This window comes from Syngnathoides biaculeatus, chromosome 15, assembly GCF_019802595.1.
Source record: "Syngnathoides biaculeatus isolate LvHL_M chromosome 15, ASM1980259v1, whole genome shotgun sequence".
Lineage (NCBI taxonomy): Eukaryota > Metazoa > Chordata > Actinopteri > Syngnathiformes > Syngnathidae > Syngnathoides > Syngnathoides biaculeatus.
In genome coordinates, this window is record NC_084654.1 from 845109 (window position 1) to 1133466 (window position 288358).

General features: G+C 43.7%; 3 protein-coding genes, 1 long non-coding RNA gene and 1 pseudogene across 7 annotated transcripts in view; 4 read left to right on the forward strand and 1 right to left on the reverse strand.

Annotated features, from left to right (window-relative positions):
• The first annotated feature begins 3396 nt into the window (after nt 1–3396).
• gabrr2a (gamma-aminobutyric acid type A receptor subunit rho2a) lies at nt 3397–86843 on the forward strand. The gene is made up of 9 exons (XM_061843710.1): nt 3397–3518; nt 17018–17124; nt 20411–20478; nt 43894–44117; nt 54785–54867; nt 61365–61505; nt 64663–64815; nt 75035–75243; nt 84983–86843. Exons 1-9 carry the CDS (start codon nt 3397–3399, stop codon nt 85316–85318), a joined length of 1443 nt encoding a protein of 480 aa, XP_061699694.1. The 3' UTR covers nt 85319–86843.
• Nucleotides 86844–113920: 27077 nt separating this feature from the next.
• syne3 (spectrin repeat containing, nuclear envelope family member 3) lies at nt 113921–232098 on the forward strand. 4 transcript variants are annotated; one of them, XM_061844269.1, is made up of 12 exons: nt 113921–114039; nt 128650–128812; nt 148433–148605; nt 158264–158573; nt 159767–159922; nt 171016–171375; nt 185457–185593; nt 187912–188086; nt 197864–198046; nt 213952–214014; nt 226135–226185; nt 231811–232098. In XM_061844269.1, exons 2-12 carry the CDS (start codon nt 128669–128671, stop codon nt 231991–231993), a joined length of 1935 nt encoding a protein of 644 aa, XP_061700253.1. In that variant the 5' UTR covers nt 113921–114039; nt 128650–128668; the 3' UTR covers nt 231994–232098. The 4 variants fall into 4 exon arrangements, with proteins under 4 accessions (XP_061700253.1, XP_061700254.1, XP_061700256.1 ...); XM_061844270.1 differs by lacking the exon at nt 213952–214014; XM_061844271.1 differs by lacking the exon at nt 128650–128812 and having other exon boundaries at nt 113948–114039.
• Nucleotides 232099–233802: 1704 nt separating this feature from the next.
• On the forward strand, nt 233803–233921 carry LOC133513860 (5S ribosomal RNA; annotated as a pseudogene).
• Nucleotides 233922–267222: 33301 nt separating this feature from the next.
• LOC133513671 (uncharacterized) lies at nt 267223–272652 on the forward strand. The gene is made up of 3 exons (XR_009798567.1): nt 267223–268260; nt 268341–268457; nt 268546–272652. It is a non-coding gene; the product is annotated as an uncharacterized LOC133513671 (long non-coding RNA).
• Nucleotides 272653–281809: 9157 nt separating this feature from the next.
• Nucleotides 281810–288358, reverse strand: part of LOC133513468 (uncharacterized) — an 11934-nt gene continuing 5385 nt past the window's right edge. Inside the window, exons 5-7 of the mRNA XM_061844309.1 lie at nt 287137–287225; nt 286832–287017; nt 281810–281946 (exon numbers count right to left, since the gene is read on the reverse strand). The gene's annotated coding sequence lies outside the window, so the exon portion shown is untranslated. The remainder of the gene's footprint in view (nt 281947–286831; nt 287018–287136; nt 287226–288358) is intronic.

A 288358-nucleotide genomic window follows, 5' to 3' on the forward strand; every position in this document is an offset into this window, starting at 1 on the left:
GATGTTATGACTTCTCTTCCAGACCTGTTCTCTGATCCAGAAGATTACAAGTAATTAGTGCTATATTTTCCTCCAAGTGTAAGCCGAAAGGATGATCCAGTAGATGATTTATGGATTTTAGCAAATGTTGGATAAACAGGAGGATAATGTAGAAATAATTGTAAATAGTATTAAGTAACTGCTTCTGACTGCAATGAAGAAATGCTTTGCTCTGACTGCAATGAAGAATGCTTTGGTCTGCCTGCAATGAAGAATGCTTTGCTCTTCTCTAGAAAATGTGGTAGCAAATGTAGGATAAACATGGGGGAAATGTAGGAATAATTGTGATCATAATTATCATACATCTGCTTCCAATAAAGAAAGGCTTTGCTCTGCTCTAGATAACGTGGCAGCTTCCTAGCAGGAGATAGCAAGAACAAAAACGTCTAATCATCAGAACTGTTAGAACTGCTCCCTGTTAAAGAAAAGATGACCACACATGTATTCAGCAATCTTCCACACATGCACACACACATGAACAAACATGTACACCTTGTTTCCAACTGTTTTGCTTGCCGTCTCCTTTTTGTAACATCCATGTAAAAAAGGGGCGTCTTAAAACTAAATAAATAGAGGTGCTTAGGAGAGGATAATCAGAGACTGCAGTGGTGAATTGTACGAGACAGTTCCTCTCCTCTCTCCTTGCTTCCTTTTTTTTTTTTGTCCTGTTTAATGAATGTCTGATTGGTGAACCTGACAGTCACCAACAGTCTTCTGCAGCCAATGGGAAGTTTTTATGCCAGATTACTCACCATACTCAGACCTTAGACATGACTTTCCCAGACACACACACTGAACGCTTGAGTTTTCACGTTTTTGATTCACAGAGCAGTGAGATCATTTTGGGGAGCCCCTGGCTCAGGCAACCTAACCCTCTCATTCACCGGCCATCTGGACAAATCAAGTCATGGGGTTCGAAATATGGAGGCACGTGCTTCACATGCTCTAAAAAGGAGGGTTCGCAGGTCACTTCAGAACCTCCACGGGACTCACAGCTGGATTTAACCTTGGTCCTCTTCCTGACACCGGCGTTGTTTTGACTTTCACTTTGGAGATCAAGTTCCAAGTGAAAGAAGCCCTTAAAGTCTCCCCCAGTCCAGCAGGTTACCCCACGACAGGCTGCGCTGTATGTCGTGACCCCTCTCGAGGGGAAGGTGATTGACTGGGCGCACACGGATCGCATCGTGTGTCACCCGGGCAAGGCCAAGACGGGGTCAGTGGTTGAACAGCACTTTTGGTGGCCGAATATCAGACCAGATGTCTGAGAACATGTCAATGCGTGCCCAAGTTGCGCTGCCTACAAACTCCTAACCTAACCTCCCGGCAACGGCCCCTGGGAGCACCTCGTCTGCTGCCCGTCCCTTGACGCGACGGATGGAGTCTCGCAAGCTGGCTAACAGGTTCTTCGGCCCTTTCGCTGTCACTAGGGTGATCAACCCAATTGCAGTATCTTTGAAACTCCCGAGATTGATGCATATCCACCCTACCTTTTATGTCAGTCTGCTCAAGCCAGCTCGGTCGTCTCCGCTGGTACCGCCTGTCGAACCTCCCCCCCCCCCCGCATGGCTGATGGGGGCCTGGTTTACACCCTTGGGAAAGGGGTGTCCAGTACCTAGTAGACTGGGAGGGCTATGGTCCCGAGGAACGATCATGGATCTCGTCCCGGTTCGTGGTCGATCCCTCCCTCATCAGAGACTTTCACACCTCTCACCTTGAAGCACCTGGGCCGTGCGAGTCCAGCTGTTAAGGAAGGGGAGGAGCACTGTCATGCCCCTGCCGGTCCCTGTCCTGGCTGTACTCATCCCTGATGCGGCACGCACCTGCCTCCTGTGCCTGCCGATTCCATTACTGCTGCTCCGTTGACTGCCTGTTGGGTTCTCAACACCGTACTGAATAAAGATGCTTCCCAAACTGCTTTTGCGCCTCCTGAGTTGTGCATTTGGGTTCAACTCTGTGTTCTGGTCGTGACAAACTGCTCCGGTGGAGTAAACTTTGGCATGGCAATCCCCACTTGGGCTCTTCTTTTTTTCACGTCCAACATTTCGTTGCTCAAATCCACTTTTCTTCTAACACCATGTGGCTTTTACATCGCCAAGTACCGCAAGGTGGATGACATGTTTCTAACTGCATGTATTGAAGACGGGACCAACAGCACATCAAGTACAGTCAACTGCTAGGCTGACTGGCATACACACATCACACATCATGGGACTCAGGACTGCGTCACAAAGGCGCAGTATTGTGCCCTTGATCTTTTACCCTATGTGACACACACTTTGTCTAAAAATTGTGACATTTGTTACCTTTTATGACATATAGGTTGAATGAGTATGGCATGAGTATACAAACTGCACTTTCATCAGATACATATCTAATTTATATTCACATATGAAAAAGGTCTTGGTCATACATGAAAGGAATCTGAATGCACTGTTCACATTGACATGAAATAATCAGTTTCATGTCAAACTGGGTAAAAACATTGAAATTGTCTTAGAGTTGTACTGTCAAATCCCCTGAATTGTTTCCTGTAGTAAAAATGTCAACTAAATCCTACCTAGCAACATAATCAGTGACCTATGATGAAATACAACAAAAAAAAAAAAGGACTGGCAATGATACTATTGTGTTGGAATGGAGTGGTTGAAGTTAAGAATCTATGCTACAGATCGTGGATTAACAAAGGGTTTTACGTCATAACATAGAGCCCCCTTGGAGAGATGAAGGAGAGATTTAGTGGAGCAAACCATTTTGAGGTAAAGGGGGGGGGTTATCAAAATATTCTACAACAAAGTAGTATTATGTTTTTACACTTTTCTATCTTATTTAAGTATTTTTTCCTTATCTCTTTAATTTGTTCATTTTAGGGCTCCTTCAGCGCCTCAAAAATGGGCTAGAAATGCATTGGCATACACAAGCACTATGTGAGAAAATTGCAGTTTATAGTTTATAACAGCAGAACACACTTCATAAACTGTGGCCTTTGCATTTGTCAGTTGAAAGAATCCTGTAATTCTGAGGGGGTTGTTTATTTTAGTTTTTTTTTTCTTTTTAAACCAGAGGGAGGAATAATCTCCCTCATGTTGTGCCATGCTGGTCTGCAAATAATCCCAATGTATTTTTTTCATCTCTGTCATCTGAGCACAGCTGCAGATGTTCATCCACCCCCCTCCTTTTCCCTGTGTGAAAAGTGCATACGGTAAGTAGATGCACACATTCACATTTTTCTCTGTAATTTTCAAAAAAATAGATGCCATGACATCCTCAGATGAGAGTCATGCACCGTCTGAGTCTTGCTGGAATGAATCTCTTAAAGGGAGGGTTTAAGAGTCCCACCTGTGGATTTGAGTCATCAAAATGTTCAATTTGACCAAACCTTTGATTTTACTTCTATGTCTACTCATTACCGGAGAATGCCGTCAGAGTGGTCATCAAGAGCGGCGATGGATCGGTACTCCAGAAATGCAAAAGCATGGCACGTAAGTAACCATTGACTTAAATTTTATAAACCTATGCATGGAAAGATTTATCTTGGTTGATGCTCATTTGGAGAATAAAACCAAGAGAGTTGATAATAAGGAGCATTGCATTAGTTTTGAGCCTTTGTGAGACTATAAACGCCAAAAAGACTACCAATTATCTTTGTTTTTTCCAATTTACGAGAGCAGTATTTCAATTGCTCTGTTTTATGAAAAAAAAAAAAACATTTTATTGAAGAGGTGAATGATTCATCAAAATATGTACACTCAATAAAAAGCATATCCACAAGGTGACTTCATCACACTGTAATACTTTGTGTTCTCTAACTCAAAATGATCAATACACATATGTGGCTGAGATAAGTATTTAAGACATCTGAGTTTTTCTCACTCAATATATTTCCAAAGGTACCATTAACATGAAACTTTCACCAGATGTTGGGAACAACCCAAATAATCCATACAGACAAAGTAGAACAAATACGATTATAAATTAACTTATGCGTAATCAAGTGAAATTAACTCGTCAACATTTGTTTATTTAATGCTTTTTATTATGCCTCCCGTGTGGAGAAACTAGTCATATGCATTGCTCATGTGTGATTTTGGCCCATTCCTCCACACAAGAAATTTTCAAATCCTGAAAGTTCTGTTGGATTCTTTTATGGAGCTAAATTTCAGTTCATTCTTTCCATTTTTGATTTGATTCATGTCAAGTGATTGGCTGTAACATTCTTTTTTTTTCCTTTGAAATTTTGTTTCCTGGGCAGTACTGTATGTTTTGGATCATCATCCTGCTAATATATAATATATATATCTCTGTTGGTTTTGTTTCGTATTTTCCTGTGTTCAATCTTTTCCATGTCCCGTGTGCTCATGCTGTTAGCTGTGTGCACCCGTTCTTGCTAACTTCCTCCCTTGTGTGACTGAGTGTATTTAACTCCCTGGTTTAATTCAGTTCTGGTCGGTACATTATTTGTTGATGCCATTGTTTGTTCATTGTTGATGTCAGTTTCTTTGTGGCATGTCTTGTTCAGTACTAGTTTAGGTGTATTTAAGGGTTTATTTGTTATGTTGCTTATTGGTTGTTTGACTCTGTTTAGTTTTCCCATTTTGTAAATTAAATGTACTTTTTTCAGACTCCTGGCTTGCCTCTCTGCTTCCCTGCATTTGGATCCTCCACGTCTTTGCTGTGCCTTCCTCACATTCTCAAACCCAAACCATGACACCACCCTCGTTTCATTTTTATCATCCTCGTATCATCCTCAGTTTTTTAAAAAAAGTATCCTATTCATGTTTCCTTCAATAATGTGACATTTCATTTGCTGAAAAGCACCCCCACATTCAACGTTCCCTCTAATTTTTTTACATCTGAGCAAACACACTAACCCTGTGAGCGCCCCCTTTGACCACTGTGAGCAACATCAGATGCATGCACTGTGGTCAGATCAGTGTCATCCATTGAAGTTACATGGCTCATTCAAAGATTCAGCATTTACATTCCCATCTGAATATTTTTAAGAACAATTTTGTGTTTTTGTTTTTCCACATTTCACTACACTGGCAGATGAGGTAAACGCACTTCGAAAATGACATTGTTAAAAAGTTGGCCACCTCCCATTTTGTATGAAAGTGATACGTTTTTGTCTTCTTTACTGCAGGATCGATACACAGGTTTGTTAAGATTTCTTAAGTGAGACCTTAAATTAGGGCAGGAACTGACAGCGTGTTGTTTGCACATTCGCAGTGAGCTGAAGTTGCAAAAAAATACGGCTGATGTCTTTTTTTTTTTCCTCAGCACACCATTGCGATCGACCGAAACTGCCTCGCGATTGACCAGTCAACCCATTGAGCACCCCTGCTCTATACCTATTGGGGGGAATACCTTCTGTGGTGTGGTTGTGTAAAGTAGAAAGACAACAAAGCCAATGGAGGATGACGTCGGCGGGGCGCGAGTGGGGGGTCGGGGGACGCTAAGGAAGTGGCTAGTGGCAGACGGGTTGGTGATTGAAAAGTGGAATAAATATCACTCACATTAAAAAGTACAGTTGGACTCACGTCTATGTTATTCAATAATACGATATGGTGTCAGAAGTCCTGTAGCTAGCGTGGAGTGGACCTAACAGAGTTTTGTTTTGCACGGTGGTGGATGAGTCTAGATGGAGGTAACGAGACTGGTGGAGCCACAGCTCCCGCCCCGGGGACAACGCGCTGCAGTGGTCAATAAATGCCACCGGATTGAGCACTACCTTCAACATCCAGCCGCCAGAGCCCTTTGACTTTTCAAAGCTGCAGGAATAGGAGAAATGGATCCGGCGATTTGAAAGATTTCATTTGGCAGGTAGACTACAAGCCGGCTCTGACGAAAACCAAATATTTATTTATTGCATGGGAGATGAGGCAGATGACATTCTGCCTGGATTAAACCTGTTGGACAACCAAAGACACACATACCAAGGAGTGAGAGGGGGATTCCAGACTTTTTTTGTTGTGAAGAAAAATATCATCTATGAGCGCGTCAAGTTCAACATGCACTATCAGAGAGAGGGAGAAAACGTGGATTCATTTATCACTTCACTTTATTCCCTGGCAGAGCATTGTAACTACGGTGTGTTGCACCGGGAACTTATCAGAAACAGAATTTTGGTCGGCATGCTGGGCAAGGGGTTGTCTGAACGCATGCAGTTGGATCTGGATCTAACTTTGGATAAAGCCATATGAGGCACAGGAGAGTGAGTAGGTGAAGAAACAGCAGTCTTGTCTGCGTGGGGAAACCAGTTCCGAGGAAAGTGATATAATATCTGGTGACAGAGTGTTCAAGAGCACCTCCTGGTCAGCTAAACACAAATCTCACTATGCAAACAGCCAAACAAACAAAGCCACACAGTGCTCAGCAACAGGTCACAGTGTCAAAAAGGAGGCAGCTCTCCTTCTCATCCCATTCATGACTGTCTGTTCCGATATCCTGGTGATGCCTAAAAATAATGGTGTTGTGCGCATATGTGTAGCTTTGAACAAGCTCGATGGCTCTTTGTGCAGGGAGAAGTATATCCTGCCTTCAGTGGAGGAAATGCTGGGTATGTTGGCAGGAGCCAGAATTTTGAGTAAGTTGGATGCCAATATGGAGTTTTGGCAAATTCCTCTGACGCCAGACTCAGCAAAACCTATAACCTTCATTACGCCCTTTGGGCGCTACTACCTCAAAAGACTGCCTGTTCTGATTTCCTCCGCCCCAGAACATTTTCAAAACCGCATGGTGAAGAAGGTCACTGACAGGCTGGAGGGCATTGTCTGCCACATGGAAGAACATGACTCTGAACGTCGACAAGTGTGACCTGTTGAAGACTAGGTGACCTTTCTGGGCCATGTGGTCTCCGCCAGTGGTCCTGATCCATGTAAGACTGAAACACTCCAGGAAATGAAGGAGCCAACGACTGTAACGGAGCTGATGAGTTTTCTTGGAATGCTGAAACAAACTTGGGAGGTTTGTGCCGCGACTGGCCGAGAGGAACAAGCCTCTCCTGTCAAAAAAGAACTGCAGGTGTGGGGCATCGACCAGGCACCCGCCTTTAAAGACTTGAAGGAGACACTGACGTCTAGATCGGTGCTGGCCATGTATGATCCCAGCAGAGACAGCAAGGTCTCAGTAGATGCATCATCGTACAGGCTGGGAGGAGTACCTATCCAAAAATGGGATGGAGGCCAGCTGGTACATGTCTCCCCTAGTCCAGCAGGTTACCCCATGACAGGCTGCGCTGTATGTCGTGACCCCTCTCGAGGGGAAGGTGATTGACTGGGCGCACACGGATCGCACCGTGTGTCACCCGGGCAAGGCCAAGACGCAGTCGGTGGTTGAACAGCACTTTTGGTGGCCGAACATCAGACCAGATGTCTGAGAAAATGTCAATGTGTGCCCAGGTTGCGCTGCCTACAAACTCCTAACCTAACCTCCCGGCAACGGCCCGTGGGAGCACCTCGTCTGCTGCCCGTCCCTCGACGCTACGGATGGAGTCTCGCAAGCTGGCTGCCAGGTTCTTCGGCCCTTTCGCTGTCACTAGGGTGATCAACCCAATTGCAGTATCTTTGAAACTCCCGAGATTGATGCGTATCCACCCTACCTTTTATGTCAGTCTGCTCAAGCCAGCTCGGTCGTCTCCGCTGGTACTACCTGTCGAATCCCCCCCCGCATGGCTGATGGGGGCCTCAAAGTCACACAACAACCAACATTTATAGATTTTGAATCTTGGTGTACACATAAGGTGTGCTGATAAGGTGCCCCGTCCATTTTGGAGAAAACTCAAGACTTTGAGTGCAGTTTATGGCTGTGAAAATATCGGGGATATGCACCTGTAATCAATGCCATTGTTATGTTTTGCAACAATTAGTTTGCGATGGCCTTTAGGCAGTTCTTTGCTCTTACCCATCATGAGATGTCTTGACTCACATCTTGGGCATAAAATCTTTTTATAGGCCACCAATTAGGACTGAACCACATGATGCTCATTTCACAAAGCAGGATTGTTGTTTGATTATTGATAGATTTTAGGTGTAGTTTTGGCTTTTGTGCCTTTTTGCACCTCCCTTTCTTCATGTGCTCAATACTTTTTCCCAGTGTCAATTTACATTTTTATACAGAACTTAATTTGTAATTTTATTTGTTGTACTCTCTTTGTAAATATGAATTGCTTGGGTTGTTCTCAACATGTGGTGGAAATTTCATGCCAATAGGGCAGAAAGATGGTGACATGTTAAATATTTATTTCAGCCACTGTATGTAGGGGTTTTAAACAAAAAACATGAGGAGCGAATTATGATGGAAGATGATGCTGAGTGAAAATAAGACATCCACGAGAATTTAGAGCAAAACCATATTATTCATGTCTATCTTTTTACATGTTGCTGTCTAGTATTTGCACAAGGGTATCATGTGCATGGCCAAGCCACTGCCCTGTGCAGTGCTGCATGCCATGGACATGGCCAAACCACTGCCCTGGGCGGTACCGTCTCTGGCTGCTGGCACACAGCTTTCCATTTGACTCTAATTAGACCATGCATTTAAGTTTGGAATGTGTCATCGGCATTTGTCAGTTCGTTGCATTGTGTTATTTTGTGTGCACACTCCTTTATAGTGCGTTAGTACGCAACCGTTTTATCATGCTTCCCATAGTTACAGTGTGTCTGAGCCATCAAAACCTAGTCTTTTTTTTTTTTTCGCGTTCTCAAGTTTTGCCTCATAGTCATCGGCCCTTGTTTCATGCTTTTGGACCTCTCCTCTAGTGTAGCGTTTGTGTGCCTCTGCCTTCTTGGACTGCTACACTGTGTATGACCTTGATTTGGAATAAACCACTCTTAATATTGTGTCCCCGTCTTGGATTCCTCCATTTGGGTCCGCCCCCGTGCTGCTAGCCCATGACAGAAAAAATTGGCCAGAACAGGACCAAGGAGGGAAGTTGCGACCACACTGTCGGGGAGGCCGCTTGCCTGCCTCCCAGCACTCCCGGCCTGAGGACCAAGCCTCTCCAATCCGGGTGGGTCCTGCCTCGTTGTCCACACTTACTGCACTATCTGGACCACCCGTGTGCCCTGATTATGTTCCGACTACGACCCATTCTCCACCACATGTTTTGCTAGACCCTGATTGACCGGAATACAAGGAAGATCTGAATTTATATGACCAGCTGCCTGATTCCAACTCGGAAAATGACTTTTAATTTTTTCTCCCGGTGATCAGTCCCAGTCAGTTTGTTTTGCTGCCCCACGCTTCCAGCCCCCATGTGCCTTCATCTTCTGCCTCCCGCTGCTCACTGACCAAGACACAGCCGACGTACGGCCGCACCTCGCCGGTGATCGAGGCAAAGCAGACTATTGCCCGCTCTGCGCTGACGACCCAACCACAGTGGCATCCCGCTTCCGCTCCGGCGACGGACAAGTTGCAGCCGACGTCCATCCACATCCCACTGCTGACCGACCCTCAGCCGACTTCCGCCAACGTTCCGCTGATGACCAGGCCGGCAGATTCTAAAACGATAATCTATGAAATTGCAGATCAGCGGAGATTAAACAATCTCGTCCCAGGATGGCCCCAGCTAATTCTCGCTCATGCATTGGTGACGACTGACCCGCTGGTGACCCACGCCCTCGCCTCGGTGGTAACATACCTGCTGCTGAGCCACGGCCATGTTGAGGTGGCGACCGACCCACTGCCGAGCCACGCTCGCGTCGTGGTGGTGACCGACCCACTGCTGAGCCACCCTCACATCGCAGTGCCGGCTGACCCGCTGCCAAGCCACGCTCATGTCTCAGTGTCGACCAACCCGTGGCAGCCACTGCTTCACACACACATCCTGGGAGGCCTGGTAGGTCTTCGTCCGTAGCTGTCACATACTTCCGTCTGGTTCCTGCTATGCCATTGGGTTCCTCTTCGAGGACGTCCACCTGAGTCGCCCGATGTGGACCCTGGTGATTGGCGTCCTGGACGACCTCCTGAGCCTCGCTTTGTGTGGCCTGGACGACCACCATACCATGGTGTGGGGGGTTTCTTCACTTCCATACCACACTCACCATTGCTCTGGATTGTTCACCCTTTTCATTCACACACATATATTCTGTTTTACTTCGACTAATCTTCATTCCTCTCCTTTCCAGTGCATGGTTCCATCTTTCTAATTGTTCCTAATATATCCCTGCTTTCACTGCATATCGCAATGTCATCTGCGAACATCATGTTCCAAGGGGATTCCAGTCTAACCTCAATGTTCCAAGGGGATTCCAGTCTAACCTCATCTGTCAGCCCATCCATTACCACAGCAAAAAGGAAGGGGCTCAGAGCAGATCCCTGATACAGTCCCACCTACACCTTGAATTCTTCTGTCACACCTATGGCACACCTCACCATTTTTCTGCCATCATACATGTCTTGTACTATTCTAACATATTTCTCCGCCACATCAGACTTATGCATGCAGTACCACAGTTCCACTCTTGGTACTCTGTCATAGGCTTTCTCTAGATCCACAAAGACACAATGTAGCTCCTACTGACCTTCTCTGTACTTTTCCACTAGCATCCTAAAGGCAAATAATGCATCTGTGGTACTCTTTCGAGCCATGAAAGCATACTGTTGCTCACAGATACTACTGTGAGTCTTGCCTCTACTACACTTTCCCATAACTTCATTGTGACAGCTGTATGATGACAATAAGTGAAATTCATTTATTCATTCAATCAATACACATTGGTCCCAAGCCAGCAGCTACCCACACACACACACACACACACGCACGCACGCACACACACACACACTCACTTATGCAGACACACGCACACACACTCACACATACACACACACGTCCTTTTGTCTATTTTCATGTGTGATTTTTGTCTTTTATTACTTTTTTATAGTTTATAGTCGGAGGTGTTTATTGTAGATTTCATTAAATTTAACTTGAAATTTCACTGCCTCTTTTTGCACCGCCTCTATCCATAGAGAAATCTGATATTTAATGTGACGCAACCTTTATACAATTTTTGAGACTGATTCATGAAAGGTTTGTCGTTCCTTTTTCCAAAATGGACCCCATCTGAAAAGGGAATGTTGGGCTCCTTTTTCGAGACAAATGCTAACCCAGATGTAGGACACAAGCGTTCAACTCCACCGAATCTATTTATTTATTTATTTATTTTTTCCACACTTTTATGTACAAACAGAGAAAGAAAGAAAAGCGAAATGAAAGGAGAAAAAAATGAAAAAAGACAAATTATTGACATTCATCAACAGAGGGATAATAATACCTTCATAAATTACAGAATGGGAGGGTTTGTCTCATCTCCAATTATCTGATCTAGTCATCTTCAACCAAGTTCATCCCCGTAAGTGAGCAAATAAAAAAAATTATACCACCTCAAAGCACCTTACAACAAATGTTTGAAAAACTATGTACAATGATTTACATATTCGCTTCAAGTAAAAAAAAAAATAGGTTTAAAATTTTCTTGGTATCGGAACCCTTGGGTGATACTGACAACAAGTCAAGATGCAATACTTGATAGTTTAAAAAAAATGCACTGCACAACACACTTAGAAAAAGGAAAGATAATCATAATAATGACAACTCCAAAAGCAAAAACTGGTGGGAACCAATGAACAAAATTAAGATAAACTTGATTTCACATTATGTAGTAACGCATTTTGATGTTATTGTCACGAACGAGGCTCGAGGATGGACCCAAATGAACGATTCCAGAGGCAAGCAGGTAGTGTACAGAAAGCCTTTATTCGGTCCGTGGTCAATGATCAGCGAGTCAGTCAGGAAAAGCAGCAGTATCAGAAGCGGCAGGCTTACTAGGATGGTCAGGGAACAGGCGAGGGTCGATACACGGGAGGTCAGGTAGACGGGAGTGTGGGAACGAGGCATGGGAGTCAACGATCTGGCGGAGGACAAGTTGTCCCCCGTGTCCTATAAGTAGCGGGTGTAATCAGCTGAAACAGGGTGCAGGTGTGTGCCGACTAATTGGCCGACCACGCCCAGCCTGGGGAGGATGCCAGGAGCATGGCAGTACCCCCTCCCCCCTCCACGGCCGGCTCCCGACGGCCCCGGAGCGTCTGGATGGGCTGCATAGAAGTCTCTGATGATTGAGGGGTCCTCAATGAAGCGTGAGGGGATCCAAGAGCGCTCCTCCGGTCCGTATCCCTCCCAATCCACCAGGTACTGGAACCCCCTTCCTCTGCAGCGGGAAGACAGCAACAGGCGCACTGTGTACACCGGCCCGCCGTTCGCCATGCAGGCGGGTTGGTGGGGGTTTGGCCGGAGGAGCCAGCGGCGAAGGACGATCCAGGCGTAGTCTGCAGACGTGGAACGTAGGGTCCACCCTCATCGACCTGGGTAGTCTAAGTGATACAGCGATCGGGTTAATGAGTTTGGTGATCGGGAACGGACCAACGAACCTGGGAGCAAGTTTGTGGGATTCCATCCGCAGCGGGACATCCTTGGTGGAGAGCCACACTCGCTGCCCCATCCTGAGTTCTGGTGCGGCTCTCCTCTTGCGGTCCGCTGCGGACTTGTACATGGTGCCCATGCGCAGCAGCGTCCTCCGGGCTGCATCCCAGGTCCATTTGCAGCGCCGTACCACTGCCAGGGCCGACGGCATCGCCGAGTCTGTGGCCAAGGAGGGAAACAGAGAGGGAGGATAGCCGTGCACAACGTGGAGCGGAGCCATACTTGTTGAGGCAGAGCGCAGGGAGTTGTGGGCGTACTCAACCCATTTGAGTTGCTGGCTCCACGTGCTCTGGTCCCTAGATGCTAAGCATCGAAGCCCGGTCTCTAATTCCTGATTTACCCTCTCTGTTTGGCCGTAAGACTCCAGATGATGGCCCGAAGTTGGACTAGCCAAAGCGCCGCTGAGGGTGCAGAATTCCTTCCAGAAGCAGGCACTGAATTGCAGACCTCAGTCCGAGACGATATCCCGGGGGAACCCGTGGTAGCGGACGACTTCGTCCAACACCAGCTGGGCTGTCTGCTTGGCCGACGGGATCTTCGGAAGTGGCACGAAGTGAACCATCTTAGAGAATGGTCCACTACAGACAGCACAACTCTGTTTCCCTCAGAGGGCGGTAGGCCGGTGACGAAGTCCAATGCGATGTGTGACCACGGGTGGAAAGGGATGGACAGAGGCCGCAACTCATCCACAGGTCGTAAACGGGACGTCTTATTGGCCGCACACACCAGGCAGGCATTGACGAATTCCTGCACGTCTTTGCTAAGGTTTAGCCACCAGAATCTCTGTTTGACCACAGAACGAGTTTTGGCCATACCCGGGTGGCAGACCATCTTGTTCGAATGGGCCCAATTGACGACATCTCACCAAAGTGATGGAACGACGAACAGGCTATCAGACAGACAATCTGCGGGCGGCGGCGTCTCTCCCAGGGCCTCCTTTACCCGCGACTCGACCTCCCAGGTGAACCGGACACAAAGCACGCCTCTGGCAGGATAGGAGCCACTACTGACTCCGTGCGCTCCCCCTCGTGGATCCGTGAGAGGGCGTCCGGCTTGCCGTTCTTGGAACCTGGGCGGAAGGACAGAGTGAAGCGGAAGCGGGTGAAGAAGAGAGCCCACCTGGCCTGGTGGGCGTTCAACCGCTTTGCGGTCCTCAGGTACTCTAGATTTTTGTGGTCGGTGAGGACCACAAATGGGACTTGTGAGCCCTTCAGCCAGTGCCGCCACTCCTTCATAGCCGTCTTGACCGCCGCAGTTCACAAATCCCCCACCTCGTGGTTTCTCTTTGCCGGGGTTAGCTTCCTAGACAGGAATGCACATGGTGGACCCTTCCGTCTTTGGGACTCCTCCGCGACAAAATGGCTCCAATTCCCGAGTCTGATGCGTCCACCACCATCGCGAACTGGCGATCTGGATCCGGGATAATGAGGATGATTGCAGTGGTGAAACTTGCCTTACGTTTATTGAAGGCGTCCTGGCAGGTCCTGGACCATTTGAAAACATTGTGCGGAGAGGTGAGGGCATGAGAGGGGTGGCCACAGCGCTGAAGTTGCGAATTAACTTTCTGTAGAAATTCACGAACTCAATGAACCTCTGCACGTGCCTCCTCCTGGCGGGGGTGGGCCACCGAAGCACCTTCCCGGGATCTTCCCGGGATCCATCTGTATCTCCCCTTCAGCCAGGATGAAGCCCAGAAAGGACACTTCTCCCATTTCACGAACAGCTGGTGTGCAAGAGACGCTGGAGCACCTCTCTGACCTGTCAGATATGGGAAGTCAGGTCCGCTGAAAAGATAAGAATGTCGTCAAGGTATACAAATACGTTTTTGTTCAGGAACACCCGAAGCACGTCATTAATAAAGTTTTGGAAGACGGCCGGGGCATTGGTCAGTCTGAAGGGCATCACCAGATACTCGTAATGCCCCGTGGAAGTGTTGAAAGCCGTCTTCCATTCATCACCCTCCCGGATCCGCACCAGATGATACGCGCTGCGCAAGTCCAGCTTGGTGAAGATCCGGGCTCCTTGGAGGAGTTCAAATGCCGTAGCAATTAAGGCCAAGGGGTACCTGTTCTTGACCGTGATGTCATTCAATCCTTGGTAGTCGATCCAGGGTGGTAAAGTGGAATCCTTCTTCTTAACGAAAAAAAAACCCTGCACCGGCTGGTGAGGACGACGGGCGAATGAGTCCGGTTGCCAGAGACTCCTCGACGTAATCCCTCATTGCTCTGGTCCTGTCAAAGAGAACAGTCTCCCTCTGGGAAGTGAAGTGCCTGGGAGGAGTTCGATAGCGCAGTCATAAGGCCGATGCGGCAGCAGAGATTTTGCCTTGGACTCAGAAAAGACTTCCTTTAAATCATGGTAGCAAGAGGGAACCGTGGCTAATTCGGAAGCAGTAATCAGTTCAGCAACTTGAATACCTCCGTCCCCCCGAGCGGTGAGACACTGCTTGTGACCGTCCCCACCCCATGCCATTATCCGACTCGTGACTCAGTCAATGTGGGGGTTGTGTCTCTTGAGCCACGGGCTGCCCAGGATTATATCCCTGCTGCTAGAGTTAAAAACGTGGAAACTAATGCGCTCCATGTGCGTGTCCGGAAAGTCCATACGTAAGGTTTGTGTGCGGTGTGTAACCCGGCAGAGGAACTTGCCGTTGGCGGTGTAAGCAGTACGGAGACAATGTGTGGGGAAGGTCGCCGCACGCAACGCCTCGACCACACGGGGATTTATTAAGTTAGCATCTGAACTGGAGTCAATGAACGCGGTCACTAGTCATGAGTGAGAGTCCATTCTTACGGTGAGGTGCAAAAGACTCAGCGACAGTATACGCACACTCACCAGCGTAGAGATCCTAAGGACGGAGTGCTTCGGTTGAACCGGGCAGCGGGCGGTTAAGTGTCCAAGGCGACCACAGTAGAAACAATGCACTTCTTGTCGGGGGCATAAGCGCTCCTCCGTTGAGCTGCCGAGATCCTCCACTTGCATGGGTTCCGACGTAGTAAGCAGCATGGGCAGCTGGGAAGCGACCGGGCTGAGCCTCTCCGTCTCCTCCTCGGTCATGCCGTCCATCTGCCCCTGCACGGCCAAGCACTGATCCACCTTGAGGGCCAGTGCGATGAGAGCGTCCAGTGAAGGCGGAAGATCCACGGCAATGATGTGGCCATGGATCCGTGTAGTAACACATTTTGATGTTATTGTCACGAACGAGGCTCGAGGGCGGACCCAAATGCACGACTCCAGAGGCAAGCAGGTACTGTACAGAAAGCCTTTATTTGGTTCGTGGTCAATGATCAGCGAGTCAGTCAGGAAAAGCAGCAGTATCAGAAGAGGCAGGCTTACTAGGATGGTCAGGGAACAGGCGAGGTTCGGTACATGGTAGGTCAGGTAGACGGGCATGCGGTAACGAGGCATGGGAATCAACGATCTGGCAGAGGACTCGTTGTCCCCCGTGTCTTATAAGTAGCGGGTGTAATCAGCCGAAAGGGGGTGCAGGTGTGTGTCGACTGATTGGCTGACCACGCCCAGCCTGGGGAGGATGCCAGGGGCATGACAACCAGCTGTCAAACTGCTGAAGTTGTCAAATGACATCACAATCATCGGCCTCATCAAAGATTGCGAGGAGTCTGCGTATCGACAGGAAGTGGCGAGACTGGAGCTTTGGTGTAGGAAACACAACCTGGTGTTGAACACTCTAAAGACTGTGAAATGATTGTGGACTTCAGGAAACATCCTTCATCACAGCTGCCCCTCACGCTGTCCAACTGTCTTCTATCAACCTTCGAGACCTTTCTTGGAAATTACAGTCTCGCAGGACTTGAAGTGGGAAATGAACATCAACTCCATCCTCAAAAAAGCCCAGCAAAGAATGGACTTCCTGCGGCTTTTGAGGAAGCACGGCTTGTCAAACGCGATCAAATCCTCCACATCCTGGCCACCAGCTCTTCCAGCTCCTTCTGTCGCGTTGGCGCTACCGATTGGTGCAAGCTAAAACTAGCAGGCATTCAAACAGCTTTTTCCCTCTTGGAATTAAATCATTAAATTCTTGATCAGCGAACCTGCTATTTTCTGCCGTGCGCCATTGTTGGGATCCACCCTCGTACCCTGCTGGTCCAATCAGTATTAGTAATTAGAAATATATACTGCAGACTACAGCACGATTCGTAACTTTAAACTGCTCCTTTTGCACAATTGTCATTACAGTGGTCTAAAACGGTGAACCATGAATGGTGAAGGGCACGCTGTATAATATTAACATAGTGTGCGGGATTTATCTACTCGACCTGCTCTAAATGCTAGAAGACTCTGTGACTGTGACTTTTTTAAGGAATAGTTTCCATTAATTGAACTCTATTTTTCTTCATTCTGATGAGTTTGTTTGGTCTTCTTCTCAGTACTAAATATGAATGCCATACCAAGGCACCACCGACTGCCGGAAACAAATTCCTTGTGTGTTGTTACCTACTTGGCCACTGAATCTGATTCTGATTCTAAATTATCTTCCTTTAGCTCCTTGGCAAAGAAGCCTCCAGATGTGACCAAGTCTCGCAAAATGAAGACAGAGCATCTCATCAAAGTAAATAATCATGACTTCACCATGAGGCCAGCATTTGGAGGTAGGTAATTCTCTTGTTATTTTTTAACTATTTCTTCTTGTAGTTGAGTTGATGATGCTTCTCAAAACATTTTGTAGTATTTTAATAATTTGTCGACAAAAAAAGTTACTTGGATAAAAACTTCCTTTTGTTACAAAATATCTTGTCTAAATAATAGTTAAGGGTCAAAATATTTTTGGAGGGAGAAAAATATACCACAATCCTGTATGGTGCATTAACTCGACACTCTAAATTGCCCCGAGGTGTGATTGTGAGTGCGACTTCTGTCTGTCTCCATGTGGCTTGCAATTGGCTGGCAACCAGTTCAGGGTGAACCCTGCATCCTGCCTGTTGACAGCTGGGATAGGCTCCAGCACTCTCGCAACCCTCTTGAGGATAAGTGGTTAAGAAAATGGAAGGATATATATACAGTGCCTTGTGAAAGTATTCGCTTCGCTTGAACTTTTCAACCTTTTGTTGCATTTCAGGCATCAAACATAAAGATATAAAATTTTCACACAATCATGAAGTGGAATCAAATTTATTGGATATTTTATACTTTTTTAACAAATAAAAAACTGAAAGATGTGACATGCAATATGAGTCAGCACCTTTACTTTCAGTGCAGCCAACTCACTCCAGAAGTTCAGTGAGGATCTCTGAATGATCCAATTTTGATTGATGATGATAAATAAAATCCACCTGTGTGTAATCAAGTCTCTGTATAAATCCACCCGCTCTGTGATCATCTCGGTGTTCTGTTTAATCACTAATCCCATTTAACTTGGATGAGAAGTGGGATACAACATGGACTGGTTGGCATCAATCACAAGGCACATATGCAGTAAACTTGTTTTTGGGACATGGGAGTTAGTCAGAGAAAACCCAAGGAAACACGAGGTAAAATCCATGCAAGCATTGGGAAAACAGCCCTACCCCAGAGAGAGAGGCTGAAATTCAAAGGTTGTTGGTAGTCTAGTGCTTCCCTGAAAAGAGTAACTGAGGAAGGGAAAATCACCTCATGCTTGTTACACATGTAAAGATTTTTAAGACACAAATTCATTGTTTCATCACCGCCATAGGAACAGAATTCAATTGTAAACCTTTTCGACCAGTGTTTAAAGGAATGGTATCAGATTTTGAAAGGCAATTGATGAAAAGCGGGACCTCCCAGAACAGCTCAGAGACAGGATTGTGTTAGATGTGCATAATGGCTTCTGAAAAATCTACATGGAAGAATTTTATTTCAACTGTTGCTCTGTTGCCATGGATAAACTAGTGAAGGTTGGAAAACAGCCTTGGTGTCATCTGCTTTATCCCTGAGCACCAACGTGACATGAGATGTAATCTGTTGTGTGACTCAATGTCGTAAGAATGAATTACCAGTTTCCAGTTAATAACCGAAGATCAATATTTTGAATCAAGGTACAAGATGGCCTTATATATTAATTGCATTAATTCGATATTTTTTTAGGTGGCTTGAAATGTAACTCTCATGGTGTGGAGCTTTAGTAAGTGGCAGGGTCCCAATTCTAACATTCCTGATCTGATTAAGCTGGCAACCATTTCTCCTGCTTATAGTTTAGATTTGCATTTGCAACAATCTGTTACACCACCATCTGTTACTCAGCAAATTAAACTTTGTCACATTAAGAAACGTGCAAAAAAAAAAACATTGCAGGTGCATCCACAAATGATGGAAGGTGATATACTGATATTCAGAGTGAAGCTGAAATGCAGGAATGCTTGCTGGAGAAATTATATTTTGTTTACTGATTTTTGCCAAGTTGTCCTTGGGCGAGGTTCAGATAATCTCTCAGGATCCACAATTTCTTCACTCGAACAGTCACACAATATATGTGGAAGTCATGAAATTGATTCCTTGTTCAAGGGGCAGGAAGTGATATCTCTCAAATTTCAACTTATGTTTTGTCCAACTACAAGTTATTTGTGTCCAATAACAAAACCAAAACTCAAATCCATCATGAATGAGGTAAACCACAATCATGCATTTGGTTGTTGCTCTGTATTTACCCTGTCATTAACTAGCAATGAGTCTCCTCAGGGTGCTCAATGTGATCGCGAGGCAGCTTTGGTTGATCGCGTGACGACGTGCCAAAAAAAATAAAATAAAAACATGTCAGCCTGTCATCCATCTCGTCACTTGATTCATGTGTGGCAGATATGTCAATTGCACGCACAAAAAGGTCCGTTCTACCAAACGGGCCTCTTATTAGCGGTGCTTTTTCTACGACAGTTGTGGCGATGTGCACGTGCCCCTTGTCTGTAGATCACAGGAGGCTGGCTACTTGAAAAGTAGATCTTGGGGTAAAAAGGTGTGGTCTACATTGGACTCAAATGGAATCGGCGACAGCTCACCTATTTACCATCTACTCCCTTGTGACCTTGATACTTTTAGTTTTTGGTTGGTACAGTATTCATCCTTGGAATCACACCACAACCCCGAAGTTGAATGACTTTTGAGATTCAGCTAAAGGAGAAAAAACATAAAGCATGATGATATACAGGCCACAAAACACAGTAAATTTCACAAAATATATCTTCGATCAAAATACAATGTTAAAGTTGTTACACCAGATAAATAATATCAGATACTTGAATTTTTTTTTAAAGCAATATGAAGAGTCAGAAACATGACTGAAAATAAGTATACAGTGCCAGTTTGCAGCAAATTAGATCTCAATAGTTTGCCTATTGAGATTATTCGTGATCGATAACAGACATTTGTGAAATATGTCAAATATTGTAATCTTTCTGACTTTTATTCATTCAATGCTTGGACCTTCTTTTGCTTTTTCAGTGTGCAGCGTTCGTTAACCTTGTTTGCTGTTTGGTGCCAATATACAGTAGGTTGGAGATCCGATCAGTGTTGAGTAGCACAGAAGACAAATTGTGGTGTTTCTTTTAAGCACAAACAGATTATTATCCATTAGAGTCTCTGTCTGTTGTAAAAGCCCCCTACTTCAGCATAAACACTTTTTTGGACAATTTCGATTTTTCCCTTTTTTACTTTCTACACGACTCCTCGTCTAGCTAAAAACAGCCTTAAGAGGTTTAATACCACGGTGAGCTAAATACAGTAAATGCGTTATAAGGACTATGATCTACAGTTGCATAATATGGCATAAAACATATAAAGGAACCATGTAGTTCTCAAGCTTTGCAGACCAAATTTCTTTGTGGGGCTTCGAGCGAGTACCGGTGCCTTATTTATCGAAACATACAGTAACTTCAAATTTCCATTCATGATTTTACATTTGGATCTTTGTGTAATTTTCTTTTTAAGGTCCTGCCATCCCTGTGGGAGTAGATGTTCAGGTGGAGAGCTTGGACAGCATCTCAGAAGTTGATATGGTAATCTTTGTATATTTCGCATTTGGCATTAGATTTGCACTGGTACAAATGTATAATAATAACAACAACAATAATAATAATAATTATCCATCCATCCGTATTCTTCGCTTATCCTCATGAGGGTGAAAATTTTTATAACTTTATGTATGAATTCTGAAATGTGACCAAAGGTTGGGAGTGCTGGAGCCTATCCCAGCTGTCAATAGGCAAGAGACAGGGTACACCCTGAACTGGTTACCAGCCAATCGCAAGGTACATTGAGACAAACAGCCACACTCACAATCACACCTCGGGGCAATTTAGAGTGTCCAATAATGTTGCATGCTTTAGGGATGTGGGAGGAAACTGGAGTGCCAAAGTGTGAAGCCAACGCTTTGCAGCTGAGCCACCCTGCTGTCAAAAAACATAACAATTATTATTTATTTTACATAAGTATTTTTATATTATTATTATTATTATTATTATTATTATTATTATTATTATTATGCATCCATTCATCCATCAATCTTCTTCCGCTTTTCCGAGTAGAGTCGCGGCAGCAATATCTTGAGCAGGGTTACCCAGACTTCCCTTTCCCCACCCACTTCATCCAGTTCTTCAGGAGAGATCCACAGAAGTTCCAAAGCAGGCGAGAGACGTAGTGTCTCCAGCATGTTCTGGTTCGTCCCTGGGGTCTCTTTCTGGTGGGACGTGCCCGGAACACCTCACCAGGGAAGCATCCGGAAGGCATCCAAATCAGATGCTCCAGCCACCACATCTGGCTCCTCTCAATGCAGAGGAGCAGCAGCTCGACACTGAACTCCTCCCAGATGAGATTTCTGACACATTCATTGGACTCTAGCTGTGTTTGATTACTGTATTCTGATAAGACTAGATCAAGAAAGCCACATACCTGTCTATTCATCCATCCATTATCTGAGCTGCTTATCCTCACAAGGGTTGCAGGAGTGCTGGAGCCAATCCCAGCTATCATCGGGCAGGAGGCAGAGTACACCTTGAACTGGTTGGCAGCCAATGACAAGGCACAATCATACCTAGGGGCAATTTAGAGTCTCCAAAGAATGCATGTTTTTAGGATGTAGGAGGAAACCAGATTGCTCAGCAAAATCCCATGCAGGCGTAAGGAGAACACGCAAACTCAATGCAGGCGGGAGTGGGATTTGTACATCAGTTCTCAGAACATGTTATGGATATGCGGCAAGGGATAGGACCCAATTGCAGGACTCTGAGGCAGGGACATTATCTGCAAGAGTAGTTTTAACCCCCACCCCAGTCTGTTTGGTGGCCGTCCAGCCCACCCAATGTGAGGAGTTTGGTTGATTAGTTCAAGAGGTTGGCTAGGACACCAAGCACCAGGGTCCCTACAGGGCGACTCAGGCAGACGTCCACGAGGGGGTCCTAGTGGCACAGCAGGAAACAAACAGGAGCAGGTGACAGCTGAGGACGAAGCCCCACCGAGGCATGGGTGACAGCTGGCGGCTGCTGACGCTGGTAGAGGGCCGCAGAAGCTTGGGTGAGAGATGGCCGTGGATGGGTCACCGCCGAGACAGGACGGAGAGGCGGCCGTGGATGGGTTGCCATCCAGACAGGAGCGTGAGACAGCCGTGGCTGGGTCACCACCCAGACAGGAGCGAGAGGTGGCCGTGATTGATAGGAGCAAGAGGGGGCCTGGGGTTGGTTGCCACAGAGGCATCAGCAAGAGGCGGCTTGGGGTCGGTCCCCACTGAAGCTAGGGCTTGGTCGCCAGTGCGGCGTGGGTGAGCGTTGGCTGTGGCTTGGTCGCTCGCAAGGCATGGGCGAGAGTCAGCTGTGGCTCGGTGTAGCGGGAGGCATAAAGCTGCACTCTACTAGGGCGCCTCCTCTGGCCACCATGCGGGGGCCCCAGATAGATGGCCAAACGGGCACCCTAGAAATGGTAGGAGGAAGAGGACTTCATCTTAAGCACAAGGGGGCTGGAAACAAATTGACTGGAATAAAAATAGGGAGGGAAAAACCAAACTCAGTCTCTGAGTCAGAATCGGGCAGGCGGTCATATAAGTCCAGGTCCTCCTCAAAATCAGAAAAATCATAGTCCAGCAAAACATGTGGTGGTGAACGGGTTGGGCGTGGGGGATAATCAAAGCACGTGGGTTCGTGCAGCTGGCAAGGTCGGAGAGGACAGAAAGACAGAGCCCACTTGTATAGGGGATGCTTGGTCAACCGGCTGAGTGTGCTGGGAGGCATCCCAGTGGCCTGACCTGCTGGGTCTTTTTCTGGCCATTTCGTTCTGTCATGGGCAAGCGGCAAGGGATGGGACCCAAATGCAGGACTCCAAGGCAGGGACATGATTTGCGAAAGTAGTTTAATTCAGTCAGAGGTCATATACAGAAAGCAGTCCAAAAAGGCAGAGGTACAAAAATAATGTGTCAAAACCCCAGGTCCACAAATCCATAAACGAGGTCCGATGGCTAAGAGGCTAAATTTGAAACATGAACAAAAACAAGACTTCGACTATAGTGGCACAGATACGAAAGAGATAAACTACAAGACGATTGCCTACTCACACACGATGATGCAGTGTTACACACAACGAACTGACGCCTGAAAGTGACAAACTCACGGCTTATATAACTGGCTTGATTCGCGTCAATACAGCGCAGGTGTGGGGCTACTTCCACAGACAGCTCTGCCCAGGGCCAACGCTCAAACCAGTTGCTCTACCATGCCGCACATCGGTCTATATTAGACCTTAAACCTCACAGCGCATGGCAGAGTAAATAAGGATCATGAGGTCAAAAGAACTGTTTTTGTCAAGTTGTTGTTTGTGTATATATATGGACTGAAGGGTGGAGCCTGTCTGATGTGTGAGGTATTTTTACTTTTAATCCTCAATAGAATAACCCATTATGATTGTTGTTCATCTGTATAGAAGGAAGACACTGAAAGCCCATCACTTGCTATTTGGGCTCAGAGTAATGTCTCATTTTGTTTACTACACAGAGGTCATTGTGTGCTTTTAAGAAAGTATGCGGTTTTGCAATAATACATCTTTTGTCTTTAAATTTGATTTAAATCTTTATGTTTGAAGCTTGAAATGTGGCAAAAGGTTGAAAAGTACGAAGGGGCCAAATACTTTCACTATATATATGGGTGTGTGTGTGTGTGTGATGCTTGTCAACCTATGATTTGGTCGTATTTTAAAACAATGTTTAGATTATATAACAATGGAAGATAATTGAATCTCTTTGTAATTAGCATTTTCAGAAAACATGGCAAATGATGAAATTTTCAAGCTCCTGGCATCCTGACCAGGCTGTGTGTGGCCAGCCAATTAGTTGGCACACACTTCCACCTTGTTTCAGGTGATTACGCCCAGTACTTATAGGACCTGGTGATGACTGGTCCTCCACCAGATCGTTGAGGTTCATGCCCCGTTCCAGCACCCCCGTTTCTCTGATCGTATTCCTGTGTGTACCGACCTCCGCCTGTTCTCCGACCGACCCCGTAAGCCTGACTCCTTTGACACTTCTGCCTTACTTGATTGATCTCACGTGTACCGACTCGTCGACTGCCTACCCGCTGATCTGCTCTCTACGCCCGACGTCCTGATTACCGCTGCTATACCTGACTGCCTGCCCGATCCGCGACCTTGGATTAATCAACGTTTTTCCAGAGTTACCTCTGCTTCTCACGAGTCCTGCATTTGGGTCCACCCTCCGTTCCGATGAGTCGTGACAAAAATTTCATTTGGGACACAGAAGTATGAAGACATTTTAGATTTAGAAGCATGAAAAATATCGCTGAAGATATTTTGCTTCTCCTTCTTCTGCTTTTGGCTTGTCCCGTTAGGGGTCGCCACAGCGTGTCATCTTTTTCCATCCAAGATTATCTCCTGCATCTTGCTCTCTTACACAAACTGCCCTCATGTCTTCCCTTACAACATTCATCAACCTTCTCTTTGGTCTTCTTCTTGCCCGTTTGCCAGGCTGCTGTTCCAACCTGCTTGGACCCATTTCTTCACTTTCTTACCACACTCACTATTGCTCTTGACTGTTGACCCCAAGTACTTGAAGATTTCCATCCTGACTCTTTCCCCTCCACCCCTCTTATTCAAACACATATATTCTGTTTTACTTTGGCTAATCTTCATTCCTCTCTTTTCAAGTGCATGCCTCCATCTTTCCAATTGTTCCTCCACCTGCTCTCAGCATTGCATATCACTATATCATCTGCGAAAATCATAGTCCAAGGGGATTCCAGTCCAACCGCATCTGTCAGCCTATCCATTACCCTAACCCTAACCCTCTCTGATGCAGTCCCACCTCCACCTAAATTTATTCTGTCACACCTACAGCACACCTCACCATTGTTCTGCTGCCATCATACATTTCCTGTATGATTCTAACATATTTCTCTGCCACACCATACTTAAACAAATGTAGCCCTATGGGGGCATAAGACAGTGCAATCTGTCAACCGGTCCCAAGCCCAGATGAATGCAGAGGGTTGCGTCAGGAAGGGCCTCCGGCGTAAAACCTGTGGCAAACAAATATGAGCGTTCATCTAAAGAATCCCATACCCGGATCAGCCGTGGCCTGGGTTAACAACGCCCGCCACCGGCACCGCTAACCTGCAGGCCATCGGTGCAAATTCAGCTACTGTGGGTCCAAGACAAAGAAGAGGAGGAAAACGGATTCGTCGTCTAAAGAAGAAGAGGAATACACAGAGCCTACAACTGAGTGTCAGGAATTTGAATGTTGGGACTATAGCAGGAACAGCTCAGGAGTTGGTTGACATGAGGATTAGGAGAAATGTTGATATTATCATGTCATCATATCATGTTGATATATCAATACAGCAGGTGGAAAGGTAGTAAGGCTAGAAGTTTAGGAGCAGGGCTTAAATTATTCTACCATGGAGTGGATGGGAATAGAAATTGAGTAGGTATTATTTTAAAGGAAGAGCTGGCTCAGAACGTCTTGGAGGTGAAAAGAGTATCAGATCGAGTAATGAGACTGAAATTTGAAATTGAGGATGTTATGTAAATGTGGTTAGCGGCTAAGCCCCACAGGTAGGATGTGATCGAGAGACAAAAGAGAAATTCTAGAAGGAACTAGATGAAGTTGTTTTGAGCATCCCAGACACAGAGAGAGTAGTGATTGGTGCAGATTGTAATGGACATGTTGGTGGAGGAAACATGGGCGATGAAGAAGTGATGGGTAAGTACGGAATCCAGGAAAAGAGCTTTGAGGGACAGATGGTGGTGGACTTTGCAAAAAGGATGGAAATGGCTGTAGTGAACACTTATTTCCAGAAGAGGCAGGAACATAGAGTGACCTACAAGAGCGGAGGAAGAAGCACGTAGGTAGAATAGATTTTGTGCAGACTGTAAAGTAGTGGTAAGGGAGAGTGTAGGTCGACAACATAGGATGGTGGTCTGTTGGATGACTTTGGTGGTCTGTAGGAAAATTAAGAAGAGAAAGGTAGAGCAGAGAACCATGTGGTGGAAGCTGAGAAAGTAAGAATGTTGTGTGGCCTTTCGGAAAGATGTGAGACAGGCTCTCGATGGACAGGAAAAGCTCCCGGAAGACTGGACTACTACAGCCAATGTGATCAGAGAGACAGGCAGGAGAGTAAGGGGAAAAGGAGACTTGGTGGTGGAACCCCAAAATATAGGAAGTTATACAACGAAAGAGGTGAGAGAAGAACTGGGACATTGAGAGGACTGAGGAGAGGCGAAAGGAATACATTGAGATGTGACTTAGGGCAAATGTAGAGGTGATGAAAGCTAAGTAAGATGCATATGACAACATGTACACCAGGTTGGACACAAAAGAAGGACGAAAGGATCTCTACAGGTTGGCCAGACAGAGGGATAGAGACAGGAAGAATGTGCTTAAGAGAGACCTGAAAATTGGGGGAACTCAATGACAGTGTATTTTCCTGTACTGTCGTTGCTTTCATATGCGTGGTGAGCAAAAGTAAAAAAAAATAAAAATAAAAATACGGCTGATGCCTTTTTTTTTTCGTTTCGGCATGCCGTCGTGATCAATCGAAACTGCCTCGCAATCGACCGGACACACTGAGCACCCCTGTTCTAAAGAATGTACTGTATGTACGCAAAACTATATAGTATATCTTTCCACTTGTAAAATAGTCCTCGATGTTTCAGAAAATTACATTTTATGCATTAAACACGAACACATTTTTCACTGTCAGGTTAATTAGGGTGACATTTAATTAAAACCATTTAAAAATATAGAGGAGGCACTCATTACCAGTTTGCTTGCATTCAAGGAGAACGGAAAAGAACTGCACCCCACAATTCTCAACCATGCTCTGAAGCAGTTTTCCCTCACTCCGTTCTTTTATTTGCTTTCAAAATTACAGCCTCCCCATGGGGGGAGGGCAGAAGCATTGTTTTCTTGATTTATTATGTGTAATATGTCAAGCCACTGAATGAAAACCAACAACGAAGTTCTCCTCAAGTGCCTTCCATCAGACTGGCTCTGTCTGGTCTTACACAGCTTGGTAATTCTTCTTTTTAGTGCAGATCTGTTTCCTGTTGATTTGCTAAAGAAAGCGCTATTAGCATTTCATTATTTCATCAAAGCTCTTTCTTCATTGCAATGTTAACTACATTTTACAATTTTCCCATCATTTCTCTTCTGTTTATCCTAAATTTGATCCAAAAACGTCATCAAAAAGACTTCCCAAATCAGTTCTATTCATTGAAATTATTACCTTAACAAAAATAGAATTCATTTCCATTAATGTAACAAGGTTAACGGAAACATTTGTCAAGGGGATTGGATAATCATCATCCTGGTCATCAGGGTTGTCAAAGTCATTATTATTGTTGCGTTGTTAAGCAAAGCAATGCGTACATCTGATTCAATTTGGAATTTGTAGGGGCTATAGCATTTGAGATAAACTGGTTGATCAATGCACGAAAGCAGGGAATACAACAACACCCATACAATGTAAGGATAGCTGCAAATACAGCTATACAAACCAGGATGGAAAAAAATCAAATTCTTGTATTTATCAAATGTTTTGTCCCACCACTCAGACCAGGCAGAGGCCTTTGCTTTGGAATGCTCTTCAATCTTGAGATTCAGGGTGCGCAGGCCTTCAATGGCCCTTGTGAGTGACTCATCAAGGGCTGTATTGTTCGGAGCACACATACAGCACAGGTCACCAAACAATGCACAGATCCCACCCTGCTCATCCAGACATGCTCATCCATGTCGACCGGTTCTGGAAAGCCATGATTCATGTAGTAGCCAAATGTTCTTTTATGGCAAGAAAGCCTGATTCAACATAATTACCCAGTTTCTGCACATTATTGTGGATGTAGTTGATTCGATTTACATTTTTAGGAGGTGTTTTCCACACAAAGCTAGATTCCCACCCCGCAGCAATTTGGTCCACCAGCTTATACTCATCTGATACGCCACGAGGAACTCCATTCGTATCAATGTAAATCGCGTTCCCGTCTTTCCAGGAAGCACACCTCTTTCTGGAAAGAAGGAACGGGGATTGTATACAGAAGCTGTCAATTTGATGTCCTTTTTGTTGATGGGAAGAAAAAAAAGGCAAAAAGTGACACAAGTGCACGAACAGCAGAGGTATTTTTCAAGGAGTCGTGGAGCCGCACCACCACCACAAGTCACTGCATGGCAGGAGTGGGTCTGTTTGGAGCAGTTGCCTTGTACCATGTTGAATTAAGAGTTCCCATTTTATTAGTAGTACCTGTAAGTTTAACACAAGTAAAACAAACAATTGCAATATTAATAGAAAAGACAGTTTTTTCTTTAGTAACTGGTTGCAGGATACACAGTATTCCATGAAGAACAACGTTGGTTTGGAGTCACTTTAGTCATGACTTCTTGGGGGCAATTTACAAAGAAGAAAATAAGTGACACCAAGTCTGTTTTCCAACCTTCACAAGTTTATTCATGGCAACAGAGCAACAGTTGAAATAAAATTCTTCCATGTAGATTTTTCAGAAGCCATTATGCACATCTAACACAATCCTGTCTCTGAGCTGTTCTGGGAGGTCCCGCTTTTCATCAATTGCCTTTCAAAATCTGATACCATTCCTTTAAACACTGGTCGAAAAGGTTTACAATGGAATTCTGTTCCTATGGCGGTGATGAAACAATGAATTTGTGTCTTAAAAATCTTTACATGTGTAACAGGCATGAGGTGATTTTCCCTTCCTCAGTTACTCTTTTCAGGGAAGCACTAGACTACCAACAACCTTTGAATTTCAGCCTCTCTCTCTGGGGTAGGGCCGTTTTCCCAATGCTTGCATGGATTTTACCTCGTGTTTCCTTGGGTTTTCTCTGACTAACTCCCATGTCCCAAAAACAAGTTTACTGCATATGTGCCTTGTGATTGATGCCAACCAGTCCATGTTGTATCCCACTTCTCATCCAAGTTAAATGGGATTGGTGCCAGTCACCCATGACCAAAAATGAGGACAAGTGCAATTGAAAATGAAAGGATATCTATTAAGAATCCATAGTGTGAGAAATAATTAGAACAATGCAGAAATCACAATTTTGCTCAATTACAAAACAATTTGAATTGTTGAATTTGCATTGCACACACACACACGCACAAATGAAATGTGTGGGTAACTGTTTCCGGTTGTTAGTTGTTTTACTCACTGATTTTATCTCTGGTATTTTGGAATATTCACAAAAACAATCTGAAAAAAATAGTGATTCAAGTTGCTGTATTAACTATTGACTAATACGCAGCGACATGTACATTTTAAGAATCAACATTTTTGGTGTAGGAAGAAATAAGGGTAAAGAAACAATGATACTTGTAAATTTGTAGTGTAAGACTAATTTTGGCCATTAGAATTGCCCTCAAATTTAAAGGCTAAAGATGGAATATTGCAAAACCACATATTTTCTTCAAAGCACACAACGACCTCTGTATAGTAAACAAAACGAGACATTCCTCTGAGCCCAAATATCCAGTGATCTGGCTGATGTCATTTCAGTCTTCCTTCTATGCAGATGAACAACATTATAATGTGTTATTCTATTGAGGATTAAAAGTAAAAATACCTCACACGTCAGACAGACTCCACCCTTGAGTCTATCTATCTATCTATCTATCTATCTATCTATCTATCTATCTATCTATCTATCTATCTATCTATCTATCTATCTATCTATCTATCTATCTATCTATCTATCTATCTATCTATCTATCTATCTATCTATCTATCTATCTATCTATCTATCTATCTATCTATCTGTGTGTGTGTGTTTGTGTGTGTGTGTGTATGTATAGTGAGGAAAATACGTATTTCAATACCCTGCTATATTGCAAGTTCTCCCACTGAGGAATCATGGAGTGGACTGAAATTTTCATCGGAGGTGCATGTCCACTGTGAGAGAGATAATCTCAAAAGAAAAATCCAGAAACCACAATGTATGATTTTTCAATGATTTATTTGTGTGATACAGCTGCAAATAAGTAATTGAACACCTGTCTATCAGCTACAATTATGACCCTCAAAGACCTGTTAGTCCGCCTTTAAAAGTCCACCTCCACTCAAGACTAAAACTTGTAATATGGCCAAGACCAAAGAGCTGTCTAAAGACACCAGAGACAAAATTGTACAACTCCACATGGCTTGAAAGAAATTGCCAAGCAGCTTGGTGAAAAAAGGTCCACTGTTGGAGCAATCATTAGAAAATGTAAGAAGCTAAACATGACGGTCAATCTCAATCGGAGTGGAGCCCCATGCAAGATATAACCTCGTGGGGTCTCAATGACACTTAGAAAGGTGAGGAATCAGCCCAGGACTACACAACAGGAATTTGTCAATGACCTGAAAAGAGCTGGGACCACTGTTTCCAAGGTGACTTTTGGTCACTAAGACGTCATGGTTTGAAATCATGCATGGCATGGAAGGTTACCCTGCTTAAACTCGCAGATGTCACTGCCCGTCTTAAGTTTCCCAGTGACCATTTGGATGATACAGAGGAGTCATGGGAGAAAGTTTTGTGTGTTCAGATGAGACCAAAATGGAACCTTTTGGTCATAATTCCACTAACCGTGTTTGGAGGAAGATAAATGATGAGTTCCATCCCAAGAAACCCATCCTACTGTGGTAGCATCATGCTTTGGGGCTGTTTTTCTGCACATGGGAGAGGACGACAGCACTGTATTAAGGAGAGGATGACCCCAGTCATGTATTTTGAGATTTTGGGGAACAACCTCTTTCCCTCAGTCAGAGCATTGAAGATGGGTCGTGGCTGGGTCTTTCAACATGACAATGACCTGAAGCACACAGCCAGGAAAACCAAGGACTGGCTCCGAAAGAAACAAGGTTCTGGCATGACCTAGCCAGTCTACAGACCTAAACCCAATAGAAAATCTTTGGAGGGAGCTGAAACTTCGTGTTTCTCAGCGACGGGCCCTAATCTGATCTAGAGAAAATTTGTGTGGAGGAGTGGGCCATCACCCCTCCTCCAGTGTGTGCAAAACGGGTGAACAACTACAGGAAATGTTTGACCTTTGTAATTGCAAACAAGGGCTTCTTCTTCTTTTCCTTTCGGCTTGTCCCGTTAGGGGTCACCACAGTGTGTCATCTTTTGCCATCGAAACCTATCTCCTGCATCTTCATCTCCAACACCAACTGGCCTCATGTCTTCCTTCACAACATCCATCCTTCCCTTTGGTCTTCCTCTCGTTCTGTTTTCCTGGTAGCTCCACCCTCAGCAGCCTTTGACCAATATACTCACTCTCCTCTGGACATGTCCAGACCATCGAAGTCTGCTCACTCGAACCTTGTCTCCAAAACATCCAACATTGGCTGTCCCTGTAATGAGCTCATTTCTAATCCTATTCAACCTGCTAACTCCTACAGAGAACCTCAGCATCTTCATTTCTGCCACCTCCAGTTATGCTTCCTGTTATCCCTTCAGTGCCACCGTCTTGAATCTGTACATCATGGCCGGACTCACCACTCTTTTATAAAATCTTCCCTTTATCCTAGCAGAGACTCTTCTGTCACATAACACACCAGACACCTTCCACCAGCTGTTCCAACCTGCTTGGACCCGTTTCATCACTTCCTTACCACACTCATCATTGCTCTGCATTGTTGACCCCAGGTATTTGAAGTCGTCCACCCTTGCTATCTCTTCTCCCGTGGAGCATCACTGTTCCCCTCTCCCCCCTTCTCATTCACGCACATATATTGTGTTTTACTTCGGCTAATCTTCATTCCTCTCCTTTCCGGTGCATGCCTCCATCTTTCTAATTGTTCCTCCACCTGCTCCCTGCTTTCACTTTTATATCACAATAATATCTGCGAAATCTTGGTCCAAGGCAGGGGTGCTCAATGCGTCAATCGCGATTAACTGATGCGAGGCAGTTTTGGTCGATCGCGACGGTGCGTCACAAAGAAAAAAAAAAAAAAAGAAAAAACAGCCATTTTTTCTGACCTTTAGCTCACCGTGCATGTGCAAACAACAACAGTACAGGAAAACACACTCACCGGCGAGTTACCCCCTATTTTAAGCCCTCGCTTATGAAAGCTTATCAAACATGAGTATGGATGCTACAGTAAAGAATACAAATATGTATCACTTTCATCCGGAATGGGAGGCGGACAACTTTTTAACAATGTTATTTTCAAGTGTGTTTGCCTTATCTGCCAGTGTAGTGAAATGTGTCACGGCATTTTTAAACTGTTTATGGAAAATACAATACCAACATTCTGTCGAAAAGCAAGCTGAGAATGAGAAAAGTGAATGAACTAAAATCCCAATTGGCCACACTTCAAAATCTCTGCTCTGTAAAGGAGTACAGTTATACAGCGCTGTGAAGCCATGACTGGTGTGGAAGGACTTCAGAGATGGTGAGTGTTTCTCACTGCAGTTGGATGAATCCACTGACGTGAGTGACACAGCCCAGGCCTGCATTTTAATTTGTATGGCGTTTCGTGATCATCAATGTGAACTCAGATAGTTTCAAAAAATGTGAGTTATGTTGTGTAATATTGGCTCATGCAGTTATGCAAGGCACACAAACATACATTTACACAATCCACAATATACTTTAAAATAAATATGTTTAGCATTTTTGTAGTGGGTAGATCTTTGTGACTTGGTCATTTTATTTCATTATTGGTCGTTCTAAAAAAAAAAAAAAACGACGTCAGCCCCCACCCCCTCCCACACGTCGATCACGAGAGGCTGGCTGCTTGAAAAGTAGATGTTGTGGTAAAAAAGTCTGGGCACCACTGGTCCAAGGGTATTCCCGTCTAACCTCATCTATCAGCCTATCCATTATTCCAGCAAACAGGAAGGGGGTCAGAGCTGATCCCTGATGCAGTCCCATCGACACCTTAAATTCTTCTGGCACACCTCACCATTGTTTTGCTGCCGTCTTACATGTCCTGTACTCACATATTTCTCCGCCACACCAGACTTACGCATGCAGTACCACAGTTTCTCTCTTGGTACTTTGTCATAGGCTTTCTCTAGATCCACAAAGACACATTGTCGGTCCTTCTGACCTTCTCTGTACTTTTCCACTTGCATCGTCAAGGCAAATAATGCATCTGTGGTACTCTTTCTCGGCATGAAACCACACTGTTGCTCGCAGATACTTACTTCTGTCCTGAGTCGAGCCTCCACTCTTTCCCATAGCTTCATTGTGTGGCTCATCAACTTTATTTCTCTATAGTTCACACAGTTCTGCAAATCGCCTTTGTGCTTAAAAATGGGAACCAGCACACACCTCCATTCTTCAGGCATCTTCTCAGCCACTCGTATTCTGTTGAATAAGTTGGTCAAAATCTCCACAAACACCTCTCCAAATTGCTTCCATATCTCCACAGGAATGTCATTAGGACTAACTGCCTTTCTATTTTTCATTCTTTGAAGTGCTTTTCTAACTTCCCCCTTACTAATCATTGCCACTTCCTGGTCCTTCACACTTGCCTCTTCTACTCTTCCTTCACTCTCATTCAGTCATCAACTTCTCAAAGTATTCTTTCCATTTATTTCACACAACTGGCACCTCTCAACACATTTCCATCTCTATCCTTAATCACCCTTACCTGCTGCACATACTTCCCATCTCTATCCCTCTCTCTGGTCAACCTGTAGAGATCCTTTTCTCCTTCTTTCGTATCCAACCTGGTGTACATGTCTTCATATGCCTCTTGTTTAGCCTTTGCCTCTACCTTTGCCCTACGTCGCATCTCGATGTACTCCTTTCGCCTCTCTTCAGTCCTCTCATTGTCCCACTTCTTCTTCGCTAATCTCTTTGCTTGTATGACTGCCTGTATTTTGGGGTTCCACCACCAAGTCTCCTTCTCCCCTTTCCTACCAGAAGTACCTGCCTGTCTCTCTGATCACCATAGCTGTTTTAGTCCAGTCTTCCGGGAGTTCCTCCTGTCCATTGAGAGCCTGTCTCAACTCTTTCCGGAACGCCGCACAACATTGTTCCTTTCTCAGGTTCCACCACATGATTCTCTACCTTTGCCCTATGGGGGCACAAGCCAGTGCAGTCTGTAGGCTGGTCCCAGGCTTGGATAAATGCAGAGGGTTGCATCAGGAAGGGAATCCATCATAAAACTGTGCCAAACAAATATGAGCGTTCATATAATTGCAAACAAAGGCTACTGAACCAAATATTAATATTTGTTTTCTCAGGTTTTCAAATATTTATTTACAGCGGTATCACACAAATAAATCATTAAAAAAATCATACTTTGTAATTTCTGGATTTTTCTTTTTTGATTATCTCTCTTACAGTGGACACGCACCTGCGATGAAAATTTCAGACCCTTCCATGATTTCTAAGTGGGAGAACTTGCAATATAACAGAGTGTTTAAATACTTATTTTCTTCACTGCAATGGAACTTGTGCTGGAATTACTCTTAACGGGCCTTGTATGTACAGATGGGGTCTTGTGAATATTCCCGTATTATTGCTTTTTGTTTTGTTAATTGGCATAGTTGGCAAGAATATCATAACGATTACCTTCCATCCAGACCATGCGTACCGATGAGCAATCGTCATCACAAGAATGGCCACATAACATGCAACTGTGTTCCTTATCCAAATTGGAATGGTCATGGTGTTTTTAGATCTTCACTGGTGTCAGGTGTTTTCAGATACTACAAATCTGCACCCACCGTATGCCAGACTGATTTATTTGCTCTTGCGGGTATCTCGACTGAGATGACTCCTTTGCAATGTATGATGTCTATCCATGTTTCTCTTTCTGCAATTTTTACAGCTGTTTACACACTTGATAGAAACTTTCCTACTTCGGAGAATGCCAATACTTCCTTTTGATGCTTTGGACCAGAACCCAGTCTCCCGGGACAACCAGTTCATCCTGTTGAGAAGAAGCACAATCTTACTCTGGTTATTTTAGTTTTCAATCATCAATCAATCAATCAATCAATCAATCAATCAATCAATCAATCAATCAATCAATCAATCAATCAATCAATCAATCAATCAATCAATCAATCAATCAATCAATCAATCATTCATTCATTCAATCAATCAATCAATCAAAAGCCTTTAATGTCATTATAAGTTGTACGAAATGATGAGTGCGTCTCCACAAGGTGCATGCGTGAATAAAATAGAATAAAAATAGAAGAACATTTTGGGTAAAAACAACAGATAAAATACTTAGATCAAGGCAGTTATTTCTCAAATAAATTAATAAATATATCAATAAATAAATGTGCATAGTGTATTTTTCAGTCTTATGCTCCCTAACTATCTTTGGTAGATTATTAAAACCAAGGACAGCAAACAAAAGTGCAGTTGCATAATATTACATTGCAGTACTGTTATGTTCAGTGGTTTTGAGTTCAAGGAGTTGATGGCTCTGGGGAAGAAGCTGTCTTTGGATCTGGTTGTCCGTGTTTTGTAGAACCTGTATCGCCTGCCAGAGGCAGCAGGTTAAACAGGCGATGCCCAGGATGTGAAGAGTCCTTTACAATATTAGTGGCTCTGCTGTTAAAGCAGGAGTTGGCAATGTCCTCTTGGGAGGCTAGAGAGCAGCCAGTGATCTTTTGGGCACTTTTGATCACTCTTTGGAGAGCTTTCCTGTCCGCTGCTGTCCTGTCCAGCATACAACACTATCATGCACCAAGTGAGGATCCTCTACACATGTGAGTGGAACAGGCCTGTAATCATTTAGACTGTCAGTGGCTGATTTTTTGGGGATGGGAATGATTGTTGCAGATTTCAGGCATAGGGAATGGTTGATTGTTGCAGGGAGCTGTTGAATATTTTTTTGAAAACACACGTCAGCTGCTCAGCACAGTCTTCAGTACCTTCTGTGGCACTTCGTCTGAGCCAGCAGCTTTCCTGGTGTTTACAGTCCTGAGCACGCCTCGTACTTGAACCGTCAGTGTGCTGCTGATGGGAGGTGGTTGTGATGACCCTGGGTTTTTATCTGTCCATCTCAAAACGGGCAAAGATACGGTTTAGTTCCTCCATGAGCGAGGCGCCTGTGTTTCCAGCACACATCTTCTTCTTTGTCTTGTAGTTTGTGATGTGTTGTAATCCCTCACACATCTTTTTTGAGTTGCTTTCTGTGAAGCAGACCTCAATATTTCTTTTGTAGACCACCTTGGCCACTCTGATGCCCCTCTTTAAGTCAGCTCTAGCAGCCCTCTACTATGCCTTGTCCCATGACCCAAGGTGGCGTTGCAGCATCTCAGGAATGCCCTAGTCTCTCGGGTCATCCAGGGTTTTTGGTCAGGGAATCCTGGATCTGTCTATTGACAGTCACAGTGTCCATGCAGTTTTTGATCTAAGACAGTATCTGTGTATTCCTGGAGCTTATGGTGTTCAAATAATTCCCAAACAGTGTATGAAAAACAGTCCTGCAGCTGAGATTTTTAGGCCATGTTTTAATTGTCTTTGTTTGAGGCCTTGTTTGTTGGTTACGTAGAGGGATGTATGTGGGCGTAAGGGTGACACAGACGTGATCGGAGCCAGCAAGATAGGGGAGGCCCTGTATGCATGTTTAATGTTAGAGTAAACATGGTCCAGGGTTTTGTCTCCTCTAGTGGGACACGTCACATACTGCAGGAATGCGGATAAGACAGTCTTTAAACACGCTTGGTTGAAGTCATCAGCAACCATCAATACTTCGTCAGGGTGGGCAAGCTGCTGTTTGTTTATAGTCACGAGCAGACGGCTAAGTGTTGTGCTAATGTTAGCCTCCAGCGGCATATAAACAGCTACAATGGCACCAATGGCTTGGAATACACCCGCAACCCTCGTGTTAAACTTGATACCGGCATTTACTTAATTTCGCTGACGGTCTTTTCTGCTTCCAGTGTCCAATTAAATAATGATGTCATACTACTTTTTCATTTTTAGTTGTTTTTACTAGCTTTATGGCCTTCTTTAGCTAAATGGTTTTGCTTTCGCAACGCAATAATGTCCTCTTTGAATGTATTAAAATCAGGTGATGTCACTAGTACATTATCCACATACACTATAATTTGACTTCCTCCTGGAGGATCAAATTTGGACATGCAGGCTGTTATTGCTTGAGAATAGATGGTTGGGCTTTCACAAAACCCCTGTGGCAACAGCGTATCAATGAATTTTAGAGGATTTAGAGGTTTCAACTCTTCTGGGAGCTTTATTCCTGCAACCACAGTTGAGAATCCGTCAGAATATAAATGTAATATGTCGACTGTGACTTTGTTTGGCGTACATTGCTCTAACTGTCCTTCAAATTTATCATCATGATGTGTGCTTGTACCACAACGTAATGTGCAAGAAGTTACTTCCCATTTCATCTTCCTGTGTTTTAATCATCTGGCATCCCTCTGTTAGGAGCTTATTGCCTATTTGTGACAGCAGTTCATTTAGTATATCCAATGTATAATGCGCATAATAATTTAAAAAATATTAATTTAATTAATAATTAATCAAAATAAAACCTTTTTTTTTTCTTCGCTCTTCCTGTAGCAGTATAGTTTGCCTTTTTCCGGTATTTTACCAGAGTGCGGTGTATTAATCCTCACACTCTATTTGTCAATTTTCTACTGTGATTGGGAAGTATCTCTGACTTCATTTTGCGTCCCAATCTTCCCCTACATTATACCAATTGCCTTTTAAAGCTGTCATCCAAATTTGGTGTACTTCAGCCCCATTAAGGTGGTAAGATCTTCGCAGATCTTCCATTTCTTGGACAAACTGCATCAACCTTATGGGAGGTAACGTCATTTACAGCCTTCTGGACATCCTCTTGTGTCCAAGTCTGTGTAATAAAATAGTCAGTAGCTTGTCCTCCCAAACATTAGGATTTGCCACCTCAGTCATGAGATAAGCTTCAGTAAATTTCTCCTTTAATTGTTGTGTTTTAATTTTCAGGGAGAATACTTTCCCCCACGTTTTGGACCACTCAACCTCTGTTCCTTTTGACCTTGTTAGTCCCTCATCTACTCCTTTAGATTGTGGGGGAAGAGAAGGGGGTAACACCAGGTAAAGTACCGGATAGTTTGGAGCACTAGGTAATTAACCTGTGTGGCAATGGATGCAGTTGTTACTCTCTGTCCCTCTTCCTGGCTCCACCCAACTGGTCCCGTCTCATCACCTTCTTTTATATAAAACATGATGTTCTCCTCCTTCTTTTTAATTCTTTTCGACGTGCTTGTTCTTTTCTTTCGATTTCCTCTACCTCCCTCTTCATCTTAGCTGTCTGCCTCTTTTCTGCAATAATTAACCAGAACGTTTTATTATTCTTGCGCATAGTTTTGATTTTCCTATTGTATTATTTTTGTTGTTTTATCCTGCAGGGGCATTATTTTTAGTTTTCAGCTGGTCAGCGTAATCATAATTTGTTATCCACAAATGTAAGTAAATGTTTTATTTTAGAAGGACATTGGCCTTCTACAAACTTAGGATCCTCTTTTATTACGGCCTTTTTACTCCCTCATTTTGCAAATTTAGAAGTTAGCAGTTCACCTGTTGTGACTATACTGACTTTCCCTGAACAGGGTGACAATTACTTTCTGGCTGAGGTAATTCTCAAGCTTCAACCACAAGTGGCGGAGAATTCTTGCCTCTTCTTCCTCAGCACAGTTGTCACAAAAATGGCCTGTTCAATTGAGATAGCGAACATCCATTAACTTTATACTTTGCACATGCACACTTACGTACTTACGCACGGAGTGTAAGTACGTACAGGACACTGTCGACCTCCTTTTTACAGTCATTACAACTTCTCTGTCGAGCTTACCTGATAGAGCCTAGGATTTTCAGGGTTTGTTTTGGCAGCAGTCACCTAGACGCTCAAGTCACTCATCCCTTATGAGTGTGTGAGTACCTTACTCACCAAGAGTTGTCCTCCTCTTTTGGCTTCTCATCAACCTTCAGTTACCAGATGCTGAGCTGAGGCAAAGTCCCTGGAAAAGGGTCTCCAATGCCGTGTCTACGGTCTTTACCTGGATGTCGGCTCAGCCTCAGGGACCTCAGGTATCTAGGGATACGAAGGACCAAAATAAATGCCGCGTTCATCAGGATGACATTGTTTAAACCGTTTAAAAATAAGGAGGGGGCACTCATAACCAGTTTGCTTGCATCCTGTGCACAGAGGTTCAGGAGTAGGTAAAATAAATATTCAGGCAGTTTTATTGTAATATCCTCAGCAATTGGGCAATGAGGAACAGGAGTCACCGCTTCGTTCGTTGTTGCTTTTTTAATTAACACTCCAACAATAACAACCACTGGGACAAAGACCAGGTACCTTCCCGTGGTATCCCACCAGGGACTCTCCTCCTGGGCAGCCTTATGAAGCCTGGTCACTTCACTATGACTTGTGTTGTGGGAGGTGCCCTTTTCCCTGTGATTTTGCTTTGATCACCTGGACCGCCTGCCAACGCGGTTCCACAGGACCTTCTCCAGCCAGACCCGATATTCAAAGGGACTTCAAGGCTTCATTTGCAGTTTCTGCTGGGGTCCTCCCCTGTTAGCCCTGGTGGCACAGGCTGGTCTAAGCGTCGCCTCTATCTCCATATTTATCACCTCCTGTCATTCTCTCATCATCTTCTTCTACTTCTTCTTCTCTTTGGAAGACTACGGAGCCTCACAAATTCGAGTCTAGCATTTCAGAGGACCATCCTCAGGTGCCTCAAGTGACTCAACAATAACAACAACGACAACAACTGATGACTTGGCATTGGTCTGTAGTGGCCGTAATAAAGAAGACGTGGCTGTCAAACTTCACTAATGGTCCGCAGACAACCATCTCACTGTCAACACGTCGAAGTCGGAAGTTACCTTCTTCATGATGGACATTGCCGAATCCTCATAGTGCCCAAACATCACCGTTGGGGCTTCCAGACTCAAGACGAACCCCACTCCCATCTTTCTGGGGGTTCAATATGATCGCCAGCTCACGTTCAACGAACATGTCTGGCACTTGAGCCAAGTCATGAAGCAGTGCTCCAACCTCCTGTGGTAACAGACAGGTACGTCTTGGGGGTGGGGTTTCGGCCACGGGCTTTGCGGACAATCTTCATTGCAACCTTCAGATCACTCGCAGAATATGCAGCTCCTGCCTGGGCACCCTGGTCTTTCTCCTCCAACATCCAGAAACTGGAGAGGGCGCAGTCAGAAGTGACTCGCACCATAACGGGCCAACTTTCAACAACTTCTATCGATGCTGTCATGCATGAAGCCCAATTCCTACCAATCTCCTCTTTAAATTTGGCCTGTCTTAAAAAGGCCGATGACTTATCCCACCTTCCCCACAATGATGAAAGAAGGGTACTATACCAGATGGACCTGCCAAAACACAGAAAATGTGGCGACTGGAGAAGTTTCACCACCCCTATCTGTCACGTCCCATCAGAAACGGGGGTAGGACCCAAATGCAGGAACTCGGAAGACGCAAGGTAGTTCAAGAAGAGACACGTTTATTATATGCCGAGGTCGGGGATCCAGCAGGCAGTCCGGTGCAGCAGTGGTAATTGTGACGTCGGGCGAGAGAGCAGATGAGCGGACAGGCAGGAGTCGGTACACGGGGAAACAATCAACGCAGGCAGAAGTCTCAAAGGAGTCAGGCTTACAAGGTTGGTCGGAGAACGGACGAAGGTCGGTACACACAGGATCAATCAGGGATTCGATAGTGCTGGAACGGGACATAAAGCTCAACGAACTGGCGGAGGACCAGTCGTCACCGGGTCCTATATATACGGGGGATGATCAGCCCGCATGAGGAGCAGGTGTGCGCCTCCCAATCAGCGCAGCCACGCGGGCACCTGCACAGCTCATGCTGAAGCGGCAGGATCATGACACTATCCTATCCAACCTCAACCTCACCGTGGCAGACATGGAAACTGCAAATAACCCCAATATTCTGTGGCCTCTGCCTCCTCTACCTCCCATCCATTTCACATCCATCCCGAAACCTGCATCCCCCTCCCAAAAACTATCTGCAGTTACGGAAACCCTTGCATCACATGGCCCTGTTCGTCTTCACTGATGGCTCCATCCTTAATGGCACGGAGAATGGAAGCGCCAGGTTAGTGGTCTTCAGAGACGACTCCGTGATCCACTCCTGGCAAGTAGCCACTGGGACCTTTAGCGGCTCTTTTAAGGCCAAAAAGGCTGTACTGAATGTGGCCATCACTTGGCTCAAACAGAACGACAACTGGTCCTCAGCCTCCATTAGACTGCAAGTTCCTCCTTCAATCCCTCGATAACCCCACTGCCTTAGACCCCTCCACTCTCTCCATCAACTCCAACCTTGCGGCCTTCCCTCCTACCAAAATGTTTGCCCAATACCAACTGAATACCAAATGAAGAAACCTCGAGAAAGAAAAACTTCTCTGTCATTTCCTTCACCAAATCCCTCCTCTGTTTGGGTACATGGTGTTCCATCCATACATGCATCCATTTGCTTCCACTTATCCAAGGGCAGGTCACGGGGGCAGTAGCTTTAGCAGGGAAGCAAGGACTCCCCTCTCCACAGGCACTTTCACATCCCATCCAAGGGGATCCCAAAGCATTCCAAGGCAAGATGAGCGATTTCCCCATCAGGGAGTCATCCCCAAAGATTATTATTATTTTTTTTTTTTTGCAACAGTTCTCACAAATTCGCTAAGTTTTTCCCCCCAAGTTACTCACCGGAACAGCGACTGTGGTCCACGCAGCGCGTAGGTAACGACGCCTCATGGGGACGCATGCTGGGATCCATCTGAGACTCTACAATAGAGGACACAGATTGACGCTCCGGTCAATTCATCTCATGAATCTATGCTCCCTTACCAACATCAAACGAGCTTCCTCTCGTGAGAGGGACCAGCCAAGACTTTGGACATTTCGCTGCCCTGTGCGTCACCGAGACTTAGGAATGTATTCTCGATGGAGCCACAGCACAACGCAGCTTCCAACTTCACCGGGCGGATCAAATCGTGGAACTGTTGGGGAAAACAAAAGGAGTTGGGATATGCCTCACCATCAATAAAAAATGGTACACAACTCAATTCAGCAGACACTACAACCCACTTTAAGAGTTGCTGTTCTTGAACTGTAAGTTATTTTAGTCGCAGAGTGAGTTTGCCTCATTCATACATGTCAGTGTCTACATTCCGCTCCAAGTTAGCATGAACACAGCACTGGTAATCCTGGCCGAACAAGTATATGACACCCCTCATTATTCTAGGAGTACAAAACTAAACTCAAACTCAAACTCCCTAAATACAAACTGCACATCGACAGCCCTACCAGCTATAATAAGACTTTAGACCACTGCTATACCACAGTAAATAAAGCATACCATTGGCCGCGCTGCTCTAGGCTCCTCAGATTACTGCTTAATCTACTTAATACCTACAAACAGGCAAGAACTTAAGTGCGCAAAGCCTTCAAATAAAACCTATGAAAAAATGAACCAACAAGGCAAAAATAGAACTTCAAAGCTGTTTCAACTGCACAGATTCAAGTGTCTTTGAAACTTCAGCCGGCAGCATGGACATACACATGCCGTTAAATCATATGTCAATATCGGTGAGAAGGTATTTTTTCACACATTCAGTAACAATAAGCCATGATTCACTGCCAAACTTAAGAAACTTAACTTAAGAAAGTTTGAGTCTGAATGACTGCAGGCCTGTTGCCTTGACATCTGTGGTTATGAAGTCCTTTGTCTTGCGCTGGAGCACTTCAAGAGCGTAACAGTTCCCCGCTTGGACGCACTGCAGTTTTCCTACTGAGCAAACAGGTTGCGAATTATGCAGTCAACATGACTGCACTTAATCCTTGAACAACTCGACAACATGGGAATTTATGCAATGATCCTGTGTTCAACACCATCATCCCCGAACTCCTCTCCTCCAAGATTCTCCAGCTCTGCATCTTGCCTGCCATCTGCCAGTAGATCTACAAATACGCCCCAAGTCCTAAAACTGACAGATTGAGGTTGACTGGAGTCAAGTCATGTGACTCAAGTCCTCACCTCTGGAAAATATGCTCACACTGTAAAAGGAGGTGGGAAAAATGAATTTATTGGAAGTATAGTCTGGTTGCCATTGTTACCAAAGTATACCCAACTCTACAAAAATTGGCTGGTTTTTAAAGCAAATAATCAACTGTTATCTGAACAAGCTGCAGAACAAGATTACAAGGTCAGCCATTTACATGAAATATTTTCAAAATGTATTAGGGTTATCAGTGGAGAACAAACCACGGTGATATGGTACCCAAAGCATGAAACAAGAGACAATTGATAAAAATTAGGACTCACTTGCAACAACAGATAATGAATAAGAATGTCACATAATGTGCCTTCTCTTATCCTGTTATTAACAACCACTGCACAAAAAGGGCCAGACCATTTTAGATGCTGCACATCATTGTGGAGAGTTTATTGAATTATTGTTTTATCGTATATTTGTTTCTATTATTCTTGCCCTGAATCATCTCTTTGCGAGCGGGTTGTGTGACCCAGTGTGACCCAGCGACACCTGGAAGGCGATGCCCCGCTGCTGACCTCAAGCAGATACTCCTGAACTCCATAAACATGCTTCAAAGCAGGTTTTATCACGACACTGCTGCAGCTTTGGAGAAATGTTTTCTTTCGTGTTTGTGTTGGTGTTGTGTTGCCATTTGTTTCACCAACGTGAGAAAGCAATAAAAAGAGGCACAACGGTGAGGCTGATTCAGAACTAGGTTTTATTATTTGCATGTTCTTCCAGCAGTTGGGTGATGAGCCTTACATCTCATATTTGTCTTCTTTGTTGAATTCTTTAGCAGTGGTCACACGGGGTTGGATGTTACAATATTTGCTCCAATACTGATATGATGATTGTACAAACAATATTTTCTGCACTGGGACTGACTCTGGATCATCAATGTTCTCTTGTTCACTTTGACACTATGTTCCAACAGGATTTTACCATGACACTGTACCTGAGACATTATTGGAAAGATGAGCGTCTGTCATTCACCAGCAGTACCAATAAGAGCATGACATTTGATGGCCGTCTGGTAAAAAAAATATGGGTCCCAGATGTGTTCTTCGTCCACTCCAAGAGATCTTTCATCCATGACACCACCACAGACAACATCATGCTGCGTGTCTTTCCTGATGGTCACGTGCTTTATAGTCTCAGGTGTGTGTATCAAGTCTGCATCCAACACATTTATTTATATTCTTTATGTTTTTCTGACATAGTAGGATTTGCTGTTCATGGTAGTGTCGGTAAATTGGAAATTGATTGCATTTACAGCATCTGAAATAAATATATAACAGGTCACCATTTTCCTCACTAAATATACACTGAACAAAAATACAAACGAAAAATTTGTTTTTGCTCCCATTTTTCATCAGCTTTACTCCTATTTGAAACGTTTTCTACATACAGAAATGGCCATTTCCCCCAAATACTGTTCATAAATTTGTCTAAATCTGTGTAAGTGACCGTTTCTCTTTTGTCAAGATAATCCATCCCACATCACAGGTGTGGCATATGCTAATGTTAATCATGCTTATTAGACAGCATGATTATTGCACAGGTGTCCCTTGGGGTGGCCAAAATAACGACCACAACGCCACTCTGAAATGTGAAATTTTGCTGTATTGTAGGAGTCTGGGGGTCAGTATCTGGTATGAACACCATTTTCCTCACACATTGCAATATCTCCTTCACATAGAGTTGATCACATTGTTAATTGTGGATTGTGCAATGTTGGTCCACTCCTCTTCAATAGTTGTGCAAAGTTGCTGAATATTGCCAGGAACTGTAACACTGTCATATATCCCAAACATGCTCAATGGATGACATATCCTGGGGGGATGTAATGTTTTTGTGGGATATTTTCAGTTTCTATGAATTCTGTACAAATCCTTTCAATATGCAACATCAACATGCGGCAACATGTGGTGATGGTCATGGATGAACATCACAACAATGGGTCTCAGGATCTTGTAATGGTATCTCTGTGCATTCAAAATGCCATCAATAAAATCCACCTGTGTCCGTTGCCTAAAATATATGCCTGACCATACAATAACTTCACCGCCACCGTGGGCCACTCAGTCCACAAGGAGGACATCAGCAAACCCTTAACTCGCACCAGCTACACATGTCATCTGCCATTTGCCCTCAACAGTGTAAACTAGGATTTATCCATGAAGCCAGCACCTCTCCATTATGCCAGACACCGTCAAATGTGAGCAAACGAGCCCAATCAAGTCGGTTACGACAATGAACCCCGATGAGAACAACATGCATGTAGATGAGCTTCCCTGAAATGGTTTCTGACAGTTCGTGACAATTTTTGGTTATGCAGACCGATTGTTGCAGCAGCTCTCCGAGTGACTGGTCTCAGATGATCTTTGAGGGAAACATGCTAGATGTGGAAGTCAGGGGCTGGTCTGATTAGATGTGGTCTGCGGTTGTGATGCCGGTTGGGTGGACTGGCATTTCGACTGAAACGCCATTGGAGACAACTTATGGTAGAGAAATTAACATTCAATTCACAGGAAAGAGTTCTGGTGGACATTGCTGTAGTCAGCATACTAGTTGCATGGTCCATCAGAACATGGGGCATATTTTGCTGTGTGATAAAACTGGATATTTCAGAGTGGTCTCTTATTGTGGCCACCATGTAGCCATACTCATAATGTCTGATCTGTATCTTGATATGTCATACTTGGCAGGTGAAATGGATGATCGAGATAAATTAGAAATGCTCACTAACATATTTAAACAGATTTATGAACAATATTTGAGAGTTGCTTCCGGTATCTAAGCTGGTAGCAGCTTAAACAGAAGGCTCTGTCCAGCACGATCGTAATTCAATAAATCCTGCTGATTTCGGACCGAATATTGTGAATACTCGACGTGGGACACTGCTGGTGACAAGTCAGTGGGCACCATCTGTGCAACCTTACTCGTATCGTTGGCATAGAAGCAGCTCGGCCTAAGTTCGCCAAGCCTAGCTAGGACTGCTAACAACGAAAGCGTCTGTTTTCCGATATTTACTGAGGAAGAAAACATCAAATGCAGGTATCTGCACATCCTCCAAAACCTATGTATCGTATACGAGGTTAGTGAGTACCAATAAGGAGTTGGGCGAGTGGAAACGCCAACATAAACTTGCTTATCAGCCCTGTATTCCTTAGCTTAGCTTGCTAAAAACAAGATGCATTTGTAATCAATTTGTGGATGTTGAAGTAACATGGAACGTGAGTAACTTCATAACTTATACAACGAGGTCCGTGAGGATCTAGGAAATTTAACAAGTCTTATCTTGGTACCCAAATTGGTGCCATTTCGTTTGCATTGAAGCTGCTCGGCCCAAGTTAGCCTACCGCGCTAACGTTTGGCCTACGTAGAGCATACAACGAGGACCAAACATCAATCGTCGACTCAACGTTGAACTACAAGTGAGGGCCATTGTGGTTTGAATCCCCTCCATCTACGTTTAAATCGCCATATCCTTTATATTTTTAACACAGGTACTATGTGATTTGTGTAACTTATGTGCTGACTGTGTTTATTTTGATTGCTTTCATTTTACTGTAACTTTAACATAGAGCAGGTAGGATGTAAATTGTGTATCTTTTGTGCTGACTTTGATTATTTCATTGCTTCTTTTTGATTATCTGCAGGCCGTTGGGCAGCACATCGTTGTGCTACCTGTCGGCCAGTCCCAAGCCCGGATAAATGCAGAGGGTTGCATCAGGAAGAGCATCCAGTGTAAAACTGTGCCAAACATATATGAACGTTCATCATGCGAATTCTACAACAGTTAGGTCATAGCCCAGGCTTCCTACACCCGCATCTGGAAATGTTAATCTACAAGGCGTAGGTAGAAATTCAAAAAATGTAGGTCGAAGACAAAAAAAGAGGAGGAAAGTGGCTTAGTCGGAAGAAGAAGAAGAGGAATGCACACAACCAACAGCTGTATGTAGGGAGTTTGAATGTTGGGACTATGACAGGAAAAGCTCAGGAGTTAGTTGACATGATGATTAGGAGAAAGGGTGATATATTGTGCATCCAAGAGAGCAAGTGGAAAGGGAGTAAGGCTAGAAGTTTAGGTGGAGAGTTTAAATTATTTTATCATGGAGTAGATAGGAAGAGAAATGGAGTAGTGGTTATATTAAATGAAGAGCTGGCTTAGAATGTCTTGGAGGTGAAAAGAGTATCAGATCGAGTAATGAGGCTGAAATTTGAAATTGAGGGTGTTATGTAAAATGTGATAAGCGCCTAGGCCCCTCAAGTAGGATGTGACCTCGAGTTGAAAGAGAAATTTTGGAAGGAACTAGATGAAGTAGTCCTGGGCATCCCAGAGAGAGAGAGAGAGAGAGAGTTCACATGTTGGTGAAGGAAACAGGGGTGATTAAGAGGTGTTGGGGAAGTACAGCATTCAACAAAGGAACTTTGAAGGCCAGATGGTGGTGGACTTTGCAAAAAGGATAGAAATGTCAGTGGTGAACACTTATTTTCAGAAGAGACAGGAAGATAGAGTGACTTACAAGAGCGGAGGTACAAGCCCGCAGGTGGATTACATTTTGTGCAGACGGTGTAATCTGAAGAAGGTTACCGACTGTAAAGTTGTGGTGGGGGAGAGTGTAGCTCGTCAGCATAGGATGGTGGTGTGTAGGATGACTCTGGTAGTGGGTAGGAATACCAAGAAGACAAAGGTAGACAGAGAATCAGGTGGTGGAAGTTGAGAAAGGAAGAATGTTGTGTGGCCTTCCGGAAAGAGGTGAGACAGGCTCTAGATGGACAGGAAAAACACCCGGAAGACTGGAATACTACTGCCAAAGTACTCAGAGAGGCAGGCAGGAGAGAACTTGGGGGGCCCTCTGGTAGGAAAGGGGAGAAGAAGACTTGGTGATGGAACCCCAAAATACAAGAAGTCATTTAAATTAAGAGATTACCGAAGAAGAAGTGGGACACGGAGAGGACTGGGGAGAGGCATAAGGAATACATTAAGATGTGTCGTAGGGCAAAGGGAGAGGTGGAGAAGGCTAAACAAGAGGCATATGACGACATGTACTCCAGGTTGGATTCGAAAGAAGGAGAAAAGGAGCTCTACAGGTTGTCCAGACAGAGGGATAGAGATGGGAAAGATGTGCAGCAAGCAAAGGTGATTAGGGATAGCGATGGAAATATGTTGACTGGTGCCAGTCGTGTTCTAAGTAGATGGAAAGAGTACTTTGAGAAGTTAACGAATGAAGAAAATGGGAGAGAAGGTAGAGTAGAAGAGGTAAGCGTGAATGACCGGCAAGTGGCTTTCATTAGTAAGGGAGAAGTTAGAAAGGCACTGAACACAATGAAAAATTTAAAGACATTGGGTCCCGATGACATACCAGTAGAGGTATGGAAGCAATTTGGTGAGGTGGCTGTGGCGTTTTTGACCAATTTATTCAATAGAATACTAGCGGGAGAGAAGATGCCAGCAGTCAGGACCTCTCCCCCCTACCTGCAGGCAGAGGGAGGCTACTCTCTCATCCACTGGGGTAAACCCCAATGTACAGGCCCCGACCCATGGGGCAATAAGTATACACACACTTGCTCGGCATCTCTCCCCGTGGGCAACTCCAGAGTGGAACACAGTCCAACACCTCCCAAGAGGAGTGGTGCCAGGGCCCAAGTGGTGCATAAAGGTGAGTCCGACTATATCTTGTCGGAACCTCTCGACCTCACGCACCAACTCGGGGTCCTGCCCTGCCGAAGAGGTGAGATTCCATGTCCCTCGAGCAAGTTTCTGTAGCCGGGGATTGGATCGCCTTTGTCCACCGCCCACCTCATTTTGCACCCGACCCCTACGGCCCCTCTCACAGGTGGTGAGCCCATGGGAAGGGGGACCGTAGTCCGACTGAACCCCAAGTCTTTCTGTCCATCATGTCCGTTGGTGTTAATCCTTTCTCCAAATTTTCAGTCGATCGCGAGGCAGTTTCGGTCGATTGTGACGACGTGCGGAGAAAAAAAAAAAGACATCAGCCGTATTTTTTTTCAACTTTAGGTCACCATGCATGTGCAAACAACGACAGTATAGGAAAACACGCTGTCAGTGAGTTCCCCCTATTTTAAGCTCTCGCTTAAGAAATCTTAACAAACATGTGGATGGATGCTGGAGTAAATTTTTTAACAATGTCATTTTCGGAGTGCGTTTGCCTCATCTGCCAGTGAAGTGAAATGTGTCGCGACATTTTCAAACTGTTCATGGAAAATACGACACCGACATTCCACTGAAAAGCAACCCGAGAACGAGGAAAAATCAACGAACTACAATCCCAGTTGGCTGCACAGTTCATTCTTATGTTTTGCATATTTTATTATCATTTTCACGTGTTAATCACATTTGCCAACAGCCTTGTTAATTTAATGCTTTAGTGGAATTCTGCATCTGACATCTGGGTGCCAGCACTCATTCGTTCATGCCTAGTACATGTACAGAGAAGATCAAATTTCCTTTGTGTCAGCAAGCAACAACCGAATGCACGTGAAGTTCATCGCCGTGTTGCCCATCATTTTGCGTATGCTAGCCTTCAGAAAGCATTGGCTGCAAGTCTGCTGTGATGCACTCGCCCAATTTTGGATGTTTATTTTGGTGTTTGTTGTATGGGAATGCAAATATGTTCACTGATTTTGTGCACAATCTAGCTAACTTGCTACTCTTTGACCATTGTATGTCAGATGTCAGGCTGGCTGTTTAGCTATGGATAGGTTTCCAATGATGTCACCACAGTCCCTTATCCTGTCCCTTATCTGCTATTTTGTGTGTCTGCAGCAAGGGAAGCACCTATGTCAACAAAGCAAACAAGCCCTTTTCGTCCAATGATATGGGCCTCTCATGCGTAGTTTGGGGCTGTACTAACCGCACCAAATCTAGGCAAACAGAAAGGTATTTTGTTATTCCAAAGGTCGTTGTCAACCAGGGAAGTAATAATTGTAGTAATTTCGTAACAGTTAACGTTTTCAATTGAAAACTTGAGGCAACAAGGAATGAATAAATTATGTATTCTACACAAAGGTATGACAGAAAATTCTTTAAGAGAAAAAAAATTGACTTATATTTTTAACTGCAGCGGGCGGGAACCAATAAGACTTATCTTCTATAACTGTCTTGCTATCCTGTAATTTTACTAAAGCCAGGTACAATGACCGGAGAGAACGCAGCCATCTTTTTGGGATATGATTCAGGGGCGTAGTAGTGGATCAGTAGACCTCTGAAAATGACTTACTCGAGCCACCATTACATACTGATTACCGATCACCCGTTGCTGTACATCTTGAACCCACCCACTTACAAAGTAATTGTAGGTTTGTAGTGACATGTAAGCCTTTAGTTCATCAAGGGTATATGCGCTCACAGAATTCACGAGATAATTAATGATATTGGATATGTAATGTCAGGGTAACCTTCCACATCGCCACTCCACTCGCTTGCTTGAAATTCATATGGATCTTTGCCACAGATGTCCTTCAATTTCCCCCAGTATCTGGCTCTGCTTAAAGCGTCAAACGTGTTTTTGTGCACTACGTTTGCATTTGCTTTAAACAACATCATATCTCTTACACCAAATGGAAAAATTAATGATAGAAAAAACTTCACGCTTCACCATTCACCTATGTTCCCTGAACTCTAAGACACACAGTATGACATCTGTCGCAAGGCACCATGGTTAATTGGAAACCTATCCATTAGTGTGGATTTTTATGTTAACCTACCTATTGTAATATCTGTTCATAAGTGGAGAGGATTTTCAATTGGTTAACACTGTTAGTTTGTAGTTGGTATTTTCATACATTTTATTGATGTACAGTACAGGTTGAATGGACAACTCACCAAGTGCTGTGTATTTCTTATCACTGTTTACAGTTTCACTCTGCTTCAATTGGTCAATAAAGGAGCTATTGAACGCTCATTTCCTGGCTCTTGAAAAGAGTTTGGCTGGCTGTTAATTCTGCATTCTACACTGAGCACGTTAACACTTAGAACAGTACAGTGAAAAGCCATGAATAAGTGGACACAGCAAATTCCCACTCAGTGATGGTGTCACTACCTGCCTGTGACTGACTGGCGACCAGTTCAGGGTGTAGTCTGCCTTTCGCCCGAAGCCAGCTGGGATAGGCTCCAGCTTTCTCGCAACCCTTGTGAGGATAAGCGGCTTGGATAATGACATGACATGACATAATTGAAATGGTCATTCAAATGGAAAAATAAATGTTCGATTCATCAGATGGACCATTTCTAAAAACTTTACATTTTGAGTACAAAATGGGCAATGAACACAGGTGAGAAAGATTGCAGGCTCAGGCTTTATCGTTGAAGCTAAGCCCCCCTCTTTTAGTTTAACCCATTCTCAAGAGATCCAATTTCTTTTAAAGCTATATCTCAAGTGGTCCTGCATATTACACAAATATAAAAGACAGTGAGCAATTTAAACCTCCGTAGCTCACCTGTCAAAACAGCAAGAGCCTCGATACTTATCAGTTTTGTCATAATAGAGATATTGTAAGCCTTGCCAGAGGCCCCTTTAGTGTCTCCTGCTATTTGGCAAGAAGGCTTACGGGAACATTTTGAGTAATATGAGAATGTTTGCCAGCCAATCGCAGGGCCCCTAGAGACAGACAACAGTCACAATCCCACTTCGGGGCAATTTAGAGTGTCTAATTAATACACATTTTTGAGATGCAGGAGGAAACCGGCATGCCCGGAGAAAACCCACACAAGCAAGGTCAAGATTGATCCCGAGACCTCAGAACTGTGAGGCCAATGCTTTAGAGTTTAACTGCGCCGCCCAGTTTGTTTGTTTATTTATTTATTTTTAACTCTTTAGTCAATTATAGCACCACAGGTTTGAGAAGAATGCTATTTCAGGTATCTTGAATTTCATATACGAAGAACACACCTGACAAAGTTACCTGAACTTGAACAGTTGTACCCTGGACATTAGACTTTGTTCCGTTATTTCATTTCCCTAATGACCGGTTGCACAAATGTTCTAATGATAATATTTCCTTCAAACTATGCAAGAGGCCCAGCTGGTGCATGTGGTCGAGAAGTTCCGACCACAAATAGTCTGACTAGCATCCTCACACACTGCTTGGGCTGTTCCCAGTCGTCTTGAGATGAGTTGTAGTCTGTTCCACTCTGGAGTTGCCCATGGTGAGATGCGCCAAGCAGGTGTGGGTATACTTATTACTCCTCCCCCCCCCCAACCTCAGTGCCTGTACGTCGGTATTCACCCCAGTGGATGACAGGGTAGCCTCCCTCTGCTTTTGGGTGGGGGGACGGTTGTCTGTGCCAATGCACCAAACAACTGTACCCAGCCTATTTGGAGTCCTGAAAGGGAGTGCTTGAGAGCGCCTCCAATGAGAACCAGAGTGGTGTTTTGTTACTGGACTTCTGTGCTCATCACAGATTGTCTATAATGTACACGATGTTCGGGCATAAGGGTGTCCACATGTGCACTTGGCACCAGGACACCCTAGGCTGCAGTTCAATGATTGACTGTAGTCATGTCATTTGACTTGCGCCAGCATGTTTTGGACCCCTGAGTGAAGAGAGGGGTGGAGCTGTCAACTGATCACCACCTGGTAATGAGTTGGCTCCGGTGGTGGGGCAAGATGGTGGTCCAACGTGGCAGGACCAAATATGTTGTGAGGGTCTGCTGTGAACTGTTGGAAGATTCCCCTAATAGAAGGCGTTTCAACTCCTACCTCCGACAGAACTTTGTTCATGTTCCAAGGGGGGTGGGGGGTGGTTGTTATTCAGTCCAAATGGACTAGGTTGTGCGCCTACATTGCTGACGCGGATGACCGGAGCTGTGGCCGTAAGGCGGCAATCCACGAACACGTTGGTGGTCAAGCTGAAGAAGAAGCCCTATCAGGTATTTTTGGCTTAAGGGACTCCCGAGGCAGCTGATGGGTACCAGGAGCCCAAGCGGAATGCAGCTTTAATTGTCGGCGAGGCAAAAACAAGGGGTAGGAGTTCGGTAAGGCCATGGAGAACATCTTCAAGACGGCTTCAACAAAATTCTGGTCCAGCGACTCAGGGGCGGTGGGAGAAGCAATGCACCATCAAGAATGTGTATCATGAGGATGTGGGGCGCTGCTGACTTCAACTCGGGATGTTGTGAGTCAGTGGGGAGAATACTTCAAAGACCTTCCCATGAGGAAGCAGAGTCTGGGTTGCCTGAGACGGGCTCGCCTATCTCTGGGCTTGTGGTCACTGAGGTGGTTAAAAAGCTCATCGGTGGCAAGCCCCCGAAAGTGGATGAGATTCGCCTCGGGTTCTTAAAGGCTCTGGATGTTGTAGGGCTGTCCTGGTTGACACGCCTCTGCAACATCGCACAACACCATGGTCAGTGCGTTTAGACTGGCAGACTGGGGTGGTGGCCCCCCCCCCCCTTTTCAGAAAGGGGACTAGAGGGTGTCTTCCATCTACAGAGGGATCACACTCCACCACCTCCCCAATAAGGTCTATTCAGTGGTCCTGGAGAAGAGGGTCCATCGGAAGTCAAATCTGTAATTCAGGAGGAGCAATGTGGTTATCATTCTGGCCGTTGAACAGTGGACCAGAGCTTTACTCTCAGCAGGGTCCTCGAGTGTGCATGGGACTTCACTCAACCAGTCTCCATGTGTTTTTTTTTTTTTTTTTTTTGAAAAGGTGTTGGACCATGTCCCTTGGGAAATCCCTTTTATGGGTCTTTCGGGAGTATGGGGTATTGAACCGCCTGATATGGAATGCTTGGTCTCTATACGACCGGTATCAGAGTTTGGTCTGCATTTTACCATCTTATTTTAGGTCCAGGCTGTCCATTGTCACCGATTTAGATTTTTAGATTGAGTTTAACTTTTATGGACAGAATCCCTTACCGCAGGCAAGGCATAGAAGGGGTACGTGCTCTCTCTGATTTGTATGTCTACTTTCTGAGATGTTCCTGGCACGTCCCACTGAAAAGCGACCCTGGATGACCCATGACATGTTGGGACTACTTTTCCCGGCCGGCGTGGGAACGCCTCAGGATCCCCTGAAGTGTTTGCGTAAAGGGAAGTCTGGGCATCCCTGCTAAAGCTACTGAACCCGCGACTCGACCCCGAAAAGTGGTAGAAGATGGACGGATGGACGGGTGGATGGATGGATGGATGGATGGATGACATGAGGACTTTGTTGGATTTGTGGATGAGGATTGATCAAAAAATAATGTGTTCATTGTTAAATGCTTTAATAAACTACAACCGAACCCACAGTTTGCATTCTAAAATTCTTGCTACCATATTTTTTAAGCTAGCGTATTGAAGTGTGACTCCAAGGCTGGAGACACTCCCAGCATGCTTTGCAGCACTAAACGTACGAAAATAGAGTTTGAACGGCAGGTTTTGTGTCAATTATTTATTTGCTCATCGTTCTCGTTGGTTTGGTATCTGTTGGTTGTGCCGTTCTGTTTGTTGTGGTGTAAGGATTTTGGTCTGGTGTGACACTCTCGGTAAGAATGGCGTTTGATTAGTGACTTGCTTGCACGGGTCGTTGTGGGGAAAAAAGGTAAGCTTGTTCTTCTGCTTACAAAAATGAAGGGACCATTGTTCCCCGTGTCTCGTGAATGCCACCATGCCTGCACCCAATAAGACAGTGTGCCTTATGTAAGTGTGTTAAATACAAAAATAGCCCCCTATGTAAGTCTTAAATACAGAAATTGCACCCACAACTGAGACTGTACCTCTCAATACGATGCGTCTTATGTTCGCGAAAATACGGTACTGCTAAAGAAAGGATGGATTGTCATGATTTGTCCTGATGTCTCTATTGTTCCCAGAGTCACAGTGACCGCAGCCTGTAACATGGACTTCAGCCGATTTCCCCTAGATTCTCAGACTTGTTCCCTGGAATTGGAAAGCTGTGAGTTGAGCATCTTTAATCACATAGTTATACACATTCATGCATTCATTAATTTTCTGAGCCACTTATCATCACAAGGGTGATGGGATAGACACATTCATTCATCCATAATTTTTCTCACCGACTTACAATGCCGTAAAAATGGAATTGCCCCCATCTGATTTATTTTTTTCATAGCTATTGTGGACAAAGGTTTCAAATCATCAAACCAATTTTAATATCACTCAGAGACAATCCTAGGAAATGCAGTTTTCAAGTGACAATTCAATTTATTAAACCTTTCTGATCCTCTGTGAAAAACTAATCACCGCTCCCAGACCCCCTTGTTAAATCACAAAGTTACTGTGACTAACCAAATGCAGCCTTATGGGGGCACAAGCAAGTGTAATCTGTAGGCCGGTCCCAGCCCAGATAAATGCAGAGGGTTGCGTCAGGAAGGGCATCCATTTTAAAAATTTGGCAAACAAATGTGAGTGTTCATCGAAGGAATCCCATACCGGATCAGTTGTGGGTAAACAACGTCCGCACCCGGCACCATTAACCTGCACGGCGTCAGTGGAAATTGAATTAATGTGGGTCAAAGACAAAGAAGAATAGGAAACAGATTCATTGGCAGAAGAATAAGACGGATGCACAGAGCCTACAACTGAGTGTAGGGACATTGAATGTTTGTATTATGAGAAGAAAAGCTCTGGAGTTGGTTGACTTAATGATGAGGAAAAAGGTTGAAATATTGGGCATCCAAGAGAACAGGTGGAAAGGTAGTAAGGCTAGAAGTTTAGGAGCGGGGTTTAAATTATTTTATCACGGAGTAAATGGGAAGAGAAATAGAGTAGGGGTTATTTTAAAGGAAGAGCTAGCTAAGAATGTCTTGGAGGTGAAAAGAGTATCAGATCGAGTGATGAGACTAAAATTTGAAATTGAGGGTCTTATATATAATGTGGTTAGCGGCTATGCCCCACAAGTAGGATGTCACCTAGAGTTGAAAGAGAGGCAAAAGAGCAAGAGGAAGACCAAAGAGAAGGTTTATGGCTGTGGTGAGGGAAGACATGAGGGCAGTTGGTGTTAGAGAGCAAGATCCAGGAGATAGGCGAAGATGGAAAAAAGATGACGCGCTGTGGCGACCCCTAATGGACTCACTACAAATTTGGGAAAGGTGAGTCCGGAAAGATTACAAAGTCATTTCCAAGGCTTAGCGTGCCAGCAAAAAACAAAAGGGAACTCTCTGAATAGCTAAAAAAAAGGTTGAGGTTTTGGAGTGGCCAAGTCAAGTCTGGATTTAAATCCAATATAGATGCTGTGGTATGACTTTAAACGTGCAGTTTATGCGAGAAAACCTTCAAATACAGTGGAATTTAAACAATTCTGCAAAGAAGAGTGGCACAAAATAAATCTACAGCAGTGTGAAAGACTCAACATCAATTATCGGAAATGCTTGATTTCAGTTATTGGAGGCACAACCCGTTACAAGGTTCGAATACTTTTAAAAAATACTTTTTTACAGAGCGTAAAATTGGTTTGATGATTTTAAAACTGTATGTGATAGTGTAATTTCCCATTGAGTCTAGGTCGCAATTGGAGGAAGCACTCTCAGAGACTGAAGTTTGGGCTAATTGTTTTATTAAGAGGCATCACAGCCACAAGCAAGGTCATTTTTTACCTTTGTATCACCTGCCAAAAAAGCACCCCCTCACCACCTTCACCGCTCTCCTTTCTTAAATCATTCCCCCTGACCCTCTGGGCGTGGACAGAAGGTTCCCCCCTTCCATCCTGTCGGGGAGTTTCCATCACCTATCGGATACTTCCCTTTTCCTGGCACTGGGATGTATGTGGGCCTTCCATACTTCGGTGTGATGAATGCAGATTTGGAACCAGAATCCTATTAATGACAGCTTCTATGGTCAGATACTTTTAATGTGTGCTTTGGCACTTGACCTAATATGTCTGTCAAAGAGAGAAAAGTGGACTTAGAGTTCAGCGTGTTCCAAGAGAAATTGTTATCCTTATATTAGATCTTCCCTCCTTGACCCATCACATTATTGTGGTGGAGGGGTTTGTGTGTCCCGATGATCCTAGGAACAATGTTGTCTGGGGCTTCATGCCCCTGGTAGGAAAAAAAGCAAAAAGGTCCTAGGTGAGGGATGAGACAAAGTACGACTCCAAAACCCCAAAGATGGCTACAAAAATTGGATCTCGGTGGTCACTGAGGCAAAAACCCAGGCATGGGAGGACTTCGGTGAGGCCATGGAGAAATTCTGGTCCAAACTCCGGCGGCTCAGATGGGGGAAGCAGTGCACTGTCAACACTGTGTAATGTGGGGATGGGGAACTGCTAACCTCAACTTGGATGTTGTGAGTCGATGGGGAGAGTACTTCAGAGACCTCCTCAACTCGCGACTTACCACGGGGAAGCTGAGTCTGAGTTCTCTGAGGCAGGATCTTCTGTTTCTGGGGTTGCCGTCACTGAGGTCTTTAAAAAGCTGTTTGGTGACAGGGCCCTGGGGGTGGATGAGATTCGCCCGGAGTTCCTAAATTTGTCCGGCTGCCCTGGTTGTGCCTCTGGATTGGCAGACTGGGTGGTGCCCCCCTTTTTAAGAAGGGGGACTGGAGGGTGTTGTTTTGTTGAAAGGATCGATGCTGGTCGGCGCTCAGGAGACAAAGACTACACTCAACAAAAGACCAATGTTCCCAAATGCTATTTAGCCTCAATAACTGGCATATTTATTTCGACCACATGCAAGTTCTCAAAATACATTTGACATTGCGTGAAATCAATCATATGAGCCCCTAACCTATGCCGAGAAGGTGGAGAGCCGATCACCCAGGTAGAGCTCCGCTTGTCAACCAGCTGGGCGTCCGTACGAAACCCGCAGCAGACTCTACCTGTTTGTACTTTGCATCTCTCTATTATACTTTTCAGTTGCGTGTGAGAGAAAGGGCGGGTGGCCTATCTGTCCCACCTGGCTCCGCAACGTTTGTTTCCTGATTTACTATTGACACCAAAGTGTGTCCTTCAGCCTCTGAAAAACATCTTACACAGCCATAACTCTCAAGACATCCCACAACAATGTTCGTCTTTGCTATGCATGCAAACAAGATAGTGAAACAGTCCAGACGTCTTGACCAGAAAAACAAGTGATGCGAAAAACAAGTGAGTGCATGCATGCGAACAAGATAGTGAAAAACAACTTATATAACCATAGTTGCACAATACATTCGGGTATTCAACGGTTATGAGAAGCATCACTAATTAACACTCCTCTCAGGTGTGTTCCAACTATAGGAGGATCACACTCCTCAGCCTCCCTAGTAAGGTCAGGGTGCTGGAGAGGAGGGTCGGTCAGGAAGTCGAATCGGAGATCTAGGAGGAGCAATGTGGTTTTAGTCCTGCCCATGGAACATTGGACCAGCTCAACACCCTCGGGACGATCCTCGAGGGTCCATGGGAGTTTGTCCAACCAGTCTACATGTGTTTTGTGGACTTGTAGAATACGTTCCCATTTCCCTCGGAAATTCTTGTCGGGGATTCTTCGGGAGTATGAGTTACTGAGCCCCCTGATACGGGCTGTTCGGTCCCTGTACGACCGCTGTCAGATTTTTGTCCACATTGCTAGCAATAAGTCGGACTCGTTTCCAGTGAGAGTTGGACTTCGTCAAGGCTGCCCATTGTCACCGATTTTGTTCACAACTTTTAAGGAAAGAATTTCTAGACTCAGCAGAGGCATAGAGGGTATCCGGTTTGGTGGCCTCAGCGTCGCATCTCTGCTCTTTCCAGATGATGTGGTTCTGTTGGCTTTATCCAGCCATGCTCTCCAACCCTCACTGGAGCGATTCGCAGCAGAGCGTGAAGTGGCTGGGATGAGAATCAGCACTGGAGCGAGAGATCGACAGACGGATCGATGCAGCGTCTGCAGTGATGCGGTTTTTGTATCGATCCGTTGTGGTAAAGAGGGAGCTAAGTCGGAAAACAAAGCTCTCAATTTATCTACGTTCCTACTCTCATCTATGGGCAAGAGCTGTGTGTCTTGACCAAAAGAACAAGATCCCAGATACAAGCGGCCGAAATGAGTTGCCTCCGGAGGCTCTCCCTTAGAGATAGAATGAGAAGCTCAGTCATTTGTGAGGGGCTCAATGTCAAGCCGCTGCTCTTCTGCATTGAGAGGAGCCAGATGAGGTGGCTGGGGCATCTGATCCAGATGCCTCCTGGACCCCTCCCTAGTGAGGTGTTCCGGGCATTTCCCACCTGAAACAGACCCCGGGGACAATCCAGGACACGCTGGAGAGACTATGTCTCTCGGATGGCCTGGGAACACCTCGGGATCCCTCTAGAAGAGCTGGAAGAAGTGGCCGGGTAAAGGGAAGTCTGGGTATCCCTGCGACCCGATCCGGAGAAGTATATACTACTACTACTACACTATTTGAGGCTTCATGCTCACAAATATGATAACTTTCAAGGACCACAGAGGTCTTTCTCTTGCTCTTTTGCCTGGCAGCTCCATCCTCAGCACCGTTCTACTAATATACTCATTCTCTCGCTTCTGGACATGTCCAAAACATTGAAGTCTACTGTCTCGAACCTTGTCTCCAAAACATTCAACTTTGGCTCTCCATCTAATGATCTTATTTCTAATCCTATCCACCCTGTTCACTCCTAGCAAGAACCTCAACATCTCCATTTCTGCCACCTCCAGCTCTTCCTATCATCTCTTCAGTGCAACCGTCGCTAATCTGTACATCATGGCTGACCCCACCACTGTTTTATAAACTTTGCCTTTCATCTGAGCAGAGACTCTTTTGTCACACAACACACCAGACACATTCCACCAGCTGTACCAACCTGCTTGGACCCATTTCTTCACTTCCATGCCACACTTACCGTTGCTCTGGATTGTTGACCCCAAGTATTTGAAGTTGTCCACCCTCGTTATCTCTTTTCCCTGGAGCCTCACACTTCCCCCTCTCATTCATGCACATATATTCTGTTTTACTTTGGCTAATCTTCATCCCTCTTCTTACCAGTACATGCCTCCATCTTTCTAATTTTTCCTCCACCTGCTCCTTGCTTTCACTGCAGATCACAATGTCATCTGTGCACATTATGGTCCAAGGGGACTCGAGTTGAACATCACCTGTCATCCTATTCATTACCACAGTAAACAGAAAGGGGTTCGGAGCTGATCCATGATACAGTCCCACCTCCACCTGAAATTCTTCTGTCACACCTAGGGCAATCCTCAAAATTTTTCTGCTGCCCTCATACATGTCCTGCACTATTCTGACTATTTTTCTGCCACACCAGACTTACAAATGCAGTACCACAGTTCCTCTCTTGGTACTGTCATGGGCTTTCTGTAGAGCCAGAAAGACACAATGTAGCACTGTCTGACCTTATCTGTACTTTTCCATGAGCATCCTCAAGGCAAATAATGCATCTGTGGTACTCTTTCTAGGCATGAAACCATAGTGTTGCTCGCAGATACTTACTTCTGTCTTGAATCTCGCCTCCACTACTCTTTCCCATAACTTCATTGTGTGGCTCATCAACTTGATTCTTCTATAGTTCTCACAGCTCTGCAAATCACCTTTGTTCTTAAAAATGGGAACAAACACACTTTCAATTCTTCATTCTTCAGGCATCTTCTTGCCCACTAGTATTCTTACTGAATAAGTTGGTCAAAAACCCCACAGCCACCTTTCTAAATTGCTTCGATACCTCCACAGGTATATCATTAGGACCAACTGCTTTTCCATTTTTCATCCTCTTTAGTGCCTTTCTAACTTCACCCTTACTAATCATTGCCTCTTACTGGTCCATCACCCTCGCCACTTCTTTTCTTTCGCTCTCATTTTCTTCCATTCATCAACTTCTCAAAGTATTCTTTCAATCTATTTACTATACGACTTGCACCAGTCAACATATTTCCATTTCTATTCTTAATCACCGTTACCTGCTGCACATCCTCCTCATTTCTATCCCTTTGTCTGGACAACCCAGAGAGATCCATTTGTCCTTTTGTGTCTAACCTGGCGTGCATGTTGTCATAGGCCTCTTGTTTACACTTCGCCACCTATACCTTTGTCCTACAATGCATCTCAATGTATTCCTTTCGCCTCTCCTCAGTCTTCTCAATGTCCCAGTTCTTCGCTAACCTCTTTCCTTGTATAACTTCGTATATTTTGGGTCTCCTTTTCCCCTTTCCCACCAGAAGACTCACCAAGTACTCTCCTGCCTGTCTCTCTGATCACCTTGGCTGTAGTAGTGCAGTCTTCTGGGAGTTCATCCTGTCCATCGAGAGCCTGCCTCACCTCTTTCCAAAAGGCTACAAAACATTCTTCCTTTCTCAGTTTCCTCCACATGGGTCTCGATAGTCGTTCTAATCTGATCAAATAGTGTATATGCATGCAATGTTTAAAGCAGTGACAAAGAATTAATACCTAACACCAGTTGCTGATATTTTTACCAGTGTATTTAAAACAATGTTGTGTGATATTTTACAGATGCATACACAGATGAAGACTTGATGCTTTACTGGAAAAGCGGTGATGAGTCCCTAAGTACTGATGATCGTATTTCATTATCACAGTTCCTTATCCAGAAATTCCACACTACATCTCGCTTGGCCTTCTACAGCAGCACAGGTAGACCAAGATCAAGTGATATGCAAAAATTTAAATTGGTCTTGTTTTTTTGTAAACTGAAAGCAGATTTTAAAATGTTTTTCTCAAAATGACATGCATGCCTCCCTTTTGCTTTGTTGTTGTTCTTAGAGCTTCTGATACAGAGGCAACACACAAAATGACAAAATATTAGCCCTTATGTAAAATATGTTATCTGTCATACCCCCACATTTGTTTATTGTATAAACAAATCAGACAAAGATTACAAAATATGGCTGATGTTGAATGAGAATCAGCTATAATGGCCAAGTATGTCACAACACACAAGGAATTTGTGTCCGACAGTCAGTCCCGCCCTGGAAAAACATTCATGTTGACTACTGAGAAGATTGAACAAACAAACACATTAAATTAATAGGAACTCTTCCTTATAAGAGTCACAGTTGTGCAAGATGCAGAGTCATCTAGCATTTAGACCAGTTAAGAGCGCATCAACGCCCACATTATGTTAACCTTATACCTTAGTCCTTACCCGTTCGCGGTTCACCATTATAGACCAGTAAAATGACAATTGTGCATAGGGAGCAATTTAAAGTGACGAAGAATGTGATAGTCTACAGTATATATTACTAATAATATATACTAATACAGTGTCCCAACAATAGAGCACGGCAGAAGCTCGTAGGTTCGCCAAACAAGAATTTAACGACTTAGATGCAAGAGGGAAAAAACTGTTTGAATGCGTACAAGGTTTGATTTACACTGGTCGGTAGCACCTATGCGACAGAAGTAGCTGGAAGAGCTGGTGGCCAGGATGTGGAGGTTAGTAAAGGATCCTTCCCGCTCTGGCCCTTGTTTGAGTGGAGTGCAAGTCTTCAAGGGTGGGTATGGTGGTGTCAATAATCCGTTCAGCAGTTTTGATTGTCCGTTACAGTTGGAGTTTGTACTTTTTTTTTTGGCAACCCCAAATCAAATTGAGATGGAGGTGCACAGTACTGATTCGATGAACACTGTGTTGAAATGTCTCAGCAGCTCTTGTGACAGGCAATGCCTCCTCAGAAACCCCAGGAAGTTCATCCTTTGCTGAGCTTTTTTGAGAATGGAGTTGATGTTGGTCTCCTACTTCAGGTCCTGTGAAACTGTAATTCCCAAAAACTTGAAGGCGTCGACGGTTGATACGAGACAGTTGGACAGTGTGAGGAGCAGCTGTGGTGAAGAATGCCTCCTGAAGTCCACAATCATTTCTACAGTCTTTCGAATGTTCAACACCATGTTGTGTTGGTCACATCGAAGATCCAATTTTGCTACTTCCTGTCGATACACAGACTCGTCACTGTCTTTGATGAGGCCGATGACTGTGGTGTCATCTGCGAACTTCAGGAGTTTGACAGCCGGGTGCCTTGAGATGCATATGTTTGTGTTGAGCGAGAAGAGCAGAGGGGAAAGGACAAACCCTTGGAGTGCCCTGGTGTTCATGATGCGTGTGGATGAGGTGATATCCCCGAGCCTTACTTGCTGTGCCCTGTTAGTCAGGAAATTGTAGATTCACTGCCAGATGGCAGGCGAGATGCTGAGCTTGAGGAGCTTGGAGAAGACAAGTTCAGGAATGATAATGTTAAGTGCAGATCTGAAGACCACAAACAGGGTCCTTGCATTCCCTCACTGTGAGGATATACAAAGATGAAATGCAGACCCATGTTGACAGCATCATCGGCCTGTTAGTTCGATGGGCAAACTGCAGTGGGTGCAGCTAGGGACATGTTATGCTCTAGAGGTGGTTCAGCACAAGGCATTCAAAGGACTTCATGACCACAAATGTCAAGCAACAGGCCTGTAATCAAGACCTGACACTGCTGCTTTTTTGGGGGACCAGTATGATGGTGGAACGTTTGAAACATGTCAGTACATCAAACAGTTCTAGAGACCTATTGAAAATCTTTGTGAAGACAGAATCAAGTTGGTCTGGGGAGACTTTGAGGCAGGATGGGGACACAAGGTCTGGGCCCGACGCTTTGTTGATATTTTGTTGTTTGAAGATCTGCCTCACGTCCCGTTCATGGATGGTAAATGGTGGAGTTGGAGATGTTGAAGTGGACGGTAGTGCGGCCAGGTGGGTGTGTGGAGGGAAAGTGTCCCTTTCAAATGTATAGTAAAAGCTGTTCAAGTTGTCGACTAGCCCACTATTGTTGTCAATGGGGGGGGGTGCTTGTAATTAGTGAGTGATTGTAATCTATGACAGACTGATTTGGAGTCATTAGCACCATGCTGCTTTTCCATTTTCCAGTTTTACTGCATAAGCAATGATAATTTCTTTTGTCAGTTGGTTTATAGTGCAAATGGAGAGGCTCCTATCCCTACTATAATATGGGACCTCTTTAGCTTGGCAGAATTACCTGAGTTGTAAACCATTTGTTGTTGGTACTGAACATGCTAAACGTTTTTGTTGGCACACACACCTCCTCAGAGAAACTGACAAACGTGACTCCAAAAGCGGGATACAGTGTGTGCTGAGCTGTGTGACTTTAGTGCACCATTCCTTATTGATATAAAAGCATATTCGCCTTTGGATTTCCTCGATGTGGTCCACCCGATAAAGAATTAAGCCGGGTAGCATAACGGCTCTGTTGGGGACGCCTCCACAAAGCCAAGTAACATGTCTGTTTTGCCAGCTAGAGCGCTTAACATAATAATGAGACGTTAATTAAAGTTTAATGTGTAACAATGGCAACAATATTTAAGAATAAAACACTTTTGTCTCATAAACTGGTTTGAAAAGCTTTGATAAGGACATTGACTAAGAGAATGGTAGTTTTCCAGAGAGAAGTGGGTTTGTATTAATTTTAACACACCATAAGTGTGTCAGTGAAGAAATCTAAAAGGTACAATTCTAAGATTAGTATCCCCATTATCTTCTCAACAAAAAAAAGATACTGAATGATGAAGATATCATTTGTAGAAAAAAATGGAATGCAAAATTGAGAGTTTTCCTGGATTTTGTAAGGTATTTAAGTAAAAGTGATAGCATGTTGTTTTCTTTTTTAAAAAAAGGGGGGGGTGGGTGAATGTAACACTTTTAGCCATATACCACATAGAAGAACTCCTCACTGGGGTATGAGTTTCTATATTGTTTAATCTTACTTGTACATCCAATTGAGCTGGACTCTCACTGTGTTTTCAGGGTGGTACAATCGCCTTTACATCAACTTCACGCTGAGACGCCACATCTTCTTCTTTCTGCTGCAGACATATTTTCCTGCCACACTAATGGTCATGCTATCATGGGTGTCCTTTTGGATTGACCGCCGGGCTGTGCCAGCCAGAGTTTCCTTGGGTAACAAAATCCTCCTTTCGTTTGGGATCCGATATATGTACAATAGCTTGTAAGCTGGGTGGGCACTGGTTTGTGGGTTTAGCTCACGAAGAGGAATATTTGTGCATGGTTGGCTTTTCAACTCCAGCTTCATTTGTGGGCAATGTCAGTTTAACCCTTTACTCCACTATCTATGCCTTAGCTTTTGGTTTTGTGTGTTCATGACTAGTGAAATCCAGGGCCAGGTCTTGACCCCATGGTCTCCTCAGGCAAGAAGGACCATGACACCACCCACTTCCTCAGGGGGAAAAAAAAAGCATTCAATAAGGCGGCCCATTTCTGGGGTTCCTAAATTCTGACGTTGTTGCATATTTACTGGTGCTTACAGTTGTCAATGACATTGATTAATATCAGACATTACTCTGGGCCCCTTACTAACCAGAAACAACTAGTGATGGGCCCTATGTCATGTATTTGTGTATGTCATTGCATTGTCAAAATACTGCCACTGATTTGTCATTCATATGAAAGGAGAGGGCGGCACGGCGGCTCAACTGGTAAAGGGTTGCCCTCACAGTTCTGAGGATCTGGGTTCAGTCCGTGTGGAGTTTGCATCTTCTCCCCGTGCCTGCCTGGGTTTTCTCCAGGCAATCCAGTTTTCTCCCACATCCCAAAAACATCCAACATTAATTGGACACTCTAAATTGCCCCTAGGTGTGATTGTGAGTGTGGCTCTTTGTCACTATGTGCCCTGCGATTGGGTGGCAACCAGTTCAGGGTGTACCCCGCCTCCTCCCCAGTGACAGCTAGGATAGGCTCCAGCACTCCCCGTGATCCTCGTGAGGATAAGCGGCAAAGAAAATGGATGGATGGATAAAAAGAGAGAAAGGAAAGAGGAAAGTCAGAAGTTGGTGGTGCAAGTTGTTCAGGGGAAATAAACTTTTATGAGCCGGTAATTCTCCACTCTCATTGAACTGCTCTTCTTTCTGTCGCAGGGAAAAGTAGACAGCTAATTCCAAGGCCAATGGCAACACTGGACACAGAAAAATCTGTAAATATGGTTCTTGCCAGTAAGCTGATTGCTCTCAAAATGGAATGAAATAATAAATGTTTGGGCTATTTTTTAAAATGGTTTTGAATTCCATTCCCTAAAATGTGAACACATCCTGTTTTCCATAGTACTCAATGAAAGCAACCACTTTTTTTCTTCCATGGAAAAGAAGACAATCTTTTGAACGAGCGAAAGCAACATTGTTGTCTATTTTCTGACGTTTTGATTCACATTCAGAAACACGATCGACAAATAAATGTTAGACATCATTCATAATCAGTTACACTGGCCAAATTTTTCTCCAAGATACACAAGGAATTTGTCTAAAGTAGTTGGAGTCACTCTCGTATGACAAAAAACACTCTGATGAAATATACATTTAGGATGTAATAAAAAGATTAATGTGCAATAGTATTGAGAAATGAAAGTGTCCCACTAGTGCGTTGATACTGATATAAAGGGCATTGTTTATATGAAGAAGTGTCCTCAATCAATTTATAGCAATTTAAATTAAATAAAAGTGCATTAAGTCACTGATTGTGTAGTGGTGCACACGCTTGACTTTGGTGCAGGCAGCATGAGATGGTTATGATGTTGATATCTTCCCTGCGAATGACTGACGTCCAGTTCAGGGTGTTATCTGCACTTTGGTCAAAGCTCGCTGGACTAGGCTCCAGCTCTCCCATGTCCCTTGTGAGGATAAGTGGCTCGGATAATGGATGGCTGGATGGACGCACCTTATTTACATGAATGTTACAAAAAGTAGACGGGGGGGCAAAACATAGTCGGAAACAATGTGTAATTGTTTAGATGTGTGGTCAAATTTGTAATCATTTCTTTAACGGACAACAGGTGTTCCTGGTTCTAATAGTTCTGATGATTAGATGTTCTTGTTCTTGTGCTATCTCCTGTTAAGCTGGTGTCATGATATATCGAGCAGAGCAAAGAATTTCTTCATTGCAAGTAGATGTATGATAATTATATTCACAATTATTCCTACACTTTCCCATATTATTTACTTGTTTTTTCACTGTCGCTCCTTTAAAACTTTCTTCTCTCACTGAAATTTTCAATAAAAATCCATCAGAACACAAAGAACCAGAGTGGCATCTTACAAACACTGCTATGGCACAATAAAACTGTCCTGACATAAAAGGGATACAGATCCTCCTTTGTGCTTGACTTGTCTGACTGATTGAAAATCTGTGTGAAAACCTGGGTGAGTTGGTCAGCGCAAACTTTCAAGCAGGAGGGGGGACACACTGTCTGGGCCTGCCACTTTTTTTTGTTTAAAGTAATGTTTCACTTCCTGTTTGTGACCGGTCAATGCGGGGGAGTCAGAGGTGTGATGGTGGTTGCTGCTGGTGCAGCCAATTGGGTTGGGGGGATGTATCCTTTTCAAACCTGCAGTAGAAGGTATTCATCAGCCATCCTTTGCTCTCCCCTTGGGAATGTACAGTAATCCCTCATTTTTTACGATTAATGGGTACCAGAATCCCACATGAAATGTGAAAAAACACAAAGTAGCAAGCTTCCCCCACCCCAACTCTCTCTCTCTCTCTCTCTCTCTCTCTCTCTCTCTCTCTCTCTCTCTCTCTCTCAGACACACACCAGGAATTTTCATGTATGTGTATCTGGGGACCAGAATGATTAAAATATGTAAACAAAATTTGTACTTTATATTTTATATATATATATTATATTTTAGACTGAGATTACAACAGTACATGTATTTATTTAATTCTTTCATTATAAAACCTTTGTTACTCTTTCCTGCAACAGTCACCTGACCGTGGTTGGGAAACGCAGGGCACATGCCTTGGTGACGGGAACAATAATGGAATTAAGTTTGATGCTCAGAAGGCTTTATTAAATATTTTAAACAGTCAGCATCAACATGTCCTCTCTGAAACACAACTCCACCCCGGTCACCTTTTGCTTAGCTTGTGAGCTGAACACACGAGCAACTGCTCCACATGGCTGCGTAGTCCCGTATCACTCTCTCTCACAAACACACACACACACACACACATTAATCAAAATTGCCTTCTGAGAGAGGTAAAGAGGCTTGCTTGTGTTGATGGCACAGGAGAGGCTCGTAGTGGCTTTAAGTTCACTCACCTGCAGCATGGCCACATGATGATCGCAAATACGGTCCGTGAAGAAGTACACGTAGGCATTCTCTTGAAAAAAAAGACCTGTTACATCCATGTTAAAAACTTACTAGTGCCATGGCTCGCTGATGAGGTTAGGAAACTCTTCGTACACATAACAACATTTTTTCAAACCAGCTTTTGCTGGCCTTAAAGCCTCATCCTTGAGGGGGCAAATCACAATGCAGGGTACAGCAAGGAAAAAAGTGCCTTGTCCGGAGCCACAGTGCCCGTGGCATTTTTGCTGTACATTGTGACTGATTCCTCCCACTGAATCCCAAAAAGGATAAAAGTGCTCCCGAATAGGAGCCCATTCCTCCCGCTGGATCCCTAAAAGGATAAAACTGGAGTTACCACTTCTTGGACACGATGGGAGGAGGCTTTCACTGAAGCACAGTGCTGATGTGGTTTTGTAATGTTTTGACGAAATCCTTTTCTGACACCATAAGCAAGGAGACAATCTTGTCTTTGTAGATTTTTATTACAAAAGAAGGGAAATTCCTTGAGAAGAGAGGAAAGGGTTCAAGTCTCGCGAGTTGTCCCCCCTTACGAAAGTTCAGACTAAAAATCATTTGGTTATATCAAAGTGAGAGAGACTTCTTCTTCTTTTCCTTTCGGCTTGTCCCGTTAGGGGTCGCCACAGCGTGTCATCTTTTGCCATCTTAGCCTATCTCCTGCATCTTCCTCTCTAACCCCAACTGCCCTCATGTCTTCCCTCACCACATCCATAAACCTTCTCTTTGGTCTTCCTCTCGCTCTTTTGCCTGGGAGCTCCATCCTCAGCATCCTTCTACCAATATACTCACTCTCTCGCCTCTGAACATGTCCAAACCATCGAAGTCTGCTCTCTCGAATCTTGTCTCCAAAACATCCAGCTTTGCCTGTCCCTCTAATGAGCTCATTTCTAATCCTATCCAACCTGGTCACTCCGAGCGAGAACCTCAACACCTTCATTTCTGCCACCTCCAGTTCAGCTTCCTGTTGTTTCTTCAGTGCCACCGTCTCTAATCCGTACATCATGGCCGGCCTCACCACTGTTTTATAAACTTTGCCCTTCATCCTAGCAGACACTCTTCTGTCACAAAACACACCAGACACCTTTCGCCAGCTGTTCCAACCTGCTTGGACCCGTTTCTTCACTTCCTGACCACACTCTCCATTGCTCTGTATTGTTGACCCCAAGTATTTGAAGTCGTCCACCCTCGCTATCTCTTCTCCCTGTAGCCTCACTCTTCCCCCTCCACTTTTCTCATTCACGCACATATATTCTGTTTTACTTCGGCTAATCTTCATTCCTCTCCTTTCCAGTGCATGTCTCCATCTTTCTAATTGTTCCTCTGCATGCTCCCTGCTTTCACTGCATATGACAATATCATCTGCGAACATCATGGTCCAAGGGGATTCCAGTCTAACCTCATCTGTCAGCCTATCCATTACCACTGCAAACAGGAAGCGGCTCAGAGCTGATCCCTGATGCAGTCCCACCTCCACCTTAAATTCCTCTGTCACACATAAGGCACACCTCACCATTGTTCTGCTGCCATCATACATGTCCTGTACTATTTTAACATACTTCTCTGCCACACCAGACTTACGCATGCAGTACCACAGTTCCTCTCTTGGTACTCTGTCATAGGCTTTCTCTAGATCCACAAAGACACAATGTAGCTCCTTCTGACCTTCTCTGTACTTTTCCACGAGCATCCTCAAGGCAAATAATGCATCTGTGGTACTCTTTCTAGGCATGAAACCATACTGTTGCTCGCAGATACTTACTTCTGTCCTGAGTCTAGCCTCCACTACTCTTTCCCATAACTTCATTGTGTGGCTCATCAACTTTATTCCTCTATAGTTCCCACAGCTCTGAACATCCCCTTTGTTCTTAAAAATGGGAACTAGAACATTTTTCCTCCATTCTTCAGGCATCTTTTCGCCCGCTAGTATTCTGTTGAATAAGTTGGTCAAAAACTCCACAGCTATCTCTCCAAATTGCTTCCATACCTCTACCGGTATGTCATCAGGACCAACTGCCTTTCCATTTTTCATCCTTTGTAGTGCCTTTCTGACTTCCCCCTTAGTAATCATTTCCACTTCCTGGTCCTTCACTCTTGCCTCTTCAACTCTTCCTTCTCTCTCATTTTCTTCATTCATCAACTTCTCAAAGTATTCTTTCCATCTATTTAGCACACTACCGGCACCAGTCAACACATTTCCATCTCTATCCTTAACCTCTGTCTGGCCAACCTGTAGAGATCCTTTTCTCCTTCTTTCGTGTCCAACCTGGTGTACATGTCTTCATATGCCTCTTGTTTAGCCTTTGCCACCTCTACCTTTGCCCTACGTCGCATCTCGATGTACTTCTTTCGCCTCTCATCAGTCCTCTCAGTATCCCACTTCTTCTTCGCTAATCTCTTTCCTTGTATGACTCCCTGTATTATGGGGTTCCACCACCAAGTCTCCTTCTCCCCTTTCCTACCAGATGACACACCAAGTACTCTCATGCCTGTCTCTCTGATCACCTTGGCTGTCGTCGTCCAGTCTTCCGGGAGCTTCGGTTGTCCATCGAGAGCCTGTCTCACCTCTTTCCGGAAGGCCGCACAACATTCTTCCTTTCTCAGCTTCCACCACATGGTTCTCTGCTCTACCTTTGTCTTCTTAATCTTCCTACCCACCACCAGAATCATCCTACATACTACCATCCTATGCTGTCGAGCTACACTCTCCCCTACCACTACTTTACAGTCAGTAACCTCCTTCAGATTACATCGTCTGCACACCTACCTTTCCACCTGCTCTCTTGGATGCACAGAATATCAACCTTTCTCCTAATCATCATGTCAACCAACTCCTGAGCTTTTCCTGTCATAGTCCCAACATTCAAAGTCCCTACACTCAGTTGTAGGCTCTGTGCATTCCTCTTTTTCTTCTGACGCTGGATCCGGTTTCCTCCTCTTCTTTGTCTTCGACCCACAGTAGCTGAATTTCCACCGACGCCCTGCAGGTTAGCAGTGCCGGGGGCGGGCGTTGTTAACCCGGGCCACGACCGATCCGGTATGGGATTCTTTAGATGAACGCTCATATTTGTTTGGCACAGTTTTTACGCCGGATGCCCTTCCTGACGCAACCCTCTGCATTTATCCGGGCTTGGGACCGGCCTACAGATTGCACTGGTTTGTGCCCCCATAGGGCTGCATTAAAGTGAGAGACCGAAAGAGGAAAAAAAAACAATACAGTTATCTTTGTCCAGCTTTATTCACATGGAGCCGGTAGAAACATCACATGAGGAACAGCCTAAGTGGGAGAACTAGAATCCACAAAAGGATAAAACATGTTAAAGTTGAAAGTAGACCTAATAGGATTAATATTCGACTAATATCTTGACCTGAAACGTTTCGACTTTACAACGCCCGTGTCTTGTCCGCCATTATGGCCCCAGCACCATCGTGTTTATGCTTAGCTCACGCATATTGCTTACCTGTGTTTGTGTGCTGGGGCTATATTTGCCTTTTTCGTCCCACCTTTTTACATATTATGGCCTAAAAGAAGAAACCGTTTTTTTTTTTTTTTTTAAGCATTGCTGGTCCAGCCAAAAGAAAAGCAATGGGCATGGAAACAAAGCTTAACATAGTAAAAAAAAGAATAGAAAGGAGTAACACAAGTAAAGTAAGTCAAGACTTGGGCTTCAGTCAGTCGACCGTGGCAATTACAGTATTATTAAGGACAAAGCCCATATTTTAGCGCGCATGAAGGGTTTCACCCCATGAGGGATAACGTGATCACGAACCAACTTTTTTGGAAAAAAAAAACAAGCAATGTTTTTCAATCGTTGCCGAAACGGAAAGATTACTTACGTTATGGATTGCAGATCAGAATCAACGTAGGCTGAATAACAGGCTAATGTTTAGTAATGGAAAAGCCAAGGCATATTTTCTTAACTTTGAAAGAGTAGAAAGGCAAGGACTCCGAGGAGGAATTTACTGCTCACAAGGGCTACCTGCAATTGCTTCCTCAGCAATAGCTAAGCGGAGCCTCCCTTCATTCTTCACCATCCCACCCTCTCTTCATTCATCACCATCCACTTCTCACAGTAATAGTAACTGAAGCATCATATATCTATTATTTTAATGTATCTTTTTTTTTTATATGAAGTACTAACACCCATTCATTTTCTGACAAACACAACAATAAAACGGTACAAATGCGAGACGGTCAAAAGCGTGGACGAGACAACAGCCAAAACAAGGGAAAGAGTGGTACAAGGGAAGTTGCTGGGTGAGGTTTTAATGATGCGCAACCCAACAGCTCACAGGAAAAAGCCACTCATGCTCTCATTGGTCGATGTCATCCTGGGAACCAATCACGCACCTCATATCAACATATCTTTCTGAAATATACCGATCTGGCTGTATTTATCACGTTTTATTTTATTATGAATGAAGAACCTGCAGAGCACTGAGCCCGCAAAATGTGAAGTGCGAAGTAGCGAAGGAACCCTGTAATGACTTGTAGCTAGTTAACGATTGTATTCCTCGACAAACTGATGCAGGGTCATGAGCGGCAAACTGGTTTCCCAGTTTCTCTATATAATTTCTCTTTGCAATGTTTTTTTTTTTTTTTTGGTGGACAGACTGTGTAGGGTCTCCACTACAAAGATCTCCTCTATAACCTGAAGGAGTTAGTAAAGTTTGGCCATGAGTCACGGCTTTTTGGTATTGAACATATGAAATTTCTTAGTTGGAAGACACGGCGTCACCGAAGCTGAGGTAGAATGTAATAGTGTCTGTAGTTGATGTTACAAAAATACTCCAATCTGTGCAGTCTAAGCAGTTATAAAGTTCCATTTTAGGCTTTATTTGTCCACTTTGGTGTTTTCACCACAGGCTTTGCACATTTAAGTTTGTGGCTGTATGTTGTTGTTGGTATTAAGTAAAGTACGCCGTAATCAGACCAGCCCAAAGCTGCATGGTGAACACTATGGTATCGCACGAGGAGCTGTTTTCAGTAATTTATCAAGAATATTGGAAAAGTCCCTTTCTTCAGTTGAAGAAAAAAATGCTAGCAATCCATTATTCTTCTCCCACATTCCTGGGTCGGGTTCCAGGTGCAATAGCTTTTAGCAGGGATTCTTGGACTTCATTTTGCCCAGCCACTTTATCCAGCTCTTCCGGAGGGATCCTGTGGCCTTCCCAGGCCAACCAAGAGACATAGTCTCTCCAGCATGTCCTGGGTCGTCCCCGGGGTCTCTTTCAGGTGGGACATTCATGGAACACCTCCCCAGAGAGGTGTCCAGGAGGCATTCAAATCATATGCCCTCGTCATCTCATCTGGCACCTCTCAATGCGGAGGAGCAATTGCTCGACACTGAGCCCCTCCCAGATGACTAAGCTTCTCACCCTCTTTCTAAGGGAGAGAATGGACAGTCTGTGGAGAAAACTTGTTACAACCGATTGTGTCCAGGATCTCGTTCTTTTGGTCTTCGCCTTTCGACATAGCTCCCTCTTTACCACAGCAGACCATTACAAAGTCTGCATCAGTGCAGGCACTGCAACGATCTGTCTGTCGGTCTCCCGCTCCATTCTTCCTTCACTCATGAACAAGACGCAAAGATACTTGAACTCTTCTAATTGGGGCAGGATCTCATCCCCATCCCAGAGATGGCACGCCACCCTTTTCCAACTGAGGACCATGTTCTCAGATTTGGAGATGCTGATTCTCATCCCAGCCGCTTTGCACTTGGCTGTGAACCACCCCAGTGAGGATTGGAGATCACGGCTTGATGAAGCCAACAAAACCACATCATCTGCAAAGAGCAGCAATGCAATGTTGAGGACACCAAATTGGATTTCCTCTATGCCTCGGCTGCGCCTAAAGATTCTGTTCATAAAAGTTACAAACAAAATAGGTGACAAAAAGACAACCTCAGCAGAATCTAACTGCAACTTGAAAGGAGTCTGATTACTGCCGGCAATGTAGACCAAACTCTGATACTGGCTGTACAGGGAGCGAATAGCCAATATCAGGGGATTCGGTTCCATATACTCACTAAGAACCCCCCATCGGACCCCGAGGGACACAGTCGAGTGCCTTTTTCAAGTCCATAAAACACGTGTGGAGTAGTTGGATGAACTCCCATGAACACCTCTATGCTCCAGAGGTGTGTCAACCAGGACAGCCCCACAACATCTGGAGCCTTTAGGAACTCCGGCTAAATCTCATCCACCCACGGGGTCCTGCCATCGAGGAGTTTTTTAACCAACTTGGTGACCTCAACCGCAGCGATAGAAGACCCCACCTCAGAGAACGAAGAAGAAAATGCTATTTTGTCTATAACTTACAATTCAGTAAAACCTGGCAGTAAATATAAAAAATATATCCACATTTACGTAAGTATTTTGGCATAAGTGGTGTGGACACCAGCAGAACTTAGGGCAACCAGTCTGTCCTTTGTGTTTCATGATTTCGCATTGAGAGCAGCTGGTTTGATCCAACAATTTGCCTTGAAATTTTAAAGATTTTAAAGATTTTATGAATTTGTCTCTGAAGGGCAATTACTGTATAAAAATGAGTTGCCTTCACCTCGGAATCATTTGGGTTCCGATATTTTTGTTTTACAAATCCAAACTATTTGTCTTATACTGTGGTTTAACATTATAAATAAATCAGATTTGATGGTTTGGTCTCAGATTTTCTTAAAAAGTGAATTTCTTTAATAGATGTAGGAATTAAATTTTGTGAAAATGTTCAAAACTGTGACTTTTATTGTGATGGGCCAGGAGTTCACTATCCCTTAACTCAGATCCTAGAAATGCCACTGGATTTTCAGTAATACCACAACAGCCTAGCATAATGTTCTTACCAAAAGTCCATGCTGATTGAAATTTGACAAACCTGACATTTATTAAAGGACAGTTGGATAATATTAGATTATCTGTTGTAAATAAGCGTGTTATGAAACTTACTACTAAGTAAGAGAGCACACTGTGTATCTCATTGGGTATGACATTTGAAAAAATAATCTTTTGAATCTTGTGTCTAGGTATCACCACAGTGCTAACCATGTCCACCATCATCACTGGTGTGAATGCATCGATGCCTCGGGTCTCTTATATCAAGGCAGTGGACATTTACCTCTGGGTCAGCTTTGTTTTTGTCTTCTTATCTGTGTTGGAGTATGCTGCGGTCAACTACCTGTCCACTGTCCAGGACCGTCGGGAACGTAAAATGAGAGAACGGGCACAATCCCAGGTAAGTTTGTTTTTTGTGTTTTTTTTTTTTTACATGTAAAGTCTATCTTTCCCCTATCCTCTATTATATGGAGAAATCATCGTCTCTCTCTCGGCAACATCAGAGAAAACAAGACCAGCAATTAAAACAGACCTTTTTGGAGCAAGAATTGGGTTTTTCCACAGTATAGCGGTACCTCTACTTGTGAAATTAATTTGTTCCGGAAGTTGCTTTGTTACGTGAATATTTTGTAAATAGAAGCACTTTTTACATGTAAATAGCCTAATCAGTTCCAAGCACCTCACAAAAACTAAGCACTCAAATTACATAATGTAAATGTAAAAAAAGTGATCATTTACCTCTGACGTTAGCCGACTATGTGAAGTGAAGAGTGAGTAACAAGTAAAAAGGCATTGTGGAGGACGGACGAGGAGGAAAACATTGGATAGCTGAAAGAAAGCATACGTACAAATGTACGCATGGGCACCACCTATATCCACAAAATGTTCTTGGGGCCCATGGTGAAGAACGATGAATACACTTGCAAAAAATACAAATCACAAAAAGATTGTACTTTTCCAATGTGTGCTAACATGATTCGGTTGACGTCCCTCCTAGCCAAAGGGATGCCAGGAAGATACTACAGCGATAGCCAATGGGAGAGCAGCTCTATCGCCCCACAAAAACTAAGATACAGGATGTTTACGTAGCGTAGGAGGTGTTTCGTAACCTGAATTTCTGTCTTTTATTCCACCAGCTTCTTGGGCCTAACGGTGAAGAAATATGGATAAACTTACAATAAACACAAATGAAAAACAAAGTAATAAAGTAATTCCTTTCCTCCAGGTAGAATCTGAACCATTTAATGACAGTTCCATTTAGTTCTACCGTTGTTTTAACATTGACTACCTATTTCCAACTGATTCAGCAGTATATTATGATTGTTCCTAAGTAGAGGTACCATTGCATTTTACAGCAGGTATTTTTATTTATTTTTTGTAGGTATTTTTATTTTTTTTTGACAAGCACTTTATTCAGGGGTACATATAACCTTTTGGTCTGGTTGACTGATAACCTGGCACTATTATTTGGTCCTCATCATTTTCTGAATTTATATTAAACAGCGCAGAGAATGGACATACTGTAAGAGTTGAGTGCATGAATAACTTTGAACAATGATGAAACCTAAAACATTACCTCTGTTTAGTTAAAGCCAATCATAACCAACTTTAAAAAAGATGTCAAGTAGATCCAGGCATGATTGCCAGTAAATCATTGAGTGAATTGGGTTTGAGACCAGCTACCGTTTGATCAGGATATTTATTCATTCCAGGTCGGCGCACACGATAAACTCAGGTCAAGGTCAGGGAAGGACACGCTCATGACAGTACCCCACCACCCAATGACTGGCCATGGATGACCCTGGGGTCTCAGAATGTGTGGCACGGAAGTCCCTGATGAGCCGAGGGCCAACAACAAAATGAGAAGGAGCCCTTGACCAGTAATTGAGACGTTCCCTCCCAATCAAACAAATAATGCAACCACCCCTCCCCCGACAGCATGAAGACAGCAGCCACTGGACTGAGTAGACCGGACCCCCGTCAACAAACTGGAGGGTGGTGGGGGTGCTCATATCCTCTTATGGTTTGCTGCAGCCTCATAGGAGCATTCTTTGGGGCAACAGTATTCGTCGGACTCGTGTCCAGGTTCTCTTGCAGTGCCTCACTAAGGCCAATGCAGACAAAACTGCTGAGTCGTGGAGTGCAACAGGGAAAAGAGAGGGTTGATAACCATGCACCAAAGGCGACAAACCAATAGACGACACAGGAAGGGAATTGTGAGATTACTCTACCCAAGCCAGTTGTTGACTCCAAGACATGAGCATAAGTTTACAGTGGCCCCTTTTTTCCAGAATAGCAATGTGAACTGGGGCCCCCTGTCGAATCCTATGTCACTGGGGAATCCGTGTAACCTAAAAAACCCTTGGCATCATAAGTTCCGACGTGTGTTTAGGGGACAACACTTGAGTGCAACGAAGCGTGACATTTTGAAAAACAGTCAACCACCGTGATAACAGTGGTGTGGCGCTGCAAAGCCGGAAACCTGGTCACAAAGTCTTATGATATCTGGCACCACATCTATCGAGGAATGGAAAGAGGTAACCCTAACCATAACTCCACTGAGGGATGTTGTTGGGAAGGTTTATTTGCTGAGCATATATAACATGCGTTGACATACTCTCTGAAGTCCTTCTTGACATTTTGCCACCAAAAACGTTGCCCTATCACCGACTGCTTATTGGCCATCCCCAGGTGGGAAACCATTCAGTTGGTATGGGCCCATTCAACTACCCTACCCCTCAGCAGAGGAATGACATACAGATTGTCATCCAGACACCTTTAGGGGCTTTGAGTGTCCTTCAGGGAGTCCTTTACCTAGGTCTCAATTTCCCTGTGAACATTGATACAAAAAAAAACTTCAGGCACTATAGACCCGGGATTGGACTCCCATCTTTTCACGATCATGAATCCGTGATAGTACATCAGGTTTCCCGTTCTTGGTACCCGGCTGATGGGAAATTACAAAATTGAACCGAGTGAAGAACAGTGACCATCTAGGTTGTCTGGCATTTAGCCTTTTGGCTGACCTGAGGTATTCTAAGTTCGAATGGTAGGTTAACACAAGGAACAGTCCTCAAACACCCCCTAGCCAGTCTCCTCTCCACCGCTTTGACTGCTAACTGCTTCCGGTCGTGAATGCTGTAATTTTATTCCACGGGAGTGTGATTTTAGGATAAAAACACGGAGAGGTGTTATCATCCGTCCTTGGGATTCCTCTGTGAGAGAGGACTGCCCTTACCCCAGAATCCGACGCATCTACCTTTACGACAAACTGACAGTCAAGATCCAGCAACGTGAGAATAGGACCAGATGTAAAACTAGCCTTGAGTTTCCGGAAGCCTGCCGGACATGCCTGGTCCCAATCAAAGGAACTGTGTGGTGAGGTTAATTTATGTAATGGCCAAGCAGCAGTCGGAAAGTTTTAAGTAGAAGTTGGCAAACGCTAGCAAACTCTGGACTCCCTTATGAGTTGTAGGAGTGGACCAGTGTGAAACAGCCTTGACTTTGCTTGGATCTATACGGATCTCTGGCTCCACCAACACAAAGCCCACAAATGAAACGGAGGACTGGTGAAACTCGCACATTTCAGCCTTGACGTACAGGTCATGTAAAAGCAACCACTGCAACACCGCTTTAACGTGCTCAAATCTCATCAAGGGGCATAAAGACATTAATGCTGAGCATTTCGCGTAATACATCATTGACAAAGCTCTGAAACACTTCGGGAGTCTTCGTGAGATCAAAAAGCATTACCAAATACCTATAATGGCTGGTGGGTGTGTTGAATGTAGTCTTCCACTCATCGTCCTCTCATATTCTGACGGGGTGATCCGTATTCCTCAAATCCAGCCTGGAAAAAACGTTCCTCTCCTTCAGGAGGTTAAAGTCTGTGGAAGTCAATGGGATACCTGTTTTTTTCTCGTCATGTTCAGTCCAGCGGCACGGTGGCACTGCTGTTGAGTATTAGCGTAACAGTTCTTAGGAATAGGGTTGAAATTCTAGTGTGGAATTTGCATGTTTACCCCATGCTTGCGTGGGTTTTCTCCAGACATTCCAGTTTCCTCCATATCCCAAAAACATGTATTACTTGGCTCTAAATTGCCCCGAGGTGTGATTGTGAGTACGACTGTTATTTGTCTCTATGCACCCTGCAATTGGGTCACAACTACTTCAGGGTGTACCCTTCCTGCTGGCCGATGATAGCTAGGATTGGCCCCAGCCCTGCTGCGATACTTGTGAGAAAAAGCAGCTCATGAAATGGATGGATGTATTGATGTAATTAAGCCCTTGATAGTCTATGCAGAGTCACAGGGACTTATCCTTCTTTTTCACGAAAAATAACCATGGTCCTGGCAGTGACGATGAGGGCCGAATAGGTCTGGCAGCCAACGACTCCACTTATTGTTTTATGGCTTGATGTTCTGGGTCTGAAAGAGGAAAAAGCCACCGATGAGGCGGTGAGGAACTGGGCAGTAAGTCAATTGCGAAGTCACTGCTCTGTGCGGTGGAAGCGATTTGAACTAGGACTTCGAAAATAATTCATTCAGGTCATGGTAGCAAGAGCGAACTAAGGATGAATCCGGATCTTCTGCTGAAGTGTGTGGATTTTCCTGAACGGAATCTATGTTCCTAGTACTCTGTAATGGGAAACAGGTTAGAGTTCCCCATGGCTTAATTTGCCTGTTCGATAAAGGGGTTGTGCACTCTCAACTATGGATCCCCCCAAATTATGTTATGATTTATTGAATCGAAGACATGAAAATTAATGCGCGCAGGTTGTGAGTCTTCCACGTGAGAGTCAGTACGGTGGGTTATCTTGCCAAGAAAACTGCCATCAGCCGCATACAAGTTGTGGTAGTGCTGAACCTCGAAAGTCCTCAGACCAATGCTCCTCATGAGGAGTGAGTTTAAGATATTGGCATCTGAACCCGAGTCAACGAAAGCTGTCGTCTGGAGTGGCTACCCCTCTAAACATCGAGTGACTTGAGGCAGCGCCTGTACTGAGCGGTCTTTAATGAGGTTAAGAATCACCATTGTCCCTCCTGAAGAAAAGCTGGCAAAAACCATGAGGCTGCCACTACCATTTTTTTTACAGTGGGGATGGTGTGTTCAGGGTGATGAGCTGTGTTGCTTTTACGCCAAACATATTGTTTTGTATTGTGGCAGAAAAGTTTAATTTTGGTTTCATCTGACCACAGCAACTTCTTCCATGTTTGGTGTCTCTCCCAGGTGGCTTGTGGCAAACTTTAAACGAGACCTTTTAAAGATATCTTTGACAAATGGCTTTCTCTTCCAAAGAACCCTGCCATACTAGAGACATTGACCTCTCTCACCACATTAAGATTCATACTCACAATCAACGTCACATCTTTGACTTGGTAATTTAAAGGATGTTGAAAATTATATCAATTAACATGAAGGATATGCCTATTTCTGACTATTTTTGTGTATTTCTTTTAATTACTGATTTTTCCAAAAGTTCACGGCTCTATTTCTATTCAGAAAAAGGTATTGCCACTAAGTTTATGGAGACTGTAGGTATGCCACGAACTGTGAATGCTGAGACAGTTGATGAACATTTGGACAATTTCACCACGAAAATCTCAAATATCACAAACGTAGTCACTCCTCTTAAAACTAAAACAATCTTCAGGCAACCTAGAACACCATGGAGGACCACAATAATGGTCAAGAGCTTCTCATCAAAGTGTCAGAAAGCAGAATGTCAGTGGTGGAAAAACAACCCTTAATTGACTATGACCTCTACAGACAAAAGCCTTTGTAATTTTAACCAAGATTTAGTCAGAGCTACACAGCAACCCTTTTGTGAAATCATCAGTAAGAACTTACACAATACTTGCACTCTGTTTGCTGGAATTGACAAGTTCAACCAGCTCCCTGCCCCCGAATCAGATAGCTCCAGACCTCGTAACAGCTGATAATTGCAATGAGTTTGACTTTTATTCTACACGACATAAACATCCTGTATCTTAGTTTTTGCCCATTGGCTATTGTCGTAGTAGCTTCCTGGCATCCCATTTGCTCGGAGGGATGTCAATCTTGAACCATGATGCACATCCTGTATCTGGATTTTTGTGCCACGAAAGAGCTGTATTCACATTGGCTTTCACCACAGCATCGTCCTGGCATTCCTTTGGCTAGGAGGGAGATCAGTCTTTACCCATGATGCTTTGCGTTTCCCTTGGACACTTGACTGTCACCGAATCACACAAGCACACATTGGAAAAGTTCAATCTTTTTGTGATTTTTGTTATTTGCAAGTTTATTCATTGTTCTTCACCTGGGGCCCCAAGAAACTTTAGTGGAAATAAGTGGTGTGCGTGCGCACATTCATACGTATGTTTTCTCTCAGCTGTGAAATGTTTGCCTACTCCTCCCTGCCCCATGGTGCCTTTTGCTTATCACTCAAACTTCTCTTCGCATAGTCGACCAACCCAAAAGGCAAATGAACATAATTTTATTTATTCTTTGCATTATGTACTTTTAATGCTTATTTTTTGTGGGGTGGAGGGTCGTGGGGACTGGAATCGATTAGGCTAATTAAATGTAAAATCTGCTTCTATTTAAGAAAAATTACCCCAAAAAATTTTATGAAACGACTTCTTAACGGATTAATTTCATCAGTCGAGGTGACACCTTTGGGTCAAACTTAAATTTTCACTATCATAGCTAGGAAGATTATAAAGTTATGTTTAGCAGTGTCTCCAGATGACAATAGATCAGTTGAAGTGTTTTTGTTTTCTTCAACACAAGAAGGCGCCACAGGGGCGCAACTGGAGTAAAGAGCATTGGCCTTACAGTTCTGAATACCTTGGTTCAAATCCCGGCCCCGTCTGTGTGCAGTTTGCATGTTCGTGCCTGCATGGGTTTTCTCCGGGCACTATGGTTCCCTCCCACATCCCAAAACCATGCATTAATTCGAGACTCCAAAGTGCCCATAGGTGTGATTGTGAGTGTGGCTGTTGTCTGTCTCTGTGACTGGTGGACTTGAGCGTTGTGTAGTTTTAAAAACCACGTCGAGACACAGGATTTTTCTCTTAGGCACTTTATTTGACACAGCTGCCGTGAACAAGGCGAAACAAACACTTTTTAGTATCTGTAGCTAGGACCACAATGTATATCGGCGAAAATGGGAGATACCCGACATATTAACGAACATACCTGCCGTGAACAAGGTGAAACAAACACTTTGTAGTATCTGTATCATCAAGCTAGGACGTAGACAAGTGAAACAAATGCATTATCCTTGGTACAGTGAAGAAAATAAGTATTAGAACACCCTGCTATAATGCAAGTTCTCCGACTTACAAATGATGGAGGGGTCTGAAATTTTCATCGGAGGTGCATGTCCATTGTGACAGATAATCTAAAAAGAAAAATTAAGAAATCATAATGTATGATTTTTGTAACGATTTATTTGTGTGATATACCTGCAAATAGGTATTTGAACACCTGTTTATCAGCCAGAATTCTGACCTTCAAAGACCTGTTAATCCACCTCTAAAAGTCCACCTCCACTCCATGTATATTTCTGAATCAGAGGCACCTGTGTGAGGTTGTTAGCTGCATAAAGATACCTGTCCACCCCATACAATCAGTAAGACTCAAACTTGGAACATGGCCAAGACTAAAGAGCTGTCCAAAGACACCAGAGACAAAATTGTACAACTCTCACACGGCTGGAAAGGGCTATGGAGAAATTGCCAAGCAGCTTACTGAAAAAGGGTCAACTGTTAGCGCAATCTTTAGAAAATGGAAGAAGCTAAACATGCCCGTCAATCTCAATCGGAGTGGAGCCCCATGCAAGATCTCACCTCGTGGGGTGTCAATGATCCTTAGAAAGGTGAGGAATCAGCTCAGGACTACATGACAGGACTTGGTCAATGACCTGAAAAGAGCTAGGACCACCATTTCCAAGGTGACTGTTGGTAATACACCAAGCGGTCATGGTTTGAAATCATGCATGGCACGAAGGTTCCTCGGCTTAAACCAGCACATGTTAAGGCCCGTCTTAAGTTTGCCAATGACCATTTGGATGATACAGAGGAGTCATGGGAAACGGTTTTGTGGTCAAATGAGACCAAAATGGAACTTTTTGGTCAAACTTTCACAAACCATGTTTGGAGGAAGACGAATGATGAGTTCCATCTCAAGAACACCATCCTTACTGTGAAGCATGGGGGTGGTAGCATCATGCTTTGGGGGTGTTTCTCTGCATACGGGACAAGACAACTGCACTGTATTAAGGAGAGGATGACAGCGGCCATGTATTGTGAGATTTTCACTTGGAGGCTGGGACTTTCAACATGACAATGACCCGAAGCACACACCCAGGAAAACCAAAGGGTGGCTCCTTATGAAGCATAGCAAGGTTCTGGCGTGGCCCAGCCAGTCTCCAGACCTAAACCCAATAGAAAATCTTTGGAGGGAGCTGAAACTCTGTGTTTTTCAGCAACAACCCAGAAACCTGTCTGATCTAGAGAAGATCTATGTGGTGAGTTGGCCAAAATCCCTCCTGCAGTATGTGCAAAACCTCATGAACAACTACAGGAAATGTTTGACCTCTGTAATTGCAAACAAAGGCTACTGTACCAAATATTAAGACTGGTTTTCTCAGGTGTTGAAATACTTATTTGCAGCTGTATCACACAAAAAAATCATACATTGTGATTTCTGGATGTTTCTTTTTAGATTATCTCTCTCACAGTGGACATGCACCTACAATGAACATTTCAGACCCCTCCAAAATTTCTAAGTGGGAGAACTTGCATTATAGCAGGGTGTTCAAATACTTATTTTCTTCACTGTACATAGAATACATACAATACTAAAAAAAATACTACAAAGTGCGAATACTTGTCAACCACGATGAAGCTTACGACAACCTACATCGGTGAAAAGGGGACGGATGAAGATGGTCGCGGGAGGGTGTGTCCCCTCTAAATGTACGTGGTGTACAAGGGTTTAATTGCAACTTTCCACTCAGGGTTAATATGTCATGCAACTATTTACAAATTTTGTGTGATTGTAAAAATAATGAAAAATATACTTTTAACTCTGTCACACTTATGTTCCCTGCAATTGGGTGGCTATCAGTTCTGGGGGTAGCCAACTATTATAGCTGGGATATGCTCCAGCACACCCATGACCCTCGTGAAGATAAGTGGTTCAGAAAATGTATGGATAAACCACAAGAAAACTGAGATAATTGTTTATGGCAATAAAAGAGGATTAGTGAATAACTGGACTCACTATTTTTCAAAACCAAAGACTGAGTCCAAACCTTGGTGTTCCAATAGATTCTGACCCAATTTTCAACATATCAAATCATCATATCAAATCAATTACTAAAACTGCCTTATACCATCTACAGAACATATCCAGAGGCTTTCATGTGTCAAGCAGACCACGAGATGCTCATTCATGCTTTTGTCTTTCGTAGATTTGACAATAGTAATGGTCTTCTGGCTGGACTCCCCAAAAAGAGCATTCAACAGCTGCAGTTCGTTCAGAATTCTTCAACTCTGGTTCTGGCCAGAACAAAGAAGTTAGAGCATATAAATCCAATTCAAAAGTCTTTACACTGGCTTCCAGTCATCTTTAGAATAGATTTTAAAGTTCTGGTACTTATTTCAGCTTTTTTGAACATTTCTTGTTTTTAAAAGGTGAATTAAAGGTTATTTTTTTCATAATTTATAGACCTCCAAGATGCAAAAAAATGGAATTGTGGCATTTGTTGAACTATTGTTTGCATTTAGCCTTTATGCTGCACACAAATAAGTTGCCAACAAAGGAGACATCAGCTCCAAGTGTGAATGTTTTTAAAACCAGGTTAAAAATGAGTATTTTCATGCATTTTAGATTATTTCCACTTTTCATATATTTTTATTATATTATATTTCTTGCACTGGAAGCTGTTTTAATTGTACTTTTATTTCTTTTTTTTGTTTGTTTTTCAATGCTTTTAGTTATGTAAAGCAGCTTCTGTATGAAATTGGCTATACAAATACATTTTGTTTGCTTTGTTTTACAAAATGTTTAAGTTTGCTTTTGTATTATTATTAACTTCATGTATTGTCATATTTCTCGTTAATTTTTTCACATTTCTTTCCTAATAGTCACTACCCTGCACATGTGGCATTTCCCAAACAAGAACCATGGCAATGTTAGATGAGACCTACAGCGAGGCTGACACCAACAGTCTTGCCGGCTACACTGTAGAGCCCATGGTGCCCGAGGAGGAGCAGGAAGGAATGCATGACGTTTCAGAAAAAAATGAACATATGGTGGTTCATCTGTCAGTGAGCAGTGAGTCTACCACAACAAAGAAGAAGAAGAGCCTACGTACCCTAAACATCATCCAAAACACTCATGCCATTGACAAATACTCCCGTATGATTTTCCCTGGATCGTACATTTTCTTCAACCTTATCTATTGGTCTGTCTACTGTTGAACACGCACCTGATTTAGGTCTGCAGTCATAGAAATTTTTACACAGAATACATCCTGCATTAAATAATAAATTTCCCAACTAATTAAAAATGTCTTCTTGGACCATGTCTGGTGCTTGTGGACATTTTCTAAACACAACACAAAACATTTGTGCTAAAAATTATAGAACATTGTATGTTAAATGAGTGCTATATTGTAACTTATTTTTTATTAATATTTTTTAGTTAAAAGAAATTAAGAAATTTGCAGCGCTTATGTCATATACAGTACTTGCAACAGTTTTACAGATTTCATATGAATTGTAATTAATAATTAATTCCTTGTTGTAATGTGCTGAAACAAAGTTTTGATTTGGTTATCTCCAAGTTAGGATTCTGCCCGAATTGGAAAAATTTCCAGGGCTCCAACAAAATAGATGCAGTTATTTATTTGAAAGGCATATGAGAGTTGAAATGTGTTGGGTTGGGTTGGGTGTTATTACAATCTATCGGTTCTAATGCTCACCAAACCGGAAGTATTTCATTAGGTTTTACCCATTTGATTGGATTTTGTTTTTCAGGATTTTTTACTTTTTTTGTCTTTAGGACAACATTTTGCCGCAGGCCATTGTTTGGGACAACTTAAATATGAGTTGAAATGGCATCACTGAAAACAAATTTCTTGAACTCTTAAGCAGGGTGTTACTGGATATTACCAAAGAAATGATAACAAAAATTCTGTGTCTCGACGTGGTTTTTAAAACTACACAACGCTCAAGTCCACCGGTCACAGAGACAGACAACAGCCACACTCACAATCACACCTATGGGCACTTTGGAGTCTCGAATTAATCCATGAAATATCAAAAATCATGAAGATGGCTCATAATACATACAGGAAAATTAGATTTTCCGAAGCAGGAATAAGAGGTAATGAAACGGGAGTTTTTTTTAATTTGCTCAACAAAGTGTGATGTCTGATGTTTTTGAGTGGACCTCTGCCAACAAGGATAAGAACATTCCAGCAGATGATTGATGTTAAACAAATGCCTATCGTGTTTACTGCTCAATCCGTGAACTCCATTTTTGAGGAATGGAAGCACCTTTACAAGGATGATAGTATTTGTCTAAAGAAACAAGCGATGAAATGAATCACTTCCAACATATTGTGCTGTGTGTGTAACCCAACAACACCATCCAAAATTGAAAGACAAAGTAATGAGGAACAAAAGACAAGACAGCACTCTGATGGACAGCGGATCAAGAAGAAAGGTTCACTGCCAACCGCTGTACATCCTAAGGAGTTAACCTCAAAGCCAAAATGAGAATTCATATTTTACAAATTTTCACCAACCCAGCCCTTTTCCATTTTACCCAGTCGAACTTACTCTCTCGGATTTCACTGAAGAGATAAGAACACTGTCAATATCAGAATCAGAATCATCTTTATTGGCCAAGTATAAAACAACACGTGTGGAATTTTACTCCGGTAGTTGGTCCTGCCTGAGTACAACATACATGTTAGTACGAAGAACAATAGACACTCAATTGACAGGGATTTTTTTTTTTTTTCTTATAAGAACTGACAGTTGTGTAAAGTTCTGCAAGGATGCAGTCTTCTGGCATTTAGAGCAGTTAGTTAGTCCAGCCCAATAACAATTGTGCAGAGGGTGGCAAGGTTCAAGCAGTGTATGCAGTTTAAAGTGACTACTCGTGTGTATATAATATTAATGCAGATTGGCCCACAAGGGTATGACAACAACGACTCAAGGCAGAAAACTGGCAGCGTGTTGCATTGGTATTGTAGGTTAGCTGTTCAACAATTTAATAACTTAATTGCAAGAGCGAAGGAACTGTTGAAATGCCTAATAGCTTTGATTTGCATTGATCTGTAGCTCCTACCCGATAGAAGGAGCTGGAAGAGCTGGTGGCCAGGATTAGGGGGGTTTGATAGGATCCTGCCCGCTCTTGTCTAAGTTCGAGTGGCGTGAAAGTCCTGAAGATTAGAGTGGTGCCGACAAACCATTCAGCAGTTTTAATTGTCCGTTACAGTTGGAGTTTGTCCTTTTTTTGTGGCAGCACCAAACCAGACAGTGATGGAGGTGCACAGTACTGATTTAATTACTACTGTTTAGAACTGTCTCAGCAGCTCTGATAGCAGGCTATGTATCATCAGAAGCCACATGACGTACGTACACACAAAGCCCCCCACCTCTGCTTTGTCAGAGTTTTAATTCGAATCACAGCGATGCTGGCTGTAGCCTGCTAGGTGCACGCTAGCATCGGGGATATTCGGATGAAGGCAGGTGTCTCTTATAATGACACAGGTGGGCCGTGATTTGAACCCTCGGCCCTCAGAACTGTGACAGCAATGCTCTACAGTTGCGTCACTATGCCGATTCTCAATATTATCTTCCGACACATGTATTTGCTCGTTGTTCCCTCCTTTGTCCCACACAATTGCATCGTCAACATTTAAAACAACAAACCAATGTGTTTGAAATTATTTCCCATCAGATTCAATCAGAGAGTGCCTTGATGAATGTAGCGCTTTCTCAAAGTACTCCGGGATAGAACTAGAGTTACCATCAGTCCACCATCTTTCCCCTTCTTCCACATTTCTTAACTCAGTTCTGATGTTAACTGTATCAAATCCTGACATTCTACGTGAGTTATTCATGAGTGATTTTAGTGTGGCATCATTTTGCTAATTTGTGAATGAAATATTTGACCTGATATATGTACTCTTTGTACTTTTCCACTAAATTATTAAGTAAATGATACCATGCATAACAGCCTTGTGTGTCGTGAAATTTGTCGCCAATTTGTTGTGTGTGATTCAGGTGTAGGAAGGTTTAGGGTTGAGACTATCGGTGATGGACAGGGCGTGACATGAATTCCAGTATCTTCAGCTCAGCGTTTCGCCCGCCATCTCCCAGTGGATCAACAACTTCCTGACGGGCAGGACACAGCAGGTGAGGATGGGGGACACCACCTCAATCAGTGAACTGCAGGACTGCTTTCAACAAACAGACTGGGACCTATTTGTATACCAGGCCCTGTGCAGACACACTGAACTACATCAGGTTTGGTATGGAAACTGTGTGTGAGAAAAAGCTCTGGGATTTCCAAATCACAAATCCTGGATGAAAAGCCAGGTTCGTTCACTCCTCAGGGCGTGCGATACGGCTTTCAGGTCAGTTGACCGAGCTCTTTACAGCATAGCTGAGTATAGCTCAGGCTGAACAAATAAAAGGGATGAAAAACACCAAAAAGGGATACAAGAGGAGGAAAGAGTCCCATCTCGCAAGCAAGAGACCAAGGGAGGTGTGTCAGGGTCTACATAAATTCACAAACCTCAAGAGGGTGCGATGCAACACCATGAGACACAAGTGAGTCATTGGCAGAGGAGCTCAACAACGTCTTTGCTCGCTTCAAATTATCTCAGCAATACTCAGCTGCTCCAGTGCTCCCCCGCACCCCCACCAGGCTCCAGTTAACACTCCACTTACTGTTCAGGGGCACAATGTGAGGAGTGTGCTAGTGGCCTTGAACCTGAGTAGTAAGGCTGCTGGCCCAGACGAAGTACAAGGCAAGGTGGGTGGTAGACAACTCCCATAAATTCACAGAATGTTTTCACAGAGTTACTCGTCTGGGCTCTCTACGAAGCATTGTGTCAAAGAAGCGCAGAGGCTCGCAACCCAGTTGTCAGATGTATTAATCAACATGAATATTTATCATACGTATGCTGCAATGAAGAAAATGCTCAGGCTTGCAAAGAAGAATGTTTTGCTCAGCACATACATATAGTTATCGGATACTTGTTTTAAATTACTTCTCCTATGTAAAAGAAAGTCTTAACAGCAGCAGAAGGTGGTTCCCACAGTGGGAGGAAACCGCAAGCTGGACTGCTCGATACAAGATTACTGAAGACCTGTTGCAACTGATTGCTAAATCTTCTCACAGACACGTGTATTGTAACTTTCCACGTACATGCAGGCACATAGTCACACAAACGAGTTTTTCTCTCCCCCACCCTTTAGGATTGTAACCGTTGATAAGGATTTCCTAAATATAATAAAAAGAGAGGGTTCGAGGTAGAATGCTTTTGAACGTAGTCAAGAATTGTACCTTGCAGTTCTTCATTCTCCTTGAGTTCAAGCAACAGAAAACAGGTCTTCTCTCTTTATTGCTCTGTGTTTAACAAATGTCAAATCAGAGGGGTTGAGCCAACATCCAGGCAAGTCCGTGGCCACGGCCTCAATACCCTAGGGTTCCAAAAGTTTGTAAGTCCCACCAGTCCATTTCTTTCTTTAATTCCAATTTCATTGAGCTTGTAGGTTCTTCTTGATTTGAGTTTTTTAGTTCCCATTCAGCCATGAATTCAGCCACGCTTGCTCTTGGTTGTGACTGCTGCTGCTGCCACTCTTCATCCAGTAGTCTTTCTTTATATCGTCTCGTTCTTTTTATCACATCACACACGCTCCACCTCTTCATCTGGGATTGTTCCTAGTAGCTCAAGTATTTCGTCAAGTCCATGAAGTCCAGTCAAGAGAGTAATCTCTTGGATATCTTTTCTTTCCTCCTTGGAGGAGCAAGAAGATCTGAGGTTCTTTAGTTCTTCTTCTACTTTTCTAATCCTGTCTCCAAAAGATGTCTCATTTGCTTGTATAACAAGGAGGGCTTTGAGTCTTTTGCATATTTCTCCATCTCAACGGTGAATTTTACACATCTTTTTTCCAACACTTAATCAACACGTAATCTCCCCTTATCTCCTTTGCCATTATGAACATAAGATGTATTCCTTGAGATAATTTCTTCTCTACTTCCTCCAACTCATCTAGGCGGGCTTTCAGATTGTCATACGAATCCATCTTTTCTGTTGTCTTGCTTATAATTCCGTTCATAGGGGTAAGATGGTGCAGTTCTGATTTCTCTCAAATCAGTCCTAGTATATCTATTTACTATTGTTGCCCCTTCTCAGAGGGTGGGAGGGGGGGTGTTACTAATACTTCAATTACACACAATGTCCAAAAGTCAATGCAGTTAGGTCCAGTCAAAAAGTTGTCCTTTCTCCTCACGATTCTATTTTTGACATTGGTTCCATTCTGTGTATCATACACGTTAATTTTTCTTGCATTGCTTCCATAAAATTATCTATTTCGGCAAGAAAAGGAACTTCCTGTCATTGTGTAGAGTGCAATGTCAAAACGTGACTTTTCTACCTCAAATGGTCATCTTGGATCCCCTGTAGTGTTGTCAATGTCCTACTTAATAGTTCCAACCGAGAAGCTGCTTGAGTTTCCAAGACGAACACACGGGCCTTTAGGTCACGAATTTGATCTTCCATCTTTTTCCTTATGTCCATATTAATTTTAACTCCTATTTCGAAGTTTTGAATCTGTTTTTCCAATCTTTGTCTTTTCTTTAATCTTATTGTCTTCGAACAAGAAGGCTGTGAGCTTCTTAGTTCCATCTTGATTCAGGTCATAATTTTTCTTAGCACATAAGTTTCGGTCTTACCCAGGGGAGGCTTTAAATTTTTCCAGCAAAATGTTCTGTTTATCTTCTGGGATTTCTTTCGAAAGGTCATCCAACTGATTAGTCTTTACTTCCTTTTATGAAAACACGAAGGTTTGTAATCCCGGGTTCGGTCTGTTAAGTTCTGAAGTGCAATAACGAGTCTTGTCACTTGTGAATAGTCTTCTCTTAGTGTTTGTAACAGTGTTAGTGTTAGTCCAAATGCTTGGGTTAGGGCTTGCGTCAGTCTCTCCAATGTATCTAGTCGAGTATTCAACTCTCTGTTTTGTTCGGCCATTTGTTCTTTCTTCTCAGCCTTAAGTCTGTGTCGAAGAGGATGTTGACGCGTCACTTGGTCTATTCCACAGACGAGATAGCCGTTCTTTAATGTCCTCTTGTTGTTTCTCTGCTTTCCTATCTCCACTCTCTTCTCCTGGTTGTAAGTTGTTGGTTTTATTCAATATCTGTTCCTCCTCCTTTTGGGAGGAGACCTTTTTTTTTTGCAACCTGTCATTGCCAAGGCCATTTTTTGGGTTCCCAGTCTTCATCATCTGAGGCTTTTCTTCTTTTTCTTGTCCTATTTTCGTCCATTTATGGTTATCATAATCGTCTGGTCCCTTTTTATTATAATTAGGGTATCCCCTTAATGACCAATGTCTTGCTCTGTTAAGTAGTACGTGCTCCATACCGTTACAGTTAGGATAAGGACAGCCGTTCTTCCGCTCTTTGATTTTGAGTTATTCCTTCAAATCGCTTAATTCATCATTGCTATCACATGCACTATCTGAAGTGATTTCAATTACCTCCTCTCTCGTTTCTAATTCGCTTACTGCTGAATTCGCTAGCGATAATAAGTACGAGTTGTTGTTTGGGATCCCTATGGGGTCGTAGTTTTGTATAGTATTGTCTCTGTTCTTTAGCCGTGCTCTTTGTCAATGGAGTATGTTCCCTCGTAGGGTATCATGGCCATGATAACTTTGAATTTGACCCATTGTTTTGTTTCTGTGGTCTTGGAAACGTCAGGTGAATTTTCCCAGGGCCTGTTTCCGTTACAGCAATTTTATTAAGCTTTCCAGGGCTTATTTGCATGACAGCAACTTTGCTCTTGTACTCCATTTTCTTGGATGTTTCATCTAGTAACATTTGATGAGTGTACAAGCCACTTCCTCCCAATCCTCGCTCGTGCGGAGCTTCTGGTAAAGTGATCAACTGGATGTCTTCTCTGGCCAAAATATGGTTAATGAGCGTCTGCCAGGATACTTTCATCCCCAATGTAGAGAGGTTACTTGTTTGCATCATGGACGCCACAGGTATTGATGGTTCTATTAACGTTATAGGGCGGTTATTCTCAGTCCACGCTGGCCAATTTATATTGAGTAGACCTGGGAGTCCCATGTAAACTCCCTTTGTTTACATCCCTTCCCTCTGGGCAAGTCAAAATGGGAAGCAGCCGGCATATTGGGATGTCCGCTTTGGTTACTTGCCATCCTTCAGCATGACCAGCTCTTACTAATGTTCCTTTCATGACCTTTCTTCAACACTGGTCACAATGTAATCACATTTGTCCATCCAATCTACATTTAAAATTCTTTTGTTCTGTAGCTTCTCCTGGGTTTGAGTCCCATTGGGCATAAAATCTTAATCCGGGCAAAAATTTCATTCTGCATTTCTTACATACGTAGGCATTGAATATCTTGGCTGGACCCAAACCTTCCAAGGCTGGGAAGCAGGTTGTCCAAATGTAGCTGGTTCCAGGTCTTCCATCGCTCCTTTGTTCGGTGCTTCTACAAGCGATGCAGCCTTGGTTTGCCCGATGCCAACTTAATTTCTCCACCGCTTTGGATAAATATCCTCTTTTAGCATTCATCAGAAGTTTGACTGCTGTTGCGGCCATTATTCCATTTGAAGTCCTCTGTGTGATAACAACTCCTTTCATCATGGCCAACTTGATAAAAGGTGGATCGTGTTCATCATTTCTGTATTCATTTTTGTTTTACTCCTTGGCTTCGAGCCAAATCAACTGGTATCGGTTTAAGATGCTCTCCCCCTTGGATTCCTCTCTCCTTGAGGTGCACTGTGTTTCTGTCCAACACTCCTTCTACGATGTCAGGATTGTCGTATTTGGCTTTCACTACTTGATTGTCGAATAAGCCGTGGGACTTAACCCACACCCGCTGTCCCACCTGAAATGGACACTTCTCTTTCTGGATGCTTGTCTCTTCTTTTACTCTGCCACTGTCAGGGGCGACAAAGGGGCATTGATTCAACTCCTCTGAGGTGGACAGCCACTCAGTTCTGCTCCTCCCATTCAAGTCTTTGACCAACTGCAACAATTTTTCACTCCACTCTTTTCCGTTAGCGTTTTTACCTAGCCAGTTCTTAGCTAGGCCAATGGTTCTTTCAGCAACGCCATTGGCTTGGGGGGTGTAGGGTGGTGAATAAACTCTTGTTATTCCCCATCTTTGACACCACCTGTCTACCGCAGTGTTTCTTAAATGAAATCCAGCACTTCATGTACGGCCGTATTAACCTCACAAACAAACTCGTCTGGGACCACTCATCCTCCAGGGGTTTTGTCCCATTCCCATGTCCCAAAGTTTTCTTTCTTGGACGTATTTATCAACTTCATCATTTCCTCTCCAATGGTGGACAACAGTGATGTTCATATTTAACCTTAGCTCGGCTCCTTTTTTCCATAGGTCTGCATGGGCAACTGGTTTGCCCTTTGCTCCTTCATATCAATTTTCCTCTCAAATGGATAGGTCTTCTTTAAGAGCTTGTGCACAAGAGTGACTGTCTGTTGTAATTCTTATACGTCCCACGTGTAGCTTTAGAGCTTCCAACAGTCCCTCCAACACTGCTGTAACCTCTCCAGCTTGGGCACTGCCCGGGGCCACACCTTTGCAATGGCTCTTTTCTTCTTCATTGTGTTTAAGGATGAAGCTCCAGTGGGCAGACTGGTCTCCACCTTTTCTCGATCCATCTGTGTAGCGAACCCATTCATATGGTTACTCTGCTTTTGTCTCTGGTTTCACTAATTTCTTGGAAGAGATGGTTATCTGTCTTATTTCTAAATCAGGGTCGACTAGGATATCTTCCCATCTCCCCCATATCACATTAGTTGCTTTAGTGCTTTCAATGGTGTCTTTTTGCACATAACAATGAACTTGGCTCTACGTGATGGCTCTTATTCCTTGTCCCTGGGCTAGGTCTTTCAATGTCCCCCAGTACTTGGCTAGGACTGCCAGTTGCCTTCCCTCCTGGGGAAATTTCTTTTCCACACTGCTCAGGGTGTAAGTCCATAAGGTCACCAAGTCAGCGCCTTTGTTACTAATGCTCACCATAGGTGCGTCCTCACCGCACTCCACTTTAGCAATCAATCTCGTATCCAAACTTCTTGGTTCAAGTTGTACAGTGTTTCTTACTGGTTTCTTTAACCCTTCTAAGTTCTCTTGGTCTTTGGCTGACCAATCCCAGCTTTTATATTTTCCTTATTCAGGATTTATGCGTAGATGGGCATAAAGGGGTCTTGCATATTTTTGATAATGAGGGACATGGTCTCAGACATAGTTGCATAGTCCGAGTATCCCCTGCAATTCGTTTTCGGGCGTTGGGAGCAGGATCTGTTCAATCTACTGTCAATAGGTGTCTGAAAGCCCCAAGTCTTCTGACACTTGGAAACCCGAGTAGTGTAGTTGGAACCTAGCAAATTGACATTTTTTCAGATTAAGTTTCAGTCCTGCTGCCATCACTCATTAGATTACAGTTTGTAAAGTGTTCAAATGTTCCTCTTCTGTATCAATGCCGATGAACACATCATCGATGTTAACTGTGAGTGGCAGCCCCTCCAAAATGTCCAAAACTGCTGATTGAAACACGTTCAGGGAATTTTTATATCCTTGGGGTAGTCTTTGCCAAATGTATGATTTTCGCTGATGTGTGAATGCTATCTTTCCTTGCGATTCTTTGGCGATCCTTAAAGAGAAGAATCCATTTGCCAGGACGCCACAGTACTTGATGAAAACAGTTGAGAGCCGCCCCCGTCGCAAAGCCCGACACGCAGCCTTCGCGGAAGACGTGACCGCCGAACGCAGCGCCTCAGCTGATGTGGCTGAGTTTCGGCCCGCCGTGCTATATAAGGAGAGGGTGGAGCTGAGCTATGTTGCAGGCTGAGTGAGACATTGTTGACTGGGCGACGCACACATCGACACATTTCATACGCGGATCTTTTGTTACGTTATGAGAGAGACCCCAAACTATTTTTTTTTTTAGGAGCTGTACACACACCTACCTGTTATTTGGAACCCACGAAGCTCTCGTCCTCTGCACCCATGCAATCCATTTTTCACAATGAGCAGGGTCTCTTTCAAACTTATGAAGGGTAATTCCATTCTCCCGAGTGTTCAAGCAATGTCCAGCAATGCAATGAGCTGGCATTTTGGCTAACACGAGGGAACAACGAGCTACCGTCCCGGAGGTAAAACTAATGGAAACAAACGAGTCCACTAAGGGGCGCCTCTGTCTTGTACGTCACTTCCTGCTTCTTCTCGAAAACAAATCCCTGAGAGGATTTTCATGGCGGGAGTTACAAAAAGCTGTATACGTCAAAATCATGTTTTGTGGTGAAAAAAACACACGGGACCATATTGGCTGTGGGTTTTTCATTAATAATATACCAAAAATCATCCGTTTGAAGACACTTGAGCTTTAATGTACGCTGGTTCTGGTGCCCGCCATGCAAATAGTGCACAAACTTATGGCCGTGCCTATGTATGGAATTTGTTAGCTAACCATTATGGATGGCACCATTTGGTGGGAGAGATAGGGCAGGATTGGACATGTTGCACCACTGATATATGTGCAAAAAGGCTTCACCCCCTCATTAAAATATCTGTAGAGCCTAGAGGGATCAGGTTAACAATCAATACTACAAAGTGGGGTTGTGGTGATGACACTTGCTTGTACTGTTCTGCTGTTGAGCCCATATGGACACAGGACAGACTCGTGCCATTTCATCCATATTTGTGTGTCATCTGCACTTACAGATTCTGTTGAAGCTGTTTACATGGCTGCGGACCGCCTTTCTGAGATTAAACGTGCTCTGAGCAATCGTACATCTGGTATTGTGAAACTCCATCATGACCAGCACACGAGGCTGAACCCAAAAGGCACGACTCACAAGATCAGGAACAGTTCGGGAGAGGTCTTTATTCAATTCGTTAGTCGATACATGGGCACGCAGTCCAACAAGGCAGCAGCAACAGAATCAGCGGGTGTAAGAGGAAGGTCGAGAACGAGGCAGTGTTCGGTAAACGGGATAGGAAGGGCGTAGACAAAGAGTTGCGGGAACGTGACACGAGTCCAACGATCTGGCAAAGACCAGACCGCACGCGTGGCAAATATGCGAGAGATGTAATCACTGAGACGAGGTGCCGGTGAGCGCATCTGCTGATTGGAGCAGATGCGGGCTCCATCGGGGACTGACACAGCCATGACAGTAGCCCCCCAATGGCTGACCCCGGATGGCCCAGGAGCCTCAGGATGCGATGCATGAACATCTCTAATGAGGGAGGAGTCGACCACAAACTGGGAAGGGATCCACAAATGCTCCTTGGGACCGTAGCCTCCCCAGTCCAATAGGTACTGTACTCCCCTCCCCAGACACCGCGACGGCAGTAGCCGTCGTACAGCGTAGACAGGGCCCTTGTCAACCATGCGGGGGGAGGAAGGGGTCTGGCAGGCGGGATCAACAGAGACACTCGAGACGGTTTGAGCCGGCTGATGTGGAAAGCAGGATGAATCCACATCTATTTTGGAAGTTTCAGCCTCATAGTGACTGGGTTGGGAATGGTCCGGCGAACCTGGGAGCAAGCTTCCTGGATTCCCCCTGGAGTGGAAGGGCCTTCGCTGACAGCCAGACATACTGGCCCACTCTGTAATCTGGTGCAGTCACCCTCTTATGGTCAGATGCGACCGTATAGGAGCATCCCTTGCGCAGAAGCACCCTATGGGCTCGCTCCCAGGTCCATCTACAGCGTCTTACCACAACCAAAGCTGATGGCACCGACAAGTCAGAGTCCATAGATGAGAAGAGAAAGGGTGGATAGCCATGCACGACATGGAAAGGGGACATACCGGTGAATGCAGAGGGAAGGGAGTTGTGTGAATACTTGTCCCAACTTAACTGTTGATTCCATGAGCTTGGGTCGCGAGACGCCAGTCATCGGAATCCAATTTCTGGGTCCTGGTTGACATGTTCACTCTGACCGTTGGATTCTGGATGATGGTCCTTGGAAAGACTCACGGTGGCCCCTATGAGTGAGCAAAATTCTTTCCAGAAATGGGAGACAAATTGGGGACCCCTGTTGGACATCCCATCAGTAGGCAGGCCATGTAATCTGAATATGTTGCTCATCATGAGCTCAGCCGTCTCCTTTGTGAAGGGGAGTTTTGGAGTTGTGGAACTCGCATTTCTCTGCATTTGAAACCTCCACGCCGTGCCGTGCCTTCCTCCCTCTTCACAAGCCCCGTGACAGAATCAAATGATGTGAGCATAAAAAAAATTGATGGATGGATGGATGGATGGATGGATTCCAATTTCTCCCAATCTTTTTCTCTTGGATAATTGAAACGATATAGATTATCCAAATAAATGAATGAATAGAATCTTCTTTGAATGTTGGGACTATGATAGGAAAAGCTCAGGAGTTAGTTGACATGATGATTAGGAGAATGGTTGAAATATTGTGCATCCAGGAGAGCAAGTGGAAAGGGAGTAAGGCTAGAAGCTTAGGAGCAGGGTTTAAATTATTTTACCATGGAGTAGAAGGGAAGAGAAATGGAGTAGGGGTTATCCTAAAGAAAGAGCTGGCTAAGAATGTATTGGAGGTGAAAAGAGTATCAGATCGAGTGATGAGAATGAAATTTGAAATTGAGTGTTTTAAGTATACTGTGATTAGCGGCTATGCTCCACAGGTTGGATGGGACCTCGAGTTGAAAGATAAATTATGGAAGGAAATAGACTAAGTAGTTCTGAGCATCCCAGTCAGAGAGAGAGTTGTGATTGGTACAGATTTCAATGAAGGTTGTCGAAGGAAACGGGCGATGAAGAAGTGATGGGTAAGTACAGCATCCAGCAAAGGAACTTTGAGGGTAGGATGGTGGTGGACTTCGTAAAAAGTATGGAATTAGCAGTGGTGAACACTTATTTCCAGAAGAGATAGGAACATAGAGTGAGCTACACGAGCGGAGGTAGAAGCACGGAGGTGGATTATATTTTGTGCAGACAATGTAATGTGAAGGATGTTAGTGACTGTAAGATAGTGGTGGGGGAGAATTAGCTCAACAGCATAGGATGGCGGTGTGTAGGATGACTCTGTTAGCGGTTAAGAAGATTAAGAAGACAAAAGTAGAGCAGAGAATCAAGGAAGTTGAGAAAGGAAAAATGTTGTGTGGCTTTTTGGAAAGAGGTGAGACAGGCTCTAGATGGACAGGAAGAGCTCCCAGAAGACTGGAATACTACTGTCTAGGTTTTCAGAGAGGCAGGCAAGAGAGTACTTGGGGTGTCTTCTGGTAGGAAAAGGGAGAAGGAAATTTGGTGATAGAACCCCAAAATACAGGAAGTCATTCAAGGAAAGAGATTAGCGAAGACGAAGTACGACACAGAGAGGACTGAGTAGGGGCGAAAGGAGTACATTGAGTTACAACGGAGAGCAAAGGTAGAGGTGGCGAAGGCTAAACAAGAGGCATATGACGGCGTGTACACCAGGTTGGATACGAAAGAAGAAAAGGATCTCTACATGTTCGCCAGACAGAGGGTATTGATGGGGAGGATGTGCAGCAAGTAAAGGTGATTAAGGATAGCGATGGAAATATGTTGACTGATGCCAGTAGTCTGCTCAGTAGATGGAAAGAATATTTTGAGAAGTTAATGCAAGGTACTTTTTACTTTTCCGTGAGTACTTATTTAGACCAGTACTTCTAGTTGTATTTACAACTTAACCGAAGTAGTAGTCTTTCTGACTTAAGAAGCACGTTTCTGAATTTTTTCCACCTTGGCAGCTCCTTTCAATAATAGAAAGAAATGTCAAATGTGCTCAATTGAGTGTCCCCTTGGGTTTATTGTAGTTCTTATCTGGTCGATTTCTTCAGAACTAAATAGACAAGAAATCTCTGGGACTTCAATTCCAATGTGTGACTCCTGTGGAAACCTAGTTATTATCTGCCTCAACACGCTGCAAACACATTTCACAACACAACATGTAAGCTTGTTTGTGAGATTTAATGAGATTTCGCACATCCGGTGGGAAACAGATAAGAGAGCAGCAGCAAAAAAATAACGAAACATTTTGAACATTGGTGAACTGATACATTTGGCATCTTCTTCTTTTCCTTTCGGCTTGTCCTGTTAGGGGTCGCCACAGTGTGTCATCTTTTTCAATCTAAGCCTATCTCGTGCATATTCTTCTCTAATACCCACTGTCCTCATGTCCTCCCTCACAACATCCATCAACCTTTTCTTTGGTCTTTTCTCACTCACTTTTGGCTGGCAACTCCATCCTCAGCACCCTTCTACCAATATACTCACTCTCTCGCCTCTGAATATGTCCAAACCATCTAAGTCTTCTCTCTCTTACCTTGTCTCTAAAACATGCAACTTTAACTGTCCCTCTAATGAGCTCAATTCTAATCCTATCCAACCTGTTCACTCCAAGCGAGAACCTTAGCATCTTCATTTCTGCCTCTTTCTGCTTCCTGTTGTTTCTTCTGTGCCACCGTCAAGTGAAATGAAAACTGCTCATTGTATTTGATATTAAGACAATACTATCTACAGGAAATACATTGGTGGGCAGAAGACACAACTGCGTACAAAATAACTACCACCCATTCAAGTCAGAAATAACACAGATCTGATGAGTTTGTGATTAGTATCTATATGGACAAGTGACAGTTGTCCATTGACAGAATATGTTTGTTGCACTGTGCATCCCATGCGTGACAATCCTGAGAACACCGGCATGGTCAATTCTGTGCAGGCAACTGTTAATTCTGTGCCACTGTATGCGATGGCCCTGGGATTGCAGGACTCCTTTGACAAGTCTGTATCCTGCATGAGGGATTCTGTCTTTAATCCAAGCTACTTGGTTGTCCAGTTCTTGAACCGACATAGAGCTAAACAATGTCTTTGTTGAAATGTAATATTCATTCATTCTTTTGAAGATTGTAGCCTCACTAACATCAAGTAGGCTGGCTAAACATTTTACCGGGAGAGGTATTTTGAAAAGAAATGTATGGAAGCGTATTACTGCCACCATAGAAATGTAAGGAAATCAACAGAGAACTCAAATTTAGGGTGCCCCCTTACGCTTTTACAACTGCAGACAAAATTGGATGTTGGTCCTCTTCAATAGCAAGATGTGCAAGTCTCTGTAATTCTATAAGACACTGAAGGTATAGCCAGAATTTGGGATGTTGAATCAATTAAGATGTATTCTGGATTGCAGACATATTTCAAGTAGTCAAGGTCAGTAGAAGATTGTCCCAGTAACCACTGTAGACTGTCTTTAACATGTTCTAATATGCTATGTCGTAGAGTTTCCTAAAATGTCAAAAATATAAACTTAGCTCATGTTTTTTTTTAAACAATTAAAGAATTCCTTTAGAACAGCTCAGGCTAATGTTGTTATTCAGGGGAACAGAACATCAACCACACAACATATAGCATGCAAACATATAATCTTACACTCTGATTACACTATGAAGAAAGATTAATGCAAAGCATCAATATTTTTAAAGGGCTACTGACGTCCATATATAGATTTTGAAATAGATATTGTATTGAAAACTACATAATATTATTCACTTCAATGTCTATATGAAAAAAATGAGTAGAGAGTGTATAACTCATGTGGAAAGTTGTGGAAGTCTCCCTCGACTTCCCAGTGGCAGCCATCTTGCCTGCGACGTCATTTCCAGATGTCACACTGGGACAGTTGCAATTGAGAAGACGCTGTGCCACCTGCTATGGCAGATGAAAAGAGAGATTTTCGGATTTTATGACGCCTCTTCTGGGTGTTGGCGCAGCCATCTCGCATGGAATAACTTTCGTTATTTTATCTTTTCGACTGAGGAAGAAACATGCTGCTCATTTCAGTTACCATGGAACTGGAAAGAGGAAAAAATTAATTGACAAACAGAACAGTGGAGTGACGTATGAGATCACCTTTCAACACCCCAACTTGATCTTGTCCTATACAGACTGTTCAACTTGTCTTTTATACAACTTACGTATATCCTTACATACATTGTCACCATTGTCTGAGTGTTGCTCAAAACCTTCTGATTGTTCAATATACAGTTCACAGTCAATAGGAGCATGTAGATATGCTGTCTTAACATCTATCTGATGTATATTAAGATCATGTTGTGCTGACATTTCCATCAAAGCACAAATCGAAGTCAGATTTGCAGTTGGAGAGAATGTTTCCTTGTAGTCTACTCCCATAACTTGGTTGTAAACTTTGGCAACATATCTTGCTTTGTAGGTCTATGTCTCATCTGCATTAGTTTTGATGGTGTAGACCCCCCACTCTATGTTTACCTTCTGGTAGACGAGTCAATGTGAATGTCTCATTCTCCTTAAGAGAATCCATCTCCTCTTTCATAGCTTTCGTACAAGTGTTTGAGTTGGGTGAACTCATAGTTTCTTTGAAAGTTTGGGGTACATCGTACATTCTGTAACAATAGTCAATATTATCTGTCAATATTCTCACTTATTTCAGATAAATAATCAGAGAGGTACAACAGTGGTTTCCTATCTCTTTTAGGGTATTGAGACTCACAACCTCCTCCTTCAATCTGAATATGTTGGTCATCAGAAGTTTCTGTCTGAGAAATTTCTCTGTCTTTTTCATTCTGGTCTGTCATATCTGTAACTAACATGGAAGACTCATCTCTCCTTATATCAGCATCCCCTCTACAACATCTTGCATATTACAAACGTCTTCATAATTACAGTGTTCCAGGATTCTGTGCCATGTCTGGATATCGTTACAACTGTCGTTAGTCACAGCATTTACAGTGTTCAAATAATAGACACTGTTGTACTTTTTATTGTTAAACCTGGTCCCACTTTTGTGGATGAGTTCACTGCGACCTTCTCTGAAGTTGACTGAAGCTCCATTGGTCGTCGCCACCTTTACTGAGAAGATGTCCTGTGGATACGTAGGAATGTAGAGTGCCTTCTTCAACATGGCTTTGATTCTCTTCCCTTTTTATTGTCCAAAAACTGACACATTTTAGCATAAGCCTCCTCATTCTTTGGAGTATCCGCCTCCACATTGTACGCACCGGGTTCAGTGAGGATAGTTAGTTTTAGTCCCAGGATGTGTGCCCCGCATGGGAGCTAACAGCTTCGTCTCCCACAGCTCGTAGTTTCGCTCGTCTCCGTCAAAGCACAGTCTCGTCCACCGGTTACCAACATCTCACGTGGGCCCATAACGTGTTGGCGCAGCCATCTCACAGGGAATAACTTACGCTATTTTATCTTTTCGACAGAGGAAGAAACACGCTGCTCACTTCAGTTACCATGGAACTGGAAGGAGGAAGAACTTTATTGACACACACGTTTACACAGAACCGTGCAGTGACGTATGAGACCACCAGTCAACACTGAGATTGAAGCTATTTTTTGAAGAAGAGAACATCTCAGATGCCAGTGAAGTGACCGGGGCCATACTACCTAATCGTTTTGAGACTTATTAGACGATATGCGGATCACTTTGAACTGACAACACTCCCCGACAGATGGACGAGGTGCTCAGGGAACCCGATCAAATATTCAAAATGACTTGTGTATGTAGTGTATTCAGGAGGACCCATGATGGGCGAAGTAACTGTCACGTCCCATCGGAACGAGAGGTAGGACCCAAATGCAGGAACTCGGAAGACCCAAGCTAGTCCAAGAAGAGACACGTTTATTGTATGCCGAGGTCGGGGATCGAGCAGGCAGTCCGGTGCAGCAGCGGTTGTTGGGGCGTCGGGCGAAGAGAGCAGATGAGTGGGCAGGCAATAGTCGGTACGCGGGGAAACAATCAACGCAGGCAGAAGTGTCAAGGAGTCAGGCTTGCAAGGTTGGTCGGAGAACGGACGAAGGTCGGTACACACAGGATCAATCAGGAGTACGAGAGTGCTGGAACGGGACATAAAGGTCAACGAACTGGCGGAGGACCAGTCGTCACTGGGTCCTATATATACAGGGGATGATCAGGCCGCATGAGGCACAGGTGTGTGCCTCCCAATCAGCGCAGCTGCACAGCTCGTGCTGAAGCGGCAGGATCATGACAGTACCCCCCCCCTCAAAGGCACGGCTCCCAGACGTGCCTAAACGGAAAAAAAAACAGACACTAATTAACACAGGCAGGGGTGGGCGGAAGGGGATCCGGAGGAGGGCACGCCCCCCCCCCCCCCCCGAACCCTAGACTGGTGGCCATCCAGGCCACCAAACACGAGGCGTCCGGGTGGACAGGTCAGGAGGATGACCCGGACGCCAAGCACCAGGGTCCCCACGGGGCAATTCGGGCGGACGACCTCTGTGAGGAACAAAACTGCGAAGCAGGAACCAGAACGAGGCAGGCCACTGCTCCGGACGAGAACCTCCCACGCCGTCGTTGCAAGACAACCAGGGATGGGTCGCCAACGAGGCCAGGTCCTGATGCGGCTGGGCGAACTCAGGAGCGAAGAAGATGGAGAGCAGGACCAGAGCCATGACCGCCACCCCGAAGTCTCTCCAGCTCCTGGGTGGCTCCACAGAACTCCCCAGCGCCTGCTGGACAGCAACTTGAGAAGGCGGCGCCATCGCCGCCCCCTCCTGGACAGCAACGTGAGAAGGCGGCGCCATCGCCGCCCCCTCCTGGACAGCAACGTGAGAAGGCGGCGCCATCGCCGCCCCCTCCTGGACAGCAACGTGAGAAGGCGGCGCCATCGCCGCCCCCTCCTGGACAGCAATGTGAGAAGGCGGCGCCAGTACCGCCCCCTCCTGGACAGCAACTTGAGAAGGCGGCGCCAGTACCGCCCCCTCCTGGACAGCAACGTGAGAAGGCAGCGACCCCGTCGCCGCCGCCTCCTGGACAGGAACGTGAGAAGGTGGCAGCAGCATCACCAACTCCACCTCCTCCTGGACGGGAGCGTGAGGCGGCTGGGGAACTGTCGCCACCTCCTGGACAGGAACGTGAGGGCGTGCCCGTCGCCGACAGAGCAGGAACGGGGAGCGGCCGCAGGCCGGTCGCCGACAGAGCAGGAGTGTGGAGCGTCCGCGGGCCGGTCGCCACTGCCACTCCAGAGCACGGACGAGAAGCGGCTGTGGAGACGTCGCCACCTCCTGGACAGCAGCGTGAGGGGGCATCGGGTCGGTTCCCACTGCCACGTGAGCTTGCAGTGTATCCGTTGAAACAGCAACGTGGGCGTGGCGCGGTGGCGAATCCGTTTCCAGGGCAACGTGAACCTGAGTAAGCGGGGAGTCAGTCGAAACTGACACGTGGGCGTGTCTCGGGAGCGGGTCAGTTCCAACTGCCGCGTGAGCTCTGCTCGGAACCGCCAAAACCTCGACGTGGGAATGGCGAGGAGGCGGGTCAGTCTCCACTGTGGCGTGCACTTGGCAAGGGTGCGGGTCGGTTTCCACGGCAACGTGAACCTGAGTCAGCAGCGAGTCCGTCGCCGTTGCGACGTCAGCGTAGCTCGGCTGGTTCGCCAATCTTTGGCGGACCTGGGCCGTGAGAGCTGTGAGAGCCGCCAATTCCGCGCTCTGCCGCTCAATCTCCGCCCGCAGTTCGCGGCGGAACGCCTCGTGATTTGGCGGCACCTCCTCCCTCTGGGCTGGAAGCCTCGCCACCAGCTGCGGGTCTGCCGGTCTCACCGTTACCGGCGAGGAGTGGGAGGACTGTGTCTTCGTTGCCGCGCAGCGAGAGACACCAGGGAGTGCCCGGCCGGGGCGTCTCCTCTGTCCGCCACGCGGAGGTCCCGGGTAGATGGCCAATCGGGTTCCCTCGTACCGATTAGTGTACTTGGATCTACCGGGCGAAGTCGCTCGGGTGCTGGAAACGCGGGGAGGCGGCGCAAACTGACTGGGGTGAAAGATCGGACGAGCAGATTCATATTCAAATTCGTCGGAGTCGTACTCAGGCAGCCGGTCATACAAATCGTGGTCCTCCTCATATTCCGAAAAGTCAGAGTCCAGAAGAATATGAGGAGCCGGACGGTTCGTGTTCGGGACGTATTCATACCTCGCTGGCGGAGCGTAAGACATGGAAGTGGAGGACGTCAGGGAGCCTACCCGGATTGGGCAGGCTTGGTCCTCCGGCAGACGGTCTACCTTGCGTCGGTCCCGGCGACGCCGGGTCTTTCCTGCTGGATCCTGTATGGGCCAGTTCGTTCTGTCACGTCCCATCGGAACGAGAGGTAGGACCCAAATGCAGGAACTCGGAAGACGCAAGGTAGTCCAAGAAGAGACACGTTTATTGTATGCCGAGGTCGGGGATCGAGCAGGCAGTCCGGTGCAGCAGCGGTTGTTGGGGCGTCGGGTGAAGAGAGCAGATGAGTGGGCAGGCAGTAGTCGGTACACGGGGAAACAATCAACGCAGGCAGAAGTGTCAAGGAGTCAGGCTTGCAAGGTTGGTCGGAGTACGGACGAAGGTCGGTACACACAGGATCAATCAGGAGTGCGAGAGTGCTGGAACGGGACATAAAGGTCAACGAACTGGCGGAGGACCAGTCGTCACCGGGTCCTATATATACAGGGGATGATCAGGCCGCATGAGGCACAGGTGTGTGCCTCCCAATCAGCGCAGCTGCACAGCTCGTGCTGAAGTGGCAGGATCATGACAGTAACTACTTCAGGGGTGACCAGACGCCGGTGGCTGGTGGGGGGGGGGTAGAAAAAAAAGAGCAGGCAAGCCGAAGACCTAAATAGTCTTTACTGACTTAAAATAGACAATTCCACACCACGCACCCACCAAGCCGCACCACCTTCCACTCCACCGTTTAACATCCATGAAAGCAACGTTAGACAGATCTTCAAACAACAAAGCGCTGGGCCCGGACCTTGCATCCCCATCCTGCCTCAAAGTCTGCACAGATCAACTTGCTCCTGTCTTCACAAAGATCTTAAACAGGTCTCAACAACTGTGTACCAATATGCCGGTCCCCCTAAAAAAAGCAGCACTTACTGTGCTGTGCTGATGACAGTGTGGACTTGTGTCTCCATAGCCCTGTTTAGAGAGTCGTTCTCTTCATCCAGGGATTTTCTCGACAGTGTGTCGGCCACCGGGATCTCTTTGACTGATCTGTGGATGAGAGTTATGCTGTACTTTTGCAATGCTAGCATCATGCGCTGTCAGCATGATGAAGCAAGAGCTAGGGGTTTTCGGAGTATGGCCTCCAGTGGTTTGTGATCGGATTCCACAGTGATGTTTCACCCTTAGAGATATTCATGGAACCTCTTACACCCATACATGGCTAGATAGAGTTCCTTTTCAATCTGTGCCTAATTTTGTTCCGTGCAGCTTGTTTGCATACACTACTGGCCTGCCTTCCTGCATGACGGTTGCACTTAGGCCATGTTTTGATGCATTCACTTGTAACGTTACCTCTCTTCCAGGATCAAAGTAGGCTAACAATGGCCCTGGTTCTGCTGGCATTTTGTAACCGATTTTTGTGAAAATGGAAAACAATAAATTAATAATTATATGAATATAATAATTTGGGCGGCACGGTGGTTCAGCTAGAAAGCACTGGTCTCACAATTCTGAGGTCCCGGGTTCAATCCCAGCTCTCCCTGTGTGGAGTTTGCATGTTCTCCCCCGGCTTGCGTGGGTGTAGGAATAATTGTGATCATAATTATCATACATTTGCTTCCAATAAAGAAATGCTTTGCTCTGCCCTAGATAATGTGGCAGCCTCCTAGCAGGAGACAGCAAGAACAAAAACATCTAATCATCAGAATTGTTAGAACTGCTGCCTGTTAACGAAATGATGACCACACATGTATTCAGCAATATTCCACACGCACATGAACAAACATTTACACCTTGTTTCAAACTGTTTTGCTTGTCGTCTCCTTTTTGTAACATCCATGTAAATAAGGGGCGTCTCAAAACTAAATAAATAGAGGTGCCGAGGAGAGGATAATCAGAGAGTGCAGTGGTGAATTGTACGAGACAGTTCCCTCTCCTCTCTCCTCGCGAGACTTGAACTGGTGCCTTTGCTTCCTTTTTTGTCCTGTTTAATGAATGTCTGATTGGTGAACCTGACATTTACTTGGTCCTTCGAGCCGGATCTCAAGATACCTGAGATTTCCAGGGGCCGAGTCGATGTCCAGGCAAAGACCGCAGCCACGGCACTTGAGTCCCTTTCCGGGACTGGGCCTCGACTTTGCGCCTGGAGGCTGAGGGTTGACGAGAAGCCGAAGGAAGTGAAGACATCTCTGGTGAGTAGGAAACTCCCACACTCATGAGGAATGAGTGAATGCGCGTCTGGGTGACTGCGGCAGAACCAAACCTCGAGAATACTAGTCACTATCGAGTAGACAGTAGTCTATAAAACTGGGAAAAGGGCAAGGTGTGTCCTGTACGTGAGCTCCGTGAAACGTGTGCATGTGTAAAAGTGTGAGTGGAGGTTCGCTACCTCATTTGAACAGGATATTGAGTGACAACTGTTTCAGGATGAAGAGGTAAGAATTCTCCGCCACTTGTGGTAGAAGTTTGAGAATTACCTCAAACGGAACGTAATTGTCACCCTGTTCAGGGGGAAGTCAGTATAGTCACCCTAGGTGAACCACTGACTCAAACAGGGGAAAAACAAATTGCAAAATAGTTGAAACACAACATCTGAAAAAAAAAATAAGAATGATGTAATAATGAATGTCAAAATAGGAATCCAGCGCTCTATTATTACACCTTACATATTCCAAACAAACCTCCCACAAGAACAGGAGATTTCTTGCTGCAAACAGCTCAAGACGTGATTGAACAACCACAAAATGACGTAGGAAGTGACTCATTGCATGTGACAATGTAGTATGAGATAAACTTATAACAGCCCACACCAGACAAAATCATGATTATCTGTACTCAAATTGTATATCAGTCGTGGTGACAGGAACAAGACTGACTGACAAACTAAATGCACTACTCAAGGAATGGACACCACCACACACGTCATTACAACAGGAGTGGGAGAGTTTGGGCCAATTTGTTTTGGTAGTACAAAATGTTCCCGATTGGACAGAAAAAAACCAGATTTGGATTGGGACGACTGAACTGTACAGACAATATCTTATTGGACAGTCTTAAACAATCTGAGACCAGATGCTGCTGTATTCACGGTGGTATCACAATCGACACAGACAATCCTAGAAAAATAGAGGAATAGCGACAACTACAGGGAACACAGTGACATATGCAGAGCTACTACAAAATTTGCTCATAGCAGTTCAATTACCAAAAGAAATAGTCATATGTAAATGTGCAGTACACACATCAAATACAGACAAAGAATCATTAGGAAATTGATTTACAGATAAAACACCAAAAGAAGCAGCAAAACCTTTATGGAATTAGCTGACCATGTAACAAATGAAGACATACTTTGAGATGATGTGTTAAACAAAATGCAACAACAAAGCTTACCAGCAAAACTAAAAATATGGAAAAAATAAGGTACTACATTACAAAATGGGAATTATGTCAGCAGAGATACAAAAAAATTCTACCAAAAACATTTTTAAGTGGGCGGCAATTTTGAGCCATGGGAAGTCTCAGATCTCAACAGGGGGAATGGTAGCCCTGGTACAAAGGCATTACATGATCCATGGATTTAACTTGGATGCAAAAAAACTTTTTTGTAGGGCTTGTTTGATCTGCGTGCGACATAATCCACAAGGGAATGTGTTTACAAAATGTGGTCAGTTTCCTCAAGCTACACATCCATTCATCCCTTCATCCATTTTCTTAGCCGCTTTTCCTCACAAGGGTCGCGCGGAGGGCTGGAGCCTATCCCAGCTGTCAACGGGCAGGAGGCAAGGTACACCCTGACCTGGTTGCCAGCCAATTGCAGGTCACATGGAGACAAACAGCCGCACTCACAATCACACGTAGGGGCAATTTGGACACAATGATAGATTTAGTCTAACTATACATACATTACAAGCACGTAAGGGTCTCATTTAATACAAAACACCGTTTGGGAGACCATACAAATTACCAATAATTTCCACACAATGAGAGAGAGACGAATGATGAAGGAAAAAAAAAACCACACACAAGTGGGTCCCTTTCAGGAGTTATTAAGAACCCCAAACAGCTTAAAAATTGCAAAAAGGTGTACTTGAATTCATTTGTTGATTGTAGGAAAGTTATTTCTTTTAAAACCATTGTTAACACAAACAAAACTAATTTGTTTTGATTGGCCACTTGTAAGATAGCTGTTCACATTCCCACTGCCAAGGTTGCTGTAGTCCGGTTACACATGGGAGTGAGACTCCTGTCATAATGGTGACTAAACAGTGAACTTTTGCTGTTGGGTGTTGGATGAAAACGCTATCCGTTATTTTCATTTTTCTGTTCGAGTGGTACCTGTGGGAACCACTCAAGGTCCCAGCCCCAAAAAATAAATAAAATAAAATAAAAACAAAACAAATTTGACAACTCCATACAAAAAACATGTCCAAAAGATTGTAGTGTTTGCACAGATCCAGAGATAATACCAATGCTATTAATTGATAAAGAATGCAAAAAAAAAAAAGTTGGGGGATTCTGTGTATCCATTAACGTCTTTTGAAAAACTAAAAAAAAACATTGTTTTCCAATGGCGTGTCTCTAGGAAATTTCACATGCATCAATTTGATAGGACTAGAAACAAATGGGGAATTTTATCAGCATTGATGTGTGAAGCCATTTTTGTGCCACTGTCATGGTGGTGCGGCAGTAACTGTCTTTTTGATTTTTTTTTACGCCGGATGCCTTTCCTGACGCAACACTTCAGCATTTATTCGGAGAGAGAGCTGAAGCCAATCCCAGCTAACTTCGGGCAGCGGCAGACTACACGCCGAACTGCTCCGCAGCCAGTCGCAGTGCAGATGTCGACACCATCACTGAGCGGGAATCGATCCCACGCTGCCTTCACTCGAAATGTCCCTCTGAGGCAAACCCGAACTACAACGTGGCCCGCAAGAGAAATGAGTTTGACATCCCTGCACTCCAGCATCAAAAAAAAAAAAAAAAAAGGAACAAATTACTGTGCTTTAATAACCTTCTTACTGCCATTTTTTTTATTCATCCTATGTCTGTTTATGAATTAACATCTACTGTACATGCAGTTTTATCCGAACATTGTCATAGACTGAGCAAGAGCTGAATGACATGGACAAAATAGCAGAAAGAAACACATGGATACACCTTACACACTGTAAAAGGTCATCTCAGCTGAGTCACCCAAGGGGAAAGGTGAGCAAAGACCAGCATACGGTGGGTGCAGATTTATAGTATCTGAAAATACCTGAAGGCTGGTGAAGATTTAAAAGACACTTGACTCATTTAGGGGTGACTTGGTCGACAAGACTTCAAAATGGCTAAATAATATGATAGCATGTTGGGCTGCAACATTGACAGGCGTAATGATATTTTTGTTCATATGCTACTTTTGGACACCTGTAAAGCTGACAAAAATACATAACAACAGAACCAATAATTATACTCAGTCAATATGCCTACCACACATAAGATAAAAAGGCGTAACCTCATTATCATTATAACATTGATAAACAACTATGCGGGAGTCACTGAGGCATGAGAGGAGGACTCCATGTGTGCCTCCCAGTGAATCAGTTCAGCACTTATTCAATTTCTTGGCAGAGTCTAATTGCTGGGGATTGCATCTTTGGGATTATGCTAAATGAAACCCCCACTTTCTTCTCACCATTTGCCAATTTAATGATACCTTAGACCCGAATGCCATACAAAAGAGTACGTATACTACGGAGGGAGTATTTTAACCGAAAAAGCCTGAGGAACATTTTTTCATTATTATGATTAACTTTTTTTTACAAATAGGAAACAAAACTGGTTATTAATGTAGAATGCAGCTAACAAGGTAAACTGTAGTTACATCACATGCATGGGCCCTAGGCCACTAATGCGTGTCATTACAACAGAAATCCCAACACAATGTACCCTGGAGATCATGACTAAAACAACTCCTAACACCACTTGTCAGAAATGGAAAAGTGTTTATCCAACAACTAAGGCAGTAAATGATAAACAGATATTTTCTACTAATGTTGCATTGGCTAATTTCTTAGCTTTACAGGGACAGATTTTAAGGTGGAAGTCTCAACAAAACATGGTGTTATGATATCCATCTACAAACTGCCCCAGTGCTCCCATGCAGCGATTTGTTGTGGTGGTGTGTTGGTCAAAAGTTGTATGACATACTGATTAATGCAGCAGGAATGTGTACACTGGTATCACTGCTCTTATCTGTGACTGTGTTTCCATCCAAAGCAGTGGATATACAATTGGCCGCATCCATCTTTGGACCTGCAATGAAGAAATGCTTTGCTCTGCTCCAATTCAGTTACTGTCTCTGGCTGCAATGAAGAATGCTTTGCTCTCCTCTAGAAAACGGGGTAGCAAATGTAGGATAAACAGGGGGCAAATGTAGGAATAATTGTGATCATAATTATCATACATTTGCTTCCAATAAAGAAATGCTTTGCTCTGCCCTAGATAATGTGGCAGCCTCCTAGCAGGAGATAGCAAGAACAAAAACATCTAATCATCAGAACTGTTAGAACTGCTGCCTGTTAAAGAAATGATGACCACACATGTATTCAGCAATCTTCCACACATGCACACACACATGAACAAACATTTACACCTTGTTTCAAACTGTTTTGTTTGTCGTCTCCTTTTTGTAACATCCATGTAAATAAGGGGCGTCTCAAAATTAAATAAACAGAGGTGCCGAGGAGAGGATAATCAAAGAGTGCAGTGGTGAATTGTACGAGAGACAGTTCCTCTCCTCTCTCCTCGCGAGACTTGAACTGGTGCCTTTGCTTCCTTTTTTGTCCTGTTTAATGAATGTCTGATTGGTGAACCTGACAGTGGGTTTCTCCAGGCACTCCGGTCTCCTCCCACATCCCAATGACATGCAACATTAATTGGACATTCTAAATTGCCCCTAGGTGTGATTGTGAGTGCGGCTGTTTGTCTCTAGGTGCCTGCAATTGGCTGGCAACCAGTTCAGGGTCTACCCCGCCCTCTCCCCGTAGACAACTGGGATATGCTCCAGCACTCTCCGTGGTCCTTGTGAGGATAAGCGGCTAAAAAAATGGATGGTTATAATTAAATTACCCCATGGTAGGTTAAAGAATGACAAATTTGGGTGCATTTTCTCATTGTTGTTACAGTTTGGGGCACAGCACGTTGGCATCTTGGTCTAACTAGAAAGAATGGTCTGCAATGCTAAGCCCCGGTGACATCACTGGGCGGGGTCAGGGATGTTTCTTCCAAGTCCGGCTGTGAAAGCTGGGATATATCCAGGTATTGCATGGATTTCAAAAATGTTCTTTATTTTCATTTTTTCTTCAATTAACGTCCAAAATATATGTACTAACAATATTACTTCAGATTGGAGGGTTGATTGTGCATAGAAACTTTGGAAAAAGTCCTTCTTTAAACTTTCTAATGACCTACCACATAAAAGGCAAAACTGAGTCATGCGGCTGAGGTGTTGACCGCAAAATGGACAAAACATCACGTTGACTCAATCAAGAATCAAAATGTCGCGGTAAAGCACGCAATCACTTCTCTTCCTTTCCAGCAACGTGTGTCACTTTTCCGGGTTGTGTCACTTACCATTTGTTCTAGTTTTTCTCAATATATTTTCTGAACTGCATAGTTGCCAAGAAAGGCTGTGGGATTTCCCAGAATGTCTGAAATAGGAACACTCCCTTTCCGGGTGTCCGATATTGTGACAGGTGCTATTGCAAAACGGAGTGAGCATTTTAATTTTGAGCGTCCTCCGGCTTTTTTTAATGTGCCCTTTACGCTCGTTTCTACGTAGTTTGAGCACACGTTGTTTTGATAGCGACTTTACACCATACCCAAGTCCCTACAACTCTAACTGTTGTCTGTCTTAGTGTGCCCTGCGATTGGCTGGCAACCAGTTCAGGGTGTACCAATGGTGTACCCTGCCTCCTGCCGAATGAAAGCTGGGATAGAGCTTGTGCGCGTGACGTCACAGTTTGCACGGCGCGAAATTGCCGGCCAAGTCAAACACTGCAGTGTGGGAGTTGTTGAATCGGAGCAATTAAACGGAATGGGTGGTGCCCAGAAGAATGCACACACCTGTATAGCGATCATTTCACGTCGGAATTATTGTTCTTAATCTCAAATTATCAACAAGTATTTATAACACCAAATTGACTCATTTGAGAACAATGCGTATTTAAAAAAAAATAAGAAACTGTCTGTCACAGAGATGTTTACGGAGGTGTGGCAGCAATACGGTTCAGTGTACAGAGGCTATTTTTTTTTCTCCCAGTCATTGTTAATGAATGCGAGTTTGTGTAAAACCAGGGCTCATTTATTTAAATATTGGTATTTGTATTGAAAAAATCTAAGTGGGTCCATCACTATGTGGGATTTTTTCCTGATTGAGAACAGATCCACCAACGAAGTACCTGTATGTGTCCAGACTTATATACGCTTTCAAACACTTCAGTGTAAATCTCAACGACTTCGGCATTAAATATGGATCCTCTATGCCGAGTGTTTCTAATCCTCCCACGTACTTTAGTTTATTATCACCTTCTAAATGTTTAACGGTATTGGACAAAACTCTGGGTGTTGTGCTATAGGAAATATTTTGTTTTGTCTCAACGAAATTAACTTGTAACAATTGACCGGCAATATGGCGACGCACACAAAAATCACGTTATTTTATGTGGCATGTGCACAAGCTCTATAGGCTCTGGAACTCCCCCGACCCTTGTGAGGATAAGCGGCTCAGAAAATGCTGGATGGATAACGAAACCGCATTTTACAAAGAGTCTTTAAATGCAGCATCCGTTTATCCCAGCCCAGGCAGCGACAGCTTGACTTCCTGTCTGCCACAACTTCGCTAAAAGCGTCTTTTAAAGCGATTGCTGTCACCTGATGAGCACAAACTTGTACGTATTACTGGTCAATGAATCGTATTGTTGTTTGTGAAAAAGGGTTGACTTCAATAGATATTCAGAACTCCCATCCTACACTTTAATCGACCCGAAAGCGGATAACCATGATTTATTTCGTGTCTCTGTCGCGGCGCCACGTTCGATTACAGTAACGTTTTTGGTTTTTTTTTTACAATAAGATGGGATACCTGTGTTCTTACCTTTCCTCGTCTCTGTGACCCCAATCGAGTGCTGTGCTACCGTCGCAGATGGAGTCTCCGGTTTTCATACCAGCTACTTTGTCACTGCTGTCCCAAGAAAGTTGTGTTCATTTTTGTACAGTCGCTGCGTAGCAAGTAGATGTAATGCAGTCACTGTAGTTGAGTTTATAAAACCAATACATCGCGTTCGCTTTTGGGTTGATTACACAAGATAAACCTGAATCTAGGTAGACGTCTGTGCGTCGTTGGTTTCCCAAGTGTCAAACCCATTTTTTTTTTCCCCGAAAAGGCAGCTGTGGTTACTGTCCAAGCCATGTTGAAATCGTGTTCATATTTTGTCGTGTTTAAAAAAACAGCTTGTACGTGACCCAGCAGAAACTATAACTAAAGTTCGACGAGTTGACCAAGCAGAAACTACAACTAAAGTTCGACGAGTAATAATATATGTGTGTGTGTGTGTGTGTGTGTGTGTGTGTGTTATATATATATATATATATATATATATCTTTTCTTCTTCTTTTCCTTTCGGCTTGTCCCGTTAGGGGTCGCCACAGCGTGTCATCTTTTGCCATCTTAGCTACCTATCTCCTGATCTTCCTCTTCTAACCCCAACTGCCCTGTCATGTCTTCCCTCACCACGTCCATAAACCTTCTCTCTTGGTCTTCCTCTCGCTCTTTTGCTTGGGAGCGCCATCCTCAGCATCCTTCTACCAATGTAGTCGCTCTCTCGCCTCTGAACATGTCCAAACCATCGAAGTCTGCTCTCTCGAATCTTGTCTCCAAAACATCGAGCTTTGGCTGTCCCTCTAATGAGCTCATTTCTAATCCTATCCAACCTGCTCACTCCGAGCGAGAACCTCAACATCTTCATTTCTGCCACCTCCAGTTCAGCTTCCTGTCGTTTCTTCAGTGCCACTGTCTCTAATCCGTACATCATGGCCGGCCTCACCACTGTTTTGTAAACTTTGCCCTTCATCCTAGCAGACACTCTTCTGTCACATAACACACCAGACACCTTTCGCCAGCTGTTCCAACCTGCTTGGACCCGTTTCTTCACTTCCTGACCACACTCTCCATTGCTCTGTATTGTTGACCCCAAGTATTTGAAGTCGTCCACCCTCGTTATCTCTTCTCCCTGTAGCCTCACTCTTCCCCCTCCACTTTTCTCATTCACGCACATATATTCTGTTTTACTTCGGCTAATCTTCATTCCTCTCCTTTCCAGTGCATGTCTCCATCTTTCCAATTGTTCCTCTGCATGCTCCCTGCTTTCACGCATATGACAATATCATCTGCGAACATCATGGTCCAAGGGGATTCCAGTCTAACCTCATTGTCAGCCTATCCATTACCACTGCAAACAGGAAGGGGGCTCAGAGCTGATCCCTGATGCAGTCCCACCTCCACCTTAAATTCCTCTGTCACACCTAAGGCACACCTCACCATTGTTCTGCTGCCATCATACATGTCCTGTACTATTTTAACATACTTCTCTGCCACACCAGACTTACGCATGCAGTACCACAGTTCCTCTCTTGGTACTCTGTCATAGGCTTTCTCTAGATCCACAAAGACGCAATGTAGCTCCTTCTGACCTTCTCTGTACTTTTCCACGAGCATCCTCAAGGCAAATAATGCATCTGTGGTACTCTTTCTAGGCATGAAACCATACTGTTGCTCGCAGATACTTACTTCTGACCTGAGTCTAGCCTCCACTACTCTTTCCCATAACTTCATTGTGTGGCTCATCAACTTATTCCTCTATAGTTCCCACAGCTCTGAACATCCCCTTTGTTCTTAAAAATGGGAACTAGAACACTTTTCCTCCATTCTTCAGGCATCTTTTCGCCCGCTAGTATTCTGTTGAATAAGTTGGTCAAAAACTCCACAGCCATCTCTCCAAATTGCTTCCATACCTCTACCGGTATGTCATCAGGACCAACTGCCTTCCCATTTTTCATCCTTTGTAATGCCTTTCTGACTTCCCCCTTAGTAATCATTTCCACTTCCGGTCCTTCACTCTTGCCTCTTCAACTCTTCCTTCTCTCTCATTTTCTCATTCATCAACTTCTCAAAGTATTCTTTCCATCTATTTAGCACACTACCGGCACCAGTCAACACATTTCCATCTCTATCCTTAATCACCCTAACCTTCTGCACATCCTTCCCTCTCTATCCCTCTGTCTGGCCAACCTGTAGAGATCCTTTTCTCCTTCTTTCGTGTCCAACCTGGTGTACACGTCTTCATATGCCTCTTGTTTAGCCTTTGCCACTCTACCTTTGCCCTACGTCGCATCTCGATGTACTCCTTTCGCCTCCTCAGTCCTCTCAGTATCCCACTTCTTCTTCGCTAATCTCTTTCTTGTATGACTCCCTGTATTTTGGGGTTCCACCACCAAGTCTCCTTCTCCCCTTTCCTACCAGATGACACACCAAGTACTCTCCTGCCTGTTTCTCTGATCATCTTGGCTGTCGTCGTCCAGTCTTCCAGGAGCTTCGGTTGTCCATCGAGAGCCTGTCTCACCTCTTTCCGGAAGGCCGCACAACATTCTTCCTTTCTCAGCTTCCACCACATGGTTCTCTGCTCTGCCTTTGTCTTCTTAATCTTCCTACCCACCACCAGAATCATCCTACATACTACCATCCTATGCTGTCGAGCTACACTCTCCCCTACCACTACTTTACAGTCAGTAACCTCCTTCAGATTACATCGTCTGCACAAAATATAATCTACCTGCGTGGTTCTACCGCCGCTCTTGTAGGTCACTATATGTTCCTCCCTCTTTTGGAAATAAGTGTTCACTACAGCCATCTCCATCCTTTTTGCAAAGTCCACCACCATCTGCCCTTCAAAGTTCCTTTCCTGGATGCCGTACTTACCCATCACTTCTTCATCGCCCCTGTTTCCTTTACCAATATGTCCATTACAATCTGCACCAATCACAACTCTCTCGCTGTCTGGGATGCTCAGAACTACTTCATCTAGTTCCTTCCAGAATTTCTCTTTCAACTCTAGGTCACATCCTACCTGTGGTGCATAGCCGCTAACCACATTATACATAACACCCTCGATTTCAAATTTTAGTCTCATCACTCGATCTGATACTCTTTTCACCTCCAAGACATTCTTAGCCAGCTCTTCCTTTAAAATAACCCCTACTCCATTTCTCTTCCCATCTACTCCGTGGTAGAATAATTTAAACCCTGCTCCCAACTTCTAGCCTTACTACCTTTCCACCTGCTCTCTTGGATGCACAGAATATCAACCTTTCTCCTAATCATCATGTCAACCAACTCCTGAGCTTTTCCTGTCATAGTCCCAACATTCAAAGTCCCTACACTCAGTTGTAGGCTCTGTGCATTCCTTTTTTTCTTCTGACGCTGGATCCGGTTTCTCCTCTTCTTTGTCTTCGACCCACAGTAGCTGAATTTCCACCGACGCCCTGCAGGTTAGCAGTGCCGGGGGCGGGCGTTGTTAACCCGGGCCACGACCGATCCGGTATGGGATTCTTTAGATGAACGCTCATATTTGTTTGGCACAGTTTTTACGCCGGATGCCCTTCCTGACGCAACCCTCTGCATTTATCCGGGCTTGGGACCGGCCTACAGATTGCACTGGTTTGTGCCCCCATAGGGCTGCATTCATATATATATATATATATATATATATATATATATATATATATATATAAACACACACACTTGGACACTCTAAATTGCCCTTAGGTGTGATTGCGCTATGTGCCCTGCGATTGGCTCCCAACCAGTTCAGGGTGTACTCCATCTCCTGCCCGTTGCCCGTCCAGAACTCCCCGCAACTGTTGTGAGGATAAGTGACTCAGAAAATGTATGTTATTGTATCATCAAGCTAGGACCAAAACGTACATCGTCGAAACGGGGAGGGGTGAAGAAGGTCGCTTATTACGGGAGGGTGTGTTCCCTCTAACTATACGTGGGAGTTCAAGGGCAGTACATAATGGACCTTTCCGACTGGCGATCTTCAGCTCCGCCCCCCTCAGCAACAGTTGACATCCCCCACAATCTTCCAAAATGCCAGTGAACAATAGATGTTTGAAGTGGATTCTCTATCACGTATTTCCGGTAACATTGCGGTATGTTTTTAGCCAAATGTGCCAGACTTATTCAAGGGGGTTCCACAGAGAAGTCTCAACTATTTCACCCAAGGATAAATTCATGGAATTAAGATTTTGGACGGAGCAGGACGCAATGTGAGAGTTACAGCTCAATGTTGGAGATCGATGCTTAAAAGGTTGGCGCCTCACAAACTTCATGTTGAAATTCAACGGGATAAAATAGTGGAATTGTACTGCCCATGTAAAGCAGGGTGAGTACTTTTTACTTGGAAAGATTGTGAGTAATATCATTGTAGTCTTTATTAGTGAGTTAGGTTCGATTTTCTACAAGTGCATTTAAACAATGGTGATTAACTCAGTCCGTTGAAGAAATCTATGAAAAATCTACATTTCAGGCTGGAATTCTTCGTCACCTCGCTTGCACTGGGACACGAAATTTAGCCCACTCTCTATGCCATGTGTACATTATGTAAATAACTGAGTGTATTCATTTGACTTTGCTCGTAATGCAACCCAGTGCCCCGTCTTAAAACTCCAATGTGATACAAATAGGCAAATAGACATTTCTCTTGCATGACATCGCGGATTTATGTATCACGAACCCAACTCATCGGCATAAAACATTCCGCACTTCATTCAGCAGGTCAGTGATACACTAACAAAGTGAAAGTTGTTCTCCTGCAAGGTATAAAGCACTGATAATAATGAAATAAAACTCAGAGAAGATACTTCTCTCGAACATACGGCCTTGTGTTTGTTGATATTTTTCACACTGAGGTGTACGTGGGGTCTTCTGCATGCTTTAATCCATCAGAAACACTTTGCCAACTGTGTTTTAGGCTTTGAAAAATTAATCAACCTGGCCCCTTGTAACTTAGCAGGATATCTTTCATCAGAATTGCATGTTCCCCCAGCACATCTGAGGACCATTTTCTTCCGAACATTAACTTTTCAACACACATGCTACCGACAAACAGTGTTGTTTGTGGGACATGGCTGCGGGAGTGGCGGGACAAGCCAGGGGTTAAGACAATGCGGCTATCTGATTGGCTGTTATTGTATGAGTGATTGACATGCAAAGTTCCACTCAGGGTTAATATGTCAGGCAACTATTGACAACATTTGTGATTATAATCATTAACTAAACATATGTACTTTTAACTCTGTTACATTCACTTACCTAGTAATTACACAAAATTCTGTCATGTTACAGACCATATTCACGAACACAAGCTCTGAGAAAGCAACCATAGTGCATCAGGATAAAACCTTCCTATTTAAAGCCCCACTGACACGAAAAACATGATATTTAGTCCGTTTGTAATTTAAAAAAAAAAAAAAAAGGCAGCCAGAATGGATCCATCCGTTTTTTCACCACACAACATGATTTTGACGTATATGGCTTTTTGTAACTCCCACCATGAAATTCCTCTCGTGGGATTTGTTTTTGGAGAAGAAGCAGGAAGTGACATTGCCAGCAGGAGCACACTCAGGTGGTCTTGTGGGTTTTACCTGCTGGAAGGTAACTCTATTGTTTCTTTGTGTTAGCCAAAATCCTGGCTTGTTGTATTGCTGGATATTGTTCGAACACTCGGGAGGATGGATTTACTCTTCATACTTTTCCAAAACAACCGGTTCGTCGTGAAAAATGGATGGAAAGGACGAGAGCTTTGTGGGTTCCAAATGACAGGCAGGTGTGTATAGAGCTACTAAAAAACAATAGTTGGGGGGGGGGTGTAATCCTCTCAGAACCTGACAAAAGATCCACGTATGTAAGTCATGGGGGCTAAATGTGTTGATGTGCCCGTCAGCCGCGGACGGCTTCGCGGTGCCGTGTCTGCCGCCAACGGCTTCGGTGGCACCTCGTCCGTAGTGGACAGCTTCGGCCGGGGTGGCTCATACATACTGTCGGGGAGTCTGTTGATAGTTAGAAGTGATCTCCATATCATCTAAATGTGGCTCTAAACCAGTGGTTCCCAAAGTCAACCTGGGCCCAGACCCCCAGTGAGTTGTTCAAAAAGTTCCCAGACTCCCAACCTCAACTTTCGCTAATAATGTAGTGCTGGAAACACCTATGCCATTCTGGTACAAAGAAATACTAAATTTTAGTGGCTCACATGCTCTTGCTTTTTATTTTTGCACAATAAATCAAAATGTGGTTCAACACTGGAAAGGCAAATTCTCACATCATGATTAGCTTCCAGACGATTTCGTTGTTTTCGTCTTCACATCATGGACCCCCTGAATGCAGCCCTATGGGGACACAAACCATTGCATTCTGTAGGCCGGTCCCAAGCCTGGATCGATGCAGAGGGTTGCATCAGGAAGGGCATCCGATGTAAAAACTGTGCGAAACAAATATGACCATTCATCTAAATCCCATAACGGATCGGTCGTGGCCCGGGTTAACAACGCCCGCCCCAGGCACTGCTAACCTGCAGGGCGTCGGTGGAAATTCAGCTACTGTGGGTCGAAGACAAAGAAAAGGAGGAAACCGGATCCGCCGTCAGAAGAAAAAGAGGAAGTCACAGAGCCTACAACTGAGTGTAGGGACTGTTGGGACTATGACAGGAAAAGCTCAGGAGTTGGTTGACATGATGATTAGGAGAAAGGTTGATATATTGTGCATCCAAGGGTGCATGTGGAAAGGTAGTAAGGCTAGATGTTTAGGAGCAGGGTTTAAATGATTTTACCATGGAGTAGATGGGAAGAGAAATGCAGTAGGCGTTACTTTAAAGGAAGAGCGTACCTTACAGCCAAGGTAATCAGAGAGACAGGCAGGATAGTACTTGGTGTGTCTTCTGGTAGGAAAGGGGAGAAGGGGACTTGGTGGTGGAACCCCAAAATACAGGAGTCATACAAGGAAAAAGATTAGCAAAGAAGAAGTGGGACACTGAGAGGACTTAGGAGAGGCGAAAGTAGTACATCGAGATGTGACGGAGGGCAAAGGTAGAGGTGGCAAAGGCTAAACAAGAGGCATATGAAGACATGTACACCGGGTTGGACACGAAAGAAAGATCTCTACAGGTTGGCCAGGCAGAGGGATAGAGATGGGAAGGATGTGCAGCAGGTAAGGGTGATTAAGGATAGAGATGGAAATATGTTGACTGGTGTCAGTAGTGTGCTAAATAGATGCAAAGAATACTTTAAGAAGTTGATGAATGAAGAAAAGGAGAGAGAAGGAAGAGTTGAAAAGGCAAGTGTGAAGGAGCAGGAAGTGGCAATGATTAGTAAGGGGGAGGTCAGAAAGCCACTACAAAGGATGAAAAATGGAAAGGCAGTTGGTCCTGATAACATACCGGTGGAGGTATGGAAGCAATTTGGAGAGATGGCTGTGGAGTTTTTGACCAACTTATTCAACAGAATACTAGCGGGTGAAAAGATGCCTGAAGAATGGAGGAAAAGTGTTCTCGTTCCCATTTTTAAGAACAAAGGCGATGTTCAGAGCTGTGGGAATTATAGAGGAATATAGTTGATGAGCCACACAATGGAGTTATGGGAAAGAGTAGTGGAGGCTAGACTCAGGACAGAAGTAAGTATCTGCGAGCAACAGTATGGTTTCATGCCTAGAAAGAGTACCACAGATGCATTATTTGCCTTGAGGATGCTAGTGGAAAAGTACAGAGCCTATGACAGAGTACCAAGAGAGGAACTGTGGTACTGCATGCGTAAGTCTGGCGTGGCAGAGAAGTACGTTAAAATAGTACGGGACATGTATGATGGCAGCAGAACAATGGTGAGGTGTGCCTTAGGTATGACAGAAGAATTTAAGGTGGAGGTGGGACTGCATCAGGGATGAGCTCTGAGCCCCTTCTTGTTTGCAGTGGTAATGGATAGGCTGACACATGAGGTTAGACTGGAATCCTCTTGGACCATGATGTTCGCAGATGATATTGTGATATGCAGTGAAAGCAGGGAGTTGGAACAATTAGAAAGATTGAGCCAAGAGAGGAACTGTGGTATTTCATGCGTAAGTCTGGTGTGGCCGAGAAGTACATTAAAATAGTACAGGACATGTATGATGGCAGCAGAACAATGGTGAGGTGTGACAGAAGAATTTAAGGTGGAGGTGTGACTGCATCAGGGATCAGCTTTGAGCCGCTTCCTGTTTGCAGTGGTAATGGATAGGCTGACAGATGAGGTTCGACTGGAATCCCCTTGGAACATAATGTTCGCAGATGATGTGATATGCAGTGATAGCAGGGACCATGCAGAGGAACAATTAGAAAGATGGAGACATGCACTGGAAAGGAGATGAATGAAGATTAGCCGAAGTAAAACAGAATATATGAGCGTGAATAAGAAAGATGGAGAGGGGAAGAGTGAGGCTATGTGGAGAAGAGATAGCGAGGGTGGACGACTTCCAATATTTAGGGTCAAAAATCCAGACCAATGGTGATTGTGTTAAGGAAGTGAAGAAACTGGTCCAAGCAGGTTGGAACAGCTGGCGGAAGGTGTCTGGTGTGTTATGTGACAGAAGAGTCTCTGCTAGGATGAAGGGCAAAGTTTACAAAACAGTGGTGAGGCATGATGCACAGATTAGAGACGGTGCCACTGAAGAAACAACAGGAAGCTGAACTGGAGGTAGCAGAAATGAAGATGTTGAGGTTCTTGCTCGGAGTGAGCAGGTTGGCTAGAATTATAAATGAGCTCATTAGAGGGACAGCCAAAGTTGGATGTTTTGGAGACAAGATTCGAGAGAGCAGACTTAGATGGTTTGGACATGTTCTGAGGCGAGAGAGTGGGTATATTGGTGGAAGGGTGCTGAGGATGGAGCTGCCAGTCAAAAGAGTGAGAGGAAGACCATAGAGAAGGTTTATGGATGTGGTGAGGGAAGACATGAGGGTAGTTAGGCTAGAGAGAAACATGCAGGAGATAGGCTAAGATGGAAAAAGATGACACACTGTGGCAACCCCTAACGGGATAAGCCGAAAGGAAAAGAAGAAGACGTCACTGACCCCCTGGTAAGACCTTTTTCACCCCCTGGGGGGGCTGTGGACCCCACTTTGGGAACCACTGCTCTAAATTATAGGGTAATATTGCCCGGGTCATTTCACTCAATTGTGAGATGTTTTCTTCTTTGAAAAGAAAAGAGAGAGCGTGTCCCATAGCAGGTGCCACTATTTGTATTCAATGGTGAATGTCCCGGTGTAACCTCTGCTGATGACGTTCCAGGCAAAATGGCTACCACTTGGATGTCGAATGAGACTTCTGCAACTTTGCGCATCGATGGCACGCAGCCTGCTCATATTTATTTTTTGTATCGACATTGAAGTGAATAATGTTATATTTATTTTTCATTACAATATCTATTTTACAACGTATTAAGGGATGTCAGTGGGGCTTTAAAGGAATTTGGAGATCAATCTCACTTGGAGCCGGCATGTTCACCGGAGGATCATCGTCATCCAAGGTTGCATCCAAGGGCAGGAAGTTGACTAGGAAATAGAGGTTTCAGTTCGTTGTACCTGAGTCCCTGAGGGCAGATGCCTTGTTTCTGTGTCCATGACCATGCTGGTCACCAAAGTCAGCCTCGCATGCTTTCACTGGCTCGTTAGCGTTTTTTCTGGTGCGATAAGTAGAAGGATGTTCGCAAACATCTCACTGCTCTTTCAATGGACACAGAATATTCTATGGCTAGAAAGACATGACACCCATCAAATAGAAAAAAAAGAACCTTTGTTTGTTTGTTGATCTTTCTTTTTCCGTTCTGGAGTAATTTGTGGTAGAACATGGAGCAGTTTGCGGCCTCGGTGAGGAGGCACCCACTTTTCCGTCAGCCACAATAAAAGAAGCGTTGATGAAATTTCATGACATTTCCGAATTTATCCGAAAGAATAATACGGGAAATATGTTAACAAGTCGGGTGATCGCTCACTTCGATGACACTTGCCTTGCACATTTCCGCAAGATTATTAAACACCATCAGAGGCAAACATCATTGGATTGGTACTTAACGAAACATTGAAAGTTAATGTTTGTTTTGAATTCATATTTTGTGGAATTTATTAATTTTGTACAATTAAGTTGTGCGTGCCTCCTGCTCTTCTGTTCCCTATGATATCTTGTCACGCGTCCTTCTCTTCACATATACACACAATGTTTTATTATTCTTTCCATTATGTAGACTTTGAATGCTCATTTATAAGGTAAATGAACTTAAAGTTTGATTATTCTTTACATTATGTTTACTTTGCTTATTTTTGGCAGGGGGACGGTGTTGTGGTGCTTGGAACGAATTAGCCTATTTACATGTAAAATACGTCTCGCGGCACCGTAGCACAGCTGGAAAGCATTGGCCTCACAGTTCTGAGGTCCCGGGTCCGATCCCGGACCCGCACGTGTGGAGTTTGCATGTTCTCCCCGTGCCTGTGTGGGTTTTCTCCAGGCACTCCTGTTCCCTCCCACATTCCAAAACCATGCAACATTAAAGGGCGACTGTCATGAAATGCATGATTTTTAGTATGTTAATAAAAAAACGTTTACCACAAAACATGATTTTTGACGTGTACAGCTTTTTTGTCCAACTCCCGCCATGAAAATCCTCTCGAGGGATTTATTTTCGAGAAGAAGCATATCCATATCCATAAATCAGGGTTGCTAAATGTGTCAATGTACACATCGGAAGACTTCTGTGCACCAGCCGCGGAAGGACGGCCTCTGCGGGCCTTGTGGAGTGCTACCAGAACTTAGCCGGCCGCAGCCTTGTTGAGACGGTCGAACCTGCCTCCGGCTTTGTCGGCCGGGGTGGCTTGTCGCCTCGGTGGCTCATGTCCACCGTAGAAGTGGGCGTTTATCCCGCGCGTGGAGGTGGATAGGGCGGGGAGGTGGTTTGGCTGTGATCGCATGTCATCTAAATATGGCTCGAAAGAATAGGATAATATTGCACCGGTAACTTCACTCGGTTCTGTGATTTTCTCTTCTTTGAAACAGCGTCCATGTCAGAAGGAGCTTGTTCGTCTCCCATAGTAGGGTCCACCACATGTTTTCAGTGGCGAATGTCCGGGGTGACGCCAAGGACAGGGGATGCAGTCAATATGGTGACCACGTGGATGTCGTCGAATGACACTTCTGAAACTTTGCGCATGAATGACACGCTCTCCGCTCATATTTTTTTTTTCATATAGACATTGAAGAGAAAAATGTTTTATGTCCTACGTGTGATTGAGTGGGGCTGTTTGTGTCTATGTGCCCTGCGATTGGCTGGCAACCAGTTCAGACTGCCTGTTGACAGCTGGGATAGGTTCCAGAACTCCCTGCGACCCTTGCAAGGATAAGTGGCTAAGAATATTAATTGATGGGTAAGTTTCTACTTACGAAAGATTCAAGTTACGAAACGACTTTCGGAATTGATTAATTTCGCAAGTAGCGGTACCACAAGAACAGTTTTCCAACGAGGATTTCATATTCCATGAATATGTTTTTGTTCAGTGAAAAATATCTTTTGCTTCAAGGAAAAACAGTTAAATGTGGGATAAAACAAGCCTTTTGTCCGTATATTTCACCGCCTTTCAATTTCCGTGGTAGTTCTGCCATGTGGTTCGCCAGAAAAAGATGAAAGCCGGATAGCGTAATGGCGCCGTCGGGGACGCGTCCACAAAGCCAAGTTTGCAGGTCTTCATCAGTAGCTGAGGTTAATCAATTATGTTGGCTAGGGAGCGTAGGTTGGTGAGATGAATAGATGGAAGTGCCAGTTTGTGTCCCTTCTTTTGCAGTAGAACTTATGTACTGGCTAGCGATCCTTAGCGCCGACTTTGACGCGAATTTTTGTATAGACCAGCAACGAGTAAATCTGGAAAAAGGTTCAGCAAATTGGCGAGAGTTGGCAAAAAAAGTCAGAAGAAGACTCTCTGATCGTTAGCAAGTCATTTCTTGTGTGCTTGAGGCCCGAGACAACTGAAAAACACAAACGTATACAGTACCAGGGAGAACGTGCCGAAGGCTGCCACACTGGGAGGCACTATCTTGGAAAGATCATTGTCTCTCCATCTCTGACTTGGGCATGTAGGTTTTGTCAGGAACTGCTTCTTAATTGCATAACCACATCTCCTAAATAAATGCATGAAACTATTATATGTTGCCGGCCTCAGACCTAGAGGAATCTGAGTCGGCACAAGCGATACAGAGGCGTCAACAGTCCCAGGCCTCACCAATACTCAAATCACAATTATTAGTCACAATTATTTGTCATGTTTGAGGGTTGCATCAGGAAGGGGATCCGGCGTAAAACTGTACCAAACAAATATGAGCGTTCATCTGAAGAATGCCAATTTAAACAACGCTCGCCCCTGGGACTGCTACCCTGCACAGCGTCTGTGGAAATTCAGCTACTGCGGGTCAAAGACAAAAAAGAGGAGGAAACCAGATTAATCGGCATAAGAAGAAGAGGAATTCACAGAGGCTACAACTGAGTGTGGGAAGTTTCAGTGTTAGGGCTATGCCAAAAAAAGGTGGTGGGTAGGAAGGTTAAGAAGACAAAGGTAGAGCAGAGAACCATGTGGTGGAAGCTGAGAAAGGAAGAATGTTGTGCGGCCTTTTGGAAAGAGATGTGACTGGCTCCTCCTAAATCCTTTGACAGAGTACCAAAAGGAGGAACTGTGGTACTGCATGACTAAGTCTGGTGTGGCAGAGAAATATTTTAGAGTAGTACAGGACATGTATGAGGGCTGCAAAACAATAGTGAGGTGTGCTGTAGGTGTGACAGAAGAATTTAAACTGGAGGTGGGACTGCATCAGGGATCCGCGCTCAGCCCCTTCCTGTTTGCGGTAGTAATGGATAGGCTGACAGATGAGGTTAGACTGGAATCCCTTTGGACTATGATGTTCGCAGACGACATTGTGATCTGCAGTGAAAGCAGGGAGCAGGCGGAGGGACAATGAGAAGGATGGAGGCACGCACTGGAAAGAGAGAAATGAAGATTAGCCGAAGTAAAACTGAGTATATATGCATGAATGTGAGGGGCGGAGGAGGAGGAGTGAAGCTTCAGGGAGAAGAGATAGCGAGGGTGGACGACTTCAAATACTTTGGGTCAACAATAAAGAGCAATGGATAGTGTTGTAAAGAAGTGAAGAAACGGGTCCCAGTGGGGTGGAACAGTTGGCGGAAAGTTTCTGGTATTCTATGCGACAGAAGAGTCCCTGCTAGGATGAAGGGCAAAGTTTAACAGTGGTGAGGCCATGATGTACGGATTAGAGACGGTGACACTAGAGAAACAACAGGAAGCAGAACTGGAGGTAGTAGAAATGAAGATGCTGATTTTCTCGCTTGGAGTGAACAGGTTGGATAGGATTAGAAACGAGCTCATTAGAGGGACAGCCAAAGTTGGATGATTTGGAGACAAGGTTAGAGAGAGCAGACTTAGATGGTTTGGACATGTTCAGAGAGAGTGAGTACATTGGTAGAAGGGTGCTGAAGATGGAGCTGCCAGGCAAAACAGCAAGCGGTAGTCCAAAGAAAAGGTTGACAGATATTGTGAGGGAGGACATGAGGACAGTTGGTGTTGGAAAGGAAAGAAAGAACATGCACGAGATAGACTTCGATGGAAAAAGATGACAGCCTGTGGCGACCCCTAATGGGACAAGCCGAAAGGAAAAGAAGATAAGCGAAAAACTTGATGGCATTTTTACCTCAAAACACACCAGCTTAGACTGTATATACACCTATTAAACAATCCCAGCTCATCAAACACTTTGCAAAGAGAGAGGTTATTTTTGTGTCAGATGGTGTTCCAGTAACTTGAAACATATTAACAACAGAGACTGTTCAAATCTTTAATCTGTTGCCATGCTGGTGCTCCATTCTGTGGTTAGGAAAAATTACTCATTTGAGTAAATGGACCTGGTGGTTTCTCTTTTTAAAAGTGTGTGGAATTCTGGGCTCACATAAGTGTCAGATTTTCTCCCTGATATACAGTGTTAATTTCTTATAGCTACCACTATTTTCCTTCCTTGTGCCTGAGTCCACAATGAGGGAGTAATGCTCTCTAACATTACTGTATACTGTACAATCTAAAGAATTTTTGGCATTTGAAGATTACGTTTTAAAATCAGTCTGATGAAAAACCATGGTTTCTAACATTGGTAACAAGTAAAACTAGTTTATAGACCTTTCAAACGAAATCCCCACCTTAAACTAAAGGCCTTAAAAAAATAAGAAAGATAAAATGTCTACACTTTGCAAACAGCTTTTCTACTTTTACTTTTAGTCGAACTTGTAGGGTAAGTTTTTGGTTTAAAATTGGTCGAGATTACCTTTAAAAAGAGCTTTTGAAAGCAGTCTGAACAGTTTATTATTTTTTTTTTTTTTAAAGGCCCGGAAATTGAATTGTCATGACTGAGCAGGAGCAGCAGATGTTCATGGAGAGACTGGAAGTGGCTCTCTCTTGGATGAAGGGTGTCCAGGAGAGGTTGAGGGCAAACGATAACACCCAAGGGCCCTGGAATGCACTTGAAGCCCGACTCAAAGAGACTGAGGTATGACCCCTGTACTTGGTTGAAACTCACCTCTGGTGCTATTAGTACTCCTCATTAGTTCCAGTCGGAAGTGGTGGAGACTCAATCCATGTGTCAATCTTGCTGCCCATCCAAACAATGATTTTGGCAGCCAGGGTTTTCCATCGACCAATTTACTAACCCCGTCCTTGTCAATTTTCGCACCTTTGTCCTCCCAATGTGTGCGTTCAGTGAGTGGTGTTTTTTTCTGACGTGAAATCAAAATGTCATCATTTACTGCGTGTGTTTTTGTTACCTCTTTCACCAGTGCTGTGTCAACCATGGGGAATCCTTGGGCTGTATCCTTGACTGCTTTATCAGCTAGTCTGTTACCAATTGTGATTGGGTCATTTCCTGCTAAGTGAGCTTCACATTTACAAATGTCTACTTTGTCTGGCAGTTGTACTGCGTCCAGTAACTGCTGGAGAAGTGCCTTGTGAGCAACCTCTTTACCTGTCGTGGCAGTAAAGCCCCGATTTGACCATTGTTGAAAAAACACATGAACTGAGCCCCAGCCATATTGGCTGTCAGTCCAGATTGTAACATGTTTCCTGGAAAACATCTTACAAGCCTGGATCAGTGCAGACAATTCTGCTGCCTGTGCCAAACACACAGAGTTGAGTGTTGCTTGAAACAAGACCTTAGTTTGTGTCGTTATTGCAAATCCCACCCTGTTGCGGCCGTCTTCCCCTTTGCTTGCTGATCCGTCAACAAAAACAACCTCTCCAGTCGGGAGGGGAGTGTCCATTAGGTCAGGTCGCGGTTTGGTGGGAATTTGGACGTGGCTTCCACAGTTGTGTGGAGTGCCCTCTGCTGGTGTGGGTAAAAGTGTCGCTGAATTGAGTCCCCCACATCTTACAATTGTAATGTGTCCCTGTGATAACAATGTCGTGGTGAAATATAAGTGCCGTGCTGGTGACAAAAATGTCAAAAAAATCTTTGTTTCCAGCAGAAGGACTGAAACTGCATGTAGCACTTTCAGTGTTAACTGGTGGAACAAGACTACTTCCGCAGACGCCTCAACAGCCAGAGCCGCAGCCAGCACTGCCTGAACGCACTCTGGAGTGGCTCGTGCTGCGGAATCTAATTGTTGCGAATAGTATGCAACTGATCTCATTTTTCCTCCGTGTTTCTGCAGCAACACTGAGGTCATGAACCCGTTTTTTGCAGTCACTGTCTGCTCAAATGGCCTGTCATAATTTGGTAGCGCTAGCACAGCTGAATCAATTAGTTCTCTTTTGACAAGATCAAAAGCTTTGTCAAATTCTGGCGACCATGCAATTTTGTCTTGTAATGACATTGGCTTATCATAAATTATGTTCAGCAATGGTCGTGTGATTTCTGAGTAATTTGAAATCCAGGCACGACAATAATTGCAAAGACCCAAAAATGACATCATGTGCTTTTTTGTTACAGGTTTTGGAGCCTTGGCGACTGCTTGTTTTTGTTTGTCACTGACAATGCGTCCTCGCTAAGTCCAAATGTGTCCTAGATAGGTTACTAACTTGTTTCCATAATTGCATTTTGTCTTTTGAAACTTTGTTTCCTGTGTCATACAAATATTGCAGTAACGCTAGTGTATCGATTTTGCATTGCTCCTGTGTGTTTGAGGCCACTAAAATGTCATCCACATATACCAAAATTTGGCTCTTGTGTGGGCCATTAAATGAGGCCAAACACCTTGTGAATGCTTCTGAGAAAATTGTTGGGGAGTCACAAAATCCCTGGGATAACCTTGTGAACATTAATTTCTCACCTTTGAACGTAAACGTGAACCAGTATTGGCTGTCAGGATGGACAGGGATACTCCAAAAGACATTACTAAGGTCCACCACCGAAAACCACCTGGTTCCCGGTTGTCATGAGTTCAAAAGAGTGTGTGGATTAGGAACATTTGGCGCACGCGATTGTACTGCTTGGTTTACTGCACGCAAATCTTGAATTAATCTCCATTTGTTAGAGTGTGCTTTTCGGACTGGAAATATAGGCGTATTACAAGGCGACTTTGGGGACGCGCGTAAAATTCCTGCCTTTTTTAATTCGTTAACTACGGGTTGGATGCCTATTTCAGCGTCTTTTTCAGCGGGTATTGTCGAATTATCGGACGATGTTCCGTTTTTCCCTGTATAATAACTGGTGGTGTGTTTGTCATGAGTCCAACATCAGCGGGTCCAGTGCTCCGCAGCCTGGCTGGGAGATGACAAATCCTCTTGAACAGGGGTGAGCACATAAACTTCGGCTAGTCAGCTGTAGTGGACTCGTGCAAACGTATCAAAATTCCATTGAACACGCAATCGGAACCATCCTGATTCTGTTTCTTCAACGCTGTCGAAGTTTTGTGATGGGACCCAAATTTCGTGTGGAATCGTTCCGGCGAAATCGTTTGTGTCCCTCCAGTCATATTGTTTTGGCTTCGCAAGTGAAATGTGTGGATGCTGCCCGGGAGGGAGCAGCGCTTTCACTTCCGCGGTGAGTCTGACAGTCGCAAAACTCCACCTTCCTTTCCAATAAATGTAATTGACCTGCACTTCTTGTTCAGCCAATTCCAAAAACAATTTGGTGTAGTCTGGATCAGGGCCCGGGGATTCTTTGTACCTAATGGTGACATGTAAATTATTTCGGTACTGCATGTCGCCTCCCGGCCGGACCCTCCCAGGAGCTACTTTTAATACATTTTCAACGCCACATTCCTCCTCAGGCAAATCCAGCGACTAATAATAATGTGTCCCATTTTCTTGAATTTGGATGTTAGCTTCCATTCGCCCCTGTTTATTAATTGCGATGCTAATCTCTAATTGTGTTCATGCGTCGCGACGTAATAAATTGAGGGGGCACCGTGGCTGTAGAACTGCTTCCACATTCGCCTTTTTATTTGGGTCATCGGGGCTCCGCAACTCGATAGTACGGGACAAAACTGAGGGTTGAACTAAACCATGAGCTCCGCGCATGTAAACCTTTTTTCGGCTTGGTTTAACTGTCGCGGGGTCCCATTTTCCTAAAACGGTCACATCAGCGGCCGTATCAACTAGGAAAAAACGGTTGGTTTTCCCTGGACTAGTAAAGTTAATTCTGGTTTCATCATGGGTTCAGTCTGATGACGCGTTAAATAATTTTCGAGGTCGAACATGTGTTTAATGTCTTCCTCGACATTTTCATCATTGTCGCTATCGGGGGAGTTCAGAGGGTGGGTAACCAATCTGCGTTCCGCGGCCCCTCTGGAGTACCAGCCTAGTCATTCATCATCAGATGAATCGTCAACACAGCGTCGACTAGGCTTGGCCTTGGCTTTACAATAGCGAGCACGGTGACTGTCTGTGCCGCAGTTAAAACACTTGGCTTCTCTGAACCACTTTTGCTTTTTAGGTGATAATTTGGACACGTCAAATTGAGGTTTTTTTGTTACACCCGTGATGTGGTCCCTCTTTTGTGTCACGAAGCTTTCCTGTAAAGTTAATGTTTACTACAGGACGCTCTGCTTCTTCTTTTTTTTTTTTTTGCTCAACACGTTCATAATTTAACTAATTAATTAATTTCAAATTTAGGACTTTGCATTTCTCTGGCCCTATCAAGAAGGGCTTTACAATAAAACCACTGTTTACATTGGGTATTGTCTTTTCTCTCCTGCCTGTCTTTAATAGACAATTTACTGAGAAGTTTGTCGAATTCTTCACAGTTGTCAACATTTCCAGAAAATATACTTTTTCTGCCACATTTGGATAAATTTTGTTGTTCCCATGAAATCAATTTCAGCTAAACGACATTTTTCCTTCACTTCAACGTCGTAAAGTGGACGGTTGGAATTTTTGGTCAACATTGCCGCCATTTCTGACGGTCTTATTTATTATAAACTTCGAGATATGGTTCCTCAGTTTTGAGTGCCTGACTTCGGGTTGAATACCAAGCTTCTACTCCCAATTCGGAGCGTGTATTACCTGGGTGTTTTTACTCACGACCCCCAGTCAGTTTTAGATTTCTCAAACTTTGGACATTCACTCTATACACATTCACTCACACAGACTGATCAATTTCTGTGTCCTGAAACTAAAAGTTTCGACTTTTCCAAGTGTTGTACAAGCACTGACTCCTGAAAAATAGAAAATATACTAGTCTTTCAACCAGATATTCTGTACTATTTTTCCAAGTGTTATAAAAACACTGACCGTGAAAAGTAGGAAATATACTAGTCTTTCGACTAGATATTCTGTACTACTCTTCCAAGTGTTGTACAAGCACTGACTCCTGAAAAATAGAAAATATACTAGTCCTTCGACGAGATATTCGCACTATCTTTCCAAGTGTTATGCAAACACTGACCCGCGAAAAATAGGAAATATACTAGTCTTTCGACTAGATATTGTACACTATTTTTTCCAAGTGTTATAAAAACACTGACCTTCGAAAAATAGGAGCTATACTAGTTTTTCGACTAGATATACGGAACTACTTTTCCAAGTGTAATGCAAACACTGACCTCTGACAATCTCCGTTGGTTGAGACACATGCAATTCATAGGATGACGTTTGTGTTCTCCCGGCGGAGGATGTCTGAGGGCTGGCCTCGTGGAAAGGAGGACTTTCCGGGTCTCCTGGAGACTCGGACGGTGCACCGATTTCAGTCGTCGTCGATCATCCGCCGAAAAGAAAACGTTGTCATCCGGCTCGAAGGACCAAGTTTTAGAATGTCAGAGATGATCCTAGAAAAAAAGCTAAAACAAGCCTGAGGACTGTAGAGAGTGAACTCAAACCAACCAAGATTGTCTTTTCGTGCACGGGACAGACGGAGGACACACTGTGAGAGTGCGCTACCTCAGACTGCCAAAGTGGTAGTCCCTGTCTGCTCTTTTTTATTGCATTCTCAGGTCAAAGGGTTACATGGTTACACAGTGAAAATGCTGACACAGATAGCTACACCAACAGCACACGAACACTAAGGTACATGTTTCTTCAAGGCTGCAAGAGTGTCCTGATAAACCCACAAGAGAAAAAAAGCAAGGCATTGTTTAAAGACATGTTTATGGCATTTGGGGGTATCCTCCTGCGGTAGATTGGCGTTATCTCCTCCTGGTGTTGAGGAGTATTTGCTAAAGATCAGAAAGGATCATGCTGAGGCCAGGATGGAGACATCGATTCCCAGTGTTCAGGGGCATCAGCTTGAGGTCGGCAGGGGAGCATAGCCTCCCAGGTGTCACTGGGTCACACTTGAAGACACGCACGCAGCTCACAAAGAGAGCAATTCAGACTAAGACTACCAGAAACAAACGCATGATAAAACAATCCTAACAGCAACTATAATAGTAATGATATATTTTTATCATGATAATTAACATAGTAATATCATATCTTTATCAGTCTTCTGGAAGGAAAGGGGAGAAGGAGACTTGGTGTTGGAACCACAAAATACAGGAAGTCATACAAGGAAAGATTACCGAAGAAATTGGACACTGAGATGACTGAGGAGAGGCGAAAGGAATACATTGAGATGTGGCGCAGGGAAAAGGTAGAGGTGCCGAAGGTTAAACAAGAGGCATATGATGACATGAACCACAGGTTGGACATGAAAGAACGTGGAAAGGATATCTCTGGTTGTCCAGACAGAGGGATAGAGATGGGAAGTATGTGGAGCAGGTAAGGTTGATTCAGGATAGTGATGGGACTGTGTAGAGTGGTGCCAGCAGTGTACTAGATAGATGGAAAGAATACTTTGAGAAGTTGATGAAGGAAGAAAATGAGAAAGACGGAAGAGTAGAAGAGGCAAGTGTGAAAGACCAGGAGGTGGCAAGGATTAGTAAGGGGAAAGTTAGAAAGGCACTGAGGATGAAAAATGCAAAGGCAGTTTGTCCTGATGACATACCTGTGGAGGTATGGAAGCAATTTGAAGATGTGCCTGTGGAGTTTTTGACCAACTTATTCAACAGAATACTAGTGGGCGAAAAGATGCCTGAAGAATGGAGGAAAAGTGCACAAGTTCCCATTTTTAAGAACAAAGACAATGTTCAGAGCTGTGGGAACTATAGAAGAATAAAGATGACGAGGCACATAATGAAGTAATGGGAAAGAGTCATGGAAGCTAGACTCAGGACACAAGTCGGTATCTGCAAGCAACAGTACGGTTTCATGCCCAGCAAAAGTACCACATATGCATTATTTTCTTTGAGGAGGGACGTGAAAAAGTATAGAGAAGGTCAGAAGGAGCTACATTGTGTCTTTGTGGATCTAGAGAAAGTCTATGACAGAGTACCAAGAGAGGAACTTTGGTACTGCATGCGTAAGTCTGGTGTGGCGGAATGACGGTAGCAGAACAATGGTGAGGATTGCCCTTGGTGTGACAGAAGAATTTAAAGTGGAGGTGGGACTGGATCAGGGATCAGCTCTGAGGCCCTTCCTGTTTGCTGTGGTAATGGCTAGGGTGACAGATTATGTTAAACTGGAATCCCCTTGGACCATGATGTTCGGAGATGATATCATGAAATGCAGTGAAAGCAGGGAGCAGGTGGAGGAACAATTAGAAAGATGGAGGCATGCACTGGAAAGGAGAGGAATGTAGATTAGCCAGACTAAAGCGTGTGTGTGTGTGTGTGTGTGTGTGTGTGTGTGTGTGTGTCAATGAGAAGGTTGGAGGGACAAGAGTGAGGCTCCAGGGAGAAGAGATAGCGAGGGTGGACGATTTCAAATACTTAAGGTCAACAATCCAGAGCAATGGTGAGTGTTGTAAGGAAGTGAAGAAACGGATCCAAGCAAGTTGGAACATCTGGAGGAAGGTGTTATGTGACAGAATAGTCTCTGGATGAAGGGCAAAGTTCATAAGGCAGTGATGAGGCCACTCATGATGTACAGATTAGAGATGGTGGCATTTAGGATTATAGCAAGAAGCAGAGTTGGAGGTGGCAGAAATGAAGATGTTGAGGTTTTCTCTAGGAGTGAGCATGTCGGATAAGATTAGAAATGACCTCATTAGAGGGATAGCCATAGTTGGATGTTTTTGAGTGTTACGTGTGAATTCACAATAAATCCCCTTGCTAAAACCAGTCAAATATGACAAAGTAGTTGTTTTGCGTTTCAGACAATTTAATTACACACACAACAATACAACACAAAACGTTAACAAACTAACACCAAATAGAACTTCAAAGACCGTGTAGTCTAGCCAAACAATGTGTAGACACCAAAGTTGAAGGAATGTTAGTTCCATCGAATGTTCAAGTAGATGTATGTTCCGGAAATGTCCAAAAGACATTAGGCAGAAGGCAGCGGTGGTCGTAAGAAGCTCCCGTTGACAGTCCTTCTTGTCCTCAAATAGGCACTTCTCGAAACATTCCAGAATTCTGCATCACAAAAGAACCGCTTCATAATAACTCAATAAAGTACGAAAGGAAAATAAAAAGAATGAAGAATAAAAATATACATACGCATAACAGGAAACAAGCTTTGAGAGAGCAGACTTCGATAGTTTGGACATGTCCACAGGCGTCAGAGTGAATATATTGGTAGAAGAGTGCTGGGAATGCTGCTCCCAGGCAACAGAGTGAGAGGAAGACCAATGAGAAGTATGAGTCGACATCCCAGTCGCGGCCATATTGTTTATGTCCTGTGACGTCTCATGCAGGCATCACACTGGGGCAGTCGCCATTGACAACACGCTGTGTCAAATGCAATGGCAGATGAACAAGAGTGATTTTCGGATTTTTCTGATGCCCTTTCTGAAACTGAAGCTCTTTGAGAGGAAGAGAACATCTCAAAAGCGAGTGAAGTCTTATATGGCCGCCATCTTGGATTTTCCAACTACAGTGATCACTTGTTTTTTGCAGTCAATGTGTACCAGACCCACCCGCGAGGTGAAAAACTGCGTATTTGGGGTAAATGGTGGGGTTTCATTATTTTTTTTGTTTTGGGTTTGTTTTTTCTGGGTTTTTGGCATCTTGGTGGGGATGCCACATTATACCCTATCACTGCAGCTTCCCTCTATAGTACTGCACTAATGTATGCTAGCGTTTTTTTTTTTTTTTCATTCGTCCATGTCGTTGCACCGGGGATGGCACATTGCCTTTCCCCGTAATATACAGCTCAGTACTGTACTAATGTATGCTGGCTTGTTTTTTTGTTTTTTTTTTCCCCCTTCATTGTCCATGTCATCACAGGGATGGTGCAATAGAACGGAGTGATGGGATTTTTTGGGGGGGGGGTGATCAGAAATCCGTGATGCATTGAATCGGCAATACGTGATCCTGGAAGTAGAGAGGGTTTACTGTACTGTGAAGAAGATTTTCATCAATTTCTCAGCTTTTAAATAACCTAGAGGTTGTTTTTTTTTTTGACACCTAAACTGCAATTTTCAGCACTACCAAATCCAATACTTATAATTGTGGAAGCGTTTCCACAATTGTTACACCATATATGGACGAATACTAATTTCAAGAATAAAATTTCGTGCATCAAAATAAGCACCAACCGCTGGGCCGTTAGCAGAGATTCAGTGGTCTGATTATTGTCCAGGACTCTCCCATATAGCAACAGGATTCAGGCGCTAGTTTCATTTGGAACCTGACAAAACAAAAAAGTCATCATGACCTTGCTATCAAGACGGACGATAACGTTATCGACAAGATCAAGGCACCCATACTCAAACATGCAACTCAATTTTATACTCGGTCACGAAGTTCACAATGAGATGAATCATGGAAACAGTATAGCTCTGACTAGTAATAGATCTTGAATGCAGATGAAACTCAGAATGAAGACTGGGGACGCAAGAGAGACCAATGATTTGTATGGCAGACTGATACTCCTGAACAGGTCCAGTAGAGACAAAGAGGCCACTGCGAACCACAAATTGCTCCAACAACAAGAGCCCTATTTTCCCCAGATGACTGGGATTAGCGCCAGCACTCGCACAACCATTGGGAAGATAAGCGGCTCATAAAATGGATGGATGGATGCTACAACTCACCAGGTCTGGAAAAATCAAATATGATCAACCTCCACAGCAGAAACTGCAGAGAAAGCTCACCAACCACAAGATGGAATGCATACCACACCACACCAGAAGCTCCAAATCACAACATAGCTCTGGTAGGTGGAATTGGTCTTCTGCAGATATAGGCTAAGAAACAAGCAAGCAGTGACAGTCAAATATTTCAGCCAATGGTAAAAGACAGGCTGATGTCCCTCACATGAGTGTATGATGAAATCATCTTTGTGTTTGTCATTTACAGGGATGGGACAATCGAGATCGCTAGCTGTATCAAAATATTAATCCATCCTTCCATCCATTTTCTTAGCCGCTTATCCTCCCGACGGTCATGGGAATGTTGGAGCCTATCCCAGCTGACAATGGGTAGGAGGCAGGATACAACCTGAACTAGATGCCAGCCAATCGTAGGGCAGAAAGACAAACAGCTGCCATCACAATCACACAAAGGGGCTATTTAGAGTGTCCAATTAATGTTGCATGTTTTTGGGATGTGGGAGGAAACTGGAGTGCAAGAAACGAGGAGAACATGCAAACTCCACACAGGCTGGTCTGGGATCGAACCCGGGACCTCAGAACTGTGAGGCCAACGATTTCCAACTGACCATCATGCCGCCCGAAATATAAATGACTTCTTCTTTTCCTTTCGGCTTGATCCGTTAGGGGTCGCTACATCCTGTCATCTTTTTCCATGTAAGCCTATCTTGTGCATCTTCTCTAACACCCACTGCCCTCATGTCTCACATCCATCCATCCGTTAAACTTTTCTTTGGTCTTCCTCTCGCTCTTTTGCTTGGCAGATCCATCCTCAGCACCCTCCTACCAATATACTCACTCTCTCGCCTCTGGACATGTCCAAACCATCAAAGTTTGCTCTCTCGAACCTTGTCTCTAAAACATCCAACTTTGGCTGTCCCTCTAATTAGTTCGGATTTTTATTTTTTGTGCACAAGGCAGAACGTCTGTGCGAAGACACCACATCAGCAGTGCCCAATTGCGCATGGGCGCAGGTTAAAGGAAATGTTGTAGTTTACTCTACAACAAACCTCCTCCCTTCAGTTTTTTGTTTCATTGCAAGACACCTCGCCAAATTTGCATGTGATCACTCGGAGCTGTGGACGAAAAAGGTAAGACATTCAAGTACGCTCTTTTCTTTCAGATATTCCTCTTAAAAACGTTTCAATACTAGTCACTAGCTAGTAAATTATCACTTAAATCTTGTAATTTTGGGAAAAGCAAGCTCCATGTGGGGACACTGTAGCCTATCTTAAAACTAACTACAAATAGCTCGTCCTCCACATTACATGACGGAAGAAAGTTTGTCCACAACAACTGCAATGCAACTGTTCACTGCGTTTTCAGAGCTTTTACATTTTGATTCTTGACTTAATTTAATCCAAGCTTGTTCACCAGTATGGTTAGTTAGTAAGGCAAGTTTATCACAGTTACCGTAATTTCTCGAAAATAATGCAATTTTTTTTTTCCAAAAATATTTTCAAAACATCAATAGAGCGCATTATATTTAGTTATGGATGAAAAATAAAAAATATTATCACATTGTACAGTTGCTTACAGGTACACAGAGTGGTAAAAAAAAAAAGGTATACATATAAATTTCACTATGATGTTCGATGTCGTACGTTACACATTTATATATACTACGGTCATATGCGTTACCAACCTAAACTCTGAACTCCGACTTTGGTGGGGCGGGGAAGCTTTTCATTTTACGATCGTTAGCGTAAGATATTTGTTGCAACTGCACTAAACATCAGAAACGACTGCCCTTGAGTTTGTCTTAACTTAAGACAAAAAAATGTCCACTACAACGGCTAATTGTGCAACCTCTTTTAAAAGAAATGTGTTATTACTCTGGCCGATGACGTGCCCAAACAGGAAGCAAAACAATGTGAGCTGAAACTATATAGTACGATCATTTAAAGAAAATAGCACACACAATTTTTGAGTGCTTGTATTTTTAAAAGTGCCCATTACGCTAATTTCTACATAGTTCAAGCTTTCGTTTTGATAGGAACCTATGAAGATTGTAGGCGAATGGGAACAAGAGGCTGTGCTGTTAGTGCGGTGGACCGTCCCCTCAAAGTGCTGACAGTAACAAGGAATAAAGGGAACCAAGACTCTTAGGATTCAAAAAATGTCTCCTCACAAACACCATGAGGGCACAGAGGATGACATGCTGTGGCAGGAAGATGAGGTCACTGTTCATGAATGCAGGAGGCATCAGAACTGGACCAAGCCATCAATGTTGAGTTTGACAGTGATGCACAAAGGTAGCTACAATGGATATTTTTCAAATTGGAGATGAGTCAGATGGTTCTTTTGAAGTCTTGGCCAAGGATGTGTCATGTAAACTTCACTATGCACAAATGTTTTATGCATAAATATGTAATGGAAAAAAACATACAAGTTAAACAGTGTAAAATAGTTTTTTTAAGACAGTAATATGTGGTAGCAACAGTGTTAATAAAATGTTTTACCATCGTAGAGCATTTATTTTAGTTGGTTGAGGGATTCTGTTCTAACAATTGTTGGGACCAGGACAAGCATGTCCTGTGGCTTTTCCCGAGATATATATTACCACTGCATCAGTACATGCACTAAGATTATTATTCTTCTTATTATTAATGATTGTTGTACAGATGATTTTTTTGAAAAACAATGCAAGTACAAACAAAAGTACAAAACTATGAAAATAGAAATACAGACAATTCCTAATATTTTGAGCATATTGATTGCAGCAAATTGGTGGTGTGCATTGTTCATTGTTAGAAGGGTTTTCCAGATTTTTTTTAAGGTCAACTTTCGGGTGCGCATTATACTTCAGGATTCATGATACTCGAGAAATTACGGTATCTAGTTTGTTACATATATTTACTTCACAGGATATATTGCCTATAATACCCAACTATAAACCCTTTCGCGTTTTCTTTGTACTGCCTACAGTACGGCTAACATAACATTTACAGTCTTGTGTCTTACAAGAAAATTAGTTACTAGATAAAAAACCACATTTATCTATTCATCTGCTCAGGGCTTCAAAAACAGCTGATGCTCAAGACATCACTATGACATCTGACTCCACGAAAGATGCTGATCAGGAGACTTGATTTAATATTTAAGGTTATATTGAAATCTATATTTTCAGAAGCAACATGGTTTGACTTGATATAAGTAATAAAGATTAGATACAAAGTCCTCACTGTATTGGTCAGGTAGGGAAACTCTGAAGACTGTATTCATACACTCTTAGTGATACAGTAGATGGGTTTTCAAGGCTTGAAATTACAGATGCACTGTCCTCAGTGTACACATACCGGACGGGTGATGAAATTATGAGCACTGTGTGTGTTTATTCTCAAGTGTTTCATCAGTTTGTATGCCAAGGTTAATTTATACCCTCAGTACAACAACAGTTCTCAAGAAAGTGGGATGCATTATTATCATATCCTGATCACCTGATTTGTTTGTGACTAAGTTCTCAATAATGTTTTGTCCTTGAATGGCTCAAGAACTGTTACAAACTTATTTTTTCTTTTCCTTTCGGCTTGTCCTTTTTGGGGTCGCCACAGTGTGTCATTTTTTTCCATCTAAGCCCATCTCCTTCCTTTTTGCCCCTTTTTTAAGCAAAATTGTCAATATCTTATGAACGCATTGAGGTAGAGGCCTGAAAATGGAGATTGTGCATCAACACACATGTGCAATGACTTTTCTGAATTGCGAACGTGTGTGACCTTCCCAAGTATGAAGGACAACGCCACTAGGCCCGTGTTTTTAGGCATAATTCTCAATATCTCATGAACACATTGAGCTAGAGGCTTCAAAATTGAGATTGTGCATCGACACATCATGCACAATACGTGTTCCAAATTGCAAATGCGCGTGACCTTCCCAAGTATGGTGCCGGATTGGAGGGCACCATACTGGAGCATGAGCCGGCTTGGAAGGCGGATGCAGGTCACACACTGCTGTGGCATAATCATCTAGTGGGTGCTAGGGAGCTGGCACGGGGGCATGAGCCCGTTCTCGGTTAGCTGGTACGTGGGCATGAGGCTGCTGCCGGGGAGCCGGAACATGGGGCGTGAGGCCAGGGAGGAGTGTAAAGAAGAACAACAGAGTGTACAAGGACTTGGGAAGGACAACCAATGGATTCAGGAAGACTGGGACAACCTGGCTCAGGAGCCAGGTTGGTTTTGTGTGATTTAGGAGTGGACCGTGAGGATTAATACTGGGTGCTACTGGGGCGCCTCCGCTGGCCACCATGCAGAGGACCCGGATAGATGGCCAACCAGGTGCCCTGAAACAGGTTGTAAGGAAAGGACTTAGGCTATGAGTCATTGGAACCGGAGAATGGGAGACATGACAACCAAAAAAAAATAAAAAATAGGGCTAACATAATTAGGCGGGTTAAAAAAACAAAACAAAAACATCACCTGACTCAAAATAGGATTCGGGAAAAATTGTCAAATCTGAGACAATGAATCACATCAATCAGCAAAATAATCTTGTTTTGGGCAAATTTTGTTGCACATCTACAGTACATTGAGCTACAACACTTTCTGTAGGAACAGTGATAGCCCAGCAACTTAAGGAACCTGCAGGGGCCACACATGATATGGCGGTCTATCCAACCACACAACCACGTTATTTTTTTGGTGCATACACTGAGACTGAATGTTATATAACTTTAAAGTAATTAAATTCACAGATGACCCTGCAGATGAAGTAACATCTAGAGGTATGATGTTGAATGTCCTTGACTGTACAGAGCTGTTTGGCAAGATGATTACTAATGCTTAAAACTAAATTCAGTTGTCGTTGATATTTCAAATGTATTGCTTTTGCTCACTTTTACAGAGAATAACAAGGGCAAAAAAGCCAGAAATAAAGCAAGACCACAAGGACATGGCAAGTCGCACAAACATAAAACCACTTATCTATGTAGTAACAGGATTGAGACAAGTATCATAATTCTAATACACTATTTGCTTTGTTTCTATTACCCGCATTACCTGTTAAATGCTGAATAGAGCAGAACACATTGTCAAATCTTGGTTTCAAAGGTGTAAGTCACATTTTAAATGTGAAAAAAATCAATTGCTGTTGTACCGTTTGTATTTCTATTGACTCTGATTTCTCTCGAATTTAGTGGCAGATCTGAGAAAACAAAAAAAACCTTGGTCTCCTGCTGAAGTCATGAGACACTTTAAAAGGATGATAAAGGAGGGTAAACTAGCAACAAAATTACAGTGTGATCAGTGTAATGCTGCTAAGCATCCTGCTTTAGCAAATCGCACGAAACAACATCAGAGACTTCGTTAGGGATTGTAGCATTTCTTTTAAAAAAAAAAAAAATTACCAACTGAGCAGTCACATTTTTTGTAAGGAGGTTCAAGCGTTCCTGAACATTTCAAGTTTACACAGGTTATAGTTAAATTGTTCAAAGCATGAAAATAAAAATTGCAGTTACATTTCTCCATCTCTTTTTCCATTATCGTTTTCAGCGCTTTTACTTAAAGTGCCACTGTCATGAAATGCATGATTTTTAGTATGCTATTAATGAAAAAAACGGCAGCCGACATGGACCCATGCATTTTTCTCACCACAAAACATGTTTTTGACATATACAGCTTTTTGTAACTCCCGCCATGAAAATCCTCTTGAGGGATTTGTTTTCGAGAAGAAGCAGGAAGTGACGTAAAGGACAGACTCGCCCTCAAGTGGACTCGTTTGTTTCCATTAGTTTTACCTCCGGGAAGGTAGCTCGTTGTTCCTTCGTGTTAGCTAAAATGCCGGCTCATTGCATTGCTCTTGTACACTCGGGAGGATGGGTTTACCCTTCATAAGTTTGCAAAAGACCCAGTTTGCTGTGAAAAATGGATTGCAAGGGTGCACAGGATGAGAGCTTTGTGGGTTCCAAATGAAAGGTAGGTGTGTATACAGCTGCTAAAAAAAAAAAAAAAAAAAAAAAAAAAAAAAAAAAAAAAAAAAAAAAAGTTTGTGGCGGACCACGCAATTGGTCTCTCATAACGTAACAAAAGATCCTGGTACGAAATGTGTCGATGTGCGCGTCGGACGGCGTCGGGCTGCTACGTCGCTACGCCAGCGAAGCCAGCGGACGGTGGTGGGTCTGAAGAACGCTGTCACAATGCAGCACTCAGCCGAGTGCGACAACAACGCAGTAAAGCGCCCCAGCTCGACGGTGTTGTTCATCGCGTACTGCGGTGGCTATGAAAAATCCCCTAAAGCAGCACAGTTCGGCTCTGCCTCACTCAGCCGCGTGCGACAACAACACAGTGAAGTGCCCTGGCTCGGCGGTGTTGTTCATTGTGTACTGCGGCGGCTGTGAAACAACCCCCTAAAGCGGCATGGCTCAGCTCCGTGATAAGTCAACTCGGCGCCGAAAATGAGCCACACCGACCGTGGAAGTGGATCGGACGGGGAGGCGGTTTGGCCGTGATCGCATATCTGAATATGGCTCGAACCAATAGTGTAATATTGGCCTGGTAACTTCACTCGGTTGTGTGGTGTTCTTCTTTTCGAAAAGAGCTTCCGTGTCAGAAGGGGCGAGTTCGTCTCCCATAGTAGGGTGTGCTTTCATTGCCAAATGTGCGGGTGACGTCACGGACAGAGGATGCAGCCAATATGGCGACAACTTGGATGTCGTAGAATGACACTTCTGAAACTTTGCGCATGGATGATGCGCTCTCCGCTCACATTTATTTTTTCATGTAGACATTGAAGTGAATAATTTTATATGTATTTTTCATTACAATATCTATTTTACAATGTTTATAGGGATGACACTTGACCTTTAATGTAGGTTTTCTGTGCAAATACTGTAATAGCATTGTTTTAGCAACGTGGCAATGTCAAGCAATCAGGTGTGGCTTTGCATTTCACAGTGTTGTTTTCTTAAACAGTTTGCCCCAATGTAAGGTAAGTCTTTTAATTTTTATTGTTATTGAAGGTGAAAAGCCAAGTCACATGAAGTCGTGTTGGAAAACCACTCTCCCTATATTCCTGTCGGACCTTAGAATTACTGTTTTTGTCATAGGTGTGGTTTATGCAGCTCATGATCTATGTCCTCAGAATTAAGCATTTCATCAGGTGTTTATGTTTTTGTGTTGCATATATTGAACTTCTGAAGCGAGATTTGTAGAGTAGAATTCAAAACAAATATTTTGATCTACACCATGTCTTTGTAGGGCTAGCGGAAAGGGGTGTCCCTTAATACAACATAATGCAGGTCTCGAGCTGAATGTCCTTATAGTACACATAGGCAACTATGTGTGGTTCCTGTCACGACCCATCGGAACGGGAGTAGGACCCAAATGCAGGACTCGGACGATGCAAGGTAGTTCAAGGAGAAAACGTTTATTATATGCCGAGGTCGGGGATCGAGTAGGCAGTCCGGTGCAGCAGCGGTAGTTGGGACGTTGGGCGAAGAGAGCAGGTGAGCGGGGAGGCAAGAGTCGGTACACAGGAGAATGATCAAGGCAGGCAGAAGTATCAAAGGAGTCAGGCTTACAAGGTTGGTCGGAGAATGGGCGAAGGTCGGTACACACAGGTTGTCGATCAGGGATACGAGAGTGCTGGAACGGGACATGAAGCTCAACGAACTGGCGCCGGCCAGTCGTCATCGGGTCATATAAATATACAGCATAATCAGGCTGCATGAGGCGCAGGTGTGCACCTCCCAATCAGAGCAACCGCGCGGACACCCGCACAGCCCGGGCTGGATCATGACAGTTCCATAATGTAGGTAAAATCTGATGTTGTGTATGTGGTACCCAGGATAATGGAAAAACCAGAAAGTATGTTTAGATACTGACCCCAGAACTGACGAAAACCAGACAACGTTCCCACAAGTCACCAGGACTCAAAACCCTATTCTTAGTCTAATGATTTTTGTATTTACCTAAATTCCAGGATATTTCTAAAAAAAAATTCTGGGCTGTACGACCTTCAGTCAGGGTGGTTCCCACAATGCATGTTCTAGTCAGGTTGCCCAACAATGGCAAAAAAACAAGGATGTGTGTGTGTGTGTGTGTGTGTGTGTGTGTGTGTGCATGCGTGCATGCGTGCGTGCGTATGTATTTATGTATGTGTATATATATATATATATATATATATATATATATACACACACACATACATACTGTATACATGTATATGGTATTGAAAAAAACAAGTCCAGCAATGAGAATGATGTGTAACATACCAATATGTAATGTATATAAAGTCTTGTGAGGCAAGGTATAAGGAAAATGTATTTTGATACTGCAATGATAAAATAATTTCTGCTTTTTATAATTCTGTAGTGGCGGTATGGTGGCTCAGCTGGAAACCGTTGACCTCACAGTTCTGAGGTCTCTGGTTCAATACCGGACCCGCCTGTGTGGAGTTTTCATGTTCGCCCCGTCCATGTGTGGGTTTTATCCGGGCACTCCGGTTCCCTCCTATATCCCAGAAACATGCAACATTAATTGGACATTCTAAATTTCCACCAGGTGTAATTGTGAGTGCGGCTGTTTGTCTCGATGTGCCTTGTGATTGGCTGGGCCCGCCTCCTGCCCGTTGACAGCTGGGATAGGCTCCAGCACTCCCTGCAACCCTTGTGAGGATTAGCGGCTAATAAAATGGATGGATAATTGTGTAGCAACTCTGACATGGTTGTAAAGGGCCTAGAGACTTTGAGAAACTGAATGAAAAGTATTGCAATAATCTGTGAAAATAAAATAAATAAAAAGTAGTGCAATAATCTGGGACAGTTGTGCAAATGCTTCTCAAACGCACAAGTGGCCAGTATTGCTCAACAAATGATATGCAAATAGTGCAGTGGCAAGACTACAACGGGAAGTGCACAAATAATGCAGAATTGGACTAGCAGAGATGTGACAACAATCTTGATAAATTTCAGTTCTAAATCAACCATTTAAAGGAGGACTTTGTCCAAAATTTCTACCTCCAATAAACCCTCCAATCTGAAGTAATATTATTACATATATTTTGGACATTAATTGAAAAAAAATGAAAATAAAGAACATTTTTGAAATCCACGTAATATCTGGGTATGTGCCAGCTTTCACAGCCAGATGCAAAGAAATGTCCTTGATCCCGGTTCGTGACATCACCGGGGTTTAGCATTTAAGACCATTCTTTCTAGCTAGACCAAGATGCCGACATGTGTCCCAACTTGCAACAACAATGAGAAAACACACCCAAATTTGTCATTCTTTAACCTCCCCTGGGGTATTTTAATTATCCATCCATTTTCTTCGCCGCTTATCCTCACAAGGGTCATGGGGAGTGGTGGAGCCTATCCCAGTTGTCAATGGGCAGGAGGTGGGGTACACCCTGAACTGGTTGCCAGCCATTTGCAGGGCACCGAGAGACAAACAGCCACACTCACAATCACACCAATGAGAAAACACACCCAAATTTGTCACTCCCATGGGGTAATTTATTATTATTATTAATATAATTATTCATTAATATAATTACTTTTGTAATGTTTGTTTAATTATTTTTCACAAACATCGGCCACAAATGCCAGATAGTGGACATTCTCTGTTCGGCGAAACCGTATCCACAAGCAATGGGGTCAGAACAGGAAGCACTGGAGACAAGGCAAACGCTGATTGACTGTCAGCCGGGGTCATTGGAATGTCTGAGCGAAAGAAGAATTTTGATAATAGTTTCGCATTTAGAGCTGTTTCTAGGTGAAATCTGTGGATGATTTCGTCATTAAAACCAGAACCCTCATCGAATAATTTTTGTGGGCTCCCATTCGTGTTTGTTTTGCCAAAGTCCTCCGCAGGAGAGGAGGAGGAGAATCCATTGGAATGTCTGCTTGTCTTAGTTTGCATTCTACCATAGCACCTACCTGAGGAAAAGAGCTAGAAGATTTGATTACCTGAATGTGGTGGGTCCAAGAGGATATTGCGTGCTGTTGTTTCAGAACTGGCAGCATGCAATTCCTCACGCATGGATAGTGGGGTACCAACAATCTATTCGGCAATTTTGATTGTCTGTTGCAGTTCGAGTTTGACCTGTTTTTTTTAGCAGCACCAAACCAGCCTGATGAAATAACACAGGACTTTTTCAATGCCTGTTGTGTAAAACTGCCTCAACAGCTCCTGTGGCAGGCCTTGCTTCCTCAGAAGTCGCAGGGAGTAAACCTTTTGGATGTTTGAGTTAATATTGATCTTCACTTCAGGCCCTAAGAGACTGTCAGTTCCAGGAAGTTGAAGGTCTTGGCTATTTACATGTGAAATGCGCTTCTACCTGGGAAAAATTGACATTACGAAATGACATCCAGAATGAATTAATTTCATTAGAAGAGTTTCCACTGCATTAACGTAATTGTTGATTAATTTAATAAAAAATATTGTCAATTAATAAATGACTTTTTGCACCGCTTCTGAAATTGACTGTTGTGTAAAAATTTGTGAAATTACAATTCACAATTCATTTACAAAAAAGTGATGTGACCATATTGCCATTTTAAAATATAAACTCAAGTATAAAATATCAATACATTGTCTTTTAGAAAATGATCAAAACACCTCTTTTCTCCATGCCATAACTCAATGTTTTCCATTTTTATCGTTTAAGAAAATCCATCAATCAGAGCATGATGGTCGTGTGAAGGTGGACATGGCACTGGTAGCAGCTGATCATCTTCTGGAGATTGGAGATGAAAAACAGAGGAACCACACACAGGCTAAGGTCAAAAACTTGAAAAGTTGTTGGGAGGAAACTTGTACGTACATCGTTCACTGCCACAGGTGCTTTACTTTTGCATGTTTTTTAGCTTCACTCATTGCTTAAAAGTCTGGTCATTGTTTAAGTGGTACATGTGTGTGACTTTGGTCCAGGAAGTGTTTTCGGTTCCCATTCAGTGAAGCTGTGAACGTACGTAAAGTATTCAGACCCCCCTAGATTTTATTCACTTCGTATATCGCAGGCATTTGCGAAAATAATTTTAGGTTATTTTTTTCCTTATTAATGTAGACAGCACGCCATATTGACATGGAATGGAAAAATAGAATGACATTTTGAAAATCTATTAAAAAAATGCAAATATCATACAGCCGTAAGTAGTCAGACCCTTTGCTTGGCATTTAGTAGAATCACTCTTGAGCTAATAGGGTTAATAGGGTTAGGTCTTTTGGGGTGTCTTGGTGATGCAGCTGCAAAGCGTTGGCCTCACAGTTCTAAGATCCAGGGTTGGCTGTGGAGTTTGCTTGTTCTCCCTGTGCCTGTATGAATTTTCACCGGGCACTCCAGTTTCCTCCCACATCCCAAAAACATGCAACATTAATAGGACACTAAATTTTACCGAGGTGTGAACATGAGTGCGACTGTTGTCTGTCACCATGTGCCCTGCGATTGGCTGGCAACCAGTTCAGGGTGTACCCTCCCTCCGGCCCCTTGACAGCTGGAATAGGCACTGTCGCGACCCTTGTGGGGATACGCGACTGAGATAATGGATGGATGGATGAGTTTTTTTAGGGAATTATTATTATTATAGGTTTTTCACACCGGGATTTATGGATCTTCTGCAATTTCTCCTTGCAGATGCTCTCCTGTTATGTCAGGTTGGATCAGGCATGAGGATTTCGGCAAATGTGGTAACCGATCTTTCGGTTCTGTGGATTTTTGTCCTGGGAAACGATGGGAAACGATTTTTCGGTTTTTTACATGTACTTCAAAATAAAGCCTTAGCAGGCATGAGCATTTTGTCTTTTACGCTTAGCAACCAACATGTTTGACTAGGGTTTGAGTGACCCGGACAGGAATTACTTGACCTTGCACATGCGTAGCGCAGAGGCGGAAACCGGTGCTGTTTGTAAACCACACTGACAAAGCTGGGTGTTTTAACCATTAAAAATAAAGGGGTTCATGTAGGTCCGTTTTATACAGATTGTTGTATTTCGTTGAGAACTTGTTTTACATTCCACACATGGGCAAATTTTATTAAAAGTAAGCCAAGAGATCTGGGAATCAGACTTTCGGTTCTGTTTTCTCAGGCTGGGTAACGACACGGTAATGGAACGATCGTTTCCGTGAAATGTTCATGCCTGTTGGATGGAGAACTTTTGTGGACAGCCATTTTCGGTCTCTCCAGAGATACTCAAGTGGGTTTATGTCAGGACTCTGGCATTGATGAGAGGGTTTTGTCGGCCACTCTACTATAAAGTGACTAGTGGAGAGTTGCAGTGATAGTGAGGACACTGTGCTGTTAGGAACCATAAGTGCAACAGAATTAATTTTTTTGTAACTTCGGCCAGATCTGTACCTTGCCACAAATCTGTCTCTGAGCTGTTCATGGCAGTTCCTTTGAGCACCTGAGAGATCCATCCATTTTTTTTTTTAGCCGCTTATACAGCCTGAACTGGTGGGCAGCCAATCGCATGGGCACATCAAGACAAACAGCCACACTCACAATCCCACATAGGGGCAATTTAGAGTGTCCAATTAACATTAAGTGTTTTTGGGATCCATCCATTTTCTACCGCTTCTCCGGGGCGGGTCACGGGAGAAGTAGCTTCAGCAGGGATGCATAGACTTCCCTGCTCGGCAGCTGCTTGGTGCCTCTCATCGTGGGCAACTCCAGAGTGGAACTGAATCCAACCCTCTCAATAGGAGTGTTAGCAGAGCGGTGCATAGAGAAGAGTCTATATCTAGTCGGAACGTTTCGATCTCACACACCAACTTGGGCTTCTTACCTGCCAAAGAGGTGACATTCCATGTCCCTAGAACTAGTTTCTGTTGCCAGGAATCAGATCGCCAAGGTCAGTGGTCCTGCATGCGTAAGTCTGGTGTGGCGAAGAAATATGTTAGAACAGTACAGGACATGTATGATGGCAGCAGAACAGTGGTGTGGTGTGCCATAGGTCTGACAGAAGAATTTAAGGTGCAGGTGGGACTGCATCAGGGATCACCTCTGAGCCCCTTCCTGTTTGCTGTGGTAATGGCTAGGGTGACAGATTATGTTAAACTGTAATCCCCTTGGACCATGATGTTCGGAGATGATATCATGAAATGCAGTGAAAGCAGGGAGCAGGTGGAGGAACAATTAGAAAGATTGAGGCATGCACTGGAAATGAGAGGAATGAAGATTAGCTGAAGTAAAACAGAATATATGTGCATGAATGAGACAGGGCAGGGGTAAGAGTGAGGCTCCAGCGAGAAGCGATAGCCAGGGTGGACGACTTCAAATACTTAGGATCAACAATCCAGAGCAATAGTGAGTGTGGTAAGGAAGTAAAGAAAGGGGTCCAAGCAGGTTGGAACAGCTGGCAGAACGTGTCTGGTGTGTTATGTGACAGAAGAGTCTCTGCTAGGATGAAGGGCAAAGTTTATAAAACAGTGGTGAGGCCAGCCATGACAGGAAGTAGAACTGGAGGTGGCAGAAATGAAGATGTTCATGGCTCGTATGTCACTGAGTAGAAGTGACAGTCCACTGTGGCTTGGTCGGCGGCGAGGTGTGGGGGGAAGTCAGCTGTGGTTTGGTCGCCATTGAGGCGTAGACGAGAGACATATGTGGATTGGTCGCCAGCAAGGCGTGGCCGGAAGTCTGCTGCGGCTTTGTCTTCACTGAAGCGGAAGCGAGAGTCCGATGTGGCTTGTTCATCAGTGACGCGGAAGCGCGAGGCTGCTGTGGCTCGGTCACCAGTGAGGAGTGAGCGAAAGTCTCCTGTGGTTCTGGGGCCAGCAAGCCATGGACGAGAGTTCGCTGTGGCGGAAGCGAGAGTCCCCTGTGGCTTGGTCGCCAGTGAGATGAGCCAAAAGTCCGCTGTGGCTCAGTTGCCAGCAACACATGGGCGGTAGTCTGCTGTGGAGTGTAGCGGAAGGCATAAAGCGAACCCTCTGTTATGGGAGCCTCCTCTGGCCATCACACGGAAGATACATAGCCAAATGGGTGTCCAGTTACAATAGGAGAAAAAGGACGTGGGCATACGGGACTTGGGCACTCGGGGGCTGGAAACGGGGGGAGGGAAAAAAAATTAACTGGGACTGAACACCAGGAGGGAAAAACCAAAAACAGTCTCTGAGTCAGAATCTGGCAGGGAGTCATATAGAGCTTGTGCACCTACGTCACTGAAATCACGTGACTAGCCATATTGCCAGTCAAAGCATTGTTCAATGCTAAATCCGGTGAGACGAAACAAAAAATATATCTTATAGTACGAATCCCAGAGTTTTGTCTATCATTAAACATTTAGAAGGTGATCATAAACGTAGGTACATGGAATATTGAATTATTGAAATGGAATATCAGACCACTGCAACTCCACCAAGACCCGGCTGTCTCACCCTGTAAAGTGGTGCCGGCGCCCTCCTACAGCCGCCGCAGTCTTAGAGGAGTGTCCCTTGCGTAGACACATCTGTCAGACTTGCTCCCAGGTTCTCTTGCAGCGCCTTACAGTGGCCAACGTGGATGGCACAGACGAGTTTGAGTCTATGGGGGGGAAAAGAGAGGGTGGATAACCGTGTAGAATGTGAAAAGGAGACAATCCAATGGATGCCGATGGAAGTGAGTTGTGGGAGTACTGCACCCTGATCAGCTGTTGACTCCATGAGCGTGGGTCATACAAAGCGAGACCCCAGAGTCCTGCCTCTTGATTAATGCACTCCGTCTGGCCATTGGTTTCTGGGTGATGGCCTGAGGAAAGGCTGACGGTAGCCCCTATTTGGGAACAAAACTCCCTCCAGAACCGAGATATAAACTGCGGTCCCCTGTCGGAAACCAAACCGGTGGGGAGGCCATCCAACCTGATTATGTTTTCCATCATAACCTCGGCCGTCTGTTAATTAATAATATTATTGATGGTATTGTCGACACAAGCCATATAGTCATTGAGCATGCAGCTTTGTCCGGAGCGAAGTTATGATAATTTGGATCTTGTGGCCTGCGGAAGATCGATTTCGGTTTTGTCCGCCTCAGGGTTAGGGTAGCCATTAAGGATGACTACCGATTTGTAGCCGGCCACCGGGTCTTCAACCGCCGTTCCATGGAGCCTGCGTAGCCTGTCTCAGTGGGTTTGTTCATCGAACATCATGTCGGTTGGGTGTCTTCGTCGATGTTTTGACGGTATTTATGGTCGCCATAGCGAAGTAAGCACGGTTGAGTTGGTTTGTTTGACATGTGATGGCACCTGTGCGCGGGAGATGGCAGCGTAGCAGATACTGCCGTACGAGTAGTTCGTTGTGTTGCTTCACCAGTAGGATTATGGTCTCACGATGCAAGTGGTCCTCATGAGCCATGGCCAAGCAGCCGGTGGTGACTCCGAGGGCGTCGTTCTGCCGAGTCTGGAGCTTCTTCCAGTGTGATGGCTTGAGCGAGGGAGACCACACTGGGAGTGCCGTAGTTGATGACTGACCTTCCGATGGCTTTGTACGTCACGGTGAGCGTCTCGGCACTCGGGTCCCAGTTTGAGCCAGAGATGGCTTTGAGTGTGTTGGTTCGCTGGTTGAAACATTTGGCCGTATACTCAGTGTGAGGACCAAAGAAGAGCATGGTGTCCAGTACAATGTCCAGGATTTTCGGGCAGTTGACAGTTGGGATTGACAGGTTATTGATTTTGATTGGTAGGTTCGCCCGTGAAAGTGGTGAACAGAGTGGCCGTACTTTTTTCGACGGACAGATGAAGTTCACGTTCAACCAGGAATTAATGTACGATGTCAAGGTACTTGTTGACACGCTCACAGGTGGCATTGATGTTGCTGTCACGACGATGGGCTCAGTGCACCAGAACCGTCTCGGGCCAACAGGGCCCGGCCAACAATCGTCGAACCCTCCAAGCAATCACTACAGTGTTCCCTCATTATTTGTGGTGGTTAAAACATGATCTTATGGTATTAACATCCTTAGTGCTGCAAAGCATGGTGGGACCGCTTTCCACGTGCTCCCAGCATGCTTTGCGGCACTCAGGATGTGAATAGCGTTGAAGGTGCATGTTTTGTGCTGATTATTTCTTCAGTCATTGTTTTATTTATTCATCTGTTATGCTATTCTGATTGCTGTAGTGTGATAATTTTAGTTTCGATACGAAACGAGTGTGAACAACTTCGTGACATGACTTGGCCACACTGTCAGTATGTGGGGGAATTTAAAGTACAACTCTGTATGTTTTTAACCAAAAATAATCATCCAGAATGGACCCATCTGTTTTTTTCACAGCAAGTCAGAATGTTGCCGTATATCATTTTTTTTCCATCTTCTGCTGGGGAAAGTCTCTAGGATTTTGTGTTGAGGAAGAACCAGGAAGTGACGTTTTTTTCAGTAGCATGGTCGAGTGTTTACAGTAAACAAATTAAGTATTTGAACACCCTGCTATATTGCAAGTTCTCCCACTTAGAAATCATGGAAGGGTCTGAACTTTTCATCGTAGGTGCATGTCCACAGTGAGAGAGATAATCTTCTTCTTTTCTTTTCGGCTTGTCCTGTTAGGGGGTCGCCACAGCGTGTCATCTTTTTCCTTCTAAGCCTATTTCGTACATCTTCTCTAACACACACTGTCCTCATGTCCTCCCTCACAACATCCATCAACCTTTTCTTTGGTCTTCCTCTCGCTCTTTTGCCTGGCAGCTCCACCCTCAGCAGCCTTCTACCCATATACCCACTCTCTTGTCTCTGAAGATGTCCAACCCGTCTAAGTCTGCACTCTCTAACTTTGTCTCCAAAACATCCAAATTAGGCTGTGCCTCTAATGAGCTTGTTTCTAATCCTATCCAACCTGTTCACTCCAAGCGAGAACCTCAGCATCTTCATTTCTGCTACCTCCAGTTCTGCTTACATTTATTTCTTCAGTCCCACCATCTCTAATCCATACATCATGGCCAGTCTCACCACTGTTTTATAAACTTTGCCCTTCATCCTAGCGGAAATTCTTCTCTCCCATAGAACACCAGACACCTTCCGCCAACTGTTCCACCCAGGTTGGACCCGTTTCTTCACTTCTTTACAACACTATCCATTGCTCTCTATTGTTGACCCCAAGTATTTGAAGTTGTCCACCATCGCTATCTCTTCTCCCTGAAGCTTCACTCCTCCTCCTCCGCCCCTAAAATTCACACACATATACTCGGTTTTACTTCGGCAAATCTTCATTCCTCTCCTTTCCAGTGTGTGCCTCCATTTTTCTAATTGTTCCTCCACCTGCTCCCTGCTTTCACTGCAGATCACAATATCATCTGCGAACATCATAGTCCAAGGGGATTCCAGTCTAACCTCATCTGTCAGCCTATCCATTACTACCGCAAACAAGAAGGGGCTCTGCGCGGATCCCTGATGCAGTCTCACCTCCACCTTAAATTCTTCTGACACACCTTCGGCACACCTCACTGCTGTTCTGATGCCCTCGTACATGTCCTGTACTATTCTAACATTTTTCCGGCAGACCGGACTTGCGCACAGATACCACAGTTCCTCTCTCGGTACTCTGTCATAGGCTTTCTCTAGGTCTACAAAGACACAATGTAGCTCCTTCTGACCTTCACAAGGTCAGCAAGATGACAGCACTGTATGACCGCGACCATGTATTGTGAGGTTAGGGGGAACAACCTCTTTCCCTCAGTCAGAACATTGACTGGTCTGTCACAAGGTATGATTTTTTTTTTTTTTTAACGATTTATTTATGTGATACAGTTGCAAATAAGTATTTTAAAACCTGTCTATCAATTAGAATTCTGACCCTCAAAGACCTGATAGTCCACCTATAAAGTCCATCTCTACTCCATGTATTATCCTGAATCAGATGCACCTGTGTGAGGTCGTTAGCTGCATAAAGACACCTGTCCACCTTATACAAAAGGGCCAAGACCGAAGAGCTGTCCAAAGACACCAGAGGCAAAATTGCACAACTCCACGCGGTTGAAAGGGGCTACTGAGAATTTTCAAAGTAGCTTGATGGAAAAAAGGTCCACTTTTGGAGCAATCATTAGAAAATGGAAGAAGCTAAACATGACGGCCAATCTCAATCGGAGTGGAACCCCATGCAAGATATCTTCTCGTGGGATCTCAATGATCCTTAGAAAGGTGAGGAATTGTCTCAGGACTACACAACAGGATTTGGTAAATGACCTGAAAAGAGCTGGTACCACCGTTTCCAATGTGTCTGTTGGTAATACACTCAGACGTCATGGTTTGAAATCATGCATGGCACAGAAGGTTCCCCTGCTTAAAACAGCTCATGCCAAGGCTTGTCTTAAGTTTTCCAATGATCATTTGGATGATACAGAGGAGTCATGGAAGAAGGTTTTGTGGTCAGATGAGACCAAAATGGAACTTTTTGGTCATAATTCCACTCACTGTGTTTAGAGGAAGATGAATGATGAGTTCCATCCCAAGAACATAATCCCTACTGTGAATCTTGGGGATGGTAGCATCATGCTTTGGGGGTGTTTTTCTACACATGGGACAAGATGACCGTGACCATGTATTGTGAGGTTAGGGGGAACAACCTCTTTCCCTCAGTCAGAACATTGACTGGTTGTGGCTGGGTCTTTTAACATGACAATGAAATGAAGCACAGAGCCAGAAAACTAAGGAGTGGCTTCGTAAGAAGCATGTCAAGGTTCTGGCGTGGCCTAGCCAGTCTCCAGACCTAAACCCAATAGAAAATCTTTGGAGGGAGCTGACACTCCGTGTTTCTCGGCGACAGCCCAGAAACCTTTCTGATCTAGAGAAATCTGTGTGGAGGAGACAGCCAAAAACCCTCATGCAATGTGTGCAAACCTGATGAACAACTACAGGAAACGTTTAACCTCTGTATTTGCGAACAAAGGCTACTGTACCAAATATTAACATTGGTTTTTCTCAGTTGTTCAAATACTTATTTACAAGTGTATCACACAAATAAATTGTTAAAAAAAAATCATCCATTGGGATTTCTGGATTTTTCTTTTTAGATTATCGCTGTCATAGTGGACATGGACCCACGATGAAAAATTTAGACCCCTCCATGATTTCCAAGTAGGAGAACTTGCAATATGGCAGAGTGTTGAAGTACTTATTTTCTTCACTGTATATTGGATTATATATATTGTACCTGTGGAAAAATTACTCGTTTTCTTCATCGTGTTCGCCAAAATGGCAGCTCGTTGCATTGCTGGATTTTGCTCGAACACTCAGGAGAATGGGTTCACTCTTCACACGTTTCCAAAGACCTGGTTCGTCGTGAAAAATGGAGGTGATGCAAAGGACATGAACTTTGTTCTAAATAACAGGTAGGTGTGTATAGCGCTGTTAAAAAAGAAAAAAAAATAGTTGGGGGGGACTAATTTGTCTCAGTTTATAGCATAGGTTACGTGATTATTTAAAATAAACTCCCATGGTCAAGCCAGCAAAATATATCAAAGCACTTGTATTGCATTTAAGACAATTTAACCACACACAATATAATACAACACAAAACAATTACAAAATAGAAGTACAAAGACGGTTTAGTAATGTTGAACATGAGCTATTTAGCCAAACGGCGTATAGTCACCACTTGAACGCGAACAACTTGTCCGAAAGCACCAACGATAAAAAGCTCCATCCACGTCCGACGACCTCATCCTTCTCTCAGAATGTAACAAAAGATGTCATATTGGTGGTGTCTGTGTATTTGTCCGAAAACGGCAGGATGAATAAAAAGCTCTGTCCGTGTCCGACGACGTATTCCTTCTCTCAGAACATAACAAAAGAACCGCGTCATATCACCCTAGCCGCAGTTAACACCGATGTGGAGGTGGGTCGGGCCGGGAGGCTGGCCGGCCCATGCTGTCGCACCGCTGGCAGGGAGGAGAAACGAGCTTCCCCCCCCAACAGCCACTGCCGTCTGGGCACCCCTGAAGCAGTTACTTCGCCCGGTATTGGTCCTCCTGAGTGGCTTCATACACAAGACTTGTAAAAGAGTTAGGAAATCCAAGAAATACAGGCCTGTCATTTTAAATATTTCATTGTGTTCCTCATATATACATACTATCAAATTCCACTCTTTGTTGTTTTATATGTTCTGAGTTTAACAATGAATCTCTGATGTCTAAGACATGTATTTTATAAAATGTAGCAACCCTCAGATTATGTGACTGTTTCTCATTACTTTCCCTAGATCTTGTACATATAAAAAGTGACATGGTGCCCTTTTTACCCAACAGATTAATTTGATTTCAACAATTAATTTGTAAATCAGCCTAACCCGAAAGTGAATGCAGGTGTTAACCTTCCTTTGTATCTTTTCCCAAATTACTTACATTTTTAGTTATCCATAATATACACTGAAGACCTCTTACAGACGTTTCTATGGAGATATGAACTCAGATCCTCTGACTGTGAAGAAAATGTGCATTTTCCACTTGTTACCATTTTCGTTCGTTCACTTTCATTCAAAGACTGAGAATACGCATGTCATTGACTTTAATCTTGTTCATTTTCTTGAATTTTTTTTTCAGTCGGATTGAGTGGGTGTGGCTCCACTGGAGTGAGTTTTTGATAGCCCACCAGGAGTTTGTATTGTGGTTAACGAAGCAGCAGTGTGACCTGGATGTTGGTGTGGAGTTGCAACTAGGACTGAAGGAAAAGCTGTGGCAAGTGGACAAACAGAGAGTGGTGGTGAGTGATGTCCATGGCCAGGCAGCATTACTGGAAAAGCTGCTGGACGAAGCTGCTGTGCTGCATAACCGAACCCAAGATCCTAGTGTGGAGCCTAAGGAACAGGAAAGACTGCAGGAGGCCTACAGTGACATCAGGGACAAGGTTGAGGTGGGGTAATGCTTGTGACACAGTTTACTGACAGTATTTATTTTGTACTTGGAATTTTTCTTACACCTTTCGGAATACTTTAGTTATGTATGCACCAACATAAACGAAAAAATCTTCCACCGGAATCATGTTTGCGTTGCCAGTAGTAATGTATCACACGGACATTTCAGACTGATGCAGTGTTGGGCAACTGATAAACTCAAGAAGCGTCTGTTTTTTCTGATGTGATGAGAAATATAATGCCCATCCATGCATCCAAGCATCCATCCATCCATCCATTTCCTTAGCCGCTTATCCTCACAAAGGTTGCGGGAGTGCTTGAGCCTATCCAACTGTCAACAGGCAGGAGGCATGAAATACCCTGAACTTGTTGCCAACCCATCACAGGGCACATGGAGACAGACAACAGTCGCACTCACAATCACGCCCTTGCGGTAATTTAGAGTGTCCAATTATTGCACATTTTTGGGATGTGGGAGGAAACCGTAGTGCCCAAAGAAAACCCATGCAGGCAGAGGGAGAACATGCAAACTCCACACAGGCAGGGCTGGGATTGAACCCTGGTCCTCAGAACAGTCAGGCTAACACTTTACACCTTGGCCACCGTATGGCACATACAGTGCCATAAAAAAGTATTCACCCCCTTTCTGATTTCTCCAACCAACCCGTTTTTTCCACATCTATCACACAGTTTTCAAATCATCAAACCAATTTTAATATCACTCAGAGACAACCAAAGGAAATACAAAATGCAGTTTTCAAATGAAAAAAAAATACAAACCTTTCTGACCCTCTTTAAAAAAAAAACACAATTGTTTAAAAAAAGTTTAAAAGTCCTTAATTTATTCAGGACCTAACAGTTTAGTGATTAATAGACAGGAAGCATAACTTTAAAATGAGCCATTGCACAGAGATGAGAATTGTATTAATATAGTGTGAACTCTTTGTCAGAATCAGAATCAGCTTTAATGGCCAAGTGTGGAGAACACACAAACAAAAATAATCCAATCCAAATTGGTCTGACCTTGATAGATTGACTTTTAATGCATTGAAAAAAAATATTTTGAGCTCTTCGGGATTTGTATTTGAGTACCGCTGCTGTAGCGTAAGGATAAAAATGTATTTTAAGCAATTGAGTCAGTAGCACAGATGAACGTGGTGTAAATTTCGCTGTGTCTCTGCCACTGTTATAGGAGCGTTTGTCACTGCTTCAAGAGATAGCTGAGGAACACCAGACATTCCAAAGTAGCGTTCAGAGGTTTCAGTCATGGTTGCTGTCAAAAACCAAGGAGGCTACAGATCTTATGGAGAAGGAGGATACAACAGAGAACAAACTCCAAGCCTTACACGTAAGACTGATACTGTATCTATTTGCAATTATTTGTAAGGTACAATGCCAATACGGGGTTTGAAAATATGCTCGGCTGGTTACTTTTTGTGTGTTAAATATCACCATTTAATTGCAGGAAACATTGACAAACTTTTTATTCTTGCTGATTCTGATACAATACCTTGAAAGATGGCAATTGCTCTGTTCTCTTACAGCTTAGACTTGTCTGATTAAAACCATCTTTATTCATATTTTAAGTATTATAGTCTTGCTCACCTACACAAGGTTGGATACGAAAGAAGGAGAAAAGGATCTCTGTAGGTCTGCCAGACAGAGGGATAGGGATGGAAGGATGTGCAGCAAGTAAAGGTGATTAAGATTAGCGATGGAAATATGTTGACTGATGACAGTAGTGTGCTAAGTAGATGGAAAGAGTACTTTGAGAAGTTAATGAATGAAGAAAATGAGAGAGAAGGAAAAATAGAAGAGGTAAGCGTGAATGACCTGTAAGTGGCAATGATTAGTAAGGGGGAAATTAGAAATGCACTGAACTGGATGCAAACTGAAAAGACAGTTGGTCCTGATGACATACCAGTGGAGGTATGGAAGCAATTTCTGAGAGGTGGCTGTGGAGTTTTTGACCAACTTATTCAATAGAATACTAGCGGGAGAGAAGATTCCAGAAGAATGGTGGAAAAGTGTACGAGTTCCTATTTTTAAGAACAAAGGCGATGTTCAGAACTGTGGAAACTATACAGGAATAAAGATGATGAGCCACACAATGAAGTAATGGGAAAGAGTAGTGGAGAACAAACTCAGGTCAGAAGTAAGTACATGCGAGCAATTGTATGGTTTCATGCCTAGAAAGAGTACCACAGATTTGCCTTGAGGATGCTTGTGGAAAAGTACAGGGAAGGTCAGAAGGAGCTACATTGTGTCTTTGTAGACTGAGAGAAAGCCCATGACTATGAGTACCAAGCGAGGAACAGTGGTACTGCATGCGCAAGTCTGGTGTGGCAGAGAAATATGTTAGAATAGGACAGGACATGTATGAGGACAGCAGAACAGCGGTGAGATGTGCCACAGGAGAATTTAAGGTGGAGGTGGGACTGCATCAGGGATCCGCTCTGAGCCCCTTCCCGTTTGCGGTGGTAATGGATAAGCTGACAGATGAGGTTTAACTGGAATCCTCTTGGACTATGATGTTCGCAGATGATAGTGATCTGCAGTGAAAGCAGGGAGCAGCCGGAGGAACAATTAGAAAGATGGAGGCACGCACTGGAAAAGAGATGAATGAAGATTAGCCAAAGTAAAACAGAGTATATGTGCATGAATGAGAGGGGCGGATGGGTAAGAGTGAAGCTCCAGGGAGAAGAGATAACGAGGGTGGACAACTTCAAATACTTGGTGTCAACAATACAGAGCAATGGTGAGTGTGGTAAGGAAGTGAAGAAATGGGTCCAAGCGGGGTGGAACAGTTGGCGGAAGGTGTCTGGTGTGTTATGTGACAGAAGAGTCTCTGCTAGGACGAAGGGCAAAGTTTACAAAACAGTGGTGAGGCCGGCCATGATGTACGGATTAGAGACGGTGGCACTGAAGAAACAACAGGAAGCTGAACTTGAGGTAACAGAAATGAAGATGTTGAAGTCCTCCATTGAGTGAGCAGGTTGGATAGAATTAGAAATGAACTCACGAGAGGGACAGCCAAAGTTGGATGTTTTGGAGACTAGGGTAGAGAGAGCAGACTTAGATCGTTTGGACATTTCCACAGGCGAAACAGTGAGTATATTGGTCGAAGGGTGCTGAGGATGGAGCTGCCAGGCAAAAGAGTGAGAGGAAAACCAAAGAAAAGGTTGATGGATGTTGTGAGGGAAGACATGAGGACATTGGGGGTTAGAGAGGAAGATGCACGAGATAGGCTTAGATAGAAAAAAGATGACACGCTGTGGCAACCCCTAATTTTGAATATTCGGATGGTTCTTCAGACGGGAATGACGCAGAGCCTGACGAGCGAGCTCTGGCAGTGGCGGAAGCCACGAGCCGAATTCCGGCGGCTGACCTCACTCGTCGTGTGATTCCCGTCTGAAGAACCATCCAAATATTCAACATAATACTGTGGGGCCTGCTTTCTATATCTGGAGGCCTTGAATATATCACAGGCTTCATCCATCCATCCATCCATCCATCCATCCATCCATCCATCCATCCATCCATCCATCCATCCATCCATCCATCGGGCGTTTCCACAGATCCATTACAGTCAGCGTACTGGGGGCCACTGCGCAGTTGAAGATGTGCTGCGTGTCGTGAGGGCCCTGTCCGAATATTGGGCAGAGGTTGAGGATAGGATTGTCGACACAAGCCATATAGTCATTGAACATGCGGCTTCGTCCGCTGCATGCACCTTTGTCTGGAGAGAAGTTACGATAGATTGGATCTTGTGGCCCGCGGAAGATTAATTTCGGTTTTGTCTACCTCAGGGGTAGGGTAGCCGCCAAGGATAACTACCGGTTTGTAGCCGGCCACTGCGTCTTCAACCGCCGTTCAATGGAAGCTACGTAGCCCGTCTCGGTAGGCTTGCTCGTCCAACACCGTGTCAGTGGGGATGTCTTTGTCGATGTCTTGAAGGTATTTACGGACGTCATGGCGAAGTAAGCGCGGGTGAGGTGGTTCGTTTGACAGCTGATGGCATGGGTGCGCAGGTAGCTGGCAGGGTAGCAGATATTGCCGGGTGAGTTGCTGCACCGGATTTTAGTCTCACGATGCAGGTGGTCCACGTTAGCCATGGCCAGGCAGCCCGTGGTTACTCGGAGTGCGGCGTTCTGCAGAGTCTGGACCTTCTTCCAGTGCGATGGTTTGAGCGAGGGTGACCACGCTGGAGCGCCGTAGTCGATGACGGACCTTCCGATGGCTTTGTACGTCACAGTGAGTGTCTTGGCACTCGGACTAATTTGAGCCGGAGAAGACTTTGAATATGTTGCTTCGTTGGTTGACACGTTTGACCGTATACTCAGCGTGAGGACTGAAGGTGAGCATCTTGTCCAGTACAACCCCCAGGATTTTTGTGTGGTTGACAGTTCTGCAGATCGGCAGGTTATTAAATTTGATTGGTAGGTTCATCCGAAATTCACCCGTGAAAGTGGTGAACGGAGTACTTACTAGTTTACCTACTACCTACTTTTTTCGAAGGACAGGTGGAGTTCACAGTCGACCAGGAATTTATGTACGGTGTCCTCAACATCATTCGTTCTAGTGAATTTTTCAAAATCTGAGTTGTTCGTCGGAAACACATTTTCCCATAGGAAATATAGTAAATGAGTTAATCCGTTCCCAACCTCCAAATAGTACATATCTATTTGAATTCCGATTCAAAAAACATGTACACCCTGCATTTAATAATAAAAATGCATAAACTTCAAGCAACTTAAAAGTGTATCATTTACTGTACATTTTTGGTGGCAGTCCGAGGGCATCGGAGGCACTCGAGAGGAAAGGAGGAAGTGTCTAAGTCACCCCTCCCCCCCTTCTGATTTGACTGTGTAATTCTCTGGTTGCTTTTCCATTTCTTCTATTATCTGTGGCCTTTGGTTTGTTATACTGCTTACTCCTTTGGCAACAGTATTTGCTTTTTAACACCTTTTTGTTTTTAGGATAGTCGAAATAGTCATATGATGCTTGGTAGCAAGAGCCGTAACAAACGCGTATTTAGCATACATATAGCCATTGTGGTTCATTTAACTTTCGTTTTCCTTCACTGCTGGTAGCACCTCTATCATTCTTTGTGCCCATGGCAAAGAAAATACTGGAAAAATAAAAAAAACAAGATTGAGAAGCAGGTGCAAACAAGCATGCTCATGCCATGAGCACTCACTGGTGTGCTGTGACTGACTGCTTGATATGGTTTATAGATTGGTGGATTATGTGGTCAACATTGCGCTGAACATAATCCTGGAACACCGTAAACTTGCAAGGATCTGTGTAAGAATGCAGTTCGTGGACTTCAGCTTTGCATTCAAAACAGTCATTCCATACTCCTCTCCTCAAAGCTCCTCCAGTCTAGCATTTCTCTAGCCACAAGCAGGTGAAGCTTGAGCAAGCTACCTCATTCATACACACCATCATTTCTTTCTCTGTGAACTTCTGTGCCTAAATGCATCCATCTTTAAATCTGCTGAAGTTTGGAGATTGCATCACAGTTGTTCGCCTCGTTAATGCAATCATTAATGATCATTCTGTATGTCGAGGGAAAGTAGACCAGGCATTTCTTTGATGAGGCCAGCACAACGTAGAGCTGAACATGCTCAGGTCTGGGGAAAATTGGAAGGCCAGACTGGATTTTGCAAATTAATAGATGAGCCACAAAAGTTTTATGGCGTGATGAGACCAAAATTAACCTCAACCAAAGTGATGGAAAGAATGGATCTGTAAATTATCCAAAACACATGACATCATATATGAGACATGATAGAGGTAATGTCATGGCTTGGGCTTGCATGGCTGCCTCTGGAACGGTCTCCTTGTTTTTATTGATTTAACTCATAATGGTAGCAGCAGAATTCATTGTGAATTCTGAAGAAAAATCCATCCAAATTAATCGGGAGAAGCTTCATCATGCAACTAGACAATGACCCAAAACATGCTGCCCACAGAGCAAAGGAGGGAAGTAGAAGTTATTAGACCTGCCAAGTCCGTTACTGGACATGAGCCCAATAGAGCATCCATTTTACCTCCTGAAGAGGACACTAAAGGGAGAAATCCTCAGGAAGAAACAAACTGAAAGCGGCTGCAGTAAAGGGCTGGAAAAGTATTCAAATGGAGAATGCAAAAGCCAGATGAAGTCAATGGGTCATAGGCTTGATGGATTTATTGCAAGTCTTATATGACAGGGTTCGCACGTGTCCCTAAAAGTCCCTAAAAACCCCTAAATTTTCGAAAGTGCATTTCGGGGCTCCTAAAAGTCCATAAAATCCGCGAAAACCGGTCAAGCCCCTAAAAAGGCCTTAAATTATAAAAAATCAAAGGGAGGACCTCTACCGCCAAAATTATCCCGAAAAAAAAAAAAATTATTTAAAAAAAAAATAGCGATCCGTCTGGCGTCTAAAACAGCCGGAAATTGTCAACGGAAGTCACCGTGTTGACAACGAGTCGGCATCTTGTCGTTGATATCCCATTGTTCGTTTCCGTGAGTCGCCATTTCACTTTATGGTGTTTACATAATTCACCCGCGGGACCTCGAGTTGGGGTGCGGGGCTCCGCACGGACTGTTTTTGTTGTTGCGCTTCCGGAGTAAAAAGGTTAACAGAGTTCCCGCCGTTATGCGAGTAGTGTTTTGATGTCGAACAATAAAACAAGTTTTGTTCCTGTGTTCGACACTGCGCCTCCGACTCCTTTTCTCCGGCGCTACAACTTCGTCTTCCTTACGTCTTTCATTGATCCAACTTGTATCATGCGGAAGTGCATTTTTTCAAGATGCTTGGGTTGAAAGTAAGGAGTTTGGAAGCTGGGTTCCTCGAGATGCAAAAGATTGGCACATGTTTTACTGCCATCTGTGCAAGCAGAGCTACCAGCTAGGAAAGATGGGCGTCAAAGCGCTGGAGTTGCACCGGGAAAAAAGGAGACACGCTGATTTGGTGAAGACTTTCATCTTCCGTTGGTATGAATCTGTTTCTAAAATGTAAAGATAGTGAAGCATCAACTTCAGGCAGTGGTACTAGCAGTGCATGCGCACCTACAGTTGTCCAGCCATCGACTTCAACCAGCCAGAAGTCAGGCTCTATGAACGTAGTTCAATACACAAAGGCGGACTCGTTAAAGGCAGAGATCGTGTGGACTTTAAAAGTGATCTGCAGCCATTACAGTTTAAAATCTTGTGAAAATAATTCAAAAGTGTTTACAGTCATGTTCCCAGACAGTGACATTGCTAAAAACTACCACTGTGGGGAAAGGAAGACTTCGTACCTGGCTACATTTGGCATCGCTGCCCACTTTTCATCTCAACTGCCTCAAAGCCAAAAAAGCCAGAATAGAGGCTGACATATCTACGCTTATTGAGAAGGCTGACGGGCTGTGTGAGCAGGCAGAAGAAAAGAGGAAGCTGAGGTTTATCACCGAGCCCAATGCGCTCAGAGGCAGAGCAAAGGACAAGAGAGCCTCTTTGGTACCTCTGCAGCAGCAAATAGAGGAGGCACTGGGTAGGCTCAAGGAGCTAGAGTAGGGGAGCTGAGACAGACATCAGTAGAAGACATTTGTGTATATAGTTGCAATTGTAGTTAGAATGAGTTTTTCTGTATACTGTTATGTGAAGACGTTGACAATGATCATATCAATGAGAACTACCACAAGGGGCGACAGGTGATCACTGTCACAGGTACTGAGGTAGCGGAACCTTTGATGAACCAAGAACAGCCGATGGCACCATTTTTTCCTTACTCTTGATTTCCCACGATGGCCCTGAATTTTTTCCGTGTCGGCCCTAAATTTTTTCCGTGTCAGCCCTAAATTTTTCGTGTCAGCCCCCTAAGAATGGCCCTAAAAAGCCCTTAAATTTTTGGGGTCCAACTGAGTATGAACCCTGTATGACCAAATATTATTTGTTAGTTACTTTGAGTCTTCCAATATTTTTGCTCACATGAAAAGTGGATGGCTTCAAACAAAAGGTGCTCTATCCAGTTTTTTTTTTTAACACACCTAGATGTAAATACCATGAAATAAAAGCTCGAATTCTGAACCTTTGTCACAGATTCATCTTTTGATCTGAAACCCAAATCTTTTCAGCATACAAAAAAAAACCAAAGGAATTGACTCTGCCTTTCCATTATTTTTGGAGGGAACTGTTGATACCACAGAATAATTGCAAATCATTAAAAAAGATTTATTGAGCATCTTCTCTTCTTTTCTGCTTGTCCCGTTAGGGTGTGTTGACCCCTAACGGTGTGTCATCTTTTTCCGTCTCACCCTATCTCCTGCATCTTCCTCTCTAACACCAACTGCCCTCATGTCTTCCCTCACAATATCCATCAACCTTCTCTTTGATCTTCCTGTTGCTCTTTTGTCTGGCAGATCCATCCTCAGCACCCTTCTACCTCTATACTCAATGTCTCATCTCTGGACATGTTCAAACCATCGACGTCTGCTCTCTGCAACCTTGTCTCCAAAACATCCAACTTTGGCTCTCTGAGCTAATTTCTAATTCTATCAAACCTTCTCACTTCTAGAAGGAACCTCAACATCTTCATTTCTGCCACCTCCAGTTCTGCTTCCTGTTGTCTCTTCAGTGCCACCGTCTCTAATCCGTACATCATGGCCAGCCTCACCAGTTAGATAAACTTTAACCTTCATCCTAGCAGAAACTCTTCTGTCACATAACACACCAGACACCTTCCGCCTGCTGTTAGAACCTCCTCGGACCCATTTCTTCACTTCCTTACTACACTCACCATTGCTCTGGATTGTTGACCCCTAGTATTTGAAGTCGTCCACCCTTGATATCTCTTCTCCCTGGAGCCTCACTCTTCCCCCTCCATGCCTCTCAATCACGCACATATATTCTGTTTTTCTTCTACTAATCTTCATTCCTCTCCTTTCCAGTACCACTTCCACCTTAAATTCTTCTGTCACACCTACAGCTCACCTCACCACTGTTCTTCTGCACTCAAACATCTGTCGTAGGCTTTCTCTAGATCCACAAAGACACAATGTAGCTCCTTCTCTGACCTTCTCTGTACTTTTCATCTAGCATCTTCATGCCAAATATTACATCTGTGGTACTCTTTCTTTGCATGAAACCATACTGTTGCTCGCAGATTCATACTTCGGTCCTGAGTGTAGCTTCCACTACACTTTCCCATAACTTCATTGTGTGGCTCATCAACTTTATTCCTCTATACTCCCCACACGTCTGCAAATTGCCTTTGTTCTTAAAAATGGGAACTGGCACACTTTCCATTCTTCATTCTTCAGACATCTTCTCACCCGGTAGAATTCTGTTGATTAATTTGGTCAAAAACTCCACAGCCACCTCTCCAAATTGCTTCCATACCTCCACAGGTAATTCATCAAGACCAATTGCCTTTGTATTGCCACTTCCTGGTCCATTACACTTGTCTATTCTACTCTTCCTTCTCTCTCATTTTCTTCATTCATTAACTTCTCAAAAGTATTCTTTCCATCTATTTGGCACACTCCTGGCACCAGTCAACACATTTCCATCTCTATCCTTAATCACCCTTACCAGCTGCACATCCTTCCCATCTGAAATGGGAAATCACACATGCAAATGGGAAATCACACATGCAAACAAGTCAGTATGACAGCTTTCCAAAACCTTCCTTGAGGTTTGAGGTCAAAATTTTGTTTTATGTCTAAATCATCTTTATCTAATGCAGGTTACATAAATCTAAAAATCATTCTAAAAATTACATTTAATACTGCATCGTAAACTCCCATTTATACAGAATTCTGCATCCAAAAAGCTGTGAGAATGGTATGTAACCCCCATTCCTCCATCAAGTGAAAGAGAGGGAGGGAACTCACCACAAATGTTGCCACTCGCGAGCTAGTGCATTCCCTTACTTGTGAGCAATCCTTGTTTGTTGAAAATGGATTGGTATGAATTGCAATTGTTTCAGGCTGTCAGCATCAATGTGCAAATCTATTTTCGTATATTAAACTGCCTTGGTAAAATAGTCGACCAAGTGTCGCAGGGCGACCGGGCACTCTGGTAGCTAACTGCTAACCACCAATGCTGATGACCTAGTCCTGTAGTCTATCATGCTATCAATGGCAGCATAGCACATTTACTGTATTAAATTCGGGATTGATCATGATTTCAGGATAGTGTTGTATTGATGTTGGTGGCTACAATATTTGATGGTAATATAAAATGTGATCAGGACAGCATCCAATCAAGGAGCCGAAATCTGGTCGGCGCGTTGCAGCACTTGAAGTGGATACCAACTGCAAAATAAAAGTCTGACAAGTCTCAGCGTCGATTGCAACTGGACTGTTCTGTTTGTCCAATTGTGGTTGATTGAATGCCCTGAGAGTCAATTGACCTGGATGAATTGAAGTATGCACAGCCAAAAGCCCAACAAGCGCCACTTCCTATTGTGGGGGTTTTATTTTGAAGTTGGCAGTTAGCACTAGTGACAACGGGTGTCTTGCCATGGTGCTTTATTTATTTTTTATACTGTATATATATGCCCAAGTGCTTTAACTGAAGGCAGGGGTTGAGCACATGATGGTTACCACAAACGTGTCATTCTTTTGCATGTAAATATGTCCTCTGAATTCTCCTATCCAATAGACTCTGCTCTCATGACTTCCCTTACAAAATCGATCGACCTTCTATTAAGTCTTCCCTTAGCTCTCTTCCCTGGCAGCTCCATCTTCATCATCTATCTTTCCTCTGGATGTGTCCAAACTGTCTATGTCAACTCTTTGTAACTTAGTCTTCAAAACATTTGACCTTGGTCTTCCTCTGATGAGGTAATTTCTATTCTTATCCAACCCAGTCACTCTTAGAGAGAGCCTCAACATCTTAATTTACCCCAGCTCTGATTCCTCTTGTCTCTTATCCATACATCATTCCTCGCCTCACCACTGTCTGATAAACTTCATTCTCACAGACTTTTCTGTCACGTAACACACCTGACACTTGAATCTCAGTCCACTAAGTTTGATAACACTTATGTAGTCACTCACATTTGACGAGCGTGAATGCACTCGCACGCCTACGTGCTCGCAAATCTGCACAACGAAAAATCATCCGCGTAAAATTTATGAGTAGAAAATATAGATATTGAAAGACGTTGCTTATTTTGTGTAGTCTTGACATTAACTTACGTGTTTATTTAATAAACGTTGTTAACTAAACATGCCTGCTTCAAAACAACTAGTATTCACCCAGAAACAGGAAATGCAAGTTAACCGTACTGAGCATGTACGGAAGTTAGGCCGAAAGCACATGTTCAGAGCTGCTTCAAGTACATTTACGTCGAAAGTCATCAACATAAGGAGCCATGTCAAAGGAAATTCACTGACACCAGGGGTGCTCATTGCGTCAATCACAAGGCAGTGTGACGGCATGCCCCCCCAAAAAAGTTTGACTATCATCCACCTCGTTGCTTGATTCAGGTGTGCGTCGAGTGCATGCACATAAAGGCACATTCTAGCAAGCCGGGCTCCTACTTACTGCAGTTCCACGATGTGCCCCCCCCCCCCCCCTCGCCCCCCACAATAATATGTCCCGATTGCTGACAGGAATGTTTGTTACAATGTATCGCTACCTTGTTTCCACTAATGCCGGTTTGGAACAACTACACTTGTTAAACTAAACTTTCAGCATCTTCATTTCATTGCGGGTATAGACCGTTCATGTTTATTCCTTGACAGGTCAGGGCATTTAACTTTTCTTCAGATAAAGTTTGCCAGATCAAGAATTTTTATTTAAAAATTTTAATTACTGTTTTATATCATGTTCTACTAATATCAGTTGAAATTGGAAATTATCATTTCTGAGTTGGAAATTTGTTTTCTATTTTAGTTATCTATTTGATTATTTTAATTTACAGTTATGTAATATTAATCCAGTAAGTTATTTTAAGGTCTTGAGATTCCATCCCTAATCACACCCGCAACTTTATCTACGAGCATGACTGACCACACCCGTACATTTTTTAAATGTGAGTGACTGCTTATGTACATAGACAAAATCAAACCCCTTAAAGCGCTATGAGTACAGATGTCTACAGCCAAACTGTGAAGTTAACAGTTTACCTGTGTCTGTGGGTGTCATAGTGATGGATAAAGTTAGATGTCAAAGAAGTCTATTATCTTTGAGTTGCAAACATTGTATGTTCCCATTTTTGTTTTCAGTAATTTATCAAAAAAATAATCCCTTGAAATCGAACTACCCTTGGAGATCCTTCTATGATACTAAATGAGGTGGCATTGTCTTGAGACCTAAAAGTGTTGACTTGAGTTTGACTTGGCTCAAATTGTGTCGAGTCCCCTTTCTCTGGGGTACAATTTACACAACTTAATTGTATTTTAATGAATGTGACTTTATGTCCAAAAAGGAAAGAAAATCTCATTTGCGTGTTTCTTTTTCAGGCCCTTAATGACATTGTAGCCTGTGAGGAAAAGGAATTGCAAGATATAGAAGGTGCAGCTGAAGCTGTCAGAGTGAATACCTCTCCTGCTGGAGCAGAGGTGGTGGTAAACACTGCTGAAGAGCTCAGAGTTGGTTGGCAGAGACTAAGGAATTACCTGTTTGAAAAAGGGGAGGACCTAGACTCCACTCTGTCCACACACAACGAGTACATGGCAAGATGCCAGCGATTACAGGATGATGTAGGATGTCTCAGATCACAACTCCAGGTGCTGAACCAGAAACTAGAGGAGGATCATGATGTTGGAGATGGTGCTGATTACACTGAAGAGGAGATGGTGGGCCAGTGGAGAAAATACAGGGTAAGCTTTAAAAAGTACATTTTTGAAAAAATAAACTGTGGCTCAACAGGTGAAAAACTTTACATATTCCTTCACTCTGACACTTATCCTTGCATGTTTGCATGTGTGTGAGCTGGCTCTCTCTGAGGTAAGCAACCAAAATACACATCTATCCATCCGTCCATTATTGAAGTCGCTTATCGTCACAAGGGTTGCACTGGAGCCTATCCCACCTAAACTTTAGGCAAAAGTCGGACTACACCCTGAACTGGTTGCCGGTCAGTCGCAGGGCAAATAATACCTCCATGGTAGAGTGGAAATCTAAAGTGGTAATTTCCTGAAAGATTATGAAAAAGTAGTCATTCACTGACCTGTTTGATACAATCGTAGGTTTGGGGATGGAACATAAGGTACAACAAACTAAAAGAAATAAGAGGGTGCTAACCACAGTCGTGTTTTATTAGAAAGAATGTAGACTTTTCATCGATTTTATCGGCCTGAATAAAATCGGCCGATAGTGGGGATTTTATGCTGATCGGTTATAATGTCATATTTCTTCGATCCAATCAATTACTTCATTAATCAGCTCCGTAAAAGACAGTTACGCTGTGTTGCTGTTGTGCACATACACTGTTCTATGAAAAAGTATTTTCCCCCTCCTGTTTTTTTTTTTTTTTTTTTGTTTTTTGCATATCTATCACACAGAGGTTTCAAATCATCTGACCAATTTTAATACCACTCAGTGACAACCCAATGAAATACAAAATACAGTTTTCAAATGACAGTTCAATTTATTAAGGCACAAAAAAATCCAAACCTATGTAGGTCATTGAAATGCTGAAAATTAAGTTCAGCAGAAGTGAAAGAAAAACATACTTGTTTCGATTAAGTAGAGAGAGAGTGTAAAGAAGAGAGAAATTAGGGAAAGTGACTGAGAAGCCACCTCCCCAACAAAGATCCTCCATCTGCCCCACTCTACCTCCACCGGTACCGTAATTTCTCGAGTATAATGCATCCTGAAGCATAATGCGCACCCCCAAAGTTGACCTAAAAAATCAGAAAAACCGTTCTACCAATGTACAATCCACACCTGCTATCCATATGCTCAAAATATTAGGAATGATCTGGATTTATATTTTGTTAGGTTTGTACTTGTATTGTTTTTCAAAAAACTGTCCGTACAATAATCAGTAATAAGAATCATTGTGCATGTGCTGATGTAGTGGTAATATAATCTTGGGAAAGGCCACAGGGCATGCTAGTCCTGGTCCCTGTAATTGTCTGAACAGAATCCCTCAACCAACTAAAATAAATGGTCAATGCTCATACAACATTTTATTCATACTGTTGATATCACATATTAGTCTTACTTACTTAAACTTACTTACTTGCTCCATCTTGTGATTGGATTGGTGATCGGTGATATATTTTTTTAAACTCGTTGATCAGGGATCAGCTCTGAGCCCCTTCCTGTTTGCAGTGGTAATGGATAGGCTGACAGATGAGGTTAGACTGGAATCCCCTCGGACTATGATGTTCGCAGATGATATTGTGATATGCAGTGAAAGCAGGTAGCATGCAAAGGAAAAATTAGAAAGATGGAGACATGCACTGGAAAGGAAGGAATGAAGAAAAACAGAATATATGTGGGTGAATGAGAAAAGTGGAGGGGGAAGAGTGAGGCTACAGGGAGAAGAGATAGCGAGGGTGGACGACTTCAAATATTTAGGGTCAACAATCCAGAGCAATGGTGAGTGTGATAAAGAAGTGAAGAAACGGGTCCAAGCAGGTTGGAACAGCTGGCGGAAGGTGTCTGGTGTGTTATGTGACTGAAGAGTCTCTGCTTGAATGAAGGGCAAAGTTTACAAAACAGTGGTGAGGCCGGCCATGATGTACGGATTAGAGACGGTGGCACTGAAGAAACAACAGGAAGCAGAACTGGAGGTGGCAGAAATGAAGATGTTGAGGTTCTCGCTCGGAGTGAGCAGGTTGGATAGGATTAGAAATGAGCTCATTAGAGGGACAGCCAAAGTTGGATGTTTTGGAGACAAGATTCGAGACAGCAGACTTCGATGGTTTGGACATGTTCAGAGGTGAGAGAGTGGGTATATTGGTAGAAGGATGCTGAGGATGCAGCTCCCAGGCAAAAGAGCGAGAGGAAGACCAAAGAGAAGGTTTATGGATGTGGTGAGGGAAGACATGAGGGCAGTTGGGGTTAAAGAGGAAGATGCAGATAGGCTAAGATGGCAAAAGATGACACGCTGTGGCGACCCCTAACGGGACAAGCCGAAAGGAAAAGAAGAAGATCAGTGATCACCCCGAAAAATCCTGATCATGTAAAGTCTATTAGTAATTGGACCTGAAGATCACATTTCAAGGGTGCCAATGAAAGTTGGGAAGATTGGGGGGTTATATTATCGAAATTTACTGAAGTCTTGCTCCAGCACTTTGTACCAACTTTCATCTTTTCATAGTAGATGTCAGAAGACCAGAAAGCAGCAAGATGTAACAATTCCATGGACTAGGCGTGGATGTCTGATAAAATGGACCGTCGGGGCTAAACAATAGATTCGAAAAGGGTTTCCATCTGTCGCTTAAAATTCTCTTGATAAAGTCTGTTAGTTCCAGAAATGGCCACCGTTTCTTACTTGTGCTTTGGTGCAATTCAGGCAGAGAATGGAACTGAGGTATGTATGGTTCACAGAGATAAAATATGACGAGAAATAACTTTTCAGAGAACCCGAAGTAGGTTACAAGATCTAAATAATGAATGAGTCATGCCATGATCCAAATAATTTCAACTAAAAATAAAAAAAAAGTGATCCATCAGTCTGGAAAGTTTACAAAGCCATTTCCAAGGGTTTGGGGCTTCAGCTAACCACTAACAGAGCCATCATCCACAAATGGAGAAAACTGGGAACAGTGGCAAACCTTCCCAGGAATGGGTGACCAACTAAAATTATTCAGAGTGCAACAACGACTCATCCAGAAGGTCACAAATAAACATCGAACAACATCTGAACAACATCAAGACCTGCAGGCCTCGCTGGCCTCAGTTAAGGTCTGTGTTCATGACTCAACCATAAGAAAAGAAACTGGCCAAAAATGGCATCCATTTTTGAGTTCCAAGATGAAAACCCATGCTGTCAGCATAGAATATAAAGGCTGTCAGTTCATGCTATCAAACTTTCAGATCATGCAGCAGGACAATGATCTGAAACACACCAGCAAATCTACATCTGAATGGTAAAATGGCCAAATCAAAGTCCAGATTTAAATCCAATTGAGATACTGTGGTGTACCTTAAACAGGCTGTTCAGGTTAGAAACCCCTCCAATATGGCAGAGCTGAAGCAATTCTGAAAAGAAGACTAGGGCCAAATTCCTTCAGTATGATGTGAAAGACTCCTCACGAATTATCAGAAACTCCTAATTTCAGTTATTGCTACCAAGGATAGCACAACCCGTTATTAGTTTCGGGGTACAATTACTTTTTCGCAAAGGTTGCAAAGTTTTGGATGTATTTTGTACATTAATAAATTGTCATTACAAAACTGAATTTCTTCTATTTTTTAATTTCTGCCCTTTTTTTTTTGTCAGGACTTATAAATTTTACTTTCAATTTTTGTCTGAATTTTGTTCACAGATATCGGCTGAATGCACCGCAGCCATCCATTTTTTTCAAAAATCTTCCGGGGGAGCATGCACCCGGACCCCGGAGCAGGATTTTGCATCTATTGTGCTCACATTTGTATTTTCTGGAATTTTTAGGAAAGTCCACTTTCATTTCTGTATTGTGAAAGTGGCACTGAGACCTAAAACAGGAAATTTTGGATGTTAACCAAAAAAAAATCAGCCGGGATGGACTCATCCGCTTGTTCACAACACGTCACAATGTTGTTGTATATCAATTTTTTTTTCTTTTTTCAACTCCCGCCGTGAAAATTCTGTTGACTGTTTTGAGTTGAACAAGAAGCCAGAAGTGATGTATTTTGCAGACACCTACAGCTGCGGAGTCAAGTGTCTTTACCTCTTGTACCGGCGAAAAATTATCTGGTTTTTCCTGCGTGTGGGCCAAAATGCTGGCTCGTTGTGTTGCTGGATTTTGCTCGATCACTCGGGAGGATAGATTCGCTCTTCACATGTTTCCAAAAGACCCGATTCATTGTGAAAAATGGATTGCGCAGGTGGAAGGGACAAGAGCTTGTGTATTGAGGTTGTGTATTGAGCTATGAAAAAAAATAATAGTGGGGGTGGACTAATTTGTCACACAGTTTATAGCATATGTTGTGTGTGAATTTAGAATGATTCCCCTTGGTTAAACCAGCAAAATATAACAAACCACGTTTGCGTTTAAGACAATTTAATCACACACAATAAAATACAACACAAAACAAGAACAAAATAGAAGTAGAAAGACAGTTTAATAGCGCGTAACACGAGCTAACTAGCCAAAGAACGTATAGTCACCATAGTCGAATCCTTCTTCTTTTTCTTTCGGCTTGTCCCATTAGGGGTCGCCACAGCAAGTCATCTTTTTCCATCGAAGCCTATCTCATGGATCCTCCTCTCTAACACACACTGTCCTCCCTCACAACATCCATCAACCTTTTCTTGGGTCTTTCTCTCGCTCTTTTGCCTGGCAGCTCCATCCTCAGCACCCTTCAACAAACATACTCTCTCTCTCGCCTCTGAACATGTCCAAACCATCAAAGTCTGTTCTCTCTAACCTCGTCTCCAAAACATCCAACTTTGGCTGTCCCTCTAATGAGCTCATTTCTAATCCTATCCAACCTGTTTGCACCAAGCGAGAACCTCAGCATCATCATTTCTGCTAGCTCAAGCTCTACTTCCAGGAATATAAGTATTTGAACACCCTGCGAGATTGCAAGTTCTCTCACTTAGAAATCATGGAGGGGTCTGAAAATTTCATCGTAGGTGCATGTGCACTGTGAGAGAGATAATCTCAAAAGAAAAATGTAGAAATCACAAGATGTGATTTTTTTTTTTAAATGATTTGTTTGTGTGATATAGCTGCAAATAAGTATTTCAACACTTATCAGCTAGAATTCTGACCCTCAAAGACCTGTTAGTTCACCTTTAAAAGTCCACCTCCACTCCATTTATTATCCTGAATCAGATGCACCTATGCGAGGTCATTAGCTACATAAAGACACCTCTCCACCCCATACAATCAGTAAGACTCAAACTTGTCACATGGGCAAGACTAAAGAGCTGTTCAAAGACACCAGAGACAAAATTGTACAACTCCACACGGCTGGAAAGGGCTATGGAGAAATTTGCCAAGCAGCTTGGTGAAAAAACGTTCACTGTTGGACCAATCATTCGAAAATGGAAGAAGCTAAACATGACGGTCAATCTCAATCGGAGTGGAGCCCCATGCAAGATATCACCTCGTGGGGTCTCAATGATCCTTGGAAAGGCAAGGAATCAGCCCAGGACTACACGACAGGACTTGGCCATGGGAACTGTTGGTAATACACTAAAACGTCATAGTTTGAAATCATGCATGGCATGGAAGGTTCCCCTGCTTAACCCAGCACATGTCAAGGCCCATTTTAAGTTTGCCAATGATCATTTGGATGATACAGAGGAGTCATAGGAGAAAGTTTTGTGGTCAGATGAGACCAAAATGGAACTTTTTGGTCATAATTTCACGAACCGTGTTTGGAGGAAGACCAATGATAAGTTCCATCCCAAGAACACAATCCCGACTGCATGAGGGTGGTAGCTTCATGCAGTATAAATTTGTACTTACTTTGGAGATGAGACAACTTTTTCGTGCTTTGGGGGTGTTTCCTACACATGGGACAGGACGACTGCACTGTATTAAGGAGAGGATGACCGCGGCCATGTATTTTGAGATTTTGTGGAACAACCTCTTTCCCTCAGTCAGAACATTGAAGATGGGTTGTGGCTCGGGTCTATCAACATGACAATGACCTGAAGCACATATCCAGGAAAACCAAGGAATGGCTCCGTAAGAAGCATATCAAGGTTCTGGCGTGGCCTAGCCAGTCTCCAGACCAAAACCCAATACAAAATATTTGGAGGGAGCTGAAACTCCGTGTTTCTCAATGACAGCCCAGAAACCTGTATGATCTGTGAAGATCTGTGTGGAGGAGTGGGCCAAAATCCCTCCTGCAGTGTGTGTAAACATGGTGAACGACTCCAAGAAATGTTTCACCACTGTAATTGCAAACAAAGGCTACTGTATCCAATATTAACATTGGTTTTCTCAGGTGTTTAAATACTTATTTGCAGTTCTATCATACAAATAAATCTTAAAAAAAAATCATACATTGTGATTTCTGGATTTTTTTTTTGGGGATTATCTCTTTCACAGTAGACATGTACCTATGATAAAAATTTCAGACCCCTCCATGATTTCTAAGTGAGAGAACGTGCAATATAGCAGGGTTTTCAAATATTTATTTTCTTCACTATATCTCCAGCGAATATTCTGGAAATGTCAAAAAAGAAGCGTGGCGTACGTGTACATATGTACTTGTCCGAAAGCAGCTGTGTTAATAAAATGCTCCGTCAACAGCCATCCTCGTCCTTATAGGAACATTCTAGAAATCTGCGTCCGACGACGTAATCCTTCTCTCAGAACGTAACAAAAGAGCCGGGTCATAATAATGTGTGCCGTAAGTGCCATGGATGGCACACAAGATGCCAGTCAGATGCTTCTTTTGAAGTCTTTGCCAAGGATGTTTAATAAAGTGGATAAAACCGCATTATCCACAAACGTTAAGTATTTAATGGAAAAAAATTTCAAGTTCAACAGTGTTAAATGGTTTATTTATTTAACACTTTAAAACAGTGGTGAAGGAGGCCATGATGTATGGATTAGAGACGATGGCTCTGAAGAAGCAACAGGAAGCAGAACTTGAGATAAAAGAAATGAAGATGCTGAGGTTCTCGCTTGGTGGGAACAGGTTGGATGGGATTAGAAATTAACTCATTGGAGGGACAGCCAAACTTGGATGTTTTGGAGACAAGGTGAGAGAGAGCAGACTTTGATGGTTCGGACATGTTCAGAGGCGAGAGAATGAGTATGTTGGGAGAAGGGTGCTGAGGATGGAGCTGCAGGCAAAACAGTGAGAGGAAGACAAAAGAAAAGGTTGATGGATGTTGTGAGGGAGGACATGAGGACAGTGGGTGTTAAAGAGGAGGACGCACGAGATATGCGTAGATGGAAAAAGATGACACGCTGTGGCGACCCCTAACGGGACAAGCCAAAAGAAAAAGAAGAACAGTATTGAGATTTCATGCCGTAGTTGAGCATTTATTATAGGTAGTTGAGGGATTCTGTTCTGACAATTGCAAGGACCAGGACAAGCGTGTCCTGTGGCCTTTCCCGAGATATATATTACCGCTGCATCACTACATGCACAAAGATTATTAATGATTTGTTGTACAGACGATTTTTTTGAAAAACAATACAAGTACAAACCTAGCAATATTGAAATACAGATAATTCCCAATATTTTGAGCATATGGATAGCAGCAAGTTGGTCGTGCGAGTTGTACATTGTTAGAAGGGTTTTCCTGATTGTTTTTTTTTTAGGTCATCTTTGGAGGTGCACATTATACTTCAGGACGTATTATACTTGAGAAATTATGGTACGCAAGTCAGGGGTTCTTAATCTGTCAATGCACACGCTCCGCCGTTAGAGGTGGCCAGGGTAGCCGTTTTCCCCAATGTGGAGGTGGGTCAGGCGGGGTGGTGGGCAACAGCGTGCAGTCGCAGCGGGGGCCGGGAGGAGAAAGGAGGAGAAAAGGAGCCCCCCACCCCACCCCCCGGGCCACTGGTGTGTGGGCACCCCTGATGTCCTCCTGATTACGCTACATTTACAAGGCTTGTACAAGGGTTAGGAAATCGAACAATTATGGATGAATATTTCATCTGGTCCCTGGTCCTCGTCGTCTGTCTTTTGGAGAGTCTGTTGTTAAGTAGAAGTGATCTGCGTGTAGTCTAAATATGGCTCGAAACGATATAGTAAAATGGCCCCGGTCGCCTCATTCACTTTTGAAATTTTCTCTGCCTCAAAACGAGCTTCGGTCTCAGAAGTGGCGTCACAAAAATCCGAAATCTGCTCTTTTTCATCTGCCATTGCATTTGGCATAGCATGTTGTAAATGGCAACTGCCCCACTGTAATTCCTGCACGAGATGTCACACGACGTGACAAACAATATGCCCACGACTGAGATGTCGAGTCATACGTTCACAACTTTGCATATTAATAAAACGCTCCTAGCTCACTTTTTCTGACACGTAATTGTCACAAAAGTGATTATTATATGTAGTTTTGATTACAATACCCATTTTTTAAAATGTATATTTTGGTGTCAGTGGCACTTTAAAGGAGGACTTTGTCCAAAATTTATATTTACAATAACCCTCCAATCTGAAGTAATAATATTACATGTATTTTGGACATTAATTGAAAAAAAAATTGAAAATAAAGAACATTTTTAAATCCACGCAATATCTGCATATGTGCCAGCTTTCACACCCAGACCGGAAGAAAGGAGGCTTAGCATTCCAGACCATTCCTTCTAGCTAGACCAAGAGGCCTACATGTTGTGCCCCAAACTATAACAACAATGAGAAAACGCACTTAAATTTGTCGTTCTTTAACCTCCTGTAGGGTAATTTCATGATAATAATTACTATTATTCACATAATTATTAATCAATTAATATAATTGTTTTTGTTTTGTTTTTATGTCATTATTTTTCACACAAATCGGCCACAAAACGCCAGATAGTGGACATTCTCTTCGGCGAAAAATGCAATGGGCTAAAATGGGGTCAAAACAGGAAGCACTGCAGACGTGGGAAACGCTGATAGGCTGTCAGTTTTCCAGCCTGGATCAATGGAATGTCTAAGCGAGAGAAGAATTTCGATAATAGTTTAAAATTTAGAGATGTTTCTAGATGAAATCTGTGGATAATTTTGGCAATAAAAGAAACACTGAACCCTCATCTACTAACTTTTAATGTGTGCTCCCATTCCCATTTTTTTCGACACAGTTCTCCTTTAAGGCATGGGCTTGTGGTGTCACAAAATGCCAACACCTTTGTCGGGTGATGGCCAGGGCAGATGCGAGCACCAGTCCCTGGTCCACACTGCTTCTTTCCTCTGGCTTCTTTTTCCAAGAGATGATGGTCAATCAATGAACTTGGCTTGGGTGGAGCTAACTAAGATTTAAGAAGCAAGATTTTGACTAAATAAAAAAATTAAATAAGATTTGGACAAAGACCGGAAAAAAAAAAACAGTCGACAATGGTTTTATCTGAGCAGCTGAAACGTTTATTTATATAGACAAACACGAGCTCATCTCGTCAGGACATCGAAAAAAGCTGAACTTTGGCAATCTTCTTCTTTTCCTTCCGCTTGTCCTGTTAGGGCAGGGGTAGGGAACCTTGTAGGCTGAGAGATCCTTAAATGCCAAATATTTTAAAATGTCATATCAAAAGAACCATGGAATACTATAAAAACTGAATACAGGTGTATTTGCACATTTATGTATTGCCAACGCTTTTCGAGTAAAATAAGTAATAATTAGTTATGATGTTAACTACCAATGATGACAAAAGTGCTTCTTACCATTAATGTGATTTATGGTCCTGCATGGTTTTGTTGATGGCTTTGTAGTCAGTTTCATATGTCGTTAGATTAAGCTTCATGCAGGCATTGAGACTTCCATTAGTTAATCGTGACCGCAATTCTATTTGATTAACGTTGAACAGTTCTTGCCAACAAAGGCATGTCTTTAAGTTGTTTGATTATCGGGGAGAGTTGTCAAAAATCTTATCGGCAATATCAGGGACGAATGCTTTGGCATTCTCCCCCTTCTGTGAATGGTTGTCCAGTCTTGCTGTAAACTGTAGAACTCTTATTTTTTTCTTTGAGCAATCATTTCCACAATTACTTACTTTGAATCTTGCGACAATGACAGGAAAAGCTCAGGAGTTACTTTACACGATGATTAGGAGAAAGGTTGATCTATTGGGAATCCAAGAGAGCAAGTGGAAAGGGAGTAAGGCTAGAAGTTTAAGTGCAGGGTTTAAATTATTTTATCATCGCGTAGATGGGAAGAGAACTGGAGTCGGGGTTATTTTAAAGGAAGAGCTGGCTAAGAATGTCTTGGAGGTGAAAAGCGTATCAGATCGAGTGATGAGGCTGAAATTGACCCCTCCGTAGAAATTGCGTCATCCGCGTCGCTGACCAATCAGAGGGCAGAGATCTGCATAAACCACGCCCCGTTTTGTCATCCTCCGTTACCTCAGACAACGTTGCATGGTCCAGTATAGCTTTTGTTAGTGTTTTATCGCGTATTTGGGTTCATTAACAATAGATATGGTTAAGAGGTGTAATCACGGACTTCGTAATAGTGACGACAGGTATCCTGAAAGGCTAGTTGGTGGAGTTGAATTCGTACCCTTTCCAAAACCAAAGACCCAGTGCGAAAAATATCTTTGATGGATCAAACTTTGTGGGAGACGGCATGATCAACTGAATCCATCTAAAATCAACCGGAACAGAAGACCGAGTACGAAAAATGTCTTCGATGGATCAAACTTTGTGGAAGATTGCATGATCAACTGAATCCATCTAAAATCAATCGTAACAGATGTTTGCACGAATGTTTGATTTTCAATACATGGCTCATATAAATGAATTAGCAGTTCTTTGCTTGCATAACATAGCTACGTGTGAATGATTGACACACTTGATCTGTGTTGAGCGATATTTTGCGATGATCTGACTGCACAAACGTGTCTCTTTGTTGCCGGCTAACGAGCTATGATAAACCGGACTATGTTTGCACGAAGGTATGCCCTATATTTGATTTTCAATACATGTCTCATATAAAGGAATTAGCAGTTCTTCGCTTGCATAACATAGCTACGTGTGAATGATTGACACACTTGATCTGTGTTGAGCGATACTTTGCGAGGATCTGACTCCACAAACGTGTCTCTTTGTTCGCGGCTAGTGAGCTAAGCTAAACCGAACTAGCGAGTCCTAAAAGCCTTCGACGTGCTCCGAGACACCAAGACTGAAGGAAGGATGTTTGAGGACACTAAAGTAGTGATTGTCGTACTCGGTCGGGACTTACGTAGGTTCGGCACTAATTCAAGAATAATTATTCAGAGGAGCGCGTGACGTTACACAAAGAAAACGAGAGAAACAACTCGTAAATCAAGCCTCGCCTTCTTCTTTTCCTTCATACGGCGGTTCACAAACGGCTATACAGATACACATACAGATTCTGCACACAAGTGTGATAGGTAACACGAAAATAGGAAACTGTCAATGACGAATTCGTCTTTGGGTTATAATATATTATATTCTGTGGCTTCTCAGTCTTCCTCTGACTCCAGAAAGATCTCATGCTAATATTGATGGTTTCTCCGTTGTTATGCATGGAAATACCATTGAAATACCCCTCGCTGAAATACTTGAAGCCCTGTTGTCAGGAGGCGTGGTTAAGTGCCCTGTACGGAGGGGTCAATTGAGGGAATTGTGTATAACGTGATTAGCGGCTATGCCCCCACAGGTAGGATGTGACCTAGAGTTGAAAGAGAATTTCTGGAAGGAACTAGATTAAGTAGTTCTGAACAACCCAGACAGAGAGTTTTGATTGGTGCAGATTGTAATGGACATGGTAAAGGAAATATGGGTGATGAAGAAGTGATTGGTAAGTAAGGCATCTAGCAAAGGAACTTTGAGGGACAGGTGGTGGTGGACTTCGCAAAAGGATGGAAATGGCAGCAGTGAACACCTTTTTCCAGAAGAGGCTGGAACATAGAATGACCTACAAGAGCGGAGGTAGAAGCACGCAGATAGATTATATTTTGTGCAGACGATGTAACCTGAAGGAGGTTACTGACTGTAATGTTGTGGTAGGTAGAGTGTAGATCGACAGCATAGGATGGTGGTGTGTAAGATGACTCGTAGTGGGTAGGAAGACTAAGAAGACAAAGGTACAGCAGAGAATCAGGTGGTGGAAGTTGAGAAAGGTACAATGTTGTGTGGTCTTCCGGAAAGAGGTGAGACAGGCTCTAGATGGACAGGAAGAGCTCCCGGAAAACTGAATACTACTGCCAAGGTATTCAGAGAGGTAGGCAGGAGAATACTTGAGTGTCTAGTGGTAGGAAAGAGAAGGAGACTTGGTGGTGGAACCCCAAAATACAAGAAGTCATCCAAGGTAAGAGATTAGCGAAGAATAAGTGGGACACAAAGAGGACTCAGGAGAGGTGTAAGGAATACATTGAGATGTGCCGTAGGGCAAAGGTGGAGGGTGGTTGAGGTAGAAACCCAGAGGCTAAACAAGAGCAAAAGAAGGAGAAGAAGAAGTAGAGATGCACGTACGATAAAAATTTCAGAACCCTCCATAATTTCTAAGTGGGAGAACTTGCAATATAGCAGGGTGTTCAAATACTTTTCTTCACTGTATATATGTCAGCCAATGTCCATATTCAAGTGATGTTTAGGGGGTGATGAAATCTGGACACTGTATAAAGTTAGTGTACTGTTGACGCTGAGGTCTTTCTGAAATTTGACTCCAGTGGTGTGTGCTCTCAAGTCTTACGTCCATTATTTAAAATACGGGCTAAATGTATATAAATGTAAACGTGATCTTTAAACGCAGAATGATACCAAAGGTTTTGATTTTTATTTTATACCGACTCAGTCGCTAGTACAACAACAAACGACTCACTGTTGGGTGCAAACAGCATGAGACATTTAAATGTGTTTGAATTAGATGATTTCGTCAGCAAGGTGTACGTACATTTCTTGAGGCATCTATCTTTGCTTGCTTTTTCACTCTCTGGGCAAATGTTCCCATGACGTGATGTCACATTCCGGGGAGTTATGGAACTTGCTGAATCGAAGTGACATTTTGAACAAAATCTTGAGACTGACTTTGATGCTAATTTATTTCATTTCTGTTGTGTTGAGAATTTTTTTATGAAATATTAGGTACATTTCCATGATAGACAAATAAAATACATTTCCTCTGGATTAAACCTATAGATTCTTCTGTTACACCTACGGCATACCTCACAATTGTTCTGCTGGCGTCATATATGTTTTGTATGATTCTAACATATTTCTCCGCTACACGAGCCACCAACTATGGCGACAAATGTGCTTGAATATAATTCAGCTTGGGACATGCCCACTTTTTTTTTTTTTTTTCTCAAAACTCCACCTCTGAGCCATGATTAGCTCAGACTACTTCCTCCTAAGCTTGAACCGTTGTTGTATGTCCACAAGAAGACGGACAAAGCCAAGGTTAGTTTACCTCTTTTTAATTACTGTATTTTCCGCACTATAAGGTGCACTGCATTATAAGGCGCACCTTCAATGAATGGCCTATTTTAAAAAAATTTTCAAATGTAAGGTGCACCGGATTATAAAGTGCATAGAATAGACGCTACAGTAGAGGCTGGGGTTACATTATGCACCCATTAGATAAAGCTGCGCTTAAGACTCAATATTGATCCAGATATACGCACGAGATTACAAGAAAAGAAAAGATTAAAAGTACTGTCAGCTTTTGAGAAAATTAAAGGCTCTTAGGTCCGCCTTATCTTGCGGAAAATACAGTACCTTGACGTTCACCAATCATTCTGACAAGTAACTTTCCAGCTTGTCTATGTTATAAAGCATTCTGTCACATATCCCCTTTTTTAGCTACTGCGGCCAATTAAGGAGCCCACATTTTCTGTCTTTTATGTTTAAACCAGGTCCCTGGCCTTGATTATTGTCCAAGCGAGGCTTCTTGGACGGAATTTTTCAAAGTTAAGCCTGTTCCAAAGCAGCCTCTCTGTTAATGAGTTTGCCTTTTCTGAATGCGATATTGGACACTTTGGACATGAATAGAACACTATGAGAGACTCATGTATAATAATTGGTTTCGTTATATATAAAAGAGGGGTTGGTATGATGCTATCGGCCATTATCGCTGGCTGTGAGAGTCGCTGGTATGTATGATTATTAAAATAAGCGGGAGTTGCAGCTCTAGTACTCAGTCAATTTTGCCTTTATTTTTTAGGACGTAAAAAAGGCTCTGTTGGAAGAGGAGTCCAAAGTGGACTGCCTCAAATTGCAGCTCAAGATGCTGTTCAGGTTCTCGGAGGACTCTTGCCATATTTCTAATGATGTCCTTGGTGTTGTCAAAGAACACCAGAGGTATGTGGCAATAGGTTGCCTTTCTTGGTTTATGGCTTTCACATTCATTTGCAAAAATTATTTCATTAATTGCTATATGTACTGACTGCGATCTAATAGAAGTTCAATTTGTTCTGTTACTTTGCCTCATTGTCATAACTTCAACAAAGATACATAATTTATTGTAGAAATTTTTGGAAGAATTAAGTACACAAAGACTCATTTGCTCTCATTTGCTATCTTTTTTTTTTTTTTTTAAACTCCCAGATCGGTAATCAGCACCAAAAATTATGATCTTGTAAAGCCTTATCTATACTGTGTTTTATTTATATATATATATATATATATATATATATATACACACACACACACACACACACACACACACACACATACAGTGTTCCCTCATTATTATAAATGGAGTAAATCATCTTTTGACTCAGCTCCTTCTTCACCATGATGTACCGATACAAAGTCCACATCAATCCAGATCCTGCACCCCATACTCCCAAAGCACCCCCTGAGGACTCGCCAAGGGACAGTTGAACGCCTGCCAAACCAGAGACACTGTCTCTGATGTCAATGTGATGTTGTAGAAGAGTGTCAATCAGGACAGCCCCACCACATCCAGAGCCTTGAGGAATTCTGGGCGAATCTCATCCACCCCCAGGGCCTTGCCACTGAGAAGCTTTTGAACCACCTCGGTGACCTCAACCCCGCAGATAGGAGAGCCCACCTCAGAGAACCGAGACTCTGCTTCTCCATGGGAAAGCATTTCAGTAGAATTCAGGTGTTCGAAGTATTCTCCCCACCGATTCACAACGTCCCGAGTCGAGGTCAGCAGCACCTCATCCTCACTATACAGTGTTGATGGGCCACTGTTTCCCCCTCCTCAATAAAAATGTCGGTGCATAAGGATGCAGCGGCTTATGGCTCTCCCTATCAATGCTTGTATCCACATCCAAGTCCCCGGATATAATGTGAACACTCTCAAGGTGGGCCCGCTGCTGATCATTTATGATGTTCAGCATTAGAGAAAGTGCAGCTTTAACGTTCCAAAAAATTCCTGAAACGTCGGACATTGGACCAGAAAAAATGGACAACATGATAAAGGTAATCATCAAAAAGCGATCTAAGGTCTCATGGCTCCAAGTGCACGTATGGGCACTCTTTTGCTTAAAAATGGTGTTAGTTATGGACAATCCATGTTGATGAACACTGCTCTGGTTCTCATCTTGGGGCTGTTCCTTTGAACCACACCCATCCAGGTCTCACTGTCATTGCCCTCTTGAGCATTGAAGTCCCCCAGCAGAACGATGGAGTCCCCACTGAGAGCGCTTTCTATCACCACATTTGTAACCAAAAAGGGTGGATACTTTGAACTGATGTGAAGTGAATGCGGAGGGAGGCTACTGTCTCATTCACTGGGGTGAACCCGAAAGGACAGGTGCTGAGCCAGGGGCAATAACTACTCACACCTGCTCGCCGCCTCTCAAGATAGTGGAAGAGTTCAACCCCTCTCAGGAAGACTGGGACCAGAGTCCAAGCGTTATGTGGAGGTGAGTCTGACGAGATCTAGTCAGAAGTTCTCAACCTCACACAAAACCTCGGGTTCGTTCCCTGACAGAGAGGTGACAGTCCACATCCCGAGATATTACACATCCTCAGAACCATGTTCTGTAGCCAAGGATCAACCTGCCAATATTTCTGATACTCTTAGTTGACCATCCACTCCTGAGAAGGTTTGCCACAGTTCTTAGTTTTCTTCATTTGTGGATAATTGCTCTGACAGTGATTTGGTGAATCCCCAAAGCCTTGGAAATGACTGACTTTTTCCAAACTGACAAATGTCACTTTTTTTTCCTTTTATTTGAGGGATTTCTTGATTTATCAAGTACACCGGGAATCAGGTTTAGGTGAGGCTTGTGAAATTGAGCTCATCATTAACAAATTTGTGGTTACTCACAGTGACTTTGTGATTTAACAATGTGGGGTGGGGGCCTAATTAAATTGCCTGAACTCATTAAATTGTCATTTGAAAGCTGCATTTTGTATTTCCATGTTTTTATTTCATTTTATATTTTTAATTTTTTATTATTTTTGTATTTGTATTGTCTCTGCGTGATAATAACATTGGTTGATGATTTTAAACCTTTGTGTGAGATTATATGCAAAAAATAAACTAAAATTAGATCAAATCAAATAATTTATCACGGAACAATACAAATACACAAAGAAAAACACGCACTCAGATATAGTGCGTATTGAAAGTATTGAAACCCCCTTTAATTTTTCACACATATTGCGAAGCATTGTCAAATTGGTGTTTTCTTTTACAGTGTGAAATCCAAAGCAACAAAATTGTGCTCAGAATCCGAGTCTGCCCTGAGAAATTCACTCCAGGACCCATTGCTATTCTTTGCACAGTGGTCCCTCATGGTCACTCAGGTTTTGGAGGCTTATGCTGAGATCTCAGACTTCTCCCCTTTTGAGATGTTTGTCGAAAGTATTGAGGTACAACACATACTTTCCCTTAATTTGATTTGTCAAAAGTCTGAATGAAAAGTTATTCTATTTCGGCTATGCCATGTTGTTTTCTGTTTTGATTTTTTTTTTTTTTTTTTTTTTTTAAATTTGTGAAGCAAGCTATAAAGTCAGCACCTGTGATGGCATACGGGTATGTTCATACTAACTTCCATATCTTTCAAGGAACCATTCATGTGAAAACCTACATTCAGGTTTTGGAAGCAACATATGCTGCATTCAAAGGAATCGTTTTTTTCCACAGACATCCCTGCTTATTTCAGCAAGACAATGTAAAGCCAAATTCAGCATGTGTTATAACAGCATGACTTCATGGAAAAAAAGTGAAAAACTAACTACAGTGAGGAAAATAAGTATATGAACACCCTACTATATTGCAAGTTCCCCCAATTAGAAATCATGGAGGGGTCTGAAATTTTCATCGTTGGTGCATGTCCACTTTGAGAGAGCTAATCTCAAAAGAAAAATCCAGAAATCACAATGTATGATTTTTTTTTTTTTTTTTTATTTGTATGATATGGCTGCAAATACGCATTTGAACACCTATCAGCTAGAATGCTTATCCTCTGTTAGTCCGCCTTTAAAAGTCCACCTCCACTTATTATCTGTATATATGTACATATATGATTATTATCCTGAATCAGATGCCCCTGTGTGAGGTCGTTAGCTGCATAGACACCTGTCCACCCCATACAATCAGTAAGACTCAAACTTGTAACATGACCAAGACCAATGAGCTGTCCAAAGACACCCGAGACAAAATTGTACAACTCCACATGGCTGGAAAGGGCTACTGAGAAATTGCCAAGCAGCTTGGTAAAAAAAAGGTCCACTGGCGGAGCAATAATTAGAAAATGGAAGAAGCTAAACATGACTGTCAATCTCAATCAGAGTGGAGCCCCATGCATGATATCACCTCGTGGGGTCTCAATGATCCTTAGAAGGTGAGGAATCAGCCCAGGACTACACGACAGGACTTGGTCAATGACCGGAAAAAGCTGGGACCACCGTTTCCAAGATGACTGTTGGCAATACAATAAGACGTCATGGTTTGAAATCATGCATGGCATGGAAGGTTCCCCTGCTTAAGCCAGCACATGTCAAGGCCCATTTTAAGTTTGCCAATGATCATTTGGATGATACAGAGGAGTCATAGGAGAAAGTTTTGTGGTCAGATGAGACCAAAATGGAACTTTTTGGTCATAATTTCACGAACCGTGTTTGGAGGAAGACAAATGATGAGTTCCATCCCAAGAACACAATCCCGACTGCATGAGGGTGGTAGCTTCATGCTTTGGGGGTGTTTTATAAATTTGTACTTACTTTGGAGATGAGACAACTTTTAGAAACAGAATATACTGTAAATTTTCGAAAAAACAGAAAAAAAGATGGACCGTCGCGATCTTCTTGTCCTTCCGCTTGTCCTGTTAGGGTAGGGGAAGGGAACCTTTTAGGCTGAGAGAGCCATAAATGCCAAATATTTTAAAATGTCATTTCAAAAGAGCCATGGAATAATCTAAAAACTGAATACAGGGGTATTTGCGCATTTATGTATTGCCAAAGCTTTTAGAGTACAATAAGTAATAAGTAGTTATGATGTTGATAACCACTGATGATATAAGTGCTTCTTACCATTAATGTGATTTCTGGTCCTGCATGGTTTAGCTGATGGCGTTGTAGTCCGTTTCATATGTCGGTAGATTAAGCTTCATGCAGGCACTGAGACTTTCATTAGTTAATCTTGACCGTAATTCAAGACAAATGATGAGTTCCATCCCAAGAACACCATCACGCCTATGAAGCATGGGGGTGGTAGCATCGTGCCTTGGGGGTGTTTTTCTGCACATGGGACAGAACGACTCCACTGTATGAAGGAGAGGATGACCGCGTCCATGTATTCTGAGATTTTGGGGAACAACCTCTTTCCCTCAGTCAGAGCATTGAAGATGGGTTGTGGCTGGGTCTTTCAACATGACAATGACCCGAAGCACACACCCAGGAAAATCAAGGAGTGGCTCAGTAAGAAGCATATCATGGTTCTGGCGTGGCATAACCAGTCTCCAGACTTAAACCCAATAGAAAATCTTTGGAGGGAGCTGAAACTCAGTGTTTCTCAGCAACCGCCCAGAAACCTGTCTGATCGAGAGAAGATCTGTGTAGAGGAGTGGCCAAAATCCCTCCTGCAGTACCTGTAACCTGGTGAACAACTACAGGAAACTTTGACCTCTGTAATTGCTAACAAAGGCTACTGTACCAAATATTAACATTGGTTTTCTCAGGTGTTCAAATACTTTTTTGCAGCTGTATCACACAAATAAATCGTTAAAAAAAATCATACATTGTGATTTCTGGATTTTTCTATAAAGATTTTGTCTCTCACAGTGGACATGCACCTATGATAAACATTTCAGACTCCTCCATGAATTCGAAGTGGGAGAACTTGCAATATAGCAGGGTGTTCAAATACTTATTTTCTTCACTGTACCTGTCACACATTGAAAAAAAAAAATAAAATATGACAATGGACCCCCTGGATAGTTGAGTAATTGAAGTTGTACATCAAGCGGGGTTGGGAAAGAATTTAACCTACCTCAGTTTCCCAGTGCTGATTGACTGTTATTGTAAGGAAAGGTAAGGTAACACAGTGGTTTACAGTACATGCCCTTGGGTTATGGACGAGTTCCCTTCCTATGCTGACAATGTCACTCGAATTTCGTTGTCGAAAGGAATGTGGTCCTCAAACCGTAACGTAAGTAGCCTCGCCATCTCGGCAAGTATCAAATAATGTTGTTTTGTGATCACTGTATCTGACGTACAATAGGAAAGGAACACTTTACATGCGCTAAAATACAGGCTTTGTCTAAAGTAATTGTCACCACCGGTCTACATTTTTACCAATGTTTATCGGTGTCTTTCCTTTCTCTGATCTTTTTGTGATATTGAGCTTCATTTCTATGGTAATGGATTTTTTTTTGACTGCAGAAGCATTTCTAAAAAACACAGCTTTCTTCTTTTGGACCATAATGTTTAAAAAGGAGTGTGGAAAATGGGAAGATACTCCGAGTGGACATACACGAACAAACACTTCAAATTTGCAAGACAAAATGGCGGATGGGGGACAGGTGTTGTAAAGTTGAAACGTTTTAGGTCGAGACCGTTTTAACCAGAGGACTCCCTTCTTCTTTTCCTTTCAGCTTGTCCTGTTAGGGGTCGCCGCAGCGTGTCATCTTTTCACATCCAAGCCTGCATCTTCCTCTCGAACACCAACTTCCCTCTTGTCTTCCCTCACAACATCCATCAACTTTCTCTTTGGTCCTCCTCTCGCTCTTTTGTCTGGCAGCTCCATCCTCAACACCCTTCGACCAATTGACTCACTCTCTTGCTTCTGGACATGTCCAAATCATCAAAGTCTGCTCTCTCGAACCTTGTCTCCAAAACATCCAACTTTGGCTGTCTTTCTAATGAGCTCATTTCTCATCCTATCCAACCTGCTCACTCCTAGAAAGAAACTCAACATCTTCATTTCTGCCAACTCCAGTTCAACTTCCTGTTGTCTCTTCAGTGCCACCATCTCTCAGCCATACATCATGGCTGGCCTCACCACTGTTTTATAAACTTTTCCCTTCATCCTACCGGAGATTCTTCTGTCACATAACACACCAGACACCTTGTGCCAGCTTTTTCAACCTGCTTGGACCCGTTTCTTCATTTCCTGACCAAAATCACTGTTGCTCTGAATTGTTGACCCCAAGTATTTGAAGTCATTCACCCTCGCTATCGCTTCTCGTTGGAGCCTCACTCTTCCCCCTCCACCTCTCTAATTCATGCACACGTATTCTGTTTTACTTAGTCTTCATTCCTCGCCTTTCCAGTGCATGCCTCAATTTCTAATTGTTCCTCCACCTGATCCATGCTTTCACTGCATATCACAGTGTCATCAGCAAACGTCATGGTCCAAAGGGATTTCAGTCTAATCTCATCTGTCAGCCTATCCATTGCCACAGCAAAGAGAAAGGGGCTCAGAACTGATCTCCACCACACCATACTTACGCATTCTGTACCACAGTTCCTCTCTTGGTATTCTGTCATGGGCTTTTTCTAAATCTACAATGTTGCTCCTTTTGAACTTCTCTGTGCTTTTCACTAGCATCCTCAAGGCAAATAATGCATCTGTGGTACTTTATTCTAGGCATGAAACCATACTGTTGCACGCAGATACTTATTTCTGTCCTGAGTGTAGCCTCCACTACTCTTTCCCATAACTTCATTGTGTGCCTCATCAACTTTATTCCTCTATAATTCCCACAGCTCTGCACATCCTCTTTGTCCTTAAAAATGGGAACCAGCACACTTTTCCTCTGCTCTTCAGGCATCTTCTCGCACAATAGTAATCTGTTGAATAAGTTGGTCGAAAACACCACAACTACCGCTCCAAATTGCATGTATACCTCCACAGGTATGTCATAAGGACCATTATTTAGCCTTAAGTGTGTGTATACAATCCCTCGTTTTCCAAGGTTAATTGGGACTAGAACTCCCCACGAAATGTGAAAATGGCGCAAAGTACGTCTCCCCCACACGCCTCACACACACACACACACACACACACACCAGGAATTTTCAAGTATGTATTTCTCCAGCAGTCGGTGCTGCCCTGGTACAACATCAAAGAACAACAGAGTAAGAAGAACAAAGAACAGGAGACATTTCTGTTTATCGGAAATATTCCTAAGAAGTCACAGATGTGCAAGATGTAGTCTTTATTTAGAACAAGTGAGAGATAAGAGTGCGTCAACATTCCACATTGTGTTAAACTTGTACAGAGTGCCTTTACGTGTTTGCAGTTCCCGTCATAGACCAGTAAAATGACAATTGTGCAAAGGGAGCAGGGTAAAGCGACAAATCATGCGAAAGTCTACAAAATACATTGGACAAGCAGAATGTGAGTGTGTGTCCCAACAATGGCACAAGACAGAAAATAGTAGGTTTGCCAATCACAAATTAAATGACTTTATTGCCAGAGGGGGAACAAACTGTTCGAATGCCAGTTAGTCTTGTCTTGCATGATCTACAGTGCTTTCCCAACAGAAGGAGCTGGAAGAGCTGGTGGCAAGTATTTGGAGGGTCCAAAAGGATCCTGACTGCTTTGGAATCTAGTTCGCGTTGCGTGCAAGTCTTCAGTAGTGGGTATAGTGATGCTGACAATCCGTTGAGCAGTTTTGATTGTACATTGCAGTCGGAGTTTGTCGTTTTTTGTGGTGGCCCCAAACCAGACTGTGATGGAGGTACACAGTGATTTTCGCTGATGATGATCGCTGTGTAGAACTGTCTCAGCAGCTCTTGTGACAGGCCGTGCTACCTTAGAAGCTTGCAAGAAGTACATCCGTTGCTGGGGTGTTTTAAGGATGGAATTGATGATCGTCTCCCACTTCAGGTCCTCTGAGACTGTAATTCTCAAGAACTTGTAGGTCTTGATGGTTGACACAAGACAGCTGGACAGGGTCAGGGGCAGCTGCGGTGAAGGATACCTCCTGAAGTCCACAATCGTCTCTACAGTCTTTAGATTCTTCAACGGGAGGTTGTGTTGACCATACCAAAGCGCCACTCTCGCCACTTCCTGTCACTATGCAGACTTGTCATCTTTGATGACGTCGATGATGTGTGATGCCGTGGTGTCATCTGTGTACTTCGGGAGTTTGACAGTTGGGTGCCATGAGGTGCAGTCCTTTGTGTACACAGACCGAGAAGAGCAGGTGGGAGAGGACGCAACCTTGGGGTACCCCGGTGCTGATAGTGCTTGTGGATGAGGTGGTGTCCCCCAGCCTCACCTGCTGTGTCCTGCCCTTCAGGAAGGTGTAGATCCACCAGGAGATTGCAGGCGAGAGACTGAAAGGAAGAAACTTTGGAGGACAGAAATTCAGGGATGATAATGTTAAAATCAGAGCTGAAGTCCACGAACAGGATCCTCACATAGGTACCCTCGCTGTCGCGATGTTCAAGGATGAAGTGCAGACCCATGATGATGGTATCGTCCACAGACCTGTTAGCTCGATAGGCAGAAATAAGATGTGAATACAAAGATATAACAATAATTGGGTTCTTAAGGTTGCTAACCCCGATATATGTATGTAATACAAAGATATGAAAAATAATCAGGTTTATATAAGGTTACTGACTTTGGTATACGTGTGCAATGCAATGAGAAGTTAAGCGGGTAGGCTACGTTTATCAGAGAGATCTTTGCCGTGCTGGTGACCCAATCGAGTGAAAATTTGTTTGGCGACATCTGGTGTCCAATTTGAGAGTTGGTGGCTCAGCTTAAAACATGAACCTTAAACCATACACCCCAATTGTTATCAATTCGCTCCATTACTATTTGTGGTATGGCAACCTATCTGACAGATCCTTTAAGCACTCAGCATCAACGTGTCCTCTTTTTAACACAATTCCTCCCCAGTTGCCCTCAGTAATCTGTGTCCGTGTTTCCACATGCCCATCTCACACTTGCTCTCGCTCTCTCTCTCTCTCTCTCTCTCTCTCTCTCTCTCTCTCTCTCCTCTCTCTCTCTCTCTCTCTCTCTTACACACACACACACACAAACAGCGGAGAAGAGGCTTGTAAAGTCTTTAAAGTCACTCATCTGCAGCATTGCCACATGATGATCGTGAACACAGTCCTTGAAAAAGTACACATAGGCGTCCTCTTCCAAAAAAGGCCCTTTTCATCCATGTTAAAAACTTGTACCCACCATCTAGGAAACACTTCCCCCATGTAAAGACGAGCAGCAACATACAGAGGCACGTTTCTGAGGCTGCACCACCAGCTTGCGCCACTCTGCAGTAGTGGCCTTGGTACTGGTGTACTGGCCCCGAGCCCAAGGCCCCTCCTCCCCTCCTGCACTTGGCCAATGATGTCCTTGTGTCGAAGTGCTGTCTTTGCCTGTGCAGTTGCAGCCAGCGGTGTCTACTTCCTCCCAGGGGACATGATGAGGGCAGTCTGGGCTACCAGCTGATCACTTAAATCCAGTAGCATCATTTCCAGTCTTACTTTGGTGCACTTATACTCCTCTGCCAGGCTGGAAATGTCAGGTATAACATTCCTTTACTGTAGAGCCAAATGCTGCTGAGACTTCCTCACAAACGAGCTGATCCGTCTCACCAGCTTTTCGACCTTTGAGAGTGGGATCTCATAGAGGGTTAGTAGCCAAAGGAGTCGTGGAAGTAACTCATACTGCAAGCACCAGAGCTTCAACTTCCCAGGAAGTAGGGTTCTGTTGAATCTTTCCAAGCCACTGACCACCTCCTTTCTGAGCTGCCCTACTTGCTCTTTGTCCTTAGGAGAGGCTTGTACCACCAGCCTAAGCTCTTCACAGGCTTCTCGGAGACTGTTGGATTTCCTTACTCACCATTGTTCCCTCCAAGCTGCGCATTTGGGCACTTGTCGCACACTCTCAGCGCAGAGGAAAACAGATCCAGCGCAGTGAACTACAGCCTGACTTTTTTTTTTGTTTGTTTTTTTTTAAACACGGCAGCACTCTGACTCTCACAAAGTGCTGCTGCTCGGCCACACTGGGCCACACACGCTACTTCCTAGTTTACCTGACACCGCCCCCCTCCATTTTAAAGTGGTAAACTCATAATTACAATGTATGTGAATCATACAGGGTTCGCACACGGCCCTAAAAGTCCCTAAAAACTCCTAAATTTTCGAAGATGCATTTAGGGGCCCATAAAAGTCCTTAAAATCCGCGAAAACCAGTCAAGCCCCTAAAAAGGCCTTAAATTTAAAAAAAAAAAAAAAATCAAATGGAGGCGATCTACTGCCAAAATTCTCCCTAAAAAATAAATTAATCTTTTATTTAAAAAAAAAAATAGCAATCCGTCCGGCGTCCAAATCACCCGGAAATTGTCAACGGAAGTCACCGTGTTGACAACTAGTCGCCATCTTGTCGATATTCCATTGTTTGTTTCCGTGAGTAGGCATTTTACTTCGTCTTCATTACGACGTAGCGTAGTTCTTTCATCGATCCAACTTGTATCACGGGGAAGTTCATTTTTCAATAAGTTTGGGTTGAAAGTAAGGAGTTTGGGAGCTGGGTTCGTCAAGATCCAAAAGATCGGCACATGTTTTACTGCCATCTGTGCAAGCAGAGTTACCAGCTTGAAAAGATGGGTGTCAAAGCACTGGAGTCGCACCAGAAAAACAGGAGACACGCTGATTTGGCAAAGACTCTCTCATCTTCCGTTGGTATGAATCTGTTTCTAAAATATCAAGATAGTGAAGCATCAACTTCAAGCAGTGGTACTAGCAGTGCATGCACACTAGGGATTGCAAAAAAACGCTTACTTTCATAACCGGTTTTAACCGAACAGCTGTAGCAAAAAAACGGTACCATAGTGGTGTTTACATAATTCACCCGCAGGACCTCGAGTTGGGGTGCAGGGTTCCGCATGGACTGTTTTTGTTGTTGCTCTTCTGGAGTGATGAGTTTACCTGAATGGACTGCCTCATTACTAGACATAGTGTTTCAAGTCACTTTAACAACAATGAACTGGCAACTTAAATCAAGAACATGAAACAGTAACAATAGTTATTGTTTCAAAGAAAATGTAAACAGCTTATATGTTAAACTTACCGTTTCACATCATCAGTCATCTTTAATGTCAAGATATGTTGCAGGACTCATAAGGAATTTCTCTTCCATATTTGGAGCCACTCTAGTAAAACAACAAACAGCCACAATGACAACATATACAGCATGTTTAGGACATAAAAATCACAAGTGTGGACAGTTGTTGAGCAATGACAGTATCACACTAGTGTGGTGACACTGATATAATGACAATTTTGCAAATGTCCTCAACCAATTTAGAGCAGTTTAAAGAGACTAATACTGGAAAGATCTGGTACAATGACAATTCTGCTTTGGGTGCAGCGTTCTCAGTGGTCTGAGTGGCCAGTATTAATCAAAAATATGCAAATAGTACAGTATGATAAAAAATTTTGAGTGCACAAATGATACGTAAGTGACCCAACAGATGAGCAAAATTCAGCAATGAAGTTGTAAATGAATTGAAGAAGTTAATGGCAAGAGATTGCAGCCTGATAGCAGTGTACGAATAATATAAATGTAAATTTACAATAGTTAGCCTGAAGGCTGAATAAATTGAATATCAAATTTGTCTCTGACACAAAATAAGGTCATTTTTCACATTGTGATGACAAATTTAATATTATAAGGTGATTCACAACTTCATTATTATTTTTAGTCCTCCATCGATCCATTTTCTGAGCCGCTTATCCTCACAAGGGTCGCAGAAGTGCTGGAGCCTATCCCAACTATCAGTTAGGAGGCAGGGTACACACTGAGCTGGTTTCCAGCCAATCGCAGGGTAAATAGAGACGAACAACAGTCGCACCACAGTCACACCTAAGGACTATATAGTCTTCAAACAATGGAGGTTTTGGGGATGTGGGAGGAAACTGAAGTGCCTGATAGAAAACCCACACAGGCACAGGGGGAGCATGCAACCTCCAAAGAGGCAGGGCTAGGAATTGAACCTCCGGTCCTTAGAACTGTGAAGACAACGGTCTAACCAGTTTCTCCATCATGCCGCCTATGACTTTTATAATTATTATTGTTATTATTAGTAGCAGTAAAAGTCGTTTAGTGTTGATAATCCAAATGATATTTCTGACCAACAAGGCATGGGTGTCTAATGTGATCTTTCTCTCTTCTCCACATAGCGGCTGTTGAAGGAGAGTATCCAGCTACAGGACCGTTTGAATCAGATGGAGACAAAGGGGGACTTGCTCAACTCTCTGTTTTGTCCTGAAAGCTCTGACACGCTGCAGACTAAGCTGAGTACTGCTACCATGAAAAGAGAACTGCTGCATGATCAGCTTATACAGAGAAAGGGAAGACTACAGGTGAGAGACAAAAAAATCACAAACGGGCTTTTGCAAACTTGTTCCTAGCATCAGATAGAATGTGTCGTAAAAGGTCAGATTATGTTGTCAGGTGTTGTACTGAATCGCTGGAGTTCTGGAGCTTATCCCAGCTGTCATCAGGCACTCTGTAAATAAGAATTTTAGACAATGCAATCGTGTTAATATTACCACAATTAATACTCTGGGGTGGGAGGGAATAGCAACGATCAGCTCACTTCAATGAAAATCCAATCAGGTTTTTTTCCCACTTATCAGAAGTTGGGTTGGGAGTGGGGGGTCAGGGGAGTAAATTAAGCAAGCAAGTCTAGACGTCCCTCTCTACAGTCACTTCCTTTAGCTCGTTCTAGAGTATCCCAAGGCATTCCCAAGCAAGCCAAGAGACAGTCTCTCCAGTATGTCCTGGGGCGTCCCCGGGGCCTTCTCCCTGTGGGTCATGTCCTGAGCAACTCACCAGGGAAGGCATCATAACCAGATGCCCGACCCACCTCATCTGACTCCTCTCAAAGAAGCAGTGCCTCTACTCTGAGCTCCTCCTGGATGACTTCTCACCCTCTCTCTACAATGTAGGGGAAACTCATCGTGGCTGCTTGTATCCAGGATCTTGTTCTATTTGGTCATGATACACAGCTGGTGATCATAGGTGAGGGTAGGAACATAGATCAAGGGGTAAATAAAGAGCTTCAACTTTTGGCTTAGCCCATTCTTCACCACAAAGGACCGATACAAAGTCTGCATTACTGAAGACAGTGTACCAATCCACCTGTCCGTCTCAGAATCAGCTTTATTGGCCAAGTGTGTAAAAACACACAATGAATTGTTCTCCGGCAGTCTGTGCTGCCCTTGTACTACATTCAGAACAAAGAACAACAAAGCAACAAGAACACAGAACAAGACATTTAGGTCACAAGATGACGTCTACCAGTGTGGTAGTGCTGTCAGCACGGACTGTCTGGTACTGTTTGTGTTTTTCGGGTACACAAAAGAGGACGTGCTAACCATCAGAGTCTTCTCCGGACTTTTTTTCAGCAACTCATGCTAATTCGCTGAATCTTTTCCGGAGTTACTCGTTGGAGTACTCTTCAAGGCTACGCGTCGGCGACGAACTGGGGCACAAGCCGGTTCACAAATTAAGCTCTGAAAAAAAAAAAAAACATCGACTCACGCTCCCATCGATTCATCTCGCAAACCTACGCTCCCTAGCTAACAAAATGGACAAACTTCTGCTTCTAATCAGGACCTGCAGGGACTTTGGACGTTGTGCAGCCCTGTGCTTTACAGAGACTTGGCTTTGTAAACGGACCATGGATGCCACCATTACACTACTGGGCTTTCAGGTCCACCGTATGGACAGCGTCCTGAAGCTTATTGAAAGGTGGTGGAATATACTTTTACATCAATGAGAAATGATGCATGGATGTTACACAGCTAAGCACACACTATAGCTCGGTTTTTAGAGTAATTATTTTTTAACTCTAAGCAGTTTTATTCACCACGTGAGTTTGCATCCTTTATTCTAGGCACTGTGTACATTTTGCCTTAACCTAGCATGAACGCCGCACTGCTAACGCTCGCCAAACAGGTAAACAAGATAGAGATAAAACACCTAGATTCACCGCTCATCATCCTAGGACATTTCAACACAGCTAAACTTAATTACGAACTCCCTAAATGTAAGCAGCACATGAAATGACCGACGAGGGCAAATAACACCCTTGATCATTGTTACACTTCCATAAAAAATGCATATCGTGCAATTCCTCGTACACCCATTGGCTCCTCTGATAACTGCTTGTTTTTCTTAATACCAACATACAGGCAAGCACTTAGATGTATGAAGCCTTCAGTAAAATCAGTTAAAAAGTGGACCAATGAGGCCAAATTAAAACTTCAAAGCTGCTTTGACTGTACAGACTGGATTGTCTTTCAAAATTCAGCGGACAGCCTAGATGGATACACAGATATTATTTCTGCATATGTCAGTTCTGTGAGGTGTGTTCCAACAAAATCCTTTCGTTCAGTAACAACAAACAGGAATGTGATTTTTCCGTGTATAGCCGGAAGTCCGTCTTTTTAAATTGCGTAGATTCTGCAATATTCCCACCGTAACCCGTGCCAGAAGCCAGACTCATTCATTTTCTGAGCCGACTTTTGCAAGCAAGGTGAAAATTTGATCCATATCTGTTGATTGGTTGAATTTGTTCCTCCTGACCAATGAAAACGCTTGTTGTATACGAGGCAGTTTATGGCGCCGTTTGCAAGTGAACACGATGGCGGTGGTCGAGAGGAAAGACTCCTCTCGAGAAATTGATAGATATGTCAAAAATAAGTTCCAATGTGATTGGATGGAATGAGAAATCGTTGATACAGTTGGAAAGAAGATGATGATGATCATGCCCCAGACCTCTAGCTATTTTACATTCTTTTTTTTCATTCAGTCAAATCACATTCCTGAACAAACTGTGGTTTTCAGCCATACTTGGGCAACTCCACCAGGCTAAAGAGATTGCATATCGAAGTTGGGAGAGGGCGCTCTACAATTGTACTAGAAATCAGCTGACAAAAGAAATTAACAATGCAAACTTAGATTATGTAGTTAAACTGGAAAAATATCTCGGCACTAATGACTCCAAATCAGTTTGGCACGGTCTACAATCGTGCACTAACTATAAGGGGATGTTAGACAGATCTTCAAACAAAAGATCAACAAAGCACCGGGTCGAGACCTTATGTCCCCATCCTGCCTCAAATTATGTGCAGATCAACTTGCTCCTGTCTTTGCAAAGATCTTCAACAGGTCTCTAGAACTGAGTGAAGTACCAGCCTGGTTCAAACGCGCCACCATTATACCGGTGCCCAAAAAAGCAGCAGTCTCAGGTCTTAATAACTACATGCCTGTTGCCTTGACATCTGTGGTCATGAAGTCCTTTGAACGCCTTGTGCTGGACCACCTCAAGACCATTACAGGCCCCCAGGTGGACGCACTGCAGTTTACCTATCAAGCAAACAGGTCTGCGGATGATGCAGTCAACATGGGTCTGCACTTCATCCTTGAACATCTCGAGAGCGAGGGTACCGATGTGAGGATCCTCTCCGTGGACGTCAGCTCTGCGTTCAACACAATCATCCCTGACCTCCTCTCCTCCAAACTTCTCCAGCTCGGCATCTCGCCTGCCACCTGGCGGTGGATCAACAACTTCTTGAAGGGCAGGACACGACAAGTGAGGCTGGAGGACACCACCTCATCCACACACATCATCAGCACTGGAGCACCCCAAGGTTGTGTCCTCTCCCCTCTGCTCTTCTTGCTCTACACTAACGACTGCATCTCATGGCATCCAACTGTCAAACTCCTGAAGTTTGCAGATGACACCACGGTCAACGACCTCATCAACGACAGCGACGAGTCTGCATATCGACAGAAAGTGGCGAGACTGGAGCTTTGATGTGGTCAACACAACCTGGCGTTGAACACTCTGACAACTCTAGAGATGACTGTGGACTTTAGGAGCGGAGATTCACCACAAATGCCCTGACGCTGTCCAACTGTCTTGTGGCAACTGTCGAGACCTTCAAGTTCTTGGGAATTACAGTCTCACAGGACCTGAGGTGGGGGACGATCATCAACTCTATCCTCAAAAAAGCCCAGCTAAGGATGTACTTCTTCTGGCTTCTGAGGTAGCACAGCCTGTCACGAGAGCTGCTGAGACTGTTTTACACAGCGGCCATCCAATCAGTACTGTGTACCTCCATCACAGTCTGGTTTTGTCTGGCAACAAAAAAGGACAAACTCCGACTGCAACGAACAATCAAAACAGCTGAATGCATTATCGGCACCACTCTACCCACTATTGAGGATTTACACGTAATGCGAACTAGGTCCAGAGCAGGAAGGATTCTTTCAGATACTCCACATTCTGGCCACCAGCTCTTCCAGCTCCTTCCGTCGGGAAAGAGCTACAGAACAATGTAAGTCAAAACTAGCAGGCATTCGAACAGTTTTTTCCCCTCTGGCAATTAATTCATTTAAATGTTAATCAGCAAATTTACTATTTTCTGCCTTGTGCCATTGTTGGGACACCCTCATTCTGTTGGTCAAATCAATAACTGAACTAGTCATTTATTTTGTGGACTATCGCACGATTCTTCACAAGGTAAACAAGAGGCCTATGACATGTACTCCAGGTTGGATACGAAAGAAGGAGAAAAGGAGCTCTACAGGTTGGCCAGACACAGGGACAGAGATGGGAAGGATGTACAGCAGGTCAGGGTGATTAAGGATAGAGATGGAACTGTGTTGACTGGTGCCAGTAGTGTGCTAAATAGAAAGAATACTTCAAGAAGTTGATGAATGAAGAAAATGAGAGAGAAGGAAGAGGAGAAGAGGCAAGTGTGAAGGACCAAAAAGTGGCAATAATTAGTAAGAAGGACGTTAGAAAGGCACTACAAAGGATGAAAAATAGAATGGCAGTTGGTCCTGATGGCATACCAGTGGAGGTATGGAAACAATTTGGAGAGATGGCTGTGGAGTTTTCTGACCAACTTATTTAACAGAATACTCGCGGGCGAAAAGATGCCTGAAGAATGGAGGAAAAGTGTACTAGAGAATAAAGGTGATGTTCAGAGCTGTGGGAATTATAGAGGAATAAAATTGATGAGCCTCACAATCAAGTTATGGGAAAGAGTAGTGGAGGCTCGACTCAGGACAGAAGTATCTGCGAGCAACAGTATGGTTTCATGCCTTGAAAGAGTACCACAGATGAATTATTTGCCTTGAGGATGCTCGTGGAAGTACAGAGAAGGTCAGAAGAAGCTACACTGTGGTACTGCATGCGTAAGTCTGGTGTGGCAGAGAAATATGTTAGAATAGTTCATGACATGTGTGATGGCAGCAGAACAATGGTGAGGTGTGCCTTAGGTGTGACAGAAGAATTTAAGGTGGTGGTGGAACTGCGTGAGGGATCAGCTCTGAGATCCTTCCTGTTTGCAGTGGTAATTGATAGGCTGACAGACAAGGTTAAACTGGAATCCTCTTGGACCAGGATGTTTGCAGCTGATATTGTGATATGCAGTGAAAGCAGGGAGCAGGCAGAGGAACAATTAGAAAGATGGAGACATGCACTGGAAAGGAGAGGAATGAAGATGAGCCGAAGTAAAACAGAATATATGTTCATGAATAAGAGCGGTGGAGGGGGAAGAGTGAGGCTACAGGGAGAAGAGATAGCGAAGGTGGACGACTTCAAATAACTGGGGTCAACAACACAGAGCAATGGAGAGTGTGGTCAGGAAGTGAAGAAATGGAACAGTTGGCGGAAGGTGTCTGCTGTTCTCTGTGATAGAGTATCCGCTGGGATAAAGGGCAAAGTTTATGGAGGGGGAAAAGTGAGGCTACAGGGAGAAGAGATAGCACGGATGGACAACTTCAAATATTTAGGGTCAACAATCCAGAGCAATTGTGAAAGTTTATAAAACAGTGGTGAGGCTTGCCATGATGTACGGATAAAAGACTATGGCACTGAAGAAACAACAGGAAGCAGAACTGGAGGTAGCAGAAATTAAGTTGTTGAGGTTCTCGCTCGGAGTGAGCAGGTTGGATAGGATTAGAAATTAGCTGATTAGAGGGACAGCCAAAATTGGATGTTTTTGAGACAAGGTTCGAGAGAGCAGACTTTGATGGTTTGGACATGTTCAGAGGCGAGGGAGTGAGTATATTGGTAGAAGGGTGCTGAGGATGAAGCTGCCAGGCAAAAGAGCGAGAGGAAGACCAAAGGTTGATGGATGTTTTGAGGGAGGACATGAAGACTGTGGGTGTTAGGAAGATGCGCGAGATAGGCTTAGATGGAAAAAGATGACATGCTGTGGTGACCCTTAATGGGACAAGCTGAAAGGAAAAGAATAAGAAGCACGATTCGTCACTTTAAACTGCTCCCTTTGCACAACTGTCATTGCACTGGTCTATTACGGGAACCGCGAACGAATAAAGTGACACTGTACAAGTTTTACACAATGTGGGACATTGAGACATTTATCACATACCTGTTCTGAATAAAGAAGATTTTACATCTTGCACAACTTTTAAAAGGTATAGTTCCTATAAATAAAAATGTCTCTTGTTCTTTGTTCTTGCTGCTTTGTTGTTCTTTGTTCTGTATGTCATACCAGGGCAGCACCGTCTTCTTCTTTTTCTTTCGGCTTGTCATGTTAGGGGTCACCACAGCGTGTCATCTTTTTCCATCTAAGCGTATCTAGTGCATCTTCCTCTCTAACACCCACTGTTCTCATGTCCTCCCTCACAACATCCATCAACCTTTTCTTTGGTCTTCCTCTCACTCTTTTGCCTGACAGCTCCATCCTTAGCACCTTTCTACCAACATACTCACTGTCTCGCCACTGAACATATCCAAACCATCGAAGTCTGCTCTCTCTAACCTTGTCTCCAAATTCTCCAACTTTGGCTATACCTCTAATGAGCTAATTTCTAATTCTATCCAACCTGTTCACCCTCTGCTGGAGAAAAATTCCTTGGGTGTTATTTTTTTTTACACACTTGGCCAAATAAAACTGAAAAAAACTATTCTTTAGAAGAGTTGTGCAAGATGTAAAATCTTTTTCATTTAGAACAGGTAAGAGATAAGTGTGTCAACGTCCCACATTGTGGGACTGGTTCCATTCTTTTCTTATTCGTGAACAAGACCCCAAGATAGACCTCCACTTAAGAAAGCATCTCATCCCTGACCTGGAGACTGCGCTCCCCCCCTTTTCCAACTGCAAACCATGGTTTCACCTTTAGAGGTGCTGATTGTCACCACAGTCGGTTCACACTGTGAAATACTTAGGTTAAAGTTGAAAATTAGTCTAATAAAGCCGACACAGCCACATCATCTGCAAGAGGTGCGATGCAATACTGCGGCCTCATTTACAATAAGATAAGATCTCGTGTAAGATATTCTGTCCCTGTAAGTTATGAACAGAAGCGGTGACAAAGGGCAGTGCAGGTGGAGTTCAACCCTGACTGGAAACAACTGTGACCTAACTGCTGGCAATGCGACCGAAACTCAGACACCAGTTGTTCAGGGAACGAGCAGCACATATTAGGGGGTTCAGTACCCTATACTTCAGAAGTACTCTCTCACAGGATGCTCCAAGGGACACATTGGATTGTGCCCAAGACCACAAAACACGTGTAGACTGGCTGAGCGAACTCCCATGGACCCTCAAGGATCCTTCCAAGGGTAAAGAGCTACTCCACTGTTTCACAGCCAGGAATAAAACTTCATTATTCCTCCTGAATCTGATATTGAACTTCCTGATGGATCCTCTCTCCCTGCGCTTGGCAGGTCAGACCGACATCTTCTCAACTCACCTCGAGTTGTGATCATTGGATGGCTCTGGCCCTCTCTTCACCCAAGTGGCCAAGACATGCAGCCACAAGTCTAATGACACGACCACAAAGTCAATCATTGAACAGCGATTTAGGGTGTCATAGTGCTAAGTGCACACATGGACATCCTTATTCTTGAACATGTTTTTGTACAATTGGTATGTTTATGTACAATTGGGATTCCTCCTAATCACGACCTTCTCGGTCTCAGTCATTGCCCATGTGATTATTGAAGTTCCCCACCATGACGATGGAGTTCCCAGCAGGAGTGCTCTCAAGTGCCCCCTCCAGGACTCCAAAAAGTGTGGCTACTCTCAACTCGGGACCCATCCCCGCACCCGAAGGCAGAGACACTACCGTCTTGTGTGTGTGTCCAGGGTGAACTCCAACGTACAGGGCAAAAAAGTATGTTTACCCACACCTGCTTGGCGCCTCTCACCTTGGAAAACTGCAGAGTGGAAAAGAGTCCATCCCCTCCCAAGTGGACTGGTACCACAGCCCAAACAGTTTGTGGAGGCAAGATGACTATATCTAGTCGTACCTTTTCCTCACACACCTGACACACCTATTCCCTGCCAGAGAGGTGACAGACTCGAGTCAGTTTCTGTCATCAGGGATTAGATCGCCAAGGTCCCAGCCTCCACCCATCACACAATGCACCTGATCCCTGTGGCACCTCCCAAAGATGTTGAGATGGTGGGGGAGGGGACTCACATTACCCTTTCTGCCTATGTCTGGCCGAGCCCCACGTGTGTCAACAGGCCCTTGCCCTAAAGCCCCACCTCCAGGCCTGGCTCCAGAGGAGGGCTCTTGTGATCCGTTTCCAGGCAAGGGAAAACAAAATCCATTTTTTTTAATCATCGTAGGCCTTTCTGGAACTCTGCTTTGTCTGGTTGAATTCTTCATTCACTGACAGTATTATAAACACCATTGGTCACCCTTACACAGAAGACCCAACCTTTACCCAATTATAGGTCAGTGTGAAATTTACCATCTCTTTAAAGTAATTGTGAACAAATTTTTGTCCAAAGGTTTAACAGTCATTTGGCTTCTAGCGGTCTATTTGAACTGGAGTCCAGATTCAGAACAGACCACTCTGCTAAAACGGCCCTTTCAAAACTGCCGAGTGTTCTTCTACTTGCTGTGGATTTCGACAATTTATCAATACTGTTACTTAACCTCAACGCTGCATTTGATACCATTAATCACAAGACACTACTACATCACCTCGAAACGCATATTGGCCCAGCATCTTCTTGTTTTCAACCATCAGTCTTCCCCAGACTTTTTTTTCAACAACTCTTGTGAAGTCCTTTCCCCGTGTTAATCACCGGAGCACCGACAACAACAGTGTCTACTGTCTCCAGAGCGTGGAGGCAAAGACGCTGCAGGAGGACGCAAGGTGGAATCCAAGAAGAAACTCCACATAAGAGGACACAGATTCACTTGGCAAATCTGCTAATCAGGACAAGCAAAGACTTTGGACATGGCGCCACCCTGTGGTTTACTGACTTGGCTCTGCCAACGCATTCCCGATGGAGCGAAAGTGCTACCCGGGTTCCATATTTACCGTGAGGATCACATCACAGAGCTGGCACGGAAAGCAAAAGGCGGTGGGATATTCTTCGATATCAATGAGAAATGATCTACAGATGTCGGTGACCGGTGGGTGGGAGAGCTCCTTTCTCCTCCCCAGTGCGGCCACTTGCCTCCCCGCCTAACCCACCTCCGCGTCAGGGGAAACGGCGGTCCGCACCACCACTAACAGCGGCCCGTGCGTATCTACACATTTAGCACCCCTGACTTACATACTTTATGAAGTTATTATGACATGGATCTTTTGTTACGTTCTGAGAGGATTACGTCGTCGGACGCGGATTTCTAGAATGCTCCTATAAGAACGAGGATGGCTGTCGACGGAGCTTTTTATTAATACTGCTGCTTTCAGACAAGTACATAAGTACGAGGATACCACAAAGCCTTCCCAGAACATTTGCTGGAAATAATATTCGTTCGAGTCTGGTGACTGCGTTGTTTGGCTAGTTAGCTCACGTTGCACGCTACAGTCTTTGTATTTCTATTTTGGAATTGTTTCGTGTTGTATTGTGTTGTATGTAATTAAATTGTCTTTAACTCAATACAAGTGCTATGTTATATTTTTTGCTCTTTGACCAAGTGGATTTATTTTAAATTCACACGTAACATATGCTATAAACTGAGACAAATTAGTTCCCCCCAACTAGTGTTTTTAAGAGCTTTATACACACCTACCTGTCATTTGGAACACACAAAGCTCTTGTCCTTTGCACCTTCAAAGTGAATCCATCCTCCCAAGTCTTCGAGCATAATCCAGCAACACAATTAGCCAGCATTTTGACTAACACAGAAAAAACTGCAAATTTTTTGCCCGTAAAAGAGGTAAAGACACTCGACCCCACTGCTATATGTGTCTGCAAAAAACGTCACTTCCTGGTTCTTGTTCAACTAAAAACAGTCAAGTGAATTTTCATGGCGGGAGATGAAAAAAAGCTATATACAGCAACATTCTGACGTGCTGTGAACAAACGAGTCTATTCCGGCTTTTTTTTTTTTTTTTCGGTTAACAACACAAAATTTTATATTTTCGGTGTCAATGGCACTTTAAGTTAGAAAAACAACTTACTTGCATAATTTCTTCTTGCAATGTTAATTTCTTTTGGCAGATCGTTTCTACTATGATTATATAGGCTCCCATCCCCACTTTGATATGTGTCCTCTTTAGCCTGGCGAACTTACTTACCTTTCGCAGTGAACCACAGCTTTTTGTTATTGAATGTGCAAAATGACTGATAGGACACATCTTGTTTACTGCGAATGACTCTAAATCAGTCTGGCAGGTATGACAATCATGTAACCAACCTCCCAAGATGAGAACAATAAAAGACTCGTGGACAACTTGAACACCGACTGCAGATTTGAAAAGGACACTTTGTCAGCCCACACAACTGCACCACTAACACAATTATACCTCTCAGTACCCCTCCTTCATTGACCATCCATAAACATGAGAGAGGCATGTTCAAACAACAAAAGATCAACAGAGCTTCAGGCCCAGATTTTGTTTTCCCATCACCCACCACAAACTCTGCCCAGACCAACTGGCTCCAGTCTTCACACAGGTCAAAAATTGATTTATGGAACTGTGCAAGGTAACATTCTGATTCAAATGATCATTCCAGTCCCCAAGAAACCTGTAATTTTGCATCTGCATGACCTATTGCCTTAACACGTGTGGTTAAGTCCTTTGAACGCCTCGTGTTGGACCACCTCAAGGGTGTCAGAGGTCCCCTGGTGAAACCCTGCAGTTTTCCTAATGATCAAACAGGTCTGCAGATGACTGCACTTCATCCTAGAACCCCTCAATAGTGTCAGAACCTATGCGAGGAAGCTGTGGACTTCAGTTCTACATTCAACAGCTTCATCCCCAAACTCCTCTCCTCAATGGGTTTTCCAGCTAATCGTCTTGCCTGCCTTCTTCCAGTGTATTTACAGCTTCCTGATGAGCAGGACACAGCAGCTTAGGCTTGGGACACCACCTAATCAACACACACCACCAACTCTTAGGCACCAACTCTGGGGTGCCCAAGGTTTTGTCCTCTCTCTGCTGCTCTTCCGATTACATGTTGACTAATGACTTGCTTACACCTGTCATTGTGTGGGGGATGTAAGCTTCTTCTTTTCCTTACAAAAATGGAACTGCTATTGTTCCTTGTTGCTTCGTGAGCATCACCATACGGTGGCTTGCATCCTTGCTAAAACATATGCTAGCATGCATGGTAACATGTAACCAGTGTGTACGGCGGAGTTTATTGAAGTAGTCACATAACAATATTTACAGATTTTGGACTTGGTGCACACATGGGACGCGCTGCATTATTAGGTGCCCTGGGCATTTTGAAGAAAATTTAAAGTGAGCCTTATGGTCATGAAAATACAGTAGTCAGTCATTCGAGTCACACCAGTTGGCGCATATGGTACTGCATTGCCAAAAACCCGTCCTGCCCACCCAAAGGCAGATGAACCCCAACGTACAGGTGCTGAGCCGCGTGGGAAATAAGTACACCCACACCTGCTCAGCTCCTCTCACTGTGGAGAGGACTCAAGAGGAGTGGTACCAGATCCCAAGCAGTGTGTAGAGGTGAGTCAGACTATATTTAGTCAGAAATTCTCGACCTCACGCACCAACTCGTGCTCCTTCCCTGCTTGAGAGGTGACATTCCATGTCCCTAAAGCGGTGACCTGTGTCCAGTCAAGGGTAACCGAGATCCAATACTTCATCATGGGGTTATGGAGTTATGGAGATAATTTGTCTGGTCCCTCACCTCTGACCTTTTTGTCATGGGTGACCCTACCAGGGGCTTGAAACCCCAGACAACTTGGGTCCCAGGATCATCGGTACACATAAAACCCCTCCACCACTATAAGGTGACAGCTTGAGGAGGAACGTTATCCACCTGCTTTCTTCTTCCTCCACTCTTGTAGGTCACCCTATGTTCCTGCCTCTACTGGAAAAAGGTGTTCCCAACTGCCATTTTCATCCTTTTTGCAAAGTCCACCACCATCTGTCCCTAAAAGTTCCTTTCCTTGATGCCGTACTTAACCATCACTTCTTCCTTCCTCCTGTTTACTTGATCAACATGTCCATTACAAGCTGCACTAATAACAATTCTCTGTGTCTGGGATGCTCAGAACTACTTCATCTAGTTCCTTCCAGAATATCACTTTCAACTTTAGGTCACATCCTCCCCGTGGGGCATCGCCGCTAATCACATTACAGTAATCCCTCTCTACTTCGCTCTTCACCGATTGCAGCTTCAGTGCACACAGTTTTTTTTCTCCCATCCTCATTCATATCTAGAAAATCTTTACATTCTTTCCTGATAATATTGCATTTTGGATCTTTAATCTCTTAATTTATCTCACTCAATACATTTGCACTGCATACATGAAGGAGCTCAGAGATGATCTCTGATGCAGTCCCACCTCCACTTTACATTCTCATATCACACCTACATCAGACATCATCACTGTTCTGCTGCCCTCATGTCCTGTACTATTCATTTGAGGTTCCACCACCAACTCTGCTTCTCCCTTTTCCAACTACAAGATACACCAAATACGTTCCTGCCTTTCTCTCTGATCATCTTGACGAGTACTCCAGTCTTTGGGGAGCTCCTACTGTCCACCAAGAGCCCATCTCACCTATTTCCGAAAAGCTGCACAAAACTCTTCCAATCTCAGCTTTCACCACATTTTTATGGTATACCTTTGTCTTCTTAAACTTCCTCCCCACTACCAGATTCATTCTCCACGCCACCATCCTATGCTGTCTTGATACACTCTCCTCTACCAATACCTTGCAGTTAGTTACCTTCAGGTTACATTGTCTGCACAAAATGTAATCCACCTGTGTGCTTCTCACGGTGCTCTTTTAGGTCACCCTAGGTTTCAACGTTTTCCTAAAAAAGTGTTCACTCCTGCCATTTCCATCCTTTTTGCAAAGCCTACCACCATCTCTCCCTCTAAGTTCCTTGCCTGGATGCCATACTTACCCATAATGGCTTCATCAGCCCTGTTTCCTTGCCCAACATATTCATTACAATATGCCCCAACCACAACTCTCTCTGCATCTGGGATGAACTACTTCATCTAATTCCTTCCAGAATTTCTCTTTCACCTGTAGGTCACATCCTACCTGTTGGGCATAATGCTAATCATATACATAACACCCTCAATTTCAAGTTTCAGTCTCATCATACTTATTAACCGTTCCTTTAAAATAATCTCTACTCCAAAGAAAAATATGTTCAACCCTGCTCCGAAACTTCTAGCCTAACTACGTTTCCACTTGCCGTCCGGAACACACAATATATCAACGTTTCTCATCATCATTATGTCTATCTTTTCCTACCAGAGTCCCCACATTCAAAGTCCCCACACTCATTTGGAAGCTCTATGCTTTTGTCTTCTATTTCTGCCAAAGAACCCGCTTTCCTCCTCTGCCTCTCGGACTCACAGTATCTGAATTTCCACCGGCACCTTGCAGGTTAATCGTGCCTAGGGTGGATGTTGATAATCTGGGCCACGAACAATCCTGTATGGGATTCTTTAGATGAACGCTCTGATTTGTTTGGCAAAGTTTGAAGCCGGATGCCCTTCCTGACGCAACCCTCTGTATTCATCTGGGCTTGGAATTGCCTACAATTTTCACTGGCTTGTGCCCCTACTAAGGCTGCATTAAATTTGAACATGGTCGCTGATTACTATTGGCTATATTTTGGAAGTACTGTTTTGTGCAACTGTTATTTGTCAGGAAATACTCAATTCCAGAGGAGTGGTGTACTGAAGAGAAGTGTTTTTTTAACTCTCCAAATATCAGAGTCCAAAATCTATATATTCATGTATTCATCTAGTCAAGAAGACTGTAATTATATGTTTGTTTGTTTGTTGTTGTTTTTTTATGAGGCGACAGGGTTGCATAATGTCTCAAGTCTTTACTGGTCTTTGTGACAACATGAAGCTTGTCCATTTTATTAGGTCGAGAGTGTAGATTTGCAAGGTTAATTAATGGGAGTTTCATTCAGAATCTTCTCTCCGAAGCTTGACCTGCACTCTGATTCACTTCCCCTTGTGGTGTTGCCGCTGTGTGCCGTGGATCACAGCCAATCCATTGGTTCGTATCTTAGAGAAAAAAATTGTAAAAGTTGGTGAAAGAAAGTCCGCAGTAGACTCCCTTATGTCTCACAAGTCTTCTTTTGTATAAGTAGGTCGCGTAATGTCTCAGAAGATGAACAAAAAAGTCAAAACCATAGTCAAAGAATGTGCTTAAGTTGAAAATTTCTCACTCAATGCTAAAAAGATGAAATAATTTTTCACCTTTTCTTCTTTTCCTTTCGGCTTGTCCCGTTAGGGGTCGCCACAACGTATCATCTTTTTCCATCGTAGTCTATCTCCTGCATCTTCCTCTCTAACCCCAACTGCCATCCTGTCTTCCCTCACAACATCCATCAACCTTCTCTTTTGTCTTTCTTTCACTCTTTTCCCTGGCAGCTCCATCCTCAGCACCCTTCTACCAATATACTCACTCTCTCGCCTCTGCACATGTCCAAACCATCGAAGTCTGGTCTCTCAAACCTTGTCTCCATAACATCCAACTTTGGCTGTCCCTCTAATGAGCTCATTCCTAATCCTATCCAACCTCCTCACTCCGAGCAAAAACCTCAACATCTTCATTTCTGCTACCTCCAGTTCTGCTTCCTGTTGTTTCTTCAGTGCCACCGTCTCTAATCCGTACATAATGGCCGGCCTCACCACTGTTTTATAAACTTTCACAATTGCTCTGGATTGTTGACCCTAAATATTTGAAGTTGTCCATCCGTGCTATCTCTTGTCCGTGTAGCCTCACTCTTCCCCCCTCCATCCCTCTCATTCACACACATATATTCTGTTATACCTCGGCTAATCTTCATTCGTCTCCTTTCCAGTGCATGTCTCCATCTTTCTAATTGTTCCTCCGCCTGCTCCCTGCTTTCACTGCATATCACAATATCATCTGCAAACATCATGGTCCAAGGGGATTCCAGTCTAACCTTGTCTGTCAGCCTATCCATTACCACTGCAAACAGGAAGGGGCTCAGAGCTGATCCCTGATGCAGTCCCACCTCCAGCTTAAATTCTTCTGACACACCAACGGCACACCTCACCATTGTTCTGCTGCCCTCATACATGTCCTGGACTATTTTAACATATTTCTCTGCCACACCAGACCTACGCATGCAGTACCACAGTTCCTCTCTTGGTATTCTGTCATTGGCTTTCTCTAGATCCACAAAGACACAATGTAGCTCAGTTGTAGGCTCTGTGCATTCTTCTTCTTCTTAAGACAAATCCGGTTTCCTCCTTTTCTTTGTCTTCGACCCACCGTAGTTGAATTTCCACCGACGCCCTGCAGGGTAGCAGTGCTGGTTTTTCACCTTTTCAAAAGTCAAATTTTTCCATTGAAGTGAAAATCGTAAAATTGTGATGTAATCTCAATTGTATTCATTTTTTTTCACGTGGTTTTTCAGATTTCTTTAATTCTCATAGAAGTGATCGGTATTGGTATAATATCGATGAAATTGCAAGGGAAAATTATTAGTGTCATATTGAAACCTAAAAGTGTGGTATCGCTCAGTTATAAAGACCTTAAACGAATGAATTAGCATCTTTTGAGTTGTAGCATTTGTGGGAAGTAAATTGAATCTTAAGTGTATTTGTGTGTGAATTTTAATGATCAGTCAGAATTTCACCCACTTATATTCTCACAAAATGTTATTTTTTTTTTCTCTCATTGAAATACATCATTCCATACCTAACTTCCTTTGCTTTGTCCTTCCTGTTTTAATTACATATAATTATTCTTGTAATATTTTTTTTCTGTGTTTCCTGATCTGATGCTAATCTTTGGACTCGCATGTGATGTTTACAGATGTGGTCATCCAGGAGTGAATTTGAGGCATGGTTGTGCAGAGAGGAAAATCTCTTCTCAAAGGTCATTCACTCTAAGAGAGCTGGTCTGTTTCCATTAGTCACTTAGAATACCTTTGACAAAGTCTCTTAGTTCCAGAATTGGCCTATTGGCCTGCTGCAGCAAGCTCATTAAAGTGCCACTGACACAAAAAAAAATCACATTTTAAAATGGGTATTGTTATCAAAACTATAAATAATATTAATCACTTTGATAATATGAGCTGGGAGCATTTTATAGCAGCGCAAAGATGCGCAAGTCTGACTCGACACAATGTGCATCCCACTGGCGGCCATAATTGTCTGTGACGTCATATGCAGGCATCACACTGGATCCCTGGCATTGAAAACACGCTGTGCCGAATGCAATGGCAGATGAACGAGTGTGATTTTCAGTTTTTTCTGATGTCCTTTCTATGGAGGACGAGGGACCCGATGAAATATTCTGAATGACTGGACCATAACTGTTCGATTTCCTAACTCTTTTTCAAGTCTTGTGTATGTAGCATGGTGCTCATTTCTCCTCAATACTCCCGGTGTGACCGAAGGCGCCCGTCCACCTCCCCACCCGACCCTTCACCGCGTCAGGGGAAATGGAGGCCTGCATGCATTAACACATTGAGCACCACTGACTTACATACTTGAGTTATTATGACGCAGATCTTTTGTTATGTTCTGAGAGAACGACTCTATTACATCGTGGAACGCGGATTTCTAGAATGTTCTTACAAGGACAAGGATAGGTGTCGATAGGGCTTTATATTAACACTGCTGCTTTCAAGTACACAGACACCACAATGCCTTCTCTCTTGTCGACATTTCAGGAACAATCGCTAGAAATAACATTCGCCTATTTGCAACATTCATTCGACTATGGTGACTATATGTCGTTTGTCTAGTTAGCTCATGTTACACGCGACCAAACTGTCTTTGTACTTCTATTTTGATATTGTTTTGTGTTATATTGTATTGTATGAGATTAAATTTTCTTAAACGCAATACAAGTTCTTTGTTATATTTTGCTGGATTGACCAAGGGGATTTATTCTAAATTCACACAACATATGCTATAATCTGTGAGACAAATGTGTGCCCCCAACCATTACTTTTTTTTTTTTTGATAGCTCTACACACAACATCCTGTCATTTGGAACCCACAAAGTTCTTGTCTTTTGCACTACAATTTGGGTCTTTTGGAAACATATGAAGAGTGAATCCATCCTTCTGAGTATTCAAGCAAAATCCAGCAACACAACAAGCTGGCAATTTGGCTAACACAGAAAAAACAGCTAATTTCTTACCTGTATAAGAGTTAAATACACTCGACTCCACAGTTGTAGGTGTCTTCAAAATACATCACTTCTGTTTTCTTCTTCAACCCAACACAGTCAAAAGATTTTTCATGGTGGGAATTTAAATGAAATACATCGATATACGGTAACATTGTGATGTGTTGTGAACAAACGGTGATTCCATTCCGACTGATTTATTTTTTTGGGTTAACAACATACTAAATTTCATGTTTTAGGTGTCAGTGGTACTTTAAGGACAAAGTAGACGGTAGTGAACATACAAGGTTCCCCCGCTACTTTGCGCTTCACTTTTGCGGCTTCAGTGCCTTGCGTCCCGTCTCCCCACCTCCCCCACTAAAAAACATACCTTGAGAGAATACCACCATATTGCGGGAAGACTCATTGACACAAGGCGCGTGATTGGTCCCCTACCCGACATTGACCAATGAGAGCATGTGTGGATTTATCTCGTGAGCAGAGTTGCTGTGCATCATCAAAGCCTCACCCAGCAACTTCTGTCCCACCCTTTTTTTTGTCCTTCCTTTCCCCCATTTTCGTCTACACTGTTGACTACATGATAACCTCATGTTAACAATGCCGACGAAGCGCTGTGCTGATGTGAAAGCTTCCTCTGAAGTGCCCAAGAGGAAGATGATAATTATTAGTGAAAAAGTAAAACTTTTGGATATGATCAAAGATGGCAGAAATTACGCTTTAATGACATGCCATTGTGGCATGAATGAATCCACGGGGCACTACAGAAAGAAGGATGTGGGAAACATCTGTAAAACCGCTTCAATAACTTTTAATAAGGAAGCGAAACGTGCGGTGACTCTGCGAAATAAGAGGATTGTTCAAATGGAAACTGCGTTAGTTTTGTGGACAGTGGATTGAATAAAAAAGGCCCGTAACGATTATGAAGAGGGTGAAGAAAGTGTTGATGAACCTCAAGCTAGCAATAGTGCTGCAAAGAGCAATTCACCCCCTTGATGACAAGGCTTTTCAGCAAACAAGGTTTTTTTTGAACAATATATTTATTTGATTTTTCATATATAATTTTACAAAAACAACACAATAACAAAAAAACACAGTATGCACAGACATAATAGTGTTAAAAAAATAAGAAAGCACACAAATCACAAATAATTGACATTTTTTTTAAAAAACCTCTTCTAAGGGTCTCCATATGTCCTCAAATTCCTGAGCTCTTCCTCTCATGATATAAGTAAGTCTTTCCAGTGCAACACAAGATCCCATTTCCAACATCCATACTTTTATTGAAGGAACATCCACTTTTTTCCAAAATAATGCAATTGTTCTCTTGACCTACAGCAAACCTGGTTGGTTTGAAAAATTTCAAAGCGTTACGGCCTCAGAAGCGGGCCTCTGTATGGTGAGTGTTCCTCCACCAACAACAATGCTACTCGTCACTGTGTGGAGGAAGAATTTGCAAAAGACATTGATGACAATATGGTACGAGCTGTTGAGTTTAGCTATTGTGTTGACGGGGATATGTCATTCTACAGGGGAATTTTGATGCAGAAGAAAAAACGGACAACAACTCCCCATCACCATGTTTTCCTCAAAGATAAAAACCTGTTACATTGTCAGCACCTCCATCAGAATATTCTCTGAGTGAGGAATGTTAATTACGTACATACTGCAATAAAAACGTTACTGTGCAGCACAAGGTTTTGAAAAAGATTTAAGAAAGAGATTTGTACAGTTGAAAATGCAAAAACAAAAAGCAATGTATAAATATGTACTGAACTGTTGACAAATTTTAAACATACACATACAAAAAAAACCCAACTAAACTCAGCAATGTAATGAGATATAATGAGATTTAACAACACACTTGTACTGTTTTAATTTTTGTCTCACGTATACTCAGTATAAATACTGTACTGTTGACATCTGAAATATTCATATACCCATATACACACACACAAACAACTCCCATCTCAAATGTAAAAAATTCAGCTACATCGCCAGCAGAAGATTCTCCGAGTGATGAATGGTAACTATATTGTAATATTAAGAATAAATAAATGTATAATACTGTTTATATTATTGGGACACTCTCGGCGACGACTTCAGTGAACGAAAACCACCATCTGTGCAACCTTAGTACCAAAATTGAAGTCGTATCGTTCACGTCAGAGCAGCTCGATCTTAGTTAGCCTAGCTGAGACGCTAACAAAAAAAGCGTCTGTTTTCCGATAATTACTGTGAGGAAAACATGAAATGCAAGTATCTACTCGTCCTGCAAAACCTATGTACCGTGTATAGCGAGGAAAGTGAGTACCAATAAGAAGTTGGGCTAGTGGAAACAACTTAAAGTTGCTTATCGGCCTAGTATTCCTTAGCTTAGCTTGCTAACAACGAGACACGTTTGTGATCAATTCGTGGATGTTGAAGAAACATCGAACATGAGTAACTTAATAACTTGTACGACAAGGGCCATGAGGACGGGGAAATTTAACAAGTCTTGTCTTAATACCCAAATTAGCGCCGTATCGTTTGCGTTGAAGCTGCTCGGCCCAACTTAGCCTAGCGTGCTAATGCTATTTCCTAAGTAGAGTTTAGAAGGAGGACCAAACATAAATCGTCGACTCAACTTTGAACTACTACTGAGGGGCTTTGTCGTTTGAATCTTCTCCATCCACGTATCCTTTAAATCGCCATATCCTTTATATCTTTAACACTGGTAGTCTGTGATTTGTGTACCTTATGTGCTGACTGTGTTGATTGTGATTGCTTTCATTTGACCTTAACTTTAACATAGATTAAGGAGTATGTAAATTGTTCATCTTTTGTGCTGACTTTGTTTATTTGATTGCTTCCTTTTGATTATCTGCAGCACGTTGGGCAGAACATTATTGTGATACCTGTCGGCCGCTCCCAAGCCTGGATAAATGCAGAGGGTTGGGTCAGGAAGGGCATCCAGTGTAAAACTGTGCCATACATATATGAGCGTTCATCCTACAAATTCTAGAAGAGTTAGGTCGTGGCCCGGGCTTCCGACACCCACACCCGGAAATGTTAATCTACAAGGCGTAGGTAGAAATTCAGATAATGTAAGTCGAAGACAAACAACAGGAGGAAAGCGACATTGTCGGAAGAAGAAGAAAAGGAATGCACAAACCCTACAGCTGTGTGTAGGGACTTTGAATGTTGGGACTATGACAGGAAAAGATCAGGAGTTAGTTGACATGATGATTAGGAGAAAGGTTGATAAATTGTGAATCCAAGAGAGCAAATGGAAAGGGAGAAGGGCTAGAAGTTTAGTTGCAGGCTTTAAATTATTTTACCATGGAGTAGATGGGAAGAGAAATGGAGTAGTGGTTATATTAAATGAAGAGCTGGCTATGAATGTCTTGGAGGTTAAAAGAGTATCAGATCGAGTGATGAGGCTGAAATTGAGGATATTGTGTATAATGTGATTAACGGCTATGCACCACAGGTAAGGATGTGACCTCGAATTGAAAGAGAAATTCTGGAAGTAACTAGACGAAGTAGTCCTGAGCATCCCTGAGAGAGAGAGTTGTGAGAGGTGCAGATTTCAATGGACATGTTGGCGAAGGAAACAGGGGCGATGAAGAAGTGATGGGTAAGTACAGCATTCAGCAAAGGAACTTTTAGGGCAGATGGTGGTGGACTTCACAAAAAAGATGGAATTGACAGTGGTGAACACTTATTTCCAGAAGAGAGTGGAGCATAGAGTGATCTACAAGAGTGGAAGTAGAAGCACGCAGGTGGATTATATTTTGTGCAGACGGTGTAATCTGAAGGAGGTTACCGACTGTAAAGTTGTGGTGGAGGAAGACCAAGAAGACGAAGGTAGAGCAGAGAATCAGGTGGTGGAAGTTGAGAAAGGAAGAATGTTGTGTGACGTTCTGGAAAGAGGTGAGACAGCTTCTCGATGGACAGGAGGAGCTCCCAGAAGACTGGAATACTACTGCCAAGGTACTCAGAGAGGGAGGCATGAGAGTACTTGGGGTGTCTTCTGGTAGGAAAGGGGAGAAGGAGACTTGGTGGTGGAACCCCAAAATACAAGAAGTCATCCAAGGTAAGAGATTAGTGAAGAAGAAGTGGGACACGGAGAGGACTCAGGCGAGGTGTAAGGGATACAGTGAGATGCGACATAGGGCAGGGGTAGAGGTGGCAAAGACGAAACAAGAGGCATATGACAACTTGTATTCCAGGTTGGATACGAAAGAAAAAAATACATTACTAATCAAACCAAGGCAACTATGAATTTGAAAGTTCGCTTCCAACTTTGTTTCAATTTATTTTTAACCCATAATGATAAGCCTATCTATTTTTCTGGGTTCACGTTGCCCAGACTGTGTTGCTAACTAAAGCACCAGTGGTGGGTGGTGTTTGTAATTATGAGTGTACCGCTCTAAGAGCAGAGGGGGCGGTGTCAGGTAAACTAGGAAGTAGAGTGTGTGGCCTGGTGTGACCGAGCAGTAGCTGGTTGTGAGAACCGTGTGTTGCCATGTTTCAAAAAAAGTAAAGACATCACAGGCTGCGGTTCACTGTGCTGGATCGGTTTTCATGTGCACTGAGAGGGTGCGACAAGTGCGCAAATGTGCAGTTGCGCATCTTAGAGGGAACATTGCACTCAGGACCCACAATAATGGAGGATGGCCCTCAAATGTCGTCCAGGCCAGAGGTAGTTCACGACTCCTGCTGGAATAGTTTAAACCCTTTTAAAATGTAATCTTGAGTAAATTCAGTTCTTGAAAGAATTTAATCAATTCTTAAGCCAAGTATAACATTATATTGGAACTTCGAAGTACAGTGTTGCATTTTAACAGGCTTTCGGTAGTCAGTAAGTTTGGTGTATCTTGGTGAAATGTACAATTAAGGAGAGTCGGATGCTTTTTTTAGGCATATTTGGTATTGTGATGAAATTATAGAATGAAAACAGTGAGGGGCCGCCCCAGGATGTAGTTTGTCGTATCTAAACGCTTTTCAGAACCTTTCCTGTCCCATCTTCTTGATGATACACACAAGATTGAAGCGAATGAGACAAAAGCTCTAGGAGCAGTTTGCAAAAGTATACACCCAGGAAAAAAATTAAGTGGGGGGGGGGTCCTCTTTCTCTGCATATCGAGTTACAGAGCCATAGCTCTTAAGATTCCCAAGTTATCCTTTGATGTACAGTAGGTCGCAGAGGGAAAATGCGAGGTCACTGCTCTGTCACTTAATGGAGAAAACTTAACTTCTCCTCACCGGATTTCACTTAACATGTATTTTTGGGAATGTAACTCCCATCTGAAACATAGGAAGGAGGGAGCGAGAGAGAGAGAGAGAGGGAGAGAGAGAATGAACTACATTATTCCAGCCCCGCTAAACTGGTTTGACTTTTTAATGCACAGGCCTTGAGGTCAGCAGTAACCTGGGGTCAAGAGAAGTTCCAACATTTACTTCAAGAGAGTGGAGTTGGTAAGAGTGGTCTAGCAGCGGACCCAAGTCTAGAAGAACTTCGTTACCGCTGGATGCTTTACAAGTCCAAGCTAAAGGATGTAGGTGTCTTCCGAACCCGGCTTTCTTCTAAGGTTAGTTGAAAAACTCATGAGAGTGGTCCATCCAAATTTGTGGACTGAAAGTACCCACAGTAAACAGGTCCTAGTTGAGGGACCAGATAAAGTACGACTCCCAAACCCCTATGATGACTACAAAAATCAGATCTTGGTTTCCCTTGCCCGGACGTGGGTCACCGGGGCTCCCCTCTGGAGCCAGGCCTGGAGGTGGGGCTCGAAGGCGAGCGCCTGGTGGCCGGGCCTGCACCCATGGGGCTCGGTCGAGCACAGCCCGATGGGGTAACATGGGCCCCCCTTCCCATGGGGTCACCACCTGTGAGAGGGGCCGTAGGGGTCGGGTGCAATGTGAGCTGGGCAGTGGCCAAAGGCGGGGACCTTTGCGAGCCGACCCCCAGCTACAGAAACTAGCTCTAGGGACATGGAATGTCACCTTTTTGGCAGGGAAGGAGCCTGGGTTGGTGCGTGAGGTCGAGAAGTTCTGACTAGACATAGTCGATCTGGCCTCTATGCACAACTTGGGCTCTGGCACCACTCCTCTTGAGAGGGGTTGGACTCTGTTCCACTCTGGAGTTGCTCACAGGGAGAGACGGCGAGCAGGTGAGGATATACTTATTTGCCCTGCGCCTCGGGGGCTGTACGTTGGGGTTTACCCCGGTGGATGAGAGGGTAGCCTATAGCGGGATCACACTCCTCAGCCTCCTCGGTAAGGTCTACTTAGGGGTACTGGAGAGGAGGGTCCGTCGGGAAGTCGCGTCTCGGATTCAGTCGGAGCAATGTGGTTTTTGTCCTGGCCGTGGAAGAGTGGACCAGCTCTACACCCTCGGCAGGATCCTCGAGGGTGCATGGGAGTTCGCCCAACCAGTCTACATGTGTTTTGTGGACTTGAAGAAGGCATTCGACCGTGTCCCTCGGGGAGTCCTATGGGGGGTTCTTCAGGAGTATGGGGTACAGAATTACCTGATATGAGCTGTTCGGTCCCTGTACGACCACTGTCAGAGTTTGGTCCGCATTGCCGGCAATAAGTCGGATTTGTTTCCGGTGAGAGTTGGACTCCGCCAAGGCTGCCCTTTGTCACCGATTTTGTTCATAACTTTTATGGACAGAATTTGTAGGCGCAGCCGAGGCGTAGAGGGTGTCCGGTTTGGTGGCCTCAGCATCGTATCTCTGCTCTTTGCAGATGATGTGGTTCTGTTGGCTTCATCAAGGCGTGATCTCCAGCTCTCACTGGAGCGATTCGCAGCCGTGTGTGATGCAGCTGGGATGAGAATCAGCACCTCCAAATCCGAGACTACGGTCCTCAGTTAGAAAAGGGTGGTGTGCCCTCTCCAGGTCGGGGATAAGATCCTTCCCCAAGTATCAAGTATCTTGGGGTCTTGTTCACGAGTGAGGGAAGAATGGAGCTGGAGATCAACAGACTGATCGGTGCAGCGTCTGCAGTGATGCGGACTTTGTATCGGTCCGTTGTGGTAAAGAGGGAGCTAAGTCAAAAGGTGAAGCTCTCAATTTACCAGTCAATCTACGTTCCTACCATCACCTATGTGCATGAGCTGTGGGTCATGACCGAAAGAACAAGATCCTGGATACAAGCGGCCGAAATGTGTTTCCTCCGCAGGGTGTCCAGGCTCTCCCTTAGAGATAGGATGACAAGCTCGGTCATCCGGGAGGGGCTCAGTGTCGAGCCGCTACTCCTCCACATTGAGGAGAGCCAAATGAAGTGGCTGGGTCATCTGATTCAGATGCCTCCCGGACCCCTCCCTGGTGAGGTGTTCCGGGCATGTCCCACCAGAAAGAGACCTCAAGGATGACCCAGGACACGCTGGAAAGACTAAGTCTGTCGGCTGGCTTTGGAACGCCTCGGGATCCCTCCGGAAGAGCTGGAAGAAGTGGCTGGGGAAAGGGAAGTCTGGGTATCTCTGCTAAAGCTACTTCCCCCGCGACCCGACATGGAAAAGCGGTAGATAATGGATGGATGGATGGATGGAGTATGGATGCCCCCAAAAAAGGTTTGACTGTCTGTCATGCACATTCTCCATAAGTATCAGAAAAACTAAGAAATCTTTACTCATCGTAAAAACGTATTATGGCACATAACCTCCAGAGATGTCACATAAATGTGAAAGACATACTCTACCTTACATGAAAAAGCGATGGACTTCAACCAGTCTTAGATGCAAGTCACACACCCGCTTGAAGGGCTCCTGTCATGACATTTATTATTTTTAGCATATTAATGAAAAAACGTCAGCCAATATTGGCCCATACGTTTTTTCACCACAAAACATGATTTTGACGAATACAGCTTTTTGTAACTTCTTCTTTTCCTTTCGGCTTATCCCGTTAGGGGTCGCCACAGCGTGTCATCTTTTGCCATCTTAGCCTATCTCCTGCATCTTCCTCTCTAACCCCAACTGCCCTCATGTCTTCCCTCACCACATTCATAAACCTTCTCTTTGGTCTTCCTCTCGCTCTTTTGCCTGGGAGCTCCATCCTCAGCATCCTTCTACCAATATACTCACTCTCTCGCCTCTGAACATGTCCAAACCATCGAAGTCTGCTCTCTCGAATCTTGTCTCCAAAACATCCAGCTTTGGCTGTCCCTCTAATGAGCTCATTTCTAATCCTATCCAACCTGGTCACTCCGAGCGAGAACCTCAACATCTTCATTTCTGCCACCTCCAGTTCAGATTTCTGTTGTTTCTTCAGTGCCACTGTCTCTAATCCGTACATCATGGCCGGCCTCACCACTGTTTTGTAAACTTTGCCCTTCATCCTAGCAGACACTCTTCTGTCACATAACACACCATACACCTTTCGCCAGCTGTTCCAACCTGCTTGGACCCGTTTCTTCACTTCCTGACCACACTCTCCATTGCTCTGTATTGTTGACCCCAAGTATTTGAAGTCGTCGACCCTCGCTATCTCTTCTCCCTGTAGCCTCACTCTTCCCCCTCCACTTTTCTCATTCACGCACATATATTCTGTTTTACTTCGGCTAATCTTCATTCCTCTCCTTTCCAGTGCATGTCTCCATCTTTCCAATTGTTCCTCTGCATGCTCCCTGCTTTCACTGCATATGACAATATCATCTGCGAACATCATGGTCCAAGGGGATTCCAGTCTAACCTCATCTGTCAGCCTATCCATTACCACTGCAAACAGGAAGGGGCTCAGAGCTGATCCCTGATGCAGTCCCACCTCCACCTTAAATTCCTCTGTCACACCTAAGGCACACCTCACCATTGTTCTGCTGCCATCATACATGTCCTGTACTATTTTAACATACTTCTCTGCCACACCAGACTTACGCATGCAGTACCACAGTTCCTCTCTTGGTACTCTGTCATAGGCTTTCTCTAGATCCACAAAGACGCAATGTAGCTCCTTATGACCTTCTCTGTAGTTTTCCAACAGCTTTTTGTAACTCCCGCCATGAAAATCCTCTCGAGGGATTTGTATACGAGAAGACGCAGCAAGTGACATAAAGGACAGCGACACCCCCAAGTGGATTTGTTTGTTTCCATTAGTTTTACCTTCGGGAAGGTAGCCAAAATGCTGGCTCATTGCATTGCTAGACATTGCTTGAACACTCGGGAGAATGGATTTAGCCTTCATAAGTTTGCAAGAGACCCGGTTCACTGTGAAAAATGGATTTCACGGGTGCAGAGGACGAGAGCTTCGTGGGTTCCAAATAACAGGTAGGCAGTAATGCGCCCCGGCTCAACGGTGTTCAACAAGTACTGCGGCGGCTTTGAACATCCCCCTAAAAGCAGCACGGCTCAGCTCCATTATATGCCACCACGGTGCCAAAAATCAGCCACATTGGCTGATGCGGTTTGGCCGTGATCGCATATCATCTGAATATGGCTCAAAACAATAGTGTAACATTGCCCCGAGTGCTCAAAACAATGGTGCAATATTGCCCCGATAACTTCATTCGGTTGTGTGGTCTTCCCCTTTTCGCAAAGAGCTTCCGTGTCAGAAGGGGCAGGTTTGTCTCCCATAGTTAGGGTGCACCACGTGTTTTCATTGGCGAATGCCCGGGTGACGTCACGGACGGAGGATGGAGCCAATATGGCGACCACTTGGATTTCGTAGAATGACACTTCTGCAACTTTGCGCATGGATGACTTGCTCTCCGCTCACACTTATTTTTTCGTATAGACAGTGAAGTGAATAATGTTATATGTATTTTTCATTACAATAACTATTTAAGAATGTTTATAGGGATGACACTTGGGCTTTAAGTGAGTGATAGTGAGGTAGGTCAAGAGGAAAAGGGAGGGTAAACACACACAAGGTCTGTTGACATTATGGGATTATTCAACCAGTATGTTTGTACACCATGGAAACCAATAGAAACGTCAAGTTTCTTACTTTACCTTTAGAATTTGAAGTGATATGAAGGAGTTTTGTGACGTAAAAATGTCCATCCATCCATCCATTTTCTGAGCCGCTTATCCTCACAGGGGTCGCGGGAGTGCTGGAGCCAATCCCAGCTGTCAACGGGGTTGCCAGCCAATCGCGGTGCACATGGAGACAGACAACAGTCGCCGCTCACAATAATACTTGGGGGAAATTTAGAGGACCCAATGAATGCATGTTTTTAGGATGTAGGAGGAAACCGGAGTGCCCAGAGAAAACTGAGAGAACATGCAAACTCCATACAGGTGGGGCCGGGATTGAACCCTGGACCTCAAAACTGTTATGCTAACGCTTTACAGCTGCGCCACCGTACTTAATTGAATATACGTTGAATAAAATTGAAATACATGATTTATCACATCAAGGTCACATTTGGAATCCAAAAAGACATCCAGTTCGACTGTCTGGGAGGAGCAACTTTTGTGCTCAAGGACTACATTAGAGTTGTAAAATGGGCAAATTTTTTGTTTAATCTTACAATAATCTTCAACTGGTAATGGCAATAATTATCTTGAATCCTCCTTTATTTGAAGAATTATTCAATCATTTGCCAAACTGCTGCCTATTGTATAGTGAGCTGAGTTGAGTTCACTGCCATCATGCAGTGCTCATATTTCCGGTTTGTGCTCACAAGACAAATTATAAAATCACCTGAATGGCAGTTCCTATCTCGAAAACCTCACAAGTCAGGTCACGCAAATTTCAAGGCAGCACTGTACTAAATGAGCTGGAAAACAATGTACTGTACACTTAAGAGGCTTTACTAATGTTTGAGAAAATGTTTTGAGGTATTATGCCCATGTATATCACGTAAACCTCACTTGTGTGGAAAAGTACCATATATACTGTTGTAAAATGACTTCCGTTTCCTTTGCAGAAAATCTTTGTCCAACGAGGGGAACCTGCCACTGAAGGACCATCATACAAGGTATCATAAAACAAATACAGTACATATTTCATTAAAGAATAGGAAATTACAGGCATCTGTTTATTTTCACTGTGATTGGTTATCAGCGGGTGCGAGGCTTCCACCCCACCACGCATGGTGGTGACCAGATGGAGGAAAAAAAACAACAAAGTTAATAATAGAATAAACAGTTTGAGAAGCCAGTCCAGGTTGTATGCTGCCTCTCTCCTGAAGTCAGCTGGGATAGACTGAGGCACACCAGCATCCCTAATGAGGATTAGCGGCATACCTATTTATATATGAGCTGGATAAGTAGTATACTGTACTCTTATTCATAAGTAAATATATTTTGCCACGTGTGTTGTCTCATTTAGTGATGCATTTGCAGTCCAGGGTGCACACATATTTATCCACGGACTTGTAAAGACTCTGATGTGCACTGTAGCCCCTCTTCAATGCAATAAATTGGATGAAGGTGGAGTGCTGCGTCCCTGTTCCACAGCCCAACCAACGTCATTTGTTGGCTCTCCCCATGTACTTCACTGATTTCAGTAATTAAAAGAAAAAAAAAACTCCCAGTTCCGTCGACCTTGTGAGTTTCTTCACTGTCTGCTGGAATTAGGATTTAAAATTTTACGTATCATTTTACAGCTGCAATTTGAAATGTAAATTTGCCAACATGAGTTCCTTAGCTTAACAATGAGTGAGTTGATGTGGTGGTTGTAGAGTACAGATGAGAAAGATGTCACTATTACTCTTGTTTACAGTAACTATCCATCTATTTTCTAATCCACTTAGCTCTACAAGTCTCACGGGAGTGCTGGAGCCAATCCCAGATGTCATAGGGCATTAGATACCTTGAACTGGTTGCCATTCAATCGCAGGGCACGTATAAACAAAAAAAAAAAACAATCGCACTCACATTCATACCAACGAGCAATTTAGAGTCTTCAATTAACCTACCCTTCATTTTTTGGGGATGTGGGAGGAAACCGGAGTGTCTGGAATAAACCCATGCAGGCACGCGGAGAACCTGTAAACTCCACACAGGCTGGGCCAGGATTTGAACCCCAGACCTCTGAACTGTGAGGCAGAGGCTTCCATCTGCCAAGTCCAGTGGTTTTCAAACTGGGGCATGCAGCATCATGACAGGGCGTGGGGTGGAGATTGCGGCAGCAACCTCCCCTCTTTGTTTTAAATTGTCAGCGCTTGCACTATTATTTTTTCATTTATTTATTTTTGTCTGACCAGACACACTAAGCCCTTGAGTGGTCCTTTTGACCACTGTGAACAACATCAGATCTGTGTCATCACCTCACCTCCGTGCACTGTTTAGGCTCTGGTATCAGTCCTCTTGAGAGGGGTTGGACTCTGTTCCACTCTGGAGTTTCCCAGGGTGAGAGGCGCCGAGCTGGTGTGGGTGTACTTATTTCCCCCCGGCTTGGTGCCTGTATGTTGCAGTTCACCCTGGTGGAGAAGAGGGTAGCCTCCCTCTGCCTTCTGACTGTTTTTTGTGCCAATGCACCAGACAGCAGTTCAAAGAAGCCACACATTTTGGAATCCTGAGAGGAGAGCACTCCCTCTGGAGACTCCATCATTCTGCTGGGGAACTTCAATGCCCACGTGGGCAATGACAGTGAGAAGTGGAAGAGCGTGAGTGGCAAGAATGGCCCCGCAATCAGAATCCAAGTGGTGTTCTGTGAGTGGACTTCTGTGCTCATGAGGGATTTTCCATAACAACCACCATGTTCAGGCATAAGTGTTTCCACATGTGCACTTACCACCAGAACACCCTAGGTCACGGTTCTATGATCGACTTTCTGTTCGTTTCTTTTGACTTAGAGTGAAGGAAGAGTAGTAAAAGCAACTGTGATGGACCAACTTCCTTTCCATTTTTCATCCTTTTAGTGCCTTTCTAACTTCCCCCTTACTAATCATTGCCACTTCCTGGTCCATCACACTTGCCTCTTCTACTCTCTCTTCACTCTCATTTTCTTCATACATCAACTTCTTAAAATAGTCTTTTGTTCTATTTAGCACATTACTGGCACAAGTCAACATATTTTCCTCTGTATCCTTAAAAAGTAAGTAAAAGGGCCCTGTAGCTCAGTGGTTAGAGCACTGGTTTGGTAAACCAGGGGCTGTGGGTTCGTATCCCACTGGGGCCTCCACTCCCTGAGAAGGATTGCGTCAGGAAGGGCATCCGGCGTAAAAATTGTGCCTAACATATATGTGCGTTCATCTGAGATGACACGCTGTGGCGACCCCGAAAGGGACAAGCCAAAAGAAACTTACTGTATCCTTAATCACCCTTAATTGCTGCACATCCTTCCCATTTCTGTCCCTCATGTCTGGCCAACCTGTAGATATCTTTTTCTCCTTCTTTCGTGTCTAACCTGGTGTAAATGTCTTCATATGGCTCTTGTTTAGCCCTTCGCCACCACCACCTTTTCCCTACGTCGCATCTCAATGAATTCCTATCACCTCTTCTCAGTCCTCTGTATCCCACTTCTTCGCTTTTTTTTCCATCCATCCATTTTTCAAGCTGCTTACCCTCACAAGGGTCGCGGGGAGTGCTGGAGCCTATCCCAGCTGTCAATGGCCAGGAGGCGGGGTACACCGTGAACTGGTTTCCAACCAATCGCAGGGCACATCGAGACAAAACAGTCGCATTCACAATCACACCTAGAGGCAATTTTAGAGTGCCCAATTAATGTTGCATGTTTATGGGAAGTGTGAGGAAACTGCAGTGCCTGGAGAAAACCCACGCAGGCATGGGGAGAACATGCAAACTCCACATAGGGAAGGGCGGGATTGAACCTCGGTCCTCAAAACAGTGAGGCCAACGCTTTTCAGCTCGGCCCCCATGGCGCTGCTTTTTTTTGTATGTCTTTAATTAAGAAATGTATTTTTAAATTACAAATATTGTATCGTAGAAAAACATCAAGAAAGAAGTGCTTTTATCAAGTGTACATATCTTGGAAAATAGATGACTTTTGGTCACAGAAGACACTAGCAGAGGTGGAGGGTGGAGAAGGCAGATTGAGGATGTTTATGGAGGAGGTCGTTTCTCAGTCACATTATACACTCTATTTCTGAACTTAATTGCAACAAGTTTGTTTTTCTTTCACTTTTGCTAAACATAATTTGTATCATTTCACTTAACTATTTAGCACTTAGCTTAATGTTACTGTACTCTTAATGAACTTGAATGAACTTAATTGCTTGGGTACATTTTTTCCAGTTTTGCTTCATTATCTTTGGGTCTTTTCTCTTGGACAATTTTGGTTATTTAAAAACATACCTGTCCAAAAAATTTGTTTCTGCTTCTTTGTGACTGTTTCTGAAATCTGTAAGGCACATGTCATTGCATACATAACTCCAATGCAACTTGCAACTTTTTCTTCACCACAAAGCCTGACACTTTCTCCCACATTGCCAACAATTTCTTCATCTAGGTGGTCAAGAAAACCTCCCCTGTCTCCTCATCAGAAATAATCTCACTTCATTCCTTGTATGCTGCTCCATCTATAACTCTTTTTCAATTCCTCAGTCAGGTCTGTAGCTTTGAAATAAATGTCACCCCGTTGGCTGGTCTCATCGACTTCATGGATTCCTTCTGCTTCAGAATTCTACATATTGAAATACAGAAACCATAGTTATCAGTGTAACACTTTAAGAGCAGAGAAAGGGATGGCGTAAAGTAGACTAAGCGGAAAGTGTGTGGCTGAGCAGCACCTCATTGTTAGTGTTCTGTGTGTGCTGCCCAAGGCTTGAATAAAAAGCGACTAAAACCCAGTGGTGACTGCTTTTCCTCATTGACCTTTACCTAAGGCATTACAATATGCTTTACATAGAATGGTCATAACTCTTTGCCAATCCACTCACTTATACAACGTGTTTGTGCTTTTCTATTCTTTCACGCTTGAATTCCATTGACATCATCCTTTTCTTTTTACTCACCACTTTCCTTAGCGATTGCTTTCTTGGGCCACATGGCTGAAAATTTACTAGTACTAAATGCAAGATAACAAAATGGGAGCCCAGCTGCATAGAGATCCTATCAAGCCGGGGTGCACACGGAAAGACCCAGTGAAGCTTGAGAAGCCTATGCATTTCAGCATCTTAATGATCGTGGTGCCATCTACCGGCAGTCGTTTGTACATCAAATCCTGCCTTGCAAAACAAGGCAAAAAATTGTCACGGCCGCGGGTCATATTTCGGAACATTCATCCATTTTTTGAACCACTTATCCTCACGAGAGTCGCGGGAGTGCTGGAGCCACTCCCAGCTGTCATCGGGCTTGAAGCAGGGTACATCCTGAACGGCCAACCAATCGCAAGGCACATGGAGATGGACAACAGTCACACTCACAACCACAACTAGGAGCAGTTTAGAGTCTTCAAATGAATGCATGTTTTTGGGATGTAAGAGGAAACCCAGCCGGAAAACACCCACGCAGGCACGAGGAGAATATGCAGACTCCACACGGACAGGGCCGGGAGTTGAACCCTCGTGCTCAGAAATGTGAGGCCAACGCTCTCCAGATGTTCCACCGTATTTCAGAACACCTGTATGGAAAGTTTCTCGTATGTCAAGGGACGACTGTATATTACCATTAAACTCCTAGATTTACAGACTTTCATCAGGGTGATGATAATAGCAGTGATGATGTGTTGAAAGTACTTTTAATGAACATTTATGACAAAAACCTTCATTCAACATAGGGCTAACACTCCAGGAAAACCCTGCAATAAATAAAATCCGTTAAGTATTGACAAATTGTTGCTATTGTCTGAATATTCTTTTATAAATGTAAGTTTCATATAAGCAACTCATTGCCAAGGTTATACTAAAGAGAAGTAGAGTATTTTAGTTGTCCACTTAAGATCACCATCCACACACACCCTACACAACAAGCACATGCCTACTAAACGTTCTGCATGAGTGAAGTGAACAACAGCCCAAGTAGACATGGTGTGAACAGTCGACTTCCTCCCTCAAGCATTGTCACCATTCCTCTCACTGGTCTTGGCAATGTAGTCAGCGAAAACATGACAGAAATCCAGCATTCACTCAGATGATTTTTACTATAGTACTGCTGTTGTAGGAAGTCCAAAAAAAATTTGCTCTTCCATGTGTTTTCGTCTAATATGAGTGTGTACTTAGCTAAAGTTCATGTGAATTTATTCAAATGCAGCTGACTGTAACCTGTGTTTTAACCAATGACCTTACAGTCATGTGCTTTGTATTGTCGAGCATTCATCCATCCATTTTCATCCACTTATCCAGGTCAGGGAGTTACCAAATTAATAAATTGCGAATACTCAGTAAGATTGACCCAACTGACCGTGTGAGAGTCATTGCTACCAGCCTACCACAATCATTTAGACAATAAAGCTAACTGCATATGAGTTGGGTAGGTGAGACACTGCACAGCAGTGACCTATTACAAAAAATATTGGATATTCACTGAATCCACAATCAGTTAACCACAATATAGCGAGGGATTACTGTGAAAAAAAGAGAACAAGAATTTCCAATGATGGAATTAGTTAAGATGTACATCTAGTGACATAGCCGCCAAAGATGACACATTCATGCTAAGTTCCATTAACACCCTTTCTGTTGCTGCTGTTATTGCAGAGAAGAGGGTTGTTGCAGCGGGTATGTCGACTGGCTCTTCCACTATGGCTCTTCTTCCTGGCTTTACTGCTATTGGCCTTTCTCCTGCCCCTCATGGATGAAGCCAACAGCTGCTCCATCTCCAACAATTTTGCCCGATCCTTCAGTGTTATGCTGCGCTACTCTGGACCACCACCTACATAGCTGCAGTTTATCTAATTTTTAACAGCAAATTATCACAACCTACCTTTCTTTTTACTGTATCTAAAGAAGAAGAGACAAATAAACTCTCACAGCTTTACAGTTTTACTGTTGCCAACTCAATGATTTTCATTTATATATCGAAATTGTGTTGTGATAAAGGGTCTCACTATGGGCCAAGTTCTCACGTGTTTATGAGGGAAAACATGCGCAGCTGTAAAGGCCGTCAAGGTAACAAGCTCATTAGTTTCGATAATTTGGAGCAGTGCACCCAATTTATCAGGGCTATACAGAGACAAAACAAAAAAATCAAAGACACATTGTGAGGCATTTATTACAGCATTTTAGCTATAACTGGCAGATAATATTGCCACAAGAACACTTTTTTTCACTGTTTTTTATGGCTCTGATCTACAATCAAACTTTAATGACTGTTTCTGTTTCAAACATGCTGGCGGCCTGGGTAAAAACACAAGATAGATGAGTTTCTTTTTTTTTAATGATTACAGAGCTTTCAGTAATTAAAACTACCGATACCGCGATCTGTTTACATGATTTTAATCTGATTGAGATCGGGTGAAAAAGATCAAATTCATCCATTTTCTGATATTCTAAATCAGGGTCCTCAACCTCATTTTTATTACACTCCAGACTGTAGTTATGGTTTTCCTCATTGGGCCATTATCCGGCCGCGATTTTTCAACGTTATTTATGACAATTTGCGATTTTTGAACAGATTTAAACAAGAATCATGGAATTTGACAGACATCATTTGCCTTTGCAGGCCACATAAAATCATATGGGGGGCCAGATCAGGCCCCCAGGACTTGAGTTTAACACCAATTTTCTAAAGGTTACAGAGTGAAAACATTATACAAAGGTATAAATATATTGCCAACTGAAACGATATCTTTATTTTCTATTCCACAATTTTTTTTCAGTGTGCTTTCCTACTGATATAGAATTACTAATGAGAAATGTGTGTGTGCGCGTGTTTGTCTGAGCGCGCATGCACGCTCTTCTAACACCCTTTGCAACACAGTACAATTTGGCTAGTGTTGGCTAAATAGGCTTTAAGGTACAAGTTCTGGATGCAGAAGCCGTACCATACGGATCCAGGTTATTATTCAAGACATCCTTGGCTTTAATTGTAAGCAAAATTACAGGCTTTATGGTACTAATTAAACACCCACCATTACCTCATCAAACTCCCCTCTCCTGAATATTTTCCTCGGCGACCACCAAAACTGCATTCCACTTGGTCAAACGGTACCCATCAGCTGCTTCCAGATTCCCACTGGCCAAAAAGGCTCAATAGGATACCTCCTCCAGCTTGACGCCACCCCTTTATCTTGGTGTCCACCAACAGGTTCAGGGATTTCCCCCACGACAGGTGCTGACTACCATACGGTCACTGCTTCGGTTGGCCACCTCAACAATCGAGGTGGAGTAAATGGTCTACTCATACCCAGTGACTGCCCCTCCCTCAGAACTTGGGCGAAGTTCTACTGGAGGAGTGAGTTTAAACTTCTTCTGACAGTGGATTTTACCAGACGTTCCCACCAGACTCACACAAAATATTTGCCTCTCCAAGGTCGAACTACCATCTTCTTCCACAATCAAAGCCAATAAACCGCTAGGTGGTGATCAGCTGGGAGAACTGTTCTTCTCTTCACCTTAGTGTCCATGACATGCAACCACAAGTCCGATTATACAATCATAAAGTTGAACTGAGGCTTAGGGTGTAATGTTGCCAAGAGCAAGTAAGTGTATGGACACACTTATATTTGAACATGGTGTTTGTTATGGGGAGCGTATGGCCATGCTACCCTGAGAACGCCCGATCTCGTCAAATCTCGGAAGCTAAGCGGGTTTGGACCTGGTCAGTACTTGAATGGGAGACCACCTGGGAATACCAGGTGCTGTAAAGCCTTTCTCCATGGCTAAAATGCAGAGGGTTTGCGTCAGCAAGGGTATCCGGCGTAAAACTGTGCCAAATATGTGTTCATCTGAGATAACATGCTGTGGCAACCCCTAATGGGACAAGCCAAAAGGAAAAGAAGAAGAGGTTGTTATGGGCAATCTGTGATGAGGAGAGAAGTCTCATAAAAAAATGGTTTGATTGCGGGGACCATTCTTCTCAATCACGGCATTCCAGGTCATGCTGTCATTGCCCACATGAGCTTCGAAGTCCCTCAGAAGAACAAAGAAGTCCTCAGCAGAGGAGCTCTTTCAGGACACCAAGATGGGTACATCTTCTGAATTGTTGTGTAGCACATAGGAACAAACAACAGTTCAACTCCACCCACCTGACAGCGGACTGAGCCTACATTCTTGTCCATTAGGGTGAACCCCAACATACAGGCACTAAGCTGAGGGGCACTCTATAAGCTCAGACCTTTTTGGCGCCTTTTACTCCAGAGTGGAGTCCAGCCCCTCTCAAAAGGACTGATATCGGACCTCAAGCTCTGTCGAGGCAGCCCAAGAGCCCTCTCAGACCAGCTCAGGCTCTTGCCCTGCTGCAGAGGTGATATTCCAGATCCATCGAGTCAGCTTTTGAAGTTGTGAATTGGCTTGCCAGATCCCCGCCTTTGGGTGCTGTCCAACTCTCTCTCTCCCTGACTCTCTTAGGCACCTCCCACAGGTGTTGAGATCATGGGAAGAGGGACCCATGTTGCTTCTTTAGGCATTGCCCGGTCGGGGACCATGGGTCGAGGTCTGCTTACCAAGCTCCATTGAGACTCTCCACTAGGCCTGGCTCCAGGGGGGGTTGGAGGGGTGGGGGCCTAGTAATCCGTATCAAGGCAAGGGAAAGCGGCATCGATTTACAGGGTCTTTGAGTTTTCTTGGCAAAATTGTTTGTTCTTTTATTCTCATTAATGTACACCTTCTTTCGGCTTGTCCCTTTCGGGGTCGCCACAGCGTGTCATCTCAGATGGACGCACATATGTTTTGGCACAATTTTTACGCCGGATGCCCTTCCTGACGCAACCCTTCTCAGGGAGTGGAGGCCCCAGTGGGATACGAACCCACAACCCCTGGTTTATCAAACCAGTGCTCTAACCACTGAGCTACAGGGCCTCTCTCATTAATGTACACCCATCACCCCATATTGACAGAAACCCACCATTTAAGTTGTTAGCCGCCTCAACGTTGGCATGGTTGTATTTTATTGTATGCTGACCATCTTTGACTTGACTGAAGTTCCGTGTGGTGTAGGGTGAGATTTGTGATGGGACAGAGTGCCTCAGATTTCCACATTATGTGAAAGCTTCCCCTGCACAATATAATCTCAATACAAGTGTTGCACTGCGGTATCTAGTGATGTATTTTAACATACAGTAGTTAACACTTTTGCTTGCCGCTCTTGTTGAGCACAAGCGTGCCTTTGTTGGTTTTCTCCACTTACTTCTTTGGGGTCAGGGGACTGGAGGCATCAAAATATTTTCATTTTAATGGTTCCAGGAAACTGGGATGTTAGCCCCTGTTCCAATTAGTTCTCGATTCTCAGTGCCCAACTCTACTGTAATGGTGAGATGTCTGATCATTTGCTTTTATCAGTGTCGATGGTGGTCCATCAAATAGTGTATGTTGACATTAACCAGTACGAAGCACCAAAAAAATATGTTTGGGACTGCTTATCGAGCACACATCAGGTCATAAACGTAATTTATATAGGGAAAACCTGCTACCACCCTGTACAATGTGATTAGCAGCTATGTACATTTTAGGGTGGTAGCAGTACCGAGTCTGCTGTCACACAAACAGGTGGAGAACCAGGAAAGAGCCAAGTTGGACATGCAGTGACAGAGGACAGCAATAGTCAGGAAGAAGGAGAGTCTGTGGAGGATTTTCATGTTTGTGCACTACAAGTCTGCAAGTGGAAGATGTAAACATTGGACGTTATAGTTCTAAACACCAAGTTCATGAACAGGCTCTCTTGTCTTTAAATGAACTTTGTATTTAAAGGCCGCTAGGAAATTGCATCTCAAGCCTTTTACCCCAATAGCATGAGAAAAAAAATACTTGGCTCGCAAAGTACCACCATTTTGACCCGCATTAAAATGCAGCACGATAAAATGACGCACAGGTTTTATTCAAAACTATATTTAACATTATAAATAAATTTAAGTATGCACAAATAGATAACTAACACTGTGTTTAAATATATATCAAATACTGCACAACAAATTCAATTAAGATGTATTGCAAATAAAAAGTATACCTAAATGTTTGAATTTTTTTTACAGTCAAATGCAAAAGTACTGCATTAAAAACAGTTGAAACCATGCTATATCATGAACAGTTTAAACACTGCTTAAATATATAATAAAAACTGTATGAGTAATTCAATTATGATGTATTGCACATAAAAGAATAAAAATGATACCTCAATGTTTGAAAAAATTCTAAATGGTTAAATGCAAACGTATTTGATTACAAAAAAAAGTTTAAACTTCTACAACATCATGCACAGTTTGAATATTTCATTCTTTCACATAGCACAAGGCCACGTGTCAAATTCAAAGAAAAGGGGGAGTATGTAGCTAGTCGCTCCACTTTCTGTAGCACAGTAAAGCAGTTTAAGTATGCCTAATTAATGTTTCTTGTCATATGAGTTTGTTCTTTTAATAGATATTCCAGGATTTTTATTATTGTTATGATTGATTCTATTTTTTTAATTATTGTTTTCATTCTGCTTCCGGTCTCCGATCTGGTGGCAGCGAAAACGAGGAGGCTCTGGCCAACCCGATCATACAATAAATAAATCCTGCTGAATTTGGACCGGATGTTGTGAATTCTCAACGTGGGACGCCCATGGTGACGACTTCAGTGGAATAAGAACCATGATCTGTGAAATCTTACTACCCAAATTGGAGCCGTATTCGTTCGCATTGAAGCACCCGACCTAGCTTAGCCTAGCCTTGCTCGCTAACAACAAGTCGCATCAGTAATCAATATTTGCTGAGGAGGAAAACACCAATCGCTCGTACCTACACGACCGGCAAAACCTACGTATCAGATACAACGAGGTCTGTGAGTACTAGTAGTGAGGAAGTTGGACAAGTAGAAAGGCCGACTTAAACTTGACCCTCGGCCTGAACCACCTTTGCTAAGCTGGCTAACAACGAGACGTGTTTGTGATCAAACCGTTGCTGTTGAAGAAGCATCAAATGTGAGGAACTGCATAATCTTGGACAACCTAAACAACTTGTACAATGGAGATTGTGAGGAGGAGTCAACCTGCAACTACTGGCGTGAGAGCCATTGGTTTGAATCTCTTTCATCCCCATATCCTTTAAATCTGGATATCCTTTACATTTTCATACTCGAACCTTCTTACCCACATACCTTTTTAACTTTAACTTTAACATAGAGAAGGTAGTATGTAAATTGTGTTACTTATGTGCCAACTTTGTTCATTGATTTCTTCTATTTGGACTTTAACTTAAACATAGATTGTATTTATATTGTCTACCTTATGTGCTGACTTTGTTTATTTGATTGCTTTTTTTGACTATCTGCAACCTGGTTAAATGCAGTTGGTTGCATTAGGAAGGGCATCCAGCCTGTGTGAAACATATTTGAGCCTTTCTTCAAACGAATTCCAGAACAGATAGGTCATGGCACGGGCTAAATACACCCGCCCCCGGCACTGTTAATCTGCAATTATGTACAATGTGATTAGCGGGTATGTGCCAAACGTTGGATGTGACCTCGAATTGAAAGAGAAATTTTGGAAGGAGCTAGACAAAGTAGTCCTGAGCATCCCAGTGAGAGAGAGAGTTGTGATAGGTGTATATTTCAATGGACATGTTGGTGAAGGAAACGGGGACGATGAAGAAATGATGGGAAACTACGGTATCCAGCAAAGGAACTTTGAGGGACAAATGGTGGTGGACTTCGCAAAAAGGATGGAATTGGGAGTAGTGAACACTTGTTTCCAGAAGGGACGGGAACATAGAGTAACCTACAAGAACAGAGGTAGAAGCACGCAAGTGAATTATATTTTGTGCAGACGATGTAATTTGAAGGAGGTTACTGACTGCAACGTAGTAGTGGGGGAGAGAGTAACTCAACAGCATAGGATAGTGGTGTGTAGGATGACTCTGGTAGCGGATAAGAAGATTAAGAAGACAAAGGTAGAGCAGAGAATCAGGTGGTGGAAGTTGAGAAAGGAAGAATGTTGTGTGGCCTTTTGGAAAGAGATGAGACAGACTCTAGACTGACAGGAAGAGCTCCCAGAAGACTGGACTACTCCTGTTAAGGTTTTCAGAAAGGCAGGCAGGAGAGTACTTGGGGTGTCTTCTGGTAGGAAAGGGGAGAAAGAAACTTGACGGTGGAACCCCAAAATACAGGAAGTCAGTCAACAAAAGAGATTAGCGAAGAAGTGGGACACTGAGAGGACTGACGAGAGGCAAAAGGAGTACATTGAGATGCGATTTAGGGCAAAGGAAGAGGTGGCGAAGGCTCAACAAGAGGCATATGAAGACATGTACACCAGGTTGGATATGAAAGAAGGAGAAAAGGATCTCTACAGGTCGGTCAGACAGAGGGATCGAGATGGGAAGGATGTGCAGCGAGTAAAGGTGATTAAGGATAGCGATGGAAATACCTTGACTGATGACAGTAGTGTGCTAAGTAGATGGAAAGAGTACTTTGAGAAGTTAATGAATGAAAAAATAGGAGAGAAGAGAGTAGAAGAGGCAAGCATGAATGACCAGGAAGTGGCAATGATTAGTAAGGGGGAAGTTAGAAAGACACTGAACAGGATGAAAAATGAAAAGACAGTTGGTCCTGTTGACATACCAGTGGAGGCATGTAAGCAATTTGGCTGTGGAGTTTTTGACCAACTTGTTCAATAGAATACTAGCGGGAGAGAAGATGCCAGAAGAATGGAGGAAAAGTATACTAGTACTGTACTATTTTTAAGAACAAAGGCGATGTTCAGAACTGTGGAAACTAAAGAGGAATAAAGATAATGAGCCACACAATGGAGTTATGGGAAGAAGCAGTGGAGATGAGGCTCAGGAGAGAAGTAAGTATCTGCGAGCATCAGTATGGTTTCATGCCTAGAAAGAGTACCACAGATGCATTATTTGCCTTGAGGATGCTAGTGGAAAAGTACAGAGAAGGTCAGAAGGAGCTACATTGTGTCTTTGTAGACCTGGAGAAAGCCTATGACAGAGTACCAAGAGAGGAAGTGTGGTACCGCATGCGAAAGTCCGGTGTGGCAGAGAAATATGTTAGAATAGTTCGGGACATGTATGAAGGAAGAAGAACAGCGGTGATATGTGCTGTAGGCGTGTCAGAAGAATTTAAGGTGGAGGTGGGAATGCATCGGGGATCTGCGCTGAGAGCCTTCCTGTTTTCAGTTGTAATGGATAGGCTGACAGATGTTAGACTGGAATCCCCTTGGACCATGATGTTTGCAGATGATATTGTGATCTGCAGTGAAAGTAGGGAGCAGGTGGAGGAACAATTAGAAAGACAGAGGCACGCACTGGAAAGGAGGGGTATGAAGATTAGCCGAAATAAAGCAGATTATATGTGCATGAATGAGAGGGGTGGTGGGGGAAGAGTGAGGCTCCAGGGAGAAAAGATAGCAAGGGTGGACGACTTCAAATAAAAAAAGAAAAAGATGACACGCTGTGGCGCCTCCTAATTGTGACAAGCCAAATGGAAAAGAAGAAGAAGATTTATTCAATTTTTTTTAAACAGCAAATCCTTGGGTCACTCTTGGTGTAGTGATGGTTGTCCGTGTATTCCAGGGGTGGCCAAACTGTGGGGCTCGAGCTGCATGCAGCTCTTGTGAAGGCACAAAATCATTTCGAAGTCTCGTGTATGTGCATGCGCGCTCTGCTTGAGTTCATTACAGTAGTTGGGAGTGAGCGTTCACCGCGTGAGTGAGACACGATTCCTCAGCGGGAGGGTGAGAAAGAAAAAAAGCACTATCAACCAGGGAAGAGTGGCTTTACTGTTCCTGCCCCTAACCCCAGGACGACCTTGGCACGGAGAATACATCTCCTCTGTGTCTCCCAACCACACATGTGACCGCAGCAGGCATGGTTAGCACGGTATTTTTGCAAAACTGGCTTTCGCATTGAATGATAATAGCTTAACATTTCCCAGTTGGATAGTGATTTTTGGAGAAAACAATTTTTCAGTTTTGCTCTTAATATGCAAGGGAAAAATGCACAGTAAAACGAAAATATGTGGATGAACACAGGACTATTTTACTTGAGCGGGAGAGCTCTTTTTTTGGGGTTGGGGTTGGGGTTAAGCGCACCTGCCAGTTACTCTGCTTTTTGTTTCAGACGTCTATCACATTTAATAGTTTTAAGTCTTCACTTCAGCTCAATCCACACTCACATCGACCTGTGAGAAGTCAGAAGGGACTAAACCTCCTAGTCACAAGTTAGTCACTTTGATAAATCACACTGAGAAGCAGATGAAGTTTTTTAATTTTTTAAATAATGAAGCATTCAGGTGGATCCTTGCATCATACAGAGCGGCTTGGATTATTGGAAGGGCCAAAAAGCCATACTTTCAAGGGTAATTTATTAAAAAATGTCTGAGTGATGCCACTTCAATCTTGTCCTGAAAACTCAAGTCTATCTTATCAGACCTTCAACTGTCCCGCCACACCGTTGAACAGAGAATATCGGACATACGCATGGCTAATGATTCACAGATGTCCTCAGACCCTCAATCATATGAGTATTTTAGTGTTGCATTAAATGAGAATTGTGACATACAAGACTTGGTTGCACAGGTTGTCTATCTGTGTGAGCACACAATTTTAGTTATTTAAAATTACTCTCCTGTGGTCTTGGCACTCCGTAGGAGTCAATTTTTCTCATTGTGTTGGTGTGTGACATTTACAATAAATCTGGTGAAGCAAAGGTATGATGTTGATGTGTATGATGTAGATATTTGGCTCTTTCATGTATATGATGTGGCTCTTTGCCGTAACACAGTTAAAAAATGTGGCTGATTGGTTGGACACCCCTGGTGTATATACCATTATACAGCATGTGCCCACCAAATGATTGGCAACTAGTTCAAGGTTAAGGCTACCTTTTGCCCAAACTCAGCTGGCACAGCCATCAAGGCCCCAAGACCCTGAGAGTGCTGTTGAAAATTGATTGGGATGGAACAAATCAAACTCCAAAACAAAAAAAATATCATCTTGACATAAACATAATTGTTTTATACTTATTTGTGTGTCACAATTTTTCATGACTTCTGATTTCAAATACCATTAGTTAATAGGGGTTTTTTTTTTTTGAAGTGCAACAATCAATTTTGGGGCGGTTGTATATATGAAATAGTATTTCAAAATGATGATACATTCATATGATTTATGATATGGCTCACAATAAGTATGACAACTTTGTGTTCAATGGAGCCTGTCCCATGCCACACTTTGAGAACCAATGCTCAAGGGTGTTGTTTGGGGGGCACACACCCCCCCCACCCACTTTATCATCAAAGTTACACCACTACATCATGCACACAAACTCTTTTATTGAGTGACCTCAAAACTTGCTTGCTTTTGGTCAAAATTACACTAGTCTTATTCAGTTATTCTTGAATTAATTTATTCCAAACAAAGTTTTTAAAAAAAGCATGGTCCTTGAAAATATAAGTGACCGACAACACTGCATCAATTCTATGGGGCATTTTTAATGTGTGGTTCAATCTTTAGTACTAATTTAAATGAGTCAGGAAAAGTTAATTTTCAAGGATTTGCAGGCAGCCTGCGCTGTCAACAACTCGCATACTGTAACTGCTGTTTCTATGTTCATTCACAGCTTATGTACAATGAGTCTTTCAGGAGTCTGGATAGGAGAATAAGGCCCTTTATTGACAGGTGCCTCATGAAGCAGCACTTTCAAGTGAAGATATCCAAAATCTCATTTCAATTAACATTTTAAAATGGTATTTATACACTTGTATCAACCAATGCGAAATCACTAGTCAACAATACATGATTGTTTAACCTTAACTTACAGGTACATAAATTTTATATTATGAAGTACTGATTATTCCTCATTTTCATCTCATTAACTGTAAGAATTATGAGATTTATCATAATTTGCACAATAGAATGAATGATTTGGCCTCGCAATGGAGAATGCTTTGCTCGGCACATAAATATTATAGGATTAAAGTTTGCTTTGACTCGCAATGAAGACTTGCTTTGCTGGCACACAAAGAGTTAAAGGAAGATTCTCCCCAAAATTCATATGTACAATAAACCCTCCAATGTGAAGTAATATTATTATTATTATTACATATAGTTTGGACACATTGAAAAAAAAAATTATTATAAAGAACATTTTTTAAATTCGAGCAAAATCTGGATATGTGCCAACTTTCACAGCCAAACACGGAAGAAACATCTTTGACCCCATCCATGATATCACCAGTGCTCAGCATTACAGACCATTCGTTCTAGCTAAGGCAAGATGCTGACGTGTTGTGCAACAAAACTGAGAAAACGCACCAGAATTTCTCCTTCTTTAACCTCCCGTGGGGTTCACCTGACAGGATAAAGCTGTGGCTGTCACAGTTGAGGCTCGTTCACCAGCTGGGGAAATTCGCACGCATCTAATTATTCCGGGTTATTAGCCGCTTAGTTATAGCATCTCATGCTCGTACTGTATAAGCAACAATATACTTTATGAGGTGGCACGGTAGCGCAGCTGTTCAATCCCGGACCTCAGTGTGTGGAGTTTGCATGCCCCCCCCCCTCCTCCGTATCTGGGTGTCTGTAAACTTATTGTAAACTTGTCAACCCGTTGACAGCTGGGATAGGCTCCAGCATTTCTGCGAACATCGTGTGGCTAAGGAGATGGATGGATGGATGGATGGATGGATGGATGGATGGATGGATGGATGGACGGATGGATGGATATATACATGTAAGCACACAACACTTCCCCATTACTATTTACGGCGATACAAACCCCACGCCATCCCCACCGCCGGTCGAACGTGAGAAGCTGGGTGCTTGAAAAGTACAACTTGGGGGGAAAAAAAGTCTGTATATTCTCTACATCGAAACCAACTCCTCAGAAAAGCATTAAATCTCCACGGTCCATATCATGGGATTGTTACTGTTTGTCATCAGCACCACGGCCCTCCCTACAGGTCGAATTCCACCTGTGTGTATTCTGGCTCAAACGCTTGAACATTGTACATTGTTATTTTTGATTTGTTTGCTCAATGGCGGGTGTAGTAATGGTACGGAGCATCAACTCACTGTTATACTTGCTTTGTTGGCTCTGAGCACACAACACTGCCCAGTTATTATTTACGGTGATCCGCGTGTGCAACAACCACCACCCTCACCCCCGGCGCTGGTTGTTCGCGAGAGGCTGGCTGCTTGAAAAGTACAACTTGAGGGAGAAAAAATCCTCACCACGCTTGCTGTATAATCTCTACATCGAAACCAACTCCTCAGAAAAGCCTCAAATCTCCACGGTCCATATAGTGGGACTGTTATTGTTCGTTGTTAGTACCATGCCCCCTCTCTAACACGTCAAGTGCTGGCTGTGTGTATTCTGGCTCAGGTGCACAAGCTTGAACACTGTACATCATGCTATTTTTGTTTTGTTTGTTTGTATTTATTTTTCACAAAAATCAGCCACAAAATGTCAGATAGTCGACGTTCTCTGTTCGGTGAAACGTATCCACGAGCAATGGTGGGTCAGAACAGGAAGCACTGCAGGCATGGCAAACGCTGATTGGTTGGCAATTTTCCAGCCGGGCTCATTGGAATGTCTGAGCGAGAGAGGAATTTCGATAATACTTTTCCAATTTAGAGATGTTTCTTGGTGAAATCTGTGGACAACTCTGGCATTAAAAGAAACACTGAACCCTCATCTACTAACTTTTAATGTGTGCTCCCATTCCTATTAGTTTGGACAAAGTGTTCCTTTAAGATATATATATATGGTTTGTTTAAGTTACTTTTCTTGTGCTAAAGAAGGTCCTAACAGTCACAGGAGATGATCCCCACTCAGGGAGGAAACCGCAGACTCTTAGACTACTTGGAACAAGATTGCTGAAGACCGTTGCACTTCACTGCTGAACAAACAAGATTGCTGAAGATCTGTTGCAATTGATTGTTTGCTGAACGTTTTAATTATGCATGCATATCATAATGCTCACTCCTATATGCATACACAGTCACACAAACAAGTTGGTAGGGACCTTCTAAAAAATTGCACATTGACATTACATTACAAAGCCCCCACCCCAGTCTGTCTGGTGGCCATCCTAGCCACCTAAAGCGAAGAGTCCAGCTGAGCAGGTCAGGAAGTGGGCCAGGACGCCAAGCACCAGGGTACCCACGGGGCGATTCAGATGGACGTCCTCGAGGGGGGACCCAAAGGCACAGCAGGAACCAGACTGCTGCGTGTGAAGTGGGTCTAATACTGCGTTGTGTATTTTTTTGTATGATGAATGAGAAAACACACACGGTGGTTTGTCTCAACCTGGTTTAATCCTCTCTCTGGATTATAAAGAAGTGAAGACTTTCGTTATTTACTTCAATATAACCTTAAACATTTACACAACAGATAAGGTGTTGTCCATTTGCTAATCAGACAAGGATGTGTTGAGGAGCGCGGCGGCAGTCCTTGATCTTTGTACGCAGAAAACCAGCTGGTGAAATCCTCCTCGCCCAGGCATTACCGTGGAGACGAACGATGCCAGATAAGGAGAGGAAAGTTACTATACCGGCCCAGGACCAGACTCCAGGGGGGCAGCCACTTTTACCATGGGCCCATACATATAAAAATGTTGTGTTACCGGGCAGCTTTTGTCTTCTTCTTGGGCTATCCTGCCATAAGACACACGTCTCGAGTGCGGAAGATACCTAGATAAGACCCGGACATCTGTAAGGCACATTCCTTTGTAAGAAATCCATTTGTTGTTAACTTGTCTAATCGTTGGTCATCTCTTCCTCGATCCGTGAACACGTGGAGGGTCCAAACACGTAAATCCCTGCAGGAGACACATTGACAAATGTTCACAAAGCTCTCGTCACAAAGACCCACAAAGCTCTTACACGTAGAAGTCAGAAACACAAGAGAAAGTGAAAAATATCACAAAAACAGATAACATGTTTTACAGAGGGCAGGAATATTTAAAAAATTGGTATAAACTCACATACCTGTAATATAAAGGAAACACATTCACAAATGTTCGCAGAGCTTTCTTCACAAAGACCCTCAAAGCTCTGCAACATTAAAGACATGGTCACCACACAGACCTTGACAATGTCTCCCCTTCTCCAGCAATTGAGTTTGTGTTTGATGAATGAAACACATTCAACACTGTGCCTCTGTAACTTCGCCCACTTTGCAGACATACCCTAACCTAACCCTATGTGGAGAAGACCAAAATGCCTACCTTACACGTAGAAGTCAGAAACACAAGAGCAAGTGATCTCATCTAGCCACATGATAAATATGTCTTCAAAATAAAACATGAAACCTACTTCCTGTCTTTCTCAGATCTTCCACCAACACTTCAACTGCATTTTTCCCCCTATACCATGAACATTTTTAAACACCCAATTCTATACATCAGTAATAGTGTTGAAAAGAACAAAAAAAAAAGAATAAATGCCAGAGCACGTGCTTCCACGCCCTGTCCCTATTATAGTGTACAACATCACACCATTATATACACCCCCACTGTTTTGCACTATACATATGAGTTTGATGACACTTCCAAAAACCCAAAGGTACTTCACACAGAGTTTCTCCAGGTGCCACTATGTAATTCCCCTTATAACAGCCCATCTCAACCAGTATTGAAAACTACCCAACAAAGGATCAAGGCAAACATGTCTAACCCCGGGAAAATGTGTCAACTATACATTTGAAAGCCAAGGGACACATAGTATCAGCAAATGCACCCAAAAAAGAATGGACTTTGTACATCAAAAAATCTAGTGTAGTGTCAAGAATACTATCTATCGATAGAAACTACTCTTAAAGGCCCTGTCACACCATGACGTTCTGGCCAGCGTCCTATAGCGTTTGAGGAAAAGTTAGTAGTCGCCCATTGTCGCCGGGATAGCTCCAGAGTAGCGTTGTTTCCACGCCAGTGAACGTCAATGATCGCTGGGAATCAGCGGAGAACGCCGGTCCGGAAGAAAAGTTTTGAACATGCACAAAAGTTCTCACCAAGACCAGCGTTCAACAACGTTTAATTTTAAACGCTGGAGAACGTTCAAGAACATCTGTGGAACGTTTTACTAAGGTTCGGCGAGCATTGCACGCGTTTGCCTATCGTTCGTCAGTCGTAACTCTAGCTTTACTTGGTTGTTACTTAATTGTTTGCTTTGCAGTTAACGACTCACTGGCAACCTGTCAATGCCCACTGAACAATCCCCTAGCGCACATAGCGTGTAACCAAAGTGAAACGAACGTTGTTTAGTGTCCATTGAGCGTCATTCGAGCGTTTCCCGAACTTCCATGCATATGTGTATACAAACCAATGCTTTGTAAAAGCAAGGTCCATTCAATATTAAGCTACAGTAGAGAGCACTTACTATGGAAGATCCAGAAAGAGAGCAGCAGTTTTTTTTTTTGCAGAAAAACTCCACCAGACTATCCTCAACAGCGCGGTCCAGGATCCTGCAATCCTTTCTCTGCTTCTTTTGTCTCTTTCTGGGGGTGTCACATGGTGCGTGACTTTGTGGACGTGCTCTTTCTCCTGCTGTTGTTTTTCCTCGAAACACATTGCTCGCGATGAAAGAGGCTTAGCTTTCTTACTAGCAGCGCTAGTTGCTGAAGTCCGCGCCCTAACTTTTTTCTTCTTGGTGGCGTGATGCTCACTGTTCTCACTCACGACAACAATTGAAGTGACTATGAACTTTCCAACGTTTTAGTGCCGGTTCCACTGTAAAAATGACATGGCAGCAAAACGCTTTTCTGTCGTTATTCACCCATTGGTCACACGCTCAACACACTCGTCTTACGTTGACAAATCGCTCGTCGCGCCCCAATGACGCGTTTGCACACGCCAATAGTTTTTAGGGGTATCTTATTTGGTCACTGTTACATGCTTTTCGTGCGTTAGATACACGTTAAGTCATGCGTTAGACACACGTTAATCACACGCCACATATGTCATCTGCGTTTGAGAATGCTGAAAAATAGAACGATTCAAAAGTTCAGAGGACGTTGACCAGAACGTCATGGTGTGACGGAGCCTTGAAGAATTACCAAAAATCCTTTGGGTGGACATCGTCAGAATGAGCCGATTCACCGGCCTAACCGATCTACCTACTCTGGTGCGGATCCCCCCACCCAACAGACCCACGACTACCCCTGTCTTATCAGTGGTCGTTACGAAGGGCTCCCTTACAGATACCGAATCTGTGCATAATGTCCTAACTGAGAGCGCGGAGCCAGTAATGGCAGACTCGGCACTGTAGGTATGAAAGGATTGGTCAGGCAACTGTCAAAACGTGACTCAACTGAACTTGTGTCCACCTGAGATTGTAGTGCAGCACTTTTCTCAACCTCTGTTCTGCATGGAGAAATTCTGGTGACCTGGTGAATTAAATCACAGAGAGCCTCATTCAAAGAGACAGGTTGATCAGTCTCATCATCAGCTGGATTTTTGAGGCACATCAGATACCCAGTGGGCAGTCGAGTATCACTCCGCTCTGTCTGACCCAAAGAAGCCACAGTATCCTGACTCAGTTCAGAGCTGTGAAAGAAAGACATTGTGTCCTCTTGAACCTGATGGCAGTAACAAAGATGTTGACAGGCATGATAAGATTCCGGTGAACTGTCTTAATCTGGCCTGTAACAGGATGCCGCATGCTGTAGATATGTAGATCGTCGTTCTTACTTACATTTTCCCACCGATCAGTTAGTTTTCTTTTCCCTCTTTCACCTTGTTGGAGGATGCTTTTTTTTCCCTCCATTTGTTAGTTTAATTACTGGTAGTGAGAATGTTGGTTATCCAAATAAAGGCTGGAACGATAAACAGTTTCTTTGAGGAATTTACTTCCAGAATATTCCGTGCACTTATGAGTTACAGACAATGGCTGTAGAGAGCAGATCACAAGTGTAAAGAGAAAGATCACATCCTTTATCTTGTCAGGAGGGCGGACAATGGGTGGTATCAAACTCGTGTCATGACATCAGGGCTTTTCACCTAGACAAAGGGTTTTTGTCTCAACCGGTTCTTGCCGGCAATGGATTATTACAAAGTGTCCCGTATGCAGTTCAAGGTTAGTCTATGTGGAGAGATACGCTCAACGACACATCTGGCTACAAAGCAGAGCCCCACTGAGGAAATTATGCAGTCTTGACTAAATATGGGCATAAGACATAATTCAACCTCTATTAGCCAACAGGACCCTGTCACCCACTTCAACTGCGAAACCCTTCATCTTTCTGTTGTAAACTCTGGCTTGTCTAGCTTGTTGGTCACCTGAAATGAACAAAATCAAAGAAAGGTGCCAGCATTGTCATCGTCTGGAGTGGGTGGGGCATTGTGCATGTGGCCTTTTCCTCTGGAAGTGAGCTTCCTTGTCGGATGATGTCATCAATGGGTGCCAGCCGGCACTGGCGAACACGTCGTTTTCCGTTTTTTGTCAGGTGGAGGGATCGCTGAACCTGAGGCGGATCTGGCGGATCGTGTAGACGAGATGTGGGATCACCTGTCCCCCTTTCCTGCAGGACGTACTGCTGGGGCCGTCTGCTCCGTGACCTGAAAGGGACCTGTACACCTAGGTTCAGACCATTTACATGTAATTATTTTTAACCTCACAGATTCACAAGTATTCATTTTGAGGGGAGCACCTGGTTGTGAATGTAGTGATTAACCAAATGATTTAATGATTTTGTTTCAGATTTGGAGGGATATGACTCTGGCCATCCCAAAAAGGAAACTACTATGACTAGGAAATACCGGTAACCTGACACTTTAAGTACTGCCACTGCTATCGGGAGTATTAAAGCATCTCGCAATAGAACAAGCGAATAATCAGGAATCGCAAGAGCTGCAGCAGTGGAAAAAATGTTATTTCAAGGAGATGATCCTTCATGTCTGCTTCTGTGCTCCAACAAAGATTGTCAGAAAGATTGCCCATACGTTGTTCATTGACCATCCGTCGGAGAGGGTGAGTGAGTTCAGCAAAGTTTGAACATGATGCCTGGAGTTGTAGCAAAGACCGAGAAAGGCAAGCATGGTTTTGACATTTGTTGGTTTTGGGTGATGGAGGATATCGTCTTTGTGATAGTGAGACATTCCCGTGCCATAGCGTGAGATTAGCCATCCAAGAAAGGAAACCTGTGGTCGGGCAATCTGGAGTTTGAACTTGGAACACTTCAGTCCAATAGAGGCCAAATGAGAAAGCAAAGACCCTCGTGAATTCGAGACAAGTTTCAGATGGAGCCGCAAGCAAGAGGTCATCCACATACTGCACCAGGAGAACCCCATGAGACAATTCAAGTGGAGATAGCAACTGACGAAGACGGTCACTGAAGAGTCAAGGTGAAAGGACAAAGCCTTGAGGCAGACAATTGTAGGAGTAGCAAACACCATTCCGCTTGGAAGCAAAAAATTGCTTCATTGAAGGGTGAAGCAGAATCCAAAAAAAAGCATTGACCAAGTCAATGCAAGTGAAATGAGTGTGGGCCAATGTAATTTGGCACAATACTGAGTGCGGGTTCGAGACGGGCAAAGTGAGGGTTAAAACACCCGCATTAATTGCTTGCAGGTCATGAACCATGCGAAACCTTCCAGTGTTTTTCTTTTCAACAGGCAAGATGGGGGTGTTAAAATCAGAGCCAGGAATTTCACACAACACTCTTGCTTTGAGCAAGCCGTCAATTGTTTCCGAAATGCCAATCATCCCAGCCTCTTTTACAGAATATTGGGGAACATATATTTGTCCTGGTTTCATCTGAAACACAACAGGTGATACGTTGGAGAGACCAACATCAGTGGGATCCATGGACCACAGGGATGTGGGAAGGGAATCAAGAAGTTGACCAGCAAAATAGCTGTCGGTTGTTTCACATCCATGGTGCCTATTCAGAAGGTGTTGCTCCAAAACAGAAGTGGGTAAAAATGTGTTAGACTGAATCCAATAAGCATCAAGTGACGGGGAATAGAGCAAGAGAGAGTGAAATGAATTTTGCTAATCAGTGGCCTGTGTGCATGCCAGAACAAATGGACCGAGATCTTTCGCCGTATGCTGAGGCGAGACCATTAAGAGGACATGAGGGTGACAAGGAGGCATAGATGTATCCGGGGGATCCGCCATCATGTATCATTTGAGTTGTTCAGGAGTCAGAAACACAGAAAAGGCGACACCTGGTTGGGCTGCAAACAGATCACCCATGCTCAATTTCCATATGTTGTTTTCAATTTCCTGAAATGCCTCGCTATTGATCTCATCCCCTGATTTGTCATAGTACAGAGTGCAATCCATACAATCAGTTGCCATATCATAAGATCTGAGGTTACGAACCCAAGGTGACCAGAGAGTCCAAACGTGTTCAGCTTCGAGCCAACCACTGGGGTCAATATCCTCTCTAGCCCAGCATGCCACAGGGTGTTGCTCAACAAGCAGAACTGGGAGGTGGCACCAGAGGCAGAGCAGCAGTAGGTGTTAACATCTGGAAATTCCAGGATGAGTCCATCAGGGCTACATTTGATGAGAGGGCATGTGGCGATTAGGAGATCTCTCCGTAAAAGATTGCGTGGACAGTTAGGTGCAAACACAAAGGAATGAAAAAGAGTCTGTGACTGTTGGTTTGGCTCTCTTGGGGTTGGTTGTAACCTTCTCGATTGTAGCCCAGTGCTCCATCCAGACGCTTGAGGTCGCTGTCTGCACTCGCGGGCCCAATGACCAGTCCGTCCACAACAGAAGCACATGTCACGTTCACCAGGGCGCTCACCTCAACCCACGAATGAACCTGCTTGATACATCATGCACTCGGAACCGACAAAGGGAGATGAGATAAGAGCAAGAGCGACTTCTTCCTGCTTTTTAGATTTTGCAACTGTGTGGCAAGTTGTGTTTCTGTAGTTTTGTGTTTGTCAACCTTAGACTCTTTTTTTCTTGAGCATATCTCCTGAAATGATTATTAAGATGTGACAACCAGTGGTCAACCTCAGCACCGGTTTCCGGATTGGCCTCCATGGCCTGCGCCACAGACTTGGGAACGTCCTTCAGAATGGCTGCTCATAACCCTTGTGAATGCAAGGCGGAGACCATAGGGGTGTGTCCTGTTTTCAGAGTGTACTCAGTGAGGGCCCGGTCAACAAAAGCCGCGGCCTCCTCATCTGCTTTGGAAGCAAACACCAGTTCTGAAATGACACACACAGGGAGGGGAAACAAAGCTTTTGTTTTTGTTTTGTTTAGACAGGGTTAAGTAATTTTCCCGCATAAGAGCCTGATTATCGGGGAGAGAAGAAAAACCTGAATTTTCCATCAAAGGCTTCAACTGTGAAAGCAGACATGATTGTGTAAGGAGAACAGGGATATCACCTGCTGTTAACATTTGTCCCAACCACTCTCTGCACTGGCCTCGCACTCATACACACACACGCATGTTTGCCTCACCATGCTACAATTGTGTGTGTGCGTGCACGCGAGGCACTCAGCCATGAGCCAGCAGATGCCGAAGGATGCTCCTTTTTTATTTTTTTTAAACTACCATTGGGTAACTTCATACCCATCTTAGGCCACTTTATTAAGGTCACCTTTATTTCTACAATTTATGTCATCTTTCAACTGAATTATTTTTTGCGAATTAAGATGGCCAGCATAGTTGCATTTTGTAATTCATATATTTAAATATTTTAGCTTATCTGGGCTTTGTGCTTCAACAAATTTACAATCCTTGCAAGTTAAATTTGCCCTTTTCATTTGCAGGGACACACATAATGCAGCCCCATGGACTGCCAGTGCAATCTGTAGGCCGGTCCCAAGCCCGGATAAATGCAGAGGGTTGTGTCAGGAAGGGCATCCGGCGTAAAAACTGTGGCAAACAAATATGAGCGTTCATCTAAAGAATCCCATACCGGATCGGTCATGGCCCGCGTTAACAACGCCCGCCCCCGGCACTGCTAACCTGCAGGGCGTCGGTGGAAATTCAGCTACTGTGGGTCGAAGACAAAGAAGAGGAGGAAACCGGATTTGTCGTGAGAAGAAAAAGAGGAATGCACAGATCCTACAACTGAGTGTAGGGACTTTGAATGTTGGGACTATGACAGGAAAAGCCCAGGAGTTGGTTGACATGATGATTACGAGAAAGGTTGATGTACTGTGCATCCAAGAGAGCAGGTGGAAAGGTAGTAAGGCAAGAAGTTTAGGAGCAGGGTTTAAATTATTCTACCACGGGGTAGATGGGAAGAGAAATGGTGTAGGGGTTATTTTAAAGGAAGAGCTGGCTAAGAATGTCTTGGAGGTGAAAAGAGTATCTGATCGAATGATGAGACTAAAATTTGAAATTGAGTGTGTTATGTATAATGTGGTTAGCGGCTATGCCCCACAGGTAGGATGTGACCTAGAGTTGAAAGAGAAATTCTGGAAGGAACCAGATGAAGTAGTTCTGAGCATCCCAGACAGCGAGAGAGTTGTGATTGGTGCAGATTGTAATGGACATATTGGTAAAGGAAACAGGAGCGATGAAGAAGTGATGGGTAAGTACGGCATCAAGGAAAGGAACTTTGAAGGGCAGATGGTGGTGGACTTTGCAAAAAGGATGGAGATGGCTGTAGTGAACACTTATTTCCAGAAGAGGGAGGAACATATAGTGACCTACAAGAGCGGAGGTAGAACCACGCAGGTAGATTATATTTTGTGCAGACGATGTAATCTGAAGGAGGTTACTGACTGTAAAGTAGTGGTAGGGGAGAGTGTAGCTCGACAGCATAGGATGGTAGTATGTAGGATGATTCTGGTGGTGGGTAGGAAGATTAAGAAGACAAAGGTAGAGCAGAGAACCATGTGGTGGAAGCTGAGAAAGGAAGAATGTTGTGCGGCCTTCCGTAAAGAGGTGAGACAGGCTCTCGATGGACAACCGAAGCTCCCGGAAGACTGGACGACGACAGCCAAGGTGATCAGAGAGACAGGCAGGAGAGTACTTGGTGTGTCATCTGGTAGGAAAGGGGAGAAGGAGACTTGGTGGTGGAACCCCAAAATACAGGGAGTCATACAAGGAAAGAGATTATCGAAGAAGTGGGACACTGAGAGGACTGAGGAGAGGCGAAAGGAGTACAGCGAGATGCGACGTAGGGCAAAGATAGAGGTAGCAAAGGCTAAACAAGAGGCATATGAAGACATGTACACCAGGTTGGACACGAAAGAAGGAGAAAAGGATCTCTACAGGGTGGCCAGACAGAGGAATAGAGATGGGAAGGATGTGCAGCAGGTAAGGGTGATTAAGGATAGAGATGGAAATGTGTTGACTGGTGCCGGTAGTGTGCTAAATAGATGGAAAGAATACTTTGAGAAGTTGATGAATGAAGAAAATGAGAGAGAAGGAAGAGTTGAAGAAGCAAGTGTGAAGGACCAGGAAGTGGCAGTGGTTAGTAAGGGGGAAGTCAGAAAGGCATTATAAAGGATGAAAAATGGAAAGGCAGTTGGTCCTGATGACATACCAGTGGAGGTATGGAAGCAATTTGGAGAGATGGCTGGGGAGTTTTTGACCAACTTATTCAACAGAATACTAGCGGGCGAAAAGATGCCTGAAGAATGGAGGAAAAGTGTTCTCGTTCCCATTTTTAAGAACAAAGGCGATGTTCATAACTGTGGGAATTATAGAAGAATATAGTTGATGAGCCACACAATGGAGTTATGGGAAAGAGTATTGGAGGCTAGACTCAGGACAGAAGTAAGTATCTGCAAGCAACAGTATGGTTTCATGCCTAGAAAGAGTACCACAGATGCATTATTTGCCTTGAGGATGCGAGTGGAAAAGTACAGAGAAGGTCAGAAGGAGCTACATTGTGTCTTTGTGGATCTAGAGAAAGCCTATGACAGAGTACCAAGAGAGGAACTGTGGTACTGCATGCGTAAGTCTGGCGTGGCAGAGAAGTACGTTAAAATAGTACAGGACATGTATGATGGCAGCAGAACAATGGTGAGGTGTGCCTTAGGTATGACAGTAGAATTTAAGGTGGAGGTGGGACTGCATCAGGGATCAGCTCTGAGCCCCTTCCTGTTTGCAGTGGTAATGGATAGGCTGACAGATGAGGTTAGACTGGAATCCTCTTGGACCATGATGTTCGCAGATGATATTGTGATATGCAATGAAAGCAGGGAGCATGCAGAGGAACAATTAGAAAGATGGAGACATGCACTGGAAAGGAAAGGAATGAAGATTAGCTGAAGTAAAACAATATATGTCCGTGAATGAGAGAGGTGGAGGGGGAAGAGTGAGGCTACAGGGAGAAGAGACAGCGAGGGTTGAGGACTTCAAATATTTAGGGTCAACAATCCAGAGCAATGGTGAGTGTGGTAAGGAAGTGAAGAAACCGCTCCAAGCAGGTTGGAACAGCTGGCGTAAGGTGTCTGGCGTGTTATGTGACAGAAGAGTCTCTGCTAGGACGAAGGGCAAAGTTTACAAAACAGTGGTGAGGCCGGCCATGAGGTACAGATTAGAGACGGCGGCACTGAAGAAACAACAGGAAGCAGAACTGGAGGTAACAGAAATGAAGATGTTGAGGTTCTCGCTTGGAGTGAGCAGGTTGGATAGGATTAGAAATGAGCTCATTAGAGGGACAGCCAAAGTTGGATGTTTTGGAGATAAGATTCGAGAGAGCAGACTTCGATGGTTTGGACATGTTCAGAGGCAAGGGAGTGAGTATATTGGTGAAAGGGTGCTGAGGATGGAGCAGCCAGGCAAAAGAGCAAGAGGAAGACCAAAGAGAAGGTTTCTGGGTGTGGTGAGGGAAGACATGAGGGCAGTTAGGCTTAGAGAGGAAGATGCAGGAGATAGGGTAAGATGGAAAAAGATGACACGCTGTGGAGACCCCTAATGGGACAAGCCGAAAGGAAAAGAAGAAGTTTGCAGAGACACACATGCACCCCCCTTTTGGTCTTTTCTTATATCAAAAGTGCTCAGACCTCTTTATTTTCTCAAAAGTACTTGATACTAGTCAAACAAAAGTAATTGAACATTAATTTAGCAAAAGCACTTGAACCTTTTTTCTTCAAAAGTACTTCATAACAGTCCAACAAAAGTACTCAAACCTTGATTTCACAGAAGTGCTCGAACCTCTTTTTTTCCTCAAAAGTACTTGATACTAGTAAAACAAAAGTACTCAAACCTTAATTTAGCAAAAGCACTTGAACCTTTTTATTTTAATGAAATAACCCCTCCTAAAATAAAATTACTATCGCATTTCACTGTTCATCCAGCCACAATTTATCAATTTAGAATGCCAATGCAAGGCATTTTTCCGACCTCGATTTCAGCCAACAGACAGAAGATCATTTTGGAGGATAAATGTCCTCTTACCTAATCAATTTGTTGGGCACCCGATGTTCTGCGTGTCGCCCAACACCTCGGTCCGAAATCACGTCGGGGTCACCAATTGTTGGAGGACGCTTTTTTTTTTCCTCTGCGTGTTCGTTTAATTTCGGGTAATGAGAATGTTGGTTATCCAAATGAAGGCTGGAACGATGAACAGTTTCTTTGAAGAAATTACTTACAGAATATTCCGGGCACTTATGAGTTACAGACAATGGCTGTAGAGAGCAGATCACAAGTGCGAAGGTCAAGAGAAAACACATCCTTTATCTTGTCAGAAGGGCGGACCATGGGTGGTATCAAACCTGTGGCATGACATCGGGGCTTTCCACTTTGACAAAGGGTTTCTGTCTCAACCGGTTCTAGCTGGCAATGGATGATTACAAAGGGTCCAGTATGCAGTTCATCAAGGTTAGTCTACATGCAGAGATGTGATCAAGGACACATCTGGCTACAGAGCAGAGCCCCACTGAGCACATGAGGAAATTATGCAGTCATGGCTAAATGTGGGCATAAGACATACTTCAACCTCTATCAGCCAACAGGACCCTGTCACCCACTTCAACTACGAAAGCCTTCATCTTTCTGTTGTAAAATCTTGCTTGTCTAGCTTGTTGGTTAGTAATATATGCCTGCACGAGAGTTGTTAGCCCCCTTAAATCTTTCCCCAGAGACTGTACGTATTTATCATCATCAACAGTCCCTCCATCCAATAGAACACTCTCAAACATCACATCGACAGGCAAGCGAGGAGTGTGGCCAAACATCAGAAAGAATGGTGGAAACCCTGTAGTTTCATGGATGGCGGTATGCAAAAGTCAGTGAGTTCAACATCTGAGGCCATTTTGCTTTTGAACGTGGTGATAGTACTCTAATCATGGTGATCAGGCTACGATTAAAGCGCTCATCCTGCCCATTATAGTGTGGTATGCGACTTTTCCACGTCGCCCAACTGTAGGAGCTCAGCAATGAGTTCACTTCCAAAATTAGCACCCTGATCCTAGTAGAGGCGCGTTGGAAATCCATAAATAGAAAAAAATTGTTCCACAGTACATGAGTGACAGTCTTAGCAGTTTGATTTGAACAGGTGTAGGCGCAAGCCAGGATGCTGAAGTGATCAGTGACTACTAAAACATCCACTGACCTGTTATTAGCATCCTTTGCTGACCAGAAATCAACACACACTAGCTCAAGTGGTGCCGTGGTGGCAATGGACACAAGGGGAGCTCTGGCCTCTGGCTCTGGAGACTTGCTCAACACGCACCTCTTACAATTGTAACATACAACTTAACATCGCAGCCATTGTGTCCCAATAAAAACATTGTCTGGTAACCCATCAAGTGTGTTGCTGCTCCTGATGGCCAGCATCATCATGTGCACTTTTAAGCACTTGGCTCCTTAACGACAGTGGGACGACGTACTGAAAGAACTTCTTTTTGCTAAATGGCTGTTTCGAGACACGATACAGAACTCCCAGTCAAACCGTGATTTCCCCCCACTGCTTCAGTATTGTTTATCTCCCCAAATTCATGAACTCTTTCCCTGCGAGACAGGCGATGACCTCTGTCTACGAAAATCTGTACTCAGTTCAAAACAGGGTCCTGAGACTTCTTTTCATGCAGTTCGTCATGGGTGAACACAGGCAATGGGTTCTAACCCATACACACCAACTGCTGCAGCTGCTGCACATGAGATACAGCCCTCATTGAACCACCATCATCCCAGTGCCTGTGTGCCTCCAACACAGCGGATACCTCCTCCCGTGGAAATTTTTACCACCGTTGCACATCCCACCCCCACAGACTTCAGAGGGAGTTGAGGTAGAGGGGGCCTGCTTTCCTACATCTTGCTGCTCACAAGAAAGCCAAAACATATCCTGCACATAGGGCAAAGAAATACAACTCTGTTTCCCCAACAGCACGTTGTAAGGCGTTCTCGTCAACCTATGCATCACCTTACCCCTTACGAATGGCTCTCTGCTCATAGCATCAGCTACAATATTCTTGAGTCCAGTGTGACGGTCTGAGCAGTCCCCCGTGCTAAAATGTAATCTTGTGATTAATGCTTATGCGTTACTCACAGGGGAACTCTGGGTACGTAGTAGACGATTACAGGGAAATCCCCTGCTGTCATAGTTCCCCTTCTTCTACATAGAGCGAGCTAACATATGTTTATATCCTAACCGTAACCCTAACCTAACCTTAAAACAAATGTATACACATACCTGTATGTTTGCCGTGTTCATCTTTCTGAGACATCCATAGTGAACATGAACACTCGGCGACAAGTTGTCCAATGGCACACGTTGACGCATGGATGTGGATGTTTCAGACTGGCTGGAAGTTTACAGAATATACGCACATGCACATTAATATACGCTCGTGCGCATCAATCATAGGATGACTTTTCAGCACCGGGAACGTTCAGATCATCACACTGGGAATGTACTGGATGTCAAAATCTAAAGGAGCCAGCTTAGAAACCCACCGATGCTCACAAACATCCACTCTTGGTTTAGTCAGAATGTATTTGAGGAGATTGTTATCCGTCCACACAGTAGATTTCTGTCCCTGCAGCCAATGACTAAACCTGTCATGAATGGCCCATTTCATAGCAAAAAACACGTCTATGAGCAGGACACTTTGACTGAGCATGATTGAGTGACTTGCTGGCGAACGCCACAGGTCGAGCTATATCATTACCCCACCTGGACCTGTGAAAGTACGACACCCAATCCACTGCTAGACGCATTGACGGCCAAAATGAATGGTTTGGTATAATCGTGATGAGCTAGCAAGACTTGATCAATGAGCGCATGCTTCAAGGACTCAAAAGCACGTCTACACTCTGCAGTCAGATCAGCAGAAGTAACCCTGATCACAGCCTTCTGGCGCTTTTTACCATGTGTGGCGTGAAGTTGTCTGCGCCCAGAGGTAAGTTGGAAGAGGGGCTTAGCAATCACAGAGCAGTTCTCAATGAAGTGTTGGTAATACACTACCATACACAAAAACAAACTGACTTTGTCAGCAGAGGGCGTCACCCCGTCACTTGCCATAAGATTAGCATCACCCAACCTCGCTATTGGCTGCACCTTGTCCGGATCACTGGCTATCCCTGCCAGAGAAACCACACGCCCCAAGAACTTTACAGACCGCTGCAATAATTTGCACTTGGCTGGGGAGTGCTTCAAATTATGCTGCTGCATAATGCTGTTGTAAGCTAACTTTGATGGATTCTCCATTTCCCGTTCCAATTAACCTGATAAGATCAGCAAGTTGGTTGGAAAATATTCTGACACTAGAGTCATTCAAGGTCTGAGGGATGGGACTTACAGGTGATACACCTGGAGTAAATGGTAGAAGTCTGGCCCCATCATCACTGAGGTTCACATGACTGTCTCCCTCCGTCTTTGAATGACCTCGTGTTAACTCAGCTTGACTGCTTGGTGGAGACCTCGACAGAGGTGTATACATTAGAACAACTCTTCCCTTCTCCACACTGCGACTCACCACATTGGTTCCCGCCACCCCATGTGCAATAAAGATGTCCATATTATTACAACAAACAATCGGAATAAATTAACATCTGAAATTGACAACAGCCCCAGACAAACGCTCACAAAAACATACATACATTCACAATGCACACTAGACGTAAACTGAAGTTACTGCCAGACACTGAAAAGGATAAGACTCTTTCAAACAGCTGACTACTGAGTGTAAGAGTTTAGTAGCGCTGCACCACCTCAAGGCTCCTCCTCAACCACAATCAAAAGAATCAGCATGCAGAAAAGGGTCACTCCCGCTTGTCAGCAGACAACACTAGGATGACTCTAAAACAGCCAGGACAGCAGCGACTTAGAAGATTCGTCCTCACGTCGGTTGCCGAAGTACTGGACCCAGAAGAGATGTGTACTGCAGTAACAAAGGAGGCTAGCAACAGCTGACCAGTCGCCGCGTCACGGCACCAGTTACTTGTGCGTCTAATTCTGCGTTGTGTATTTTTTTTGTATGATGAATGAGAAGACACACACGTTGACTGGTCTCAACCTGGTTTAATCCTCTCTCTGTATTATAAAGGAGACACATTCACAAATGTTCATAGAGCTCTCTTCACAAAGATCCTCAAAGCTCTGCAACATGAAAGACATGGTCACCACACACACCTTGACAACGTCTCCCCTTCTCCAGCTAAAATATTTGGAGGAGACCGAAATGCCTACCTTACACGGAGAAGTCAAAACAAGAGGAAGTGATGTCGTCTAGCCAGCCGATAAATGTGGCTTCAAAATAAAACACGCAGCCTACTTCCTGTGTTTCTCAAATCTTCCACTACCACTTCATCTGGATTTCCCCCTTTACCATGAACATTTTAAAACACCCAATTTCTTATATGAGTAATAGGGTTGAAAAGAACGGAAAAAAATAATAAATGCCAGAGCACGTGCTGCTTTTCAAAATAAGAGTGCACTTCCACGCCCTGTCCTGATTATAGAGCTCGGTCGCCAATGAGGTGGAAGCGAAAGTCTGCTGTGGCTCAATCACCAGGGAGACGTGAGCGGAAGTCTGCAGTGGTTCTTTCACCAGCGAGCTGTCGACAAGAATCCATTGTGGCTCCCCCACCAGCGTGGTGTGGGCGACAGTCAGCTGTGGCTCAGTCGCCACCGTATGGGCCTGCATACGGCAGGAGAAGGGAGCAAACTCCTCAGCCCACACCACCTGAAGGGCAGTGAACTTTTCGTCCCTTGGGGCCAGAAGCTGCGCATCAATCGGCTAAGAGTCTGGTGGGTCCATATATGGCCAGTTCATTCTGTCATGATCATGCAGCAAGGAACTGGACCCAAATGCAGGACTCCGAGGCAAGAACATAATGTTGAGTGCTTTTATCCCTAACTGAGGTCATACACAGCTCAGCTGTTCAAGAAGGCAGAGGCACAAAAACATGGAGCTACAGGCAAGGTCCAAAAACATGAAAGGCGAGGTCTGATAACTTCAAGGCGAAACTTAGGAACATGAACAGAAACGTAACAAGACTATGATGGCACAGAAATGCTGTAATGCAGGAAAGCACTGAAAATGCTTGCATACTCACGCACGATAAAGAGGTGTTCAACATTCACAAACACAACGAACTGGCAAATGTGGAGGACACGCTCAAGGCTTACATGCCTGATCAAATTAGCGTACAATAAGGTGCAGCTGTGAGACTCCAGCCAGAGGCTGCACTGCCCAGAGCAGTGGCTTGGCCATGCCCCTGACAGGGAGCATTACCCAGGGCAGTGGCTTGGCCATGCCCCTGACAGTTGCGCTAAATTATGAACAGGACGTGGAAGTGCACTTTTATTTTGAAAGATAACACTTTATCTGTCATTTATTCTTTTTCACTCTTTTGAATGTTATTAATGTTATAAGGAATTGTGTCTTAAAAATGTTAATTGTAAGGTAGAAAATGTCGTTAGATGCTAATGGAGGGTCTTCTTCCTCTTGTTCATGACTCTTCCCAGAGAGGTACACGTTTGCGCTGCTCTGCATATTTTGAAATGTTAAATGTTAAAATGTTAATATAAGTTAGTTTAAAAACTTTGCAAAGCTGGTGCAATCGCAGAAACACAATGTTAAATATGTTTCATTAATTTCAAGCAAAACTTGCTAGCTGGAGGAGAAGTGGAGAGGTTGCCACGGTCTGCGTGCGTTGCTGGGTGACTGTGTGGTTTGTACCAGTGGGAATGAGTGTTGGCAGAGGCCATGTGGTGACTATGTTTTTGGTGTTGCAGAGCCCGGAGAGTACGTGTGAAGAAAAAAAAACTGTGAACACCCATAAATTTCTCTTCTTTAAAATGCAGAGAGAGAGGATTAAACTAACTTGAGACTAGCCAAAGTGTGTGTCTTGTGACTTGCTTGCACCAGTTGTTGGGGGGCATAGCTGAGTTCTGCTTATGTAGCACATGTAAAGAATTTTTTTGTTGCACCTGTTTGAATGCACCATTTTTTTATCGTTATTCTTTCTCACTGTTTTCTATGTGGTGGAGGTGGCACTGCATCAGGGATCCACTCTGAGCCCCTTCCTGTTTGTGGTAGTAATGGATAGGCTGAGGTTAGACTGGAATCCCCTTGGACCATGATGTTCGCAGATAATATTGTGATCTGCTGTGAAAGCAGGTAGCAGGCGGAGGAATGATTTGAAAGATTGAGGCACACACTGGAAAGGAGAGGAATGAAGATTAGCTGAAATATAACAGAATATATGTGCATGAATGAGAGGGGTGGAGGAGGGAAGAGTGAAGTTCCAGGGAGAAAACATAGCGAGGGTGGACGACTTCAAATACTTGGGGTCAACAATACAAAGCAATGGTGAGTGTGGTAAGGAAGTAAAGAAACGGGTCCAAGCGAGGTGGAGCAGTTGGCGGAAGATGTCTGGTATTCTATGTGACAGAAGAGTCTCCACTAGGATGAAGGGCAAACATTCTAAAACTGTGGTGAGGCCGTCCATGATGTACAGATTAGAGATTGTGTCACTGAAGAAACAACAGGAAGCAGGAGTGAGCAGGTTGGAGAGGATTAGAAATTAGCTCATTAGAGGGACAAAGTTGGATGTTATGGAAAGAAGGTTCAAGAGAGCAGACTTTGATGGTTTGGACATGTTCAGAGGTGAGAGAGTGAGTACATGGGTAGGTTGCTGAGGATTGAGCTGCCAGGCAAAAGAGCGAGAGGAAGACCAAAGAAAAGGTTGATGGATGTGGTGAGGGAGGACATAAGAACTGTGGGTGTGAAAGAGAAAGATGCATGAGATAGGCTTAGATGGAAAAAGATGACGTGCTGTGGTGACCCTTAACGGGACAAGCTGAAAGGAAAAGAAGAAGAAGACTGTTTTCTGTGTGTGAGGTCAGGATAGGTTTGCATGTTTCACCTTGGAGCAGGTGGCGGTGGGTTGTATGCTGATGCAGTTGACTGAAGGAGAAGAAAAGTCAGAGGCCGCAAAAGAGAGTCTGCGTGGCAAGTGTTGCTGTGTGTGTACCTGCAAACCGTTGTTTTCCAGAAGTTTCCTGCTGTGAAGGCAATCAATTAATGTTTTCCACAAACCACCTCAGGAGTCTGTCGTTAGTGGTGTAACAATTCGGAGGTTCCACCGAGATTAATATTGCTTCACAAAGGATAACGCTTTGATTTTCAACAAAGGGAATATGTGGAAAGCAGAGAAAAGATGTAATAAGATAGAGAACAGTACCTGCTGGAAACTGAAAATAAGTTAATTGAACTGACAAAAAGAACTTCACAGAGTATGTGAGTACTGTTCAATTGCTGGCAAAGACAACAAACTCATACAAGGCAAAAGTCGTTGTGTACTGGTCAAGCATTTTATAAAATTTTGTGAACGTGATGAGCAGCTAGCGAGGAAACACAAAGGCATGACCTTGCTCTTGGTCTTCAATGACACATTGGAAGCTGTGCTTGAGAGGCGGCAGGAGAAAGACGCCGCGGGATCAACACCGCTCATGTTTTCATATGCGGTTGGGGAAGGGGAAAAGGAGGCAATTCACACAGCGGACACATTGTCACGTGAGCAGAGGGACAGAATTTCACATCCATCGCCACTGCACGGACCAGTGACGCTTTGCAACGGAACACCGCGTTGATGCAGAGAATCGTTGAGCAGCTGCTCTGTGTGTCTGCCGCCCACAATTGCTTCCGGAAATACTTCCAAATCAATAGACTTGTAGGTGAGTCGAACTCTAAAGACAAATGGGTGACTCAGCTGAGATGACCTTTTACAGTGTGTAAGGTTTATCCACGTGTTTCTTTCTGCTATTTTGTCCATGTCATTCAACTCTTGCTCAGTCTCTGCCAGTGTTCAATGAAAATAATGAATAGTGTTTTCATCCAACACCCAACAGCAAAATTTCACTGTTTAGTCACCATTATGACAGCAGTCTCACTCCCATGTGTAACCGGACTACAACGGCCTTGGCAGTGGGAATGAGAACAGCTATCTTACAAGTGGCCAATAAAAAGAAATTAGTTTTGTTTGTGTTAACAATGGTTTCAAAAGCAATAACTTTCCTCCAATCAACAAATGAATTCAAGTACACCTTTTTGCAATTTTTTAAGCTGTTTGGGGTTCTTAATAACTCCTGAAAGGAACCCACTTGTGTGTGTTTTTTTTTTTCATCATTCATCTATCTCTCATTGTGTGGAAATTATTGGTAATTTGAATGGTCTCCCAAACAGTGTTTTGAATGTAATGAGACCCTTATGTGCTTGTAATTTATGTATAGTTAGACTAAATCTGTCATTGTGTCCAAATTGCCCCTACGTGTGATTGTGAGTGCGGCTGTTTGTCTCCATGTGACCTGCAATTGGCTGGCAACCAGGTCAGGGTGTACCTTGCCTCCTGCCTGTTGACAGCTGGGATAGGCTCCAGCCCTCTGCGCGACCCATGTGAGGATAAGCGGCTAAGAAAATGGATGAAGGGATGAATGGATGTGTAGCTTGAGGAAACTGACCACATTTTGTAAACACATTCCCTTGTGGATTATGTCGCACGCAGATCAAACAAGCCCTACAAAAAAAAGTTTTTTGCATACAAGTTAAATCCATGGATCATGTAATGCCTTTGTACCAGGGCTACCATTACCCCTGTTGAGACCTGAGACTTCCCGTGGCTCAAGATTGCCGCCCACTTAAAAAATGTTATTGGTAGAATTTTTTTGTATCTGTGCTGACATAATTCAAAATGTTGATCATCATGTTGGTCCACTTTTTAACCGAATTTACCAAAGGTTTTGCACATTTAAGTAGTTGCCTGTATGTAGGTATGAGGGTATTACTCAACATGAATGTCGTACCAGGGCGGCATCGACTATCTTGTGTTTTGTTTCATACTTGGCCATTTAATCTGATTCTAAAGTAGTTTAAGCAGGGATCAGAGGATCCCAAGGATCTGAGGGGAATTGTGTGATATTCGTCTTTAATTGTGGTATAACAATGGTCTACAGTGTTATTTTCCCTTGTCGAATATTTTATGTGCTGCTTACACAGTATTTAGGGATCTGGTGATTAAGTTTAGCGCTGTTAAAATCTCGGAAAATTAGGGGTGATTTGGGGTGTTTTTGCTCAATCTTGTTTACCAGCTCTCCAAGCGTTAGCAGTGCTGCATTCATGCTAGCTTGGGGCGGAATATAAACACCTACGAGAATGAAAGAGGCGAATTCACGCGGCAAGTAAAACTGCTGACAGTTCAAGACTAACTCCAATAGTGGGCTGCAGTGTCTGCTTGGCTGTGTAATGTCTGTGCAGCATTTCTCATTGATATAGAAGCATATTCCACTGCCTTTCGATTTCCGCACTAGCTCCTTGATGCGCTCCACCCAATAAAGAAGAAAGCCAGGTAACATAATGGTTCTGTAAGGAACACGTCCACAAAGCCAATTCTCAGTGAAGCACAGGGCGGCAGAACATCCAAAGTCTTTGCAGGTCTTGATCAGAAGTTGAAGTTCACCCATTTTGTTGTTTTGAACTAGTGTACTGCCTTGCGAGCCTCTTTGCTGTCTTTGATCCGAAGAGAGAGTGTCAACGATTAACTCTGGGAAAAGATTCACTGAATTGGTGAGAGTTGTCAAAAAAAAAAAAGTCCGGAGAAGAATCTCTGATGGTGAGCAAGTCATTTTTTGTGTGCTTGAGTCCCAAGACGATGGAAAAACACAAACGTAAACAAAACTAGGTAGCACATACAGAAGGGAGCCAAAATGGTAGGCGCCATCTTGAAACCTTCAAGAACTGCCTAACCAGACCTCCTTGGATATGTATTTTTTAAAATGGCTGTATGGTGACACAAGAATGACATGGAAAAAATGCAAAAACTGTAAAAGAAAAGACCCGAAGATAATTAAGCAAAACTAGATTTAAAAAAATGTCTACAGAAACAATTTAATTCATTCATTAAGTGTACAGTTGTATTAAAAGTGTAGCTAAGTGAAACAAAAGTTAAGCAAAAGTTAAAGAAACACAAATTGGTTTAAAATAAGAACAGACATAATGTGTAAAGAAGAGAGTTAGTGGTTGGTGAAAGAGAACCACCTCTCTAACATCCTCCATCTGCTTTCTCCACCCTCCATCTTCTATTACTAAATGTCGTCTCATCTCCAAGGTTAAGTACACTTCATCAAGGCATTTCCTTTATTTCCATTCCCTTTTTTTTGTTTTTATGCAATATTTGTTCTTAATAAAATACACTTTTCTGATTGAACGACAAAAAAAGGAGATGTCATTTTGGGTCTGAAACAGATTAATAACATGTACATTAATTTCAATGGGGGAATTCACTTTGAAAGAACACAAACCTGAGGTAAGAGCTCAATCATGGGACAAATTAAACCCATATGCCAACGTCTATATATAAGGTAGTATATAATGTATTAGAAGTATTCTCCCCACCAACTCACATCGTCCCGAGTTGAGGTCAGCAACTTCCCATCCTCACTCTCCATAGTGTTGATTGTGCACTGCTTCTCTCTTCTGAAACGCTGGAAGGGGGAACAGAATTTCCTCGAAGCCATCAGGAAGTTTTTGTCCATGGCCTCACCTAACTCATCCAATGCCCGTATTTTTGCTTCAGCTACAACGAAGCTGCATTATGCTTGGTCAGTTGATACCCATCAGCTGCCTCAGGAATCCCACACTCCAAAAAGGTCCTTCAGCTTGACAGCATCCCTCACCACTTGTGTCCACCAACAGGTTTGGGGAGGCTGCCACAACATACCCCAACCACCTTATGGCTACAGGTCCGGTCTGATGCCTCAGCAATGGAGGCATGAAACATGGTCCCCTCGGACTCAACGTCCCCCGGATCCCAGGGAACATAAGCAAAGTTTTTTCGGAGGTGGGAGTTGAAACTCTAACAGATTCTGCCAGATGTTCCCAGCAGACCCTAACAATACGTTTGGGTCTCCCATGTCGGACCGGCATCTCCCCCCACCGTCGGAGCCAAAGCATCACCAGGTCCATTTGACAGCTCCGCCCCTTTCTTCACCCAAATGTCCAAAGCATACGGTTGCAAATCCAATGACACGACTACAAAGTCGATCATTGAACTGTCACTTAGGGTGTTGTGGTGCCAAGTGCTTGTGTAGACACATTTATGCTTGAATTTGGTGTTCGTTATGGACAATCCATGGTGAGTATTTCACTGTGCATGAAAACCAAGGGAGAACATGGAACTCCATACAGGAAGGGGCGGGATTTGAACACCGGTCCTCAGAACTGTGAAGCAAATGCTATAATCAGCTTAAAACCATGCCATATATATATATAGCTATGCAGGGACTCCTTGGTCTGCGACCAAGATCTGTTTCTACACTAGTGACATAATCCGAATTTCCGTGTAAATCGGATTTCAACATTAAAGTAAAATATTACGTTGACAGGTGGGATTGGCTCTACCACTCCCGGGACCCTCGTGAGGATAAGCAGCTCAGAAAATGGGTGGGTGTGGGAACTTTTTATAAAAAAATAAAAGATATTAAAATAAAAAAAAATAATAAGATGCTGTACTTGCCATTACTGCGAGGGGTGGATGACGAAGAATGAAATGAGGCGGTTCCGATCCGATCCATTTCTACACTGGTGACATAATCCGAATTTCTGTGCAAATCGGTTTTCACCGTTAAAGTAAAAAATTACGTTGACTGGTGGGATTGGCTCTACCACTCCTGGGACCCTTGTGAGGATAAGCAGCTCAGAAAATGGGTGGGTGTGGGGACTTCTTACAAACAAATAAAAGACTTTAAAATAAAAATATAATAAAATGCTGTACTTGCCATTACTGTGAGAGGTGGATGATGAAGAATGAAAGGAGGCCGTGCTTAGTTATTGCATTTGTAGGTAGCTCTTGCTAACAGTTATTTCCTCCTCAGCATCATTGCATTTCTGCTCTTTCAAAGTTAGGAATATACAACATGCCTTTTCCCTTTATGAACATTATTCTGATATTAACCCTACATGGATTCTGATCCTCAATCCATAACGTAAGTATTTTTACGCATCTCGGGAATAATCGAAGAACATTGCTTTGATTTATTTATTTTTTTCTTGATGAAAAAGTTACCTCGTGATCAATGTACACATCATGGGGCAAAACCCTTCAGTGTGCTAAAATACGGGCTCTGTCCTTAATAATACTGTCATGGTACTTGTCTTGGCTGTGCCGGTCCACGACACGGCACACACTGCCAGCAATCAGTGAGGCGGACACCTGCGGCTCGTTCCCCGTAATTATGACGAATAAGTCTCCTCGTACACTCTGGCCTTTGCCAGATCATTGCCTCATGCCTCGTACCCGCAATCTCTTGATTTCGTTCCTGACCTCCCGTGTACTGATCCCCAACAATGGACTGAATAAAAATGTTTCCCAAACCGCCTCTAAGTCTCCTGAGTCGTGCATTTGGGTCCAACCCCGTGTTCTTGTCGAGACACAACGATCTGGCCATAACATGGACTCAGCCGACTCAGCTGTTATCCGTCAGTCCCTGCAGATCCAAGGCAGACGTATTGCCGAGCAAGAAGCCGCTCTCTTGGTGACTAATCACAGGTTACAGGAGATATGTGCTCAGCTGGACTAGTGGTTCTCGTCCTGTACAGTGCTGCCAACACCAGTCCGACAACAGCTTCCACTGCCACAAGTCCATCAGCGCCCGCTCCCTGCCTGTCATGGATGCCCAGCGGACCATGTGGATACACGGGTAATATTAAACCCTTCTTCGCCCAGTGTGATCTCCACTTTGAATTGCAGCCCTCCGCCTTCCCCACTGACCATTTCCAGATAGCCTTCATGATATCCGACCTGACGGGGAGAGCAGAGACCTGGGCCACAGCCGAATGGAGCCGCGGTTCCAATACCTGATGCACCTGGACCTCCTTTGCGTGTGCTACGACACAGGTATTTCAATACGTGTCCCCAGAATGTGAGGCGGTGGCTTCTTTGATCTCACAGAGTTTTTGTATTACGCTATTGAATTACGCATTAGAGCGGCAGAGAGCCGGTGGAACGAGGGAGCACTCCTCGATGCATTCTTTCAGGGGCTCTCGCCCGGGATTCAAGACCACCTCGTCACAGTGCAACTGGCCACAGACCTGGACTCGCTCCTTGCCTTTGACCTGAGGATCGACCAGAGGCTCGCGATACAGGGGAAGGTTGACGCACTACAGGGAGACGCCCGACGGAACCTCGTACCACAGGCTCCAACCGGTCCAGGTTGACGAGACGGAGCCCATGCAAGTCGAGGGGGTCAAGGAGGAGTGGCAACGATGCCGGCAAGAGGATAAATGTTATTTTTGTGGGTGGTTGGGCCACCTTGTGGCTTGTTGTCCTGTCAAGCCACCACAACCCAGACTCAAGGTGTCTACACCGGTGAATGTAAACTACACTGCGGGCAGTTTGACGCAGTCCCTGCTTCAGGTTACTCTAAGCGCAAGTGGACGTTCATGTACGGTTACGGAGTTCATCGACTCTGGGTCAGACGCGAACCTCCCGAACCCACGAGTAGTTGACTTATTGAGCTTGGAAACATTTAGGACACAGCAACTCAGGTACGCTTATTCAGCTAAAGGCAATTTTTTGTGCCGAATAACCCACCGTACACAGACGAAGGGGGACCGCTGGTCGCTCCGGTAGTACCGCGGGACTCGCAACCGGAATCGGACTTGTCGCTAGTGCCTCCCTGCTTTTCTGACTTAAAAGAAGTATTCTCTGAAGCAAAGGCTAAGTCTCTCCCGCCTCACTGGCCATATGACTGTGCCGTTGAATTACTGCACGGCACCTCACCCCCACGTGGGAGAACTTTTTCTCTTACAGGCCCGGAACACCAAACCATGAGGGACTATAAGGAGGAGTCGCTGGCGGGGTCCTTATCCGACCCTCGTCTTCATCAGCCGGAACTGGCTTCTTTTTTGTTAATAAAAAGGACACAACCCTGTGCACCTGCATCAACTACTGGGGCCTAAACAATATCACTGTTAAGAACAGGTATCCCCTTCCCTTTATCACCACGGCCTTCGAGCTGCTGCAAGGGGATTGAATCTTCACCAAATTGGATTTACGGAATGCGTACCACCTGGTGCGCATTAGGGAGGGGTACGAGTGGAAGACTGCCTTCAAAACGCCCACGGGCCACTACAAATACCTGGTAATGCCGTTTGGGCCTACCAATGCGCCAGCGGTATTCCAGAATTTCATCAATGATGTTCTGCGTGAAATGCTGAATAAACATGTTTTTGTCTATGTTGACCATATTCTGATTTCTTTTCTAGACAGGGATTCCCACGTCGAGCATGTCCGAGCTGTGCTGCAGCAACTCGTGCGGCACAACCTTGATGTAAAGGAAGAAAAAAAAGTGAATTTCACTGGCATTCCATCACGTTCTTGGGTTTCATTCTAGCTGAGGGGGAAAGTTGGATGGCCCCCAGCAAGGTTGAATCCATTCTTCAGTGGCCCACCCCCACGAACTGCAAGGAGGTTCAGAGGTTCATCGGATTCACGCAAAACCCGAACTACAACATGGTCCGCAAGAGAAATGAGTTTGACACCCTTGCACTACACCATCAGAAAAAAAAAAAATGTAACAAGTTACTGTGCTTTAATAACTTTATTACTGCCATTTGTCTTTTCATCCTATATGTGTTTATGAATTAACATCTACTGTATATGCAGTTTTACCCGAACACTGGTATAGACTGAGCAAGAGCTGAATGACATGGACAAAATAGCAGAAAAAAAACATGTAGTTGCACCTTACACACTGTAAAAGGTAATCTCAGCTGAGTCATCCAAAGGGAAAGGTGAGAAAAGTCCAGCATACGGTGGGTGCAGATTTATAGTATCTGAAAATACCTGAAGGCTGGTGAAGATTTAAAAGACACTTGACTCATTAAGGGGTGACTTGGTCGACATGACTTCAAAATGGCTAAATAATATGATAGCATGTTGGGCTGCAACAAATTGACAGCCGTAAAGATATTTTTGTTCATATGCTATTTTTGGACACCTGTAATGCTGGCAAAAATACATAGCAACAGAACCATTAATTATACTCAGTCATCTATGCCTACCACACATAAGATAAAGACGTGCAACCTAATTTCTAATAACATTGGTAAACAACTGTGCGGGAGTCACCGAGGCATGAGGGGAGGACTCAGTATGTCAATCAGTTAAGCACTTTTTCAATTCCTTGGCAGAGTCTAATTACTGGGGATTCCATCTATGGGCTTATGCTAAAGGAAACCCCCATTTTCTTCTCACCATTTGCCAATTTAATACTACCTTAAACTCGAATGCCATAAAAAATTGTCAGTATACTATGGAGGGAGTTGAAGTATTTTAACCGAAAAATCGTGAGGAACATTTTATTTTACTTTTTTTTACAAATGGGAAACGACTGGTTGTTATTACAGGCATGAGCATTTCACGGAAACGATCGTTCCATTACTGTGTCGTTACCCAGCCTGAGAAAACACGGAACCGAAAGTCCGTTTCCCAGATCTCAGGGCTTACTTTTAATAAAATTCGCCCATGTGTGGCATATAAAACAAGTTCTCAACGAAATACCGCAATCTGTATAAAACGAACCTCCATGAAGCCTTTTATTTTTAATGATCAAAACGCCCAGTTTTGTCAGTGTGGTTTACAAACAGCACAGGTTTCCGCTTCTGCGCTACGCATGCGCAAGGTCAAGTTATTCATATCTGGGTCACTCAAACGCTAGTCAAACATGTCGGTTGCTAAGCGTAAAAGACAAAATGCTCATGCCTGCTAAGGCTTTATTCTGAAGTACATGTAAAAACCGGTTCCCATCAATGGGAACCGAAAAATCGTTTCCCACCATTTCCCAGGACAAAAATCAACGGAACCGAAAGATCGGTTAGCATACTTGCCGAAATCATCATGCCCGTTTTAATGTAGAATGCAGCTAACTGGGTAAACTATAGTTGCATCACATGCGTGGGCCCTTGGCCACTACTATGTGTCATTCCAGCAGAAATCCCAACACAATGTACCCTGGAGGTAATGACTAAAACAACTCCTAACACCACTTGTCAAAAATGGAATAGTGTTCATCCAACAACTGAGGCAGTAAATGATAAATTTATATTTTCTACTTATGTTGCATTGGCTAATTTCTCCTGTGTTAGCTGTACAGGGACAGATTTTAAGGTGGGAAGTCTCACCAAAACAAGGTGTCATGATATCCACCTGCAAACCGCCCCACTGCTCCCATGCAGCGATGTGTTGTGGTGGTGTGTTGGTCAAAAGTTGTATGACACACTGATAAATGCAGCAGGAACGTGTGCACTGGTATCATTGCTCTTATCTGTGACTGTGTTTCCATCCAAAGCAGAGGATGTACAATTGGCCGCATCCACCTTTGGACTTCCCCATGAGTTGTCCCGAAGGCGAAGGGGAGATCTGACATACGTTGATGCAAATGGCATCCCAACTGCATACCAGAAGAGTATAAGTTGGTTAACGAGATTGCTGCAGGATGGGAATCCATCTTGTTATGGATAGTTCTGAATAAAAACGTTAACAGAATAAACTACATACATTACAATGTACAGAAACTAGGTCATTATACGGAAGCAGGCTTTATTGCCATAAGGGAACAACCAGCTGCAACCTTACTCATGGCGTTCAAGCACCGGATAGCAGTCGACATGCTCCTGGCCGAGAAGGGTGGCGACTGCTCAATGTTCGGTGACCAGTGTTGTTTATTCCAAATATCACAGCACCTGATGGGTCACACACAAGGGCCATTCAAGGCCTCCGCACCCTGAACCACAAGATGAAGGACCACTCTGGTGTAAACACATCAGTCAGGTCTGAGTGGTGGGAATAAAAAAAAAGTTTGGCAAATCTAAAAATTTGGTGTTCTCTGTCCAAGTTTCTGTAGCTGTTTGCAGCTGTTCTTGCATTGTGTGGATGCTGTTGTATTCCCTGCACAAAGGCATCACTTAACCAACTCATAACCACTGCTATTGCCCCGACAAATTCAACATTGGCAGAAATATATCCACTATTGGCAAAACAGAGTAATGACAGTGATATTGTTGACCATAAAATAAATAGAGGTGCTGAGGAGAGGATAATCAGAGTGCAGTGGTGAATTGTATGAGACAGTTCCTCTCCTCTCTCCTCGCGAGACTTGAACTGGTGTCTTTGCTTCCTTTTTTGTCCTGTTTAATGAATGTCTGATTGGTGAACCTGACAGGAGGAAAGACAGACAAAGAGGAACATTCAATACACGAAACCTAATGGCTAAGAAGCTAAAGCTAATGGCTAAAAGCAGCGACAAAGATCACAGAAGCCTAAGGCGAAGATGTCAAAGAGCATGTCTTTACCAGTGCACACAGCTCCCCTACCATTCAACAGAAAACAATTCAGGCTCTGTTGGACCTCGCTGGACCAAATGGGTGCAAAGGTATGAAGATTATACAACTGCAATGGACATTACTGGATATCCTAGCTTGAAAGCTTTGCTGCAACACATGGCAGGAGGACGTGTATCTGACATCTACGATACACTCACAGCAAATGATGATGATTATGCCGTTACAAAGCAGAACTTGGCTGGATATTTTTCACCAAAGTCAAATGTTAAGTACCAAGTACAGTGCCCTATGAAAGTATTCGGCCCTCTAGAACCTTTCAACCCTTTGCCACATTTCAGGTTTCAAACATAAAGATATAAAAAAAAATGTCAATCAACAACAAGTGGGACACAATTGTGAAGTGGATAAAATTTATGGGATATCTTAAACTTTTTTAACAAATAAAAACCTGAAAAGTGGGATGCAATATTATTCGGCCCCTTTACTTTCAGTGCAGCCAACTCACTCCAGAAGTTCAGTGAGGATTTCTGAATAATCCAGTGTTGACTGATGATGATAAACAAAATCCACCTGTGTGTAATCGAGTCTCCTTATAAATGCACCTGCTCTGTGATAGTCTCCGGGTTCTGTTTAAAGTGCAGAGAGCTTCATGAAGACCAAGGAATACACCAGGCAGGTCATACTGTTGTGGAGAGGTTTAAAGTCGGATTTGAATACAAAAATATTTTCCAAGCTTTAAACATCTCAGGGAGCACTGTGCAAGCAATCATATTGATATGGAATCAGACCACTGCAAATCTACCAAGACCCGTCCGTCCCTCTAATTTTTCACCACAAACAAAAAGAAGACTGATTAGGGATGCAGCCAAGAGACCCATGATCACTCTGGATGAACGGCAGGGATCTACAGCGAGGTGCGAGAGTCTGTCCAGAGATCAAAAATCAGTCGTACACTGCACAAATCTGGCCTTTTTGGAACAGTGGCAAGAAGAAAGCCATTTCTCAAAGATATCCATAAAAAGTCTTGTGTAAAGTTTGCCACAAGCCACCTGGGAGACTAGACCAAACATGTGGAAGAAGGTCCTCTGGTCAGATGTAACCAAAATCGAAAAAAAACTTTTTGGCCACAATGGAAATTGATATGTTTGGCGTAAAAGCAACGCAGCTCATCACCCTGAACACACCATCCCCACTGAAAAACATGGTGGTGGAAGACTCATGGTTTGGGCCTGCTTTTCTTCAGCAGAGACAGGGAAGATGGTTAAAATTTATGGGAAGACGAATGGAGCCAAATACAGGACCATTCTGGAAGAAAACCCGTTGGAGTCTGCAGAAGACCTGCGACTGGGATGTAGATTTATCATCCAACAGGACAATGATCCAAAAAATGAAGCCAACTCTACAATAGAATGGTTCACAAATAAACATATCCAGGTGTTAGAATGGCCAAGTCAATGTCTAGACCTGAATCCAATAGAGAATCTGTGGTCAGAGCTGAATACAGCTGTTCGCAAACGCTCTCCATCCAACCTCACTGAGGTCAAGCTGTTTTGCAAGGAAGAATGGTTTACAATTTCAGTCTCTCGATGTGCAAAACTGATAGAGACATACCCCAAGCGGCTTGCAGTTGTAATTGCAGCAAAAGGTGGCATTACAAAGTATTAATGCAAGGGTGCTGAAAAATATGGCACGCCCCACTTTTCAGATTTTTATTTGTTTAAAAAGTTTAAAATACCCATGTTGATTCTTGACCAAAAAATTTCATTTTATATCTTTATGTTTTCAGCTAGAAATGTGGTGAAATGTTGAAAAGTTCAAGGGGGCTAAATACTTTCACAAGGCACTGTATATATCTTCAGAAAGTTCATACAAGAACCAGGAGAGACTCTAGACAAGTATCACACAAGATTAAGAATGTTGGCCAAAAATTGTGTTTGCAGATGTTGTGGCAGAAATCAAATTATACAAACCTGCACATCATCCAGACTACGCAGAAAAGCACAGACTGAACCTTACCAAACACTCGCATTGGTTCTTGACTACGGGAGAACACTAGAACTGTCTGAGATGCAAGTTTCAGGCATAGAACACGCTACAGCAGCTTCAGTCAAAAAAAGTAAGTGTCAAAAGCATAACAGATGGCTGGAATAGTGTTCTACTTTCACCACTCAATGCAGAAATTGTGGAGGTAAATATCCCCATGAAAGGGAATGTCCAGCTAAAAATCGGGAATGTAGAGCCTGTGGTAAACTAAATCACTTTGTGAGACAGTTCCATTCAACATCCAAAGGCACCAGCATAAATCAAAAACAACACAAAGACAAACGTGACTCAAGAAAAGTCCATCACATCAACACTGTAGATGAACACAAAGCACAACTCATCCAGCAGTGAAGATGGATGTGTATATGCAGTGAAAGACAACAAGACCTCAGACCTACCACAGACTGAAATTTTGTTGAATGGCAACAATTTCTCCATTTTAATTGATTTTGGTGCATCAGCAAACTGCATGAGCGAGACAAGTTTTGAAAAACTGATGCCATGTCACCAACTGAGTCCCTCTACAATCAAAATATACCACTTTCTCTCTAATGTCTCATTGCCTGTGAGAGGTGCATTGAAGTGCAATATGGAAAAGGTCCAGAAGGTGGCACAATGCACTTTCTATGTGATTAAAGGTGATTGCTTCAATATTCTGAGTTATAGGACTTCCAAAGCAATAGGCCTAATCAAGAACGTCATGACAGTGTCATGTACACCACAATATTCTACCGTGTCAGATAAGTTTCTTGCAACTCATTCTGAGCTATTTCAAGGAATTGGAAAGCTGAAAGACTATCATGAAAAACTACACTTAAATCCTCATGTTAAACCGACATGTCAACCACATCGATGCGTACCGATCCGCCTCTGCCAGAAAGTTGAAGATGTGCTTCATAAATTGGAGGCAGATGACATACTCGAGGAAGTGACTGGCCCCACTCCATGGGTCTCACCTATTGTTGCAGGTCCCAAGCTGAGAAACCCAGACAAAGTGGAACTCTGTGTTGACATGGAACAAGATAACACCACTTCCACATCACTCCAACCATGGATGACGTGGTACATGAATTAAATGGAGAAACTTGGTTCTCATAATTGGACCTGAGAGGTTAGGATACAATCAGCAAGAATTGAAAGATGGGGACTGAGGCTTCAGCCCTACAACTTCAAAGTAGAATATAAAAAAGGTGCTGATAACACAGCTGACATGACACCCAATCCCGTCGGAGAGAAATAAAAGCACACGCGCAACAAAAGTGGCTGAGGAGTATATAAACTTTGTTGTGATACATGCAACACCCACAGCCATGACACTCGAAAAGATCAAAACAGAGACAAAGAAAGACTCCATTCTGCAAAAGGTCAGTCAATGGGTCAGACACAACATCTGGCACAAAATTGATCAATCACGCCATGCTGACATATTTAAACAGTTCAAACGTTTGAGCAGTGAACTGACGGCACTGCATGCATCAGACATTATACTACGGGCCACAAGAATAGTGCTTCCAATTGTCCTACAGCATGAAGTCAAACAACTATCCAATGAAGGAGATCAGGACATTGTCAGGACAAAAGCAGTGCTTAGAACCAAGGTATGGTTTCCTGACATTGCTCGCAAAGCAGAAGCCGCAGTATACAATTGTCCTACATGTCAAGTCAACACACCAGTTACACACACTGAGCCACTGAAGATGTCAGCTTTACCAGAAACTCAATGGCACAGCGTTACTGTAGACTTCTTTGGACCTCTTCCAATTGGAGAGTATCTACTCATCATCATTGATGATTACAAATGATACCCAAGACAATCATTCCTGTCATGGACAAAGTATTCTCCATGTTTGGTATTCCTCGAATTCTAAAAACCAACAATGATTCCCGAATTAACACTGACCAGTTTTCCAGTTTTCAATCTATCTCGGATTCCATCATCGCAGGATCACACCAGCCTAAAGCCAATGCTATAGCTCAAAGATTAATGCAAACACTGGGCATAGCCATTTGTGTGGCCAACACTCAAGGACTGCACTGGAAGCAACATCTGAATATCTTCAGACGTGAGTACTGATCTACACCTCACAATACAACTGAGAGCTTCCCTGTTGAATTGCTATTCCAACAAAAGATGTTTACGACGATTCCATCTTTTGCCGATGCTGCAAGTAAAAATTCAGATACTCCAGTAAGGGCAAGAGATAACAAGGGTAAAGCCCAAATGAATGATCGTGCAGATTCTCATTGTCAGGCAAAACCACACACACTCACTCTTGGCGACACCGTGCTGCATCGTCAGCCCAAACAGAACAAGGTCAAATCACCATACAACAACATGCCATACACTGTGTCTAAAGTCAGAGGCTCTATAGTGACAGCTTCCAGACATGGACACTCCATCATTAGGAATGCATCACTCTTCAAGAAGGTGGTTCCGGATCTTCTACGCATCCCAATGGATCTTGATGGTGGTAACCATGAGCATAATAGTGCCTCTTAGAGCAGCACATCAACACAAAAACATTCCACACCACAAACACCAAGGTATCCTGCACGTTGTAACAGATGCCCTCCAGCTTACTTGCAGGACTGTGAATGTGACGGATTCATGTTGGTGTCTTTCAATTGTTCTAAAGATGTGTTTCTTCAGAGAGATATTTTTTTTAAGTTCACTGGTGATATTTTGTTTGACCAATGTTCTATGGATTCAAAGTGACAATGCTGAGTGCACGAGTGTTTGAAAAACAGATTTATATTTACATAGAATGAGTGACGTTTACGTACAATTTCCCTTGTTTAACGCTGATATGAAACTTTTGTTTGTGTGGTTGCACTACAATGTTGATTTACTGTTAAAAACCTAAAAAAAAAAAAAAGGTACGATCATGACATGACGTTTTGATGTGTAACATTGCCATCTACATGACATATGGGGAATTGGTTTTGGTTTAGAGGAAATATAGAGCCAGCATTTAGAGTCGGTGATCACGTATCACTAAAAGCAGCAGTTATTGTCCTTAACAGTTCTCAGTCTGAATTCATTAAAACACGAACATTACAGCATCAACCATGATATGGACGAGAAGACAGAAATGGGAAACATGTATATAACATTACTACAAACAAATAAAAGTGCCAATGTTAAATGCAAATTTACCCACTGCTTCATGGCAAAAAAGTGGGCATCGATTTGTTTCAACTGCAAAGACTATCTTCTCAAGATTGACAATTCTTAAAACTTTCCAGATGTTGTGCAGCTCTCACGCACATTAGCACAGTCTGTCATTACACACATGAGTTTTTTCACGAGATATGGTATGCCTCAATTCGTCGTCAGTGACAGGGGTCACCAATATGACTGTTGTGAATTCAATGACTTTGCAAAGACTTATAGATTTTGTCACATCACCTCTCGTCCCTTGTTTAAAAGGAAGAACTGCCTAAGAATGTCTTAGAGGTGAAAAGAGTATCAAATAGAGTGATGAGGTTGTAAATTGAAATTGTGGGTGTTATGTATCATGTGATTAGTGGCTATGCCCCACAGGTAGGACGTGACTGATAGTTGAAAGAGAAATTCTGGAAGGAACTAGATGAAGTAGTTCTGAACATCCCAGTCAGAGAGAGAGTTGTGATTGGTGCAGATTGTAATGGACATATTGGTGAAGGAAACAGGGGCGATGAAGAAGTGATGGCTAAGTACAGCATCCAGGAAAGTAACTTTGAGAGACAGATGGTATTGAAATGGGTCACCTGGGGGTAGAGAATGTTTTGCATTTAGCGAGAAACAGGTTTTATTGGCCTAGGGTGCAAAATTATGTTGCATTTTTAATCACTCAGGTTTGTAAATGTAACATCCATTAAAAAAACCTGTGTGTCATGTACCATTACAGATGGTTTCTGTATCTTCACCTTGAAAAAAAACATGGAGGGTATGAGTATATTTTAATTATCAATGATCGCTTCACTAAGTTTGCACAAGCCTACCCAACCTGTGACAAATCCGGCAAAACTGCTGCAACAAAGACTTTTGATGATTTTGCTTTAAAATATGGTTTTCCAACAAAAGTACACAACGATCAATGGAAATAATTTGAGAGCCACTTGTTCAGGCAGTTACAAAAGATCAGCGGCATTGCCAACTCAAGAACCACTCCTTACCATCCACAGACGAACCCATTCGAAAGATTTAATTGTACCCTGTTATCAATGTTGAAGACCTCGGATGAGGAGAAAAAGGGAAACAGCAGGGACTATGTGAGTAAAGTGGTACATACCTTTTCTCCCTTCTATTTGTGTTTTGGATGACATCCCATTTTCCCTATTGATCTAATTTGTGGGATAAATGAGGTGGAACGATAAGTAACAACAACAATATGCTTAAAAATGGCAAGAACAAATGAAAGAAGTGTATGACATTGCAACAAAAACAATTAAAAGGACAATAGCAAGAGGAAAGATGAACTATAACCAAAAGCAGCAAAGCTCGATGCTTTTTCCGGGCGACAGGGTTCTTGATAGAAATAGGTCAGAGTGTGAGGGCCCTGGGAAGTTGCACTCACATCGGGAAGAGCAAATCTCTTTTAAAAGACGTTGAAGTCATATTTTTCAGCTTTTCCTTGCACTGTATGTTCTTTTCACAATTTTAGTAAGGTATCATTTCTGTAATTTTTAAAATCCTTTTTCCTCCTTGTTTTTACGTGCTATAAATGTACTTTTAATCATGGAATAGCACATTGAGTTACATTGTGTATGAAACATGCTATATAAATAAAACTGCCATTCCTAGTGTTTTAATGAAATAAAAGATAAGGTTCAAGGACTGAACAGCATTTTCAAAGACAAAACAACAAACAATTTAATTCCCCAGGTTTCCAGATGCTTTCCTGCAACAACCTTTGCAAGTACTGTAGTTCCACTCTGTGAACAGTTCAGTTGTGTCTGAGAGTAGCATATTTTAAAGCTGTCTTGACAACCTCCTTAGTTTTGTTGTCAACTCAATCAGTGAACGCAAGCCTGCAGTTGTTTACTGTTCCGGACTTGGTAAAATTGCTCATTCATATCACCAGGGTACAAGTTCAATACTTTGTTGCATTGGCAAGACAAAATATTTTCCTATTTTTTAGCTTGAAGAGAGGCATATCAAAGCCAGTTTGTCACAGTTTGCAGTGAATAGATGTCGTCTCATTTGGTGAGTTTCATAATACTATGCATTTCAGTCTGAACATTACAGAAAAAGCAGAATTGCTTAATAATATGGGATCTTGAGATTTGCGGTGTGTCCACTACGCATTTTCATTTGCCTCTGATGGCATCCATTTGGGTGTTCTTGAAAGTTCTGAAGCACCCATCCACACCTGTGAAAAATTAATCCACTGGAATGCTGATCACCATTGGATCGATTCGGGTGTTCTGCACCTCCACTTGCACTTTATGCTGGAAATGTTTCAAAACAAAAGAGCGAGCATAAATTAAGAGACACGAGCCAAAGTTTGTCAAAAATACAAAACAACAACAACAACAATAATAATAATAATGCAGCCCCATGGGGGCAGAACCCAGTGCAATCTGTAGGCTGGTCCCAAGCCTGGATAAATGCAGAGGGTTGCATCAGGACGGTCATCTGGCGTAAAACTTTGCCGAACAAATATGATCGTTCATCTAAAGAATCCCATACTGGATCGGTCGTGGCACGGGTTAACAACACCCACCCCCGGCACCGTAAACCTGGAGGGCAGCATCAGTGGAAATTCAACTACTGTGGATGAAAGAAAAAGGTGGAAAGCAGATTTACTGAGAGAAGGGACTTTGAATGTTGGGACTATGACAGGAAAACCTCAGGAGTTGGTTGAATGATGATTAGGAGAAAGGAGGATATTTTGTGCAGAGAGCAGGTGGAAAGGTAGTAAGGCTAGAAATTTAGGAGCAGGGTTTAAATTATTTTACCATGGAGTAGATGGGAAGAGAAATGGAATAGGGGTTATTTTAAAAGAAGATCTGGCTAAGAATGTCTTGGAGGTGAAAAGAGTATCAGATCGAGTGATGAGGCTGAAACTTGAAATTGAGGCTGTTATGTATAATGTGATTAGTGGTGATGCCCCACAGATAGGATGTGAGCTAGACATGAGAGAGAAATTCCGGAAGGAACTAGATGAAGTAGTTCTGAGCATCCTAGACAGAGAGTTGTGATTTCTGCAGATTGTAATGGACATGTTGGTGAAGGAAACCGGGGCGACGCAGAAGTGATGGGAAGGTACAGCATCCAGAAAATGAGCTTTGAGGGAGAGATTGGTGGTGGACTTTGCAAAATGGATGGAAGTGGCAGTAGTAAACACTTTTTTCCAGAAGAAGCAGGAACATAGAGTGACCTACAAGAGCGGGGGTAGAAGCACGCAGGTGGATTCTATTTTGTGCAGACGATGTAATCTGAAGGAGGTTACTGACTGTAAAGTAGTGGTAGGGGACAGTGTAGCTCGACAGCATAGAATGGTGAAGTGTAGGATGACTGGTGGTGGGTAGCAAGATTAGGAAGACAAAGGTAGAGCAGAACCATGTGGTGAAAGATGAGAAAGGAAGAATGTTGGGTGGCCTTTCAGAAAAATGTGAGACAGGCTCTCGATGGACAGGAGAAGCTCCCGGAGGACTGGACTACGACAGCCAAGGTGATCAGAGAAACAGGCAGGTGAGTACTTGGTGTGTTTTCTGGTAGGAAAGGGGAGAAGGAGACTTGGGGGTGGAACCCCAAATTACAGGAAGTCATACAAGGAAAGAGATTAGCGAAGAAGAAGTGGGACACTGAGAGGATTGAGGAAATCTGGGTGTTTTCCTCCTGCCAAAAGCCTTACCGCACCTTGCTTTGCAGGCAGAGAGAAAATGGTGCATTTTTCCCTCATTGCCCCACAATTTGGAGTGGTGTTCTTCCCTGCAGCTGGCTTTTGTCATGGTCAGCTTGACCTACTGCTTCTTCCTCCTCTCAGATGGATGACTTGTTTTTCACGTAGCTGTCAAATAGAAAATTCCATCGGCTTTTTCTTTGGTAAGCTCCCTGTACACATTTTGTCCCAATGCCAATGCTGCTAGAATATTCCTCAAGCTACAATCTTTTCACGCTGACTATGGAGCCGCAAGTGTATTCAGTCTCATACTGAGTACCTTCTTCTTCTTCTTCTTTTCCTTTCGGCTTGTCCCTTTAGGGGTCACCACAGCATGTCATATTTTTCCATCTAAGCCTATCTCGTGCATCTTCCTTGCTAACACTCACTGTCCTCATGTCTTTCCTCACAACATCCACCAACCTTCTCTTTGGTCTTCCTCTCGCTCTTTTGTCTTGCAGCTCCATCCTCAGCACCCTTCTACCAACATACTCACTCCCTCACCTCTGGACATGTCCAAACCATTGAGGTCTGCTCTCTTGAACCTTGTCTCCAAAACAAAACAACTTTGGCTGTCCCTCTAATGAGCTCATTTCTAATCATATTATTCCAACATGCTCACCCCTAGCGAGAACCACTTCTTCATTTCTGCCACCTCCAGTTCTGCTTCCTGTTGTCTCTTCAGTGCCACCATCTCTCATCTGAACATCATGGCCTGCCTCACCACTGTTTTATAAAGTTTGCCCTTCATCCTAACACGGACTCTTCTGTCACATAATACACCAGACACCTTCTGCCAGCTGTTCCAACCTGCTTGGACCGTTTCTTCACTTCCTTACCACACTTACCATTGCTCTAGATTGTTGACCCCAAGTATTTGAAGTCGTTCACCCTCGCTATCTCTTCTCCCTGGAGCCTCACTCTTCCCCTTCAAACCCTCTCATTCACATATGTATATTCTGTTTTACTTCGGCTAATCATCATTCTCTCCCTTCCAGTGCATCACTGTTCCTCCACCTGATCCCAGCTTTCACTACTAATCACAATGTCATCTGCGAACATTATGGTACAAGGGGATTCCAGTCTAACCTCATCTGTCAGCCTATCCATGACCACAGCAAACAGGAAGGGGCTCTGAGCTGATCCCTAGTGCAGTTCCACCTCCACCTTAAACTCTTCTGTCACACCTACGGCACACCTCACCATTGTTCTGCTGAACTCATAAATGTCCTGTAGTATTCTGACATGTTTCTCCACCACACCAGACTTACACATGCAGTAACACAGTTACTCTCTTGGTACTCTCTCATGGGCTTTCTCTAGATCCACAAAGACGCAATGTAGCTCCTCTGACCTTCTTTGTACTTTTCCACAAGCATTCTCAAGGCAAATAATGCATCTGTGGTACTTTTTCTAGGCATGAAACCATACTGTTGCTCACAGATACTGAGTTTTGTCCTGAGTGTAGTCTCCACTACTATTTCTCTTTCAAGCTATCCCTCAAAAGTCCAGAAGGCAGAAAGACAAAGATCATCTGCTCAGTGAGAGGAGGCAGCTGAAGAAGGCCACAGAGGAGGAGAGGGAGGCCATAAACCTGTTGCAGGAAGAAATCCAGGATAGGCTGACAGCACTGAGTAGAGGTGAAAACCTTTGGAAAAAATGTAGAAGGAAAGAGCATGCAAGATCATGCTTCTATAAAGATCCCTTCATATTTGTAAAGAGTCTATTTGCAAAGGAGAAAAGCAGAAATCTCTCTGTGACGAAAGCCATCATGGAAGAACACCTGAAAAATTCCTGCACAGATGACCGCTTTAATGAATAGGTTCTGCTCCCACCGGATATGCCACCAATCAATCCAACACGAGCTGGACATCATTCCACCCAGGTGGGGTGAGGTAATCCATATTCTGCGTAGAGCAAGGGCTGCATCAGCTCCGGGTCCCAATGGAGTTCCATCCAGGCTCTACAAAAGCACACCAGATTTCCTGTGATTCCTCTGGAAGCTGATGAGGGTTGTGTGGTAGAAGAGGGAGATACCAACTGTTTGGCATAGAGCTGCAGGAATTCTAATCCCAAAGGAGAAGGACTCATCAGAGATTGCGCAGTTCCGACAGATAAGCCTCCTAAATGTGGAAGGGAAAAATTTGTGGTACTCTTTCTAGTCATGAAACCATACTGTTGCTCGCGGATGCTTACTTCTGTCCTGAGTCTAGCCTCCAGTAGTCTTTCCCATAACGTCTTGTGGCTCATCATCCTTATTCCTCCATAGTTTCCACAGCTCTGAACATCGCCTTTGTTCTTAAAAATGGGGACGAGGACACCTTTCCTCCATTCTTCTGGCATCTTCTCTCCCACTCCTATTCTATTGAATAAGTTGGTCAAAAACTCCACAGCCACCTCTCCAAATTGTTTCCATACCTCCACTGGTATGACATCAGGATCAACTGTCTTTCCATTTTTCATTCTGTTCAGTGCCTTTCTAACTTCCCCCTTACTAATCATTGCCACTTCCTGGTCGTTCACACTTGCCTCTGCTGCTCTACCTTCTCTCCCATTTTCTTCATTCATTAACTTCTCAAAGTACTCTTTCCATCTAGTTAATACAATACTGGCAACAGTCAACATATTTCTATCGCTATCCTTAATCACCTTTACTTGCTGCACATCCTTCCCATCTCTATCCCTCTGTCTGGCCAACCTGTAGAAATCCTTTTTTCCTTCTTTCGTATCCAACCCGGTGTACATATCGTCATATGCCTCTTGTTCAGCCTTCGCCACCTCTACCTTTGGCCTACGTCGCATCTCAATATATTCCTTCTCCCGTTCCTCAGTCCTCTTCATGTCCCACTTCTTCTTCGTTAATATCTTTCCTTGGATGATTTCCTGTATTTTGGGATTCCACCACCAAGTCTCCTTCTCCCCTTTCCTACCAGAAAGCACCCCAAGTACTTTCCTGCCTGTCTCTCTAAGTACCTTGGCAGTAGTATTCCAGTCTTCCGGGAGATCTTCCAGTCCATCTAGAGCCTGTCTCACCTCTTTCTGAAAGGCCACAGAACATTCTTCCTTTCTCAACTTCCACCACCTGATTCTGTGCTATACCTTTGTCTTCTTAATCTTGCTACCTGCTACCAAAGTAATCCTACACACCACCATCGTATGCTGTCGAGCCACACTCTCCCCCACCACTACCTTACAATCAATAACCTCCTTCAGATTACATCGTCTGCACAAAATATAATCCACCTGCGTGTTTATACCTTCGCTCTTGTAAGTCACTCTGTGTTTCTGTCTCTCCTGGAAAAGAGTGTTCACCACTGCCAATTCCATCCTTTTTGTGAAGTACACCTCCATCTGAGCCTCAAAATTCATTTGCTGAATGCCATACTTACCCATCACATCTTCATTGCCCCTGTTTCCTTCGCCAATATGTCCATTACAATGTGCACCAATCCCAACTCTCTCTCTCTCCCTCTCTCTGGGATGCTCAGTACTACTTTGTCTAGTTCCTTCAAGAATTTCTCTTTCAACTCAAGGTCACATCCTACTGGGTGGCATAGCCGCTAATCACATTATACACAATACCCTCACTTTCAAATTTTAGTCTCATCACTCAATCAGATACTCTTTTCACAAAGTGTATGCGATAGAAGAGTCCCCGCTAGGATGAAGGGCAAAGTTTATAAAACAGTTGTGAGGGGGGCCATGATGTACGGATTGGAGACAGTGGGACTGAAGAAACAATAGGAAACAGAACTGGAGGTAGCAGAAATGAAGATGCTTGGAGTGAACAGGTTGAATAGGATGAGAAACAAGCTCATTAGAGGGACAGCCAAAGTTGGATGTTTTGGAGACAAGGTTAGAGAGAGCAGACTTCGATGGTTTGGATATTTTCAGAGACGAGAGAGTGAGTATACAGACAAAAGACCGAGAGGAAGACCAAAGAAAAGGTTGATGGATGTTGTGAGGGAGGACATGAGGACAGTGGGTGTTAGAGAGGAGGATGCACGAGATAGGCTTGGATGGAAAAAGATGACACGCTGTGGCAACCCCTAACGGGACAAGCTGAAAGGAAAAAAAGAAGTCCGTCTCTGTTGATCTTGTTATTCTTTGTGATGTCATGTCATACTGTGAAGGAGGCAGTTTGGGGTAAAGAGTGTGTACAGTCACCTCTCTCTGTTCTTAATTTTTGACTTTCCTTTGTTGTCATGATGCTGGTCCTGTGTCGTCATCATCTTTTCTGTGAAATGTTCCATTTTCTTTCTCTCAACTTACTGTCCACTTGTTCACTTTCTTTTTTCCCCCCTTCTATCTCCCTCTTCTCTATGTAATGGTATTTTCATCAAATATTCCATCTTGTCACAGCCATAGTTTTTCATGTCTGTATCTTTTGTCTTTTTTATTATGCAAGGTTGCTATTTTCTGGCTATTTAAAAGACCAGTGAAATTATGTTTGGATATCCATTTACATACTGTAAATATTAGTTTTGTCTCAGATTTAATTTTTTGAAATAATTCCAATATTTACACTGCAGTGTGTCCCTAGGTTTTTCCTCATTATTATTTTTTCCCCATTTTAATCAATTTGGACCAGTCATTAACTTCTAGGTAGTTCTAAAAGTGGCTTTGTTCTGTACGCCAACATTTTAACCCCCCACTGGGGTAATTCTTTCTTCAGCTCAAGTGAAAAATTCTTGCCTTTTTTCCCCCCAGTGGTGTGTTATGTTTACAACTTAGACTATACCTAGTGGTATTCTCCTTTCACACAATTTTCTCTCACACATGCGGGTTAAGGGTGTTTATGGAAATTTTGCAAAGCTATTTACATACAGAATTTAAGTGCACACAGGATTCCGTCATCCTACTTGCGGAATTTATCGAAATCCACCCATTCCTCAAATTAATTTCAATTGACTAATATCCACAAGGTTTAATTGTGTTGGCTTACACATGAATGAATCCCAGTCATTTACTCTTTGAACCGGTTTCACTCTTTTTGAACCAAAATTCAACTCACCCTGTTGTCTCCCGTCAACCATTGGATCCCAGCCAACGGACTGCACAACAGTCCTGGAAGGGGTCTTTAGACTCAGAAGAAGTCTGCCGTGGCCACGGTCTTTCTGGTATTCAACACAGCCGTTGGAATCCTCAGGCGTCTTGGGATTCAGCTTGAATGACCAATTTAATGTCAGGTTTACACAGCCTATGGCAGTCAGAGACAGCTTCAGTGATATGGTGTCTGGTGAGAGTCAGACTCACACCTCCTAGGACATTTAAAGTACAATTTCCCCAGGAAGGAAGACAAGAGGAACTTTTGCTCACGAGGAGAACATGGGATGTGTCTCTTTCACCATCTCCAACCCATTCTGCCCGCATCTCCATCAATCCTCCTTTTTATTCCTTAGTGCGTTCTGCAGTGCAACAAAGCAAACATGACAAACAAAGCAACCGTGACAAAAATAGCCCATGTGTATCTTTGCGATGTCTTCACCATCCTCTCGAGATCGTCAGTCTTTATGTTGTCTGCTCCATCACTGTCTGGTGTTTCCTCGGCACCCAATGTGCCTCTTGATTGCTTCACACTGTGTCAGCACATCGTAGGAAAATTTTCCGTGGCACACAATGTGCCTCTTGATGGCATTACATTGTTAAAGCAATCGACCATTAAAAACAGACAACTGAGAAAATATGAGATAATTTTATATCCAATTAATCCAACAAACCACTTGTTTTTTTAGTCTACCTTTGTTCTCTTAATCTTCCTTCCCACCACCAGTCATCCTTTACACCATGCTGTCGAGCTACACTCTCCGCTACCACAACCTTACAGTCAGTAACCTCCTTCAGATGACATCGTCTCCACAAAATATAATCCACCTGCGTGCTTCTACCTCTGCTCTTGTTGGTCACGCTACGTTCCTGCCTCTTCTGGAAAAAAGTGTTCACTACTGCCATTTCCATCCTTTTTGCAAAGTCCACCAACATCTGTCCCTCAAAGCTCCTTTCCTGGATGTCGTACTTACCCATCACTTCTTTATCGCCCTTGTTTCCTTCACCATGTCCATTACAATCTACACCAATCACAACTCTCTCACTGTCTGGGATGCTCAGAACGATTTCATCTAGTTCCTTCCAGAATTTCTCTTTCTAGGTCACATCCTATCTGTGGGGCATAGCCGCTAATCACATACATACCCTCAATTTCAAGTTGAGCCTCATCACTTGATCTGATACTCTTTTCACCTCCAAGACATTCTGAGCCAGCTCTTCCTTTAAAATTCCCCCTAGTCTATTTCTCTTCCCATTTACTTCATGTTAAAATAATTTAAACCCTGCTTCTAGCCTGACTACCTTTCCACCTGCTCACTTGGACGCACAATATATCAACCTTTCTCTTAATCATAATGTCAACAAACTCCTGAGCTTTTCCTGTCAGTCCCAACTTTCAAAGTCCCTACACTCAGTTGTGGGCTCTGTGCATTCCTCTTCTTTCACAGACGACTCCACTTTCCTCCTCTTCTTTCTCTTCAACCCACAGTAGCTG

Bases quoted from the DNA above. Each gene is read 5' to 3' on its own strand.
- gabrr2a (XM_061843710.1), top strand. From the start codon at position 3,397: ATGTTCAATTTGACCAAACCTTTGATTTTACTTCTATGTCTACTCATT. The intron at 17,125-20,410 runs GTAGGTAATTCT...TTTCTTTTTAAG, and splicing joins CATGAGGCCAGCATTTGGAG to GTCCTGCCATCCCTGTGGGA. The intron at 64,816-75,034 runs GTAACAAAATCC...TCTTGTGTCTAG, and splicing joins GCCAGCCAGAGTTTCCTTGG to GTATCACCACAGTGCTAACC.
- syne3 (XM_061844269.1), top strand. From the start codon at position 128,669: ATGACTGAGCAGGAGCAGCAGATGTTCATGGAGAGACTGGAAGTGGCT. The intron at 128,813-148,432 runs GTATGACCCCTG...TTATCGTTTAAG, and splicing joins CCCGACTCAAAGAGACTGAG to AAAATCCATCAATCAGAGCA. The intron at 185,594-187,911 runs GTATGTGGCAAT...TTTCTTTTACAG, and splicing joins GTTGTCAAAGAACACCAGAG to TGTGAAATCCAAAGCAACAA.